Source organism: Pelodiscus sinensis, chromosome 3, assembly GCF_049634645.1.
Source record: "Pelodiscus sinensis isolate JC-2024 chromosome 3, ASM4963464v1, whole genome shotgun sequence".
Lineage (NCBI taxonomy): Eukaryota > Metazoa > Chordata > Testudines > Trionychidae > Pelodiscus > Pelodiscus sinensis.
In genome coordinates, this window is record NC_134713.1 from 55,042,071 (window position 1) to 55,299,525 (window position 257,455).

At 40.5% G+C, this 257,455-nt stretch overlaps 1 protein-coding gene across 1 annotated transcript; it reads right to left on the reverse strand.

The window, feature by feature from the left end:
- Positions 1 to 84,331: 84,331 nt before the first annotated feature.
- COL12A1 (collagen type XII alpha 1 chain) lies at positions 84,332 to 237,457 on the reverse strand. The gene is given in 69 exon segments (XM_014577982.3): positions 84,332 to 85,264; positions 85,266 to 85,384; positions 87,773 to 87,943; positions 89,025 to 89,093; positions 90,258 to 90,446; positions 92,072 to 92,138; positions 92,242 to 92,277; positions 101,188 to 101,259; positions 102,281 to 102,334; positions 104,954 to 105,007; positions 106,798 to 106,851; positions 108,554 to 108,649; positions 109,280 to 109,333; positions 111,122 to 111,208; positions 111,928 to 112,005; positions 113,750 to 113,899; positions 120,895 to 121,004; positions 121,386 to 121,528; positions 124,855 to 124,993; positions 125,090 to 125,128; positions 126,021 to 126,185; positions 128,611 to 128,754; positions 132,765 to 132,888; positions 134,541 to 134,680; positions 135,355 to 135,429; positions 135,895 to 136,041; positions 138,489 to 138,605; positions 139,549 to 139,695; positions 140,615 to 140,734; positions 140,972 to 141,101; positions 143,961 to 144,103; positions 146,014 to 146,143; positions 147,768 to 147,910; positions 148,491 to 148,620; positions 150,590 to 150,729; positions 153,157 to 153,286; positions 158,235 to 158,377; positions 158,707 to 158,733; positions 159,288 to 159,420; positions 159,634 to 159,773; positions 163,155 to 163,284; positions 166,005 to 166,144; positions 167,002 to 167,131; positions 167,398 to 167,543; positions 168,952 to 169,081; positions 170,356 to 170,495; positions 171,247 to 171,393; positions 171,529 to 171,693; positions 172,593 to 172,712; positions 172,796 to 172,945; positions 175,969 to 176,090; positions 177,506 to 177,695; positions 181,861 to 182,127; positions 184,354 to 184,623; positions 194,570 to 194,842; positions 198,137 to 198,409; positions 204,317 to 204,586; positions 206,418 to 206,690; positions 209,269 to 209,541; positions 211,163 to 211,765; positions 212,002 to 212,292; positions 213,196 to 213,369; positions 213,805 to 213,969; positions 214,133 to 214,396; positions 215,215 to 215,274; positions 215,805 to 215,948; positions 221,804 to 221,920; positions 234,071 to 234,178; positions 236,923 to 237,457. Coding segments are annotated over 68 exon segments (9,912 nt in total). The 5' UTR covers positions 234,144 to 234,178; positions 236,923 to 237,457; the 3' UTR covers positions 84,332 to 85,201.
- Between the last annotated feature and the right edge of the window lie 19,998 nt (positions 237,458 to 257,455).

The window sequence follows — 257,455 nt, forward strand, 5'->3', positions numbered from 1 at the left end:
TTTAGGCTGCCCTTGGGAGAGAGGACTATCCCAACCCTTTCTCACTTCAGGAGTCAGGGCAAGGAGTTGGCGATTGTGTGGGGGCTGAAGGCAGGGGGTGGGCGGCTGAAGGTGGAAATGTAGGGGGTGCAGAAGTCAGAATAAGAGGCTGGGTGTGTGGGAAGAGGTCAGGACAGGAGATATGAGTGGGGATCAGGTCTGGGAATGTGGCCACTAAGATGCCCAGGAGGTTCATCCTCAAAACTTCCCAGAATGGCGGGGGCCACACTGCCCAGGCAGCAGATCCTTGGGGCTAGCGGAGGCAATGGGATCCATGCTTTCTGGACAGTGGGTCCTCAGGGCTGGCCAGGATGGTGGGGGCTGCATGCCCAGGTGGCAGATCTCCAGGGTTGCCTAGGGCGTTGGAGGCTGCCCAGGGAAGTGGGAACTGCATTGCCCAGCCACCCATTCTTCAGGGCTGCAGCCAGGATTCAATGTGGCTGTCCAGGAGTTGGGGGGGTCTTGCTTGGGCTCACCAGGGCTGGGGCCTTGCTTCCCCGCCCCGGCTGTCTGGTGCAGAGCTGCGGAGATAGGGGAAGTGGGCTCTGGTTGTGCTGGATGGGGGCCATAACAGGAGGAGTGGAATACTGATAATAAGGGTATGTCTACACTAGTTCGGACTAGGGTGGCTAACGTAGGCATTCAAACTTGCAAATGAATTTAAATATCCCGGGCTTCATTTGCATGTTCCCGGGCGCTGCCATTTTTAAATGCCCTGTAGTTCGGACTCCCTGCCCACGGCTACACATGGCACGGGCTAGGTAGTTCGAACTAAAGCTCCTAATTCGAACTACCATTACTCCTCCTGCAATGAGGAGTAATGGTAATTCGAATTAGGAGGTTTAGTTCGAACTACCTAGCTCGTGCTGCGTAGACATACCCTAAGAAACTCAGGCAATGGGCCCACATAATCTAACCCCTTCTTTTTTATATATGTGAAAATCCCAGATGAGCAGGTGGTATATTGAAAGGCAGAGTACATAGTTCCCTGAGATTTCTGTAGGCAGCTACAGTGCACTACTTACAAGTGCAGAAATATCTTGTGAAATTTTAACTACATCTGACATTGCTAATGAGAAGATGACACAGAAAAGTCAAATCCTGATCTAATTGTCAGTGGTATCCCAAAGCTATAAGTGAGTCAAGCAGACTCACAAGTTTTATAAATAAAGTTTGGCAAGCTGGGATTGGCTAGGAAAATTCAGCCTCTTCTGCCAGACAAATGGAATAGAATTCATCCCTAAGCAGAATCCCCATTTGTTTTCACTGTAAATTGCGTGACTCCAGGGCCTGCTAGAAAAATCTTGGCAGGCACCAGTGATACCTGGTATAATGCCAACGAAGGTTTGGTTGTGGGATTATGATAAAAATAACATTGTCTCAGAAACTATACTAACACCTGCAGGAAATTACCAAACCCCCAAATCAAATATTATTTGTAATAATGTACTTGCCATCATGCAGATAATGGGCAAGATTTTTTCTTAACCTGTATAAAAATGCAAGGTTAGGGTTAGGAGGTGCTTGCACCTGTCCCATATACAAGCTGGGCACAGAAAGATCTTTGTATTCTTGTGAACACAAGAATAGTGATGAATAATAAAACAAAAGCGGCAAGGAGTCCTGTGGCACCTTATAGACTAACTGAAGTGTAGGAGCATAAGCTTTCGTGGGCAAAGACCCACTTCGTCAGCTGCATCTGACGAAGTGGGTCTTTGCCCACGAAAGCTTATGCTCCTACACTTCAGTTAGTCTATAAGGTGCCACAGGACTCCTCGTCGCTTTTGCAGATTCAGACTAACACGGCTACCCCTCGAATAATAAAACAGTAATCTTTACCTTCTTACCCATTATCAAAGTCTTCAGTGTCATTGTTGATTCATCTGGACGGTTGCTGGTCAAGGTTGCGTATTCCTGATCCCTCAAATTATTCTTCTCAGCACCCATCAAGTGTCCAAATTTGGTAATATTCCACTGGGAGATGAGAGCATATGGCATTCATTCTTTTGCTGTCTTCAAACTGAGAAAGTGTGTATGGAATTAGCTGTCCTTCAGATTTATTTTCCATGATCCAGGAGACAAGTTGGTAGTAGTAATCCTATTAATCCTTTATAATATAACTATAGAAAATACTATGTTCTTTCCATTTCCTTTACAACCATGCACTAAAAATCTAGGTATCTTTATGTCAGTGGTAAGAGGTAGTGTGTCATTTTTGAACTGCCAACCAGAAAAGCCTAGAAATGATACTGGTTGTAAATAAATCTGAGAAGCATAGTTTGTGTCTTAAGTAAATATATGGACACTAGAGATTAGTTATAAAGGGATCAAATTTTAGCCAATTTCTATCAAATTGCACTTTCCTCTCCTGCTCAGGCAATGCTATAAATTAAGTGATCTAATAGGTCTTATTCAGTCTCTAATTTCTATCATATAATTCTATGATATTTTATGTAATATTAAATTGGCATTACAGGAGATGGCCATATTTTAGCACAACTGGTAAAACAATTATTTAAAACTTATTATCAAAGAAACTATCAGATTGGTTTAACATGATTTATTCTTTACAAATCCATGCTGGCTATTCCCTATCACCAGCGCTCTACTCTGCACTGATTAGGCCTCAGTTGGAGTATTGTGTCCAGTTCTGGGCACCACATTTCAAGAAAGATGTGGAGAAATTGGAGAGGGTCCAGAGAAGAGCAACAAGAATGATTAAAGGTCTAGAGAACATGACCTATGAAGGAAGGCTGAAAGAATTGGGTTTGTTTAGTTTAGAAAAGAGAAGACTGAGGGGGGACATGATAGCCATTTTCAGGTATCTAAAAGGGTTTCATAAGGAGGAGGGAGAAAACTTGTTCATCTTGGCCTCTGAGGATAGAATAAGAAACAATGGGCTTAAACTGCAGCAAGAGAGGTTTAGGTTGGACATTAGGAAAAAGTTCCTAACTGTCAGGGTGGTCAAACACTGGAATAAATTGCCCAGGGAGGTTGTGGAATCCCCATCTCTGGAGATATTTAAGAGTAGGTTAGATAAATGTCTATCAGGGATGGTCTAGACAGTATTTGGTCCTGGCATGGGGGCAAGGGACTGGACTCGATGACCTCTCGAGGTCCCTTCCAGTCCTAGTATTCTATGATTCTATTATTCTATTATTTATTCTGGAATTAGAAAGGAAAGTATGTTCACATGGAGTGTGTGCAACCAACATTCTCTCTTTTACACTCTAGATGGTCCAACTCAAATGCCTGTGTAGATTTCAAATGTAGTAAGGTTGAAGTCTGTTAGGTAGGAAGATCTTAGCTACATGGTAATGCCAGAAAGAACAATGGAGCAACAACCAGGAGAGTTGCCAGGCACAACTCTGATTGGAGATTATTTGCTTAGCAGAGTAGAACAGGGGAGAAAGTGAGAAACTGCATTTAAGCAAGTGAGTTGAGCTCTGATACAAACAGAGCATGATGGAAGGTGGATCCTGTCAGAGATAAATAAAAATGGGACTAAAAGAGGGAAGAAGCTCTGAAAAAGATGAGAGAATGTAAAAAATGAGAGAAATAGCACTGTGGTCACAAAATTGGACTCTGAAAAGAAAAAGGGAGAAACAGGCGCATGTCAGGGATTCAGCCTGGTGAGGGTCAGAGGTGCGTTCCTCATAGAAAAAAAGGAAGGGAGAGAGATGTTACATCTTTACTACATCACATAGTGGCTACGTCTAGACTGGCATGATTTTCCGCAAATACTTTTAACGGAAAAGTTTTTCCGTTAAAAGCATTTGTGGAAAAGAGTGTCTAGATTGGCATGGACGCTTTTGCGCAAAAGCACTTTTTGCAGAAAAGCATCCGTGCCAATCTAGACACGGTTTTGCACAAGAAAGCCCCGATTGCCATTTTCGCCATCGGGACTTTTTTGCGCAAAACACTTTTTAGCTGTCTACACTGGCCCTCTTGTGCAAATGCATTTGAGCAAGAGGGCTTTTTCCCGAACGGGAGCAGCATAGTATTTGCACAAGAACACTGACAATCTTACATTAGATCGTCAGTGTTCTTGTGGAAATTCAAGCGGCCAGTTTAGACAGCAGGCAAGTTTTTCCGCAAAAGTGGCTTCTTTTGTGGAAAAACTTGCCAGTCTAGACGCAGCCAGTATGTATAGTGATATTTGCTGTTGAGGAAACACATCTACACTCTTTCTCAAATAATTTCCTAAGAAAACATTTTGCCCTTTAAAGTTTGTTCTACCCTGAATTGCCCTCGGACATGGATATGCATGAGAAGTAGAAGGGGGGAGAGATAGCTCAGTGGTTTGAGCATTGGCCTGCTAAACCCAGGGTTGTGAGTTCAATCTTTGCAGAGGCCATTTAGGAATTTGGGGCAAAAATTCATCAGGGATGGTACTTGGTCCTGCTGTGAAGGCAGGGGACTGGACTCAATGACCTTTCAAGGTCCCTTCCAGCTCTAGGAGATAGGCAATCTCCATTATAAAAAAACCAGTTGTAGGACTGGTCTCACAAAGAAGAGCTCATCCCTGTGAGTAAAGGTTGCACCATAGATACTGATTCTTCTTTAAATTTATACAAACTATTAGTCCAATCTAAAAGTTCTGAATCACTTTGATACTTAGGGCAAAATTTTGCCCTCAGTTAAACTGATGTAAATCCAGTGTTACTCCATTAAAGTGAGTGGAACTACTCTAAATTCATGATTGTAGCCAAGAGGAGAATTCGTCCACAAGCATATAACATTTCATCTGAAACAGTTCAAATTTCCAAAAAAAGCAACTGAAAATGGGTTGCAAGTGAAAATCAGTAAGCACCACCAGCTAACAAGCACACTGCTGATCTTGATACGTTAGAACAGTATTCCTTATTTTGCTGTTCTGTAACCATGCATGGTCTTCTAATTTTGTTCTCGCATACACCTTTCTCTCATCTTACACCTCCCCTGGCTAATTTCTCAATCTCTTGAACTTTTTCAGCTGAAGCAGTTACATTTCATCGGTGTTTTGTGAGGATTCTTTTCCTTTCTGGTTTTTCATATTGAGTGATTATCTCAAAGTAACAGATATACTTCTATGTTTCTGTATCTTAAGGTACCTGACTACATAATCATTACAAAAATAAATAGATCTATGGAAAATGCTACTTTAATTTCTTATCAAAGACTGAAAGGCTCAATCCCTGATTCCACTTTGTGCCAACTCAGCTATGGAAAAGAGACCACAAGACCACTTTAATTGGCTTCTGGGAAAATACTGCCTGAATGGGAGTGGCATGCCAGAGGAGTTTCTAGGGCAGATGTAGGAATGGCTGTACAGTAGCCCATAGCCATCTTTGTGATGCTGCCATAAATCCAGGAACTGCTCTAATTCATGTAGGGCCCCTGCCCTGCTCAGCTCAGCACACCTTGCATCAAGGCTTGGCAGAATTTGATTTTTACTTTTTTATAATTTTGACAGATAATACCTATGTTTACTTTTAGGTATTTTTCCTAGTTGTGTTGATTTAAATTTTCAGTCACTGGAAATCTGGGGAGGGCGGGGGTTAGACGATAATTAGATGTAAAAGCACTGTAACCATTATAACACAAATTGTCAATATCACATGTTAAAATGTACATGGTAAATATCTTTAAATCAAACTCTAATAAGTTCTTTAGCGGCATGTTGCATATTTTGCCTCTGCACATTTTGATAATTATGAGTGGAAATAGTTTTCCATTGGTTTGTGTGTGTGTGTGTGTGTGTGTGTGTGTGTGTGCATGCGCATATGTATGTGTGTGCGTGTGAAGTGAAATTGCCATTGCTGATAAAAATCTAATAATTTCGAACTTGCTTACATCTCCAAGAAGGAGCAGTATGTATTGAATCTAGGGAGTGCTGCTGATACATGAGGATAATCTCATTCAGAGTCCCACTGTGAACTGAGCCAGGCCATTAGTTTGGCACATTTATTTCATTGTGGGTCTTAGTAAAGGACTGCAGCAGAGGATTTGCACCAACAGAGTAATAGATAATATTGCAAAACTGATCACAAAAGAGAGTAAGAAATAACAAAAAAGCCAAGACAAAGTTTTTCTGCTGTTGAGAGGGAATAATCTAATAAATATATTTCCAGCTCAGTGAGCAGGGAGTTGGCAACACAGCTCCCATTCACATTAATTGGAGGTGATATCCTGTTCACCGCTCCAAAAGTATTCCCCTAGCAATCCTCCAGAAAGAAAGGTGAGGGGAAGCCAGAAATCACAAGCGCTGATTCTTCCAGTCTCATCCCTATCGGCAACAGCATAAATGAAACAAAATGCTTTCTGGGTTAGGTACAAGATGTTCTTTCAGAAAAGAGCCATCTGTAGCCAAAGGCAAAGAGGAGGAAAATTATGTGGAGAGTGAAAACAAGAAGCAATGCAAAAGATAAAAAAAGTAATTGTATAGCTCTAAAGCAAAAGAAAACTTTTGGCAAAGAAAGCCCTGTACTGCAAGAATCAGGTATAAGGGTTTACAAAACAGGCACAGCAGTGAAGGTTAACTAAGACGTATTTTAGTTTTTCCCTTTCAATGGGTGCTTCAGTGTTTTTGGACCTCCAGGCAACAGTTCTGAATGACTCACACACAGACATCTCTAACATGAGTCAGTTATCACTTTCTGGAATAAATATTGACTCCATGTCAGGTTGAACTAAAGATGCCTGAGATGGCTCATTAGTGAAATTAAACCATGCTTAAGGACCATGGTTTTCTCCTGTAACTTTGTGCCTTCTAAGGCTCTGATCCAGCAAAGCAGTTAACCACCTGTTTAATTTTATTCCATTCACTTCCACTATCTTGTTATTCACATGCTTAAAATTTAGCAAAGGCAAGTTTTTTCCTGTATTGGGCCTAAATGGTTAATATATGGTTATAGTTTTATTGTATTGCATTATTCATTTTCTCACTCTGTAACAGAATTAATTGTGATTAATTGCACTGTTAAACATTCTAAAATACAATTTATTTAAATATTATGGATGTTTTCTATGTTTTGAAATTTAATGGTCACAAGTACAATGCAGATACAAAGTGGCCAGTGGTCACTTTATATTATTTTAATTACAAATATTTGCACTGTAAAAATTATAAAGAAAGGAAATGGTATTTTTAAATTCACCTCATACAAGAACTGTAGTGCACTCTCTTTATCATGAAAGTACATCTTAAAATGTAGGTTTTTTGTTGAATAACTCACTCAAAAACAAAACCATGGTAAAATTAGAGCTTACAAATCCACTCAGTCCTACTTCTTGTTCAGACAACTGCTAAGACAAAAAAAATTGTTTACATTTTCAGGAGATAATGCTGCCCTCTTCTTGTTTACAATGTCATCTAAAAGAGAAAACAGGTGTTCCCATGGCACTGTTGTATTCAGCATCAAAAAATACTTACACACTAGATGTGCTAAAGAGTTTTATATCCCTTTATGCATCAACTGTCATTCCAGAGGATAACCATTCTTGCTGATGATAAGGTTTGGTTTATAACAATCCAAAGCAGTGCAGACCGATGCATGTTTGTTTTCATCATCCGAGTCAGATGCAACCATCATAAAGGTGATCTTCTTTTTTGGTGGTTTGGGCTCAATAGTTTCCACAGTGGAGTATTGCTCTTTTAAGACTTCTGAAAGCATGCTCCACACCTTGTTCCTCTTAGATTCTGTAAGGCAGTTTCTCAAACTTTGGGACAAGTACTGTAGCTATCTTTAAAAATATCACATTGGTGCCTTCTTTGTAGCTTGTCAAGTCTGCTTCAAAAGTGTTCTTAAAATGGTGGGTCATCATCTGAGACTGCTATAACATGAAATATATGGCCGAATGTGAGTAAAACAGCACATGAGAGATGCAATTCTCCCTCAAGGAGTTCAATCACAAATTTAATTAACACATTATTTTTGTAACAAGTGTCAGCATGCAAGCGGGTTATCTGTAATGATGATCAAAGCATGAAGGGATATGTGAATATTTAGCATAGTTGCCACCTAACTACCTTGCAAGGCCTGCTACAAAAGTATTAATGCTTGTTCTCAATTTCAGGTGACATTGTAAATAAAAAAGGGGGCAGCATTATCTCCAATGAATGTAAACAAATGTGGTTATCTTAGAAATGGGCTGAAGAAGAAGTAGGACTAAGTGGACTTATAGGCTCTATAGTTTCACAGCAGTTATGTAACAAAAAATATGCATTTGTAAGTTGCCCTTTCACATTACAGTGATTGCCCTACAGTATTTATATGAGGTGAATTCAATATACTATTTCTTTTGTTTATCATTTTACAGTGAAAATATTTGTAATAAAAATAGTGTTATACATTGAGCACTGTATACTTTGTATTCTGTTGTAATTGAAATCAATATATTTGAAAATGTAGAAAAGCATTCCAAATATTTAATAAAATTTCAATTGATATTCTATTGTTTATCAGTGTGATTTATACATAATTAATTGTGATTAATTTTATCATGATTTTAAGTTAATTAAATGAATTAGCTGCAATAATCAACAGCTCTTATATATTTATACTTGTATCTGAACTATCTGTCAGTGAAAAGCTTTATTCTATGTTTTTAGCCATGATTTCTTTTTTTCCTCTTCAGCCTTTATTATTACTTTGGTTCAATGATTTGAAAGAACATACAATGGGAATTGTATTTAAAGTGCAAGATAAAAAGAATAAAATTTAAGATGCAGAACAGGGAACAATAATGGAAGGTGCATATAAGTATTAAATCAGCAAGTGAAAAGTATTCAATTTTCCCAAGATAATGCTTTTTGCGTAGCATTGATACACACTAAAGTAACAAAATCCCTCTGAGTACTGTACAATTCTGCACTCATTTGATCAGGGCTATTTCTTTCAAAATGTAAAGAAAACAATTACAAACCTAGGACTCCAAAATCTATTGAAGTCTATGGGTGTTTTTCCACTAACCTCAAAGAGAACAGGACTGAGACCTAAAAGTGTAAAATTTTATTTAGTTCTTCAGTAGGCCTTTAAATGATTTGAAAGACAGTAATCAAAATATTGCTGAAATCCTGTGAAATATCCAAAGACTAACTTGGCCCTGAAAGAGAACACAACTTGATTTTTCACGTTTCATCTTGTTATATTCAAACTGTGCATTAGTAGATAAAGGGAAGGTTGTGATTATATTCAAATTTAAGACAGTATCTTTTACTTCTTTAATATGATTCTTCCATGTTTCCTACAGCATTTTGACTCTTAGTGGTATTGTGTTGCACAAATAGTAGTGGTTATATTTTCCGACGTATCAAGCAACTTACTTCCAGGAACGTACCATTTTGTGTAATCTCTCACAATGAGACAGGCCTTATATGTGGAGAAAACCCCAAAATCTATTGACTAGCACTTTCTGAGGAAGTTCACAGTCTAGTCCAGTGAATTCACCACTGCAGATAAACTCAAAAATGATTATGTTGAAATAAATAGGTTAGTTTTTGGAGTAAAGACTAAATCAATCAAATCATCTGGCAGTTAACTTAAATGCTATTTTAATAGTTCAAAGAAATAGAAAACAGTGGGGCTCTCAGACCCACTAGATGGCACTGTGTACAGGTCTGATAATAGTTAATATCACACATCAGGAAAAAGTTCTTAGCAAAACCAAGAGGCAAAAAAGAGTCTTAGCCCCAAATCTCTATATTTCATTGAATCACTTAGATTTCCAACACAGTTTCTAAATCTGGAACTTCATACAGCTATTCTGCCTGCTCAGCAGCTTTCCACAGTCACTCTAAATTAATGCTCTTTTACTCAATTACCAGTATTTTAGCCTCAGAAGCTCCAATGGGTTCTTTTTTCCTTCCGAGCCCTGGTCCACTCCCAAAACATTCCAGAGGTTTCATGAAATAGTTAGAAAACCAGGGAATTTGATTATCCAACTGGTGTGCTGTGTGCATGTGGCTTGAAGGATACATATTTTCAAAAATATGGTAGGTTACACCAATGTGATGCTATGTTTCCATCCTGGCTACAGATTGCCTAATACAGAGGCTTGATCCAGCTACATTAAAGCCAGTGGGATTCTTTCCATTGAGTTCAGTGGGAGTTGGATCAGGCCCTCTGTTGGTCTGCCAAGAGACAAAAATGAGGGCACTGTGGATAAACCTTTTCCCCTTCCTTGTCTGGAACATTTGCCCTCACTCAAACAACACCCACCAGATAATATTCCCATTGAAAACTGATGGGATGATAAGGTTCAGCTTGCAGGTCTATGTTTTGGAGTAGCTGATCCTCACATGTGCTTTACCGACTGCACTGGGAGTATGTTTTTCAAAGGTAAAACCTCTATCTGTCATTCCCTCACAATACCCATTCCTCACCTTTACAAATGTCACTTTGGATGTGACTCCTCCAGACTCTAAAACACAGGATTGAGTTTTTTTATTTTGTGAAAGTGTTTTAGTGACTGGCTTCCCAAGCAAAGGTGCTATGCAAGAAACTCCCTGTTCTCCACCCCTTTGACTTCATTGCTCATTCATCTTCACTTAATCAGATATATTAAAACATGCCTTCAGTGTTCTAGCCACAAATAATCCAATTTAAAAAAAATACGTAGAAAATATATAAGCAATATGAGCAAAAGTGCAATGACTGATCAAAAGCAAGCCCTACTCCACCCACTTAAGCTATCTTTCAAAGAAAGCCTTGGTATAGTGTCCACACAGCTTGTTTCTTCTGTGATGGTAAGTTCCAATAGACAAGGGTGGCTAGTAAAATGGAATTCTAAGCTCTAATCACACAAAAAAAATGGTCAAAGACCAAAAGAAGAGGAAAACAAAGAGAAAAATGTGGTTAAAGTTACTCTTGTCTTTTTAGGCACTCATCCTGCAATTGAGCACATGTGGGTGGACCGTGAGCCTGCACCAAGGCTAATGGAGTCACCAGATCCCATATTAAGGCAGGAATGTACCTATACACAGACAGTTGCAAGGCATTCAGGATATGGGTTTAAGTCTTTTAAAACTTTTACAATGGGCCAGTCTCTTAACTGGGCAGCAAGTTACATCAAAAAGCAAAAGAAAACAAAACATGAAGAGATGGTCTAGGCAGTACTGGGTCTCGCCATGAGGGCAGGGGACTGGACTCGATGACCTCTCGAGGTCCCTTCCAGTTCTAGGATTCTATGATTCTAAGATTTCTAAAGTAAGAGTACTCACTTGTATTTGGTGTTTTATCAGTGACTATGTATGCTCTTAGACATGAAATCCTCATAGGGCCTGATTTTCGGCTCAGCTATGCTCTACTCAGTGCAGGACCTGAAACTGGGAGAAGTGGGGAGATTTCTTGGTGCCCAGACATGAGTTATGACAACTGCAATGCTGCTTTAACTTACTCAATCTTGTCATGATTCCCAGGGAACATTACACGAACCAAGGAATGCTTATGTGTGGAGTATTCTTGTCAGTACCTTCACAACATGACCCTTATGCCAGACAAATTACATAAAGCAAGTTAAACTGTCCACAGATTTCCCCCTCATCAGGAAAATCTCCGGTGCCCATTTAAGGCCAGATTTCCTGTTCTACAGCAGATGCCAGAATCTGATCCCCAAATTTTTTGCTAGCTCTATCAAGCAATTTCTCACTTATTAAACCTCTATCACCAAACCGGGGAAGAGTGCATCTGTGTCCTATGTTTTCTCTAGCCATAGAGTAAATCATTTAGGGGTACATTGTTTATCCAACTTTGCAACTGCCTAATAATGTCTGGCCTCTCTGGATGTTATTTGAGAAAACAGGGTCAGGGCACAGTTCAGCATCCCACATCTTCTCCCAGCATCTTAGGATCCAGTTCTTATATTTGCTTTTTTTAAAAAGAGAATAAGGTGTTCTTGGAGAAAAATCAACAGACCTTTGAAGAAAACCATTTGCAGATGCTCCAAAAGTGAGAGACTACACAAATATTATGAAAATAACAAGAAGCTGTGAAACATCAGCATTGGTTTTCCATAACAACTAAGGACTGGCCCACAGGTTCACATTTCCTTCTGTGCCCTTTGCCACCATTAATGATTCATGTTTAAACAGTGCTGAGATTCTGCATTCATTTCACCTGCAACTTCTTGTTTTGTCCGATGATGAAGCAACTAAAGTGAGATGATAATATTACAGTTAAAGTTGGCTACCTGCAGTGCTTTTAAATGGCAAGTCAGTAGGAATCCCATCGTCAGCTTGACATGTATGTGTATGTTTTACAAGCCATTTAAAACCCTGTCCTTGGAAACCTTCCTTAAAAGCTTCTGGATTACCAGCAGGGGTTTATATTCTACTGCACTTAATGAGAATTTAGAAGCCTCTAGAATCAGTTAAAAAATAAAATAATTTAAATTATATATTCTTAACCTCTTCACCAGCAAACGGATTTATTTCACGGTTTGTTGTGGTTACTTTAAATAGATGTTATATTGAAATCAAGATAGTGTCAGGCTGTATTAGTAATGAACAGTCAATTCAAAATGAGCTTGTTTGTGTACATATACCCAGTACACTCTGCATCAGCAAAGGAGCAGGCATTCAGAAAGTAACAACCAGCTATAAGGTGCCTCATAAAGGATCAACACCACCTTGTGGAATAGAATTATAGCACAGTAAACAAGTGTGATAATATTTGCCTTCATTTGTACAGGTCCTCTAGTGCAGGTAAAAGGAAAATCTCAGCGTATGCCAGCACTAGGTGTTTTTCATCTTAAAAAATAAGGCACTAATCTGTAATGTTTACCTTTTGCCAGCGTCCATTACTTTTCATTCACTTATGTGTTGACAGCACATGCTCTTAATAGATGTCTCCCGTGCACAATCCAGTACAACCTGTCTCTTTAGCTGACTAATTTTTTCTATTTTGGTTCTCTGTGAATATCCATGGTGGATGGTGAAGCAAACCTCTTGGCTTCCTTTCCCACGGTATCTCCAGCAGCTCAGAAATATGCATGAACAATCTTGTGTAAACAGGCATGTGATATCAATAGAGAAATGTAACAAATTAAAAACAGTCTGAAGAAGAGATGGTGCTTACAGTGATTAGCATCCTGCCCATCTTTGGTGAGCATTCATGCCTGTTTGCATATGTCATTGTGACCTCAAAAAAATAGACATTTCCATAACATATGAGTACAATTATTTGCTGACAAGCAACCATGACTGTGGGTAGGTAGAGAACTATCTGAAGCCAAGGGAATCTTAACAGTCCTTGCAGTAATACATTTCTAAGGGGCATAGGATTTTCTATTGCTACTACAGCTAAGAAGAGGATGAACTTCAAAACACGTTTAAATACTTCTCCAATTGCATGAGATAGTTTCTCTGTCTAGGGTAAGTATTCTGCAATTAGTGGGTGTCCATTGAACCTCCTTATGGCTTTCTACAAGAAGTTCCCAAGGAGATGGCTATCTTGAAATGGCTAGAAAGTATTTTGCAGATGACCACATTTCTGCTGAATAGTTAGAAAGCAAAGGAAGTCCATTATGTGGTTTCTGCAAGTCTTGTAATGTATGGAAAAGATAGGAACATTTCTGCTGACTATATGGCATTGTAATTATATTTTCTCTACTACACTGCACATAGCTCAAAGTGTTTCATATGAACTGGAAAGGAGATACTTGTCATGTGAGATATACTAAATATTTACAAAGTGTCTGACTGTATTGATATAATTTGAAAGATTCATTTAAAAGCAATTTATATCTTTCTTGGTTAAAAGAATATACCAAAACTCTCGTGATATAATTACAAATCAAGTGATTTGAACTCCCTATATACTCTAATTTATTTTCCTGCTGTGCAAAGTTTGCTATTTACCAATGATCATTACAAATGTTTTTCTGAGAGAATCCTACAAAACCAATCTATAGACACGTCTGGGCTTATGCAATATACAGCTTCCATGGAATTGTGTCTGACCATGAAAAGGAATAGACGTAATGCGGTCATTTCCCCTTCAGTTCAGCTTACTTTGCAAAAATCTCACTCTTATTACACTTTTGCCTTCCAATGATCACTCCAGGTTTTCCTCTTTATTTTCCCCCTTTCTCACACAAGCCTTTTCAAGATGAAATTCATTTTTATTGGGTCATTCCCTTGGTTTTTAGTTTTTCATTAAGCCTAGAAACATGTTGTTTTGGTTCCCTTCAATTCACCTCCTACTTTAGATAGAGCTGGTAAGTATTTCCTTATGTATGTATGCGTGGATGTAAGTATTAAAATTCTATTGAAAGTCTGCCATCACAATGATTTGGAATGTGGAGGAAGCTTGGAATTACTTTAAGTCAATGTTGCAGAAACTCTCTCTGAAGCCTGCATCCTAAGCAACGCGAAAGAAATTGTATGGAAATTGCAGACCAAGCTGGATGAGCAAGCATCTCAAAGAGATGATTAAAAATAGCAGAAAGTCTACAAGGAATGGAAGATGGGCAGACTCACCAAGGAAAACTACCTAAACAAAGACTTTGCCTCAGTTTCTAATGAGGCTAATAAAGAGCTTAGGGATAATGGATATAGAGATAGAAGTTGCCACATCCAAGGCAGAAGTCAAACTCAAACAGCTTCATAGGCCTAAATCAGGGAGGAAGGATCCAGAGAACCTTAATCCTAAAATATTAAAGGAACTTGCATATGATATTGCAAGCCCTGTAGCAGGGGTCATATCCTAAAATTGGAGAATTGCTAATATAGTTCTTATTTTTAAGAAAAAAGTGATCCAGGAAACCAAAGGCCTGTTAGTTTTGCCTCAATTATATGCAAAGTCTTGGAACACATTTTGAAAGAGGAAGAAGTTAAGAACATATAGGTGAACTGTAATTGGGATAAAATACAACCATGGCTTTACAAAAAGGTAGATTGTGCTAAACCAATTCCTTCTTGGAGAGGAAAACTGATTTTCTAGTGAAGCAAATGCAGTAAATCTAATCTACTTGGACTTCATTAAGGCATTTGATACAGTTCTACATGGGAAATTAGTAGTTAAAGTGGAGAAGATGAACATTAATATGGGAAATGAAAGGTGGATATGAATTGGTTAAAAGGGAGACCGTAGTGAATCATATTGAAAGGTAAACTATCAGACTGGAGGAAGGTTAATAGTGGAGTTTCTCAGGGCTCAGTCTTGGGACCAATCATATTTAAAATTTGTATTATAGACATTGGAACAAAAAGAGGGAGTGCACCAAAAGAAATTGTGGGTAACCCAAAGTTGGGAGGTATTGACAATATGGAGGAGGATCATAATATCATACAAGAAGAGCTGGATGAATGTGAAAACTAGAATAATAGAAATAGGATATAATTTAATAGTGTAAAGTGAAAGATCATGCACTAAGGGATTAAAAACAAAATTTTTTGCTATAACCTGGGGACACATCAATTGAGAGTGACAAAGAAAGAGAAACGCCTGGGTGTATTGGTTGATCACAGGATGACTTTGAGCTATAAATGTGATGCAGCCATGAAAAAGGTTGATGCAGTCTTAGGATGCATCAGTGTAATGTTTCCAGGAGAGGCAGGGAAGAGTTAGTACTATTATATAAGGCACTAGTGAAACCTCATCTGAAATATTGTGTGCAATTCTGGCCTCCCGTGTTTAAGAAAGATTAATCCAAACTGGAACAGATGTAGCGAAAGGCTACCAGGCTGATCCGAGGAATGGAATACTTACCTTATGAGAGACTCAAAGAGCTTGGTTTGTTTAACCTAACCAAAAGAAAGCTGAGGGATGATATGATTGTGCTCTATAAATATATCACAGGGATAATACAAGGTGGAGAGAGGAGTTATTTAAATTATATGCCAATATGGACACAAGAACAAATGGAAATAAATTGGCCATTAACAAGTTTAGACTCAAAATTAGGTGAAAATTTCTATCCCTCAGAGCAGTGTTTCCCAACCAGAGTTCCGGTTCCGTGAGAAATCGTGGAATAAAAAATAAAAAATAATTTCTTACATTGTAAGCTGACATATATATATATATAACAGTTCTTTACAAATACATTTTCTTGACAATAATTTAGCAGTAATTGAATTGCACTCCCCACTGTCAACTTTTTCTGGCCAAGCAAATGTTTTCATAGGTAGGGGTTCCTCGGGATATGAAAAATTATTTTAGGTGTTCCTCCATGGGAAAAAGGTTGGGAATCACTGCCTCAGAGGACTGAAGCTCTGGAACAGCCTTCCAGGGAGAACAGTGGGGACAAAAACCCAACCAACTTCAAGACTGAGCTTGATACGTTTATGAAGGGGATGGTGTGTTGAGACTGCCTACAATGGCATGTGTCCCATTGGTGACTGACAGTAGCAAAAGTCCCAAACTGCTGGTGATGAGATTCTAGGTGGGTAGAGCTCTAAGTTAGTACTCAGAATTCTTTCCTTGGTATCCACCAGGTAGGTCTTTCCAGTATGCCCAGCATCTGACTGCTGATAACTGATATGTATAATCAGAAGGAATTTTCCCCTGGGTCAGATTGGCAGAGCCTCGGGTGGGGTGGGTGGGATTCACCATCCTCTGCAGCATGGGGCACAGATCACTTAGGTTATATATACACAGCAGCAATATTTCAGAATCACTAACATTATTCCAAAATAACATAGTGCACATCTACACTACAAGCCTTTATTTCAAACTAATGTTGAGCTGAAGGACTTCTTACTCCAACTCCAACATTTCATGAGGAGTAAGGGAAATTGAAAGAATATTTCCTACTGGGTAGACAGCGCCAAAAGCCAAAATAAGCTATTTCGACTTAAGCTACACAATTGACGTAGCTGAAGTTGCATAGCTTACTTCAACTTTAGCCCTGCTGTGTAGATGTACCCTTGCTGATTTAAATCAGTATAAATGGCGAATTCTCTTTAACTTTACATCTTTAACCCACGGTTTCAGGATTTGAGTCACTCGTTCATAGATTGGGCTTTATTTAAGGAGTAGGTGAGGTTGTGTGGCCTGCAATGTACAGGAGGTCAAATTACATGATTACAGTGGTCCATTGGGACCTTAAAGTCTGTGAGTCCAGGCCATTGGAAAACAATACTTCCCAGTGCCTACAATGGTCTTTGCATCAGGCCTTACATTTCTAACCCAGCCAGATTCAGGAGTATTAGAAATACAATGGATACATATGCATCTCCAGAATACAAGACTTACAAACAACATGGGCCCGCCCCTACCTGAGTGATCCCACACATGATAAAATGGCATCCTCTGGGTGACCATAATAATATCAAACAAAAGCATCTTTGGTTTTATATCAGTACTGGGCCAAGAGAAAACCAGACAGTTTATCTTACCACCAGGTGACTGGCCTGCCTAATTAGAAAGTTTTCAGAGAACTGATCTCATGAGATTCCCAATCTGATTACCCAAATAAAGATGGTCACAGAAATTCAGGTAAGAATGTCACCACATAGCGCTCTCCCTGTCATCTCAGATTAGAGTTCAAGAGTCTCACCAGTCATGTGGTCTAAAATTTCTAACTCAGCACATAATTTTGACATTACAACCAAACTACTCCTTTGCCTCTCCTGCTGAGGAAGGATTCATTTCCTTGACTCTGGTGCCATAATCTGCTGCTTTGAAAGTTTAGCTTCAATTATAGGACTTCAACAACTTGAATTCTGGCCTGGTGTAAGAGCAACAGCCTTAAAGCCATTTTATCTTTCCTAGTGGTTTTATGGATGATGGCTCATCTGCTATTGCCAACTTAGGTTGTAAGATCTCAAGTCCTATTTCTAGTCCTCTTAGTTTCGATTTATGTGTGTCTCTTTCTGGCAATATTATTAAAATACTTAATTTCTGAAGGTCTACATTTTACCAAAAGAAATTTCACCCACAATTAATTGTGGGCGCAAATGATAAACACCCTATCAGAATGCACACATGAACCAGATAATCAAGTGTCTAAATTCCATCACTTGTGTCTATAATCACTCGTGTGCACAATTCCCCTCCCCCTGCAATTTAGAACAAGTGAAAAATAAGAGGATAGGTTCCACCTAATTTTAAAAATAGGTCTCTAAAAACCTTAAAGGTTCTAGTATTCTCTGACAGATATGTTTGTTGACTGTGGCAATAGACATTAGAGCCTTAACCCTCTGCACCCCCACACTACAGAGTGAGCTGAAGGAACTGCAACTGATAACCCTCATACAGGGGCTATACGGACTGACTCAGTATGATCAGCTAACTGGCAGCAGGTTATTGCTTAACACCTCTTTGCATGGAGCTTCCTGTTGTGGTCCCACACCTTGTCTGAACAATTAGTGAGTAGGTCTGTGGCTGACTAGAATCATATGTCAAGTTCCTGGTTCCCACTAATTTTTCCTGTTGTCTAGACTTGCACCTTATTCCTGGCTCCTTTCCTTAACTCCAGTCATGGATTATGGCTTGATCCTATGTATGACTCTGAGTCCAGCTGGATCCTTGGTTTGGCTTCTTACTCTGACTCCAGCTTTGATCCCCATGTGACATCTAGCTCCAACTCCAGTGTAACCCTGGAGGTGGCTTCTGATTCTGATTCTGGCATGGCCTGACACAAATCTGACTCCAGTTTAACCCCCACTGTGGCTTTGCATGAGTACAGACCATGACTCTGGCTCCACTTTCAGCTGCAACCATTAGATCAGACTGCCCACATCAGTGGTCCTGACGGTTCTGAATAGCTCACGCTGCAGTCTTGTTTTATGCTAAGGAGGCATATGCAGTAGCTACTGTTGCATTTTGGATATATCTCTTTGAAGTCAGTGATCAGCTCCTGAAAATTACTGAAGGACAATTAACTTGCATTTAGCTACATTTATTTTGCCACGTTACTATATCTATTTACATATTCCCAGCTCTCAGGGAAGAAAGGATGTATATCCAATTTCGAACAGTGTTCATGTGTGACTTGGAATGCTATAGACTGTGTCAGCATAATAGATTTCATGTTATTTTAATTCCCCTTTGACGTGCCAAATTGCGAACATTTATTTTATGTGAAGTATTATTTTCAGCATAGTCTTGTATTTCTGCTAGCTCCTTTCTTTGACATTGTGAGGGACACTATATCACCACCACCAGGCAGGATTTTGTTTTTTCCCCTGTGCTGGAGTGTAACTAATTTGTTTATCGATTTGTTTGTTCATTTAAAAATGACTTTTAAAAATTAAATTATAATTACTTTTTCTTTTTTAGCTGATAGTAGAAAACAAAAATGCATCAAACCAAATCTGTTACATTGAAGAAACAGAGCAAATAAATAGTTGTTACCCAATAAAATTAGGAGGTCAGCCACCAAAGGAACAAAACGTACACCTACTGCTCATCCTCATTAGAATTTTCCAATTTACTGCAGGATGTCCCTATTTCCTGCTGGCTGTTCTTCTTCATCAGTAACAAATCCTTTAGAAGTTGTTGATAATGCACACATGGGGCTGATTAAGTCTACAAAACAATTTGCTTATTTGCAATTTCAATCCTTCTGTGGTTTCTGAATCATTCTTTGAAAGGTTTCAATTTAATGAATGGGATTTTCTGTTGCTATGAAATTCTGAAATTTAAAGTCTATCATATTTACTTCCATAGACCTTAAATTGAACAAATTGGGTCCTGGATTCACTGTTGGTAAAGAGCCTGATTTTGCAATTTTCAGTCAGTTAAATGAACAAACCTGACCACCCAGCTAGAGCTGTGGCCTGTGTCCAATAACTGTGGGATCATATATTAGGACAAGCGCATGTGGTAAATGCTGGAAGATCCATATATTTCATCAGCACAAAAAGAAAGATGATGAGTTGAGTGTAATGAAGCCAAAGTAAATAAATTAGAGGGAAAAATACACCGGTGTGACATGAAACAATACTGGTGATACCAGTCTCGTCACTGGGCTCATGCATGTACATTCTTACATCATGGGTTTTTTAATATGGCCTTGATGCAAATGGGTTTTTTAATATGGCCTCTCCACCCCTTCTAGGAAAGAAAATGTGTATCCTCCTAATGGGTCGTTTGGTTACACTCTTGTGTCTGAGCCGAATTGTGGTTTCAAGCTCCCCCTTAGCATGTGAGATCCTACCCACTGCTGGCAGAGCAATTATTAATTTAGCATTAATTAGAATGATAGCGATGAATGCAGCAGTGCTTGGTAATGGGCAAGGAACACTTTGTGTTGGGCACTGTATAAACACAGAGCAAAACCACAGTCCTGCCCCTAAAATGCTTACGGTCTAAATATATACTCAGGGACTACAGACAGGAAGGGCAGCACAAGAAAACAATCCTAGTGGGTACTGCAGGACTACTAACCTATATGAACAAGCAGCTGTTGCACTGTTAAAAGAGCTATTCTTCAGCTGACAGACATTCTGCTGCAGTTGCAGCAGCTCTGCCAATTACACGTACAGAATTGGAAAAGATGGGCAGACTTCTTCTGGATACTTCAGGTGTGTCTAACTACATGGCTCCATCAATGGAGCCATGTAGATTAGGCTGATCGGCAAAGGGAAATGAAGCCGCGATTTAAATAATCGTGGCTTAATTTAAATTTAAATGGCTGCCGCGCTGAGCCGACAAACAGCTGATCAGCTGTTTGTCCGCTCAGCGTGGCAGCCATTTAAATTTAAATGAATCCGCGATTATTTAAATCCTGGCTACGTCTAGACTGGCATGATTTTCCGCAAATGCTTTTAACAGAAAAGCACTTTTTGCAGAAAAGCATCCGAGCCAATCTAGATGCGCTTTTGCGCAAAAAATCCCCGATCACCATTTTCGCAATCGGGGCTTTTTTGCACAAAACAGATCTGAGCTGTCTACACAGGCACTTTTGTGCAAAAGCTTTGCGCAAAAGGGACTTTTGCCCAAACGGGAGCAGCATAGTATTTCCACAAGAAGCACTAATTTCAGACAGTAGGAAGTCAGTGTTCTTGCAGAAATTCAAGCGGCCAGTGTTGACAGCTGGCAAGTTTTTCCGCAAAAGCAGCTGCTTTTGCAGAAAAACTTGCCAGTCTTGACACAGCCCCTGTGACTTATTGTTCTAGAGGACATAGAGCTCTAATAAATGACCAGATCACCGGAGCTAATTCTCAGCTTTGAGATTCCCCATCACAGGAATTAGTTCCATGCCCATAAAAGTCAAAGCACAGGAACAAACTCTGGGACAGCATAAGAAAGATTTCCATGTTAGTGGTTTTCATTAAAGGAAATTCACTTTTGCTGCTCACATTTGACTTCGCTGTCCGCGCTTTTCAGATCGGCAATGTAAGAAGAAAATGAGTCACTGAGGAGAGACAGGATTTTTTCAATACCAAAGTAAGGATTCTGAGAAGAACAAGATTATTCACACGCAACATATGGTATGTGAAGACATATCACTGCCTGGAATTCAGATCTGAGAAGAAAATGCCAAATTTAGGTCTAAATTGTGGCATTTAGCCAAAGCCCAGAGCTGAGGGGAAATATGGAACCACATCAGTCGAGGGGGTGGGGTTCAAAAGACACAATCCTTTCTTAGCCTCTCCCCCCAAAGCAAGGGGAGGCCTCATGTAACACCCATTGGTTGGATGATGTGCCATGCACCTAACATCTAGTTTAACTGGCCACTGAAAAGGGCAGAACTTCCTGCCCAGTTTGTGTCCTAGGAGTTTACGGAAGGAATGATCTCTGTTTCCTTAAGCTCAGGGACTGTGATGATTGCTCCTGGCCCTAGAAAGCAATGTACAGTGAGTGTAATGTGGAAAGGGGGGATATTCTTCACAAGGAGTCAAACACCATAAATCTTATAAGGCACTGTTCACGCCGTAAATTTGCAACATTATAATGAGAGCTGTTATGACAGATTATGTGAAACCACACATGATTGAGCTCTATGCCTGTCTCTATATTATAGCCAAATGCTGCTCGCCTTACTCATAGGAGAAGTCCCAGTGATATCAATGGGGCTAGCCTCATGAGTCAGCTGAGCAGTAATATGAAGCAACTTAATGTTACTGATTTTATTATTAACAAATAATAAACCAATACCATGCCCTGGATTTCCCAGTATGCCCCATCTTCTAAGTATCTAGTTTTTTAGCATACAAATACGTCGGAGCACAGGGTTTCTTTAAACGTTTTTCTGTGTTTTGTATAAAATTAAGCATATGAGTGGTGCTAAACAAATAGGGTAAAATTTAAGCTCAGTGTATAAGGATTAAGAGTCATAAGAGCTATGTACATAACTATTTATGCAACATTCATGAAAGCCCTCAAAACTTTATAAATCATCCATATTAACCATTTGGGCACCAAATCCATTTAATCAGAAAGATATGTTTTGTCTCTCATTCCATGGGTCTTCTGGGATACACTGCATAAACATTTTAGGAAATATTTTTTCTATTGCTATTTTTATTTGGGGTGAGAAAAGGCCCTTTTGTTGTCTGCATCCATGTCAGCCATAGCCATTGCTCTTTGACTTGTTTGTGCTGGATGCTTTTGGCAGTGATTTGGGGTTGCAATTTGTGGGGTATCAGTAACACACAGGGTTGCTGGTTTGTAAATTCTTGTTAACTTTGAATGTCAAGGGTAATACATAAAATCATGTTGGAAATACTGCAGGCTCCAGTGGGAACGTCTGTCTCAGCTAGCAGCCAACTCTCAATCAGACGTTTGTTTACATGTTTCTGTTTGTTTTGTTGTTTTTCTTTTTTTCCTCTCCTTTGCTTCTCAATGTCTTTAAAATTGAAACTATAAAGGCAACCAGACACATACACCGAACATAGTGCAATACCTCTAAAGATAGGTCTCTTTTAGCAATACAAAAAAAAAAAAAAAAGACCAAGTATGACAGAGATAGCTAGAAAAGGGAAGTAACATTAATTGTGCTTCCTATGAACTTGGCAAGTTTGGGATGGGAATGAATCTCATCTGAGTCATCAGACCCTTGGAGCAATGCTGACTTTCAGTCGCCGTTTTTTAAAACTCCTTTGCCTCGGAATGACGACAGACACCTATCGGGTCACCTGTGAAGTGTCATGTGTGGATGGCATTGGAGCACAGAACAGGCCCATTTGGGGATCTCTGATCAGGAGAAATCTTCAGTGAATGACGTTACTTTTTCCAAGATGTACCAATGTGCTCTTTATTCAGCCAAGGAAGGGGAAGCGCCCAAGAAACTGCAGCTTGTGTATCCCCACAGGTGAAGGCTAGAGAACAAATCCTCCTTGCAAACATATGGGGGAGAAAGGGAGGGGGGAGAGAGGTAGCAATGGGGGCAACTGCCATGGGGCCCAGCAATTTAAAGGGTCCAGAGCTCAGGCCGCTGGTGCTGCTGCAGTAGCGGCAGAAGGCAGAGGCCCAGGCCCTTTAAATTGCCACCACTGTGCCACATGGAGAACTTCAGGCAGCTCTGAGGACTGCCTGGGACCCAGGGGCTTGCAGCATGGGATGCTCCAGGCAGCTCTGAGAGTTGGCTGCCTCAGTCCTGCCCCTTCCTCTTGAGGCCCATCCCTTTCCAAGTGCATGGAGTTGCCCTGCCCCCCCCTTGCCACGGGCATAGCGAGCCTGTCGGCCCCACTTTGTGTGTCTGCCCTGTTTGAAAGTAAATGGCACATGACAGAAAAATCTGTCATTGTTTTGGGTGCCCAATTCTGTGCAACTCTGCAAAAAAAAGTGTTCTTTTTGTCCCCGGAGTTTGTGATGAAACATTAGTTTGGGCCACAGAACGTGACCAGAAGCTGTGTGCCTTCTTTAATCTTGCTAATGGTTGGATTCAAGGACAGCCATACAATGGGGATTTATGATGCTGTATACCGTAAAATCACGAGTATAATGCGCACCTACCTTTTCAATGTCAGAATCCTGGAAAAAGGTGAACTCCTATATAATGCGCACCCCCATTATACTCGCGATTTTACGGTATATATAGGAAGGAAGGGGCCACTCCCATCTGCAGACTTGTACAGGAAATGCGCACGCAGCACCAAGTAGCCAGCAGCGGAGTTTGAAACCTGCTCCCCGCCCAGCTGCCCACGCACCACGCTGAGCTCACGCCTGCCTCAGGACCCTTGCCCCCCCCCCCGTCCCTCCCAGCCCAGCTGTCCACCCCGAGATCGGGCAGGCAGCGAGCTAGGGCGCTCCTCACCTTGTCTGGGAGCCCAGCTGAGCTTGCACCTGCCGTGGGGTCCCCCTGCCCATCTGCCTGTACACCATGCCGAGACCGGGCAGGCAGCGAGCCAGGGTGCTGCAGTCTAGTGGCGCCGCTGGCTCCTCGCCTTTTCCGAGAGCCCGGCTGGGCACCGTAGTGCAGCTGGAAAGTTTGTGTGCAGAGGGGAGGGTGAGTTAAAAACTTTAACAGAAAATCACTGTTAAAAAAATTATGTATAATGTGCACCTCAGCTTTGACCCTAAAAAACCGAGGGGGAAAAGTGCGCATTATACTTGACATTTTATGGTACTTGTCTGTCATTCCAGAACAACCCTGCTTCCATCTCTCTGAACCCTTCCATTCCCCTATGTAACTCACACTTGAATGTCATTTACAGTAGGTGGCTACTCTATACTGGCAAAACTAATATTGTCCCCCAAAATTTAGCAAAATTTCGGGAGGCCCAGTAAATGTCACTTAATTTACATAGACAAGTTCTAAGTGTCCCCAATTTTAGAAGCAGAATAGGGGTGATAGTGTCACAGACCCTCTATTATAGAAAGTTGTACTAGTGAAATTTCTGTTGGCATAGACTGGTGATGGTGCTTTCACATTGTCACGTATCAGCACACAAAGGCCACACTCCATCAAACCGTACCAGCGAAAGCTTGCTGTATTTGTGGCGAGGCATCCCAGTGTCCTTCACGCCACTGCCAGCCACACCACCTCTGGAGAAACTATCACTGAGATTTTCAGGATGCCTCCGCACCTCTAAAGTAATTGTGAAGGACTGGGGAAAAATCCCCACAATTACCTTGTTCCAGCCTGTGAGCACATGCTCTTGAGTATTGTTTGTAAACTCCTGGGAGCAAACATGGTTGCAATGCAGAGGAACAACTCGCCTATAAGGTCAGGGCATATGATACCCAATTTCTCATTCGTAACTAACCCAAATTGTTCCCAACTTAGCAGTACAAGAGAGGATATAGTGCAGGAAGAACTCTTGCTGAGGGTACATCTTCACTGCAGCTATCAGTGTGAACTGACATACCCATGTTTGCTGTACTCTAGCTGGCTTGTGAAAAACAGCAGTGAGGCCCCCATGGAGTGGGCTTCAGCACAGGTTACACAAGCCACCAGACACTGCCCTGCCCAGCAACATATTCCTGTGGTGTCATGTGCTTTAGCCTACACTGCTGCCTTCTCACTTCCATTTCTAGCAAACTAGCTAGAGTACAGCTAGCATGCATACATCTACATGAGCTGCTAATCTCACCCACGGCTGCAGTGTAGACATACCCTTATATGGCTAAAACACAGGACTGAGAACAAGGAGAGCAGTGTTTTTATTCCTGGCTCCTTCACAGACTTCCTGTCAAACCTTGAGCAAGTCACTGGATTTCTGTGTGCCTTGGCATCCCTGTTTATGGAAGAAGGTTAACGCTGCTTTCCTACCTCATGGGATACTGTGCAGGCTGTGAAGTGGTAGTCCGTTAATGTCTGAAAAAGAATCCAGGGAGCTCAGATGACAGAATTGTAGCCAGAGAATGCTAACCTCCATAAAATGAGCTACAAGGAATTGGCAGAAGCATTACCAGGGACTGGCCCCTGGGAAATTTTGAAATTTAAACAGTCTCAGATGCTGTGTTAAAATTTTATTAAAAGAATGTTTGTGGGAATCTCCCCAGAGTTTTTTACAGTAGTCAGAAATATGCATCAGTTTGTGCACTCTCATGAAGACCAGGGAGCTCCAGGAGGCAAGCTGCTTCTCTGAGGTACATTGCCGTGCACCCCTCCCTCAACTATCCCCTCCCCCAATGGGTCTGCACCACATTATCTCCAAGGCAGGACTGTGACATAAATCCAAGCCATAAAAATATACTGAAGGACATCATCCAGAACTGCAAAATGTAAATACTAGCAGTGGAAGAGGTTGGGATTTATTTGTGTGTTTGATTTTTAAAGTTGAATAAAATGAATTAAGGATTGAAGGGGCAATTTTTTCAATGGATAGAGTCAATCATGTCCTTTGCAGTACAGAAGAGACTTCATTTGTCTGTAACTCTTTATTTGGTCCATTGGTCCTTCAAATTCTCTCTAGCCCCACAGAGTAAATTAGCCTGTGTTGGTCTATCATCATAGTATCCGTAAATCATGTCCTGTGATAAACACGATGAGAGGTTTTAACTACACTAACTTCACCTTGGTCAAGTGGGCCTCTGTAGTGTAATTAGAAGTTCCTTAATCTGCATGTGCAGTGACTGTAATTATATAGGCTAATGGGTACTTACATGGCTAAATACCCACTTGTTCATGCAGTTGCTGTCACCAATAGGAAAAATGTAAGTGCAATAACACATGCAATTTTCCACATGGAATTAATGTCTGCTTTTTTAAAAAATATCTGCCCTGTAAATGTCAGAATAAGGCTAATTGGTTCAGTTTGGTGCAATGGCTCTCAGCACTATACAATGGCTCCCACTATACAAATGTTCCAGCACCCTGAGGGTATGTCTACATCTGTGTGTGACTCTCAGCTCACATATATGTGCCTATGCTTGCTCAAGGAGCTAGCATAGCATGGATGGCAGCTCAGCCTTGCTACCCACCTATGTGCTCAAGGGGCCCTCGGTTGGAATGTGCTCAAGTGACTAGCCACATGGGTAAGATGGGAATCACATCTCCCAGCTCAAGTGTAGACATACTCAGAGTGGCTGAGTGGCTGCAGTTTCAGAGCAAAATGAAGAGAACTCAAGTTTTTTCTCTCTCCACAGAGCAGCCATAATCTGACCAGCAATGCCAAAGCACTTGCAATACCTCCAAGTTTAGTACTGCTTGCAAACTTTATAAGTGTACTTTCTACGTCATTATTTAAATAAGGGGTGGGGAACCTACAGCCTGCGGGCTATATGTAGCCTGCTGGTTAATTTCATCCAGTCCACAGCAAGACTCTGTGCTGCGGCCTAGAAGCTCTGAATCTTGACACCTGCCCACAGGGTTAGAGCTGAAAGCACTGGCTCTTCCTGCTGTAGGGAGAAGTTAGGGTTGCCAAGCTATTAAAGGTGCAGTCAGCCCTGTGGCTCTCAGAAGCAGCCAGTGTGTACCTATGGTCTTAGGTGTAGGGGCAATCAGGGAAGCTCTGCATGCCACCCCCACCCCAAGCACTGTCTCTGCAGCTCCCATTGGCCAGGAATCACAGCCAATAGGACATGTGGGGGCAGCACCTGTAGACAAAGGCAGCACACACAGTCCCGTCCCATTCACCCGGGAGCCAGGGTGGGTAAGAAAAGACAGTAACAAAAGGCTTACTAAAGTCTAGATATACCACATCTCCACTTCTCTGTATCCACAAGACTTATTACATTGTCAAAAAAGTTATGACTGTTCATTATCATCTTATTTTCTTCTATGCATGCAATCTGATTGCTTAATTATTTGCTCTAATATCTTTCCTAGCACAGAAGTTAAGCTGACTGGTCTGTAGTTTCCTGGGTTGTTCTTATTTCCCTTTTTATAGATCAATGCTTTACTGGTCCTTTTTCAACCTTCTGGAATCTCTCCTGTCTTCCACAATTTTTCAAAGATAATAGCTAATGGCTCAGCTATCCCCTTAGTCAGCAATTAGTATATTCTAGAATGTATTTCATCAGGCCCTGGTGACTTGAAGACACTCGCTGCATCTAGACTGGCACGATTTTGCGGAAATACTTTTAACGGAAAAGTTTTTCTGTTAAAAGTATTTCCGCAAAAGAGCGTCTAGATTGGCAAGGATGCTTTTGCGCAAAAGCATCCATGCCAATCTAGATGCGCTTTTGCACAAGAAAGCTCCAATGGCCATTTTAGCCATTGGACTTTCTTGTGGAAAAAATTAAGGTGCCTGTTTACACTGGCCCTCTTGAGCAAGTATTCTTGTGCAAGAGGGCTTATCCCTGAATGGGAGCATGAAAGTATTTGCACAAGAATCACTGATTTTGTACATTACAAAGTCAGTGCTCTTGCGTAAATTCAAGTGGCCAGTGTAGACAGCTGGCAAGTATTTGCGCAAAAAAAAAACCTTGCCAGTCTAGACACACCCACTGAAGTTGTCTAACTAATTTTTAACACATTCTTCCCTATTTTTGCCTATTTATGCTGGTAAATGTCAGTAAAAATAACAACTATAAACTGGAAAAATATAATAAAATATTAGAGAAAATCTTAAATGTTTGTCTTAAGGCATATTAAATGATATACAGGCAGTCCCCGACTTACGTGGATCCGACTTACGTCGGATCCCTAGATACGAACGGGGTGAGGCAACTCCCGCACATGCGCAGCAGCATTCCCGGGGCTCGCTCACCTGGGTCCTAGGATCCTCCTCCTCCTCCGGCCGGCTCGACTGGGGTCCCGCAGAGCTGCCGGGCAGAGGAAAAGTGCCTCCCCACGCCCGCTGCCTCCCCCCTCCCCTGAGCAACAGGCTGCCGAACAGACAAAAGCAGCCTCTCTGCCCCTCCTCCCCTCTATACATGCCGGGCTCCCGGAGCGCAGCAGCGTCCCCGGGGCTCGCTCACCTGGGTCCTAGAATCCACCTCCTCCTCCTCTTCGGCCGGCTCCAACTGGCCTCTGCCTGCAGCAGCTGGCCACAGGGACAGGGATCCCGCAGAGCTGCCGGGCAGAGGAAAAGTGCCCCCCCACACCCGCTGCCCCCCCCCCCCGCGGCCTCGCATCCTGCACGCCTCCCCCCTCCCCTCCTGCCAGCAACAGGCTGCCCCCTCCCCTGAGCAACAGGCTGCGGAACAGCAGACAAAAGCAGCCTCTCCGCCCCTCCTCCCCCTATACATGCTGGGCTCCCTGGGCAAACAAAGACTCCACCAAAACAAACAAAGTGCTGGCCTCATTGTGTTAGCAAAAAAAGGACCCTCCTCCTAGAACCCTGGGTGGTGTGTGGAAATAAAGCTATTAGCTCAAAGCATGGTGCAGAGCTGTTTGGTATTTGATGAGTTACTCCTTTAGTCCTGAGTTTGTCACAGGGACAGAAATAGATGTGAAATCTTCTGAACAGGGGAACAGACAGCAAAACAAACATTAGAGGGGAGTTAACCTTTCCCTATGCTATCCAAAACTAAAAAAAATGTTTGACTAGAGTTTCCCCTACAATATGTACCAGTTCCGACTTACATACAAATTCAACTTAAGAACAAACCTACAGTCCCTATCTTGTACGTAACCCGGGGACTGCCTGTAGTGAGGAATTTATAAGGAGGTAAAATGTACTAGGAATTAAATAGTCAAAAACAGAAAAAGGTCAAAAATCTTTATCCTGAAATTCTTGGGGGAGATTCTGATCTGTGCCTCTGTGAGGAAGGGGAACCAAGTCGTGCAAGAATGTGCATGAGGTGGGGACAAGAACTCCTCTAGGCCTGGAGCTGCAGGTTACCCAAAATCATCACAGCACTACATGATGCAGTCTCCCAGTCCCACAATATGTCCCTATGCCAGAGCTTTTGAATGGATCCCCAGAAGAATAATCTGTAGCTGCCTTCTTAAATTCCTGCATTGGCAGAGTACAGATCAGGTAGGGTATGTCCACACAGCAAAGTTATTTTGAAATAACAGCCATTACTTCGAAATAACTTTACTAGCATCTACACAAGCCAACCCTATTTCGAAATTAAATCGAAATACTGGAGGGCTTATTTCAAAATTGGTAAATCTCATTCCACGAGGAATAACGCCAATTTCAAAATTGCTATTTTGAAATAAGCGCTGTGTAGAAGCTTATTTCTAAATAGGGGGCCTCCAGCCCTTCCCAGGATGCCCTGCTGGCAACTCTGGCCACAACCAAGAAAACTACTCTCCCTTCCCGCCCCATCACCCCCGGAGCCCTTAAAGGGGTAGAGTCTGGCCACAGTGCCTGTGCCAGCTCCAAGCCTGCCAGCCCAACAAACAGTCTGTCCTGCCCCTGCCCCAGTGGCCCCAATATGAGCCAGCAAGCCACCGGCAGCCAGCCCTCCACCGCTCCCCAGGAGCAGTCTGCCTGCTCCCAGGAGACTTCCAGGGGCCGGAAAAGGCAGGCACCTTCCTGGTCCAGTGCAGAGATCATGGACCTCATTGAGGTTTGGGGGAATCCTCCAATGTCCATGATCTCCGCACTAGACAGAGGAATGTGGCTGTCTATGGCAGGATAGCTGCCAGCAAAGGCCACAACCCACCCAGGAGCAGGCATATGCCAGGGCCACAGGGGGCAGCTCCCAACCAGGGGCATACACACCAAGCTGCTCCTATTACAATACCCTGGACTGCATCCTGGAGGGTGGGATGGTCCGTGCTACCCAGGTGGTTGTCAGCTCTGGGGCAGAGGGCCCTGACCAAGGCATTGAGGAGGAGGAGGAAGAGGAGAGCCAGGAACTGTAGCAGATCAGACAGGCAGGACCCTCAAGTTGTCCCAGCAGACCTGTCGCCAGTGTCATCTGAGGTCAGGGAGGCAACAACAGGTGAGTGCCATCACTGTCCCCTTATGCTGTGTGTGGGGGGGGGGGAACAGAAACCAGGGACCGTGTGTGTGGGCCTTGCTGTCCACAGATCACGCAGCAACCTGTGTATGTGTGAGCATGTGCCATGCCACCCCTGGGCATGTGGCCCCAGATGGCTGCCGTACAGGGACCTTACCCTGTTAGCCACATGCGTGTGTGAAGTGACATGACATTCTCCTGACTCTGGGGTGGAACACAGCAGGACGCCCTCCCTCCAAAAGGCCACTCTACACAGAGGCAGGGGACATTTCCTCACCCGCTTCCCCTCCCCCCACACACACACACACACTATATACAGCACAGGGGCATGGGTGTGGACTCGGGGCAGCTCCCACTCCCGGGGATAGCAGGACATTCTGAACATGGCCTCTGTGCAAGCACATCGGCTCTGATGGTGCAGGGAACGGTCATCCCTCACCTTGCAGTGGGGGGCTGGGCTTTACCCACTGTGTCACCAGGCATAACTGACCACTTCTCTTGTTTCTCCACAGCCGCACCAGCTGTGCGTGCAGGGTGCACCACACCACCCGGGACATGCTCACGCACCCGAGGGCTCTGCAGGACCACCCATGCAGTGGAGAGGTACCAACAGCAGCATCTGGGGCCACTGTGAGCCCTGCACCACATCCTCCAGCATTGGGTGCAAGACTTGCAGCTCCTGCGGTAGCAGCTTGCCCAGGGCCGTGCCATCTGCCAGCACCTGCAGATCCTGGTGCAGAGCGTGCTGCCTCCTGCTGCTCCAGCGCCTGCTGCCTCCCCAGCTACCGCTCCTCCTCCCACTCCTTCTCCCCCTCCTGCTTCTCCCTCCACACCCTCCATCTCTTCCCCACCCTCCCCATCCCCCCGGGAATGCCAAGTCCTCTGTACCCATGGTGCTGGGAGACAGATGGCCCAGCAAGACCCCCAACCCTGACCCCTGAGCTTCCCCTCCCCCGTGTTCCCCTTGTTTCCCCCTTCCAGCTCCCTCCTTCCAGGTTTCCCCCTCCTCCTTTCCCAGTCTCACCAGTTTCATTCCTTCCCTCCCCCCCCCCCTTCACCAGTTTTGATAAATAGAGAGTTTGTGTTCATGAAAATATGTGTATTTTATTTGACATCAGGAAGGGGCATTATGGAAGGGTAAGTGGAAGGACATGAGGGAGGAATGAGGCACAAGCCCCCAGTGGGACGCACCAGGGAGACTGTTAGGGCTTGTCAGGGTGGAAGCTCTCCCGCAGGGACGCCTGGATACTGACAGCCCCCAATGGACCTCCTGGATAGCAGCCTGCAGCAAGTGAAGCCAGGCTCATAGCAACATGTACAAGAGAAGCACCAGAGTGCTCAGGAGCAGCTCTGGCTCCATGTTTCAGAGGATTGTGGTATCCCGAATGAGGGCAACCAGATCATGCAGAGAAAAAAGTGCTTTGCTGTCCCTCATCGAGGTAGGCAAGCAAGCAGGGAAACCTGAGAACCGGCTGTCCGGGGGATGGTCCCTTTAAGCACAGGCCTCAGATAGCCTGAGGCAGCAGCCACACAAAGTAAGTTCTGACCTGATGCCCTGCCGGACCTGGTTCTGGCAGTTTAAATACGATTCAGTGTCCACTCAGTGTGATTGCGCTATTTCAAAATAGCCAAATGCTATTTTGAAATGCATTTTGTATGTAGACGCGTTATTTTGAAATATCTTATTTCGAAATAACTATTTTGAAATAAGATATTTCGAAATAATGCTGTAGTGTAGACATACACATACTGGGGATGAGGAGCTTACCATTTCCAAGGATATAAAGGACAAAAACAAACATAAGACATAACTTCAATGGTATATGCCATAACATTTCACAATGGTGACCAAAATAAGGTGGAGCTAGCATAATATGCAGGCTGTTTTCGTAATTAACTTTCACCTTTATAGTGAAACTTGTACAATAAACTGGGGATAGTATTTGCCCAGGTCCAAGACCTACATTATCATTTAATTCAGTGAAAAAATACCTCATATGGTATGTTTAGAAAGCAATAGCAATAAGAAACCTTTATACGTGTTCTATTAAATACTTTTATTTTTCCACAGAGAACAGTTAATATCCCACAAAGAACAACATTTGATAAGAAGAGCTTTAGAGTTAAACTTTGTTTTATTAGAATGGAATTCAAATATACAAAGAATGGCAATAAATTCACGAAAATATATTTCCTACTGACCTTGTATGGTTCATATTAATGAGTAAAATGCACCAACATGAAACATTGTATTCACTGCTATGTTAAGCAATTCATATTTCTCAATTTCCTGATTGGGAGTGCCAACTAATTTCTGGGATGGGAGTCCTTGCTTAGAATTTGTTTTTATTTGTGCCAGAGGTCCACAGGATTTTCTGTCTGACACACTTTGCTCTTCATTGACAATCTGTATTAGATTGTTTTCCATACATTCTGTGAGATCACATCAAATAAGTGGAGAAAAATAAAAATGGCGGGTCTTTTCATTTTGCTGTTACTCTGATATTTAATGATCATCCACAGTCTCCCTCTTCATCCTATACCATCTATGAAACAATGACACTGGAATGAGCTAAGAAAAAAACAGAAAAGGATGTAGAGAAGGTAACAGCTGCACAAGCTAGATCCATGCCACAATAAAAACAATCAGATAATTTGGTGGAGGGAATAGGAATGTAGATTAGAAGGCACAATATCACTAATTCATGACTTTCACTCCACTGTGGTTCATCCAGCTACCATTAATCCATTTCTAATCATATTGCATTCTGCAAAATACTTGAATTAACAAAACCTGAACTTGGGACCTTAACTAAGAGGACATGGTCCCCTGATTCAGGCTTACTATGTTACAAACTAATAAAAATCAATTACTTGCTTAGATACATTAACAAAGAGCTACTCATGAACTTAAGAAAAGAGCATTCCTAGTCTGCCAAAACTGCAACAAAATTGAAATGTCATACTTCCATCCATTTTATTATCAGGTGTGATACCAAGTACCCTGTAGAGAGGACTCTGTAAGCTGGAAGATGAATATGGCAACAGAATTCAAGTATTCACAGCTGCTAGCAACTAGGTTTGTTAGCATTGTCCTTAGGAGATTGCTGTAGCCTCATCAAGTCTAATTGCCTGCAGACACCTGTTTGTCCTAGAGTCTGGTGATATAAAAGTTAGCAAGCAAGGCATTAGAAAGGATTCTTTTTAAATAAGATTGCATAGAAATGATGCAGCTTTTATATTCCTACTACTGATTTAAAATCTGGGAAGCTAAACTCTTTGGCTATGGTTAGACTGCACGGTAAAATTGAAAAAAGATATGCAATTTGCATACCACAAATTGCGTATCTTTTTTAAATTTAATTTTGAAAGAGGCTATTTTGAAATTTGGTGTGTCTACTCAGCACCAAATTTCGAAATAAAGTGTTCTTTCAAGCCATCCTTTATTCCTCATAAAATGAGGTTTACAGGGATGGCAGAAGAGCGTGTCCGCTATTTTGAAAAATTTTCTGAAATAGTGGACGCTTTATTTGGATGCAGTATTACTATTTTAGGGTACTTCCGGTGTCACAACATAGCAATGCAGTCTAGACATAGCCTTTGTTTTTACACCCGTTTAGCTCCTAGCTGAAATCTGTCACATAATAAATACTTTCTTTAGATTTTGTTTCTATCCAAGAGAAGCTTTCATTTTAAATTTGGGACTGATTTTTTTCCTTAGTACAGCCAATTAATCCAACATTAGCCCATTGGTGTGTAAATAGAGGCAGAGGTTTATTCCAGGAAGGTGGTTATTTGCTGATTCATCTCCTTGACTACATCTAGACTGAAGGCTTCTTTCAGAAGAAGCTTTTCTGTAAGAGATCTTCTGAAAAAACTTCTTCCAAAAGACAGCATCCACATTTCCAAAGCATATTGAAAAAGCAATCTGCTTTTTTGAAAGATAGTGTCTACTCTGAATGGACACTATCTAGCATTTAAGCTGTGATTACTATGGACGGAGTGGCCACCAGGGCACCTGTGCTTTTTCCTCTTTCCTTGTCTTTCGAAAGAATTCCTTCTTCCCCCTCCACACGTGCCTTTTTCCGAAAGATCTCTTTCGGAAAAAGGCTTCTTCCTCATAGAAAGAGGTTTACCAATGTTGGAAAAAATGATTATTTTTTTTGAAAGAACATGATTGCAGTGTGGACATTAGTGAAGTTTTTTCAGAAAAACAGCCGTATTTCTGAAAAAACTCTGTAGTGTAGACATAGCCTTTGTGAGCCTGAAGAGAGAATTCCACTTGCTCCTCTTCTATCTTTTTCAGCAGTTTATTGTAGCAATGTGGTATGCAAACCTTGTAAGTTCTTTCGATAGCATCGTGCACACTAGCTTTTACATCAGCCACCAAGTTAGTAGTCTTGTAGGTATTTCAGTTAGATACATAGAAAGGAAGGTAACTTTCAAACTTAGTTAATACTCATTGGCTACGTCTAGACTGGCATGATTTTCCGGAAATGCTTTTAACGGAAAAGTTTTCCGTTAAAAGTATTTTCAGAAAAGAGCGTCTAGATTGGCATGGGCGCTTTTCTGCAAAAGCACTTTTTGCAGAAAAGTGTCCGTGCCAATCTAGACGTGCTTTTGCGCAAAAAAGCCCCCATCGCCATTTTTGCGATTGGCGCTTTTTTGCGGAAAACAAATCTGAGCTGTCTGCACTGGCCCTTTTGCACAAAAGTTTTGCGCAAAAGGAACTTTTGCCTGAATGGGAGCAGCATAGTATTTCCACAAAAAGCACTGATTTCTTACAGTAAGAAGTCAGTGTTTTTGTGGAAATTCAAGCGGCCAGTGTAGATAGCTGGCAAGTTTTTCTGGAAAAGCGGCTGATTTTCCGGAAAAACTGGCCGGTCTAGACACAGCCATTAAGTTTATCCTGCACAACAAAACTGGCTTCTTTCTCACTTTACATTAATAAGTTTCACTCTTTATATTTTCAGACAGAATACATAGAATAAAACAAGCCTTCTGAAATTGTACTAACTTTTTATTACCACATCTATCTAGTTAAATGTCTTAGTGTTTCCTGGGAGAGAAATTTGGGTTTTCCAAAGTAATCCAGTGTGACAGCACAACAAGAACAAAAGCCTTTACTAGTCTCTTTGTCCCCTGCTTTCAAATGTGTCCTGTAGTTTGGTTTTTCAGATCAGGGTCCAAAGCTGAGTTGGTCTCTGTTTTGCTGAAGTTCTGGATTAAAACTGTTAAGAACAAGTCCAATATTAATGAAAAGGGGGATTTTGGATTAAAAAGTGTTTAAGCAGCTAGAGTCATCACAGACACATAGTGAAAGCACAAAGATACAGCAGACTGCATTAGAAAGGAGCTGTGAAATAGAGTGTGTTACTACTTGGTGTAGCAGGGTATAGCCAGTTTTTCAGGAGCAAGAAAGGTGCTAGAAAAGTTCTGTTGTAATACAGTTTTTAATTTCTCACCTAAAAACATTCCCCGGATTAATGAGAAACACTTTCAACTAGTGCCAACTCTCTATTTACCCTAAAAGTAATCACGCATTGAATACCTAAAAGCAGCTACAGATTGGAACACACAGACTTCATAATTTGCAAAATAAAACAGAAGAGAACTTTAATAACTATGTTGGTTCTCTGTTTACTTGGCTTTTTCATCCCAAGAAGGGGATAGAGGCTTTACCCACTGGGCACCACTTACAAGGAGTCTGCTCAGAACTTGGGTTAGAAATATTAGACCCTGGCTCTTTTTGCCACAATTCCTTAACTCAGAGACAGAGGTCAAGTTCCAGTCTCTACACAAGTTCCCTCTGTTAGAATTTTCATAGCAATCAAGTTATAAAACATTTCTAGTTTAGTCCCTGTATACCTTAGCGGTTTAGACAACCATTTCAAATGGTCTATCCAGATAATTACATTAAAGAGAGAGAAAGAGTCAGTATGCTCTTCTATTTAGAATCCTTCTGTCTATAGGGGCTGCTCCTCTTCTGCCCTCCACCTGAGGGACTTTTACCAGGGAGCACTTCTATTACTCAGCTTCCTATATTTTACCACCTTGATGTGTGTAACTGGCATCTTCTCTGCACTAGACTTCTTTGGAAAACAGAATTCTTTATTTTTTCAGAGGGAGGAGCTGTGATATAGAATGATGATGAGAACATGTGATTTAGGACTTAATCCTTCAAACACTTATATGTTCATTTAATTATACACACATAACTAGTCCCGTTGACAGGACTTAATTACAAACAAAGTTAAGCTTGTATGATGCACATATTTGCACAAATTTTATCTGTGCCAGTCCTAAATGCTTTGAGGATCTGGGCCCTTGCTTTTCTGAGGAGTGGAGTTACAAATCCTTTAATACATACTTCTTGCTCCAGAGAAGGAGCCATCTGCTACTGCACTCTTCAGCATGTTTTCCCGCACTCATGGCCAACCAGCTCCTCTGACTAGTACTTGTGGGATGAAGCAATGGTTCTAACTCTCTCCTTCCACTTGCTAAGAGTAAGGAGTATCAGGTATGAAGTCCCTGTACTTCTTGTACCTGGGATTGCAGTCATGGCTGGTGTAATGCAGGTGTGCTAAGAGTAGAGAAGTCCTTACTTTCTCCTATTTTTCAGTATGTGTCAGTCCTAGCCACAAATTAACCCATAATGAGAGTAATTGACACTATAAATTTGGGCTTACCTGGTTAATGCACTACAAAGGCCATTTCACCCTCTTTTGATATTCACATTTATGCAACAAAAGATATGTATAGGACACATCCCCGTCTGACTCAATTAGCTTCATTAACACTGGTCCTACGATTGACAGGTAACTGTTTTTGCTGTTATAGATACACTCTGGGTGCTGTAATTTCTACTCCAGCTCATCTGATGAAGTGGGTATTACCCAAGAAAGCTCATGATATAATATATTTATTAGTCTCTAACGTGCCAGAGGACTGCTCATTGTTTTTCAAGTTACGGACTAACACTGCTACCTCTCTGAGGCTTTTTACTTTATCATAGTAAAACACAATGGACTGCCAGTTTATGCTCTGTAACATTTGAGAGCAATCAGCATGCTAGTATCCAAGGGACATTCTACCACTAAAGGGGGCAGAAAAGACTATACTTAAGATATCATGTGCTTGAAGCTTGGTTTGAATGTGAATTAGTTCATGATAGCATGCACTGACTCTTCCTCTACAAAACCGACAAGGGCCAAGACCTTTCTATAATAGCATGCAAGAAATCCATAGTGATATGAAAAACTGTATGTGTGGAAATCCAGGTATTACATGGAGTTGTTAGATATGGATTCAATGATTGTATCTTGCAGTTGGATGTATAGGCTAAAGAGATTACTTTTCTTGTCTCTATTATATTCTAGTTGTTACTGGCAATGAAAAACATAAGGGGGTGATAAACAGAAGTGAAAATGTCTTTAATTATATTTCAAAAACATTCATCCTTCCACAGCATAAATTGCACTGCACTTTGAATAAACCTCTCTTGCTATTCAGAATGTATTTGTTTATTTCATTTTATGAAAATGTAGTGCTCTTGAATTATTCTAGTTTTGACAGTTCTGGAGTCTTGCATTCATTGTATTTTATGTATTCTATTATTTCTATTTATACTAAGCATTTTAGGTACTGTAATATGCAATACAGAAAAGTCATAATATGCTATACTAAAAACTACATTAAGAGCATTATTGTGGTCACAAAGTAAAGCACTCATGAGTTGAGAAATGCCAGAATTCAGGCAATCCATGCAACCTAATTTCAGCCTCCTACTGTGCATGCATTATGAAACCTGGGCAAAACAAATGTATGGATATTCTGAAAATTCACAGTAATCCAAGTCATACCCTAAATAAATTATATTGGGAAGATAAGTTGTAAAATGTTGCATATCTTGATTAATTCAATGAAACTTTTAAATTCTCCATTCCACACCATGGACTGATCACCATCTTTTACAAGAGGCTGCAACACCTCACTATAAAAGGAAATTCAACATAAAACTTTTTGCATTCATTTTCTTATATGGAATAAAATAATCACAGGCTTAACAAAAATCTGAAAAAAGGCAAGAAGCACACATCATCTCATTTTTAATTCGAAGACTCTCTAAAATAAATTCCAGAACTCTGTAGGTGTAAAAGCTACAGACAAGAGTTCTATTGTCTAAAAAATGGAATGTGGTTGTTTTTGGAGCAAATGAGCATCCCGAGGATTTTAGCAGAAGACTCCCTACAAAAAAAATTATAGGGAGGACACTTGATCATATCCTTTGTACAAAAGACTTGATTTACATATCTCTTCAAGGCATTCCAGGAAAGTGTTTCTATTGAAAGGCATCTGATCCTGAAGTCTTGATCCTGACCACTATTTTTGCTACATAATCCTCTATCCTGGGTCTTCTGGTAGCCTATGATTGGAACAAACAAACCTGGTGTTTCCTTATTTTTTTCCCTCACTTTTTATCAGATACTCAGTGTCTGCAGAAATCTGCACTCTCTCATTTTCATTGAAGCTTCCCATTGTTTAGCCGGGAACCGCAGGATCAAGAAAAACATAGGGCCTAATTGTGGTCTCCTATTATAAAGAAAGAAAGGCAAAGGAGAAATTTGGCTGGTTCTTTGGTTTGTCTGTGTTTAGCTCTCCATCAAAACTATTTATCCACTCTTTCATTCTAAAAAAGAATCTAATGAAATCCAGCATAAACAAACACATTCTTCTCTCTTTGGGGTAATTTATAAGCAATGTCTGCTTCCCCGAAGCGGTTCCATGGCTGAATATCACAAACAAAGGTCTAAACTCTGCCATCAGGGATCAAAGGTAAACTAGTTCAAGGTGTTCAATGGTCTTGGCCCAGCTGTTCAGCACATCTAAACTCTGAGCTGAAATCCATGGTTGACAACTCCATGCCTTGGAAACAATAGAACTGTCTACCATAAAGGACAAGCTCAAAAGAAAAGGAAATTCCTGTGCAGGAATTAGATCTTTCTTGGAGGATCAGTCCACAACTTTGGAATGAACTCCTACAGGAACAAAGAACCATCACAGACCTCACCATTTTTTGCTCCAAGTGGAAAATGCACTTCTTCAACCTTCCCTTCTCTCACATAAACACATAGTATCGTGCACATAAAAAGAAAACAACAGAAAAACCAAATGCAATTATAGCAAAACAAATACTCCGCTGCACACAATTTTTTCCCACTGTGGGAAGGATGAGAGAAAGAATAAACTACACATGATAGATGTTAGTTACATTGCTTAATGCATGTGGGAAAGGTTGCCAGGTACCTCAACAGTGAGAGTCTTATAAAAACTCTGGGATGCTGCTTTCCTCCCCACTAACTAGAAAATGGGAAGCTACACAGTTCAGCCATCATATATCTCAAATCTTCCAACTATCATTAACCATGACTGAATGCCTGTGTTCTCCAGCTTCTCCTGGTCCCCCTCAGCCTTTGCCATGCATAACAAACCCTTTCCGATCACGTATACTCATTTCTGCACAGCCCACAAGGCAGCATTCAGTGGGGAGGCAACGAAGAAAGTTTCTCACAAGGGTGAGGCTGTGATTCTCAACCATCACAAAGCAGATGGAATGCTGAATTCTCAAGCAGTTACAGCTACTTGAGGGTCAGTGGTTTCATACCTAGGCACAGAGAATTATAGTAATCACAATGCCAATCACCATGACTATGCCCAGATTCACCAACAGGGAGGTTTAGTCTTTCTTCCGATCATGAACAGAAATGGGTGTTTTTTGCAGTTGTGGCTATTTAAGTATTGAAAACAGTGAGGAGTCTAGGTAAACAGCAAAGTCTTCTTGGTCTGAGGGTTTCCTCAGTGGAGGATAATTATTACTGATGTTGCAAGAGTGGTGAGGTCTTCAAAGTACCTCATTCACCCACCAGCATGACTTCATTCTTTCCAAGAATCAGAGTCAAGCAGTAACATTTTATCCACATCACATCTTTGGAGAGCTGGGATGGTGCTGATTGTATCTGATGAGGTGACATAGAGCTGACAGTTAGCTCTATACTGTGACATTTTAGCCCATACCAGTTGTTCAGCAGTCCCTCCTGAAAGCTTCATATTGGTTTTTGAAGCTCCACTGGTGAAACCTGTTGTATGAATTTCGGTGGATTATATGGACCCAAAGAGATAAAGATGTTAACAAGACTCTTTTTTGTCCAATATTATACAGTGTTAAACAAGATTCAGGATTTGGTATACAGAACCTCCACCTACTAAATACCAAGGAAAACACATCATTAAACGTAATTTGAACATTTTATTGAATGTATAGAAGAGAAAGAAAAACAGTTAAACCACTGGAAAAGCAAAGTATTAAGTACAGTTTTCATTTTAACAATGTTCCTTGTTCCCTTTCACTGGAGACACATTTTAGATGGGGAAAAAAACCCTTGTTTGACAGTCTCACAGGAAAAGTCTGATCACATTTCCTATGTGACAAAACAAGACAAAACACACACAGAAGAAGTCTTTGTGTTAGTTCAGTAGGCCTTTATGTTTGGACTAATGCAGTCTTTCTGTCTAGCTTTCCTACCTTTTCCAATCGATATCTGTTGTTTTAAGTTATTGTGGCATGTTATGAACTTACCTGCACTTTTTATAGTTGAGATCACATTTAGGGTAAATGTATAGGCTCAATTATCACAATAGAGGACACTTATGCATAAATAATCACTCCCATGGCCAGCTAGCCCTCGCATCTAAAGAGATTTGGGGTGGGAGGTGAGATAGGGAAGGGAGTGTTACTCTGGCTGACAGTCTGTGTGGTATGAAGGCAACACAATAGTGGGTTCCTATGAAGCCACATAAGCTACATTAATTTTCTCCCAGCATTGTACTTTGTCTCCCATATTTTTAGTAGCAACCAAAATACTGAGAGTCTCCATACTTTGCTTACAATATCCTCACACATTATCACACCACACACCATACAAAAGCCACTTATTTTTTTAAAAAAAATCACAGAATTCTTAATCTTCAGTACAGCTAAAAACACCTAGAGCAGTAGGCCCCATCTTTTCATATTATGCCTCCCTTGATTAGGGTTGCTAAGTGTCTGGATTTCTACTAGAACACCCAATCGAAAAGGAACCCTAGTGGGACTGATCAGCACTATTGAGCAAGCCATTAAAAGTCCAGTTGGCAGTGCAGCCTGTCTGCCCTGGCTTTGTGTGGCTCCTAGAAGTGGCCAGCATGTCCCTGTGGCTCCAAGTCCTGGCTTCTTAGGCTTCCATTGGCCAGGAATCGTAGCCCATGTGAGCTGCAGAGACAACATCTTTGAGCGAGGGCATCTCAGCACTTAGTGATGGCAATAACATGCCCGAGGGGCAAAGGGAGCAATTTCCCAGGGCCTCCAGTGATTTAAATGGGTCCAGAAACCATGGACCCAGCCACCAGCAGTGTTGAAGCTAAGGCACTCTGCACCAGACCCAAAAGCAGCTGGGATGTCTCTGTAGCACAGGGCAGGAGGTGTCTCTGAGTGCAGACCTTGCCCTGAGTACCAACTCTGCAGCTCCCATTGGCCAGAGACTGTGGTGAATGGGAGCTGCAGGGGCAATGTCTGCAGCTTTTCCCTTTACCACTGTCTTTCCCACCCATTCCCCAAGAAGTCAGGGCCAGGAACAATGTCAGAGTTTGGGGGCAGGGCATGGACAGGTGAAAGGAGGTCAGGAACAGGGCCACAGCTGCCTGAGGCCAGAGGTAAGGCTAGGGCCAGAAGTGGAGCTGCAGCTGGAGGCTGTGGTTGGGGCCAGAGCAGTGGTTGGGAGTGGAGCTGCAGCTGGGGTCAGGACCAAAGCAGAACTGAGAGCAGAGTGGAGCTGGGATGTGCTCCCTCCTCTCCCCCTACATGGGCTAACCGGAGTCCCGCAATACCCTCTCAAATGTTCCTCAGCACACCTTAAATGGGCACACACACCATTTAACGCTGCTGTGTAAGCCGGGGTGATTTGGATGGCTACCAAATCATGTCTTTTCTTTCTATAAATAAGGCCCCTCTTTGACATCACGCACTCTTCTGCAGGCACTTTTTTTAAAAGTTCCAGCCTGAGAAATAGTCTTCAGTGGCTGCTGACCTTTGACAAAATATTTCAGTTTCTGGTAAATTAAAATAACCCATCCTCCTCTTTGAACATAAGATAGAGAGCTTCTGAGAAAGGAGATGTCCTTCCACCCAACCTGATGCTACAGCAACAGTGTTTGAGGAACACTGAAAATATCCAATGTAGGGTCAATGGAAATTGAACAATTCTCATTTTTTTGACATCCTGTATAAAAAGATGATAGGAAAGTACATACAATGCAATGTTGATTTTATATACATTTAACAAAATTATTTATTTGGTGCATGATTTGAACACTTGCTCTTGATAGCAAAACAGGGTATTTTCTTGGAACCGCTGCCATTTCTGGTACTTGCATGTAGTTGCAGTTGTAGTCACGTAAACTGCATGGACATACATGCACATGTTCATTAGAGTGCTAAAGCTGAAATTGTAATCAAAACCCAATAATCCTATACAATAACATGAGGCATTCTTTTCTTTGTATCAACATTTTAAGACTAGCACAATGTTCACTCCTTGTTTTGTTAAATTCTAGTCATTTTAGTTAGTGAAAGATTTCACTTTATCTTCATATTATGTTTGCTTTGGGTGCTATGACTTTTTTAAATGCCAGCTTCATTACATTTCCATTTACTTTCATTCATAATATTACACATTTACATAGTGCCCTCAAGTTCAGTGCTTCAATGACACTGTCTAGTTAGATTTATTTTAACTTTACACTAATCCTGGGTTTTATCTGGTTTAAAACAGTGATTCTCAACCACCACTCTGGGCTCCCCTCAGGGGGCTGTGAGCAGGTTTCAAAAAGATCACCAAGCAGTGCCAGTATTAGACACATTAGGGCCCAGGCCAGGCCATAATTCACCCTCAATCCTTAAGGGACAGAAGCCATTGAAACCTGGCTACCACAGAACAAAAACCTGGGTAAGTATGGGGATAATTGCAGGCAAAACAAAACAAAAAAATCAGCAAGAATATATGTAAAAAAAAGGAGCATTTAAAACAATAAACTGCCACCCCCAAGGGGAGAGAAAAATTTTATTTTTGTCTTTCAGAAAATCAGAAAAAGCTGGTACCAGCTAAAATACAACCATTAATCAATTGTTGCAATGAAGGTTGTTTTATGTTTTATGTTTGTGTTTGTTTTGTGGTGTTTATCTGATTAGTAGAGTTGTTAGTTTGTCCTGCATGTCATGTATGTTGTATGTTATATGTAATGTGACTACAGATAACTCTTTGGCTGCGTTAGACTGGCATGATTTTGCGGAAATACTTTTAACGGAAAAGTTTTTCCATTAAAAGTATTTCTGCAAAAGAACGTCTAGATTGGCACGGATGCTTTTGCACAAAAGCATCCGTGCCCAGTATAGACGCGTTTTGCGCAAGAAAGCTCCAATGGCCATTTTAGTCATCGGGCTTTCTTGCACAAAAAATTAAGGTGCCTGTCTATACTGGCCCTCTTGCGCAAGTATTCTTGCGCAAGAGGGCTTATCCCTGAGCATGAACGTCAAAGTATTTGCGCAAGAAGCACTGAATTCTTACTTTAGATCGTCAGTGCTCTTGCGCAAATTCAAAAGGCCAGTGGAGACAGCTGGCAAGTTTTTGTGCAAAAGCAGGTGCTTTTGCACAAAATCTTGCCAGTCTAGACGCACCCTTTGAGAATAACAAAAGAATAAGAATCAAAAAACACAAATGGCTAAGCCACACTAGCCTGAGTCAGTGAACATGGGCCAGTTGTGGGTGTTTCAACGCAGCATGGATATACTCTCAGTCTCTTTGGTTTCTTTCTGTAAACGATAGATAATAGTTCTGTCTTGTCTATTTAGACTGTAAACTCTTAGGGCAAACCCTAACAATATATGCTATTCAACTGGCACCCCAGATAGACTAGTGTAAGAATGAGGAGACCATGAAAAAGAGGATAGAAAGTCCAGAAAGTTGAATAAATGATCAATTAGATCAAAACTGACCTGACTCAGAAGAAAGTCCAGGAAAGATAAGGTGCAAAGAAAATGATTACAGTAAGGAAAGGAGGGATCATCATTAAGCAAAATGACATACGATTGATCATTGTTAGGGTGTCATAAAATGGACTTATAAAGGATCCTGCTGAACTTCTGAACAATGAATGACCAGGTTGTCATGCCTTCCATTCTGCTCTCAAGTATTCTAGAACCCCATAAACACATAGGCTTTAATGCCAAAAAGAACCATCATGATCATCTAGTCTGACATCTTGCATGTTGCAGGCCTCACAACCTTACCTATCCACTTCAACAGTAGAACCATAATAGAGATACTGAAGTCCCCAAATCGTAATTCAAGGATTTAAAGTTACAGAGAATCCATCATTTAATCTAGTTTAAACCTTCAAGTTACCCATGACCCATGTTGCAGAGGAAGGTGAACCCCATCTGGGGTCTCTTCCAATTTGACCCAATGGAAAATTCCTTCCTAACCCCAAAAATGGAGATCAGTTGGATTCTGAGTATGTCAGCAAATTCCACCAGCCAGATACCTGGGAAAGAATTCTTTATAGTAACCCAGAGCTCTCCCCAACTAGTCTCTCATCTCCAGCTATTGGAGATAACTGATACCAGCAGTTGCAAATGAACCACATGTCATTTGTAGGCCAGGTCATCTTACCAACCCCTTCATGAACTTACCAGCTATGTCTACACTGCCCCCGTTTTGCACAAAAAATATGCAAATGAGGCAAAGCATGGAATATTGTCACACCTCATTTGCATAATTAATGAGGCTCCATTTTTGCACAAGAGGCTTTTGCGCAAAAAGGAGATATCTACTCGGCTCCGTTTTTGCACCCAAACACCCTCTTGCACAAGAGCCGTTCTTCCACATTTTTTTCAGGAAGAACGGCTCTTATGCAAGAGGGGGGTTTTGAGCAAAAATGGAGCCTTATTAATTATGTAAATGAAGCACAGCGCTATTCTGTGCTTTGCCTTATTTGCATATTTTTTGTGCAAAATGAAGAAAAAGGAAAAAAAGCTATCTAGTTTAGTCTTGAAGCTAGTTAGGTTTTTTTGCCCCCACTGTTCCACTTGGAAGGCTGCTCTAGCATTTCATTCTTCTGATGATTAGAAACCTTTGTCTGATTTCAAGCCTAAACTTCTTGATGGCAAATGTATACCATTCATTCATGTGTCAGCATTGGAACTTATTTTAAATAACTCCTTTCCCTCTCCGGTATTTATCCCTCTGATGTATTTATAAAGAACACTCAGACTTTTGATTAGGCTAAATAAGCCAAGTTCAATGAGTCTTCTGTCATAAGTTAGGTTTTCTTTTCCATTGATCGTCCTAGTAGCTCTTCTCTGAACGTGTTCCAGTTGGAATTCATATTTTTTAAGCTTGGGAGATCAAACTTGCACACAATACTCCTGATGAAGCAATACCAGTGCCTCATTTAATGCCAATAACACTCCCCTCTTTACTCTCAATACCCGTCACATGTTAGAACTGTGTTAGTTCTTTCCATAGCCACATCACACTGGCAGCTCACAGTCATCCTGTGGTCTACCAATACACCTGGGACTTTCTCCTCCTCTGTCACTTTCAATTGATACTGCTGGTTTTCTGACAAAATTTGAGGAACGTCCACACTGCAATTGTGTTCTTCCACAAGAAAATCAAAAGAACTGAGGGTTTTTTCCGGCATTTGTAAGCTTCATTCTACGAGGAAGAAACCCTTTCGCAAAAAGGCATGTGTGGACGGGGAAGAGGGAGATGAGGAAAGATTGCCCATTACAATCACTGCTTACATACAAGAGAGCATCCATTCAGTCTGGATGCTCTCTTTCAAAAAAGCAGATCATTTTTTTGATGCATTTTTGCAGTGTGGACACTCTCTTTCAGAAGAAGTTTTTTTGGAAGATCTCTTCTGAAAAAAGTTTCTTCCAAAAGAAGCCTGTGGTCTAGACATAACCACAGAGTGCATTTAGATATCATTGCTATTTCAGGATACTTCTACTATCCCAAAATAGCATTTTCTGTGTGTTGACAACACACCCATTATTTCAAAATAGCTTTTGAAATAATGGGTTCGCAGTTCCCTGTAAACCTCATTCCATGAGGATTAAGGGATGTTTCAGAATAACTCTCCATTTCAAAATTAACTTGAAATAAGATATGTAATTTGTGTAGCACAAATTGCGTAGCTTATTTCGATCTAAGGGTACAATGTAGATGCGCCCTTACCAGCCTATATTTTCTTAGATCTACTCAGAGCAAAGTCTGGAGATGAACACAGAATTATAAGGCAGCTCATTCAATTCAACTACAGGCAGTCCCCGACTTACGTGGATCCGACTTACGTCGGATCCCTAGATACGAACGGGGTGAGGCAACTCCCGCACATGCGCAGCAGCATTCCCGGGGCTCGCTCACCTGGGTCCTAGGATCCTCCTCCTCCTCGGGCCGGCTCGACTGGGGTCCCGCAGAGCTGCCGGGCAGAGGAAAAGTGCCTCCCCACGCCCGCTGCCCCCCCCACTCCCCTGCCAGCAACAGGCTGCCCCCTCCCCTGAGCAACAGGCTGCCGAACAGACAAAAGCAGCCTCTCTGCCCCTCCTCCCCTCTATACATGCCGGGCTCCCAGAGCGCAGCAGCGTCCCCGGGGCTCGCTCACCTGGGTCCTAGAATCCACCTCCTCCTCCTCTTCGGCCGGCTCCAACTGGCCTCTGCCTGCAGCAGCTGGCCACAGGGACAGGGATCCCGCAGAGCTGCCGGGCAGAGGAAAAGTGCCTCCCCACGCCCGCTGCCCCCCCCCCCCCGCGGCCTCGCATCCTGCATGCCTCCCCCCTCCCCCCTGCCAGCAACAGGCTGCCCCCTCCCCTGAGCAACAGGCTGCGGAACAGCAGACAAAAGCAGCCTCTCTGCCCCTCCTCCCCCATACATGCTGGGCTCCCTGGGCAAACAAAGACTCCACCAAAACAAACAAAGTGTTGGCCTCATTGTGTTAGCAAAAAAAGGACCCTCCTCCTAGAACCCTGGCTGGTGTGTGGAAATAAAGCTATTCGCTCAAAGCATGGTGCAGAGCTGTTTGGTATTTGATGAGTTACTCCTTTAGTCCTGGGTTTGTCACAGGGACAGAAATAGATGTGAAATCTTCTGAACAGGGGAACAGACAGCAAAACAAACATTAGAGGGGAGTTAACCTTTCCCTATGCTATCCAAAACTAAAAAAAATGTTTGGCTAGAGTTTCCCCTACAATATGTACCAGTTCCGACTTACATACAAATTCAACTTAAGAACAAACCTACAGTCCCTATCTTGTACGTAACCCGGGGACTGCCTGTATATTTGTCCTGTTACTGAGGATTTTAAATAGTGTGAATAAGTTGTTAAAAACAAAACATCTAATTGTTCTCCTAGGCTACGTCTACACTGGCCCCTTTTCCGAAAGGGGCATGTTAATTTCACAGGTCGTAATAGGGAAATCCGTGGGGGATTTAAATATCCCCCGCGGCATTTAAATAAAAATGTCCGCCGCTTTTTTCCGGCTTTTAGAAAAGCCGGAAAAGAGCGTCTACACTGGCCCCGATCCTCCGGAAAAAAAGCCCTTTTCCGGAGGATCTTATTCCTACTTTGAAGTAATAAGTAGGAATAAGATCCTCCGGAAAAGGGCTTTTTTTCCGGAGGATCGGGGCCAGTGTAGACGCTCTTTTCCGGCTTTTCTAAAAGCTGGAAAAAAGCGGCGGACATTTTTATTTAAATGCCGCGGGGGATATTTAAATCCCCCGCGGATTTCCCTATTACGACCTGTGAAATTAACATGCCCCTTTCGGAAAAGGGGCCAGTGTAGACGAGCCCCTATTGTTTATCAGCACTGATTGAAAGCATTGATGTCTTCCAATATTTTATACTTCTTTTTCTGTTAATTCTTTGCCTCATTTTATTTGGTAATGAAATTTGTATGTTGCACACTTTCAGGGTTATTTTTTCTTACTTGCAAAACTTTTGACATGATGACTATGATTTGTCAGTAATTATGAGACACAGTCATCATGGGTCAATAATTATGACACACATTCAGCATGACTCTTAATTGCAATAAAAGTTAATAGTTACTAGAATTTCTCAACAAAGTCTATATAAAGATGTACCACATGGTAGAGTATTATATGTTAATAGAAGTAAGATAGCAAATAACATCATGTGTTTAAAAAAATGGTGTTCAGGCTAGCCTAATTATTTATATTCATCCATTCATCCTATCCATGTATTGTAATGCTTTTGTTCAAGCTTTTGTTTTAACCTCTGTGTTCAATTTATTTGAAGTATTTCATATTCAAAACCTTATAAATCCCTATTCAGTCCATTCTGGAAAAAACAGACATTTTAATAGAACAAATGGTTCTCCAATTATCTGCTAAAATGGTCAGAAAGAGCCAAACTCTCTTCATATTCAAAGCTCACACATGACTTTGAAAATCTATTCCTTTACAATGTTTGCTATTAATGGTGTTCATCTGTATTTGCTGAGATTCCTTAAGAGTTTTTCTTTGGCTCATCACTGGTTTCATATAAACCACTTGCACTTCTTACCAAAGATTGATCCTACTTTCTTCATGAAAGTCACTGTCCTTCATAAAACAGTTTTTATCATTCAAAGTAGCCTTTTTTATTTTTAGATCCTTTCAGATTTTTAGATTGAGGTACCATTAGTAAGTGGCTGGTGACAATCCAATTCATATATTCATCAACTCTGAAAGCAACATGGATGATAACTACTAATCATCATTACTGGTGCTAATTGCAACTGGAAAGTAACCTATGTGTCTGCATTGAAAAAATGGGATCCCAGGGGAAGCATGCTGAACAGATAAAATGGGGCATTAGAGTCTGATCATCTCCCTCAGCATGATTTCCCTGAGTCCTTTGTATCCCCATTCTGATCCCACAATTCTCATCTCACTACATAATCATTTTATACCATTCTGGGAAATACTTTAATCTTCCTAATCACGGTTTAAAAGCTCTTCAAGTGGCTGTCTTATCACAAACCAATTCTACTAGCCAGATACACAGAGAAGTATTGGAATTAGAGTTCATCCGCAAATCAAATTTGCATGCTAATGAACTCAATCGTGATGAAGGATGGTTGGGACACTATCAACCTAACAGCCAATAAAGGTGCAAACAGCTCTTTGTGTAGATTCTTATGTCAGGAAGGATACTATCAATTGACTTTGATCCTTATCTGCTTCATTTTAACTACCCAATCTTCAGATAACTTACTGTTGGGTCTGCACATCCTAAATTCAAAACTCCAGTCATCTGAAGAAGTGAGCTGTGCCCACGAAAGCTCCTGCTACCATCTACATGTTTTGTTAGTCTATAAAGTGCTACCAGACCATTTGTTATTTTTTTAACAGGAACGTGTGTGGGACAAGGGCAGTAGTTGTACTACTGTATTCAGCACTTGTGAGGCCTCAGCTGCAGTATTGTCCCCAATTCTGTGCACCCACTGAAGGAAAAGTGTGGACAAATTGAAGGAAATCCAGGGGAGAGAAAAAAAATAAAAGGTTTAGAAAATCTCATGTATGAGGAAAGGGTTAAAAAATTGACATGTTTTGCCTTCAGATAAAAAGACCAAGAGGGGATGTAATAAGTCTTCACATCTGACAAGGGCTCTTTTAAAGAGGATAATAAACATGTCCGCTGAAAGGAGGACAAGAATTGGCTTAATCAAATGCAAGGGAGATTTAGGATTAATATTAGGAAAAACTTTCTAACTATAAAGATAGCTAAGCATTTGAATATGTTACCAAAGCAGGTTATGGAATCCCACTCACTGGTAGCATTTTAAGAACAGGGTGGGCAAACAATTGCCAGGGATATTCTAGGCTTATTTGTCTCATCCCAAAGGGCTGGACTTGGTGACCTTTTGAGGTCCTCCCAGTCCTATGATTTATAAATAAACTTTAAAACTTAAAAGAGGATTCCTAGTGGAAATCCAATGGACATTCAAGTAGGCTAAAGTATAATCAAGGAAGTTTTCTACCACTTTGCTTTCTTAACAAGAAGTCAGAATTCACCCAGAAAAGGAGTAGCTAAAGTTTCTTAATAATTAGATAAAAATTAATTTGCACACTGTCTTTCATGGTATTGATGACTCAGATTATGTTTAGAAAGATCATGAAATTTAAATTATTTAAATGTAATTTACAGATAAGGATTTCTAAATTTCCCTTTTTCCTAAAAAAGAGGGCCTCACAGGTTTAGGTTAAATGGAGTGATTTAGTTACTCAAATAAAGTATGGTATTACTTGAGCACTAATAGTCTGTCTCTTTTCATGATAAAAAAGTGCCACTTTTTTTCCTCTAACAGTTAATGGCATTTAAGAATAAAAAGAAAATATGCATGACAACTTGTAGTTTGTTATAAAATAATTAAATAGCATTTATGGGGGTTGATCACTGTAAAACACCATGAAACATTATTGCAGGGGTTCTCAGACTTCATTGTTCCATGACCTCCCTTCTGACAACAAACCTTACTACATGACCATAGAAGAGGGGACTGAAGCCTGAACCTTCCTCCCACCCCCATCTCATTGCCCCAAATGGGGTTAGGAGAAACAAAGCCCAAGGTGGGGGGCCAGTGCGATGTCTCCAACCTGCCATCCAAAGCTTTGCCCATGGAGTGAGGGAGCTTGGGATTCAGTTTTAGCCCTGGGCAGTGAGACTCAGGCTTTGGCCTTGAGTAGAGGGGCCAGGGCTTTGGCTTCAGTGCTGGCCCCAGAAAATCTAATGCTAATCCCTGGCAACCTCATTAAAATGGGGTTGTGACCCACTTGAGAACTGCTCCATTATTGCACTCTATTAGTACTAATATTAATTGCAACAATTATTAATAAATAACAAAAGTGTTACCAAGCAACTGTTTTGAATATTGCACATCACTATGGCTGCAGAGCTTCTTCTGAGTGGCCCTCTTGTTTCAAGTCTTATCCTCTCTTGTTCTTTGGTCCATTTCTCATTCATTTGCCCCTCGTATGGCCATTTCTGTATAAACAATTTTAAGGACCCATGGTCTTGTATTTTTCTGTTTTACCATCTCTAACAGTAAGCACTAAACACTCAAGCTCCATTGTTTTCAACAGATTTAAAATGTTAGCACCCTAAGGTTTAGTAGTTGGATTTTTTTTTCATTTCAAAAATCTCCAGTCCCAGTTAAATTTAAGGGAACATGAAGGTTGATGCAATGGTAAGGGTGCTAACCTGGATTTCAGAAACATGTGTTGAGTTTCCTGATCTCTATACACTTCCTTTGCAACCTAGCACAAGCTCTTTGTCTGTCTGTGCCTCAGTTCCTTGTGTGTAAAAGGGGAATCATGGTTATTTTCCTGCCTCCAAACAACGGGACTTTCCACCCTACATGTTTATATTGAAAACTACTCCAGTCAGGAGTAACATATTTATCTGGTCTAGAAAGCGCCACTCAGAGCTGTGGAGTTATATACAAATTATATTTATTATCAATAATAATAAACAATTCTCAGAAAAGTCTCCTTGAATCTGTCCTAACAGGCTGTGTTTTGTAACTCCACTCCCTGTGGTAATAGAATCTACAGCTTGTTGCATCAATCAAAGCTATGTATGGATTGATTAATTATATACTGCACATTTTGAATCCTTTGAATCCCCCAGTAACACTGGTTTTTTTAATTAATCAATTACTGTCTCTAATAATTTCACAAAGAATTGTTGAGTGCAATAAAGTGCTTTTTTGTTTAAATTGTGATATTCCCATTAGTTTTCAACTCTCTCAGGGGACCATTCACAATTTGTTGAGAAGTTTATATAGCATGGGGGAGAGAATTAACCTTTGGAAAGCCTCACTGACTTATTGGCCATTTTTCAAATAAATGATTAAAAATTAACCATAAGCATATCTTCTTAGCTGGTACCAAATTTATGTCTGAAACTTAAAACACAAAAAGTTTGAGGCAGAAACATACAAAATGTTTATCATAAAAAATGTATAATGGTCATTTGGTATCATTTACCATCTTTTAGTGACAAGATTTGCATTTAAATCAGTTACAAGATTGCCTGTAGCCCTTTGTCGCATATATCCATTTTTTTCAAAATTAATTTTGAATCCAACGCATAAAGTTAACTCTGGAAAATAAATATTTAACCAGTAGGATCTAAACTAAAGAAGCTATCAAATTGCAAAACATCTCAAGCCAAAATTACTACAAGTAACTTTGACTTTACATTTCCCAATTTTTTTTTTTTATTTTAATTCTCAGAACATCAGTAGATTTTGCACCAATCCACAAATGGACCCAATCTATGTCCCACTTATGTCAATGGAATGACTGCAACTAATGTATGTGGGAGCTGAATCAGGCTCTCCATCTAACTATTTTCTTTTTTCCAAATATATTTTCTTTTTCCAGTCTAGGCTATGCACAGCAAAGCAATTATTTCATTTCTCGGATTATTAAAATCAGTTGGGAAGTTGACTACATAACATCTAAAGTATGCAAGCCTGTACTAGCCCTTAATGCTTAATGCTTGAATGTATGGACTCAGAGCTGAGTTACATGTTTAGTTATGCAATTTAATTGTTGATTGAAACATTAAGAGCACATTTTTCTGCCCATAATTACCAGCACTTGCTTGTGGCAATGCAATGGAAAGTATATAGGGAAAATAGTTTTGGCTGCAATGTTTTAAGAGAGAAATAAATTAAATGGCACATTCCCTATTAGAAGAAGGTTGATCATGTGGTTTAGGAGTTTGACTCTGACTCAGGAGATCTGGGTTCAATTTTTACCTCTTCTGCAGACTTGTTTTATGACCCTGTGCAAGACATTTAATCCTTCTGTGTTTCAGTTTCATATCTGAATAATAGGGGAAAACAATACTTAATTTCTCCCTACCTTTGTCTGTTATTTTATTAGATTATAAATGGTTGAGGTGGGAGATTACACCTCATGTGTTTGTATAGTGCCAACACAATGGAACCCTAATCTTAGTGGGTCTTTCGGTGGTACCTAAAAACAAGTAATAAATAATCATTTTAATGCTCTAATTTACTTCCAATTATTCCTAGTCAGATTCCTTCATTAGCTGGTTTTGGGTTGGGGTTTTTTTAAAAGGAAAATATTCTTCTGCTCCAGCCCTGGATTAGAAGATGATGATTTTAAGAATATTAATCTTCCACTTCTGTTCTTTTTCTTTGTAAATACAATGATCTGCCAGCATCTACAGTCGTATTCACTGACAGGCACCAGAAGACGTCATCTTTCAAATACATTTTGTTAGTTATTGCTTGGCTTTTGATGGGCTTATCTTCAGCCAGCTAATAAGTGAGAGCTTTTCCAGGGATGCTTTTTATATTAAGCCTGTAACTAAGAGCACTGGTTCAGAGAATCTGTGTAAAGCAGTGTCTAAGGAGACAAATTGGGGGGGGAGGGGTTCTGCCTAGGTTTTACTAAGTGCTTACTTAGAAAAGAGGATTTTCGATAATGTTCAGAGGTCAACTGGTCTCTGTGTTAATCAGCATTGTTGTGGATAACCAGCAGGAAGGAGAAAGGAATTACTAAACACGGTATTTTCCAAAAATGGCCTCAAGTTAGTAGATGAAACTGAGCTGTCCAGATTACTGAGAATGCACAAATCTCCATTTTAAGCTTTAATTCTGCACACGGACCCTGATCAAGAAAAGTACATAAGTATGTGGTTAACATTGAACACATGGATCATCCCACTAATTTTTAAATTGGACTACTTCTGCTTAAATGGTTTGCTGATTTGGTACAGAATGCTTGGCCATTTACACAATTGACCTGTTAAAGTATATAACACAGATTGCAGATCATTGGCTCAAGGATTGTCTCTTCTACTATCTGTTTATTTTAAAAAACCTAATATAATGGGCCCCCAGTCTTTTTGGGGCCTCCTGATGCTACTGTCATGCTATCTCATTATCCACCTTCAAACTCCTTCCAACTCCTTCACCATGCTGACTACAAAAAACAAGTGACAATTATTAGGCTGCTGCTGTGCTTATCATGCTGAGCAATATTGTCTTGTTGTTTCCTTGTGTTTCCCCCATCCATCTGTATCCATCTGTTGCCATCTCTGGACTTAGAATGTAAACTGCTTGAGGGCAGGGACCATTTTTTTGTACTGTGTTTGTACAGCAACTAGCAGAATGGGTCCCGGTCCAGGGCTAGCAACCGTAGCCACTATGGGATGTAGAATAAATAATCTCTTACAATGGAAATAGAGGTAAGCAGCTACTTTCAGGCTCTCTCCACAGATACTATTTCTGAGAATGACTTGTAAGAATCATCTCAGAGAAGGGATCTGAAGGAGACCCCATCATCCAGAAGGCTTGAGATTCATTGTCCTGTCTACAGTCATCACTTCTGAGAGTAGGAAATGAATGGTGTTGGTAAGGGTATCTTAACAGAACAGAATCAACCATGTGCCGTCCAGTCCAGGAATACCAGCTAAAACCTCTCCAATGCATCATCAGCAATCTACAACCCATCCTGGACAATGATCCCTCTCTCGCTCACAGGCCTTGGGAGGCAGGCCAGTCCTTGCCCACAGACAACCCGCCAACCTGAAGCAAATTCTCACCAGCAACTATGTACCACACCTCAGTAACTGCCACTCTGGAATCAATCCCTGCAATAAACCTCAGTGCCAACTCTGCCCACATATCTACACCAGCGACACCATCACAGGACCTAACCACATTAACCACACCATTACGGTCTCATTCACCTGCACATCTACCAATGTTATATATGCAATCATGTGCCAGCAATGCCCCTCTGCCATATACATCGGCAAAACTGGACAGTCCCTATGTAAAAGAATAAATGGACACAAATCAGATATCTGGAATGGCAATACACAAAAACCTGTAGGAGAACACTTCAATCTCCCTGGACACACAGTAGCAGATTTAAAAGTAGCCATCCTGCAACAAAAAAACTTCAAAAACAGACTTCAAAGAGAAACTGCAGAGCTACACTTCATCTGCAAATTTGATACTATCATTTTAGGATTAAACAAAGACTGTGAATGGCTAGACAAATACAAAAGCAGTTTCTCCTCTCTTGATGTTCACACCTCCACATCAGCTGCTAGAAGTGGGCCTCATCCTCCCTGGCTGAATTGACCTCGTTATCTCTAGCCTTTCTCTTGATTGGAACTCTTTTCTTATGCCTGTATATTTATACCTGCCTCTGGAATTTCCACTACATGCATCTGACAAAGTGGGTCTTTGCCCACAAAAGCTTATGTGCCAATAAATCTGTTAGTCTATAAGGTACCAAATGACTTCTTGTTGTTCTTAGAGATTCAGACTAACACGGCTACCCCTCTGATACTTTCTTTACTAAAGTTGCCAAGGATTTTACTCCCAAAACAGAAGCTAGAAACTTCATCTTGGTGCAAGGGATTCCTATTAAGGCCTGTATAATTCTGAAGAAAAGCTCTCCCTGGAGACTGGTGGCTGCCCAGGACATACAAGAAATTGGATAGAAGCCCAGGAGGGCATCAGTCCCATTTAATTAAATAAAATGACAATGATAATTTACTGGGCAAGAAAGAGAGGGGAAAAATACAACATTTTTAAAGTCTGTCAAAAGTTATCCATATAAAAAATGTTCCTCCCTCTAGGAAGTTTAATTTCCCTTGTGATCTAAGCCAATGCCTAAGAGTGTCAAAAACAATGTCTATTAACAGTTCAGAATGTGAAAGAAATGCACTGGTGTATATGTATTCAAGCCAAGAATCCATGGAAAGATTTTGCCTGAACAAAGGACTATAGCTGCTTCATTCTTTGCAGAGCTTTGGTTTGTGGGACTTCAGTGGATTTGCAGTCATGGCCACCATTCTTGACAGCACAAGTGATAATTACAGATGTGATGAAAATGCCAAATGCTCTTACCGTGTTGTAGCCTTATTGATCCCAATAAACATAAGTCCAATAAAAGATATTACCTCACTCACCTTGTCTCACTCAAATGTTTTTAAACTTTTTAGAATTTTCATTCTCTAGATTTTCTTAGTCTTCATTCTCACTGCCCCTCTCCTCAGTCTTTCCATCATCCACCAACTTTCCTCTCATATCTTTTCCCTTTCATGTTCCAGCAAACGGTAGCCTGCAAAGTAAACTTTCAAAGCACAAGTCTTTTATTGATCTTTAGTTTCTCTCCGTCTATTTGATCTTATTTCAGCAGAGAAAGCAAATTATCCATTGTGTTTCTATGTTAGCCTTAAATAAATGCTCTTCTAGTAGGGAGTTGCTTCCTTCTTATTACAATGAGTAGTTCTGTGTCACCTTAAAGATTAACAAAAATCTATGCTCCTTTTCACTGTGCTGCTTCGTAGTGTTATACATGTGCATGGGGAAATTGCATTTGGCTGAATCTTTTATGTTTTAGCAATGTTTTCACTGTATTCTGGCTTCCTGTCTGTATTGCTATAACCTTTGCATTCCCTTTTCAGTATCCATTCACATTAGCACAGGTCTTCATTATTATTAACATTAGAATTGGAATTACAGTAATACCTGTGGGCCCTAACCAATTTAGCTAAGCAATGTATGTACACACAGGAAGAGATGATCTCTGCCCCCAATAACTTACATTCTAAACAGATAAGACTGACAAAGGTTGGGAGAAGGAAAGTGCTATCTTCACATAACAGATGGGGAAACTTAGCACAGAGCGAGTACGGGGATCATATGGCAACATTGGAAATTGACTCTACATCTCCTAGGAGACCTTTCATGCCGTAACCACGTGACCATTCTTCCTCTTCTCCTGCTGCTCCTAGTCCATAACTTCTCATTACGTCAGTCAAGAATAATCCCAAGAGGGCCCTGTTTTTCTTTCATCTTCATTCTGTGTGTAGGAGGTGGGGAATGTGAGGGTTTCTCAGATGCCTCACGTCACTTGGCTGTCTGGATGGAAGAGAGTACGAGACAGAGAGAGCGAGATCCAAACCAAGAGTTCCACAAATAAGAGGTTGCTTCTCCACTTTTCAAGCAAATTTCCAAACAAGACTGTTAACAGAGAAGCTGTTCTAAAGAAGTGGGTAGATTTCTGGCTCCTTCTTTTTCCCGCCCCGCCGCAATATTTCTTTATGGTGAACCAGACTCCGAATGAGACAGAAAAGCTGAACACATGTACTGGCATACTTTTAACCACACAAAAACTTTCCAGGCTTCCTCGCATCTGATGTTTGCAAGTTTCAAATAACAGGGATGATATGGGAGCCCCTAGGAAACAACCAGTCACAATCTATCATTGGGAATGCACATAGGAAACTCTGTCATCCCACTAAATAATAGCTAGGTATGAGGGACAGGGCAGAGCTGCACCTCCTGACACATCTCCTCTATACAAGGATCAGCATAAATCCTTTCAGGAGCATGGCCAGCTCTTGTGAGCAGTGCTAGGGCCATGTCTTTTCCCTGCTTCCCTAGCACGGATCCCTTTGCAGAGTCCTCTCACTTTCTGAGCCCTAGAACACTCACTGTGCACAGCTCTTGAGAAGAAGCTCTGCCTCCCAGCACACCCAAATAAAGGTCAGACACTAATATAGCTGTGAAATGCACCATCAACCCTACAGCAGGTCCTAGAAGTTAGAGATGAACATTAAATCCATCACTCCACACACTCAAGGCTCCCTCCCACAATGCAAGATGTATTAAATAATTGTGTAACCTATCAGTCAATGTGTGCTATGTATCCTCTCTATGCCTGGTCCACAGAGAACATGGGTCAATTACAGATCAGTTCAAGTAACAATAGACACAGCAACGATGATAGAAAATATACACTCCCCCCAACCATCACTAACAATTTGTTGATGAACCAGAAGAATCTACTGAACCAGTGAGCACAGTTCCCAAAAAAGTTCCTGTGTCCATTAGCTTTCTCTGTTATAGATTTTAAGTTCGGAAAAAACCATAATGATCATCTTCTCTAACTTCCTATATAATACAGGCCATCGCATTTCATTTAATTAATGATTGCTGCATTAATTCCATAGCTTCTGTCTAAGCTGGGCTATATCTTTCAGAAAGATAGCCAGTCTTGAATTAAAGACTTCAATGACTTCAAGACTTCTGTATCTCCACGTCAATTATTCCAATGATTATTTACCTTCACTATAAGAAAATTGCCTTATTTGTTGAATGACTTTATCTGGATTCAGCTTCCTTATGCTTTACTTTGTTTAATGGTTTTCCTTTTCTATCTTGAGACTAAGCTTCTAAAGAACATCTGAGGGAATATGTCGCCACATGTAGAAAATAAAATATGCAAAATGTATTGCATATTTGTAATGGTCTTTAGCCTATATTCTACAGTACGTAAGATTATTGATCCCTTCTTGGCAGGGGCAGATGACAGTTTTGCGGGGCCCCGGGCAGCGTAATTCCGCGGGGCCCCCCCATTGCCACAGCTCTTGCGCAGTGACGCCATGCGCATGCGCAGCGGCGCATACGCGGGGCTTTCTGAAGCACGGGGCCCGGGGCGGCCGCCCCGTTTGCCCTGCCCTATATCCGCCCGTGCTTCTTGGTTTAAAATCAATTAAGCTATAATTCATTCACTACTGAAATAACAAGTAAGCTGTTTAGCAGATGGTAGTTTGGCAGTTTGGTAGATTTGCATTTCTGGTGAGTTGGTGGACAACGTTGCTTCTTCTAAGCAATGTTTCTAACCACAGATGAGTAAAGTGGCCAATTATAACTCATGCCAATAAAACCTTATACCACACTGTACTAACCACAGGGCATCCTGTGATAATTTTATGTCTGAATAATAAAATTGTACAGTGTTATAGCACTTTTCAGCTGAAGCCCTCAAGGCATTTCATATGCATTACTCAGCTGAGTGTCATGGTACTATCCAAGGTCAGCAAAATATGCACATAATAGTCACTTCATCCATCAAGCTGTTTGCAACAACATCAAAGGTGGAACACAAGAGCTGTTTAACATATAACATGCATAGTTAGGACAGGCAATGGAGAATGCTAAGTGCAATTGGAGAGCTAAGTTACATTTGGGTAAACAGAATGTTACTGCCTGAGGCAGAATTTTGGCCAGGACACCAGGGTTCATTCATGCTTCTTCTACGGAATCCTTAATGATTAATTGGGTTTGTTTTCTATTTAATCCAAAAGATGGCATAAGCCACGTTGGGGTTTATTTCAACAAAGGGTATATGGCACCGTGAAGTGGGAGTGGAAAAAAGCAAAGCAGAGTCAGGTCTTATTCCCTCCTTCCTTCTTCTTTGCCCTGAAAAGTCTTTCGGGGTATATCACTCACACATCCTTTCTTTGCACATCAGGGAGCACTCCTGGTACTCACTCTGAGGTGCTGCAGCCCCACAGCACCACTTACTGTGGACTATCCCTTAAAGACCCTGTGACGAGGCGCCCTCGCCAAGCACCTTTTTCGTGGCCGGGCAGGCGCTGTTTGGCCACCACGGTGGGGAGGCTCGGCAGTGTGCAGGTTGCTCCCACACCGCTCGGATGTCGCCCCATGCTGATGTCATGCTAGGCGACGTCAGGGGTGGACCGAGATGGGCAGAGGGAGTGAGGAGAGGTCCCGCCCCCAGGGGAAGGTGAAGGAGGCACAGCTTCCCGGACCACAGATGTCAGGGGACCACGTCAGCGTGGGTGGAGCAGGGACGAGCCACTATCATGGCCCCCACCGGTGATAGGGGGAACGAGAGGGATATGGTTTAAAAGTGTCGTCGCCCAGAAGAGCAGGGAAAGGGGGCTGGGCTAGGGAGTAAGAGGCAGGCCATGGCCACGGACTGTCACTCCCTCCCAGAAACCCTGTCTGTGAGAGGGAAGGTGAGCTCCGAGGTAGGGGGATCCCGAGGGGAAAGGAAGTAGCCTAGGGCGGAACCCGCAGTGGTTGGTGGGCTGGTGAATTTCGGTGTAACGCCCCGACAGTCGGACCAGATCTGAGAGGATCCGAGTCCTTAGGGCCCTGGGCTGGGGCCCGTGAGCGAGGGCAGGCCCAGGCCCCCTTTTCCCGTCGTGCCCATGGAGGTGACGAGCGGGTCATTGTGAGAGCAAGTGGGAAAGAGTGACAATTGAAGACTAAGGTGGATGGGAAAAACTGCCATAACGCCAGTGCCCTTATCTGTCCCCAACAGAAGGGGCGTCCCTAGCAGGCCGTAGCGGTCATGCAGGCCGAGTGGGCAGCGTAGAGCGCCACAGACCCTTTTAAACTCTATAGTCTTTTGTTAAGGAGGAAAGTTTTGTTTCTAATTCTTCATTTATTCCATGCCTATTATACTGGGCTCTGGTACACAGTGAAATAAGTTCTGAATTGTTCTTTGTGAATCATTGCGCGTATGCATGCACACGCACACACCGGTTCCTTCATAAAAGATCAGTAGCATTTGTAAACCAACCGTGCAAATTTCCACTGAGCTGGTGTGACTCATTTTTATGGGCAAGTAAATCGTCATTATCATAATCACTGGAGAAAGGGTGGATGATAGCAAATATAATAAGTTCTCCCATCCCTCCACACTAAGGGTTTGTTGATGAACCAGAAGAATCTGCTGAACCAGAAAGGGTAGATTTTGTGCTTGAGCTGCTAAATTTTTCAGGACAATTTTTCAAGGCTAAGGAAAAAGGGGTTGTTTTAATAATTTTGTTTGGTTTTCCGGCTGGTTGCATACCCACTACATATAACACATAAATATGGGGGCCAATCATTTTCCTCTCTTTGTTTCTAGATGGAATTTCACTTTCCAGGCTCTGGACCAAAGGGTGATGTAGCCTATAGTATTTCTGGAGCCTTTGCATTTCAACTCAATTAGCTACTAAATTAAGCTCCTCCCTAAGCTTTTTGTCTGTTGTTGTGAAATTTTAACCACTGGGGAAGGAGGGGGAAACCCCAGAATGCAGGTCTCTTTTTAGAACACAGACTAAACAAAAGTGTGGAGGTTTTTACCATAAATAATGGTTCTCCTCCACAATGAGTCACTTGGTAAATAGGTCCTACTCTCTGTAAAGTTCCAAAGCCCTTGGACATACGAAGTGTTGCAGTTCCCTCAACAGCCAAAGACACACTGATAGCAACTGAACACAAAGCTTTTTTGGCACTTGGGGATCTGCATTGTGCTTTGGAATTATTTCCATATTGCTGGCAGTGATGGCCAGGGTCAGTTTATAACAGTGGTGGGATAATTGCTTATCCTTCTCAAGAGCCTTCATAAACAAAAGACCTTCATACACTCCATCTTTCCATGCCTTGTGTTCAATTTGCACATGTGGACTCTAGAGAACATTGCAAGGCATTGCTTGACATGACTTGTAGCACCTTCAGCTAATCTACCCACAAGTTCCTAACCTTTGGATATGTCTACACTGCCACCCTAGTTCGAACTAGGGTGGCTAATGTAGGCATTCGAACTTGCAAATGAAGCCCGGGATTTAAATATCCTGGGCTTCATTTGCATGTTCCCAGGCGCCACCATTTTTAAATGCCCCATAGTTTGAACTACCTGCCCGCAGCTACATGTGACACGGACTAGGTAGTTCGAATTAAAGCTCCTAATTCGAACTACCGTTAAACCTCCTTGCAGGAGAAATAACAGTAGTTCAAATTAGGAGCTTTAATTCGAGCTATCTAATCCGTGCAGTGTGTAGCCGTGGGCAGGTAGTTCGAACTACGGGGCATTTAAAAATGGCGGTGCCCGGGAACATGCAAATGAAGTCCCGGATATTTAAATCCCGGGCTTCATTTACAAGTTCGAATGCCTACATTAGCCACCCTAGTTCGAACTAGGATGGCAGTGTAGACATACCCTTTCTGATGCAGACACTCTGTACCTCTGCATAGTCCAAGTTGAATTTACAGATGATTCTATTTAGGGCTCTCTCACTCACAGGTAGTGTCATGGCAGCAAACGAGCACGAGACCACTGCACCATGCTCTGTAGTGGCTTCTCCTTGAAAGGAAGGATGGTTCTCTGGTTAGGCTGTTAGACTGAAAGTCAAGAGACTTGATTTTAATTCAGTGATTTGCCAGGGACTTCTGCGACCTGGAACAAATCATTTTGTTTTCTCAGTTTCTCTTCTATAGAATGAGGATGGAGGAAAATAAAGTATGAGAGCTGGATCATGAAATTATCCAAAGTATATTGTCTAGTCTGTGCAGTTCTGTCAGTTTTGGCATGCTTAGTTGGAATATTTTCATTTCTGCCAATTCACCCCGGATACAATATATATTTTTATACCAAGAAAAAACAAATAGAAAAATAACTGAGTGTCTCATCCTTGAAGTTAAATTGTATGTAGTTTTATGTTTAATATTTATACTGAATAAAGAGTACACAAGCTAATGCGTAATTTAAATCTGGAGTTTTAGTATCTCTATGTAAGAAAGACTGAGTTATAGCACAAGAGATTCTGCTCCGTGGAGCAAACTAAGTTATTATTGGCAAAAACATGGCATGAAACACTTGTGCACAAGGTTCAAGGTTGTTGATAATGGGGCTTGAGCAAACAATGAGATAACATATAATTAAAATAGTCTAAGATTTTGATTATTCAAGAATCTGCATAATCCTGAGACAAATTAGAATTAACAAGTGTTATGCCAACGACAACAGTACAGGACACCCATAATAAAAGAGTTATAAAAACAAGGCTTTGTTCTCTCTCCGTGGAACTTAGAGTTGAAAAAAGTTCCCTTTCTTCCATTTTCTGGTAACTGTGAATGGCATAGGCCATTTACAGACAGTTCATGCCTTTGGAATTTATTTACATGGCACCTGTCAAAAACCTATTCAAGTCAACAGCAAGACTACTATTGACTAGGACCTTGGATTGAGAGCCAGAGATACTTGACTAGGAGCTGTGTACTATCTTTTGCTGTTTGCATTGCACTTCTATCTCACTGATATGCACCTCTTTCAATTAACCATCCAAAAATGACCAAAAATGTTTAATTTTAGCAAACTTCAGAAATAACATAGCATCTGTAAGTAAAGTAACTGTACCCAGAATGATAAATTAATAAATGAAACATTTCTTCTTAAAAATAAGAGGGTATTTACAAAAAAAGAGTTTTGAAAACAAGATCATCATTGAAAGAAATTAGTTTGTAGAAACACTGGTTCACTTATCAGATTCTGAAGTTATCATCACGTGAAGTAAAGGACATTTCTAAAGGTAAGGGGAATGGGAGAATTATGTGACGATGTTCTCCCAGAAATTGTATCCCCCTTCTAACTTATATTTGTAAAATAATAACAATAGAACTAAAGACAGATAAATTATGCATCTTACGAAGTGGGTCTTTGCCCATGAAAGCTTATGCTCCAGCACTTCGGTTAGTCTATAAGGTGCCACAGGACTCCTCGCCGCTTTTGCAGATTCAGACTAACACGGCTACCACTCTGATACTTGAGATAAATTATAGTTATTATAAATGTCCATATAAATGTCCAGTCCTAAATCCTTGGTCTCGGTATATTATCACAGTGAGTTCTGCAGGTTAACTGAGTGTTGTTTTAAAATGTACATCCAATTCTTTCTTTTAAATTTGTAGCCTTTCAATGTCACTGACTGTCTTTTGCTCTTATAAGAATGAGGAAATAAGACCCCAGACTTAGTTTTTGTGAACTCTTTGTTATTTTGAATACCTCTAGCATGTCCCATCATATTAGCCTTTCCTAAGACCAGTCCTCGGTTTTCTCAAGTTTGTTGGGATGCAGGTAAAAAATTCACACAAACATCTGGAATGAAGGAATAACCTTGATTTTCCAGCTGTCACTGCAGCTCTGATTTTAGAACCACTGATACCATGTTTGAGTCAACAAGAATTATGGCATTGCATCAGAGAGATTATGAATATAAATAAAAGATCAAAAGAAAAATTCCTATCAATATTAAAGATAACTCTTTATTTCCTTATGACAGTATGTGTCCGGCATTCTAGACTCTACACAGACAAAAACTAAAAAGACATGCACAATATCTATTGGCACTGGGGAACATTAAGGAAGGGAACACCAAATCCAGGTCACATTCAGCAGCAAAAACAAACTTGTCTCTGAGGGTGACATCACAGTCTGGGAGATCTTTCACTGCTATGGGATACATGCCACTTTAAGAACAAAATGATCCTTAACATTAGACTTGGCATCTTGATTATATTTGGGTGAAAAATGTAATGTGGGAAACAAACTATCTTTACCCATTATAAATCTGCAATCAACACTTCCTAACCAACTTGCACTGAATACATTCCAGCACCTGGCCTGAACACCAAAGTAGCTGCAGAGGGACACAGCATTTTTACAAATCTCCTGTAAATTAGTAGATTCTATTTATTTTTTAAACATTGCTTCTTCCTCCAAGTGTATGTGTTTATTGCCAGTTATACTAGCTCTCACACAACTGAGATAGTTCAGTTAGATAAAGACATTTTTTCCTTCCCTCTTTGAAGCTTTATTCATGATGCTGGCAAGAAATCAGGGTCTAATTGAACAGCCTGAAATCCATTTCCCCAGCTGGAACATTTTGGAGATAATGTCATTCAAAACATATATTGTGGCTGAACAATGATCTGCCACTGCAAGATGATATGCCGTGAGGAAGCAGAGCTATTTACCAGAGTTGTCAGTCATTTCTCCAATATCACTACAACTAAGATTGTCAGAATTTCCTTATTAAAAACCCCTCAGTGCAGCAGTCATAAGATTTTCCTTCTGGCTGAGAGTGTTTATCTTCCAGTATTGCTTTGCTGTCTATCTTCCTTCACCCCCCACCCTGCCAAGGTTATCAACCAGTGTTGCTCCTCTCTAGGTAACAAAGTGGAACAGTACTCCAGTGGATTCACTCCACTATCATGAAGAGGAGAAACAGATCAAAATAGAAGGGACTGAGCTGCATCAACACCCGATTCCCTTAATCCAAATAAATTGATCAAATGGGAGACATTCATCAGATCCCAATAGATCCACCCAACTATGTGGTCCATTGAATGGTAGGGAGAAAACTAGGGTGCATCTACACAGCAACATTATTTTGAAATAACTTAGTCCATGTCTACACAGCAGGCATTTATTTCAAAATAATGTCAAAATACTGTTAAGCTGGAGGACTTCTTACTCTGACTCCTGTAACCCTCATTGTACAAGGAGTAAGGGAAGTCAGAGGAAGAGTGCTCTATTTTGAAATAAGTGCCTTGTAGACGCTCCCAATTTCGAAATAAGCTCTTTCGAAATAGTGTAGCTTATTTCAAGTTAAGCCTTGCTGTGTAGCTCCCCCTCCCCCAGATTATTGTCAATATACAGTACTTTAAAGGAAATCCTTTCTTTTGCTAAGTTTCCCCAAGATGTAGGGGATAAAATTTCACAGTGCTCTTATAAAAAACAATTGAAAGTGGAGGGAAAGGGTTTATTCACCGTGTATGCTAGTAAAGGCCTGGAAGAATCTTACCCTGATAGCCTGGCTACAGAGGTATTTCCAGAAGACTAACTCAAGATATTTCCTAATCACAGAAGGCTGATGATTCTCCTTCAGTCAGCTCAGCTGTATGCACGTTCTGGGCCGGATTCAGCCTGAAATCAGCTTGGAACTGCAACAGCTTATTCCACACTTGAACTTGACCTCTGACTCAGTATGTGTATTTCAGTTCTAAATAGAAATATAGGTATTGAGATCCTGATGATCCAGAAAAAGGAGAGACTCTTATTCCACAGAGCCCCACTGATTCCTTCTGGCTGGAACAGAGTAGATTAACAGCAAGTTTATTAGATACATCGGATGTATAGGCCTCTACCGTTACTCAAGAATAGTAGGTTATATTTAGTACCAATTAATATATCTGTAGAAACATTGTCTCAACTATCTTTTCTGAGATGTTACCTCTGAAAACTAACCTTTTTTTAAAGTGCTCTGATAAGAAAATGAAGCAAGTAATACATTCAAATTAAATGGCTCATGTCGTAATAGCTGGAAACTTAGTACATTAATGGAGGTCACTTACCATTTCTTTGAAATGAATTTGCACTGGGAGCTGCGGGGGCTGACTAGATTGGAAAGACATCCAATCTGGAAATGTTCATATATTGCTAATAACATCTCCATGTCTTATCTCCACAAGTGTTCAAAAGCATGACAAATGATGCCAGAGACTAGAATAATATCAGTTTCTATTGTGTTTGCTCAGATGCTTTCCATAAGGGTATGGCCTGCTTAATGTCTCCTGAATTAACGCCCACACAAACAGTCAATAGTTGCATATGTATATTCAGTAGATACCTGTAATAAGCTTATGTACATAATCCCACTAAGTTATGTGAGTGAACAATGAGTGAGTGAAAAATAATGACTCTATAATAGGCTGTCTGACACCTCCACTAAGATTTGTCCCATTTCTTGGTTTCCATTAAGTCATGATTGGCTGGAACAATCTATTAAGATTTGAATGTCCTAAGAGTGTGAGAGAAACCAGACAAGAATTTTTTACAAGCCCTTGCTTTGCTAACTGCAGTCCATAAAAAAGAAGATATGAGGAGGTGACATATTGAAATTACCTAATTTTGTTTCATTATTACAGTCTTTAATTAAAATAATTTGTTTTCACAACCTGTACAAGATTTTAAATGTTTCAGTTTAATGACAGATTGTTTTATGAGTTCCTCCTTGAGACAAATGAATAGCAGTTATTGAACTTCAAAATGTTCTTGCCTGATAGTTGATTCTAATTATGAGAGGTGGCATTTTTCAGGGTGCTTGCAGGAGTTAGTCCCAATAACTCTTGCTCACTTTTGAAAATCCCACTCTATTTTTTCCTTGTAACATCTTTTAATTCCTGACTACTTTAAAACAATAGCATGTGTTATATAGCTATAGCTGTATTCTTTGTTCTAATTTTATAGATTCATCTATTCCAAGGCACACAGGAAACAGAATTGATCAGGGATGCTCAGACCTCAGTGGTTCAGAGCATTGTGATAATCTAGACCGGTGATAGATACTCACAAGCCAAAAAGGCTCATAAATGTATCTCCTGCAGCTTTTTGCAATATATGGTATCCAAACACTGTGTGATTTTATTTTTAACCCATCAGGATCTTTTAGTATGTTAATAATGAACTGTAGAATACTAGGTCTGTCATGCTGATTTAGAATAATATAAATATATATAAGACATGAATCAAGGAATTCACACTGTATTTGGCTCTTTTGAGAATACTGATCCTGAACCACTGAGGTTTGTGTATCCCTGATCAATTCTGTTTCCTGTGTTACACAAATGATAGAGTGGCCCTGAATTAATTCTTGTTTCAACTGGAGTCCACTAATCATTTTTGTGGCTCTCTTTGAGCTATCTCCAGTTTATTTACACCCTTTTTTAAATGTTTCCCAGACCTCATAGAAAGCATGGGATGAAAGGGTGGAAAGGCAAAACCTAACGTGGTGCTACAACCCTACTGTGCATCTGGAACGGGGAGGCAGGCCTAATTCAGGGTCCACTCTAGCCACTGGCAAGCTATGCAGTTGGGCAGGACAGCAGATTTCTGGGCAGCTGCCTAGGGCTTGGCTCTTGAACAACCTCTTTATCCTCCCAAAGATCTGCACTGGGCTGAGATTAGGGGGGCAGAACGGACACAGACAATGTACATATGTAATGCTGAGTCACTACAATAACACAATAAGCAACTGGTTGGTTGCCTTAGTAAAAAGTTCATGAAACATTGAGTTAATAGGTTCCGTGTTGATTTGGGGGTGTTCTAATTTTTAAATCATAATCTCCTGGGATACCAAACCAAATGCTTTACTGAAGACTCAGTATATTGTGTCATCCAAACTTGTAATCTCATAAAAAAGACAGTCAAATTTTTTTTTTTTTTTTTTTTGCAAGTGTCATGCTGTTGATTTCTATTTAGCTTGTGGTCCACTATGAACCCAAGATCCTTTCCTTAGTACTTCTTCCTAGACAGTCACTTCCAATTCTGTATGTGTGAGACTGATTGTTCCTCCATAACTGGAGAACTTTGCACTCATCCTTATTGAATTTAATCCTATTTACCTCAGACCATTTCTTCATTTTGTCTAGACCATTTTGAATTATAATCCTATCCTCCAAAGTACTTGCAACCCAGACCAGCTTCATATTACCTGCATACTTCATAAGTGAACTCTCTATGCCATTATCTAAATCATTAATGTAAAAAGAACTGGTCTCAAAGCTGATCCCTGTGGACTTCCATTCATTAAGCCCTTCCAGAATGACTGCAAGGCATTGATAACTGCTCTCTGGAAATGGTTATTCAACCAGTTATGCATCCACCTTATAATAGTGCCATCTAAGTTGTATTTCCCTCGTTTGTTAATGAGACGGTCATCTGAGACTTTATCAAATGCTTTAATAAATTCTAGATATACCACACCCATTGTTTCCCCGTTATCCACAAGGTTTGTTCTGCTGTAAAATATATATATATATATATATATATCAATATCAGGTTGGTTTGCCATGATTTGGTCTTGACAAATCCATGCTGTTACTTATCACTTTATTGTCTGCTGGATGCTTGCAAATTGATTCCTTAATTATTTGCTTCATTATCTTTCCTGGTACAGCCGTTAATCTCACTGGTCTGTAATTCCCTGGGTTGTCCTTATTTCCCTTTTTTATAGATCGGTGCTCTATTTGACCTTTTTCAGTCTTTGGAATCTCTCCCATATTCTATGACTTTTCAAAGATAATCACTAATGGCTTGGATATTTACTCAGTAAGCTCGTTGGGTATTCTATGATGTATTTTGTCAGGCCCTTGTGATCTGAAGACATCTAATTTGCTAAGTAATTTAAACTTGTTCTTTTCCTATTTTAACTTCCAAACCTACCTCATTTTTACTGACACTCATAATGTTAGGCGTCCAGTTGTCACCAACCTTTTTGGTGAAAACCAATACAGAGATGTCATTAAGCACCTCTGCCATTTCCACATTTTCTGTTAATGTTTGTCTCTCTGAATATTCAAGGTAAAATGCCTGTTGGTCACTCTAGTCCTGGTAAAAGGGTTCCAAGAGAGGATCGAGTTGGTATCTGATTCCACTTGTGCCTGCATAGTGATGGCCTTATGTGATTGTTGTTGTCCTTATATGATTGTTGTTGGCCTTATGTGATTCCATCCCAAGACAGGTAGAGGCATGAGGCCTGGCTCCTGAGAGGGTATTCAGAGAGAACAGGAACAGGCAGAGGTGCGAACAGCCCCAGAACTACGGCATTCCTTGGAGGTTTTAAGAAAGTATGAACAAAAATGTCTCAGTTGTTTTTGAGGGAGAATGAAAAAATTCACTTCTTCCCATTCAAAAAGAAATAGTTTGCAACTTTTAACATCTCTAGAATGGAAATGTCAGGGGCTGGAAGGTAGGTCTTTAGAAAGAAGCAGTCCTTGCAGAGGAGAGTCTTTCAGCATTCTCGTGAAAATTGATGTGGCCTTTGAGAATAGCACTTCATTCATGTGAATTGCAAATGATATTTGTTAACATTTTTTAACAAGGTTCAAAGAGAAGTGATACTGAACAGGGCATTTACATATAACAAGGCAGAGACACACGATGGAACTATTGGGGGGGATGGATGTTTTTTTAAAATCTGACCATTTCATTTAGTTACTTGAATGGGAGATAAGGGTTTTACAAAATCTGGGCCTAAAAGGTGGGTACTCACAAGGCTAGAAATCTGGCCCATACTGCATTCAACATCCATCAGTTTTAAGAAGTATAACATTCAACCATATAATGTTCAACCTTTGCTCAAGGCAAAATCCACTATTTTTCTTACTCTCCTGGAATTCCTACAGGATCTGTGACTTGGAATTATCTGTTGTGTGATACTCAGGGCTTGGCTACACTCTCTTGCAGTCTGAACTACTGGGATGTGAAACAATGTGCCAAAGTGCTGTGCTGCCTGTAACTTCCCAGTCTGGACATTGTAAGTGCAAACGAAAAGGTTCCTAGTTTGTTTTACTGTCATCCTATTCAAAAGGGCTACTTTAATGTGAACTAGGAACCTTTTACCTCAGGCCTTCAGCTTCCAAGCATGGACATCACAGAACAGCACTTTAGTGCATATTGATAGACTCACCCTATAGTCCAAACCGCAGAGCACTGCAGACATAGCCTTAGTCTCAGTAGTGTTGCAGGATGACCACAGTCAAAGCACTGTGGATAATGTCAGGCAACATGCCACAGGTCAACATACTAACAAGATGAGAAATTACAGTTGTAAATTTAGTCTGCCAACACTGAATTGATTCAAGATGCTTTAGAAATGTGAATTATTTGCAGCCTTTTTTGTGCCGGTGATGCTCCTGGAAAAACACAAATCAGATGTCACTGATAAAAGCTGGGAATATTTTGAACAGGGACAAAATGTAATATATTGTTGGTATTATAATGAGAACTTTCATAACTATTTCAGCTGGAGTGATCCTTACAACTACAAAAGCCAAGTAGATGAAGTAAATAAAAACTTCCCACATCAAGCAAGACATGATGATATATATAAGTGTGACAAAAACACATTGTACCTCAATTCATTCACTGATGATCCAGAATGGAAACCTAAACAGGAATGCAATGATATATAAACCATATGGAGGTTAATAAGTACGTTTTTTGATCCTTCAGGACTTTGGCATAGTAACTTCTTGGCATTTTCTCCTTGCATATGTACTGTATTAGCTAAGAATCACCAAAACAAACGTATATTGCTGCTATCCGACACTATTTCTGATAGTGGGAGTTACCATTAGAATAATTCTCTATGTTCTCATGGGCAGATGTGTATAGAATATTACATTTCCCACCGTGAATCAGATAATAGGGGGAAGAAATCCAGTATCCTGCCTCTGGCAGTAGCCGATAATGACAGTAAAAAGGTGTACTATCTTTCCTGAGCTCTGCTGCTTATGAGCCTTGTGGTCTTTAATGGGTCTAGCATTGAGCCCCAAATTACTGTATTTTGCAGGGGGACCTTAGAAATATTTGTGACAGATTTGGCAATTTTCTGTAATATCCTTGATAAACCTTGAATTAAGTGTGAGTGTCATTGTACTAATACAATGGCTAGGTGTTTTTATGAGCTCTAGAAAGTGTTGTGTACTTGTATTGAACAGTGACTCAGACAAGAATGTACTTTTGGATGTGCAGCATTACATGGGGACTCTCTAGAGATAGGTGAATGTAAATTCCCCACTTGTGGTTATGTAAAAAGCTCAGCCAGTCTTTTGAAGCTGTGCCCTGAGGTGGGGACCATTGTCTACCAATTATCTGTCTCTAGAATCAGAAGGACAAACTGATTCATGGGGCTATGTGTTCTGAGCTAAAGCTGCTATGAATTTGTAAACATAGAACCTCCCCTTTTTAAGAACTGACTAACTAGAGCCCCCACTGGAGGAATGATTTCTGGCTAGTTTATTACAATGTGTACAGGCCCCATTATTTGTTTTCAATATGTTTGTTTTTATAATGTGTACACCTTGAAAATAAATGTGCTGAACTTAATAGCCATAAATGACGATGCTATTTATTGTCTGTCATGAAAAAGTAAAGTACAGATGTTGACCTAATTAGGCACTCTGTCTCTGCAGGGGATAACACAGTAAATGCAGAGAATTGTGCAACTTGGAAAAACCCTAATCAGAAGGGAGAGACACATACTGGTCTCCAACCAAGAGAGGTGATGGGTAGCAGCTGGTGCCATTATAGAGAAAGGAACAATCTTTTGCATATTCTACTTGAAGAGACCATAAACAACTTTAGGTATCTGTATTTATAAGCCACCCACACTTTCATGTCTATTAAAAATGCACTGCAATGTAACGCTAACAGACGGAACCGAACCTAGGATCTCTGGAGCTTAGTGCATAAGCCTCTACTGCTTGAGCTAAAAGTGAACTGGCTCTCAGCTAAGGCTACACAGTGGGGGTGAATAAATACCGGCCCGTAGGCTGGCTCTGATCTCTCAGGTTAGACTTTGGTGGACCCCAAACTGCCATATTTACCTGCACCTCCACAGGTATGGGGGATCGCAGCTTCTATTGGCCCACAGATCACTATTCCGGTCAATGGGAGCTGTGATCCCCTGTACCTCTATAGGTGCAGATAAATATAGTAGCAGAGGCTCACTAGGGCTAACACTGGCGAACTGCTGCCTTTTTATTGCCCACCCTTGCTGCAGAGGGTTCTTCTTCACTGTGAGTGGTCTAAGTGCCACCAGATGGGACAGTGAACCACACCTTATAGATGTGTAGATTACATACTTCCTCTAGCTGAGGAAGTGCGTCCCAAGCTTCAGAAACATTCCAGTTGAAATCCTGGATGAGCCACCGCTTGTAATGCCAGCAGGCAGAACCAAACTTAGGACCTCTGGAACTTAGTGCAGGAGCCTCTTCAGCGTGAGCTAAAAGCCAGCTGACTCTCAGCTAAAGCTGTAGAGAAGCTAATTATTTCTCTCTGTAAGTGGTCTAAGTGCCACTACATGGGACAGTGAACCATGCCCAGTAGGTGTGTAGGTTACAACAACATTTATAATATTCTTAGACAAACCCTTCCTGTAACATTTAGCCATATTATTCAATCTTATCTGTCTATTGGTACCACTATGAGGAAGAAAACATAGGGTAAAGGTGGAGAAGAAAGAACAAATATGTATATTCTAACTAAGAAGTGAAAGTGAGACTGTAAAAGGCTGAGCAATAAAGACTAACCTCTAAGAGACTCCATTGCTCACTCACTGGTCAGTGCCACAAACTGAAGCAGCTTTCTGATGCTGGATTTTCAAACAAACCCTTTATTTCAGGATGTGTTCACTAACACTCTAAGCACAGCCAAATGCTGCAGCAATCCCTGTCTGCCCCTATTAATCTACAGATCGCAGTTTTATAACTCCAAAATATTACTAGTGATCAGTTGCTAAAGATACTATTAATTAATACAGAACTATTGAGACATTTTCTTTTGAGCCTAAATTCCAAATGGAATTGTCTGACATATCACAATTATAAAATAAAAAAAATCTGAAACTCTTAAATGCTCCAGTTGTGACTTCTCATTCTGGTGCACTGATAAAGACAGTATACAATTATCTCCAATAATATCCTTAAATTAGCTCAATGTAATCCAAATCAATCAGCTGACTATACAAGGTATTGTAAATTTTGTACATGTATTTACTTGTGTGTAACTTTAATTGCTTGTTTTCCAGGAATAACTGGTAATAGGAGCCTTTATTTGGAAGTGTAAGCCACTTATGTTTTGTTGTAGAAAATGACCAGGTATAATCCAACTTGTCTTTACACATGTTGTGGCAAATCTATTATAACTCCAATGAGAAATTACTTTGGAAACTATCTTAAAAATCAATATGTCATATCCCTTTATAGTGACTTAAAATAATGAAATTGGTTGAGTCTATTTAGTCCAACTGTTGTAAATTTAGTCTCCTAATTTATAAAATCTGTAGAGTATTCCCCTCTCCCACAGACAACAGAGGCCTTACTCTTGTACAGTGCCACCACTCTGTTCTCAAACCTCCTACCAATGAGACATTTAATTCTCATCTTCATATTACAATAATACTGTCCATTGGATTCTTCATAATGGGACATTGATTTAATAGGAAAAGAGTCTATATTTTCCATTTGAAGACTAGTGCTGAGTTTCATACACATCTGTCATACAAGATGGCAAAGGCCTACTGCTGACTACTGTAGGAATTCCAAAGTAAAATACCACAAAGTAACCCCCCTAAAAGCAGTACATGGAATATTTAACAATAAGTTGATATTTCTCCCTCTTTTAGTACCAGGTAATGCCTAACTCTAAGCTACCAACTTCACATGCCCTATGAATCTTTTCCTTTTGCATCAGTGAGGTGGGACAAACAGATACTATTCTCTCCCTATGCAGTTCAAAGGGGATAGGGTGAAGTGAACAGAGCTTTGGCTAGCCATTATATCTGGCCAAAGGAATGGGAAGGGAATGATCTGCACCTGGTAAAGGAGTGGCTCAGTTTCCTTCCCCATGGAGCAAGTGGGGGCAATTAATTCCAGGTGTGGCACAGCTCTGCACCACTTCATAATCAAAGCTCCATTTAGTCCTTTGCAGTTCTTGAGCCCTTTGGTGATAGGCATTAAATACCCCATTACAGACAATGCACACAAATGCTAGAAATAGTTTGAGTACTGTCTTCCAGAAAGTAAGTACCCATATCTATCTATAACTTTAATTAAAATACAGAGCACAAACTGTGTCAACATTTAAGCTCTGAGGCTAAGTGCTCTGCTAAGAGCATCTCTACAGACCACAATGTGTTAATTAGAAATCTTTTCCTCACCTTTGTTAAAAGCTTGTACCCATCATCTAAAAAGCACCTCCTGAAAAATCACATAATGTTGGGATGTTGGGAAAACCTCTAATATGATCAGTGAAATAGGTTTATTCAGCTATTTTGAAAATCTGTTAGCAACAGGTTACAATGCTTTCTTTGGGGCCAATTTCTATAGTATTTTCTCCCCTTATTCAATTATGGTTGGCGTGGAGAGTACAAAGCTTATAAGCTTTCTCACTAGCAAGGAATATGAGAGAGCTTGATCTCCTTTTGCTTCTGCTCATTCAAGCTATTAAACCACTCATTCTTTTCTGCCAGGTACGTGCTAGGTACTGTCGTCATTGTATCTAGCCAGGAGATGGATATTTACACAGTGTGCAAATTATTTCTTGCTAGAAGAATCTACCTACCATTCACATCTCTTAACATTAGTTAGTGTTTTTGTCTCCGTAGTATGAAACTGTATTTTGAAAAGCCTGTATTTGGGATTTTATAAACTTAATGATGCAAGTTCCCTCCCTAATCCATGGGTGGGAAGGACCCTGAGCCTAGGTGTTGCACAGTGCCATGAGAAATGAAAGAAACAGGATACAGCAAACCTAATATTTTGCTTGGAAAGGCCATAGTCCCTGCACTTTTTTCACCATGGGAGGCCCCATCTTTTTAGCATTCTAGAAGAGTTTGGAGGGAAATTTGGGCAGTCAATGGATCTGTGACTACATGGGTCACACAGCTGCCCCCAAAAGGAGGATCATAGCAGAGACTTAAGGAGGCAACTGCAACGCCAACAATAAATTATAGCTATTAACTATTTAAGTCCCAATACACCTCCTGATTTGCACAATCATTTAAATAATATCCCTCTTGGACAGAAAAAGGATTTACTATTGTTCTTGACTGGATGGGGTTTCATTAACCATATATGGGGCACAACTGGAATTCTGGGAGATGTGGATGCTTTGTACAAGTGAGTCACTCCCCTGGGATATGTGATGTAGTGTGGCATAAGGGCATGTAACCTGCGCACAGGGCTCAAGTGTTGCATTATAGTAATGTTAATGATGTACCCTCCTCACTCTAACCCAAAAATCTGTCCTCAGATTTCCCCTATCCATTCCACTGTTGTTAAACTTGTGCTTGATACTTGTTTACAAACATTTGCTAAATAAACTTGTCAATTTGTTCTTGACTAGATGGGGTCTGAGTCCATGAACTTCAGGGTATTACAGGTAGAATATTATTTACATTCTTCTCTTCTTCCACCTCTTCCTTGGACAGCCTGCTGCCAGATAGATTATCCACTTTTCTTCTGCTCTTGAGGGCTTAATTTTCCTCCCAAGGAGGGAGGCAGCTCAGCCAACCTAGACCATTCCAGCAGGTGGCCAGACAGCAATAATCAGGTGTGCACTCTACCATTCCATCTGCTTTATTGCTCTGTCTGGGCCCCTTTTAGTAGCCCAGAGCCTGGATGCCTTAAACCATGGTGATGGGTGAATGAGAATTCATTACACTACGATGGAGAACATGAATATTTCAATAAAATGAACCATGTATTCCCAACCCAGGTTTTGGCAGATTTTTCTGTGGGAATTTTTTATCTCTGTGACCTTATTTCTCCTCACAAGGATGAATTCAACATTTCCTTGCAAGCTGGAGCAAGGGGGTTTGATTTACCCTAAATTTAAAATGATTCAACAACTGTACACACAAAGGCTGGGCACAGCTTGCATGCTGAGCTCTTTGGGTGACCTTCCTTTATGAAATTCCTTGTTGCAATGGCACAGTAGTGATGCACTTTCACTAAAACCCCTTATTTACAGCTCATACATACATAAATCCCAGCCTGTTGATACACAGAGAAGCCTGGTCTAAAGCTGCTTTTCCCTGCCTCCTCTTCCCTCAGATTAGGGAAGGCATGACATCAGTTCTGTGGCTCCTCCACCCTGACAGAGAGAGAGACAGATAAAGGCAGGGGGGATCAGTTGTGCCGTAATTAGTTCTAGTTAAAAGTTGCTCTTGAGCTCTAAGCTTACTGAAATGTCATTTGTCTCGCCAAATATTAGAAACATGTGACCTTATGTGTTTCCTAACATTGTGAACTATTAATCATTGTTGTATATAAAATAACTACATTTCTAGTTGCGTTCATGCAGTCAGTTATTCAAAAGCAGTTATAACAGACCTTCTTTGGGAAAGAAATGCAGTTGGAGGGGGGAATGCCCTGTCAAAATGTTTTTAAGGCTTGGGACAGCTATTTGAAATGTTTGGTACTGGTTTGACTTGAGCTGCCATTGACAGTACAGATTAGTTAGGCAGATTAAACTGAGCTTTAAGGAATATAACCTCAGGATATTGCTGCAGAGAATGTGTTGGCTGGGTTTTTGGAGTCCAGCAGAATTTTCTTTCAGCTCTACTACGTATAAGGGCATTGATAGTCACAACACACAGAAAGCTCATATCAGTCTAGGGGACTTCCAAGTAAAACTACTGGGGTGCGTCTAGGTTGGCAAGATTTTGCGCAAAAGCAGTTGCTTTTGCGCAAAAACTTGCCAGCTATCTACACTGGCCGCTTGAATTTGCGCAAGAGCACTGACTTTGTAATGTACAAAATCAGTGCTTCTTGCACAAATACTTTCATGCTCCCACTTGGGAAAAAGCCCTCTTGTGCAAGAATACTTGTGCAAGAGGGCCAGTGTAGACAGGGAAGAAATGTTTTGCGCAAAAAAGCCCCAATGGCTAAAATGGCGATCGGGGCTTTCTTGCGCAAAATCGCGTCTAGACTGGCCACGGGTGCTTTTGCGCAAAAGCACTTTTTGCACTAAAGCATCCGTGCCAATCTAGATGCTCTTTTGCGGAATTACTTTTAACTGAAAAACTTTTCCGTTAAAAGTATTTCCGCAAAATCATGCCAGTCTAGACGCAGCCCTGGTGTTGTGCACAGTGGATTCACTGTATTGGTCACTATACCGGCATTAGAGTTCCTAGAACTGAAACATGAATGCCTAATGAATAGGACCTGATATTGATGTTTTTGCATAGATCAAAATCCCATTTTGCTTCTTAAGAGAAATCCCAGTTCACCCTTTTTTTTTTTCATTGTATCCCTTTGGTATATATGGTCATGCCAATTTTCTTCCACAATTTGATCTGAGGAAGTGGGTCTGCCCCTGAAAGTTCATCACCTAATAAGCCATCTTGTTAGTCTTTAAATGCTGCATAGTCCTGTCTTTTGTTTCAGAAAGATCAGACTAACACGGCTACGTCTCTATCACCTGAAGTCAGTGAGAGTTTTGCCATTAAGAACAGTAATTTGTTCTCAGAAGATATTTTCCTCTCCATAGATAGATAGAGAAAGAGAGAAAGAGAGAGACTAATTTATTACTTTTAAGTTTATAAAGGAGAATTGCTTTCCTTTCATGTTCAAGCCATGGCTATGTGTTATGTAACTTCAGTTATTTAGGCAATAATGGGTGAAATCCTGGCTTCCTTGAATTTAGTAAGAGTGTTTCCATTTCCATAAAGAGAAAGTTAAAAGGTGACTTGATCACAGTTGTAAGTACCTACATGGGAAACAATATTTGATAATGAGATCTTCGATCTAGTACCGTGAGGTAACCCAGGATTCAATAGCTGGAAATTGAAGCAAGACTAATTTAGACAGAAAACAAGGCATAAAAGTTTTTAACAAGATCATGGTAGATTCTGCATCACTAGCAGGTTTAAAAAGATCTGCTCTAATTCAAAAGGAATTTTAGGGGAAGTTTTATGGACCATTCTGCCTTGGAGTCTGTGAATCAAGACAGACCTTATATTGATCTGCATTAGAGTTAGATGTTCCTTCACTTTGGATTAGTACAGTATTGTCTAAAGTAAAAAAAGAAAAAGTAAGTGCTCTGAGCAGCATGAGGGGAAAAAGGGAACAGAACGGAAAATATCAGAGAAGTGGCCAGTGGAAAAGAAATAAGGAAAAATTGCTAAATAGATCAAGGGACGATATACAAAGACAAACATGAGCAAAAGGGGATGAGAGGGAAGGAGGAGCTGTGCAGAAAAAAGAGATTTGTGAAAGGATCTGATAGCAGAAACTAGGTACTGTTCAGTGTACAGACTTTTTGTATAATTTGCTGTTATCTATATAAAAGAAGCCAAAAAGCTGTAAATATTAAACAATATGTTGCAACTTTCCAGTGGCAGTTGCTATGAGGCATAAATAGCAAACCATTTTAATTGATAAACATCTCACATCTGTTTTGCTTTAGCATCTGTAAAACCATTCTCACTTACAGGTATTTATCAGCTATGCACTTCCAAGACAGGAAAACTTTTTTTTATAATTAATACTAAACTTACAAATGTCTTTATTATTATGCCCCATCAATGAAGACTCATTCTGACTGATGTCTCTGGTAAATCACTCTGACTAGATGTCCTTTCTAATGGAAAAAAATTCAAATTCTTTCCTTTTAATCGATATTTCCTGAACAACTGAAGCTTCTCTACTTTTATCATAGCCCTGGAGGTTCATAACCCCGCTCCCTCTGTATTTCATTTTCTGCTTAAGTACCATGAAGGATGACAGGTTAGGGAAAAGACAGAAAGGAGATTCTATTTCTTCATGGTCTTTTTATTTTTTTTTTTCCATCTTCGTTTATTAATTAACATTATGAAAACATATGTTTACTAAAGAAGCATTTAAGACATAGCTTATGGCCACGATTTTCAAAAGGGACCAATGATTCAGGGGTGCCTCAATCTTTGGAAGCCCTGCTTTTGATATACTTTAAGGGGGCTAGATACGCAGAGACAGCATGCTCAGCATGTCCTAAAAATCAGAAGTTATTCAGGTGTCTCAAATGAGTACATGGAGTTCTAACTACTAAAATCAATAGTCACTTCTGAAAATCCTGACTGTTCACATCCATGATTATTAGCTTGCATGATGCCAAGGAGGCTTAAATATAGTTCACAAACAATCTAGACCTTGGAAGTGTCCACGACTGATTAGTTGGAGGATGAAAAAAATAGTATTTCACAGTGACATACTGTAAGTAAAAGTGTGAGTGAAAATATGCTTGTAAAAACAACTTAACAAATCCACTGAAGACGGCTAGGGTGAAGAAGACGTGTTCCATACCAATACCATTTCTCTCTGTATACATGCCAAAAGAACTTGATACACAATGGTGTAAATTCAGAGCAATAACATAGAATAAAAGTGTGAAGAATGTGGATCACAGCTCATACAGGCGCTAATGCCTTTCCTCATTACAATAAAAATGACATCTGCCGACTAATCTTGTAAGTCTCCAAATCAATGTTCCAAATTTGACTTCAGTGGGGCCTGGATTTCACCCCCATTTCTCTGCTCTGGTGTAATGTGTATGAACTCAGTTGTTAGACCTACTCTTATCCAACACATGACACAACAAAAGCAATGGAGTAAAAACATAATATTAAACAACACAGGAAATTATGTTCAAGGACAAGTCAAATAAGTTGCTTCTCTTATTTTCAGATGCTCATGTTATATTCATCATTGAATCCATGTTTCTGCATCTACTGCTCTTAAGTGAATGTTGGCTAACAGGTTTCCAACTGAGGCAAACTCTCCAAAGCAGAATTTTCCTTCATGTTTCATGATGATTTGTATATCACATGAAGAGATGATTGTCCATCTTTAAATTCATTTTACAAAGGGAAAAGCTCATTTTCTTTTGCCTTTAATGAAGAGACAAGTTGGCACATTAGGTTTTGTATATGCCTGGTGACTGCAAAACTCCAGTTTTTCACCTTGATTTTGGACATTTGAAATATGAGTCTTCTCCAATGGTCAGCAGTACACTGTAGGTTGATATAGTCTAGTTGGGCCAAAAGTCCATTAAAAATGAGTCATCCAATTTATATCCACAGAAACACCTGGGGCTTCTACTCTCTTCCAGGTGTAAAATGGTGGCCATTTTAGCTTTGTTTTTGTCTTTCAACCACACTGCAATCAGGATTTCAATGTCTTGTTTTTCTTCACTAGAGCAGAGGAGAGTTTTGATGAAAATGTAGTTCCTTGCAAATTATTTCATGCAGCAGTAGAATTTGTTACACTTTTCTGTCTTGGGATTTGCTCCATGCTGACCCATGTCAAGTGGCAACGTATGTATGTATGTATTTTTTCCAGAAGGGCCTGCCTGGGCTCATGTGGCAGTTCTGTTGGTGCAGATGGTGATGTCTGCCATGCACATGGCAAAAATCAATCAGTACGCCTTTATGTTTCTCTCTTTTAAGTGCCTTAGCTTCACAGTCACTCCAGCTTCCTTCAGAAATCATTGTTACTGCAAATACGCAACTGAAAAATAGGGGAAAAACAGGCTTTCAGTTGAAGCGCTATTGCTTTACATCCTTGCCACTGAGTCCTTTTTTTTTTTTTTTTTTTTGCTTTATCTAATTGTTTTGCATAGCAGTAGTCATATGCTAGAGCCAAATGTGTACAATTGTAAGTAGACAGCATCGTCATGGCACTTGCAGTTTTCCCTAACCTTGGTATCAGGAATGCAACAAAGAATCTGCTCTCTGTGTGTATTTGTGGGTGGAAGGGGAAGGAATTAGTTTCTTCATTAAGATCACACCCTAAACATTCCATTCTAATTTCAGATCAGTAGAAGCCCATTGCTGCCTACCTGTACACACATGCAGAGTCACTGTCAAAATACAGAGTGAACTGTAGATGAGCTTAGAAGTGAGTCTTTAATCCATCCCCTTGTTTAAAATCACTAAACTAAATAATGTGCACAATTGGCACATTATGTGTATAAGATTCCCGGGAACTAAGGACTGTTTATATTTGCTTTATACACTGTTTTTTTTTAGTTTTTATGACTGACTGAATTAGTTTCAACAAATACTTCCCCAGAAGTCAGAAGTTAAAGCTTAATCTAGCAATGCCATCTAGTCCATTCTGGGAGTCATTCCCCTGAGGATACATTTTTAAAATATTATTTAAGTTCTTCCTTCTTGCTATGCTATAGTAGCAAACACTAATTTAAATGCGGCCCAAACATTTCACATCATTTCCCCAATTTTAGAGGAGCTGGGGCAGAGGGTTGGGGTTTTTTCCCTCAAAAATCGTGTTCCAGGAAGAGAAGCTCTTTCTCAACCTTTGTTGTGAAGACGCAAGCAGCACTCTGCTGATTTTGTCTGAAAAACAATGATTACCAGCAAAATTCTTCCCAGATTCATGCAATTGATCCCTACTTATTTTAACTATTTCCCTCATATATTTTACTGGGCATTCCAAGCATTAAAGGAAGAAAATCTACTGAAGCAATATTCAACTTGCAAATCTGAGAGCAGATGTAAATCATAAAAATATATTAAGCATATACATAAACATAATTCTTATTTAATGCTCACGTGTTCTGGGTCTTTGGATAATCAAATAATAGCATCTAGATTAAGATCTGCCTTAATAAAGGTTATTTCTGAATGGGCACTAGTGCACACTGGACCTGGCAGGCGATAGATATATTTCACAAAGAACTAATTTTAATTCTATGCTTCAGATGAGATATTTTTGCTATTGGCCTTTTCATTTGGTGGATAGACAGGAATACCATCATGGAAGGATTTGGGTATTGGTTTAAGATTTTCCCAGGGATACATTTTAACATCTGAAACTGAGTGAAATTGTATACAATATTATTTTATACAAGACAGACACGCAATTTAGTCAATTTTCCAAATTCTTATCCATTTTTTTCTGCAAGTCCTAGGTAATGTTTTGTAGAAAGGTATAATGTAGAATACATTTTCCATGCTTTACCTTTCACAACTCAAGGGTTACACCAAGCCTAAGGACTTGATGTCTTTGACTTTCCTTTGCACATTTCTCAGTTTATTATATCTCCTGCTAAACTTCCAATAGATTATGGGCCCTTCCTGCCCTAATTTCAATGTCTCTCTGCAACTTTACTTGCTCAGAGTCTCTTTTATGCCATATAACAAAGCTGGCAGTGTACACAACTGCATTGTATAGTTTTCACGTTAGGACACTAAAATTCAGTGGAGAAAAGCTTACTCTTGAAACACTTAGCCCTTACAACTGCATTACTCACACTAGAGAACAAGGCTTGATCCAGTGGTGAGGGTGCTAGTCAGGAGACCCAGGTTCAATTCCCTACTCTGCCACACATGTCCTGTCTGACCTTGACATCTGTTAGCATGGAATCAGATGGCCGGCTGATGGGGGATATAAGTACCTAAGGGTATGTCTACACTACCCCGCTAGTTCGAACTAGCGGGGTAATGTAGGCATACCGCACTTGCAAATGAAGCCCGGGATTTGAATTTCCCGGGCTTCATTTGCATAAGCCGGGCGCCGCCATTTTTAAATCCCGGCTAGTTCGAACCCCCGTGCCGCGCGGCTACACGCGGCATGGAGTAGCTAGTTTGGATTAGAAGCCTAATCCGAACTAGCTACTCCATGCCGCGTGTAGCCGCGCGGCACGGGGGTTCGAACTAGCCGGGATTTAAAAATGGCGGCGCCCGGCTTATGCAAATGAAGCCCGGGAAATTCAAATCCCGGGCTTCATTTGCAAGTGCGGTATGCCTACATTACCCTCCTAGTTCGAATTAGGAGGGTAGTGTAGACATACCCTAACATATGTATAAGGAGCACAATGAGCATATGGCTAAGCATGGAGCAGGAGCTATCACCAGCCACTTTCTCCTTGCATTATTCCTCTGGTCCAATCTCCAGTAGCCTCTCTAGCTGCTCACCTGTCCACTAGTCTCATGGGAGACCAATGAGGTATACGGTATAGTGCAGTAGTTGGAGCTCAGAGCCTCATTTTGGTTTTGTCACCACCTATGCTACAGGTTGAGTGATATTGATAGCTAAATCAAAACCCCATATGAGGGGAAGCCATTGTTCAAATTAAATACAAGCACCCCATCCCATTCCGATCTACCAGTGTCACAGCATCAGGGACTTGTTTTAATACTAGTAAAATTTCAAATTAATTTGTGGGTTTAACAAAGAAAATGCAATGGTCTCTGTGTGTTTGTTACATCTCTCTCTCTCTCTCTCTCTTTTTTTTTTTTTTTTGTAACTTACAAGTTGAAATCCTCACAGTCCCATTCAAGAAAATGATCATACAAAGTAAATTTTCAGTAGTTTTATTGAAAAATGCCTCTTTTGTTTCAGAAATAAATAATATAAGGCAGTGAAATTCACAATTTGCAGTTAAAATATAAAAGCAGCAATTCTATATCCATAGTCTTGCAAACAATTTCCAACTGCTTTTGATAACTAAGAAACATTATATTCTGAAAAAAATCCATACTAAATATACAACACAAACATGCAATTTCATCTCTGCAGGATTGACTGCAATTTGGCATAAATGTTAATGTGTCTACAAAGAAATTTAAAGCACTATGAAAGTATATCCAGTTGATACAATGATTTCAGCTACATTACTTAAGGCTTGTGGTTGTTAAAAGAGATGTATAAGAGCAATATATGCCCTGTAAGGTATAACTAAGGATAGAAGAAATTGACAATGATGTACAAGGAATTGATTTGGTTTTTGCTAGACAATATAGACTTATGATGTAACTTAACTGCAGACAGGCATTAAAAAGGAGGAAAACTGTAGAGCTAAAGCAGACAGCTCTTTGAAAAATTGCAGCAGCTCTGGTTTTTGGTGTTTTGTTTTGTTTTTGGTATTTTTTTGTGTAAAGAAAATGCAGCATTGTGATAACTGAATGCACACAAAGTTCTAAGCAGCCACTTTAAGCAAAAGTATTTTACAAGCATTTCAGAGCAAGAACGCAATCTATAGTTACACATGTTGCTATTTGCACATAAGCATGATACTCGTACAAGATGTGAGTGCATTTCTGATTTGAAAATACCAGATGGGAGCATTGGAGAGTATAAGCTACACCCACTCCATCTGTATCTGCATATGCAAGCATAGCACAAACAAAAACAAACAACCAAAAACATAAAACAAGACAGATTTTTTTTATGGTTTTGTTTTTGCTTTTCTTGGTAATGATCTTTTCCAGCGCATTTGTTCAAGGTAATCCTGGTGAATGCATTTCAACTTCATAGTCCTCATATTCGTCCTCTCTCCTTTCTGACTCCATTGGTACTATGTAGGGCTCACTTTCAGGTTGATAGGGTCCACTTTCAGGTACGTATGACTCTGGTTGAAAATAGTTGTCTGATTGAACATTATAGTTATTGCATGTCTTTGAATCCACAAATATAATGAAAGTTAGTTTGGCTACATAATGTTAGTTGAATCTTAATTTAATATAATAAATATATAAATTAGTAATTCACTGATTTTTTTCAGTTTGTTCATGAAATTTGGGGTGTGGGACAGGAGCGACAATCAAATTATATGAAAATTAGATTTGGTTTTGAAAAACCTTCTAAAATCCAGCTATTTTAACACAAACATTGTGTGTTGTGGAATCTGTCTTAAGCTTTTGTACAAGGGCCCAATAAATTATTAAAAATTAAAATAAAGTAAAATAACATAATAATAGTATTTTACATCTACTTCAATAATCTAAAAATAGTGAATTTGATTTAAAAATTAGTTAATGGAGCAAATGGATTGAAGAACATATTTGACTGACATAGCAATTTTCTCTAGGGAGGTGGGAAAATAAATGTACACATAACTATCACCAGTGGCAATATGCAGTACATGTCATTTTCTGATGCTGTTCCTCGTTACAGACTGAGTTACAGCTGGTGCTGGAGGAACACCAAAGACTACAGCAAAACAGAAGAAAAATAATTATAAATCTTTAGTATTAGAACTGCAATTACAAAACCCAACAAGATTACATATACAAAAAGGCACATGCCCTGGGTCATACATGTTGATCACAAGCAATAGACAGGTAGACTTCATACAGAGTCAAAGATGTTATTTTGGCACACAGCAAGCAGCAGCAGGCTTTAATGCAAAAGCTTAATGTAACGATGTTAACTGATTTTAGTGGACACAATCCCTTACAAATCATTTACAAGCCACAATTAGTTTACTATTTACACAAATCATTTCTTGTTTATCAGGTTAAATCTGTCTCTTACTATGGTGTTACATCTGCTGGTTAGTAATTTTACAAGCCTCCTGCAGCTTCTGATGATTTTGGAAGGTTAAAAATAGTTGGTTTTCTACTTTATTACTGAAATGCAACAGGTTTGATGATGAGTTGACATCACTGTCCTTATGTCATTCACAAATGTTGTTAGTATAAAGAAACTCCCCATTATATGAGGCCTACACGGTTCGATTTTAACCGTATCCGTGGTGAAATATCCATACAGACTCATTTCCTACTAAGCACGTGCGCAAACATCTCAGAAACAGGTTTTTCATGTATTCAAACTGTAAGCAGCACTGGAGACTTAGAAAATGTGTTAGCCGGAACCTGAAACAGGTCAAAGATGATGTTAGTTTTTAAATAGTCAGACTGCTGTGCAAAAAATATACTGTCATCCAACTAAAATACACAATGGTTAAGTCATACACGTATATCTATATATGTATACATAGATATTCACCAGGAAGGATAGCACTGCTGCACAATGGGTACAATTTTAGCTATTTTTAATTTAGACAGGAATCTTGGATTAGGTCTGTGCAAGCACCTTGCTTTTTACACCCAATAGTACCAAGTGTATACACATATATATATATATATACTCATGTATACATGCACAGTATGCTAGTGGCAAACCATATCCAACATCAGTATCACATACACTCATTGTAAAACGCTACAGTGCACACAAATGAATTGGTTAACAATACTATGGGCGTGGACTTTCTTTGTGAAAATTGTCCTGCAGGAGCCTAGGTATACAATATATTTGTGTGTTCATTCGTCAGAAATTGATGAGCACTGTCATCCATGATTTGACTCCCTGTGACAGCCCAGTGTTTGGAGGCTAACATGACTCAGGGCTGATCAGAAACTCATGGGATTGAACGCAGGGGAAATTGTAGGCAAGTGGAGTTTTTCAATTGTTTGCACTGTAACAGAGAATGGTTTTTGTTTGTGGAAAATTTTGATATCAGGTATTAATTTTGTATAAATAATCCTGATGTTGATCAAAAACAAACACGAACTGCCAACCAGAGCGTTCTTTTTACTTTTCAAGAGAAACATGGAGTATTCAACCTTGTTCTGAAGAAGAATGGAGGGAGGGAGAGGAGAAGAAGAAGAAAATGGTCATTTAAATCCTAAGAGCAAAATAATAATCTACTATCCTTCTATGTATTAAAAACCAGTTATATGTATAATTTAAGCACTTCCTTTCTACAGCTAAACACATTTCAAATCAATGTGAGACAAGTTAGCATAACATTCTGAACAGCTGCTCTTAGACCTGTCTGTGTTAGAAGGACTGAACCATTCTACGATGTAATATTACAACTAAGCCATTTCAGTACCATCTGCTTCTGAAATGATTCAGTAAGTCCATGCTAGCAGGCCTGTCTTGCATAAAACAGCTCAGCATCTGTGAAGGCTAATTAAAATTACTACTGTTTAAGTTGTCAGTAACCTACCTGGGAATCCTTGACCATTGTAAGCGATGCTAGCACACTGGGATGAATCACAATATCCAGGTGGGCCAGGTGGACCTCGAATACCCCCATTTCCAGGACGACCTGGTGGCCCAGGTGGCCCTCGTGAACCTGTAGAACCTGGTGGGCCAGTTCGAGATTCTCCTGGTGGACCTAATTTTAGAATTTAAAGGAGGATAATTGGTAAGGCATCAACCTGTCATAAAACACTGGCATCTAGACTATGAACAAGTCTTTGGTAAGAAAACTTTGACATTTGGCTTCCATAGGTGGTCAATGAAACAATCAAAGAGAACCCAAATGTGACTCATCATTAGTTGCTTTCCTGCATGTGGCTAATTTAAGGTCTTTATTCACATAAACTGATTTGGCAAGGTTTGACCCACACTAAAGCATCAATGAATTCTCTGGTTTATTTCCACTCTGTGTAAGATATGAAGATCTCAGGGGAAACTACTACATTAGACAAGCACATTGGATTTCAATTAAAACATAGTAGTGGATTAAAAGTCTGCTACCCTGCAACCCTAGAATAGATGAGGTAATGTTTTCTTTGGACCAGGCTGTATTATGGTTAACAGAAATGTAGAGTTTCAACCAACTGGGGTTAGAATTTGTTGCAAGCGTCTTATGGATCTTATAATGAAAAAATCATGTTTAAACAAGGAAATTAAAGGCAGAAACAATAAAAGAAGCCTGACCATTTCTGCCAAGACATCAGTAAATGATCAGTGAAAAAAAATCAAATGAAACAAAGAAAGGCTCATATTTTGTACTAGTAACTCTATGCTTCACACTTAAACGACATCAGGATAACCACAAACATGACCCAAATATGGCATTAGACATTCCAAATGGATCAGGTGATATTTTGTTCTATCAAATAGTAAAAAAAAGTGATAACATGTCCATTTTGGAAGGTGGAAATCAGCCTCTCGTTACTGAGTTCAATTGATATTTTCAACAAAAATATTTTCCCTTACAAAAGGCCAAAAGAATAAATTATATGATAAAGCCAACATTCTACTAGCCATGTCTACACCAATATTTCTACTTCCAGTGTTTGGCACTTTCAGAATGTTTTGTTTTGTTTCCAATACATGTCAAAATGTACAGTGCACTGGGTAACATATGCTTATTTCCTATAATGAGCAATTAAGCAATATGACTTTCTAGGAAGCCTTTTATATCTACTGTTCTGTAAGCTGCTGTAAATTAAAAACAGAAAAATTACCAGGTGGTCCAGGCAAACCTCGTGGTCCTTGTGATCCAATACCTCTTTCACCTTTCTCTCCTGGCAGTCCTAAAGAACCCAAAGGAAATAAACCCCATAAAAACAAACAACAACAATAAAACATGTCAGAAGACACTATTTTTTCATGCTCTATCATTGATTACACTCCAAATAGTGTGTTGTTTTATATTTCTGGTCTAGGCAGTCTTAATTTGGATAAGGAAAATATTTTAAGGAAACAAACATCTCAATCTGAAAGATAAGATTTTTAAATGTAGTGTACCAAGGTAACCTAGAGTGAAGACACTGTGTTAAAATATAGGGACATATTTGAGGCACTGGGATCTGACAGAAGTTCATTCCACATATCTACCGACATGAGTTAAGGCATACACACTTGGAACATTTCTTTTACAAATACACTTTATGCATTCTTAGAAATCTAATGAAATAGCTTAAGTGAATAGCTGGATTCAGAAATTTATTATTTGCTTTTAAATGGTAAATACTTATAGTAAAATCTATGTTTTAAAAATCTAGGATAGACAACACAACACTACATCCGTATTCTGAAGTGTAACAGCCAGAACAAATGAGGGCCAGATTCATTGGTTACCGCCAGGCCCGCCTATGCTACAACCCAGAATTAACCAGCCATTACTCAGACTTAACCAGCAACTTAAGCTGATTTTATGCCTCCTTTGCCTCAGCAGAACTGTTCAAAGCACCTGAAGTGCACTGGCACATCTGGTCATGTACTTCCCATATACTTACAACTCTGCTTCCTGAGATACACAACTACAGTATCACTAAGCTACAGTTCACCCCACATTGTTGTTAACTAATCTGATTTTCCCCTTTCTCAGATGCCTATTTAGAAAAGTAGCCTGTCAAGATGCCAGAAACAGCTTTGAGAAAAGAATGTTCCTTGTTCTAAGATATCTTGATAACATTGATATATTTTCTTGAGATAGAGCTTAGACTCTGCAGTGGCAGGTGTTCCATAAATACCACCCAGAGAAAGAAACATTGTAGATTCAAATCTCTGTAATTTTAGATCTTGTCTTCAGACACTGAATATTCCACTGTACCAATATCAAAACAGCAATTCTGCTGGCTATGGAGAACTATGTGCTTCATGGTCTTTCTGCATGGTGCAGCTGCATTGAATTCCTCTGCTAAGAGCTTTTGAAATATGGTCATACATATGCTCTTTGGGCAGGCACTACTCACCTCTTTCCCCAGCTGGTCCCTGCATACCAGGAGTCCCTGGGAATCCAGGTCTTCCTCCAGGTCCAGGTTCTCCTCTTGCCCCAGCGCTCCCTGGTGGCCCTGGTGGTCCTGCAGGTCCTGGTTGATTGCGATTTGCATAGTAATCATTCGGGATTTGATTCAGCATGTGATTGAACCGGTTCATTTGGCCTTTAAAGAGAAAGAAAGGGTTTTTAATTGCTTTTCATTAACATCCTTCTCACACACATGTACGTACACACCACTCACTGTCCAAACGGTGGAGAATTGGAACACATGCACAGATTAAGATGAATGCAAGATACAACTGTATAGAATACATGGGGGGGGGAAGGGAAATCCTGGCAGCAGACTTGTAAATAAAACTTTACAGCCTCTGAAAGTGTCAAGTGAAAAAGGAGTTTTGGATTACAACAGCCTATTTGGTGGAGCTCTGACAAAGGACTCTTTCCTAGGCTGTAAGGCAGCAAAGGTTAATTCCAAAAGATTGAAATGCAGTTCAAGCAGTAGCACAGAGTGGTAGGGGGCTCCTCGGGACTAGGGCCAGAGTGCAATGGCTGCCGGCCCCACCCCTAGGGACTATAGAATAGTTGAATAACTGATAAGAATTCCTGAGGTTAATCGACTATTCAATTAACAGATATTTAACCTCCCTACTGGGATCTAAGCAGCACATGCTTACTATCTCTCCATAAATAACAAGGTACAAATTTTGCTTTGTTGTCTTTGGGGGCCCTTCCTGACCGCTCTGTGGAAGGGAGAGAGATGATCTGAAGAAGCTGTGCAGGGGGATGAACTTCCTGTGGAGTGCAAAGCTGCACTATAGGGATGCCCCCTGTAGGAGCTTAGAGGATTCCCCACTGCCTGAATCCTCCAGTGGTCCCCCCTGGCTGGAGGTAGGTGTACTTTAGGACTAGAGTACTGTGTCAATGTTGAGGCTGAAGTAAATTTAAAAGAAATTAAAATATTGTTTCGGGGACCTGAATTTTGGGGCTTACCTAGTGCAATTACTCCTTCTCTTGCATAACAGAATTTGTCCTGTGTGCATCACATGCCCCGGAAGCATGTGCCAATACACTTTGATCCTAATATCTGTAATCAGTGTTCCCTGTAAGATGAGCACTTGGGTGGCCACCCAGGAGAGAGACTCCAATGCCACTCAGCTGATTAGCACAGCACCCACTCAATATGTGTTTCTACTACTGGTGCACATCTGCACATGACTCGGTGCCCATAGCAAAATGTATTCCTTACATGGATGGGAAAAATTAAGAGGAAACACTGCATGTAATGCTCCTTCCATTCTAGCCTTCCATCTCGCAGAGGTGAGACCTGGTTTATACCAAAATGTTTTGTGGTTTTATGACATGGACAGTACTAAAACAAGGACTTCGCTGACTACACAAAATCATTCCCTTTGTGGCATGTGCAAATTTGAATATGGATCTCTGGGGAAGAACAGATTAGTTCATTAACAAGTTAGCCCTTCAAATTCAGGAGCCAGTTTGGTCTTGCACTTTCCTTCCATCAGGTAAATGGCACAGAAGATAGCAATAAATACACTGGCTCCTGTTATGCTTCACAGTCAGAATCCTTTCATCTCAAATATACATCACTTTTGATTTTTCATAAGGGCTCATCTAGATTACACTAAAGTGTCGACAGAGGAGATGCAAATTCCACCGGAATGGGCATATCCTTTTTCAACACTTTAGCGTAGTCTAGATGAGCCCTAAATGAGCTACTAAATTAGCCACGGAGAAAACAGAATGAGGAAAAAGCACAGCATTTTTTACCATTTATCAGTTGTTCACAGACTTGTCTTGCAACTGCTCGCATCATGTTCTGAGAAGCAATATCTCCCTTAATAATTAAAACAAGTATATTAGTACATAGTGCTTTTAAAAAGCTAGTATTTATTATATTACAATAAGTAATAAATAAAATAATTTAAAGTAATACTTACTCTGTCACCTTTTTCTCCTTTAATTCCAGGTGGACCCTAAAACAAGTTAATTTCAATTATTATTTAATGCATCTGCATGTACTGCAGCTTATTGTATAGGAACAAAGAAACATAAAGAGATTAACGAAAATGGAAGAAAGAAAGGAGAAAAACCAAACAGTTCCCTAGGGAGTATGCTCTGTTAGTGCTGTCTGGTGTATATATATTTCACTGACAGGTGCTTTAGATGGATTCAATAAAGCAACTGTTCTATAAACCCATCCAGCTGTATCCTTACATGCACCTGCAATCATGCTGCGCCTGCAATTTTTCAGCAGCAAATCAGATAGATCAGACATTTCGATGGATATATTTGTATCTACAGTTATTTGCAGATGCAAAATTGCACCCAAAAAAAGAGGCTGCTGTTTTATTTTAAAAAGGATACCTGTTGAAAGCTTTCTTGTAAATTATGTCTCTATTTAAATAATACATTATTTACTCACAAATTGTATCATATCTTCCACACACTATATTTACTGTGTAATACATGAGTATTAGCTCTCCTTAAATCAGAAAAAAATGATCTATTCTGATTCCAATCACTGACTCTCATACTTTTCTCAAAATTAAAAGCCTTCATTTTCTACGCTTTTTAGATGCTTTCTTAAATATAAAAGAGTAACATTTTTTTCTTCAAATGTGAGAGCACGTCTATACAGCAGGGAAAATTTGAATTAAACTACACAACTTCAGCTACGTCAATTGCATAGCTGAAGTCAAAATAGCTTAATTCAGTTTTTGACGCTGTCTACCCAGCAGGAAGTCGAAGGGGAACACTCTTCCTCTGACTTCTCTTACTCCTCATAAAATAAAGCTTACAGGAATCAGAGTAAGAAGTCCTCCACTTCAACATTATTTCAAAATCATGACTTGCTGTGTAGATACGTGTTTTGTTATTTCAAAATGTCAGTTATTCCAAAATAACGCTGCTGTGTAGACATATCCTTACTGACGTAAAGCAACATCTTACTTCATTTTCCAATTTCTCTCTATCCAAAACAAACCTGCTATTACCTCACTTTTATTATAAATAGCTTATAGCAGAAATACAACCTCATGAAACTCAGTTGTAGAAAATGTTAGATATGCTAAAGAAAAAGGTCACATTCATGGTTAACTTCACTACTGTTTTTATCTTATGTCTCATTCTGGGTCTTTGTCTTGTATGGGGCCTGATTTAACAGTCCTTTCACAGAAAAGTCTGGTTTACTTCTGTGGGAGATGTGTCTGGGAAAAAGCTTCAGGATTAAGTTATTTTGACTATATTTAGACCCTGGAAGTGTTATTCTTGAAAAGGTTGCTACTCTTTCTGCACAATGCTGGAACTGGATTCTCTTTGAACTTATGTCAGGTTCCAGAAGAGAATGGGCAAAGCAGCCATTTGGGCATATGATTGAACAGGCCCAGTCAGATTCTGTAAAGGGCCCGAGGGAGAAAGTCGGACTAAGCCCAGAGAAACCAAGGGATCATGACACCGAAGACATGCTGTAAGGCTATGTTCCAAACAGGGCACCTCTGAAGACAGGGCCATATGTCTCATTCAGTCTTGTGGCACATATTATGCTACTGTTCATATGTAAATAGTAATTTCAATCTGAAATAATGCCCTGCCTCCTTCATTAACAAACTAAATTGAGACCAAAAACTGCACATCCAGGAAGGGTAGCTATCTCCTCCAAACCCAGAAGTCAGAAAGTGTTATAGACAGGAGTTATAGAAGATTGGGGAAAGATGGCTTTTAGTACCTACTATGTTTTCAATTACATCTCCCTTACTAGCTGCTGAATGCTTCTAAACTTACAATATACTACAATTACCTGTGGCAGTGTGAGCTTGAGCTGTCACCATAATTATTTTGATTTGTCAAGAGCTATAATTCTTTCTCTGTCAGCATTTTCTCATTTGTATTTGCATTTCATGGTGGTTTGGTTTTGGTGCTGGCATTGTTTTTTCAAGAAGCCAACAGGAATGACTGATTATCCACTTGTAAAAACAAATGTTTGAATTTCCACAATCACATAAAATACACTCTAGGAACATTTTCAAAGAATACAATTTAGAAGATATACACACATACATTTGAAAATTAAATTTTGTGTGTGCATCTGCCATGTAATGTTTTGAGACTTTAGCCTTTTGTTTGCATTCCACTGTTAGCAAAAAGAAGGGCCAAGGAAGCACATGACACAATTTCCTGGGAAAATGCAATTATGATGCTTGTATGTTAGATTTTGCAGATTTTCACACTAGATAACAATGACCTCATAAGGATGTTTATAACTGGTTTTAGTTCATCTCACATAATTAGGGCCATAAGCACATGCTCGTTTCAAATAGGCCAAAAATCAGACACGTGATCATTTTAACCATTAGTTTGCTCTCTGAGAAATCTAAATATCTGTTGCCTTTCAAAGCTTTTTTAAATTTTTTTAAATGTATCCCTAGATATCAAAAAGAAAAAGCTTGCTTGACCCGTGTTTTAGCTTGAGCAATGCACTTTAATCCAAACTGTAAAAAACTGCCCAATAGATTTTTGAGATTTTCAAAACCACTTTGCTGTCCCATATGAAGAGAGGTTAAAGCAACTGGGACTTTTCAGTTTAGAAAAGAGGAGACTGAGGGGGGATATGATAGAGTTATATAAAATCATGAGTGGAGTGGAGCGGGCGGATAAAGAAAAGTTATTTATTAGTTCCCATAATAGAAGAACTAGAGGACACCAAATTAAATTAATGGGTAGCAGGTTTAAAACTAATAAAAGAAAGTTCTTCTTCACACAGTGTGTAGTCAATCTGTGGAACTCCTTGCCAGAGGAAGCTGTGAAGGCTAGGACTATAACAGAGTTTAAAGAGAAGCTAGATAATTTCATGAAGGTTAGGTCCATAAAAGGCCAGGGGATAGAAATGGTGTCCCTGGCCTCTGTTTGTCAGAGGCTGGAGAAGGATGGCAGGAGACAAATCGCTTGATCATTGTCTTCAGTCCACCCTCTCTGGGGCACCTGGTGCTGGCCACTGTCTGCAGACAGGCTACTGGGCTAGATGGACCTTTGGTCTGACCCAGTACGGCCGTTCTTATGTCACAGAAGCCAAAGGCCATATCACCGGTGGAAACAGAATCCTGGCCAACACTCAGTGTTTTCGAAATTCTCACTTCTGTTTGTCTCATGAGCAGACTGCAAATTTTGCCCAAACATGCATGCATCTGACAAAGTGGGTCTTTGCCCACAAAAGCTTATGCTCCAATAAATCTGTTAGTCTATAAGGTGCCACAGGACTCTTCGTTGCTTTTGCAGATTCAGACTAACACAGCTACCCCTTTGATACTTGACACTGTAACAAATCATTCCACTGAAGAGAACTGGCTACAATTTGAATGCAATAGCAGTGTTTCATAAACTTCTTTTGCGATCATAAGGCTTCAAATTAAGGAGCTTGAATGGACATGATTCATAGCTGTTGGAGCATGTCATGCCTATAATTTGCAAACTAATAATTCCTTAATAATATGCACACAACGCATATAATCAAAGATTCAGAGATTAAAATTTACCTAAGAAAACACTGAGGCATCATTGCTTACCTGTCAAACGTTAACATAATACAGTAATTACTCATTTAACACATGCCCACTTAACACATTTTCTCAGTAGCATGATTTTTTTTTAGGAAACATTTTTCAAATAACATGAAAATAATCAAGTGGCGGACTACTTCGCGCGGCTGTATAAGTTGGTGAAAACAGTGGTAATACGCATGAGCAGATGAATACTCATGGTCACAGCGCTCCTCCGCTCGCTCACGTGTTTATCTTTGTGTTTTAACAAACCGCGGCGACTTGCATTGCTAGTTATCTTGTGTTGCTAGACATCTAATGTTGACGTTGATGACCTAGCACCAACAAAAAATTGACTTTGCCACCACCACCTGAAATGCAATCCCCACCTTTTCCATTATTTTTAACCCCTCATGGCATGTTGTCGGTTAGCACGAACATTTTCAGAAACGCATCTATCGTGTTAAATGAGGAATTACTGTAGCTATGAAGCAGGAAGAGTTTGACTCCTGGTAATGCAGAGAATGTGAAAAACCTGCTAGGGTACATCTCCACTGTAACACTATTTCCAAATAACTAGCGCTATTCCGAAATAACTTAGTCCGTGTCTACACAGCAGGCAGTTATTTCAAAACAGTGTAAAAGTACTGTCAAGCTGGAGGACTTCTTACTGTGATTCCTGTAACCATCATTGTACGAGGAATAAGGAATGCTGGAGGAAGAGTGTTCTCTTTCAAAATTAGTACGGTGTAGATGCTCCCTATTTCGAAATAAGATTGACGTAGCTCAATTTGCACAGCTTATTTTCAGTTAAGCCCTGCAGTGTAGACGTACTCTTAGATACAAAACCATCTCTCCCATCTCTCTCATGAATCTGTCGCATTTCTCTCATGAATAATCAATAGCACTATTATGGCATTTTCTACTCCAATAAGTAGTTAGGGAAATCGAGAGCAATATACAAAGCAACTTCATCTTAGAGTGGGAATGACTGTAGCCCAGTGCCTAAAGTATCCACCAGAGTGTAGTCCAGTCCAGTCTCTTGTGCCAGTTACTTTTTCATTACTTAGCTACAGTGGAACAGCATCAGCAGGAGAGACTGTGAGAGCCCTCACATAAAAGTGTCCCACAGCTCACTAGATGGAGCACTCAACTAAGAGGTGGAAGATCCCTGTTCAAATCCTCTCTGCCATTGTGGGGAGAGGGAGAATTAAATCAGTGTCTCCCAGATCAGTAGACTAGTGGGTTAGAAGTGATTGGGTTGGCTTCTCCTCCTCTCATGACTATTCTGTGCGGAGCAAAGCAGAGGCCTAACTCATTCCCACAAGAAGCTGCTAAGATGCCCAAGTTGCCTCACTTCAGGGTCTCATTCATGAACTGTAAGAATACATAGGTCCCTCCCTCCACTTGGACTTAGATGCCTTTCTCTGAGAGGCACAGGTCATAGCACACACCCTTCTGGCTAGTTTAGGAGGCTCTCACCTAGCATGGTTGCTTTTGTGGATCACAATTTAAGGAGCCTATGTCTCCATTCATGCTATGGGGACCTGAGGCACCTAATTTGGCTTTGTGGATCACAGTGTTGTCCCTGTGACTTTCTAGGTGCCTACAAATTAGGCACTATGACATTCAGTGTTGCCACACCTAACTCCCTTTATGAATCACACATGGAATGCATTACAAATCTTTTTATTCAATGAATTTAGAGTCTTTTCCTGCTTGTGAATTGTCAGCATGTTGGTATTTTATGGAAATGAGTATATTGATTGTTGAATATATGTTGGAAAATATTTCTTGGTCTGTAACTTTCTTAATAGATTGAGAAGTGCATATATTCAAAGTTTAAGCTGCTTTGATGGGAAAGAAAGTCTCATTGTATGTCTCGTTTCCCTGACTAAATGGATGCAAATATGAATTAAAAAGTTATTTTGGTCTATCATCCTATCCCACTTTCTGACTGTACTCTTTAATATTTTCTTAAAATTAACTGTTCCATAGAACTCATTTATTGGCATGTTTGCACAGCATGAACACAAAAAAGAGGGCAACCAATTGAAGCAAACTTCAAATGCTGACATGCTACATGCTATTTGTGGCAATATTTTTGCAGTCTACTGGCAAACAAACAAAAATTCTCAAAGCTGACCTCCGACAAAAGCCATGTTAGGTGGTTAAAAAGCCTTTTTAAAGGGCATATTACATAAATGGTTTATAAGCAACAACCTTTCCATTGACTTTACTGGGGAGTGTTGCTCTAATACAAAAGGCATGATATTCCTCAAGAATACAGTAAGATTTCTATAGCTGAGAAACATCAAAAACATTCACCTCTCCAATGCAAATCAATCCTTTCTCTCCTTCCCATTAATTAGTAACTGTGCTAGTCAACTTTCAAAACTTCACTGAAGCTTAATGGGCTTGACAACTGCAACCTCACAAAAGAAATACTCTGATTTTGCTTTGTAAATGTTGCAAAGGGTTGTCCTTAATACAGCTGAATACTGATCACAGTCATGCTTAGACACTAAGCTAATTTTTGCATTGGGATGTTAGAGAATCCTACCAGTTCAACAACACAATTGCCTCTTCAGTTATGAGTGAAGCATTGTCTATTTGTGTCCTCTTCCTACTTAGCAACATTCTGTTTAGAGTTCACTTTATTTTCTTTTAACACACAAAAATGTGCACTTCAGCCAACTGTTTGCCAGAATGTTGAGAGAAAGCGGCTGCTGCCACCAGTCTAGTTTGTTGACATCCTGTGATGAGGAGCCGCTTGGGGTGAGTGGGAGGAAATGTTAGCTGTTGTTTTATCTGGGATTCTTCTGAGCCGTGGGGTGAAGGCTGGAATTGTGGCAAGATTCTGCAGCTGAGAAAGGATAAGCCAAGAAATTGGAGCTATCTTTACTGTAAATAACAATGGGACCCAAATGCTCTCCCGAGAAGATCTTCTCCTATTCTTGCGCGTCTCCTCAGGACCATTCTCTCCTTCATGAGGTCCCATCTGGGATCTCTGCCCAGAAGGGGAAAGTAAGTAGTCAGAGCTCCATCACACATACTGTGCAATCCTCCTTTAAAGAGGGTCCCAGAGTTAGCACAGCATGCTAAGTTGCTAGAAGCATCTCTCCATTGGATTTCTTAATTGTTAACAGTTAACAGATGACATAGTGCTATTATTCTTTTCTTCTGATTCAACCCTATTGTCTGTTACTGATATAAAATCCCATTTTTCTTTTCCTTTGGGAGTAGCACATTATCAAGGTGGAACTTTGAAGAGCTATAAAAACTCAATGCTTCAGAGAACAGCTTGATTTAGTACTAATGTTAATCTGCTAAGGAACTTCTGTTATCCACTCAAATTTGTAATGTTTGCAAGAGCTGCAATAATTCATTTATTAGCTAAAACTGAGGTTACTATATTATAATCCTGATGTCTACACTCATGATCAATATGTAGGAAGCCTGAGATCTCCATATAATTTGCATTTAACTTTATATACTTTTGGCATCAGGTCATAATATTAGATTCTATTTGCATCTTTTTTAGTAAAGGCCCAGTCTCCTGCTACCCATATTTACACTAAGCTTACATTTACACTGCAACACTATTTCAAAATAACTAGCCCTATTCTGAAATAACCTAGTCCGCATATACACAGCAGGCAGTTATTTCAAAATAGTGTCAAAATGCTGTCAAGCTGGAGGACTTCTTACTCTGACCCCTGTAACCCTCACTGTATGAGGAATAAGGGAAGTCGGAGGAAGAGTGCTCTCTTTCGAAATAAGTGCTGTGTAGATGCTCCCTATTTCTAAATAAGATATACAATTGACATAGCTCAATTTATGTAGCTTACTTCAATTTAAGCTCTGCTGTGCAGATGCACGTTAAGTGGTATCTAACACCACATACCACTCAACATGAGCAAAAATGACAAGATAAGAGTCCTAAGAGGTTATTTGTTCCTTGAGTTCAGCAACAGCAGCAGGCAGGTGATCAGTTTTCTCATGGACCTGCAGTTACAAATACAAGGCAGGCCTGGACTTCATTTCAGATCTCAGCAGGCTGTACATGGCTCTTGGGCTGCACCTTTGGCACTTCTAATGCAAAACATAAACTTCAATGTCGAACTCCCGTCTACCATGAGTCTCACAAAACATCTGCACAAAGCATGAGCCAGAATTCCTGCTGGGATCTGTTCTGAAAACATCTGAAATAGTAGATGTAATATCATGCAGTGTCGCTTCACAAGAAAGTGGGAAATTTGAAGCAAATTATACTTTTAAGTGGCATGAACTTGGGGATTAGCATTTATAAGTACTTAAATCATACTTGTACTTTCTGCATTTATATAGATATGGCTAGATTAAGGTTATTTCTGTATAAATCAGGGCATAGGTAGCCTCTCTTCTTTTGAGTGCCTGTCCAAGGACAAACACAATGTTGGCTTTTGTGCTTCTGGCCTGCACCAATGGCAGAAGCAAAAATAACAAAAGCACTTTATTCAAAGCATTGGACAGGTGAACTAATGAATCCTCACAATCTCCCCAGCAAGCTAGTAGGTAAGGTAGCACTAATTGTATTTTATAGAAGAAATCTGAAAGCTGAACTGACTTCCTGAGGCCTGGCAGCGATTGAGCAGGATTAGCATACATAGCCACTTAATTTTTTGTGCCCATGTGAATTCTGCCAGACCACATGGCCTAAGAACTATACACTCTGTAGAGAACTCTGCCCCTTTCCAAACTGGCTGCCAGGAGGGAATGAACACGGCACCTTTTTTGAGACATCACAGCTCCTGTTCTGGCTGATTCAGCTCAAATTTTTCCTGAGACCACGCAACTTCTGCTCCCTTCCTTCCAGCATGGGGCTATAGCTGTAAAAGCCTCAACAGAGCCCACAGGACTTAAATAATTTTTAAATCATGTTGTTAAATCACAAACATTTGCAAACCACCAGCGATCATATAACATTATCAAAGATTTTCCACCTTCAGCAACATACCACTCTTTACAAAAAACCCAACAATTTCCAGTAATTCTGCTGACCTAGCTCTTGGTGTTTACATAGTGTAGAAATATATGTCTTGGCACGTAGACACTGTGCTTTTTTTTTTTTTTTTTTTTTTTTTAAATGGAAACCAATGACCACAGTTTCCAGCCCCAACTATTAAAATGAACAGAAAGATGGACTATAAAATGCAATTGTTTAAAAATTAGGGTTGTGGCCTTAGCTCAGCTTCAATGTATTGACTGAACATACGTGAACCAAGTAGCTTAAAGCCAGGATAAGTCCCATATTTATCTGCAGCCAGAGTATGTTACAAATGATACAGTAATTGTAAATCATTTTCTCACTTGTGGCCCACGATCTCCTGGTTTCCCTGGTTTTCCACTTGGACCTGCTACTCCTGGAACTCCTGGGGCACCCTAAAACAGAAAGTCAGACAAAGGAAGGCTAAGACAGAAGGTTAGAGTCTAAGTGCAACTGGTGCAGAAATCAGCCACCATGGGTACTTCTATGCTGCACAAAACAAACAAAACCCTGTGGCAGCAAGTCTCAGAGCTTGGGTCAACTGACTTGGGCTCTTGGGGTGAGTCTCTGAGCCCAAGCAGGAATATCTACACTGCTATTTTTCACACTGTAACGCGAGGCGAGAGAGCCCCGGTCATATTACAGCAGGTTGTTGTTTGCAAGGTAGACATACCCATTGCACATAAGTGGACAGTGACATTTAAAAGAAAATTATTCTTATTCCTAACATAGAGTCAGAATTTCAATGGCATTTAGGTGCTTACAGATGCAGATAGGCACCTACTAGGATTTTCAAAAGTACTAAGGTGCCATAAGGTTTTTTTTTTTTTTAATTCAAGGGTTTCCTGAATAGTGATCATATGATTTGGCCTAATAGTAGTTCTCTAATTTGTGCAGAAGTCATGACCAGGGGCCCACAGCATTAACCTAAGTGATTTTAGACCAGGAGCCCAAGTGTAGACCAGCACATTGTGCAACACAGTCACTAATACATGCAATAAAGTTCAATATTTTTAACTTATCATGACTACTCAAATATTCTACTTGTCCTGAAGTGTTAATTTGTCATAATTACTTGATCTATAATTACATGATCCACTTCCTCTATATTATTTTCTAATCCAACAATAATTAAGAAATAAGTAAGCTAACGAAAGCCAGTTGAGTAACACCACTGTGAAAACAGAATCAAGCCCTACTAGTGTGTCTGTTTCATTTTTAAAAATATAATTTGCATGTTGGAAATAATTCCCTGTTTTCCTCTTTCCAAGAGTTTTCAACATCATAATTTTCATTTGATTTTTTTTCTAATATGATAAAGGATTCGTTCGATAGAATTCAAAACCAGCATAGTGGAATTCTCTCACTTTTGGGTTGTAACTTTTGGTTCATTCTATGCTGAAGCTTTATATTTACCGCTGATCCAGGTGGGCCTCTGGGTCCTGTGGCACCATCTTTTCCCGTGAAACCCTATTCCAAAAATGAAAATATTTACAGATTATTAAAGACAGGCCTAAGGCTTCAGCAATCTTTATTTAAAATTAGTGACCCTTAAAGCTATGTATAATGGCACTATTCATAATTAATGCTAATATATATGTCAAGCCCAATAATTTAATGTGTCAGTTATTTAAATCTGCACCACTGGTAATGCCAGTTAAATATGTAATTGGCACGGCTTTACCCAAATTGAGAGAGCCTCAGGCTGCTTAGGGTGGAGTGTCTGTCTCTCAAAAGCAGCAATATAATGATTAAAAATCTGCGACCTCCTTCGCAGAGGTGGAAATAGAGGCTCAGCCCAAAGTGACTGATGAGCTCAGTCATAAAAAAGAAAGGGACCTAGTAGCACACAGATTCTTCCTTCTTGGTGTTCTCCCCAAGCACTAGGCAATGGGTGAATGGGAATGTCCTACTTGGATAAGTTAAGAAACTCTGAAACCTATCTCTACTGATCAGAGGCAGGATCCACCAAACTGTTTTATCCCCTGCAAGGAGAAGAACTCATACCCATTCCCTGTTGTCTTCTTCTATTATCAGCCTATTGTGGTGCCTAGTCTCTTTTCTACCTTTGGAACCATTAGCTCTTCCTTCATTGGGAGTTTTGCATTCATGAGATCTTTTTCCTATAGCAGCTCTCGCAACACAACAAAACAATAGGAAAGTGTAAACACACATCCAACCCCATTTTTACAAAGCAAAGCCCTGCTCATGGAGAGGATTAAGCAAAGAACAAGAAGCTTCTGGGTGCTGTTGGAAGCAGTTTCTGGGTGGTGTTGAGAAGTCCCACCTAAACAGCCTTACAGCAGTTCTCTTACGGGTATTAAGAGAATACTAATTGTCTAAGAGAATACTAAGCTCCTTGAAGACCTGGCTGGTCACATGGTGCCTGTTCTCCCTGTTGATGGCTACCAAACCCCATTAAGGATCAGCTAGAAACATGCATCAAATACCAAACATTTTATAAATACCTGCTTTTTGTATGTAGGCAGTTGCTCTAATTGCCATGGGGACTTAGCCATTGTGAAAAGGGATGAGAATTAAGCTTTGTCTACACTATCAAGTTTTTTCATCAAAAACTGCCTTTTGGTGACAAAACAGTAAGAGCATTCACCCTGCAATGTGACTTTTGTTGGGAAAAAAAAACAGTTTTGGCAACAAAAAACTTCCACCCCTGTGAAAGACTTTTGTCTTTCCCCCACCATTCATTATCAACAAAGAGCCAGTGTAGACTCTGCTGTTTGTTTTGTTGTCAGAACTGGCTTCCACCAGTATCCCACAATGCCTGCCTTGATGACTTTTCTCAGTGTTTTGATCTCTGCTGTCCTGTACGTATGCGCCCCTCCCCTTTCAAAGCTCTGGGAAATATCTGGCAGCTGAGTGAGCTGTTCCATTTGGGAAACAAACAAAGAACAAATCATTGGAATGCTTCTGGTCTGTCCTGTACTAGGAACACAGCAGTAGGCACACAGCTGCTGCGGGAGGAGGGCTGGAGAGACCGCTGTGGTGCTTTGGCATTCCTCAGCCCAGAAAGCTCACAAAGCTAGGCATGATGCTGTGGGAGAACTTGGGAGGGAATCCCAAGAAGTGGGATCAGCTCTGCCTTCCCACATCACTGCACTGTGGGATGCTTACCCACATAGCTTTGCTCTATCTGTGGACAGTGTGCTAACTTTGTGGCCATGAAATGTCAACTATGGGAGGCAGAAAAACTGGTTTGACCAGTTTTTCCTTTTGGCAATTTTTGCATGTCGACCGCATTTTTGTTGTCAAACCTTCCCAGAACAGACATAGCCTAAGGGTACGTCTAGACTACATGCCTCTGGCGACAGAGGCATGTAGATTAGGCTACCCGACACAGTAAAATCAGCTGTTTGTCAGCTGATCAGCTGTTTGTCGGCTCAGCGCGGCAGCCATGTAAATGTAAATGAAGCGGCGATTATTTAAATCGCCACTTCATTTTACTGTGTCGGGTAGCCTAATCTACATGCCTCTGTCGCCAGAGGCATGTAGTCTAGACGTACCCTAAGACTGCATGACTGCAAACAGGAAGGAAGGGATTGCAACAAGTTGACAAGACAATCTCTTTATCTCAATAGAGTCTTTGCTGGGAAGAAATCTGAGAATCCCTGATTTAAAGTAAAGCTGTTAACTCCCAGCGACCAGAGGTCAAGTATAAAGGGATAAATCCTATCTTCACAGTGAATTTTGCACAAGTACATCCTAGTGTTGTGGACATGTCATTTCATATGGGTTCCCTAACAATAGGAGACAGAATGTGGGAGGGGACCAGAATATCAGCAGGGTCAGAAGAACCCTGCTCAGTGGTGTCTGAGGGCCCAATCCAGTCAGTCAAAAGTAGCCTATGCAAAAGTTATGTATCTGCTTTAAGGCCCAATGAGGAAATTTTTCCTCCCCACAATCTTCTTGGTCCCCACTCGTCATCTTTTTTGAGTCTCATTGGACTCTGGGTAGAGGACTTGATCCTAAAAAAGGAAGAAGCTGAAAAATAGAAAGCAATGCTGGAGTTCCATGTGCTATAGAACGGAGCATAGTTTGTGCCGTTAACACTGTAGACAGAAGAGACCTTACCCTGTCACCTGGTGGTCCCACTGGGCCAGGTGGGCCAGGCAAACCTGGGGTTCCCTATAGAAAAAACAAAATAAGGAATTCAGCTAAGATAAAACAAGTTCTTTTGCTATACTAAATACATATATATTTGTATATATATATACATACACACATGTGTTTTAACTTCCAAACTATTTTGATATGGCTTTTTGTCAACATATAAAAAATAAAATGAATCCTTTTGGCAGAGATCAGCTGTATTTTAACAATGCAATGCACTTTATTATTTACCACATTTTTTCACACTTCCCTTGAAAAAACATTCTTTACATTTTCAGTCCTGTTACCAGAATATGCATTTTTATAGCCTTTTTCAGTCATAGCTTACAAATGTTGGCTAGTTATTAAACATTTGGTATTAAACCAGGGGTGGGCAAAATAAGGCCAAAACATTTCTCTCTGGCCCACCGAGCTGCTCAGCAGAGCATACACATTTACAGCTGGCAGCGTGTGTTCTGTAGCCGAGCTGCTCCCAGGATTCGCCTGCTAGCTGTGCAGAGTGGGGGAGGTGAGTGGGGACAGGAAGGGAGTGCTGAAATCAGAGTGTGCCCCTGCCTCTGTACCCCATCTCTGCAGAGCATGGGTCAGAGAGAGGGAGACAGAGTCAGCAGAGCTGCTCCAATATGAAGCAGGTTGGTAAGTGACTCAGAGATGTGCAAAGCAGGGGAGAGGGAGACAACAAAGCAGGACAGATTTCCCTTAGAGACCATGTGGTTTCTCTCAGAAACTCACACAACAGCAGCCAGCACACACACGCCCAGTCTGTGCCACATGCACACTGCACATACACGCTCAATCTGTCTCTACACACAGTGTCTCTTTCACAATCTCACACTCTGTATCTCATTGTAGCCCACAGCCCCACTCCTTCTGCAAGAGGCCCTACTCCCTTTGGGGGGCCCAGAGCTGGCTCACAACCACATACCAAAATTTGTGAATGTTGCCCACCCCTGTATTAAACTCTGGTTACAAGATAATCTTCTGTCAATTCAGTGGTTGTGAAGAGCATGAGTTACAGCTTCTTTTATTTAACCCCTTTTCCCATTCATGCTAGTCTCCTCCTGTTCTATTTTATAATGAGCTTCTGCCATATCCAGTACATGTCATGCTCTTTCTTTCTTAGTATTGTATTTTCTGTGTCAAGAAGAAACACTGAAGGTGGTTACAGAAAACTTCATGAGAAGTGAGGACACTCCACACCTGCCAGGGCCTCAGCACTTGACAGGATCAGGCCCAGAATTACAAAAATTAGATTTGTCTTCTTCCCCATTTCAGGCATTTTCTATTGCTTGAGTGTAATACAAATAGTATAGAAAATAAAGTCTCTATGTGGCATACCAACCTCAAATTACACAAAGGATTTCTATTTATGTAAATACACGGGCAAATTGAAGCCCAAATAGCAACAATATACATCTGACCCACAGCTGTCAAAAAAATCATAGAGCCAAAATTCCCCCTGAAAACAAATTCCTAAAAAAGACAATAGGAGTGTTCTTGATATTTGATTATTCTATACATTCTTAGCTGTTCTCTTCAAAACCCAATCCCATTTTCAACTTGGAATCACTGCCATATGTACAACTACAAACAAGCTCAATTTAACATGTATTTCTCTATTTACTTATTTTGTCTAATTCACATTTTTATACAGTTTTATATTTGCTATATTTCAGATTGCTAATGTTATCCAGCACATGTCCTACGAAATATGTAAGAAGCACAAAATTTCTACAACACTCAAGAGTTGCATTAAAAGTGTCCATGCATCACTGTGGCATAAATAACATAAAAAAATAACTTACTGATCGCCCTGGTAGCCCTGGTTCTCCAGCATCACCTTTCATTCCTTGGCGACCCTATAATCATCACAATTGTCATTAGGAGCACAATTACATAACTCAGAATTGACATTACAATGTTTAGTTACCGAAACAATTTCATTAATGACAAGTTCCAAGCAATAAGTTTCTTCAGTGTTTTCATACTTCATCTTTCAAATTGCCTGGGACAAAACATTTATCACATTCCACAAACACAAGGAATGCATTTAGCCTTCCATGCTGCTTGGCATCCACAGGCCATCCTGATGAAGATTTTCCTTCAAGCATACACAAAAAATCCTATATTGACCTCCAAACTCTTCCATTTGGTCCCTTCCTAAAGGGAATGTGGATCTAATTTGTGCCATCCTGTGTTTTTGGTTTTCTGTTTTGAATTAGGCCACTTGTAAATCTATCAGACAGAAAAGATGAATTGCCTAATGAATGTAACGTGTGTTTTCCCATTAGAAGCCAATTTTACTAATTATTCCTAATCAGGAATATTCATTTAGTCATACAGCTTGTTGCAACATTCCATAAATCCCTAATATACTTCCATAAAAACCAGCAAGTTAAGACAGAAAAAGATCTTCTCTGGCAGACTACATGCAGAAGTGACCAAGGGTAGACGATAGGGGTATCAGGACGCTATGTGGTCATTTAGGGCTGCATTCTGCACTCAGAACAGTGTGAATCTTGGGAAAGTCCACTGATATTAGAGTTACTTTAGATGTTCATTCATGCAAACTAAATCAGAGGTTGGCTCTTATTAATTCATACAGTGGTGTCAGCATGCACAACTGTATACAAGGTAGGAACAGCACCACCAACCCACCAAAAGAACACAAGGCCAAGCTTTCAAACACTGATGCCCCAATTTAAGCACCCATTACCTGCTTTACACTGGTGATTTAGTTACCTAAAGGAAGAAGTTAGGTGCCTAAATCAGCATAGAAGTGCACAAATCTGTGGAAATGCTTACCTATGACTTCAGGTGTTTAATTCTCAACATCCAACTTTGAAAATTTGAGTGTCAAGGTACAGCTACATTGCAGGCTTATTTCAAAATAAGCTATTCTGGAAGAAATACTCTGAAATAGCTTATTTCAAAATAGCACGTCTATACTGTAGGGAAGCCTCAAAATTAGTCTGAGGCAGGCTTCCCTAATGTGGACATGCTACCTCAATTTAGAGCCCCAGGAGGCACTGGGGAGTAATTACTCTGAATGGCCTTGGGGAGGACCTATTTCAAAATAACAGCAGTGGAGCATTCACACTACTGCTATTCCAAAATAGCTATTTCGGAACAGGCGTTATTCCTCATGGAACGAGGTTTACAGAAGTCTGAATAAGCTGTCCATTATTTCGAATTTATTTCAAAATAATGGAATTGCTGTGTAGAAGCTTGCATTGTTCTTTCAGAATAACGGCCGTTATTCCAAAATAATGCTTCTGTGTAGACGCAACCTTAGAGTGTGAAGGTATAGAAAAGCAGTAAGATAAAGCAACGCAACACATCTCACACCACTTCACTTATAATCCCCAAGACAGTTGTACCTGTAACACTCAGGATAAGACAATGTGATATGTTAAAGGCAATCAATTTCAAACATTACCGAGCATCAGGGCAAGAAAAAAAAAAACCATGATGGTCAGAGGGTTCTGGAGACCACTGCCATGATGTAACAGTTCTCTGCCTCTACACAGTTTCACACACAGATATAGAATGGTTACTCACTGGTTCTCCTGGAATTGAAAGTCCATTGATCCCTTGTGGGCCTGGTGGACCCTGAGGACCCGGTGGACCTGCATCACCCGGAAGACCAGGTGGCCCCTTAAAACAACAAAATTAAAAGATATTTAGAACATGGTTTCTTCCTAGAATTGCATCTAGAGCATTCATACGGACATGGGCCAGGCCATCAGCACAGGAATAATGGATACTTGAATAACATTTGAACTTGCAAATCTTTATTCAAGCAGTACTTCCGCCATTATCCACGGAAGAGCTGATCCTGCCCCCCTAGAAACGAACTGCAGGCTCAAGCCAAGAAACAAGACACATTAGGCAACATTAATAGAGATGGGATATCCACTATTTTTGGAGGGGAGTGTGCCTCAGAGAGTGTCTACCTGCCTCCCCTCACCCTCTAGTGCCTCCCCAGAGAAGGGGAACCATGAGGCAGAGTTGGCATTCCCAACCTTCCATGTCTCCTACTACTGATACACATGATCTGGCTCCCCTATGCAAGAAGCAGAGCACAATGGGATCCTAGGAAATATAGACAAGATACACATCCTGTTTCCCAACATTTTTCTATACAAATAACATGCAGACTTATCCTTAATCAGAAAACATTTAAATTTTGATACTTTGTGATATTAGTTTACTGTGGACTTTAACATCCAAAATTTAATGCGGTGAGCATATAAACTTATAAATGCATTCCAGAGAGACACTTACGGAAGGTCCAGTCAAACCTCTTTCACCTCTAGGCCCTTTAGTGCCTGGACCACCCTAAAACAGACATTTGAAAAGAAAGATGAATGTACACAGTGGGGGAAGGAGAGTAAAGATGCAAAATATCCATCTTCACAATAAAACTGACTTGTTGAGTCAAGGTTTCAAGCAAGAACAAAACTTTGATATGAACAGATCTTGACATGGCTGGTATTCAAAGGAGCACTAAAACAGGAGTAAGAGCTGCATCAGATCCCAAGTAAATCAAATCAGCAACAACCTCACTAATCTAGAAGACCCATGTTGATGCTCAGGAAACAGGGAATTTATGCTCTCCAAGCAGCTTTCGGTGGATTATTCACTCCATTAGTCTCCATACAGAGATCACAGAAATATTAGTGACTGGGGTTTGTAGCAGCCCCTGAGAACCAGCTTCTGAAGGATTGAAAAGAACTAACAGGGGTCAAATAGGCAAAGAAGGTTGGGAGTAGGAGAGGATCTCAGTGTTGCCTTCAAAGTACTATACTATTTGGAGAAATGGCCCATATGCCTATTGCAACTGACAGCTCAGTCTGAAGCTGTTTATTATCTGGGATTACTATTTGGATCCCTCGAGCTCTCTGAAACTCAAGGTACAGAGGTGGAAATGTTCTGAGCATATCTCCAGGCCTCTCTGGCATCATCTGCAAAGACTCAGCAGGAATCACAGATGCAGGAGGAGCAATCACTCCAGGGCAGCCGGAAGGTTTGCACCCCACTTAGGAAACCAGGTTGCCCTCTGTGATTGTGAAATCAGGTTGAGTCATAAAACTCCATCCAGCTCTACTCATTTCATGTTTTGGTACTTTCGAGAGGTCTTTGAAAGACTGTTTGAAAGGGCCCACATTTCTGCAGATACCTAAGCCAGTCTTAAGGGAACTATCAAAAAACACCATCAGAGTTCTCTGGAAAAAACATCGGTAAAATAAAAGAAGGGAGCTCAGCATGTAAATTTACCACAGTGCCAGCTCAACTCCCATATGGTTAGGAATCAATATGATAATCCAGGCTTTTCTTGTACCCATTAAGAAATCAATTGTACTACATAGTGGACCTTGAACTCCATTTATAGGGAAAGGGTATTGTTTAATACATTGCACAGAAAAACTTCTATGTCTAGTTAGAATGAATCTTATATTCTTATTTGAAAGTAATGGCATAACTGACTGGAGCTGTACAGCCTGTTCTGGCTTTGTAGATACAAAGGCTATAAGTGCCTTCCTTAAACACAGCCATGTAATACTTCTATTAGATCACTCAGCTCCATCCCTCCAGAACCCTGGGATGGAGTCTGGCAGCACTGAACTCCTTGAAGTCAATTGGATGGGTTCTCTCTAGCCAATGGATGAGAAACTGGGAGGATCTTAGAGGGCTGTGAGTTCCTTCAAAATGAATGTCTTGCTCCATATGCAATCATATTGACCTCAGGGAGACTACTTAAGAACTAGGATACTATACAGAATAGGAAAAGGTGGCAAAGTCTGACATGTTTTAAACCACAAAAAAAGGAGCTGATAAATAGTGTCATGAATCTAGTGATCCCAACTTTCTTCCTTGTTGATATTTCTACATTTCACAAAACCACCACGCAGTATGGCACTCGGGGGCACAGCTGGCTTTTCTATGTCATAAAGAAACACCGGGAGATCAAATGTAAGCATTCTGTGCACTTTAACAGAGCTCTATGGAACTGCTTATTTGATTTCTGCCATTACTCTTTACTCTCAAAATAAGGACATTTTGAGAAAAACTTCCTTTAAGTTTAAAAAAAACCCAGACAATTGCTCTGTATTAATAAATCCTTACAGAAGGTCCAGGAGGTCCCGGGGGTCCCACGCTGTCTTGTGTACATGTACATGCATTTGGGAGAGCTGGGCATTTTGCTTCATCCCTCTGAAAATTCAAGCACAATCATTTCACTCTCTTTAAAAGGAATGTATTAAAAGCTGGTGGTGTTTTTCCCCACAACAAAAATAAAAACAATGTCCATTACCCAAGAAAAAACTCTTTTTGAATTATATCAAAATTCAAGAGAAAAAAAAGTAATTTGCAAGATTTCCTACTGTTTTTTTAAAATTTGTTCTTAGTTTATTTCCTCTAGGATTTTCTTAAGGCAATGGAATATTTACAATAGCAGAGAGGCAGGAACAAACATTGGTGCACAATCTTACTTGTGTTCTATATGCTCTAATTCAAAATCCACTACTATTCCCTCACCAAGATAGAAATTATTGCTTTGGAGAATCAACAAACACAGTCAAAAATAAATGGGATTTTTTTAAAGCTCAATCATACAACTGATTTAACACAAATGAATGTGGGCATAATATACATAAGAGCAAGGGAGTTAATTTTTATTGAAAAATCGAATATATTTTTGACACTGTGTGATAATTGTCTCTCATCATTCTTGAGCCAAATTATTTCAGAACATTCTGACCCTATTTTTTTCCCACAGAAGACTTTGAAATATGGAGCTTGGCATTGCCAGCTTTGACAGTTGTGATTTAGACAGACTGTTGGTATGAAGCATAATAGCTGGTTAATATGAAAGTTGTCAAGTCTTTTATGAATACTATTTCCTGAATAAGATCTGGCTCACTTATACTTACCATTGAAGGAAGGTCACAGCATTTATCACGGCTAGTCCAAACAGCATTGCATACCATGTCAAAACTCTGGATTTCAAACTGTAAAACAAAGGAAATTTCTTTCATATTCTTTTATTCCTTGCAGCATTAATTAGAAAAGTTTCAAGAGAGAAGTAACCTAATATTAATATATTAAAGAATGAAGAGTCTACAGGATGCTCCATTTTGCACACAGTTAATATACTTCAACTTTACACAGCCATTTTTATAAGAATAAAAGAAAAAATGCCAAAAAATATAACGCTTTTCATTAATGCCAAGATTTACCTCAAGGACTAATGCTCCTGTTGACCTCCTGCTCCGTTCTGGAGCAAAAAGATAACTGAATACACAAATATTTCACAACACTTAATAAAGAATGCAGTTGCTACATCTGCTAAAGACTCAGATATCAACTTAGAATTTAGCCTAAGACTATCTGGACTAGCTTTAAGGACTGCAATCATTGGGTTGTACATAACCCAAATCCATGTGCAAAACTGACATCAGGGGAAATTTTTCAGCAGGAAAACAGAAAGGTAGAATATTGCCCTTAGATGGGGCTGCAGGATGAAAGTTTCCTGTCTTTCACCTATGGTGCCCTAATCCTGTAACCTAATCCCATGTTCTCACTAGAAACCCATTAGTGCCTGCATATAAAAAGGTTAGACTGATGAATTAAGGCTCTTATGAAGCCCAAAAAGTAGTACTGATTATCCCCTAACTATATAGTGAGCCCATTGTACTAGGACAACTGACATGGCTTTCATTGCAGCAGCAGTCATTCACCATAGATTGTATAGCCAAAGGGACTACTGTGATTATTTAGACTAACCTCCTGTAACAGCCATAGGACTTCCCAGAATTAATTGCTCTTTGAAGAAGAGCAAATATTTTAGGGAAAAACAACAACCAATCTTGATTTTAAAAGTGCCAGCAATAAGTTGTTCCAATGGCTAGTTATCCTCACCTTTAAAATATTTGCACTTTATATACAGTCTGAATTCATCTAGCTTCATCTTCCACCCATTGTGACTTGTTAGATCTTTTTCTACTACAACAGAGTCCTTAAATATCAAATTTCTCATATTTGTTCTTGCAGCAATGTTCCCTCTAAACTGTGCTGTAATACAGCTTCACGGGTGATTAATCAGTCTCACCCCGTCAGTCAATTCTGGGGTCAGTCAATTCTGGGCATGGAGCCCTGAGCCTCTGACTGGGAGGGGCTGATAAATCACCTGTGAAGTTGTGTTGCTGCACAGCTAGGCTACACTGCAGCCTTTTGTCCGCAGAGACAATGCAAATTAAGTGCTCATTAGCATGTCTCATGCTGTCATTTGCATATTCTCTGCTGATGCTTTTTGCGGAAGAGGTTTTTGCGCAAAAACAAGCAGTGTAGACGGGGACGTTTTGGGCAAAAACCTCCTTTTGTGCAAGATCCTGTATACCTCCTTTTTTGAGGCATAAGGAGTCTTGCTCAAAAGGGGATTTTTGAGCAAAATGGCCCCGTCTACACTGCTTGTTTTTGCACAAAAACCTCTTCCACAAAAAGCATTGGCAGAGAATATGACATCCCGACACATGCTAATGAGCATTTTATTTGCATTGTCTCTGCCAACAAAAGGCTGCAGTGTAGACCTAGTCCTAGAGGGAACACTGTCTTGCAGTACAAAAAAGTGTACTAGATCTGGTGCCACAACTGGTGTTTTACTGGTCCATTCAAGTCCTTTCATTGAGAAAATCAATGTTTATACAGAAATAATTATGTTTTGAGTTAAGAAACAAATACAAGTTTATTGCTTACCGTTGCTGATTTCCGATCACCTTTCAACAGTTTTCCAAGTACTTCATAACCATCAGTTGTGATATTTCCAGCCTCCTTAATTGGTTTCTCTATTACTTCACTACAATCAACGTAAATCTTAACACTTGTTGGGGTTACAACAATATGAACCTTAAAAAAAAAGGTTTAAAAATAGCAATGTAACTAAAAGCATGTGAATATACTTGACTTTTAATGATGTTTAGCTTTTTATGTATTTTCATATTATTTTTATTCCCTTTCCAGAACCTAGTTTCTAAAGGGGGAAAGTGCTAATTTCAGGAAAGTAGAGCACATATTGGCTGTTTTATAATAAGTCGAAAAATTGGTAAAATGAATAAACGAGTAAAATCAAGAAATAAAAGAATAGCATAATTTAAACCATAGAACTACCACAATCTATTGACACGAGTTTTAAAAGCTTGAATAAAAATGTTCTAAGACGGTAGGAAAGAAGTTAATGAAGAACAGAACTGAAAGAAATGAACGTAATGAATATTGCTGTAAGAGCTGGGACCACACAAGAGTTTTATGAGTCTGCTACTAATGTGTAACTAACAGATCTAATCTGATAGCTGAGACAATAGATTGTTATAGATCTGGATATCCAGTGTTCATGTCATACAGATGAGTCAGTCAAGGTAATGTCGTTACAAGACAACTCTGGTGAAGGGAGAAGAAAGGATTGGTGAAAAGGGGAACAAAAACCAACAAACATATCAAATGCACCAGAGAACAGAAAAGTGGAAAGAAGAAAAAAAGGAAAAGTAGGAGAAAGAAGAATGACCAAAAGAAATGAAATATAGGAGCAAAGGAAACAAGGCTATGGTGAAAGGAGAATGAAGTCTGTTATGAAAATCAGAGGTAATTAAAGGTAAAGAAGCAATATATGTAAAACATGTTGTTTTGTCCTGCTGTGACTGTACAGGGTTAAATACCCAGATTGTGAATGAATAAAATGAAAGAATGCCCCGCCTCCAAAATATTCAGTCCTTTACAGCTTGAATTCCCTCAGTCACTATGTTTATCTATGGATCAGAGGGGTCAAGCACTGCACCAACAGTAAAGGGGACACAAGAATCAGGAAACAAGTGACACACAGATGAGCTATCAGAAACACGCTCCTTTTTTGTTTCAAGTTGAGTTACTCTTGAATGTTTCTGTAACCTACTGGAGGGCTTGCTGATCACAAAGATGATTTGCCCACTGACTTCTTACTTATATCTGAAGTTTTGCCTATTTACCGAATTTGGCCAATACTGGCCAGAGGCCCATAAGTTTACTCATGACCCAGAGCAATAGAAAGGTTTCACAGGTCCCACATAACTCTGCCTGTTAAATGTTTACAGTTTAGGAGTGCTAAGAAGTAGACAATTCTTAAAGTATATCCTATTTATGTTCCAATTTTCCTCTTATCACAGTATATATGATGACTACTTCAAAAAGTTTGGCATAAAGTTTAAAGAAACAGAAATTCTTTTAAATGTCTTGAGTCTACAAGTGACTGGCCAATCTTCTGAGAATTAGCTGTTTTCCATGCGGAGCTGTTTCAAAGACATTAGCTTAGCTTACCTAAAACCCTCCAAACAATATATATTACTTTATATCATTAGAATAAAGACTTTACAAACTACCATCATGTTTTGGTCATTTTAAAATTCACTTAGTTTCACAACTTAATAATACTACATATACTATGAGCTTTTTAGTACAATTTTTGTGAAGTGAACAAAAAATGAACACATTTTGCAAAACAAGAATAGAAGTATAATCCAGCATGCCCAAAATATGTTATGGCTAGATAACTGGATATATAGTCCTGGATGGTGATGAATTCTCCCATAACAATAAATTTCAGGCATTATGACAAGATCCTAAATTTATTCTTATACAGTATTTGACACACAATTCAACTGTCATACAACTTTTACCAGTTGTATATTAAATTTAACCGTACCATAGATATAATTCACTTGAACTAATATATATTTAAAGTGTGCACATATTTTTCACCTGCACCAAAAGTTTATCTGCATATAGCAATTAAGTCTCACACCATATTACCAACTTATAAACAGATGGGTACAAACTAGAACAATGAATATGAATGCCAATGAACTTTGGAAATGTTTATATCAGTGCTGTACTATTAAAGCCCCATTCAAAATAGGAAAAATACCCCATGGTTCCTTTTAGTTTTGTAGTGAAAACTTAATATGGGTTTCTCATTGACACTTGAGAACCCTCTCCAGGTCATCATTAGATCTGACTTGGAATCCAGGCTAGAATTTCATAGCTCAGTCACATCTGTAATTAAAATGTTTGCGTGTTTACCTAAAGTAAATCGTAAATATGTGATTTTTTTCAGTTTGAATTCTTTTTAACATCCTCTACTTTAAGAAAAACATTTCTTCCAATTTCTAACCAGATATGTACAACATCATTTCTGACTCAGTTCAGTTGCCATTTCTGGCACCAAAAAGTTACTAGCTTTCTTAGCTCCAATTAACTGAGCTATATCAACAAACTACATACACTACTGTCCTATTTTAAAAACTCACATCATAAGAAATAAAGGCATAAATGTGTTACAAAAATTTCTGTAGTCAACTGCTGGAAGACTGTAATCTAAAAGAAAATCTAGCATAGAACAATAAAAGAAATGTGTCTCTCCAAGAAGTTTATATGTAATTTTAATGGCTGAATCCAGGAGCCAACATTTTTCCTAAAGGACCTGCCAGATTCAATAGTCTTTACCATAGCTAAACTACACAAAGCCTACCAATATGCCGACATTAATTTCCCTTGTACCATTAGGTGTAGGTTAACTGCTTTTCACTGAATGAATCTGTAAGTCATCAAATGAAAACCACAAAAATGGTTTCTATTTTGGAATACATTTGGTCATATTTTAAAGTTTTATCATCTTTTTCATACTGGATAGCGATAAAAATTCTAAAGTTCAGTTTAAAATGTGTAAGAGACACCTTCCTTCCAAATCCCAAGAATTTCTACTAGCTGAAAGTGCAAATATTCTTTTTTACCATACACTCTTCTTTATTCCAATGCAAAACTTTCAAGTAATTGGTGTTCAAATAAACAAATATTATTTCAACTACCATAGGGACAACATGTCGATTTGGATAATTAGGATTTTCAGATACAGTGCATTCAGACATCTAAAATTATACTATATTAATAATCAACATGTCTGACATAGCATTCATCCCTTCATATGCACATGGGTCTTTGATTCCTGGTGGATGAGCAGGGTAGTCCCATCAAGCCATCATCAAGAGTCTGACTCACACACAGCTGTCAGGTTGGAGAAAGTCCAGTGACAAGATTCTGATCCCAATTATGCTGATGTGAGATCCAGAATACCTCCAATGAAGTCAAAATTACTCCAGATCGATGCTGGTATAAATAATCTCAGAATCTGGCCTACTGATTCAGTTCTGGGACTAAGGCACAACGAAACATTCTGCCCCATCAAAGAACAGATACATATTTCAATTGCCCTTATAGAATAACTTAGTAGCCTGTTTATGGACCTGGATTTTCTTGTAGACTGCAAAGGACTGCTGCTCCTGAATTATTGGTGGACTGGTAAGTATCTGTACTTATTTAATGACAAAAACATCGAATGCTGCATTCCTATCTTGCCTTCCTAAATGTAGTAAATGCACACAAGTAGCTCCCTATCTTTTTATTTCCATGAGTTCTGATTTCTAAGCTGATTTTTATTACAAGCAATATCAGAGAACTTTGTCACCCTTACTAAATTCATAGTAGAATGCTAAGAACAACATGTTGCTGGCTGTGAATGTCTTTAATGATGGTAACCGCAAATGAACATTGGCAGCCCAGCGCTCAGAGCTTTAGACAAATGACTCAAGTATTTTATATTCCTCTAGAACAGAAGTTTGAATTCTGAGACTGACATCTGGAATAAGACATATTAAGTGCTAATACGGTATGCATTTTATAAGTGATTTTTGTTATAAATATGCATATTACTTTAAGGCCAAGAAAAATATTTATACTACATTTTATTGACAGTATTACTCCATTTATGTATAAGGACAAAACTACTTAAAGTTCAAGTATGTTACTGAACTGTCACAGAAAGAAAGACAAAGGGCTGAAGGACAAGCATAAAAAAAGAGACCACCCTAGATTTAGGTCCTATGCAGCTGTGATTCAACCTACTTACGACATCTTTCCCAAAGTCCCTGGGATAAACATTTCTTAAAGTGGAGAAAGAAAAGTTCACTACAACAGAAAGGACATGTACCCAAGATGATGTTTTTGGCAGTAGACTGTGCTTGTTAAATTGCAAAAAAGCTAGCAGTGAGCGACTTTTATTCACTTGTGTTTTAATTAGGTGTGAGGATCATGGTTCAACATAGAATGCTGGCACAAAAAAACCCTCCAGTTACTACAGAAAAAAAAAATTTAGTCTGCTTTCACTGAGGTCCCTAGGAGTAGGATAGGGTCACAATAAGATCTGGATCAGCTAGCAATAGTAGCAATCTTATTTTAGTATCAATAAAGGTATATTCTGCAACCACATGCAGTGGTCAGAAGAAAGCTAAGGAAAAGGGAAAGAAAAGCAAAGAGGACATATATTCCAGCTGACTGAAAATGTCATTGTAACTCATTTTTGTGGTCTACTTAAAAAAGTAGAAAGAGATGTTGAGGACTATGTATTCATATGGTCTTGGCCAGACTCTTTCAACTCCTTGTTCAGATCAAATTTTCAGAAATAAGTAGCCAAAAAAATGGATATGCGTAAACTGTGCATAAAATTACTATAACTGTGTGAAACTGGGGTAACAGTTAAACATCTCGTTATTTATGCATTATACAATTCTGAAACTCTGGGTTTTAGTCAAAATATAGTATTTACATTAGTTATTTCTTTTGACCCAATGTTCCCCTCTATATTTTTCCTATTAAGCCACTGCCTATTCAGGTGCCAACCCCCTGCATAGCAAACAAGAAGCAGAGGTATTTGTTGTATATGTATCCTGCTCACACACACTAACTATATCAAAGAGACATTATAAAAGTTGGTGTTGGGTGCGTTTTACAGATGGGTATTCTGAGATAGTGAAAAGTTAAAGGAATCAATCAAGTTCCCAGACTAAGCTGGCTGCATACAGAAGAATAGAATTCTGATCTCCCGACTCTCTGTGCTCTGCTCAACCAACAGATACACTTACCTCATTCATCTAAATGAGCCTAAGGCTGACTACGAGCTGGCACAGTTCTTAATTTTGAGAAATCAAGCAAGTTTTCATTTCCCTTGACTCAAGGCACAGCTGTAACTGGAAAACATTTGAACAAAGCTTCTATGCACATGCTGGAAGCTGAATATGATGATACAGACAGGAGAGATTCTGGAGCTAGCTTTCAAAGAAGTCCGAGTTCCAGCTCAAGAAAACATGCTTGAAAACAGACTTTATCAACCACTGGGTGCTTATGCCTCTTGCTCCATATTTGTCATCTTAAGAAGTAGGTTGTGTCCACGAAACCTATTTATATTTTTTGTTAGTCTAGGGTATGTCTACACTAGCCCCCTAGTTCAAATTAGGCAGGCTACTGAGGGCGACCAAAATTGCAAATGAAGCGCGGCATTTAAATATCCCACGCTTCATTAGCATATTCCCGGGTGGTCGCCATTTTGGAAATTGACTAGCCCGGACTAACCACCCGCGTCTACACGCGGCAGTGAAACGGGAGTTCGAAGTAAAGCCCTTAATTCAAATTAGCAGTTAAACCTCATTCCAGGAGGAATAACAGCTAATTCGAGTTAGGGCATTACTTCGAACTCCCATTTCATTGCCGCGTGTAGATGCGGGCAGTTATTCCGGGCTCGTCAATTTCCAAAATGGCGACCACCCAGGAACATGCTAATGAAGCACGGGATATTTAAATTCTGCACTTCATTTGCAATTTCAGTCACCCTCATTAGCCTCCCTAGTTCGAAGGCTAGTGCAGACATACCCTAAGTGCCTGTCTACACTAGAAAATAATTTTGAAATAACTTATTTTGAAATAATAACACCTGAAATAACTATTTTGAAATATCAGAAGGGTAACTGTGTTAGTCTGAATCTGCAAAAGCAAGGAGGCATCCTGTGGCACCTTACAGACTAACAGATTTATATTTTGAAATAGTGTGTCCATACTACCGGAAGCCTCAAAATTAGTCTGCACTACCTCCACTTAAAGAACCAGGAAACACTGGGAAGTAATTACTTTGAATGACTCTGGGGAGTAGTTATTTTGAAATAGCAGCTGTGGAGCATCCACACTACACTATTTTGAAATAGCTATTTCAAAATAAGCATTATTCCTCATGACAAGCACAAGTTATTATTTTGAAATAAAGGGCTTGGTAGTGTGGATGTTCCGCTTGTTATTTCAAAATAAGGGGAGTTATTTCAAAATAACTCCCTAGTGTAAACCAGGGCTAAAGAGCTACAGGAACACTTGCTTTTTAAGCTTTTTTTTTTTTTAAGTTATAGAGTACCCCTTCTGAGACTTCTCCAGATACAGTAATCTGCTCTTAATTAAGTGAGGGACACCTTTGTGAAAATTCATACTGAATAGTTTACACTCAATATTTCAAAAGCCAATGCACTTAGTATAATTACTGGTCATTACATGTATTATGTTTGTTAAGCACCTAACTCCAATTCAAATAGCTATTTATCTTTTAAACTACAGATGCCTCATAACTGACTGCATAGTCTCTCACCCAAACATATTTCTTCATGCTTTATTTCTTTTCTCTGTCATTCCCAAAGCTCCTCCCAATCTTTCCTCTCTATAGATTCCTTTCCCTATTTTCTGCTTCACAATTTTCTTGCTGTCTCACATGTTTGGAAGAGTCTCCAGCCTCTTGTCCACAGATGGCTCTCCCTCCACACCTTTGGCACATTCATTCTAACACTGGACCCCATGACATTTCCACTGAGATCAATAGGAGCTTTGAAAAATACTATGTAAATTTATGTTTCAGTATAAAGTATAGCTACCACCGCTCTTTTGTTTGCTTGTTTGTTTAACAGAGAAGCACTCTGAAAAACAATATGCATATAATTTTAATCCTTTACCTTGTGGAAGCTTCCATAAAAGAGTTTCTTTACTTCATTATCATCAAAAGTTACTGTCTGAACTTCTCCCCTTGTATCCTTGTTAAAGAATGACAGTAATTTGGTGGAAGCTGTAACAAGAAAATACAATAAATGAATGTAATTTGGGGCACAGTACTAATGTTATTCAAAGACGAGAACTCTGCCACATTAGAAATATACATACATATGTACAGATCTGCCATGTATACTTTTATACAGAGGGATTACTAGGATAATTTTAAAGACCTGGATTTGAGAAAGTGTACAATCCATTGATCTAATAATAATAACAATAATTAAAAAACGTGCTTTAAAATATTTTTGAATAATTAATTGAAATATAATATTTTAAAATTCTTATAGAACACAAAGCAATATTTTTTTCCAGGTAGGAATATTTGGTTTTGAAGGCAAAACAACTGAAACGCCTATATATAAATTTGCTATGCAATAAGTAAAACTGTCCTTACGGTCAAGAATTACTCCAACTTGCGGTTTTAAATCTCTGTCTGTAATCTGCCAAACTGCAAATGGCTCAGTGGGGGTTTCTGAAAGAAGGCGGAACAGCAGTATAATAGTGTAAGCCCGTGGCAGTCCATCTGGATGAAGCTCACTGTGAAAAGAACACAAGGATATTTTGCATCAAACAGGAGAAGAAAAAGGAAAGAGTGGCATCATTTTCACTTTTTTTTTTTTTAGAAAAGACAGAACATACTCAAAATGGAAAAATTACATCGTTTAGCAAAGCTCAGAGTGTTAAACCTTTAATCAAACAGCAAAGCATTAAGCAAACAGAAATCACATTGTAGGCTATGCTAATACTTTAACTCCAAGCCTGCATTAGAGTGGCAGTGGGGAGGAACTGATGCCGAGTCACTAAAAATAAGCATTCTAAAGGCATTCTGGTTGACATAGCCAGGGTTCCAATGCCTGACTGCTATTACATTTACAGGATGTGGAGTAGGTTGCTCCCATATAAACTCAGTAGGTGACCAGCAGGGTCATAGACTACTTGCCCTGCATATCCCATTTTGAGTAGTCAGGCACTGGGGAGCACAAGGAACTCAATTGGCTACGTCTATATTGGCCCCTATTCCGTAATAGGGATGCTAATGTAGCACTTTGGAATAGGAAAATCCGCGGGGGATTTAAATATCCCCGCGGCATTTGCATTAACATGGCTGCCACTTTTTTCCGGCTTGTAGATAAGCTGGAGAAAAGCACCAGTCTGGACGCAATCCTCCGGAAAATAAGCTCTTTTCCGGAGGATCACTTATTCCTACTTGAAAGTCCAGACTGGCGCTTTTCTCCGGCTTATCTACAAGCCGGAAAAAAGTGACAGCCATGTTAATGCAAATGCCGCGGGGGATATTTAAATCCCCTGTGGATTTGCCTATTCCAAAGTGCTACATTTGCATCCCTATTACGGAATAGGGGCCAATGTAGACACAGCCAATTGTGACTAGCTCACATGCAAAGGGTGCAGTGGGAGAAGGAGATATTACATGTATTCCACAGATATAATGCAGCATTTGGGGCACACTTTTTTTTTTGTCATTATCTTTGTGTTTTTAGGCTTCTGTCATGAACAATGTTGGATGTCAAATGACAGAAAGCCAAAAATAAAGAAAAAGTATGTTAAAGGGCACCTGGAGGCTTGGCTGATCAATGTTTGAAGTGAAAAGGAAGCAGAAGGCTGGATGTGAGGGAAACTGTGAGGAGGGACAATTTTTGTTTCCATTTAACCAACAACAGTGCTAATGCTATTACTGATGAAAATATGCTATTGCCTGAGAGGGCCACATGGCCCCATGAGCTAAAACAGAAAAACCTCAAAAACTGGTAGTGAAGCTTCTATATATTTTGGAATGAGCTGACAGCCCCTTACACTTATTATCATTCTACTACAGTAACCATACTGTTACTTCATCAAAAGGTGGCTGACAAACTGGGGAAGATAAGCAAGTGAACATAACAAATCTATTTCTAGTTCAATATCAAAATATAACTCAGATATTGATGCAAGTGTGCCATTAGGATTCCTAGGGAGCACTAATTTCCTGAACACTACAGTTTAAATTGAATGTAATTTTTACGCTTTTTATAATATATATGTACCAAGAAGATCCCACAAAGTCTTTTTTTGCTTGCTCGCACTCTCACTCTTTTTTTCGACCTACACTCAGCCAGCCAGCCAGCCAACACTTCAGTATTTTTCCTAATTTGAATACACAGAAAATATCTCACTGAGATCCCAATAAGATACAGGTTTTGTCTTAATAAAATGGTACAGCAAGTTATAAGGGTCTACTGAATGAAAACTATCTGCACCTTATGAGTATTGCAATAGCCAGAAAACCATAGATCTTTGCTCCTTCCCAGGCCAAGCTACTAAAGAGAAAGACATGCAGACTGAAAAAGGCCAGAAAAGTCCCTAAATACTCTGCCTCAGCACACTGAGAATTGAGGAAACTGGCAAGGAGTAAGGGGAAAGAGCCTGCTTAAATGTATCTTTATATTTGGCAATTCTTCTATGTTAGCACCACCCCTTCTATCCATGCTGGCAGGGTTGCATGTATAGCTGTTAAAAGTTCCTATAACAAATAGAGTTACAAATAGAGTTACATGACCAAAAAAATGGTGTGGGGAAGAGGAGGAAGTTTCTAGACCTGCCCTCTGACACAGCCATGCTAAATTCTAAACTTTGCCTAAGTGGGGAGAAAAACTTCTGGTTCTTCCCTTAGCGGTGGGAAGGGAAAGTGGGTTTCTTCTCCATGATGGGACTCTTATTCTAGCTAACTTTTTTTTGTGAGCACCACATGACTCTTCTCATTATCTCTACAATTGAGTTCTAGAACAGAGTGGTCAGCTAAGGAAGACCAGCTTCAGGTCACAGATCCCTGAACAAATCTTATCCGTTTGTCCAATATGGTGACGGATGGTGTCACACACCTCTGATCATAGGCAGAAGAGTGTTGCCTGTTACAACTGTTAAAAAATAGTACTTATGCCTTAGAATCAGAACCAGTCTTCCTAACTAAGCGGGTTTTTTGTACAAGCAGACAAAGGCCAGTTTTTCATTGCATACGGTCTGTAATGCGGATTAAATTAATTAACTAAAGTAGACTTGGTTATATGAAGCATCTTCTTGAGAAAAGAACAAGAACTATCTTTTTGTTCTGTGTTCACACAATGCCTAACAGAATGGGGTCCTGATGCAAAACTGGGACTCCTAAACATTACAATAATAGAAGTAACAACCACAATGAAGATGGAATTAACAATTTAAAGACCACTAATAAAGGAACCAAATAACATTTAATCAAAGCAATGATTGCACATTTTTCGGGGTATATTTCTTGGATTTCAGTAAAAACAAAAACAAAATAAAAACACATCCTTCAGCAATTATTAATCCTATCACTTACAAATTCTCTTATCTTTCCCCGCTTGCACCCGTACACAAAGGCTACGTCTACACTGCACACTTTTTGAGCAAGAACAACTGTTCTTGCACAAAAACATGCAGAGCTTCTATACTGCACGAGTGTTCTGGAGTAAGTAAATTTACAGTACAGCGTTGAAAAACAGGGCTTCTTCTGGAAGAGTTATTCCTCTCCCCATGAGGAATAAGCCCTCTTGCGCAAGAGCTTTTCCACAAGAAGACAGTGTAGACAGGCAACAGGAGTTTCTTGTGCAAGAAACCTCTATGGCTAAAATGGCCATCAGAGCTTTCTTGCGCAAGAGAGCATCCACAGTGCCATGGACAGTTTTGCGCAACAGCACATCTCTTGTACAAAAGGTCATAGCAATGTGGACGCGCTCTTATGGAAGACCTTTTGCACAAGAACTCTTCCGCAAAACAGTTCTTGCGCAAGAAGCCTGCAGTGTAGATGTAGCCAAAGTGTTCCAGAGAAACAGGTTAAATAGATAACTTACGATGTAGGCTGACTGATGAAGGCATTTCTGTGGAGCCTGTATGCCACATGGCTAGGGAATGATCCTGATTCCATTGATACTCCTTGTACAGAGGCGAAATGCTTTTCTGTTAGGTTATATGATTCCAACATCTTGAAACCTTTGGGAAGGGAATTCAATTGGGATAAATTATGATAAATGGGGAAAAAAAGCTTCAGAATTATCCTGAGAGAGAATGTTTGTATATGATTCTTACCAGGTGAAGTATATCCCTCCAAGTAAATGAGAGGACAAGCTGAAACAGATGAAAACAATGTGTTATTTTAAAAAAATGGAATAATCTACATACAGATATTCTCAAAAGGTTTTATTCTCATAAGTTTGAACTATTGTGATTTGCCAGCCAACATTTGCCACTAAAATAATTATCATATTTGTGATCCAATGCTTTATTCTGCTCAAAATCAAATAGTAGATTTCTAATTATGTCGGTGAAATGTTCAAATTCTTATTTATGGTGCTTTTTAATCTACCATGTTGGAATATACGGAATGGCAAACAGATGAACTTCAAGTATATTTATTTTAAGAGCCCAATTCATAAAAAGAAATGGGCACAAAGACACAATCTTTCCATGGATCTTTTATGCATGAGTCAGACTGCATATTATTCATCATATTCACAAGGAAAAACTGTAGATTTTTATGGCTCCTTAGTAATATGTGGAGGAGGCAGGATGGGAACACATAGTTGCAGACAGTATACATGTGCAAATATCTCTTCTTTTTTGCCATAGAAGGACTCCAGATTTGTAAACAGATGGATTTTATTTTAGATCTTTATAAAAGTAATATTGGACCCTTGTGAGCTACATCCCAAATGCAGCCAAGAAACAGTGGTAAAGAGGAAATCTGTCACATCCAGAAGTTCACTTTAGACACTGTTCTACTTGTTCTTCAAAGAGAAATAATTGTCACTTATTGTTGAATCACTTTTTAATACAGTATTAGGGTGGGAGATAAGATAATTATAATAACCACTGAAATAAGAAACATGCACTTGCTCACTGGAAATATACATCAACATTTATTTTAAAAAGGTGTAACTGGAAAAGCCTGGTCATGAAAGCTGCAGCAGCACATAGTCAGAGTTATTGCCTTGTGAGAGAAAAGTTGTCCCTTACTTACTTGAGGTAGCTGTCTCACAAATAAAAGTGAGGAGGTTCTCCTCTATCTTTTCAAAGGCATCAAAATCATCGACAATAAACACGTGACGTTCACTGGGCTTGCTGCCAATCTTTGCCAGCTCATTGTAATCCACGTCAGCTACGCCAATAACAAAGACGCTGAAACCTACAAAAATAATGTTTATAAAATGAAAATGCAAGGAATATACATCCTCATACATTGTCATTAGCTCAGTAACTCAATGTCAAACCCCAATCACATAGAGATATTATATTCCATGTTAAAAATACAAGAACCGGGTAACACAAGTAGAATATACTTCTGGTTGAAACCAGTCCCTTTGTTGTTTCCCAATAAAATGTAGAATAAACTATAACCCAAAAGAGATGAATATCCAATATCCTTTTGACCAAGTGGTGTCAAAATAACAAACTCTTTCTCCATTATCTTGATGAAACAAAAAAAGGATTAATTAAACCATTGGCAAAAATGTGATGCAAAGGCTCATGTCCTGGAGGGAAGGGAAGTTCTGTTATGGAATTATTCAGCTGCACAAAGCATAAGGAGTCTTTTTACATGTTCTTGCTAGTGCTAAATAAGTGGCTGAAAGGGATGCATCTATGAGTTAGAGGACTGAACACCCAAGGAAAAGATGCACTAACATCTAAGCACAAATTTAGATCAGAAGTTCACAGCTAAACTCCCTGAATCAAGAAGAGGAAAGTATATTCTATTCTGAACATCTCCTTTTTGCAAGATGAGGGTGAAGAAACTTATGTCAATGAAGAACTTGGCTGTCCTCATTTATTTGGAACTAGGAAAGACTGACTAGAAACCCTGGATATTCTGATATTAAATAACTACTATATAACCCCCAGAAAGCAAAATAGCAAATGAATTGTCTTCTAATGCACAGTATTATCTTATGAGAAGGAGCCTGTAAACATTAAGGGAAGACAGATGAGGGGAAATGAAGACAATACCAGTTCTAGTTTTCTCCCAAGACAAATATTCAAAAAGTAGTTTAAATAAAAAGGATGATTTAAAAAAGTACTCTTCCACTGTAAACACCACTGATCACTTTCTCATCCTGGATTCCTCCCCTGCCTCTTGGATTGCTCCTTTCAGTTCTCTTCTTCCTCTCCTTTCCCACACTTTTGGCAACCCTCAAGATTCTACTGTTTGGTTCTCTATGGGTTTCTTTCTCTAGTTTAACCCTAGGGCAACTCATTCACACACCAAACTTCAATAGTCATCGCCACACCAACAGTTCAGGTCTTTTCTGTCCCTGACCTCTCCTGCTGCACACAGACTTGCATCTGACTATCTTTCTGATATGTACTCTGGGTATTGGATTACCTAATTAAACCCAACAAGGCTTATGATGAGCTCCTCACATCTTTAACAAAACTCACACCCCTTCTTTCCAATGCTATTGGACAATATCATCATTCTTCCCATCACTAAGCTCACAATGTTGGTGTCACAGAGTTTTGTTTACTCTGTTATACAAAACATTCAGGCTGCCACTAAATTCTGTCTGTTCTAAAACATCTCAAAAAGCTGGCTCTTCCTTTCTGTCCCTGTGTCTAAAATTCTTATCTACTGTATACTTTAGCTACACCCTGCCTTACTGTTGAAGTCTCATACTTTCTGGGCATCTTGATTTCCATCTGACTCTTGTAGTCCGTCCAAATCATCACAGCTAAACTTATCGTCATCATCTGCCTTTTCAATCATGTCATTCTCCTCTTCAAATCCTTCCAATGGCTTTCTCCTTGCACATCAATGTTACTGATCTTTAGCTTTTGGACTTTGCACAATTTTGTCTCTGCCTACATCTCTGCTCTTGCTTACTCCTCTGCCTTTTCTCCTTCTATACTCCTCTACCACTTCCTTTCTCCTCCAACCCCCGCCCCCCGATACACCAAAAGACAGGGAAGAGCAATCAAAACAAGCATGATACAAAAACAAGTTGAGGGCTAGAATCAGCCCTGTAATTGTATGATTTTAGCATAGTTTGCTTAAACTAGGGCTGACGTTGGCCAATTTAACAAATTTTAATCACTGATATGAAACCCAAAAAGGACAAATACAGAATTCCAAAGTAACAAACTACCTGAGGCTTAATCAACAGATAGAAAGAAACAGAGCTAAGGTAAGGAAGCACAACAGATGCTTACATAGGAAACAAGCCAAAAGGCTGCTTTTTATTATGCCAAAATATGCACTAAAAGATCTTCGGGTACAGTAAACTACAGTCGGTGCATCTAAGAAGGGACCAACTCCTCCTCCTAACCCAGGAATAGGAACTGTCCAAGTGGAATTCCAGACAAACCATTTAAGCCAGATTTGTCCACAGAAAGAGAAAAGGCAAGAGTCAGGTCCAATCAGACTTATCATTCTTAAAATAGTTTGAACCATTCCAAACCATACATGCAATTCCAATCTCTCATTTAGGACATGTCTTTCTTATGATGAATAAATGACCAGCAATACCTGATAATATTATGTGCCCACATTTTGAATTGCATGACTTAAACTCTTTAGTAAAACAAAGGTCAATAACTACGTTCTATAGGTTGCTTACCAGAGTGCTGTATGATTGCTGCTGCTTTCTTAACTTCATCTTGTGACCGACCATCTGTGACAACGACGAGTACTTTGGGCACACCTCTCCTCATGCCACTCTCCCAAGTCAAAACTTTTTCTTTGATAAATGTAAGGGCTTTGCCTGCAAATTGCACAAAGAGTGAGGACTCATGCAGGCAACATTTGCCACTGAACATATCTTTCTCAAAGAAAAACAGGATAGAACCAATAAGAGTAGAAAAATATCCGAAGAGTCCTATGGTTCCTTAAAGAGCAACAGTTTACTTGAGCATAAGCTTTTGTGGCCGAAAACCCACTTCATCAGATGCATGTTGCATCTGATGAAGTGAGGTTTTACCCATGAAAGCTTATGCCCAAATAAATTTATTAGTCTTTAAAGTGCCACAGGACTCCTTGTTGTTTTTGCAGATACAGACTAACATGATACTCTGATACTTGTCACCATGCAAGCCACTGAATTTAGATGTAGGAAGTGGAAATCCATCAACTTCATGAAAAAACTTGCATAGATACAGACAGACATCATCTTCCTCTCCAAGTGCAAAGAGATGGACATCATACCCGATGGAGGGAAGGTGAAAAATCTTTTTCATTTGACATGCTATATAGACTATGGTGAAAGATTGTGCCCCACACTCTCAAAGGAACTGTGAAACCACCTGATCAGCATCCTGTACAGCAAACAGGAGACGATCAAGAATGAATTCTCCAAACTGGAGACTCTCATAAAAAACAACCTTCTGCATAAACTTCCACGTGGCTGGACTTTACAAAAACAAGACACACCATTTACAATGCTCACTTTAATTCACTAAGAAGAAAAAGTAAACTCTAAATTCGTGCATGCCATGGGAGTCACAGCAGTGGTATCGTTACCTCACCCAATAATATTGTTACTTTATCCAACAACACAGTTAGCCCAGCAGAAGAGTCCGTCCTGTCTCCACAATGTGCCCCACAAACATTATACAGTTCTGCGGTGATCTCAAATCCTACTTTTGCCATTTCCCAACTCAAGGAATATTTCCAACATGCCACTGAACAGTGCGCTGACCCACAGGAACCCTCTTACCAACACTACAAGAAGTAGAAAATCTGCAATGACTCCTCCTGATAGTTGAAACAACAGACTGGACTTCTATTTAGGAGTGCGTCAGCAGATGTGCATCGGCTAAAATTGTGAACAAATATCACTTGCCCCATAACCTCAGCCATGCAGAATGCAACACCATCCACAGCCTCAGAAAAAACTCTGACATTATAATCAAAGAGGTTGACAAACGAGGTGCTGCTGTCATCATGAATAGGTCAGATTACGAACAGGAGGTTGCCAGGCAACTTTCCAATACTACATTCCACAGGCCACTTTCCTCTGATTCCACTGAGGAATACCAAAAGAAACTACACCATCTGCTCAAGAAACTCCCTGCAAAAGCACTGGAACAAATCTACACAGATGCATCACTAGAGCCTGATTAGGGTTATTTTATCTGCTAACCAAGATCCAGAAATCTGGAAATCATGGACATCCCATCATCTCAGGAACTGGCATCCTTACAGCAGGACTGTCTGGTTATGTGGACTCTCCTAGGAGCCTATGCTACCACCATAGGTGTCTTTGAGACACCACTGACTTCCTGAGGAAACTACAATGCATTGGTGATCTTCCTGAAACACTATCCTAGATACTGGATATAGCTATCAGGAACTGTATCCCCGATGATGCCACAGCATACCTGGTGGCTGAGTTATGTGTCTTTGTCCTCACCCACAACCATTTACGATTTGGGAACAATTTATACCTTCAAATCAGTGGTGCTGCTATAGACACCCACATGGCCACACAGTATGCCAACATTTTAATGACTGACTCACAACAATGCTTCCTCAGCTCTCGTCCCCTAGTGCCGCTCCTCTATTTATACTAATTGACAACATCTTCATCATATGGACCCACAGAAAGGAGGACCTTGAATAATTCCACCAGGATTTCAACAATTTCCACTCCACCCTTAACCTCAGCCTGGACCAGTCCAAACAAGAGATCCACTTCCTGGACACTACAGTGCAAATAAGCAATGGCCACATAAACACCACCCTATCCTGGAAACCTACTGACCACTATACTTACCTACCTGCCTCCAGCCAGGACACATCACATGATCCACTGCCTACATCCAAGCCCTGAGATACAACTGCATTTGCTCCAATCCCTCAGATAGATCTTTATCAAGCATTCTTAAAATTACAATACTCACCGGGGAAGTGAAGAAACAGATGGACAGAGGCAGATGGGTACCTAGAAATCACCTACTATTAGACAGGCCCAACAAGGAAAATAGCAGAACATCACTGGTCACCACCTACATTCCCCAGCGAAAACCTCTCCAGCACATCCTCAATGAACTATAACCTATCTTGGAAAACAATCCCTCACTCTCAAAGACCTTGGGAGACAGGCCAGTCCTCACTTATAAACAGATCCCCAACCTGAAGCAAATATTCACCAGCAACTACACACCACACCACAGAAACACTAACCCAGGAACCAAGCCCTGCAACAAATCCCATGGCCAAGTTTGCCTCCGTATGTCTCAAGCAACACCATTGTAAGACATAATAACATTAGCCACATCATCAGGGGGCTCATTCACTTGCACATCTACAAATGTGATATATGCTATCATTTGTCAGCAATGCCCCTCTAGCCAAAATGGACAATATCTATGCAAAAGAATAAATGGACACAAATCAGACATCAAGAATAGTAACATACACTATCAGTAGAAAAAAACTTTAGTCTCCCTGGACACAGTTACAGATTTAAAGGTGACCATCCTTCAACAACAAAAAAACCTTCAAAAAAGATTTTAAAGATCTTGAAGAGCTGCAATTCCTCTGAAAACTTGACACAATTCATCTGAGTTTGAATAAGGACTGGAATTGGCTGGCTCACTACAAAAGCAATTTTCACTCTCTTGGTATTCACACCTCCTCATCAACTGCTGGAGTGAGTCACAACCACTTGAACTGAATTGGCCTCATTAGTACTGGCCCTCCACTTGATAAGGTGACTATCTTCTTTTCATGTGCTCATATATTTATGCCTGCCTCTAATTTCCACTCCATGATTTTTTTCATGCTTCTGACAAAGTGGGGTTTTGCCTACAAAAGCTTATGACCAAACAAATCTGTTAGGGTACGTCTACACTTGCCCCCTAGTTCGAACTAGGGAGGCAAATGAAGGCTACCGAAGTTGCTAATGAAGTGTGGGATTTAAATATCCCGTGCTTGATTAGCATAGTCGCGGCCAGTCGCCACTTTGGAAATTGACTAGCCCGATTTAACTTGCTGCGTATAGCCGTGGTACTCCAAGAAAAACCCCTTAACCCGAATTAACTGGTACTCCTGAGGAGTTTTTCTCGGAGTACTGCTTCTATACGCAGCAAGTTAAATCAGGCTGGTCAATTTCCAAAATGGCGACCGGCCACAACTATGCTAATCAAGCACGGGATATTTAAATCCCGCGCTTCATTAGCAACTTCGGTCGCCTTCATTTGCCTCCTTAGTTCGAACTAGGGGGCAAGTGTAGACGTACCCTTAGTGTCTAAGGGCATGTCTACATTAGGAAATTATTTTGAAATAATAACTCCCAAAATAACTATTTTGAAATAGCATGTCCACACTAGAAGGAAACCTCAAAATTAGTCTGAGACAGGCTCCCTAAATGTGGATGCACTACAGTGCCCCAGGAAGCACTGGAGAGTAATTACTTTGAATGACTCCGGGGAGTAATTATTTTGAAATAGCAGCAGTGAAGCGTCCACATTACGGCTATTTCAAAATAAGTATTTCGAAATAAGCCTTATCACTTATGATAAGCAGGAGTTATTATTTTGAAATAATCAGCCCCTTATTTTGAAATAATGGGTTTAGTACTGTAGACTAATGTAGATCAGGACTAAGGTTCCACAGGACTCCCATTGTTTTTGCAGATACAGACTAACATGGCTACCCTTCTGATACAAGAGTAGACTATAAAGCTTTGGCCTTAACTACACCAGATTAAGATTATGAATGCATTTTCAAAAAAACGACAATGGGGAAGGATTATATATTTGTCAGACGTACCCGTTCTTGTATTTCCTCCTCTGTACTGAATATGCTGAAGTGCCCCTAGAGCCTGAGCCTTGTCGTCATACGTATTCAGTTTAAACTCAGACTTTGCTTCATCGCTGTACTGCACAAAGGAAACCTGAAATGAAATGCATCAAAGTGTTCAGCCTCAGACTTGTGCATCTTCAAGTGAGCGCTCCATTAAAGTGAATTATGTTCTTGTCGATTACTATTGAAAAACAGGAAAACCAGTGGCTAAAGTTACATATTAATATGGATATAAAATGGTAAAACTTATTTGTTAATGACTGAATGATAAAATACTTGTTATAACTATGACGGAACCATATTTAGTCCTGGTTCTCTATTTCAAACTGGGGATATGGTGCCTACACGGGGATTGGTACAGATATCAAGGAAATGCAAGGCGTTCATGACATAGCAATCAACAGAGAATGTGACCAGAATTTCAGTCATTTGATACATAAAGCATAATATACTTGCTGAACTGGAATATTAATTCATCTTATACATTTGTACGAAACTGTGCAAACCTACAGTGAATGTTCTGAAATTACTCCAATGCATATCATATATATTTCATTTTCCATTTCCTTGTAGTATATCCCATTGATAATAACCACATCTTTCTAAGCTAGTCCTGAACAGATGTCTACATATTCATATACTTATTGGAATAAGTTTATCTTTCATAACAATCATAAATATCTAAAATGAAGAACTAACAATGTGTAACTAGCCCACAATAAAAGAGGAAAGGAGCTTTAAATCTTTCCCTATTAAGCCCAGAAAGTTCATAGCTATTCTCCTCCAGCTAATTTGCAGCAACTGTCCTGTTGGGACAAAGACGACATTTTTAAAATCAGGCAGTGTAAGAGCAGAGTTAGGCAGGATGGAGATCCTAGAGAGGGCGTCTTTGTCTCTAGAAATATGTCTGCAGAATGAAATATGGGGAACCAATGACTTAGAGGCATACATAGGTGAGGAGAGAGCTGTCCACGAGCAAGAAAACTAGGTGCAGCATTTTTAGGAAAACAGAAAGAAAATATTCTTCCAAGGAAAATCACTTGTCTTCTTCCACCACATGGGAAGACAGTCTTGCCCCAGCCAGTCTTTGCAAAGCTCCAGAGACTTCCTTACTCATGCCATTCACCTCCCACTAAGCAACGAGCTTCTCCAAAGTCTGACAGTGACACATAAAGGACCCCAGAAGGGAAGACAAGCCATTTTAGTCTCCCCGCTATTCATTATAGCTTTCTCTTTACAGGTACATCCAATTTCCTCCAGTTAATCCTCTACTTTAACTTTCCATGCTCTCTTCTGCCCACTACACATGCAACATCTTTCCTGAATTGACAAACCAAGACATTACCCTTGCTCATCATCACACTCCTTCTCAAAGCCCACTTCTGTGTATACACTAAAAATTAGCCCGCTCCTAACAACTATGGAGAGTGGCAACTGAGAATATTTTACATGTGCAAATAAACAAAAATATGCAACTGACCACAGAGCACCCTGGCCACTCTGCTGTATGCTGATTCTTTCATCTGCTTGCCATCCGCCTTTTGTCTTTCAGGGTGTCGGCTCTTCTAGAGCGGGACTGTGTTTTCCTTTATTTTTGTACAGCAGAGTGCACATAAATACACATGCAAGATATTACCATAATAACTAGCAAAAGTTCTACACAGAGGAAAAGGGCAGAGGAGACTAAGAATTCAGTTGATTAGTTTAATTTCCCTGAAAATTAATTTAATGGAAATTACCCACCTGAATTCCAGCAGGGTTGATTAAGTCAAAGGCTCCAACAGTATTAAAAACAAATTTCACTACTTTGTTGAAATTATCATCACCAATGCTCCAGGAAGCATCAGTCAGGAACACGATATCTGCTTTGGCACCTTTGCATACTGAAAGTTAAACACAGCTTGATGAACTCTTAAAGCACACCCCCTCATTTGGGGCTGTGCACAAAATAGCGCTGTTCTGATCATTTTAAAGAATGATGAGCAAACATTCATCAAACTTCAGCCATATTTTCAATCTGTAGGCTACTCTTAAATACAATAAGAGTGTTTCTCTTGCATGTATCTTAAATTTTGTAGATGTTCACGTAGTACATTTGACACCCCAGGTCAAATCTTGGCATATATGTGCAAAAAATTAATATGAAACAAAACCCTGAAAAGTGAAACTTAACACTGATTTTCTTGGACATCTACACCAAAAACAGGTCCACACACTAAAGGCAAAGCTCACAAATACACATTGCATACTAAGAGTCCAGCCCATTCCCCCAAATCTATTCACATGTCTAGTAGATAATGGCTAGCTATTTAAGCCCAATACAGCACCATGGCAAATAGTTAGAATAAAGGGAATAAGGCCTAGGCTTCATTCTCCTGTCTACAACAGACAGGGGATAGTGTCAGAACTGGTGCACAGGGCTAAAATGGGCCGGAGGATCATCAAGGCCATACATTTTAAAAAATTATTTCAATTTAGGCAACATATCTAACCTTTGAGTTTGCGGACATGCAGCAAATAAGGTAAAATATACCATGAATGAACAATGCACACTTACCATCCCGAGCTGGCGGGATTGTGGGAGGCGGAGGAGGAGTAGGTGGTGGAGTTGGTGCTTCAGTTGGTTTGATGACTGAAGTAAAACAATTAAAACCTTTTATTTAAAAGAACATTTGACTCAAGAAAAGATTCCAGCCCTGTGACTCTCCCTGTATATGACTGAGGAAAACACTATCCAGGCTTTTACTGCTGATGAAGGCTACAGAATTCCTCATCATCAAAGAAAAATCTGCTTTTACAGAAGTTAGTTCTTAATATGACAAGGGGCCAAATTCTGACACTTTTATACAAACGGAGAAATCTCTTCCTCTCTCTCTCTGTGGTTACTTCCCAATGGGATTAACCTTAGCAAGGTAATACTCCATTTAAATTTGCCCCAAATAATTACTATTCATTGTTCCACATTTCAAGAAGTTTCCCACTGACTTACGCTTAGAGACACAGGAGAACTGACCCTCAGAAGTGGTAGTGTAAAACAAGAGTTAAGATTCTCATCTCATCCCGCTCACACTCTTTGTTCATATTGCCCCTGACTTACATGTGCGCTCCTTTATAGAGACGGGAGGTCCCTCAAGGTTAGGGGTCTGAACAAAGACAGTAGCATTGTACTCTGTGTCTGGTGAAAGGCCAGTGAAACAGTGGCTGGTTTCTGTCCCACGTACTGTAATTTCTTGTCCTCGGGATCCTGGGAAAACAAATCCAAAAGAAGAGAAATGTAAGGCCAAGTATAGGGCCGTAACAAGGATGAGAAGAGTGAGGCATAGCTGAGGGGCAGAAGAAAAGACAGTTACTACGTTGTCTTCACTTGTGCCTTGTGCCACATCAGCACCCCCACCCTCACCAAAGGCTCTTGTGTAAATTACATGGCCATGGGATAAGAAGGAAGGTCCTTTCTTGGATTGAGAACTGGTTAAAAGACAGGAAACAAAGGGTAGGAATAAACAGTAAATTTTCAGAATGGAGAGGGCTAACTAGTGGTGTCCCCCAAGGGTCAGTCCTGGGACTGACCCTTTTCAACTTATTCATAAATGATCTGGAGAAAAGGGTAAGCAGTGAGGTGGTAAAGTTTGCGGATGATACCAAACTGTTTAGGATAGTCAAGACAGAAGTAGACTGTGAGGGACTCCAAAAAGATCTCACAAAACTGAGTGATTGGGCAACAAAATGGCAAATGAAATTTAATGTGGATAAGTGTAAAGTAATGCACTCGGGAAAAATAACCCCAACTATACGTACGGTATGATGGGGGCTAATTTGGCTATGACAAATCAGGAAAGAGATCTTGGAGTTATCGTGGATAGTTCTCTGAAAACTTCCACACAGTGTGCAGCGGCGGCCAAAAAGGCAAATAAAATAGGAATTATTAAGAAAGGGATAGAAAATAAGACACAGAATATCTTACTGCCCCTGTATAAAACTATGGTACGCCCACATCTTGAATACTGTGTACAGATGTGGTCTCCTCACCTCAAAAAAGATATTTTGGCCTTGGAAAGGGTTCAGAAAAGGGCAACTAAAATGATTAGGGGTTTGGAACGGGTCCCATATGAAGAGAGGTTAAAGCGACTGGGACTTTTCAGTTTAGAAAAGAGGAGACCGAGGGGGGATATGATAGAGGTATATAAAATCATGAGTGGTATGGAGAGGGCAGATAAAGAAAAGTTGTTTAGTAGTTCCCATAATAGAAGAACTAGGGGTATGTCTACACTACCACCCTAGTTCGAACGAGGGTGGTTAATGTAGGCAACCGAAGTTGCAAATGAAGCCCGGGATTTAAATATCCCGGGATTCATTTGCATCTTGCCGGGCGCCGCCATTTTTAAAGCCCCGGCAGTTCGGATTCCGTGCCCACGGCTACACGCGGCACGGAGTAGGTACGAGGAGTAACGGTAGTTCGAATTAGAAAGCCTAATTAGAGCTACCTACTCTGTACCACGTGTAGCCGCGGGCACGGAGTCCGAACTACCGGGGCTTTAAAAATGGCGGCGCCCGGCAAGATGCAAATGAAGCCCAGGATATTTAAATCCCGGGCTTCATTTGCAACTTCGGTTGCCTACATTAACCACCCTAGTTCAAACTAGGGTGTTAGTGTAGACATACCCTAGAGGACATCAAATGAAATTAATGGGTAGCAGGTTTAGAACTAATAAAAGAAAGTTCTTCTTCACACAGCGTGCAGTCAACCTGTGGAACTCCTTGCCAGAGGAGGCTGTGAAGGCTAGGACTATAACAGAGTTTAAAGAGAAGCTAGATAATTTAATGGAGGTTAGGTCCATAAAAGGCTTTTATCCAGGGGATAGAAGTGGTGTCCCTGGCCTCTATTTGTCAGAGGCTGGAAAAGGATGGCAGGAGACAATTTGCTGATCATTGTTTTCAGTCCACCCTCTCTGCTCACCGGGGTTATGAGTACATTCCATGGAGAGCAGCTGCTCTCTGTCTCTTCCTCGTCACATCCTGACATTTCCCCAATATGCGGATCCCCCACCACAAAGTGTTGCTGCCCTGGTGCTGGCCACTGTCGGCAGACAGGCTACTGGGCTAGATGGACCCTTGGTCTGACCCAGTACGGCCATTCTTATGTTCACCCTAACCCTGAGGTCTTGCCTCAGGAGCCAAATTAGCCAGTTACAACTCTGGCCAAGTATTTCCTTTTCCATATGTGTCTGGGACAAGCAAAAGAGAATGCATGGAGGAAGGGTGCTGAAATGGGATGAGTGACAATTCTGCTGGTTGGTCATACAGAAGACTCTGGGCAGCAACACTTTGTGGTGGGGGATCCGCATATTGGGGAGATGTCAGGATGTGATGAGGAAGAGACAGAGAGCAGCTGCTCTCCATGGAATGCACTCATAACCCCGGTGAGCAGACGATTTCCACTGGGAAGTCCTAGAAGGAATTAATATGAATAGGAGCAGAATTAATTTCCAGTCTGTCTCCTCTTAGCAATGCAGGCTGGTTGCAGGCATGGGGAGCTCTACCAGCACAGCTTGGCTCCTGGGGACAGGCGCTGAAGTTGAAACTATTGCAAACTATGGCCCTAAGCCTGTCATGTTATAATCCTTAATTTAGTCATGACATAAAGCTGACAAATGTATCTGTCCACAGAAAACACAAAGAATCAATGGAACTTACCATCAGCTGGATTTAGCTTTAATCTGTAGGAGCTTGCTGACCGGTGAGGAGACCATCGGATACAGAAGGTATCCCAGCCCACCTTGTAACTTGTCAGATCTGTGACATTCAAATATACTGCAAAAACAGGAAGTTTTCAATTGATTATCTGGGAAATACAATACATGAGATATAAAATTAACCAGATTGCAGAGAACAACAATGACAGTAGCACTGACCCATATATCACTGCAGCAGTAAATTCTGCCCACATGTGGTTTTATTTAAAAAATATCCACAGAAGAAAAAAAGTGGTTCTAGTCAAATCATCTCTGTTCTTTTTGTCTGGATCCACAGATCTCACCTCTGCTACTTATAAATACCCAGATTTTGATACCTATTATTACGCGAAGTACTGTCTGATTCTCTGGGCTGTCCCACTGAAATCAACAGAACCATGTATAAAGATATATAACATGAGGAAAGAGTGCCATAAAAGAGGCACTGCTGTCTTTTATGTATTTACTTACTGGTTCTGCCAAGAACTTTTAATGGGACCATTTAACAACATGAGGATTTTACAACTCATCCAATTTTGCTGAAATCTTGAATGGCTCATTAACTGAGTTCTGCAACAAACCAATTCCCCATGAACCAGGTTCAGCTTTGATGGACTGTGCAATCACTGGATGTTACCAGGACATGCAATCAGAAGCAGTGAGAGCCCTTACGTTGCATGGTGCTGAATGCGCCCTGCGATGTACCGAGCACCATCTAGCCAATGGCTGTGACTGGTGCTGAACACCTGCTGTCTCCGACCCAGCTCCAGCCAAACAAATGATAAGAAATGGAACTAGATGGCTGTCTACTGTAAACCATTAGTAACAGCAATGTTAAATCACCTGGCTTTCTAAGCTTAATTTTACTTGAGGATCTGTTACTCACAGGTGTGAGTATCCATAATTGTGGGATGTTCAGACCACCCAAGGATCAATAACCTAAATAGGGACTTTTCAGTCAACATGAGATTACTTCAACAATTATCACCAGTGTGACTACAATAACAATGGTTTGGACTTACATGTAGCTCCTTGATCAATCAAGGGTGCGCTGAGTCCAGAATCATATTGGGCATAAACATTCACATCATAGACAGTACTAGGAGACAGGTTGTGCAATATGTATGAAGTCACTTCCCCAACAAACACCTCCATTGGCTCATTAGAACCTTGAATTAAAGGGAACCACAGATAAAGACACAATTCTGTGAACCTTCCTCTCTGGCATTACCAGTATTCTTCTAGATCAACCTCTAAGGCCAGATCTACACTATAAACGTAGATCAGTCTAACTACATCACTCAAGGGCGTGAACAATCCACACCCCAGAGTTATATCAACCTAACTCCCAGTGTATACAGCATTATGTCAATGGCTGGGCTTTTCCAATGAACACAGCTACTGCTCTCACCAAGATGAAGAACAGTGTTTTCGCTGCAGTGCTACAGTGGCACAGCCACACTGATGTAGCTCTTTAAATGCCAATCTTCCCCAAAACTTGGTCCTTGTTTTTTTATTTCTTAACCCTATTACTTTTGGTAAGCACTATCATTACAAATAGATTACTTGTATCTTTACTAGCTGCTGTGCACATTTATACTTAATTTCCAGAGAGGCATGCAAATATAAGATTCATTCTCATGTCCGATAAAGCATTTAAGGATTGTCTTTCATTCAAAATGCAAGCCTGACTCTGATCACACACCGATATAAATTGGAGCCGCTCCGCTGAAAGATGAGAAGCGTAAAAGTGTAAAATTGGCATATGAGAAGAGAACAGGCTTGGGACAGGAGATAAAATAGCTGTATTAAATGTCAAACATACAGCACATTTAACTGAATTATAATATGTATGACATTATATCTGGTGTTCTCTCTTTCTTTTGAAACCCTGTAGTTAACAGGAAAACTTCTTACTCCTTTAAAAATCAATAAACACACAAATATAAATACATACATACATACATAAAACACTTTAAAGCAAAGTTTCTCAGTTTTGATGAGGATACAAAGCATATCTGCATGCAGCTCTTTTAACTCATTACTCATTTTTAAAGCGCTCTATTCAAAGGAGACAGGTTTTCTTACCTACAGGTTTATACACAATTTTGTACCCAAGAACAGGGGATGGTGAAGGATCCCAGGAAACTCTGAATCGTGTATACCACTCATCTGAAATATGTATGTTTTGAGGAGGAAGCAACCCAACTGAAAAGACAGAATAAGCATTAGAATTGTTATTACAGTAGCAACTGCCTTTTAAAGCCTGAAAACGGATACACTGCAAACTCTTTAAAGAAGAAATCATGTCTTTGGATATGTTTGCATTGTGCCTAGAACAACAAGTCCCCAACACAGGATAGGGGCCGCTGGCATTGTCGCAACAGAACTATAAAATAATGAGGAGAAATGACAATATAGTACTTAATGATAAAGCTAAATTACCAGTTTGTCCATTTCCTGTTAGTTGTCCACCATCTCCATCATCATACACAGCCACAACAGTAATTTTATATGGTGTGTTGGGTTGCAGTGGTTGTAATATCACATTATTTCTTCTTCCAGGTACTGTTGTCTAGAAACCATGAGAGAAATACAGATGAATATGCTGTAATATTTTACCTGACCGATAATTACAATGAACTGTAAATAAATAATCCCTGTGAAATTTGTAGAAGTGCAAACACCCAGCCAAGCCGAATTTTTAAATCCTGCTATAGAGAATTCCATTGTATTGAAAGAAAGACTCCACTGTTTAAACATTTCAGAATAATTTCACCTGCCTAAAATTAACAGTATTGTCTGTTACATCTATGCAGAATTCAAAAGGTTTGATTTATCCCCACATATAGCCATGTGGAGAGCGGACAAGTTACAGTTGTGGTGTTTTGGGGAGAGAATAAACAAGAGAAGACAAAGCTACTAACATGAGGAGGGGAAAGAGAAGATGACCTTATTGGTTTGTTTATGTTGTAAGAGTGTGGAGTAGAGAAAAAAGCAGAGTACAAAAATAAACAGGGTCATCTTCTCCAGAGCACAGGGCCAGAACAACAGGGTAAAGGAAGATGAAAAGGGACACAGAAGGGAAAAGTAAATGTGAACTGGGCCTGGAGACGCTCCGAAATCCAGATGAGATCAGGTTGGTTAGGGAAGGAGAAGTTATGGAATGACATCTGTTGGTGCTATGATAAGAGATGCAGAGGGGGATGAGTTAAAGACGTCATTTTGCTATCTGTTACAAATTAGCCATATTAATTCCTGGTGTAACTCCACTGAGCCACGGCAGTTAAACCAGATATGAATTGGGGCCAAGATATATATCAGACTACAGAATATAAAGTCAGAGCCACCTTTAGCCATAGAAAAGGTGAACCGTCCACACATGTTTCTTAAAATTAACATTCAAAATTCGAAAATAACAAATAGTAGTTAGTATTTTAATACTGTTATCTGTCTAATCAACCTTTCCAATAAAAACCTGGATTTTTCCTTTACAAATTAATCTGTGCCATCTGCTCCCACAACTGTTTCATTGTCCAAAAACTCCTCATGAGAAGTAAGAGCTATTTCCAGTATTTGGCTTAGACCTTAATAATCTGCAGCTTCTCTTCATGAACACATATTTTCCACATTCCTAGTTTAGTAGTTGGACCAGATTATCTCCTGGATCTTTCTATATTTCCTTTAAAAATTGAAAAGCCATACTAAGTTTCCCTTTCAGTCTCCTTTTTTTCCTCCATACTAAACACTTTTAACCTTTCCTTTGCAGATAGTACTACCCACACTTTTAATCAATCCTGTTACCCTTTTTCACTATCTACCCAGAAGTTGGAAATCCTTTTTTGTCAAATTGGCAACCAAAACTGTACACAATATTCTACATTTCCAAATCAATGAGATGGCAACAATAATTTTTTGAGGTTCAAATTTTTCCCTAATTTATGCAACCTGTCACCCCATTTGCTGCCTGCTGCAGCTATACACTGTGGTCTCTCATCTTGTACCAACACTGTGGTGCACCACAGGAGTGTCATGGGAGAGTTAGTCCAACTGGAAGTTGGTCCCAAAGAGGAGAATGAGAGCATAAAGCACAGGAGCTACAAGTCCCATGAGGCAACACAGTGGTATTTCTTAACTTAATTTTTTGGAGTCTTTGGACAAAATGTTTTCAGTTTGGGACTGAAAACAAGTATGTGCTTGACTTTCAGTGTTCAATTTTTTTGATGTAAAGTGATTTTTTTTTCAGAAAGCAGACACATTTTGAAAAAAAATCATGTAGCTGAAAAGAGAGTTTTCCATCAAAAAATAATTCTGAATGGGTAACATTCAACCAATCCTATTCAGCAATAACAAATAAATGACAGGCAGTTATATGATGCTCTATAGGCCAAATCTATGGAACTCAATGTGAAGCAGCATAAAGTTAAAGCACAAACTGTTATGACTGACAGCTCTCAAAGATTTTCCTGAACTCTCTAGGAATTAAAGATTATTCTTTAATTAAAGATAATGTCATGATAAAACTTGTAGGAATTCTTCCAACTAAAGTTGACAACCCTACAAACTTACAACTCAGACAACCCCCCACAAAAGCAAGAACTATAAAATTTGAATAAAAGTTCACACTGCTTCCTTCGCTCAGTTCATAATATGTACATACTGCCCTAAATGCTGTCTGGTGGTGTGTTTACCGGGAGTCTTAGCACAACACCACATGGCATGTGAAGCAACACATGGCTATTTACTGGAGCACAATGGCTTGAACAAAGCATGCTGTGACAGGCTCATCTCAGGATCTTTTCCTTGATCTCAACTTTAACACTATTTTATGCTTTGTTTTCAAGGCTTTGGTGCCTTTCTGTATTTACATAGACAACTACAGGTTGTACCTCCCGGGTCTGTCACCCCTGGGATCTGACAGGATCTGAACCAGGGAATTTACCAAACCAGGAGAAGTCAATGCTGGCCCCGTCTGCTGCCACCAGCTTTGGGGCTCCACTCCAGTGGCAGCAATAGGGCTGGCATGGATTGAGCAGGGACTTTGGGGAAGAGCTCTCAAGGGAAGGGCTATCTGCGACACTCTGGAAGCTCTGGGAGGATGGGGGAGAGCTGCAAAGTGCAGGGTCCCCAGCTTTTCCTGATGAATGCGCCAGCCCAAGAGCACCCACAGAGATGGAGAAACACAGATGTTGCCAGACAAGAGAAGTCCGGGTTACAGAGATCCAGCCTGTACTCTGTGGAATGGACTATTTCACAAAAAGACTGAGATCCAGCTGCTTAAGTGTGCCACTTACCATCACCCTATACAATAATGCCCAAACAATTCAACTCTGAAGCAACCAAAATATACAACATCCAAATATCAGATATTTTTATTTTTCTCTAATATCAGCACAGGATATTTAAATGCTTATTAGCAAATGACTGCACTTACATATTCATCTATGGGGTCACCAACGGTAGGTGAATAAATGATTCTGTATTGCTGAACTGGCCCATCAGCATGGTCCCATTGTACAGAAAGGCTGTTTGTTGTTGGATCAAACACCTTCAAGTTCCTTGGCCCACTACGAGGTGCTAAAGGGGAAATATGTATCAAGATCAGTGAAGTGCAGTGAAGACAAAAGTCCTTTCGCTTTATGAGTGTGTCTAGACTACAGGATTTTGTTGACAAAAGTGGACTTTTGTCGACAAAACTATACCTGCATCTACACTACTGCTGAGTTTTGCCGACATAACATCGACAGAACGCGGCAGTTTTGTCAACGGTGGTATACCTCATTCTACAAGGAATAACGCCTTTTTTGACAGAGTTATGTCGAAAAAAGGCTCTATTGCATCCACACTGTGCTTTTTCAAAAGAGAACGTCTAGACTCTCTGTCGAAAAAGCGGCTTGCTTTGTCAACAGAACTGGCTGTAGTCTAGGCGCTCTTTTTCGACAGAGACTTTGTGACAGTATCTGTCGACAAAGACTGTGGACAAAAGCCTGTAGTCTAGATGTACCCTAAGATACCCTAGAACTGTTAGTGTTCAGATGCTGCCCTGGAGTGCACGCCAAGGGCTCCCATTGACTGCCGCATGCATGTGTACACATTAAGGTGATAATATCATGATATTGCCCAGAGATCACAACAGGAGTGGGGCCTAACTGACAAGAGTTCTGACCCTGTGGAAAGGAGGGAAAGACAATAACAGTATCTTGCAATATGAGCACCCACATCCATACACAGTCAATGCCCAAAGGCAGGGAAGATAATTGACAGACTGTCACCTTTGCAGATTTCATATAAATCTGGGCAAATGGTAGAAAAAAGAGTAAGAGTGAAGAGCATGTTGCAGCCACAGGTGAGCTCCTCTCATGCTGATCCCATGTAGTTACATGTATGAGGCTGAAATAAGGCAGGTTCACTGCAGGTTTATTCATCTGGGGCTTCCCTACCATCCACCCTCTCACAGAAGGCGTTGTGCTCTCAGCTCACTAGGTAATACCAGACAACTTTTGTTGTTTCAGGTAATGTGGGCAAGGGTGGTGTCTTTGGGCTGCCTACAATGGGTTGTACCAGGGCCAGAGTTAGACCAAATGGCGCTACAGGAAAGGAACGTATTCAGCACCCTTCCCTCCCATTGTTAACTTTGGAATACCTTTTTTTTATTGCATTTGTAGCCCCGTTCACAGCTCAGATGCACAATTTGCATACCTGATTTATCCCTGATGAATAAGACAAGAAACTTGCATGATAGGATCTGTAAATATGTATTCATATTTCATTGATAACTAGTGACACCCAGACCCTAATATACTCATGAGGGCATGGCTGACAACATTCTAGGAGGTTTGAGGAAAAGGTAATTCTTGAAAGTCTGGAATGTTCCATGAGATTTGACAAAGATCCAGAACATTCTAGACGGTTAGTGAAAAATGATTCCACATATGTAATACCTTAAACATGGTACTTCAAACATGTTCCTTTTGTCACTAACACCAAAAAGAGCATGCCGGCCCAGGTCATCTGGGTCACCTACTTCTAAATCCAGTCCAGGACTGCACTCAAGGGATTATTGTGGCAGACAAATCTCCGAATTTAAACTGAAATCGTGCCTCCATTTTGGCAGCAAACTGTCCATTTTAATGTGTGCTTTGTTTTGGAGAGACAGAGAGATAGGAGTATAGCTGTAATTAAAGGATTTTTTTACTACTAAAAGACCTAGGTTCAATTTAAGTTTCCATCATAAGTGGTATCAGTCTGGTCTAGTCCCTACTAGTAAAACTTCACCTGCATTGCAATCAACAGATAATCTGACCAAATTGGCAGCTGTTGTTCAAGGAAGATCTAAAATTTTTAAAAAGCCATTATTCGGGTGAATTGGGAGAGCTACATTGGGAAGTGAACATGACGTTTGTAGTCAGTGTTATCAATCCCTCACTTATATAAGCAGCAAATAGAGACACTAAATAGCAGTAAAGAAACATAATTTTGCCTCTTACTTGTTCTCCCCTGTCCAGGGCTTGAATTTCCCTCTCCATCAGCATACAGAGCAACAACATTCACAGAGTAAGGCGTGTCGGGAATCAGGCGCTCCAGCACAACATCGCGAGTATTCGCTGGAACTATAATCTAGGAGGGAAAAATGAGTTTTATCTGACAGGTCCATACACATGCCTATACGGATAATGCCTTGTAAAATTATTATTATCCAAATGAATTATCAGTCATTTATATTGAAAGGAGGAAATTTAGTAGCCTGATCCTGTTGTGTATTTTCCAACTACAGAAATGCATGGTTATAGGAATCTGCTTGCTTAACACAAAGCTCATCAGTAGGAGACACAACTAACTGGCAATAAAATATAGGTGTTCTCATTCCGCAAAATGACTTCTTTTTCTAAAATGCTGATAGTTTAATAATTAGTGTACATTATTTGGACAGAATCTACATGAAAATATTGCAACTAGTAAAGATTAAGACCTGCAGAAATCCAGAGCAAAATATTGCTCCATTGTGGTTTACTGACATATGCTAAGGATACATTTTCTAACGGTCCTCTATTAGGTGTCACATGTGTGTGCAGTTATAAGCACCCACTCTTGACAGATGCAAACAATACATTACAAATTGTAACACATTCACAGAGACACTGGAATGTTCATAATGCATGTGTTTGTATCCAGAGGGGCTGACTGTCTGCAAATAAAAGGGCCCAGATAACCCTAAAACTTCTAATCCAAATCAAAGCATTCATCAAGTCCTAATTTTACATCCCAAGAGTGCCCTAAAGCCATTCTTTCCATAGTCTTTGCTTTGTATTCTATATGTTTCAGAATCAGTATTGCAATTTTTAATTGCCTTTTGTTGGCAATACAATAAAGGATTCTGAATAGCAAATGAGAAATGGGTGGAGCTTTTATTCTTTTACACCACAGAATGGTGCAGTCATGCAGTACATTATATTCATATGGAAATGGGGTTTTCAGCAGAGCTGCTGCATGCAGATGGTTACAATCAGGGGTGCAATAAGGGCGCCAAAGAAGCAGCTACCAGTTGACACAGACCTCTTGTTTCTTGACCAGAGCTGAACATTTGCCCTGGCTGCCTTTCCATCATGAGGACCTGCCAAATAGGAGTGGAACTGCAAACCATGAACCTGCTTGGCCCCTTCATCTTTGCAGTCTTTCCAGTGCCCATGGGCCCTGGGCAACCCCGCCCCAGGGGAAAGTGAAGTAGAGGACATAAGAAATGTCCAGGAGGGGTGGAAGATTGAATCCAGGCTTTTGATACTTCTAGGAGAAGCAGAGATGCAGCAGGAGGATTGGGTCTAGCGGCTCCAGAATTGCCTGGCCTCTGTGGGGATGATGTTTTCACTCTGACCACCCCTCTGGGTAAGAACTGAGTGAGCAGAGATACTGAAGAAGAGCACGGGGAGATGTGGGAGACAACAAGAGGGGCATGTGTATAAGGTAGGGCGCCAGGTAGTGAGCATGAATCTGAATGCAGCAACACTGAATGAGATCTCAAGGCTGGGTGCAGCAGAGGTGGGATACTGTGTGGAGCTATATGCAGGAGAAGAGTATGTGGGCAGGAGCATGGTGCAGATCATGTAAGGGAGACCCCTGGGCTTTCTGCTGAGGAGAATCTGCTCACATTCTGGTTACAACTGTTTTTTTACTAGGAGCCAGTAATCACTGGAGGTGACACTGTCAGTGCTCCTTTAAGGAATGCTTGGGAGGCTGAATAACTTACAGATTCTGATGGCCGTGGGCCAACCAGTGGAGCGTAGACTACTCGATACTGTTGTACTGGGCCGGGTGCAGGTTCCCATCGGACATTTAGGGTGTTCGGTGTAGGGTTGTAAACTTGCATGTTTCTTGCCGTTCCTCTCACCACTAAGCCAAAGAGAAAGTAAATTAGTGTTACAGAGATGTGTACACAAGAATAACTCTAGTAGCACAAAAAGGCGCTCATCTATCTAAGATACTTATGTGGCCTTTATTACCATAGTACCTGAGCAATTCAGAGTCTTTAAGGTATTTATCGTCATCATAAATACCCATGTCAGCCAGGCAAGCGCTATTGTTTCCATTTTTATAGAAGCTGAGGTAAAGGGAGACTAGTGAACTACCCAATGGTGCCCAGAAATTCAGTGATGAACCAGGGAACTGCACTTGTGTGTCCCAAGTCACAGGCTAGCATCCTAATCATTGGAATACCCTTCCTGTCAGCAAAAGAAGACCGAGAGCCTGCCTTACTAGAGAGCAATGAAGACTGGGTATACTGTGAAAATGAATCATCACTAACTCAATGACACACATGAATATCATTCTTATGTATCTGCTCTGCCACTAACTCAGGAGCAGGAAATGTGCACAGGAGATGAAAAGTAAAGTAGGACTATTACAACATCTATAATTTTAAATTATTTATATATAAAGCCTGAGATGATACGAATAAAACCACTTCACTTACAAGTTCTCCCAATGTCAGATACTCGTCCACCATCCCCTTCCGGGTAAGCTGGAACCACAGTTACCCTATAAGGTGTGTCAGGCTGGAGAGATCTCAGGATGATATAATTTGTGTTTCCTGGTACTGTTGTCTGTAGGTTTAAAAACGTGGTGTGGTATTTAAATAAAGAGTGAAACAACTGAGCATTTCGAATATGACTCTCTCTGCAGATGTCAGTTTAAACAGTTTTACATTTTCTTAAGCATCCAAAAAAGAAGTCCACAGATGAAGTCAGTGGGACTACTCTGATTTATGCCAGCTCAAGGTATCTGGCCTAGTAATTACCTCAAATAATACTTAAAAGCATGTTTTCTTTTTACTTAAGCTCATAGCTATCGCAACACCTCAGCAACTTGACAGAAGCAGGCTTCTAAAGTGATGTGTGGCTACAGCCTAATGTCAAGGACCTGAATGTGCTTCCTAGGGACATCTGTTAGGTGGGAAGTAACAATATTTTTTTCCAAAACTGGAACACAGGTGAAACGTGAAACTGAAACTCAAACGAAGAAATAAACATTTGGTTGGATTATGTAAAGCTAAATGTCCATATCCCATCTAATTCACACATACATTATGTGACACTAGGTTGGAAATACAAGACGCCAGCTGCAAAAACTTACTTCTGCTCCTAAAAGCTATTTAAATGGATAGTGGAACTATGAAACAAAATAGTTCTCTGGATAGAGGAGAGTAACTTAAGCAAAAACTATGCAAAGAGTGCTTTGTCAGTTTAAAAGCAAAATAATTAAAGGGAACGTTATTATTTAATTTAACTTTTAATTTAATTTTGGCCCCTCCTTTCCATTCTGCACGGGTTTTTCTACTTCCCTCATCATTGTACTATCTGAGTTCCTTCCACCAGTGCATTGAGTAACATGGCTAAAATCTATCATGTCTAATTTGTTCTCTCATTCTCTCCCCAGGCAGGGAAAGGTGGGTGCAGTGGAGTGTTTTGTTTTGGGAGGGTTTTGATGTTGCTGACTGTATATTATTTTTAAGTGTGCACCAGCTGCTGGGTATGTTTTTATGTTAGAGGAAGCAGGTCAAAGAAGTATGCCTTGACTTGGAGCAGAAGAGGGAGAAGATTGTAATGGTCATTAGTTCCTGAAAGAGTTTGATACACGGGATGGAACTGGTCCTGATAAAATTCTTTGTACTTAAGCTTTTTATCCCATTCCAAGCAGTCACTGTTATTTGCTATGCTACACATTCCCTTAGAACTGACCCTGACTCGTGGGGGATTTAGGGCCAAATCCCACTGGTATCAACTCCAAAAGCCGCATGGATGCATTTAAGACAAGGATTTGGCTTATAGTGTTACTACTCAACTCAGTTATTTGTAGAGTTCTACACTCATATCACATAAAAAACAACATTACACACTTGTAAAAGCAACTAGTAACAAACATCTCAGGCTAATGCAGTAATTCTGTTTAGCACTTATATAGTGGCTCTCATTCATAGGTCAGTGTTCTCTGAAAGAGGGATATGGGGAACTATCATTATTTTACTAATTAGAAAACTGAGATACAAAGAGTTGAAAGGTAAGATTTTCAAAAGTGATTTAGACTTCTAAGTGTCTAAGTCCTTTTAGATGATGTGATGCAGACATCTAAATCACTGAGGTGTTTTTGAAAATGTTACCAGAACTTAATAATGTCACACAATCAGCAGCAGAGATGGGGACAGAAATGAAGTCTCCTGAATCTTTATCCACTGGTCCTTCCTCTTATGACAATGTTCATGCCCATATATTTTCCCTTCAGAAGAAGGAGTGCGGTAGTTGCTGTGGAATACAGTAGCTCCCACATGCTAACACTGAAGCATTCAAAATTTGCTTCTTAACAAATTACATTAAAAGGTAGTATTAAGTCATGGGCTAACTGACTTCAATAGAGTTCCTCTGAAGTTACATCAATGTAGCAGGGAATAGAATTTGCACAAGATCTATATAAACTATCCTTGTATTGAGATGAGGCACTCATCACTCTCAATTTTTGTTCAGGGGTTTATATGGCAACTTATCTGAGACAACTAATAAGGCCCGCAAGAATGATTACCATTTCTTCTGCTCCACCTGTTGTTGGCACATAATATACTTTATACTGGCGAGGACTTCCTTCAGCATGATCCCATCTTACACTGAGTGTGCTGGTGGTTGGGTCATACACCCTGAGGTTCTTTACTGTGTTGAGTGGTTCTGAAATAAATCAAAAGCCCTGTCAGACTACTGAAACCACACACTTCCATGCTTTTATCTCTCCTGTCAGAGCATGTCTGTGTAATGCAGCTCTAGAAAAAATAAGAAGTTTTCATTCTGGACATTAATATCATTGCTTCACTGACTCAGAACTCGGCAGTCCCAGCTGACAATGTCAGGAATGCTAAACATAGTTCAAAGTGTTTCTTTTTTTTTCCTCTACATATTATTTAGAATCAAAACAAATCACAAAAGCATTAAGTTAAAACTTTCTGAAGTAGTCTGGCTAGGAATCACATCACACAGCAGATGCCAAAGACTTATTGAACTCAGAGCAATTTTTTTTTTACATATATAGCGCCCCTGATAACAAAGCACTCAGAGTTCTGTACTGTAGGACAAAAACAAAATACAATCATCATAAAATAACAATATCTCAAAATATATAGTTCATAGGGGTCAATTTTCAAGAGAGAACTTAAGGCACTGAGAAAGTAATAAATATAGGGTTATCAATAGTAAATTTAAAGACACCTTTGCAAAGGTGCGATTTCAAAATTCAAGGGAAGAGGCAAATTTCATAGTGAACTCTGGGGCCAAAACAATTCCTGGACACTCTTGGATCTTTTTGAAGGCTAAAATATAAAAAATAGATGATTTATAAAGAGCCTCTGTTGTGATTATTTCCTATCTTTTCATAACCGTTCACACAGGTTGAAAACAACAAAATCCGCCACATGAAACAAACAAGCAACTTCCGAAGCTTAGAAGCTGCACGTGTGACCTCATTCATACTGTGATTCATGCATTTAGCAATCTTGCCTTTTCCTAGTGATTTTTCCCAGAGAATGTTTTGCCCTTTTATCCTTGCTGAAATTAACCCTTCCTATGGATGCAGTTTTGGAACAGCTGCTTCTCACTCTTCAGCCCAAATCACCATACTTAGCTATTCCTTTCTCCTAGGAACACCAGTTTGAACTCAGCAGCCACAGCCAGTGGAGCACAGAAATACATGGCAACAATTAGATAACTTGCAACAAAAAATATTTGGCTACATTCTTCACAAAGGAACTGTCATGAAGGGGCAATGACAACACACTGACCTCATTACAGAAAGTGCCTGGTTACAATTCACAGCACCACCCCTGCTTGCCACCCACGTGTCTGGAAAGTTCACATGCAAATCTCTTCTGATCCCCAATCTGGTTTCAATCCCTGCTAAATCACTGCTATCTGTGCAAAGAATCCAAAGGGACACGCAAGCCCCTTCATCAAAACTAAATGGAGAGGGCAGGTGGAGGGGTAACTGGCTCCACCAGATAAGACCTTCTGCTCCCTGGCTATCTGCCTTACATAAACCTGGCTGCCCACCTGCTCAATTTCCCCTCCCCGCCTCAACTCTGTCCTCCCAACATTTTCAATCCCAGAAGATAAATTCTCCACAAAAGTGTGTGTGTAAGGAAGAAATGAGGGGATACATCGACCCTGTGCTTACAGGCATGTAAAGCTAGGTCAGGACAGCAGGGCAACAATAAGGTATGTTACATCTCTTCCCATTAACAGCTGTGTTGCTCGATCCATAACTTCTAATTCCTTTGCCCAAATCCTAAAACCATCTTTTCCTCCTCCTGCCCCCACCTCTGCCCTTGCCCCAAACTAGCCCTGCCCCCTTTTTCTCAATCTTAGTCTCCAAACTGCCCTTCCCCCATCTCTGCCCCAGCCCCCCAAGTACTACCCCATTCTTCCCTGCCACAGCTTGTCACCTCCTCTGCCCCAACTCTCACTGCATTAGCCCTCAAACTGTCCCTCATCCTTCACCCCACTAGACCCAAGAGAAGCAGTCCCCGACCTCCACTGCAGATGGAGGCAGACATGGCAAAGTCACATCTAAAGGGCACGAGACCCTCAAGAAATGAAACTCAGAAGCCCTAGAGGGTTCAGCAGAGCTGCTATGGACAAAGCAGAGGGTGTATCCCCTCTTCCATCCCAGGGAAGGAGCAAGAAGGGTGAAATATCAAAGCAAGCTCTCCCCAAGACAAGCTACACCCCTGTGGCCACCTCCAGGCACCTCCCACACTGAGGGAAGGCAGCTGCTCCTCATGCTGCTGTCACAACCCAGTAGAGGAGCTGTACTGGAGCATTTGTGCTCAGGAGCTCCCCAGCCACATCCTTCACTCTCCCTCTCAGGCAAATTCACTACAATTAACACATGGGATGAAGTAGCCTCCCTGTACCTTTGGGAGAGGAGATTTCAAGATTTTAAGCTGTGTAGTGGGGTCAAATTGAGGTGAATTATACTAAAAAAGGTCCAGACAATAAGACCCTCCTCACCAAAACTAATCAGTTTGTTGATCTCCAATACAAGATATAAATGTGGTCTCACAGCCACTCACTAATGAAAACACCACAAAAAGTTCTTTCACTTACTGGTCTTGCCCCTGCCTGTCATCCGTCCTCCTTCTCCATCCGCATACATAGACGATACAGTAATAGTGTATGGCGTGTCTGGCTGCAGCTTCTGTAGCACTATACTGTTCTGCCTCCCACCTACCTGCATCTGGAGTCAAAAAAAGAAGAACTATTTAAATCACTTCTTTGCTAAACCTTATTGTTGTAGTAAAGGATATAAGTATTTGATACACAAAATAATCCAGTATAGATGATATGGTGATTGCTCCTGTCATGTTCTGAAAATTAACTAATAATTAAACAGTAATTACATTCAGGTCATTATGGCATGTTTATGAAGCCTGGTATAAAAAGGCTACAGTAATACAAAGCTAGCATTTGTAAAAGTAGGGATGTAAGCGACTAGTCAACTATTCAATAAGAAAAAGTTTATCAGATAGTAGACTAGTCCCTTGACTAGTCGCTCCTCTCTCCCTGCTTGCTGCCTCTATCAGAGGTAGTAAGGGGGTAAGCAAGAGCTGGTGCTGGGGGGAGTCGGCTTAAAAGCCAAGTCCCCCCCTGCACTGGCTTTCACGGAGGCTAGGAAGGCAGGGGGGTAGTGGGGACCTTGCGCAAGCCATGAATCAACTGATTCCCAGCTTGTGCCCAGTCCCAGACTTTGTGCCTCTGCTTTTTAAATGCACATTACATTTAAAAGGCAGAGCTGCAGCAGTGTTAACTCTCAGGACCAGGAGTGTTAGCTAGCCCCACTGTGGCTCCCTTGCTTATTGACTAATTGACCAGTCAATGGAAAATCCATCTACTAGTTGATTAGACTAAATTTAACATCCCTAGTTAAAAGATTTCCAAACTTGTACATAACAATTAAATTTCGACCATCAATCTTTTTAGTGCCAATGTAGAGACATCTCTTCCCACATGGGACCTGATCCATAGATCATTGAAGTAAATGGAAGTTTTTCCATTAACTTCAATGAGCTTTTCAGCAGGCTCACCATATCCATATCTCAGGTATATTTCAATACTTTGTAGAAATAATTATATAATATGACATTCCAGCCTCATTTTCATTGCATGTAGATTCTAGAAATGTCCTAAAATATAATAAACCTTTTACTTCAATTATACTGAAAGGCTGCGTCTACACTGGCAAGATTTTGCGCAAGAACACTGATGTTCTACTGTATGAAATCAGTGCTTCTTGCGCAAACAGTCTAATGCTCCCACTCAGGGATAAGTCCTCTTGCACAAGTGTTCTTGCGCAAGAGGCCAGTGTAGACAGGTAACATCAATTTCTTGTGCAAGAAAGCCCGATGGCTAAAATGGCCATCGGAGCTTTCTTGCACAAGACAGCGTCTATACTGGCAAGGATGCTTTTGCGCAAAAGCAAATCTTTTGCGTAAAGGTACATGCCAGTATAGATGCTCTCTTGCGCAAATACTTTTAACGGAAAAACTTTTCAGTTAAAAGTATTTGCGCAAAATCATGCCAGTGTAGATGCATCCAGAGAGTGAACCATGTAATTATAGCTCTTGTCAGACCATAGCTAGGCAAAGTTTTTCAGTGAGTTGAGAATGGCACCACTCTAGCAGGCTCAATTTTCTTTCATTATGTGAAATCAGTGGTTTTATACATTGCTTAATGTAGCCTAACAATCTTCCTGTACAATTTGTACATTTTTTACAGTCTACTGAATTCACATGTTTATGCCACAGCAATTAGAATCTGTTGAGAACTCCCATAATGAATAAGCATTTAAACATCTGGACATTATACTGGAATCCAGATGTTTTTAACTAGTGCCCATCCACTGACTCATTCTAAATTTCAGGGTAATCTACAGTCTTTAGTGGAACCACCTGTAGCAAATGCTAATGAAACAAGACATCTAAATAATGGGTTTATATCCTCAATATTCATACGTAGTTATCATAGGCAGTACCCAGTAGGATTTTCACTAGTTCCTAGGTACCTGACTAACTCCCACTGCAAGTAAGGAGCCCGGGTGCTTTTGAAAATACCACTAGGCACCTATCTCCATCTTTAAGTGCCTAAATACCTTTACAAATCTGGCCTGAAATCACTGGTATTGGTCCAATCCTAAGGTGCGCATTTAAACCACTTTACCCCTCCCCTGCTTCGGGCTGTTAGGCAACCAACCAGACTTTGAAAGAAACCTAGAGCCTCTTTCTGAAAATCTGGCTTTTAAAGTTTTAGAAGAGGCACTGATATAATCCAACAGTACCCACAGTTTAATCAAATAGCCACAACAGAAAGGTAGTCGAGCAATGATTCATGTGGGTGATAATCATTAACAAATACGGATTTTGTTGATCAATGTACTTAAATCCAGAAAATATATATTATATAATATAAATGTGAGGTTTGGAAAGGAACACTTGGGATATTGCCAGACCAATGGCACTCAACATTTTTCTTCTGTGGAACACTCTACACTCCAGTGTAGGGGTATGTCTACACTGCACGGGTATTTCAAAATAAGATATTCCAGAATAATTATTCCAAAATAGCTTATTTAGAAATAGCACGTCTACACTGCAAGGAAGCCTCAAAATCAGTCCGAGGCAGGCTTCCCTAATGTAGATGTGCTATCTTGATTTAGAGCCCCAGGAGGCACTGGGGAGGAATAACTTAGAATGGCCCTGGTTAGGGACTATTTCAAAATAGCAGCAGTGAAACATCTACCCATGCCTTATTGTGAAATAGCAATTTCAGAATAGGCGTTATTCCTTGTAGAACGAGGTTTACAGATTTCAGAATAAGCTGTCTGTTATTCTGAAATTATTTTGAAATAATTGAATGGCTGTGTAGACGCTCACATTGTTATTTCGCAATAATGCTAGTTATCTCAAAATAACAGTGCAGTATAGATGCATTCTAGGAGGCCTCCTCATGGACAATCTCTTCTCCCAGTTCCCTACACCTTTGTTCTCTAAATGGATAAAAATATTCGATCTAGTTCATTCCCTGCATCACTGGAAGACAGAGTATTCATAGATTTTTGCAGAATGCCTCATGTCCTGTCTCACTTGAAAACCACCAATTATAGATCACAGTGTCTCGTAGCCAATCATTCCCTGTTTAATTGAGCATATGATAGTTCTCTATTGTTCACTGACTTTTTACTATAGCTGCATTGACTGTTGAAAACAGACCCCCTTTTTGTTAATTCCTCACAGATATTTCTAGGCCTTTCCAACATATGCTGCTGCTTATTGACACTGGTTTGGATTTTTAAAGAATCATTTCAGCTTGAATATATTCTGTTCATAGAAAAGTAAACTTGGATGTGAAAACATCCAATGAATTCTAAAGTAAATATTGTCTTGATATGCTTGAGAACATGTAGGCTCTCTGATTATTGTGCCAAAATTGGCGGCTTTTTTCTAAACACTTTGAATCCAGTGATTATCACCACAACAGTCTCATATTACAGAATAGGGACATTAGCCACCATATATATGTTATACATAATGCACACCATATCAATATGTATTATGCATCACATTAACATTATACAAATTATAATATATATGTATGTTAATACAACCTTATGCTAAGTTTCATTTGGTTCACTTTTGCCCACGTATGTCAAGAGTTACTTTGCAAAGCTAAATGTGGGGCTTGCCATAAACCCTGCCAAAAATCAAGATACATGATAATTCTAAACTGGTTCTAGGTAGGGGATGACTTCATGGTCCAACCAGCTTGCTCAAATACAAGAGGTAAGGAGTATGCTGTGGTATCAGAAAAGCAAGGTAAAAAGCTAGTTTGTGAATTTTAGACTTGGGTGACTTAGAATGTTTTTAATTTGAGAACAGGTCTACTGTAAGTACAGCTAGCTTGGGGGAGCGTTTTGGGAGTGCCTTATGCACACAATGCCAGAAACAGCTTTCCGGAGACTAGTAACATAGGGTATGTCTACACTACCCTCCTAGTTCGAACTAGGAGGGTAATGTAGGCATACCGCACTTGCTAATGAAGCCCGGGATTTGAATTTCACGAGGAGTAACGGTAGTTCGGAATAGGCACCCTAGTCCGAACTACCTAGTTCGAGCCCCGTGTAGCCGCGCTACACGGAGTTCGAAGCAGCGGGGATTTAAAAATGGCGGCTCCCCGCTTATGCTAATGAAGCCCGGGAAATTCAAATCCCGGGCTTCATTAGCAAGTGCGGTATGCCTACATTACCCCGCTAGTTCGAACTAGCGGGGTAGTGTAGACATACCCATAGTAATTCTTTCCTGTTCTGTTCCTGATTTTAGCAATAAAACTGGCTACAACCACAAGTACAGACAACCAACTGGACATGCTATTGATCATCATGGTTTGTTTTTATTAGTAGTTAACATTTCAGGTAAATTGCATAACTGGGAGAGAGTCTGGATCAATGATTGTCCAACTATACTCTGTGGACCACTAGTGGTCTACAGAGCACTAGCTGGTGGTCCATGGGAAGCTAGTCACATGGTGCTGACTATCCTCGTTGTTCACAGATGCTAAATCACGTTAAAATAAGTAAATTACCTTCAATGCTTTCCTTATATTATTTTCTCATGTAAACAGCAGCTGCAGTTACCAAAGAGATCTTACTCATTCACTACTAGAGGATGGTCCACAATATCTTCAATTTCTTGTCATGACACAGTCCCTCTCTTAGCATGTGAACAACACAGTGAAAAATCTCAGACAAGCCTTGGATTGGTCGCAGTTCTCCAGAGCTTGTATTCCGATATTCTATTTCATTGGTACATATTTAATATGGAAACTATAACTAGTTTTACTTTATTCTCTGACCTGTACAGATAACGGAATGCAGGGGAATCTCCGGAAAATGGACTTTACACATGGGCACTTTTTTCCCCCCAATAAAAAACATAATAGCTTGGAAATGTTATATTTAATACACAAATATGCATATTTATTTTAAACACAAAGCTTCATCTAAAAATGTCCCTGATTAATTTTGGTACTGCTCTGAATTGAAACTAAATTGTTCTGACACACTAAACGCAAGACTGACGTTGTCAAAATGGTTTTTCATTATCTAATAACTACAGTCTTTAAAAATTAGTTACCGATTGTTCAACGCCATCCCCAGTTGTGGGCTGGTAAGTGATCCTGTATCTCTGCACTCGGCCAATGGCTGGATCCCACTTTACAGTCAGGCTATTGGAAGTCGCATTGTATACCTGAAGGTTTCGTGGGCCACTCTTCGGTGCTGATGTGAAGTTATTGAAGCACAGGGTAAGCACAAGGTTCAAATACTGGGCCAAATTCTGTACTCAGACGTGTGCTGAGATGCCAATGGCTTCACTGAGCCAGGCAAGTGCAGAATTTGGCCCAGAGTTTTCATAATACAACCAAGAAGAGAATTTAACTGGAAAGTTTGTAAAATAATAAAACCTGTTAACAATATGTGTAATATAATTCTAAATATAAAAGTATATTTATTGAACAAGCTGATATAATTATCATCAATACACCATTCAGTTTTAAATGGGAATTATGACTTCTATAATTAACATATCTGTGAATTCAGGTTCTTACCTGGTGTTGTTGTAATTATTTCCGGTACTAGGAAAAAGCACAAGCATTTATGAAAAATATTGCACACGTGCCTTTAATTCTAATTTAATAGCTAATAATAATAATAATAGGCTACATATACACTGCAGGATTCTTGCGCCAGAACTGTTTTACACAAGAGTTCTTGCACAAAAGGTCTTGCACAAGAGGGCATCCACACTGCCATGTGCTTTGGTGCAAGATATGTGCTTTTGTGCAATAACGTCCATGGCAGTGTGGATGCTCTCTTGCACAAGAAAGCTCTGATGGCCATTTGAGCCATAGGGATTTCTTGCGCAAGAAACCCTATTGACTGTCCACACTGTCCTCTTGTGTAAGAGCTCTTGCGCAAGAGGGCTTATTCCTAATGGGGAGAGGAATAACTCTTGCACAAGAAGCCTTCTGTTCCGACGCTTTATTGTAAATTTACTTGCGCAAGAACGTGCGTGCAGTGTTGTCGCTCTGCAAGTTTTTGCGCAAGAACGGCCATTCTTGTGCAAGAAGCCTGTAGTGTAGATGTAGCCTAAATGTATATTATCCCTTTTAGGGAACTGACTACTTACATGTCCGTTCTCTGCCAATCAGTTCATTACTTTCAGATTCATCAGGATAGATGGCAGTAACAGAGACATCATATAATGTGTCTGGGTTCAGATTTTCAAAAACCAGAGTATTTTCATCACCATTCAGGATGGTCTGAGGTGAAGGGAAAGAAAGGAGATAACAGAGCATTTTTCTTTACAAAAGTGACATTTTAGTTGGCTGCAAGTGTTGGAGAAGATCCAAAAGACTCTCCACGTGGAATTCCCATTGAAGGGTTTCCAAGACTGAGACCATTTACTAATTTAATTTCAAATAAAAAGTACTGCTCTTAGAGCATACTAAAGACTATTGACTATTCATTCCTACCTCCATCTTTTCTGTTCCACCATATGGTCCCCAGGTGATTCTATACAGAGCCACATCTGGAGCACCATGATCCCAAGTGCCTCTGAAACTTTGCTTTGTTACTTCTGTGAGTCTGAGATTGACTGGTGCTGGTACAGGTACTGTGATAAACAAAGGAAACATTCTTCTCAAAACAAACAAACAAACAAACAAACAACCTATACACTAATTTCCAACTACTTTAAAAATAAATTGTATCGTTACTTAGCACTTATAGGGTATGTCTACACTACCCCGCTAGTTCGAACTAGCAGGGGTAATGTAGTCATCCGCAGTTGCAAATGAAGCCCGGGATTTGAATTTCCCGGGCTTCATTTGCATGAAGCCGGCCGGCGCCATTTTTAAATGCCGGCTAGTTCGAACCCCGTGCCGCGCGGCTACACGCGGCACGGAGTAGCTAGTTCAGATTAGGCTTCTAATCCGAACTAGGTGTACTCCTCGTTCCACCTAATCCGAACTAGCTACTCCGAAGCCTAATCCGAACTAGCTACTCCGTGCCGCGTGTAGCCGCGCGGCACGGGATTCGAACTAGCCGGCATTTAAAAATGGCGCCGACCAGCTTCATGCAAATGAAGCCCGGGAAATTCAAATCCCGGGCTTCATTTGCAACTGCGGATGACTACATTACCCCTGCTAGTTCAAACTAGCGGGGTAGTGTAGACATACCCATACAGAGCAATTTGTCTTTCATGTGGTCAGGTCCTTAGCTGATATAAACTGGTACAGCTGCACTGATTTCAGTACAACTACACTGATTCATAAATGCTGAAGCTCATGCACACTGATTCCCGGAAGATATAGTTATGATCATCAAGTCTGATCTCCTCAATAAATGATTTTTAGAACATGGAATTCCTGCATTGAGCCCAATAATCTTGTGGCTAAACTAGAACATATCTCTTTAGGGGGAAATAACATCTTGATTTAAGGGAAATGATTTAAAGTGATTGAGAACCCCTGGTAAGATGGGGGGGCGGGAGGAGGGTTCTGTCACTTAAACATCTGTGAGATTAAAAAACCTTTCAGTATCAGATTTCTTTTTCCTGTCTAGGGTCCAAGTATTTTATAAAAAGGCATAGAGCTATCCCCATTTTACAGATAAGAAAACTGAGACAGAGTTGGTTATGCAAATTTATCCGTGACAAAACTGAAAACAGAAACCACACATTCTGATTCCTAATGCTATGCCTTATCCATTAGATAGCGTCAGGCATTATACAGATCCCAGAGGGCCGCATTCTGCCCTTTAAGGGTATGTCTACACTACAACACTAATTCGAACTAACTTAATTCGAATTAGTTAATTCGAACTAAGCTAATTCGAACTAGTGCATCTAGACCTAAAAACTAGTTCGAATTAGCATTTTGCTAATTCAAACTAGCATGTCCACATTGAGTGGACCCTGAACCGAGGTTAAGGATGGCCGGAAGCAGTGCCGGCAGGGCATCAGATTAGGACTTAGAGCATGGAGCTGCTGCCTCAGGCTAGCCGAGGGCTGTGCTTAAAGGGACCCAACCCCCACCCCGGACAGACAGTTCTCAGGGGTTCCCTGCTCGCTTGTCTAACTCAATGAGGGACAGCAAAGCAGTCCTGGCTTGGAGTGCCCTGAATGCACACACTTGGCACATCACAGCACTCGGCCATCAGACCGGCTGCACTTGCCGCAGGCTGCCATCCGGAGGGAGGGGTCAATCGGGCAGCTGCAGGAGAGCTTCCACCCTGAGAAGCCCGCAGAGCCACCCCAGTCCTCCCCATCGGGGGCTCGTCCCCCATTCCTCCCTCACCTCCTTCCACTTACCTCTCCCTAGCCCCCCTTGCTGATGTACAAAATAAAGAACACGTGTGTTCAAAAATAGAAACTCTCTTTATTGAACAAAACTCGGGGAGACAGGGAAAAGGAGGTGGGAGAGGGGAAGAGAGAGGCTGGGAGTGGGGAGGAGGAAACCTGGGAGGAGGGAGCTGGAAGGGGGAAGCCAAGGGAAGAAGAAGGAGGGGAAGTATCAAACTATGCTACACCATATCTTCAGTACTGTGTACAGATGTGATCTCCTCACCCCAGAAAAGATATTTTGGCCTTGGAAAAGGGTCAGAAAAGGGCAACTAAAATGATCAGGGGTTTGGAAGAGGTCCCATATGAAGAGAGGCTAAAGAGACTGGGACTTTTCAGCTTAGAAAAGAGGAGACTGAGGGGGGATATGATAGAGGTCTATAAAAGCATGAGTGGTGTGGAGAGGGTGCATAAAGAAAAGTTCTTCATTAGTTCCCATAACAGAAGGACTAGAGGACACCAAATGAAATTAATGGGTAGCAGGCTTCAAACTAATAACAGAAAGTTCTTCTTCACAAAGCAAATAGTCAACCTGTGGAACTCCTTGCTGCAGGAGGCTGTGAAGGCTACAACTAGAACAGAGTTTAAAGGCACGTGAGATCAAGTCATGGAGGTTGGGTCCATGGAGTGGTATTAGCCAGGGGGTAGAAATGGTGTCCCTGGCCTCTGTTTGTGCAAGGCTGGAGATGGATGGCACGAGACAAATGGCTTGGTCATTGTCTTCGGTCCATCCTCTCCGGGGTAGCTGGTGCTGGCCACTGTCGGCAGACAGGCTACTGGGCTAGATGGACCTTTGGTCTGACCCAGTACAGCCATTCTAAGCTCAGAGCTCAGGGTCAGGGTCTCACTCAACCACCTTGATTTTCATGCAAACCTGCTCCTGGGTGGCCAGGCTGGCAGCTATCCTGCCCTAGACAGCCACTTTCCTGTGCCTAGTGAGGAGGTCGTGAACGTTGGAGGCTTCCCCCCAAACCTTGATGAGGTCCACAATGTCCGCACTAGACCAAGCGGGCGCCCGCCTCTTGCAGCCCTGGACAGGCTCCTGAGAGCCCCCAGCCTGGTCCCGGGAAGAGGCGGAGGGCTGGGTGTCAGTGGGTGGCTGGCTCGTGCAGTGCCAGGTGCAGGGTCTGCTGGCTGGGTGCTGGCAGGCTTGCACCTGGCACGGGCACCGTAGCCAGCCCGTGCCCCTTTAAGGGTTCTGGGGCCGGGAGGGGGGAAGACGAGTTTCCCTGGTGGTGCCTAGAGTGGCCACCAGGGCAAACTGGGGAGGGCTAGCCTCCCACTAGTTCGAATTAAGTGGCTACACAGCCCTTAATTCGAACTAGGCATTAGTCCTCGTAGAATGAGGTTTATCTAGTTCGAATTAAGCGCTCCGCTAGTTCGAATTAAGTTCGAACTAGTGGTTTGCCTGTGTAGCACCTATGAAAGTTAATTCGAACTAATGGCTGTTAGTTCGAATTAACTTCATAGTGTAGACGTACCTTAAGTGTCCTACTTAACAATAAGAGTTTAGAATCCCCATGTTAAGGCTAGTAAATGGATTAAATTATATTGCTGCCTAAATTTTATAATAAAATTCAGCACATCCTGTTTAATCATAACATAAGGAAACATATTTAATAGCAGAGTAAAGTAAATATTCTCACAACTTACAGGTGCTCTCTTGAACACCCACTGGTGCAGATTCACCTTCGTCATATACAGCAACAAGTTGCAAATCATACAGAGTTTGTGAGAGAAGACTAGAAAGAACTGTGCTTGTTTTTGATTTATCAACTTCCACCTAGAAGCAAAAATAAAGGCAGCAGAATTATAAATTGACACATAGTTGAGTTTCTGTCCCTTTAACTGCACATTAGCATATTGTAATCATTGCTACAACAAAAAAAGACCAAGATATTCTGGGATAATTTTGCACTCCTTTGGGGGGTTTAATAAGTTCCTACATTATTGCTCCTGGACTTGAACTCTGGGTGCAAATGGGAGTAGTCATACCTCTGACTACCTGATTTAGGTACAAAACAACTAGTCTGAGCACCAAGTATTGTAACGGGCACCTAGGATTCCCTTCACATCACCAGAATACACAAGGAGCTGAAAGAGGTAATATCGGCGCCATTAGCAATTATGTTAAAAAATCATGGAAGATGGGAGAGATGTTAGAGGACTGGAAAAGGGTGAATACAGGCAGTCCCCGGGTTACATACAAGATAGGGACTGTAGGTTTCTTCTTAAGTTGAATTTGTATGTAAGTCGGAACTGGTACATATTGTAGGGGAAACTCTAGCCAAACATTTCTCCAGAGCTCAGTTTTATTCTCCCACACCTCACTTCCCTCAGTCCTTTATTCTCAAGCTGAGGTGTCTGCTGAGAAAAGCCGCTCCGAGTCTCCCTGGTCTGCTGGGGGGGGGGGCACTAACTTCGCATCTCCCTGGTCTGCTGGGGGGAAGCAGCTAGTGCGGGGTTGCCTCACCCCGTTTGTAAGTAGGGATCCGATGTAAGTCGGATCCATGTAACCCGGGGACTGCCTGTATAATGACAACCTATAAAAAGGAGAATAAGGACAACCTGAGGAATTACAGACTAGTCAGCATAGATAATGGAGCAAAAATAAGCAATTAACTTGCAAACACCTAGAACATAATAGAGCAAATCAAGAGCAAATCATGTTAAACCAACATAATAGCTTTCTTTGTCTAGGTAACAAGCTTATGAATGGAGGTAGTAGATATAGTAAATCTTGACTTTAGAAAGGTTTTTGATACAGTCTCACATGACCTTCTCATAAACAAACTAGAGAGATACAACCTGTATGTAATTACTATAAGATGGGTGAATAACTGGTTGAAAAGTATTTATCAGTAGTTCTCATTCAAGCTGGAATGGCATATCCAGTGAGGTCCTCCAGGGTTCAGTTCTAAGGCCAGTTCTGAACAATATCTGCACCTAATGATTTAGATAATGGCATGAGAGAATACAGTTATAAAGTTTGTGAATGATACCAAGCTGGAAAGGATTGTAAGTGCTATGGAAAATAGCACCAAAATTCAAAATTATCTGGGTAAACTGGAGAAATGGCCTGAAGAAAACAGGATGAAATTAAATATGGACAAATGCAAAGTATTCCACATAGGAGGGATCAATCAGTTGCACACATACAAAATGGGAAATGACAGCCTAGGAAGGAGTACTGCAGAAAGGGATCTGGGACATCAAAGTGGATCATAAGCTAAGTATGAGTCAACAGTGTAGCACTATCTCAACAAAAACCAATATCGTTCTTAGATATAGTAGCAGGAAGGTCGTGAGCAAGAAACAAGAAGTAGTTCTTCCACTCTACTTCATGTTGATTAGAGTATTGTAGAGTATTGTGTGCAATTCTAGGCCATGTATTTCAGGAAAGATGGGCACAAATTGGAGGAGGTCCAGAGAAGAGCAACAAAAATGATTAAAAGTCTAGAAAAAAAATGTGGGAAGATTGAAAAAATTAGGTTTGTTGAGTCTTTAGAAAAGAGAACTGAGGGAGAGGATATTATAATCATTTTCAAGTACATAAAAGGTTGGTATAAGAAGGAGGGAGAAAAATTGATCCTATAACTTCTGAGAGTAGGACAAGAAGCTATAGGCTTAAACTGCAGCAAGGCTAATTTAAGTTGGTCATTAGGAAAAAATTTGTCAGGCTGGTTAAGCACTGGAATAAACTTCCTAGAAAGGTTATGGAATTTCCATCATTGGAGATTTTTCAAGAGTTAGATAAACACCCTTCAGGGATTTCTAAATTATATTTATTCCTGTCTAGAGCACAGGGCACTGGACTAGAAGACCTCTTGAGCTTTCTTCCAGTTCTACAATTCTGTGATTACACATGTACAAAAATGCAAATGTAAATGCAAATTGCACATGCAAAAAAGAGTCTCAGCCCTTTTGACCATATAACTTTATTGTCAGGTTTCAAGAAACAACTAAGTAATTAGACTAAGTTATAGTCCCCAGCACAAATATGCACAACCTATGTACCTCTTAACCCAAATGGCTCTAGAGGTGCAACTGTATGCTGTGCCTCCTGGAAAAACAACATATGTAGCTGCAGTCTAGGCCCACGGGGACAAAAATGGCATTAAGCCACTTCTGTACCCTCTTGACTTTCAGCTGTTCCAAAGGTGGTGTAGCCACACTTAGGAGGCCTGAAGGATTAGATAAGTTACCTCATCCCATATTTGGTTGTTTTTGGGCAGCAGGGTCACACACAGTCGCCAAGCTAGCTGCACAGGAATTTTCCTTTGGCCTGCTCAGGGGCTTTTCCAGTCCCTTTGTGGAACCAAGAGGAGCAGAGAGAATTCCAACTGAAGCTTGTAAAGCTCCCAAGATGTCAGTACCTTTTTAATGATATTGCAGCTGCCAAGAACTGACGTTCTGTGTTTTCACTAGCTGTTTTTAATACTACATGTAGGCTTCTTACAGTAAAACAACCTTCAATTACTTGCTAAAATGCTTTCCACCTACCTCTTTTGGTTCGTCTCCCAAAGTTGTTTTGTATCTCAATATATATTTGCGGACTTTTCCGGGGGCCGTATCCCAAATGACATTCATGCTGCTATGAGTAATGTCTCTAACCCTTAAGCTTTTGGCTCCAGCTAAAGGTACTGTAAAGTAAGAACAATAATTTACAAACTACTATTCTCAAGAAGCAATTAAGGTTCCCAAAGTGGAAAAGAAACTCCTTTCACATTTTTTAAGCCAAAAATTTATCAAAGGGAATTCCTGTTTTGGCCATCGGATTAGTCAGTTCAGCAAATTATCCTGCCACTATAGCAACAGAAGTCGTGCACTCTGTTCACGTTGGTGATTTCCAACTTGCTCAATATTGGCTGAAAAAGGGCCAGACCACCTTCTTATAAACATAATTTCAATGCTATTCAAAGGAGGTTGCCTTAATTAGAAAGTCAAGGTAATGCCTTTTAAAATAAACACCATTTCAAATTTGTATATTGTTTTTAAGTAAGTCTTTTAGTGTTCAAATCCTGGTTGCTATATTTAGGTGAACAGTTCCACTGAACTCAATGGTGTGAGTAAAGCAAGTAGAATTTGGCCCTTTGTAGCTATAAGTAACAGTCCAATTTTTCTTTTACCTTTAGCCTTTAATTATTAAAATATTAATTATTTTTTAAAACAGGCATAAGAAGGCTCTCAATAAAATAAATTCACTGTAATCTGCTGTTTGTAATCTGCTAGCCAAAATGCCCTTTCCTTTATCAAGCTTCAAGCAGTTTGGAGGGGAAGCAATATTAATCTTTTTTAATAAATTCATTTTCAATTAAATTGCCTTTATGACCCTTCAAAATCAAGGCAATGATGAAAATCCTATGCCTAGAGACAAAAATCTACAGAAAGTGACAAAATAAATACCCCTTTTCTCCCACCCACCCACCCCTCACTCTGGCTAAACTAATATGTCACTTAAATATCAACAAAACACTGCAAGAATTCAAGAAGCCCTTACATGTTACTTCCTGTGTGGTGAGAGGGTCGCTGCTGAGATCGCCAAACTCTGCATGAATCGTTAGAGCGTATGCGGTATTGGGGATGAGGTCTACCAGCTGCACATCATTCACTGATGACCCAACACGCATCTGCATGTCAATGTGTTGAAAAATGAAAAGAGAGCAGAAAGAGAAAAGCAAACAATGATTTAATGAAAAGATAACTTTGTTTCTAAGATGCTACAGTTACAACTTCCGGACTGATATCATTGTATATAAGACTCCAGTCAATGCTCTGCACTTCATAAATATATGCCAGAGTTTTCTTACTATTATGGGATGCCCTTGCAAATCTAACAGTTTTTTGTGAGGACCGAGAAGAGAGACAAGGTACAAGTACAAGTAACTTTGCATACCTCTTTTTCTACAGCTGGTATTGTGGCATTGAGAGGTTCATACAATAACCGGTAACCACTAGCTCCATTGACGGGTTCCCATCTGACTCTCATAGAAGTTGATCCTATGTCATAAGCATTCAGGCTTCTGATTGCAGTGATTGGCACTGTGAAAAATATGAAATTATTCATTTTATTCAATCATGTCTTATTATTTTTCTGCCTATTCCACTGCCTTATAGCATTCCATATCCTCTAGCAGTACTCGTAGGGAATAGGTCTCTTGAGACTAAGGAGGTATATGGTTAGTGAAATCAGGAATCTACAAATTCTGTCATTGTAAATGATGATTAACTTAAAGAATCAGTAACAGCCATATATTTTTTAATATGTCCAGAGATTTTATGTCACACACTAACTTTCAAAATCTTAACATTCCCTTCCTAAAGGACAAAGCTTCATTTTGAAGTTAATATTCTTAAATATTCTAAAATTCGACCTTAACTTATATTACATGTTGATTAAAGCAACAGTTTGTATTTATTTTCTTTACTCTGTTAGGGTATGTCTACACTACCCTCCTAGTTCGAAATAGGAGGGTAATGTAGGCATACCGCACTTGCAAATGAAGCCGGGATTTGTACCGGTAGTTCGGAATAGGCACCCTAGTCCGAACTACCTAGTTCGAGCCCCGTGTAGCCGCGCTGCACGGGGTTCGAACCAGCAGGGATTTAAAAATGGCGGCTCCCCGCTTATGCAAATGAAGCCCGGGAAATTCAAATCCCGGGCTTCATTTGCAAGTGCGGTATGCCTACATTACCCTCCTAGTTCGAACTACCGGGGTAGTGTAGACATACCCTTATATATTTTTCTTGCTCTGTAAAAACATTACACAAAACAGTAAAAAAAAATCACCTCAAACTTTAGAGCGAACACATTAATTTGGAATTTATAACCTGTGTAGTGTAGAGCAATCACATAGGACAGAAGCGAATTGTTAATGATCAACATTTTTACATTCTCAGGATGTCACTTTCCTTTAAATCCATTAACCACATACATGCTACTATCAATCATTTGAACTGCTGATAATGGAAACATGAGCTACTCTATGCCTGTAGGCACAAAACTGATGTAATTGCTCTGAACCAGACACACATTAATTCTGCAAAATCAGAGTTAATTTGAGACAACATTTTGGCTGCTTGTAGCAAGAATGATCTGAGTACTAGGGAGGTACGTGAGGGTGAATGAAAGCATTTTATTTGACAACTTCTGGACCATATTTCCTGAGTTCATAAATTGTTTCTTGGAAAGTGTCTCCAGGGCTCTGGCCAAAGAATATTAGTGGAGCAGTGTCTTTATGAGTCTAGAAGAAAGACAAAGTCAGGGCACACAATTCTCACCCTGAGATTGTCTCTTCTGGACACAACTTTCCAAGCATGATTACACGGGTAGCTCAAGGAACAGACTAACATTTTATGTTGTCAAGAAGAATTGCAACAATAAGTGTTCTACTAGAGGATGATCACTGGTGTCAAACCAGTTGTTAAACACACTGGAATTTTAACTTACACGTTGTTTCTATGCCACTTAGAGGTTCGCTGCTTTCATCTTCTACCACAGAGAACACTTTAACAACATATTCTGTTTCAGGTTTCAGGTTTTTCAGAACTGTAGTAGTTTCCGCTCGATTTACATAAAACTACATAAAAATAGAAGCAATGTTAATTTAATTTACCCAAGTCATCTTCAGTTTTGCTGCATATTACCCCTTGCATCAAATGAGTTACATTATAAATAAATTCACTTCAGAGTCTTCTGCATGTTTAGTCTTTCAGTATTCCGCTCCCATTATGTTTAAAAAAGCAAATTGTAGGGAGTTAGACAGACATATGTTTTCAGTAAGGCTGCATATGTGCAACAGTGTACAATTTGACTGAAAGGGTTCTCTACTTTCACAGGTGGTATTTATGCGACATATTATCCAGCTAGATGGGAAAATGCTTGGAAATGTAATTCAAACTCTTCCTCCCTGTTTTGAAAATAGAATTTAGACAGAATGGCACCAAGGAATATCGAGACTTGTAGAGCAAATGTGCTAGATGCAGTGATATAAGCAAAAAGGGTCAACCACTAAGAAGCAGAAAGTCTTCAGAATCAAATGCCATTGGACATAAAAGGTATAAAGTCAGCAGCTGTCGGAATAGCATCGCCTGCCCTAACTAAAGGCCAAACCCCAAAGAAAGTGCTAGTTTGGTCTGAGTAACAGCTGAGTTGGGTTTGAGTCAGTATTTAGAAGTTTTGCTCCAAGGTGCCACCCTCTGACCTTACCCTAAACACTGTCTCACAACCTGAAGAGCCTACCAGGCCTTTTTTCCTTTTAACAATGGCCCAGAATAATAAGGTGGAATTAAAGGGGCACTATTTCTAGTTGCTGATTATGGTCAGGTGGTTGCCATGAATAGACTTGATTAAAATAACATATGACCATCGATGTATGAGCCAATGGGAATCATTAGGAAACACCACAGAGCCAAATATCTTCATTGCATTTTTCATCATTTTAAAATATTCAGGATCATCTGTAATATAAATCTCATTTCTGTCAGTTTTTTGATCCACTCAGCAAAAAAAGGCATGTAACTTGCTATTTGTGGCAGTAATATGCCCCTTTTGCAAGGTGCCTCCACACCCTGTTAGACAAGTGTCCTTTCACACTTCACACATAACCAGCATCCTTTCAGATTAACACAAACCTTAAATTAATGCCATGTAGGGATATCACTGGAAACGGCAGCCTGGTCCACAGTGCCGCACCAAAACTCCCTCCCCCCAATCCCACAGGATCCTATTTAAATAGGATTTTACATCCCTAGTACCATGCTAATTTGGCAGAATCTAGATGAGAGAAATGTTGATATGCAAGAGTTTGTGGTTCATATAGAAAAGACCAGAACAGAGGTTTCAAGTACTTACCTGCTGGGATGGGCCTCCAGAAGCAGGGTAATATTCAATCCTGTATCTATCCACGCTCTCTGGAGATGCAGTCCATGTCACTCTGAAAGAACGAGGTGTCACCTCAGAAGTCACCAGATTGGAGGGAGATGACAACCCAGCTACAGTATTGGAACAAATAAAGGGAGATGTTTATTAATGAGGAAGCTCAGCAAGGATGGGAATGAAACTCAGGATAATACATAAGTTCAACTCTTTTGAAAAAAAAATTAACTGCTGCTCTCTGGTGGTATTTCTGAAATGAAGGTTCTCTCCATTAGAGGAGCTCTTCCAATAGCAATGGTGATGATAGTCCACCATCACATCACTACATGGTTCACTGAGCAGTAGCCTCCCTAACAGACCTATACAGGTTCCCTCTCCTTCCTACCCTGCCCTGAACACTAGCATTTCATAGGGAAAACCATCATCTTGAGGGGCTCTTCTTCCATGTTAAGCTTTGATTCTGAGCTGTCAGCCACACAAACTTCATATTTCAACAGTGCACTCCTCTTAAAACTCTTCCTGGGTTGAGTGTCAGCCAATGAAGAATGTGCCCCGTACCTCCCCCCCCCCACCCCCCCAGCTTAAGGGGAGACACATCAAACATCTTTCTCATGAGCCTGACTCTGGATCGAGGGCAGGCTTAGACAGTCATGCAATGCTAGCTGAGGCAGAACACAGTTGTTATCCAAAGGGAAAGAAAGGCCCATTTGAGGCATCAAGGTGGCCTTCACAGCTTTTTTAACCCTGCAGCTGAAAAAGCAGATTTCCTTGGCAGTTCCCAGGGAGTAAGAGAAAGAGTTTGCAGGCTAAGATATTAAAGTGCATAATCTGGGAGAGAATTAATTCAATTGAAAAAGGAAGACGTACCTGGGCCTTTGACACTATTACACAGATTAACCGTTAAGTCACCAACAATATTAACAAGGAAGGAGAAATCGGCAACGTTGTAAACATGGGTATCATCTGGATCTGTAGCAATTTGCTTCAACTCATTTTCATCCGCATTTTTAATACCTTAAATACATGACACATAAATAATATGTAAGTGAAGTGTAATACAACTAAGCCTGGCCCTCAAAAATATTTCTGTTATATTACAATGTTTTGAAACTCATTTCTATATTCAATTTCTATTTATACAGTACTTGCCAATTGCATAAAGTTCCACGTCCTCATCCCTGAGTCTCTTTGAAGGAACCACTATATCATCTTGTGATTTGCCATCAGTGATGAGAACACCGATTTTGCGAGATTTAGCCCTCAATCCAACTGCCGGTTTGAAATTGTCTTTTAGGATGTGACTCAAGGCCATTCCTAATGTGACAACAAGAGGTGACTGGTTAGCATTGAACAAAATATACCATCATGATATATTTCATGTATTTCACTGACCACACCTCTCCTCTTGCTACATTCTTTCAAGGGTCACCCATCATTTTCCATATCAAATTCAAGTGTCTCATCCTCTCCTACCAGGTCCTGCACGACCTTTACCCTTGCCAACATCTTTGGTCCCCATTTTTTCTCTCCTCTCCCTTTTATGCCCTTCCCTCCTGCCAAAATCCCTACAATATCACCCCTTTTTATCCTCATACTTGTCTTCATGCTTCCAATATGCATGGAATTGCTTTCCCCTCTTTTCATAGGCCAAATTATTTCATCCATCATATTCCTTATATATATCTTGTCACTGGCAGGTGAGATGGAACCTGGGACCTATAGAGCTTAGTGCATAAGTCTCTACTACTGTATGAGCTAAAAAACCATATGACTGGTAACTAAAGCTGTGGAGCAGACTCTTTAATCTCTCTCACTAAGTGCCACTACATGGGACAGAACACCACACCCAGGTGGTGCATAGGTTACACTTATCCGCCCAAATTCTCCTTCATCAAATCCGTCCTTAAAACACACTTCTACTGAGAAGCCTTTCCTTTGCATGATAACCTCAACAAGATTCCCCCCCCCAAAAAAAAATTCCCCGTCATCAAGATTCCCCCTATCAAGCTTGTGCCATCACTTCCTATATGATAGTATGTCTGAACAGTTTTAGTCATGTCTAAACTAGAGTGGAAGCACCCATATGCATAGGGAATTTTTTTATGATGGAGAATGCTGAGCCCAGAGATAATACTGAGCAGGTGATTTATGTCAATTACCGGAACATACATTTTTAAACATAGCTTAAACAAAACTATGGGAATGTAACATACCTGTTAAAGTATTGCCTCCTTTATATGGTAAGTTGGCCACAGCATCTAGTAAACTCTGTTTGGACCTATGAGTGTTTAGGTGCCATTCTGTTCTGGGATCTCCACTATACTGGGCAAGAGCTGAAAAAGCAGGTATTGTTTGGTTACTACATTTTTGTGGCATAGTTATGTGCCCAGGCCCCTTTTATACCTGCAAGACTTACCAATCTGCACTTTGTCAGGACCTATATCAAAGACTTCAACAATACGAGCAATGAAGTTCCTGACTGTTTTAAAATTTGGCCTCCCGATACTCCATGAGCCATCCACCAGCAACACAATGTCAGCTTCTGCTCTGGTAATACACTCCAAGCCTGCCACACCAATCAGAAAGAAATGTATTATTCCTATGAACCAGCACATGAACTTTACTTTCTTTGGCCTTCTTCTACACTATATGATACACACAGAATTGACTTGCTGACTGAAGTACTTCTAGCATTATCCCCTGATGCTCAGTGACCTATCAATACCAGCTACTGATCCAGTATTCATGAACTATTTTGATGGTTCATTAAATTCATTAACTTCCTCACACACACCTCTCTCCTAGAGAGACCTCTTCTGACATTTCAAAATTAATGAAAATGCTTTTCCCTACTATGATACATTTTATCTATCTTGTTCTTTATTAATAGAAAACAAACTGATTCCAGATTCCTGAGAGAATAAAAGTTTAAGATAATGACTAATCTGGCAGTGGGACAGACCTATATTTTGAATAAACTAAACTCAAAAGTTAAACTAGGTGTGCATTTTCAAATTATCCAGATTTACAGTATTTTAATCTAGAAATCTAGAATTGGGAGCTAAACTAATGTCTTGCCTTCAATTATACACTAGAATAATTAGCATATATAATTAAAATATTCAGGTAAACATCATCACTGAACTTGTAGAGAAATAAAATAAATTAATATAGATGGTGCAGAAGTTTGCACATATAAAACAAGAAAGAAAGAACATAATTTAGAAGAAGATATGCAAACAAATAAACAAGTCAAGAGATATAGAAATGACAAAAACAAACATTTATACAAAGCTGTAATGTTTTGAAAAAGAAGAAAGTTATCTCAGACACCCTCGGTTTACAAACTATGAAATAAAAATATGAATAATTTCAGTTTCATCATATTGAAAATCACAGAACATTTATACAAAACAAAAAAGATACAAGAATTGTAATGATCATATTATCAGTCAATTTGGGGAAAAACATTGGTTCTCTCTCTTTTTTCCTGGAGATTTGAGTTTTACCAGCTGCAAATTTTCTGGCTTCTTGCCATCATAGCTTCTGGTCTTTATATGGATGAAATCCCATTGAGAAAAATCAGCAGTTGCAAGATATTGTGATTTCATCTATGTTCCACATAATTGATCCAGTACTGTAGACTCCTAACTACTCGATGTACCTGAGGGTTTAAAAGCATGATCCTCTTCTGCATAGAAAATATAGATCTAGTCTTTAGTCAGGACAATAAAAATAGTTTGTGGAGTAGAGTTTAAGTAAAATCTTGTTAGATCAAAACTGTGCATGCATATGTTCACCAATGAAGTTTCATGTACCTTTAACAAATTAAACTACTTTGACTTTTATTCCAGCTCCCATAATCCCATACCTGAAAATTCTAGCAACAACACTATATCTTAATTAATTTTTGTTGTTTTAATAAATACACAGGGTACCACAGCATACAAAATTTATTTTCCCAGCTACAAACCTAATTTTTCACAGTAACCATATTAGTCCATGCACTAGTAAAACATCTTATCTTACAGTATGTAACATTGTATGAAGCTGCAGTACTACAAACCATAAATATGCCCAGTGCAATTATTTTTCTGCCAGAATTACTAGTTTCTTTCTTGTTTCACTGGTGGCATGCTGCTGTGTACCTTTCTCAGTTTAACCTTCTAGTATTAGATAGAGTTTCTGGACAAGGTCAGTACATCATTTTACAAACTATATTTCAGGCATACTGCTTTTCTAGTTTCACATAGGTGAACACCTCTTCAAATTCAGCAACCAGTGGATAACATTTGTAATTACAAACAGATTAGGGTTTTCTGCCTACGTATTGCAAAAAAAAAGGGGAAGCTGTGTATTTCAGTATTAGAGGGGTAGCATGTTAGTCTGAATATGCAAAAGCGGTGAGGAGTCCTGTGGCACCTTATAGACTAACTGAAGTGTTGGAGCATAAGCTTTCGTGGGCAAAGACCCATTTCGTCAGATGCATCTGATGAAGTGGGTCTTTGCCCATGAAAGCTTATACTCCAACACTTCAGTTAGTCTATAAGGTGCCACAGGACTCCTCGCCACTGTGTATTTCAGTTACTGACAATTCAAAAATAGTTTAAAATTTGCTTACTGAACCATATCAACAGCATTTTCTAACTACTGTTGATCAAAGTTATATAAACAAGCATTGGTTTTCCAAAGCATGGTGCTCAAAGAGGGCATTGAATAAAAAAAAAGGAAAAATAGCCTAAGAAACAAAGAATGTATGTTTGACCGAATTTTGCATTTGGCAGCCAAAAAGTAGGTTTTTATCAAATTAATTTCTAAGAGACCTTTGAGGAGGAGTTAGGCTAGACTTCTGGAGTAAAAATTCAAGGCCAACCCCTGTGTTTCTGTGGGGCATTCCAGACTGAAATAGAAAAGAAATGCCATTGTTCGCTCAAGCAGGATACAGAGAAGCAAAGGTCCCTTACAAACATTGTCAATCCTTGCACAAACTGGAGCTCAATTCCATAGGGGCATGAATAGAGGATGGTGTGCAAGATGAGTCAATACAGATATATGGGCCCAAAACCCATACCGGGAGAGAAACTCTTGGTTATTACGTGTCCTATTCCTCAGTCCTGTGCTCAATTCCCTAGAGGTGAAATTCATCCCTGTGCAGATAGCAAATGAAAGGCATATGCCCACTTATGACCTATTTTAAAAATTATATATGGGCTCTTATGATCTATTTTAAGGATTCTTTACGGGCTCCTGTTCAGAGGTGTATTTCACAAGAGGGCAGCATTCTCTGGTCACGCATTAAACCCTGAATGAGTAAATATAGGTATGTATGCCTTCTAAAGACAGTGAACCTGGTCCTGAGAAATCAACACTGCTCAACAGAAGTGATCTTTTAGTAAAAGTGGAGAACAGTATTCATGAATTTGGGCATACTTAAAGATACAGGTTTCATCAAACCCTGTAAATAAATGTTTGTTAGACCAAATTTTTGCTGCATCTTATGATTAAAATGGCAGGGAAATGCTAAAACTATCTGAAACATTAAAAAACAAAGGACAGATATTCCATTTGCCACAATGTGATCAGGTTTACCTCTGGATAAAAATGGCGTCTCAGGAGCATCTAAAAGAGTGGTCATTTCTTGGCCAACCAATGGTGCACTCTCCCCTCCTTCAAACATTCCAAAAACATTTACCTTGTAGGTAGTGCCTGCCCTACAAGTGTAAGTAAATTAATTAATTAAATAAATAAATAATTTAATTAATAAACAAACAAAGGATATGGCAAATCAGTTTGGTCAGAATGCTGATGTTTTCACTAATAAATAAACTGGACCATTTAAAGTGGATTTGAATTGCTTTTTATATACCTTGCATGTAAAGCATGATCCCAGTTTCTATAGTAACTATTATTAAATTATGTGACATGGTATAGGCCAAATTATAAATCCATATACTGTACCCGGGTTTGCTTACATACCTCTTAACTTCAGTAAGAGTTTTTCTTAAGGTATCATCTGAGTGAGGTAGTAGGGACTTCACGATTTGGCCTTTTGTGATATTAACGTTAACTACAGGTTGAAACTCTCTAGTATAGTACTCTTTTGTCCAGCAATATCAGTGGTCCAACATGATTTTAGTTATCCAGATGTCCACTTATCATGGGTGTGGCCAAGTTTCCCATGATCCCATAAAGTTTGTTTACAGCCACCAGTCCTGGCTCTCAGTGTTCTGTGCTATTATTTAGCTCTCATTTACCCCTAAATGTCTTCTAAGAGCTCAATAAGCAGTGGAAGTGCTGGCAATGCTGCTAGATAATATCAACCACCCATGGTTTGGCAAATGCAGTGGTTCAGCAGCAGTCAAGTCCCAAGAGTGCCAAACTAGAGAGATTCAACTAGTACTCTGTTTTATTCTACGGAGGAAACCGTCCAGAAATTTAGTCCTGAGTCCTGTGCTTCAACTGGTATAATTCCATGGAAGCCACCAGAGCTCTCCTGCTTTATACCAGCTGAGTATCTAGTTCCAGATCTGTAACTATATACCATAGTTCAGTCATTTGAGGTCAGATTTGTAATGGTGTCATTCTGGGGATGCCCAACTTACACACACACAATTCCTGGTGCTCTCATGCAATCTGCAGTGCTCATGTAGGAGTCTGACATGCTTAGAATCGCATCTTTAAATCTTTGGCTCTTCCCCACAATGAGCACAGAGCTCTATCCAGAACTAAACTAGACTGCTACAGTTTTAGCTTAAAAAAATGTATAAAATATTTGGAGAATGCAATCATCGCCTCTGTTCCTAGTGCCACTCACACCATCTTGCTCTCTCACATGTCCTGGTGAGACCACAGAGAATTCTCAGAGGAAACATTGGAATCTATGCTTGCAGATGTCTTTCGGAAGTTGAATAATAATGCCCTGGAAGCCCATTGCCATTATAAGATTTTCTTAACTATGCTTCACTCTGCCCCACCTACCAGCCTCTGTATCATCATGGCCCTGGTGTACCTACAGTAGCATTAAAACTAAGGCAAAAGGGATACCTTCATAAAAACACACACTTTTTAAAAAATAAACATAATAATTAAATTGTAACACAAAATTGAAAATTATTATTAGCCATACCTAAGCTCCTCCAATACAACTGTATTGTCATATGGTCCAACTACTAGTTCTCCGAGTCTATCTTCTCCCGTTGGATGGAAAGTTATTTTGTAACCTTTCACTTCCCCAGGGGCTGGCTCCCAAGTTACTCTGAAGCTTGACATAGTGGAATCAGAAGTTTTCAGATTTCTGGGTGGTTTATATGGAGAGGCTGAAAGGTTCAAAGGAGAAAAAAGCCACAATTTAAATCACTTATGTATATGAAAAAAAAATATTTTAAAAAATAATACTGCAACATACTAGTGCAAAAATACTACTGTACAATTGCCATCGGTTATTAATTGCATGTCTATATTTCAATTTAAAAAATAAATTAAAAGCACTTATTCCAGGCTTGCTTTGGTTTTGTTTCACATAATCTTTAGTACCCAAGCTATGAGATGCGAGGCCAGATGTTTCTCCTCAACCCAGAACCAAAAAATAAGAAAATTACCAGCCAGACATTAAAACAAGGCCAGCCAACTTCACCCACAAATATCATAAGCCCTTCTCACGCCTCTTCCTCCTTAGTGATAAAGAGACAAGACTTGTAACATGTCCCAGAGGTCAAAAGATTCAGGTTACTTCACACCAAGGAGGGAAATAAATTCCAAAACTGAGGCCCACAACCTCTCTGGGCAATTTATTGTAGTGCTTAACTACTTTGACAGTTATGAACTTTTTTCTATTGTCCAAATTAAACCTTCCTTGCTGCAATTTAAGCCCATTATTTTTTGTCCTGGCTTCACAGATTAAGGAGAAGAATTTTTCTCTCCCCTCCTTGTAACAACCTTTTGTATACTTAAAAATTATTATCATGTCCCCTCTCACTCTTCTCCTCTCCAGACTAAACAAACCCAGGTGGGGTTTTTTTCCAATATTTCCTCATAGGCCATGTTTTCTTTAATCAATTTGTTGGTCTCCTCTGGACTTTCTCCAATTTGTTCATGAGAATTTCCCAGTTCCAGTTATTTAAAAACCCAGACTTTTAAAACTACATCCTTAGGAGAAGGTCATTGTCTGCTAATTACTTGTTACCAAAGGTCAAGATCAAGGCCCAGGCTGTATAAAGAAATGACTGATTTGCTCAGCCTTCATTCTGAGATAGATGAACTTGTGGCCACAAGGAATATCCAGTTGTGGGATTTAAAGGACTGGCACCTACCAGCATCCTAGGTTGGAATTAGGGATGACCTCTAATAAGCTTTTTAGAACGTGTGTAGGTTCATGTATTGTTTTAATATGTTTTCTCTAAAATGCAAGAATAAATGTGCTTGCATAGAAGGAGCCATGTGATAAATTATAACTGCCAGCTATACACAGAAAGTAAAGCACAGGCACCCAGCTTTAGGCTGTGTGGCTTGCTGGGGATACCAGAGTTTCAGGCAGGCAGCTAGCAAATGGTGGGCATATCTCCTCACTCCTCACTCAGGGGATCGTGAATAACTTAGTCTCATCTAGTTACTTAGCCAAATGACTTCAGTCTTTCCCAGCCACAGCCTCAACTAACTAGGTCAAATTCATGCCCCAGCCATTACCAAGCAGTGGGTAAGGTGCTCAACAGAACTGCCTTAATCAAGTATGTAACGGGGTAGCTGAAGAGCCTTGGACTAAATCAACCTGGATTACAGGATGTGCTCCATATGAGAGGAATCAGGTTATTCTAGTATAAAAGCATAGAGGGAACTTCAGGAATCTGTGGCAAGGGCAGTAGAGAGTGAGAAAAACTCTCCAGGCAGGGAGAGACCCTGGCCAAGCAGAGAAGGGATACAATGGCCCGTGGTAGAAAGGCCTGGGAGAAGGAGGAGGAGAAACCTTGGGTTGCATAGACTTATGAATGGACTTTGGGGATTTTGAGTTTTATTGATCATTTATTTTATATTAATAAACCCAGTCCCCAAGCAGGGACATTTTCTGACAAATATAAAGCTTAAAGTGAACAATCCAAAAGAGGAAATTGAGAAAGGCTGTGTGTAGCATGATCCTAGGTCATGTGGAGTTGGCTGGGAGGCAGCTGGCCCAGTTACAGAATAAAACAGATATGAAGCTGAGTGTCATCAGTATTTTGAAAGCACCTCAGTGCATGCGTCCTCCCAAAGGGTATGTCTACACTAGCCCCCTAGTTTGAACTAGGGAGGCTAATGAGGGTGACCGAAGTTGCTAATGAAGCGCGGGATTTAAATATCCCATGCTTGATTAGCATAATCCCGTCCGGTTGCCATTTTGGAAACTGACTAGCCCGAAGTAACTAGTCTATACGCAGCAGAGAAGCGGGATTCCGAGATAAACCCCTTACTTCAAATTAACTGTTACTCCTCATGGAATGAGGTTTGACAATTAATTCAAACTAAGGGGTTTATCTCAGAATCCCGCTTCTCTGCCGCGTATAGACGCAGGCAGTTACTTCGGGCTAGTCAGTTTCCAAAATGGCGACCGGACGGGATTATGCTAATCAAGCATGGGATATTTAAATCCCGCGCTTCATTAGCAACTTCGGTCACCCTCATTAGCCTCCCTAGTTCGAAGTAGGGGACTAGTGTAAATGTACCCTAACTCTCTCAATAACCTCAGACACATGTAGAAGAAGCAGGGGGACAAGTCCAGAATCCCACGAGGCAGTTCTTGAAGCAAAAAAGTTATTACACAGACAGAATCATCTAAAAACTGAGAGGGAAGACCTGTTTACTTTCACCTGAGTTCAGAGCTAAGTCAGATAGATATTCAGTCACCAGGAAGAGATGCTGCAATACTTGTGCATTGTGCATTCTCTGTTTCTTATCCATTAACATTGGCCATAGAGATCTTAGGCAGCTGGGTATCTAAGAGTTATTGCATGACAACTTTCCTAATAACTGTAACCAAGGTAGACATTTGACATTTGACATATAGACTAGACATTTGACAACTGCTCGCCAGACAGTCAGTGTCAAGAGATTACTACAAGTACTCTAACACTGGCCAGAATTCCATGGGTAGCCTGTTAGTCACTTTCCCTCCTGTTTTAAGGACTGCAGATCACTGTGTAAATCATGGTCACTCACGAGGCCAAAGCCTCACAAAGGCTAAGCACACCCTGAAAGTGGCCTTCTCTAGCAATAGCGTGTGATGTGACCCCTATACCAACCTATCTTGAAGTGAAACTCAATCACACGCTAACCTTCCACAATCATCTGAAGAAGGCAACTGGCAAGACAAAGACAAGAGTCAACCTAATCCAGTAACTAGCAAGCACAAGCTGTAGACCATCAGCATCAGTGTTGAGGGCATCAGAGATGGCTCTTTTGTACCTCGTAGCAGAGCACTGTGCACCGGTATTAATTAGAAGTAGCCATACTTGACTTGTTGATGGCCAGTGCATCACTGGACAACAACTTGGCTGTCCATGGTGTTGCACATTGCTCTCTCATCCGTTTGCCATGATACTGTAACAGTTTGGGGATCCCAGAGGTTAATGGAAAAAACAACATTTTCCCATCAAACAACATCTCTCACCACTGCTTATAGTCACATGAGCCCTTTTTGACCCACACATTTAACCTTCAATAATGCAACTTCAGCCCTGACGAAGCTTGAAAAGCTGAAAGACGTTCACAAGAATCACAAATAAACACCTCACAAAATACTAACACAGAAGATTCAATCTCCCACAAAATTCATAAGCATCACAAATCAAGACACATGCAGATATTTGCTGCACAAATGGAAAATTAAAGACTCTCCACTGTGCAACTCCAGAACAGATCATGGAACACACAACAATTCAATGCCCGATTTGAAAACACTAAGGTGGCATTACAGCCATATACTCTGCTACTCCAGATGCAATTACATGGCTTAACCATCTAAATGTACATGTACAGTTGTTTCTCTATATTTTCATCAACCATATGTAGAAGAAGAGGACAATGCCAAGGAATGTAGATGCCAAGAGGCCTCCTCAAGAATATCTGAGAATAAAAGACAAATTGCAACGTCCAAATGAAACGCTGAGAAGTGGTTTGAGAAGGAACAATATTATCTCACAGAACTGTCCAGAAACACTTATTTTCCCTTCACCTCTGAGAGTCTGACACCAGAACAGTCTGCTGCTCTAACAATTTCAAATAGTAAGAGGCAACAATCAAGCCAGGCAACAATAAGACCATGACATAGGTAAAATTTTCAACTGTCCCAACTCCATGCTCATCCTGTCACAATTTTTTGTTAATTCCTGATCTTGGAGATTTGACATAACAGATTAGCTAACACTTGGCCTACTTTCTGTACGTTTGCTTTCTTAGAGGCAATCCCTTTAACCATAAGATTATTACTATTTAGTCTTATTTAATAATACATACCTGTTGTTCCTTCTCCTTGCCTGTGTTTTCCTTCTCCTGATTTATACGTTGGAATAACAGTGATGTTGTATTTGGTTAGAGGCTGAAGTCGCTTTAATACTGTAGTTGTGGTAGTAGGTGGTACTTTTGCAATCATCTGCCTTCCTCCACTCACTGGTCGGTACACTATACGATAGTTCACAACTTTCCCAGGTGCAGGCTGCCATGTGACTCTCATTGAATTTTCCTTCTCCTCATCTACTCTCACCATCCTGGCACTCGGTGACACTTTTCAATGTAAAAATATGTTTACATTAATTACATGTTTACTTTGTCGAACAAAAATATGCATAAATATGTCTACAGATTAATTCTGTAATACAAATATCATCTGTGATTTGTTCTTCCATAATACAGCCTATCATTAAACAGGAGTTCATGTGCAATTCGAAGAGGCCACCATGAAAATTTTCTGATCCTAATGGACTAAATTAACAGGTATGCTTACATTACTATGCTTTCATGTAACAGGAATTCATTTAACAACAATCCAGCATAGCAGGGAGTTACATAAGAAAACATCATTTTCACAACTTATTGTTTAAATAATAAGCTCAGCACTTCCAAATGCTAAAAGGCCAATTCTGTCAGACATGACTTTTTTGGTTTTTTATACAGGTAAAACTCCCTATGAAGAAGTTCAGATAGTTCTGACAAGGTACTGACAAGCAATCAAACTAATGGGTGGTTAACTCCAAACAAATAGACCATCCCAATCTTTTCTGAGGCTATGTCTAGACTGCAGGCTTCTTTCAGAAGAACCCTTTTTTGGAAGAGATCTTCCGAAAAAACTTCTTTCGAAAGAGAACATCCACACACAAAAGCACATCGAAAAAGTGATCTGCTTTTTCAAAAGATAGCGTCCATACTGAATGGATGCTATCTCGCATTCAAGCTGTGATTACTATGGACAGAGTGGCCACTAGAGCACCTGTGCTTTTTCCTCTGTCCTCTTCTTCCGAAAGAACTCCCTCTTCCCTGTCCACACATGCCTTTTTCCAAAAGAGCTCTTTCAGAAAAAGGTTTCTTCCTCGTAGAAAGAGGATTACCAATGCTGGGAAAACCCCCCTGTTCTTTCGATTTACTTTCAGAAGAACATGATTGCAGAATGGAGGTAACTCAGGTTTTGTCAGAAAAATGGACATTTTTCTGATAAAATTCTGTAGTATAGACATACCCTGAGTCTCCTACCACCAATCTTAAGTCAGTAACAGTTCTGAAGTGTGTGGATGTCTTATAAAGCACTTCAGTTTCACTCTCCAGACTATAACACTCAGGCTTCTTAAGTCATGTTCCTGCCTTGTCGCAAACACTATCAATGGAAGGCAAGTCTGATACTGGCTGACAGTTGGGTATGTCACCCTAGGTTTTGGCCAAGCAGAGCCTTTTTGACACACCAGAGTCAGAGTCAGTTTTCATTTCCCTGAAATGTATGCCACAAAAAACTGAAATACCCTCTCTCCACATTTGGAATTGGTCACAGAATCATTGTACCATAGGCTTAGAAGGGACCACAAAGGTCATCTTGTCCTTCCATTCTGTTCACTTTCAAACAGTGTAACATTACAAAGATTAACACTATGCAGTGTTTGTCTCATAAAAAAATCTAGAACTGTGACTAAGATATGTATTCAACTTCAAACCCAATCACAGGGCAGGAAAATTAACTAATCCCAATGGAATGAACTCTGAATTTTCCTCTCTATCCTGGTCACTTTGCTCATCCTGTTTCTCCTCCAACAGCCTCATCTCTAACCCAGAAATCCCCAGGAACTATCACCAGATTCTGCCACACTCACGTCAAACTGTAGCTTACTCTCTAAGGGTACGTCTACACAGCAGCAATATTTTGGAATAACTGATGTTATTTTGAAAGAACATAGTGCACATCTACACAGCAAGCCATTATTTTGAAATAATGGCAAGTGGGAGGACTTCTTACTCTGACTCCTGTAACCCTCATTTTATGACCAGTAAGAGAAGTCAGAGGAAGAGTGTTCTTTCTTCGACTTCCTTCTGTGCAGACAGCGCCAAAAGCTGAGTTAAGCTATTTGGATTTCAGCAATTGAAGTATCTGAAGCTGCATCTCTTAACTCGACTTTTGCCCTGCTGTGTAGATGTGCCTAAGTTACTCTACTAATTTCAGTGGGAATCCTTGCAGAGTAGGTACAACTTAACATGAGTATAAGCATCTGAATCTGGTTCCATGAGATAAAAATGACTTATGATTATAAATAACTGTAGCTCAGAAAAAGAGGGGGCCATACTTAATTGAGTTGAGATGGACAAGGGTTCGGTTGGAGGAGGATTAATAAAATTTAAGGTTGTCTCTTGACAATGTAAATTGCATTAACAGGAATGTCAGAAGTTTGTGCAAGGGATAATAAGTGCCACAAAATCCTATGGTTAGAATTCAGGCTGCTCCATGGGGCAGTTAGGATGTTCTACACTTACGTTCAGTAGTAGCCTCTCCTTCTAGAGGCGCTCCATCTCCACTGCTATAGGAAGCAAAGACTGAAATCTTATATTTAGTCTCTGGCTCTAAATTTTCCAGCATGGTATTTATTGCATTCCCAGGAACTGTGTCCTCCCCAGTCTGACCATCATAAAGCGATCTCCATACTATTCTATAACGACGAACTGCTCCTGGTGCTGGTGTCCATGATAGTCTCATTGTAGTGTCAGTTATGTCTCTAATAACCAAATCACGAGGTGAGCCACGGTCTGAAAAAAAAAGAAGTAGTAAGAGGGGGGGACTCAGCCTAAGACATAGTCAGCAAGTCTTGCAGTGAAATAGGAACAGGAAAAAAATACAATACTTACAGAATATAATTAAAATATTCACAAGAACACCAGTTTCAAATGGAATACGTTCATTCTTTTATGAGGAATATTAACACTTATTCAACAAAAACACTTAAGATCATAGTTAACTTTAAGTATGTGGGCAATTCCAACTCTCCTCATCAAGACACTTGATCTAAGATATGTTGCTGAACAGGGATGGAATTACACACATGCTTAAAATTAAACCTATGCTTCAGTGCTTTCAGGTTGATTTTGTCTTCCACACTAGCAATTATGCCTAACAATCTAATTTCACCCCAAAAGCTCACGTAACTCATTTATAGGCAAATAACGAAATCTTGGGTAGTTTTTTCTTGATACCAAATCTGTGTAAAAAAAAAAATCCTTTTAAATTGATTGAGTCCTTCACCTTTTCTTAACTTATTTGTTTTCCCTTATCCTTATATTTGACACTTCCTCTTATAAATCTGTATTTCCCAATGAGATTCCTCCTTAGGCATCTATTCTGCACTGATGTAAGGGCATTTATACATGAAGAGTTTATTGGAAAATAAATCATTTTCTAATTATTGATTAATTCAGACACTTAAAGAGTTTTTGTTTATTTGTTTTTCAGGAAACATTATGGGTCCAGCTACAGTCAACATAAGTAACACCTATGTGACTTGGACCCATGTTTCACTTAATGCTTCAGGTGGGATGATAAAGTTGCTGTATCATTCTAGTTGTTTGTTGTTTCTTTCGCATTTCCATAATTTCTTTATTACAGTAATATGTTAAAAACTGCACACAGGTTTTTCATAACATGTCTCTATTTTGAAAACAATGTCTTTGTTTTCAGCCATTCTCTCTTCCAATGCCTGAGACTTATAGATTTGGCTGCTATCATCGCTTCCAGCACGCATCTTCCTGAATGATGTGAGAATATTTCTGTCAACTGTCTTCACTGTATCTCTCTACAACTAATACATCATGTATTTACTACACATAGTGTTTTGATTGTATGCTGGAGACTCTGTCTTTTCTGTACTAAATTTTGACAACCTTCTGTTGTATTGCTCTTCATAGCTGGTTCTCCTCACACTCCTTGGAGTGCAGTAAACAGCGCCTTAGTCCATATAAGCAAGAAGGGTATAAGCTAGCGGCCTGATGCTCACCTTAATACATCAATTTCACTCCTGTATAACTCTGTTGACTTTAATTGAGCTCACTGGTTTAAAGCTGATAAAACTGCATGGCAGATTAGGTCTATGAAATTTCTGCATTCAGTGTGGTATCTGGGTTATTAATGTATGCTAAAATCTGCTACCGGAATGGCTAGAGCCCTAGTTTTGTTCTTCATTCAATGGCAAAGTTGTAGCTATAAACATAAATCCCTACACTTAAATTAAGTGCCTCCTTTGACTTGCACTCTATCTGCAATTCCTTATTGAACTCCCAGACCTTCCTGTGGTGAGGACTGCAGAGGCTCCCAACTGGCTGTGTAGCAACAAGTTCCCTCAAACCAATCCCTGTTCAAGGCTTAAGCAGTGAGGCCTTGAGCCAGCTGTCTGCACAATAGGCAAATACCCACTAATGTATTTGAGACTGGTCAGAGCCATGCTACCAGAATCAAACCTCTTCGAATGCTGGGTAAGTTACAACCCTAATCTAAACTCCACAGAGCAGGTTCCTCTTTGGCAATACTATCAAGTGAAGAATTTACAACAGCAAGCTGATTCCAATGCAGAACTATACTTGGTAGGGTTTTCAAATTGGTCCCAAGTTATACACCGTAGTTTAATCTTGATATTCATTTGTCTTTATTTAAATCCTGATCCTACACACACAACTCCTTTAGAATAGGTAGGACTACTTGTACAAAGGCTGACAGTTTGAATTATATAGTTGTAGCAATAAACAAATTAAATAAACATGGTCTCCCATTCATTATGAATCAATGAAAGAATAATTCAACTTTGGCTTATTGGACATTAACATCACAATTGCTGGGATTTTATTCAAATGTTCTATCTAGCTATATTTTCAATACAGAGAATATATATGCACAACCTTATTTTTCCAAACCCATCCCATTGCTAGTATGTCATCCAAACAAGGACCCCTTGGCTATCTCATCACCTTCTTCTAGAGAAAAGTTGGTTTTCCATCCTTACTTAAACACAAGTTCCTTTAATTCTTCTAGTCTGCCACTCTAAATACCATACACACACATATATTTGATTGCAAAAACATTTTAATATCCAGTTTTTTGTTGCAGTTGAATTATTTATTGTCATAAGGAAAAATAACTACACTACTGCATCTTTCAGTGTAACTTTACCCTGTTATGCTAAAAACAGCCAGATTCATCCAGATATACACTCCATGCAGACTCACTGATTTCAGAGAGTTGCATTAAATCAGGTCAGAATTTGAATCCCAAAGAGTAATTTTCCTGGAAGACTGAAAAAAAGTTGTGTCTTCAAAAGTAAATTATACCAATTTTCTGTCTACTCCAATGCTTCTGCTCCCAACTCTTGGCTTTTTCATTCAATAAAAAGTCTGATAGTAATCCAAATGGAAATATTATGGAAAATCCAACATGATAGAATATACAGATGTTTCACAATAAAAACCTCTTTCCATATTTTTAATGTTATATAAATATACAAGTCATTTTATACTGACTACTTCAAATCTAGTCTTTGCCGCAACATGATTTCAGTACTAAACTATCTGCTACCACAGCACAATAATTCTGGGACAGAACAGCTAATGATGTGTTGGAGATACTGCAAAAATCAATGTATTTTTAAACAATTATTAAATTATTACATGTGCCACTAAACAGCAGAGGAAAATAAGATTTTTGTAATTCATTTGAGTGCCCAGCTACTGACAAATGTTAGCTCTGGAAAGAAAAAAAAATCATATGGAACTAAAGTACCATTTTTTGTTTAATAAAAATAAAGTTTGGGCTTCTTACCAAGCCACCAGAGCTAAACGGAAAAATTTGACTTCAAAAGCTGGAAACTGCTGACAAGACATCTTACCAACCATTGGAAATTTAGACTTTTTTATATGTTATACTGAAGCAGAGAACATTTATTTAAAATAACACACTAATTTGATTTGCACCTCATGTGTGAGGTATACATTTGCACGCAGATGTTATTTTTACAAGATGCTACCATGTGAATAACTATGAACTTTGAGGTGGGGGAGAGAAGCAGCCGTGTTTAGAATGTGGTGCAAAATCCAAAGTAATCCAGATTCCACTAAGCATTAACTAAACTGCTACCCCAGAAGCTTAGAAGAATACTTTAAGTTCAGTGACATTACCAGTATATTATAATGTCTAGTAGGTATACACTAATACCTATTAGCCAAGTTTAGTTTGTTTTAGAAGTATAAGTGTAACTCTCCTTACCTATTATAGGCTGAACCTCTCTAGTCCGGCATCTTTGAGACTTGACTGGTGCTGAACCAGAGAATTTGCTGAACCATAAGAGGTCAGTATTGTCTAGCAGCATTACCAACACTTCCACTGCTTACTGGGCTCTTAGAAGACATTTAGTGATAAATTAGAGCTAAATAACAGCACAGAACAATGAGAGCCAGGACTGGTGGGGGAGTAAACAAACTTCATGGGACCACGGGAAACTTGGCCACGCCCATGATACATTTGGACATTTGGATAACTAAAATCATGCCGCAACACAGACACTGCCAGACCAGACAGTACTGGACTAGAGAGGTTCTACTTGTATCTTTCTATTAGAGATTGCCAATGGTCCCCATCGCTAAAGTATCTGAGCAATAATTCTGATCTTCTGTTTAAATATTGAAGAATCTTAATTGCTACTGGCTCCAGCGAGAAGAATTCTCGTACATTTTAATATCTCAGCTGCGTCCAAGAACAGAATAGTGAGGGAAAGTAAAAGACAGGGCACATCCACTACAATAAGGAAGGGGAAGGGCATGGTGATAAAGCAGATGGTGGTTGTGCTGGTTGGTGGTGGTCTTTGGCTCAGGGCTAACTGAATCAGCATAATCATCTCTGTTTTCTCCAGTGTTTGCAATGGATGCCCCATGCATCACAGCTCTACTTTTTCATCCTGTCCCAGTATCATTCTCACATGATGAAGTGCTCTGGGTTTGAAAATTACCCAAAAGCTCCTGCCCTCAGTAATTGAGCTAAGTATGACACTGTTCATGAGTTCCAGAATTCACTGGTACAAGCCCAGCTGAAGCCACGCTGTGTCTAAAGACATCAAACCATTACAAAGGTAAGCATGGAAAGCAACCGTTTTGTGCAGGCCGGATCCAAAGCCCAGTGTAATACTGAAGATTCCCTTTGACTTCAACAGGCTTTGGTGGCTACCTTAGAACTAATCCTGATCCAGGCCCTGCTGATGGTCAAATTGGCCTCTGGAATAAGGTACAGGAACCACTTACGTTGGCTGGTAAGTGCATTATGCAGCTGAATACTTCAGGATGCACAGCACTCTGGCCACACCTGCTGTCATGTGCTATAAACTCTCTATTCCAGGGAAGCTGGAAGAAGGTAGAACACAGCTTTCTGTGGCAGCTCTCTGCTAGTGGAATATTCCTCTATGTAAGAGGGAGCCCTCACTTACCCTTTTCTGCTAGGTTTCTGGCTCTTCTGCACAGGAGGCTGAATCAAGAAGCCTTGGGTCTGTCTCAATGGAGTTATACCCGCATAAAACTGATATGAGATCCTAATCAATCCTGGAAAATCTACCTTATCTATCTATTCCAGCAATTAATTAGTTAACCAGAAACTGATTCATTAACTATTTGATATTATATCCAGAGGAAAACAGTTCAATTTTACTTTTGTAGTTAATGACTTCCTCTGAGCAGATTTCTTTTTTTCTGCAAATGGTGTACTTCCCCACACAAGAAAATTCAACTGATTGCTTGAAAGTTATCAAAAGTCACTTGCAAATGTCAGAGGAAAAAAATCTTGGAATGTATCATTGAAAAAAATGCATGAGACAGCACTAAATCCCTTTGAAAGACACTGAGTCCTTGTTTCAGTCTGCATGGAAAAGGACTACGTAATCCAGATATTACGGAAAGTTCTTGTGATATGCTAAAAACTTCATTGTCAGGAAATGTCACTTGAGTTAGTCCCATTCAGTCTGTAGGAGGTCATTAGTTTCTAAAACATTCTTATGTTACTATAGAAACAGCAAAAAAAACATATATCTACTAAGAAACCACTATTCATTTCCTGGCCAAAAAAAAATCCAAGCTCTGAGAAATGTATACAGCAGAAGAGTCCCTGAATGATGAATACTTGTGAATAAATAAGAGCCTAATTCTCACAGCATTAGAAGGAATGACAGAACTGGGCCCTATAACTTTTAAATGGAAAGACTTTCATTATAAGGTAAAAAAAAATACCATTATTTAATCCCCAATAAAGAATATGTCCTGAGTGCAATTGAATATGAAGCTGTTGTTGTTTACATTAGAATAATCTACAGTATAAGTACTGGGACAGATTCTGATCTCAGAGTCGCTAAGGTTTTAAGTATGATGTTCTACATTCTTTCTTGGCGTAAGACCTGACACAGCTCATTTACTTCTATGGAGTTATGTCAATTTACACCTGCATAGCTTCTGGCCCAATAACTACTCTAACATAAGTAGCGTTGCTCTGAAATTACTGTAGTGCAAGCAAGGTCAGAATGGAATGGGGCTTGTTTTGATTCACAGATAGAAATACTTTTTTGTGAGACTGCTCTCAGTTTCATATTTAAATGATAATGATCTCCTGTGCATTTAGCCATCTGATGCAAACACCCTCACCAGCAGCAGCAGTGATATTCTTAAGGCCCTTCTCAAAAATCCTAACTTCCAGGTACTCATAAAATAGATTTTAATCTTTCAGCACATGAAGATATAGGTTAGGATTAAACATATTTCTATAGCTTACCTGACCTAGAGAGAAATTTGTTTTTTCTTTAAAAACTGCACACTATTATAAATTCAAGTTAATCTATTAAACAGCCTAAGTACAGTATGTTCTTGTCATCTAACAATATGCCTCAGAGCAGAAAAGGAAACTCTTGCCAGGCCTGCTTTTACCGCCCCATTTCGCAGGGGAAAACAGATTAGAAAAACAGTAGCTCTGAGAAACAGTTGATTGTTAGCTATCGACTGGATTTCCACTCACCGTACTCACTGTGTTCACCATAATATCATATTTCTGGGGTATGATATATGATTTTGGCTAAGTTGATGTAACAAAATAAAATGAACAATTCGATGTGTTGCTGGGGGGTGTTGTCCTGCAGGTTTTCTTAAGTCTCATCCCTACATCAACTTGTAATTTGTGAAGTATCACTGGGACAGGGAACTGGGGAACAGCAGCTGAACTAGCTTTCTGGTCAGCGCAACTCCCACTAATTGCATAGGAGATAACTTGATTGGGAATGGGCTGAAAAGAGCTACACAGCTAATTAACTCATGAGCACAGAACACAGAAAAGGCACCAGAAGACATGTCAAAAGTAGAGAAAAAAACAGAAAGAGGAAGACTTTCAGCGTCAGTCCCAAGGAAGATTTCTAAGGGCAAGATCTCCAACCACTCCTACCCGTGGTCTAAAGGGTTGAGGGATCAGGTGCTGGATCAGGTGCTGAAGAAACACTGTAAATAAGCTGCATGTTGAGTTTACAAGCAATGAGCCCAAGTGTGGTCTGCATACGCAGAGGAAGATAGGCAAAGAAGAGCCTCATCCTGTTATAATCACCACAAATAATGAGGAATAGTGTTAGTGCTACATGAAAAACACCCTGCGTAGGTGCTTCCCCTGCCACAAGTCCTGTTTCACTAGCTGACTTCTGTGGATAGTTTAATTTTCTTTTTTTTTCTTCACAGTCTCAGCTCTGTCACATTGAAAATTGAGTACAACTCTAGCTGCTGGTAAAAGAAACCTTCTATCATCCACCTCTCTGAGTTGAAGGGAAGCCAAAGTGATCAGATCCTGGGGAAAGATGCATGACTCACCCCCCGGAGCCCTACCAGTGCTCTCCAACCCGAGCTTTGTGGTGACAGGCCCATATGTTTTAGAGAGAGGGTAAATAGGAAGCATCTTCTAAAGCATGCCCCCCTCAGGAGCCTACAGCTATCCAGTAAAGAGATAATGCAGATTTAAGCAGTTTTATCCTTCACAAAATTTCCTCTGACTAGTGCTCCTCATCAACAGATGGAGACAGCCAATGGCTAAAAGACGCTGAAGACCTGTGCTCTAAAAACTGCTGCTGGACTACTGTGAACCTCCTCAGATCTCTATGACTGGGGCACAAAAAAACCTCTACTTATTCCAGGGGGTGAAGAAAGCCATTTTCCCACCCCAACGAAACAGTAAGAAAGAAACCCATGTCCCCTTCACAGAAATAAATTCCACAGCATAGAATATAGCCTTCCATTTCTAATTTCTCGTGTGCTAAATTCTTCTTTCCCTAGTCTTTGAACAGTTTATAAAACATTGGGCCTCTGTAAAGTGTTCCTCCTTGGGCTGGATCAGAAAACATTTTATAACTGAGATTACCTGGAGTTCTATGGAAAACTTTGCACCTGAAGAAAAAAGATGAGGCAGGTACAAACTAAGTCCTGAGAAAGATAAAAGGGAAGGCAAGAGAAAACAGGAAGAGATCCCAAAAGGACTTCAATTTAGCACAGCAACTGAATGTTTTGGGATTTTTTTCTGAAGGAGACTCCAGGAAAGAACACACTTGTCCCACAAGGCTGAACACACTGGAGAACAATTATGTCTTGCAGTGGGGAGGAAAAGGATGGATTTGAAAGAACAGGGAATTGGGATTAATAAATGCAACAATATACTTCATAGAGACCTTTACAAAAAGAAGATATTGCCTCAAGTCACTATTTCCACACAGGAATCGAAACCTGTGGCTGCCCTTGACCAGCTGACTCAGGTTTGGAGGGAGCAGGAGGCTTAGGCTGAAGGGCTGTAAAACTGCTTTGCAAACATTTGAGCTCAGGCTGGAGCTCAAACTCTGAGATCACATGATAGGGCAGGAATTTTTAGTCCCACAGGCTCAAAGCCAGCAAGCCCAAGTATCTTGACCCAGGTCAACAATATGTCTTTTATTCCATTGAAGATGAACCTACTGGAGAGTTTTGATTTTTTCTTTTATTTTTTTTTCCTTTCACAAGATAAAATAGAATGAGATACAATTCAAATTCTTTTATCCACTCTTGCTTCATTAACTTTACTTTTTTCAATTACTTCATGTATTTGTCATATTATTTTTCAATCTTCCCTTCTTGAATTAAGCATTTATTTTTCTTGATATTGATCCAGGAAAAAAAACAAATTTGAAACCTATTTCAAGCATTAAACCCAGATAGAAAAGTCCTTATTTATTGATGGCAGAGGTAGAGGCCTCAGGGAGGCACTGATTTCTCCGGGAGTTAATGCTTGTGCCATTTTTAGCACGAAGCAGATTTGCAAGACATCCAAGTATGTTGCTAGTTAATATTTCACTTTTTTTCACAAGCAGATGTGACTTATGTAATACTTCAGCTACATCTTGCCATTTTATCTTGAATTCATGGACAACATGACTTAATTTGAAATGTACTTCTAGTCTTAGCTACAAAACGTATTTTCATTTGTCTTCAGAACTATTATCTTCTTATTCTTTTCATTTTACCTGCATACATTTTGTCTATTTACCTCAAATTTCTAGTTCAACATTTAAAAAAAAATATAGCACCATACGGTTAATAAGGTACCTGATGTTGATCCTCATACATTTTTTTATTGCTTTCACACCATGAACTATGCAATTTGTTGAAAGATCAAAAGGTTCTGGCTAATGTGTCCTGGCCTAGTTTGAGATTTACTTGTGTGAAAGTTCATTTTTAAAGTCTAGAAAACCATAGATATACTACTTATAGAAATGCAATATGGGTAATTCAATTAACTTTTGTACTACCGCACATTCTTATCAATAGATCCATATTACCAAATGGAGCTTCCACCATTATGCAAATGACACATTCATTTATATGAATTCACAATAGCAGCTTCCTTGTTGTCAGTTTCCCTAACTAAAATTTAATCTTCCAGACTAATTTAATGTATTTCAATACAAAGCTTTGGTACAGAGGTTTCCTGATTACACTCTGAAAAGATGTTCCAATGTAGCTGACTATTCTAGGAAGCTGAAGTTCACTTTGAATATCATAGCTTTCATGTAAAAATAGAATATTGTTACATTTGGTTTAGCTTTCTTTTCATTTGAGAAGATAACTGAGAAAATAAAGGAAAATTTCATTTACTGATATTCACATTTACAATAAGAATGTGTCTCTTAGTTTCTGTTTTATTCTGTTTTATTCTTCATTAATGCTGGTTTTACTCTGTTTGTTGTCATCTTTCTAATGATTTGGAGATGAGTAATAAGATTTATTACAATAGTCACATTTATCCCTTTCCTTTTGTTGCTGAACTGGCAAAACAATGATCTTAACATTTGGGCTTTTAGATAGAGCCACCTCTGAGATAAGACCCATTTATCAATTTGAAATACTAAACCACAATCAGATTTTTTTTTTTTTGTATTCTTCTTATGTTTATTCGTTCACATTCCAGTAGTGCACATAGCCCTGACTCATATTTTACTTCTGTAGAAATTTCAGGAACATGTATCAATTTAAAGCACCTAAAATGGAACCAAATAAACGAATGAGTATATACTATCTATATACAATTACCTTCACATGTATTTCAGTACAAAGCTTGGATACATATATTTTCTGATAGCACTCTGAAAGGATTTTCCAGATGATTTATATGCAGTCTATAAACAATTACCTTCAAGTGTTTCTCCTTGCCCAGGAAGGGCATCCCCTGCTCCAGATGCATACAAGGCAGTCACGGATAGATCATATTGGGTGCCTTGTTCTAAATCTCTCAGCACTGTAGTGGTGATATCACCCCTTATGGTCACTTCCTGGGTTTCACCTCCAGCCACGGGAGTATATGTTATACGATAGCGTTGCACTTTGCCAGGTGCTGCACTCCAAGATAACTTCATTGTAGATGTTGTAGCATCAGAAACTCTCAAATTTCTTGGACTTCCTCGGACTTTTACATGTTAAAAGACATTGAAAGCATATCATGAAACAAGCTGGATTTCTTTTTCCTTTAAGACCATTATAAGAGAGAGCAGCATATGCGCTTAAGTGATTTGCTAGAACAGTTCCAGACTGTTCAACAAATTCCATGACTCAGCTCAGAGGATTGATCAAAGACCTGAAAGGAAGTTTTTAAATACAACTACATAAGAAGTTATTACATAAGGTAAATGTGTCCTTTTTCATGTTTTAAAATATTTTTGAAATTACCATGATACAATACTTAATTTAGATTAGTCACTATTGAACATCCATAATATAGTACAGCTTTTGGTAGCATTGTGATAACATGCTCCCTTTCCCGTCCCCCATGGGCACACACATCTGTTAGAATGTAGCTTATGGACTCCATCTTTTCACTTTCTACTACAATGACTCAGGAGTCAATGCTGGAACTTGCTAAGCCCTCTGAAACTGATCCAGCATATCAATGGGCTGCAGTATGAATGGGGGCACAAAACAAGCCTGTTTATTCCATGAAGTGATGAAAGCCACCTCCCAACCCCATCCCCAAACAAAAGAATAAGAACAAAACCCAAGTCCAGTACAGTGGTAAATTCTTCCTTTTCTAGTGTATTTGTACACTGTATAAAACAGTGGGCCTCTGCAAAGTGTTCATCCTTGTGCTGGATCAGAAAGCTAATGCAAACATTTTATATCTGAAATTATCTGGAGTTCTTTGGAAAACTTTGCACCTGAGATCTTTCGGGAGGAAGGAAGATGAGGCAGGTGCAGATCAAGGCCTGGGTAAGATAAATGGGAAAACAAGAGAAAACAGGAAGAGGGCCCAAATGGTAAACAAGGACTACAAAGTAGCACAGAAACTGAATGTTTGGGGGTGAGGTTCAGAGGTACTCTCCAGAAAAGGACAAACCTGTCCCACAAGACTGAACACACTGGAGAATAATTATGGCTTGCAATGGGGAGGAAAAGTAGACATTTGAAAGAACCGGAAGAAGGATTAGTAAATGCAACAATATACTGCAGAGAGACCTCTAGAAAAAGGTGTTGCACAAAGTCCCTATTTCTACACAGCATTTGAACACTTACAGCTGCCCAGGAACAGCTGTCTCAGGCTTTCGGCGCTCAGGTTGAAGGACTATAAAACTGTTTTGCAAACATTTAAACTGGGGCTGGAATTCAAACTGAGATCTCTTGAGAAGCTAACAATGTTCAACCCCGCAGTTCAAAACCTCCCAGCACAAGTAAGTTGACCCAGGCCAGCAGTGGGTCTTTTATATCAGTGTACACATATCCAAAGGGCCTTATTGCCTATTCATTAGAATTCCATAGCATCACTGGAGAGTTTTGATGTTTCCTTTTGTTTTCTTCCACCATGACTAAACAATAGCAGACAATGCATATTCAGATTCTTTTATCCACTCTCATTTCATTAGCTTTTCTTGTTCTCAATTGTTTTTTATTATTATTATTATTATTATTATTATTTCTCATTCTTCACTCCTCAAACTAATCATTTTATTTCTTGATTGGGGGAAAACAAATGTGAAACACTATTAAAAATATTAAACCCAGGTAGAAAATACTTTTACTGATAGCAGAGGGGAAAGGTCTCAGAGAGGCAATGATTTCTCCAGAAGTTAATGTCTGTGCTAATTTTAGTACCAAGCAGATAAACAAGACACCCAAGTATTCTATTAGTTAAATTTCCACTTTTGTTTCAGAAGCTGATGTGACTTCAGCTATATCCTGCCATTTTCATCTTCAGTTTATGGGCAACATCACTTTAAATGCACTTCTAATATCTTAACTAAAAAACATATTTTCATTTGTCTCCAGATCTGTTATCCTCTTATTCTTTTCTTTTTACCTACATTAATTTTGTCTATTTATCCTCAAATTTCTAATTTACGATTTTAAATAAAATACAGTACCATGCAGTGAACAATCCTTATACATTTTTTTATTCCTTTCCTACCATGAATTATGCAATTTTGTAGAAAGACCAAAAAGTTTTGGCCAAAGTGTTCAGGCCTATTTTGAGACGTATTTGTATGAAAAGTTCAACTGCAGATATGCCCATTATAGAACTGCAATAAGGGTGTTCCCAGATTTGTTCAACTACACATTCTTATGAATACATCCAGGTTACCTCATTAGTCCTCCATTGTTATGCAAATGACACCTATATTTATATGTTTTTTACTTTACGTCCAATAATAATAGCTGCTTTGCAGTCCGGTTTTCTGAATATTTAGTCTGCAAAACTAGTTTAATGTATTTCAGTTCAAAGTTTTGGTACACACATTTACTGATAGCACTCTGAAAGGATTTTCCAATCTAGCTGATTATTTCAAGAATTGTACTTTAATTTGCATCTCACAGCTTTCAAGTCACAATATAGTATTGTTACTTTTGGTATGACTATTTTATTTGAGAAACTGAGCTAAATAAAAGGTCATTTCACCTACTGATATTCTCATTTATTACACAAAGACTTCATTATTACAGGTTTCAGTCTGCTGCTGTCATCTTTCAAAAGATGTAAGGCAGAGTTATGAGATTTATTACATTAGTCACATTTACTCCTTTGCTTTTAATCACAGGTGAAACAGTGACCTTAATATCTGGTCTTAATGCTTTAACATAAAACCACCTATGAGATAAGACCTATTAATCAACTTGAAATTCTTAATTCTAAACCACAACCAGATTTGTTTCATATACCTTTTATCCCTTATTCACTAAGGGTACATCTACACTTGCACCCTAGTTCGAACTAGGGATGCAAATGTAGCCAACCAAAATTGCTAATGAAGCGGGGATTTATTAGCATAATCTGGCCCATGCGCTATTCCAATCACCAGCTGATTCGAACCAGGAAGTGCGCTCTGGGCCACGTTAGTTCAAATCAGACCCCTTGGTTCGAACTAACGTTACTCCTTTGAGTAACCAAACCAAGGAGTCTGATTCGAACTAACGCGGCCCAGAGCACACTTCCTGGTTCGAATCAGCTGGCGATCGGAATAGCGGGCGGGCATGATTATGCTAATGAAGCGCAGGATATTTAAATCGCTGCTTCATTAGCAATTTCAGTTGCCTACATTTGCATCCCTAGTTCGAACTAGGGTGCAAGTGTAGACGTACCCCTACATTCCAAAAATGCACATAGGCCTGATTTATATGTTTACATCTGTAGACACTTCAGGAACATTATGTAATTTAAAACACCTAAAATGGAACCATATAAGTGAATAATTATACACGGTCTATAAACAATTACCTTCAAGTGTTTCTCCTTGCCCAGGAAGGGCATCCCCTGGCCCAGAGGCATATAAAGCAGTCACAGATAGATCATATTGGGTGCCTGGTTGTAAATCTCTCAGCACTGTAGTGGTAGTATCATCCCTGGTGGTCACCTCCTGGGTTTTACCTCCAGCCACGGGAGTATATGTTATACGATAGCGTTGCACTTTGCCAGGTGCTGCACTCCAAGATAACTTCATTGTAGATGTTGTAGCATCAGAAACTCTTAAATTTCTTGAACTTCCTCGGACTTTACATGTTAAAAGACATTGAAAGCATATCATGAAACAAGCCTGATTATTTTCTTTCCTTTAAGCCATTATAAGAGAGAGCAGCATATGTGCTTAAGTGATTTGCTGGATCAGTTCCAGACTTCTCAACAAATTCCATGATTCAGTCCAGAGGATTGATCTAAGACCTAAAATAAAGTTTTTAAATACAACTAAACAAGAAGTTACTACATAAGGCAATTAGTGCTTTTCAATATTTACATGGTATTTTTAAAATTACCATAACATAATAATTAATGTAAATAAATCACTAATGAACATCCATAATATGATACAGCTTTTGGCAGCTTTTTGGTATTGTGATAACATGCTCCTTTTTCTATCCCCCATGGATACACATGTCCATTAGGATATAACCTGTGGACTCGAAGTTCTCACTTTCTACTACAATGACCAGGATTCAGTGCTGGAATTTGCTGAACACTCTGGAACTGATCCAACAAATCACTGAAACATGTCAATAGGCTGCAGTTTATACAGGACACAAAAACCCTAGATATTACTTGGTGGGGGGAAAACAACCTCTCCACCCCAAGCTCAAACAAAACAATAAGGTAGAAACACAAGCCCCTAACATGGAATAAACTCCATGATATGGAACATGGTCCACAATTTCTAATTTCTCATGTGCTAAATTCTTCCTTCTCTACTGTCTTTGAAGAGTTTATAAAACCCAGGGCCTCTGGAATGTGTTTATTCTTGAGCTGGATCAGAAAGCTAATGCAAACATGTTATAGTTAAGATTATCTGAAATTCTTTGGAAAACTCTGCACCCGAGCTCTTTTAGGAGGAGAAAAGATGTGGCAACTGCAGAACAATTCTGGGAAACAAACAGAAGGCAAGGAAAAACACAAAGGCTACGTCTACACTGCATTTCTTTGTGCAAAAGCCTATGCAAATGAAGCGCGGATTAGCATGTCGCCATGCTTCATTTGCATAATTAATCAGGGGCCGTTTTTGCACAGGAGGTTTTTGCGCAAAAAGGAGCCATCTACACAGCTCTGTTTTGCACAAAACACCCCTATGCACAAGAGCAGTTCTTCCTCATTTTTTCAGGAAGAATGGCTCTTGCGCAAAAACGGGCCCTAATTAAGCACAGCAATATGCTAATCCGCACTTCATTTGCATAGGCTTTTGCGCAAGAGGGATGCAGTGTAGACGTAGCCAAAGATATCCCAAATTGTAAACAAGCACTACAACTAGCGCAGCAACTGCATTTTGGGGTTTCTTTTCCTTACAGAGGCTTCTATACAGGACAAAAGTTGAACACACTGTAGAACAATTATATTTGACAGCGGGGAGCAAAAGGATGCATTTGAAATAACAAGGAAGGAGGATTAGGAAATGCAACAATATGATTTGAAGAAACCTCAAGAAAAAGAAGGCATTGTCTTACATCACAAACACCTTCAGCTGGCTCAGATTCACAGGTCTGAGGCTACAAGGCTGTAAAATTGCTTTGTAGCCAAAACTGTGGGATCCTATGAGGGGTTGACTATATTTAGCCTCACAGCTTGAGACCTGCAAGTACAAGTTGACCCAGACCAGCTGTGGGTTTTTTATTTCAATACAGACATAAGTCTATGGAGTCACAGGAGAATTTTGATTTTTCCTTTTGTTTTCTTCCACCATGACTAAACAATAGTAGAGATACGTTTTCAGATTATTTTATTCACAGCTGTTTCATTAGCTTTCCCTTTACTCAGTTGCCTTCTTTTTTATTAATATTATTTCTCATTCTTCACTGCTCAAACTATTTTATTTCTTGTAATTGATTAGGAGAAAAACCACTGTGAAACACTATTTCAAACATTGAAACTACCCACATAGAAACTACCTTAAATACATGCTTTTATATGTTGATGGTTAGGGAGTGAGCGGTTGGGGAGGCACTGTTTTCTCCAGGAGTTAATGTATGTGCAATTTCAGTACCAAGGAAATAGGCAAGACATCCAAGTATTCTGCTAGTTAAATTTTCACTTCATTTCAGAAGCTGATGTGACTTATATTATACTTCTACTGCTACCTAACACAGGCAATGTGACAATTTTAAGAGTACTTCTATTCTCAGCTACAAAAGGTATTTTCATTTGTTTCTAGATCTGTTATCCTCTTATTCTTATCTTTTTATCTTCATAGATTTTGTCTAATTATCCTCAAATTTATTATTTTAAATAAAATACAGTACCAGACAGTAAATAGATGCCTGATGTCAATTCTTCTAGGTTTTTGGATTCCTTTCATACCATAAATTATGCAATGTGTTGAAAGATCAAAAGGTTCTGTCAAAGTGTCCTGGCCTACTTTGAGACTGACTTGTATGAAAAATTCATTGTTACTCTAGATAACTGTAGATATTCCATTCACAGAAATGCAATAAGGATGTTCCCTGAAGATTTATTCAACCACGCATTCTTATGAATACATGCAGATTTCCACAAAGGTCCTCCATATTATGAAAATGACACCTACATTTATATGTTTTTTTACTGTACATTTCATAATAATAGCTGCTTTGCTACCAGTTTCCCTGACTAAAATTTAATCTGCAAAACTTTTAATGTATTTCCTGATTACACTCCAAAAGGATTTTCCAATCTAGCTGACTATTCTAGGAAGCTGAACATTAATTTCAATCTCAGGCCTTGACTACACTGGCAAATTACGGTGCAGTAAATCAACTCCCAGCATTGTAAATACTATAGTGTCCACGCTGGCAAGACCCTGAGGGTGCATCTGCACAGCACCCTAAACTTGAAATATTACATATCTTATTTGGATTGAATTTCAAAATAGGCTATTTCAAGACATCCCTTGAGTCTTGTGGAACGAGGGTTACTGGGATGCTGAAAGAGCATGCATGCCCGTTATTTCAAAAAATATTTTGAAAAAATGGTCAGCTTATAAAGATGTGGGGTAGCTATTTTGGGATACCTCCAGTATCCCGAAATAACTGCATGGTGTAGATGTACCACTAGTGCACACTATCTCTATAGCTGTAGCATTCTGGGTAAACCACCTCAATGAGAGAGGCAGACTTTTCTTCCAGTGGCCACAACACTCGGGAACCTGTGTGGACACATCAGTAGTTTGCTGTGTTGTGACTGGCCTCTGGAAATGGCTCATAATCCCTGAAGTCACTGCTCTGCTCATTGGCTTTGAACTTGGCTGGCTGCCTAGTAGGCATGAGCATATCTCCTTTCAGAGCTTCATTTTGGACAAGCCTTCATGCTGTGCTGCTCTGATCTGGGACACAGAATAAACCATTCAGGTAGAATGCTTGTGCTGTTGAACAGAGGCAGGGGAAGGGAAGGCTGATGTCACGGCTTCCTCCTCCCCTTTCCTCAGGACAGGTTTTCTGCTGCTGTCTGAACTTACAAGACGGGATACTGACATCCCCAAAACACACTGTCTTTCCCCACACACACTCCCTGTCACACTCTTCCCCCTCCTTCCAGACATCAGTTGAAAAGCAGCTGTCAATGTAGTAGGGTGACTATGGCGCAATGGGATTGGGAAACCTGCATCCTGTGACATTGTCTGTCCCATGCAGCATTGCAAACCCTTCCCAAAACACACTGAAGCCAGTCGCACAGTGGGAAAGCTATCACAATGAACTGCTTTCTGTGCAGTTGTAAGAGCTGATAGTGCAGAGATGCTCCACCATCACGAGAAGCACAGTGTGGACACACAACAGCAGTTTCCCTGCAGCACTCTGAGAGCAGCACTACAACTAGCAGCACTTTATATCTGCCAGTGTAGACATACCCTCATAGCTTTCATGTCACAATATAGTATTCTTACTTTTGGTTTGGCTTTCCCTTATTTGAGACTCTGAGATAAATAAAGGGGCATTTAATTTACTGATAGTTGCATTTACTACAAGACGACTTCATTATTACAGGTTTTACTCAGTCACTATCATCTTTCAAAGGCTCTGGAGCTGAGTAATGAGACATACTACATTAGTCACATTTATCCCTTCCTTTTGTTCCTGAACTGGCAAAACAGTGATCTTAACATGGGGGTGGGGGTTTTTATTGTAAGATCACCCCTGAGATAAGGCCTGTGTCATCAATTTGAAATTCTTAAATTCTAAACTAAAACCAGGTTTTTTTCATATTCTTCTTATTCATATCCATTTACATTGCAGCAGTGCACAAAGACCTGACTCATAATTGGGGTCCTTAGTAGCTAAGTGATACACAAACACAACAATCATCTGAACCCTTTAGGCCCCTGTTACTTCTGAGATTAAACATTGACTTTCAAGTGACTATGTAGCTTATAAATTTGGCATCTGATGTGTTTTCCCCTACTCCTCTCACTATTTGGAATTTTATTTTACAGCATTCCTGGGAAGTGCCTTGTTTCAGGGCCCTATTTTTGTCTATCTTAAGAGCACTTCATACTGCTATCACACAGTAAAAGGGACCAAGTGTAAATGAGAAGCAAGCCCTTAACATATTTAAGGGTGAGAGTAACTATTTCCTTTCAGTTTATTTTATGGATGTGAACTACATTCATTTTTTGTTATTTTATCTCCTAATGGCTACAAGATATACCCTGACCAGCAAAGAACATAGTCACGCTTCCTCTCATAGCCTAGCGATGACAATGAGAATGTTCAGACAACAAGCAGCAACTTCTAGGCTGGGAAGTTCTCCACACCAAGGCAGAAAAACAGCCTCCAACCACCAATATAAGGAAACCTCAGGCTCCTGCTTATTTCTCTGTTATCATTCATTCTCAGGCTCTTGTTTTTACTAGACACATACAGCTGTGTTCCATTCCACCTATCCATAGGCTATATGTAACTCATTTTATGTGCAACGGGGGTCCCTGAATGTATTACATTTAGAGTAAATGTCATTTCCAACCACAGTTTCAACACAGGTTAAAGTCTGGCTCACGTTTTCAGTCAGACAAGACTTTTTAACAGAAAGATAATAAAAACAATCTGTCACCAAACTATTCCTGAGTTCACAACCAGCTGCACCCTGTGAGGCAGAGTCCCATATTTAAGTTGGTTTAGAGGAGCACAACCCCAAATGCGCAAATCAGTGAGGGTGACTTAGTTCAATGCTCCTAGGAGCAAAAGGTTATACCACCAGTGCAACACACTTTTCCAGGAACAACAGTGGGATCCCTTGTCCAGTGAACACTCCCCACTGCTTTCTGCCCATCGAACAGTCGATGGAATTTCCATCGACTATTCGATTAGTCAATAAGAGTGCTTCCACTTTGAAATGTGGGAAGAGCCCGTAAGCTGTTGCTACATTTCAAATGCGGAAGAGCCACGCAGCATTCCACCTTCGAAATGTACAAGACCCCCAGCAGGGACTCTTGTGCATCTCAAAGACTGAAATGCCACATGGAACCCGGGGCCAGCAGGGGAATCTCTGAGTCCCTCGCTGATCCCGGGCTCCATGCGGTGCTTCTGCTTTGACATGTACAAGAGCCCCAGCAGAGACTCTTGTACATTTCAAAGGTGGAACACCACCATTGCACCCCTGCCCCGCCCACAGAGCTTTTAAGCTGGCTCCCCCCAGTACCTCTTCCTCTTCTCCCTCCCTTCTGCCTCTTTCTGATAGAGGCAGCAAGGGGAGGAAGCGACTAGTCGACTAATGTGTTGACTATCCGATAAGCTTTTGCTAGTCAATTAGTCACTTACATCCCTAAGCCTTTGTGCTCTGACTAGAGGGACAGCAACTATACTTGATTCACAAGGATTGCTACACAAGGGAGGAGGGAGGTTCTTAAAACATATTTTTATTCATAGTTTTACTTCTGTAGAAATGTCAAAAACAGCAATTTAAAATGGAATCAAACAGATGAATGATTATATACAATCTATAAACAATTACCTTCAAGTGTGTCTCCTTGCCCAGGAAGGGCATCCCCTGCTCCAGATGCATACAAGGCAGTTACAGATAGATCATATCGGGTGCCTGGCTGTAAATCTCTCAGCACTGTGGTGGTAGTATCACCCCTTATGGTAACCTCCTTGGTTTCACCTGCCACTGGAGTATATGTTATAAGGTACCGCTGTACTTTGCCAGGTGCTGCACTCCACAATAACTTCATTGTAGATGTTGTAGCATCAGAAACTCTCAAATTTCTTGGACTTCCTCGGACTTTTACATGTTAAAAGATATTAAAAACATATCATGAATCAAGCCAGATTTCTTTCTTTCCTTTAAGACATTATAAGAGATTGTAGCATATATTCTTAAGTGATTTGCTGGATCAGTTCCAGACTGCTCAGCAAATTTGAAGATTCAGCCCAGAGGGCTGATCTAAGACTTGAAAGGAATTTTTTAAAATACAACTTTATTCCCTAAGACAAATTAGTGCTTTTTGATATTTTAAGTGTTTTTGAAATTGCCATGATCCCATACTTAATTTTTATGAATCATTATTCCCTCTGGGAAAATTCAACACCACTATGTGACACTTTAAGTACTTCTCAAAAATACTGACTTCCATAACATAGGGTAAGCATAAAATGGTCTGATTTTGTTCAACTGCAGTTGTTCTCATCATCTTTATTAAGTAGACATTCTAGTCAGAATCAGGAGATTTATTGTATAAAATGGTGTACCATCAGAGAGTAAAACACAATCTGTGCCCTGGAGAATTTATAATTACTTATTTTGTGGCACTATATTTTATAAAGGAACCACCTTGACTCTGTAGCATCATCATTTGACATTATCGATCATATGTGCTATTGTGTCTAAGCACAGGGGACTCAGCTAATGATAGTCTGGCTCTTTAGCTCATTAGTTCTTTGCTTCGTGTTAAGAATAAACTTCAAATTGTGCCTGAAATTAAAATTTGACATTGAACCTGCCCTTTTGGAGCTTCAATTGACAGCAAACCTACAACTGAAAAAATACAAAATTTGCAACTCTTACAATATAGAGGCATACCATAACAATTAACCAGTCATAACTAGTTTCCATTTAGCAATCAAAATTTGATCTTTATTTCTGTAAAATTGTAATGTTGCATAAACAATCAAGGCCCAATCCATCAGTTCTAGTATTCAATGTAAAGACTATCACCAATTTTAAGAGATGCTGGATTAGCCCCTAAATAAGCAACTTACTGACAGCAGATAAAAGATGTGTCATGTACCCTGTGACTACATGATCAACTTTTAAGATTATACATACTTAGAGTTTAAACCTTTCAAATTGAAAGGTTTTTGTAACAGATAATTCAGAAGTCTTATTTTCTTTGCCTTATATATACATGGGCATTTTGACCATGGCACTTTGACACATTTAAGGGTATGTCTAGACTACGTGGCTCCGTAGACTGAGCCATGTAAACTAGTTTACCAGGCATAGGCAAAGAAGCGGGGATTTAAATAATCCCCACTTCATTAAAATAAACATGGCTGCCGTGCTTGCCGACGATCAGCTGATCAGGCACAGCGCTGTAGTCTAAATGCGGATCGGTCGGATGGGGAAGCCTTTGCCGACCAATCCTGTGAGCCTCGTTTCACGAGGCATAAGTGATCAGTCGGCAAAGGCTTCCCCAGCCGACCGAGCCGCGTCTAGACTACTGCGCTGTGCCGGATCAGCTGATCGTCAGCACAGCGCAGTAGCCATGTTTATTTTAATGAAGTGGGGATTATTTAAATCCTCGCTTCTTTGCCTATGCCGGGTAAACTAGTTTACATGGCTCTGTTGACGGAGCTATGTAGTCTAGACATACTCTAAGAGTTACAGATTCAAGCATGAACATAAAAGGCAAAATTCAAAGGTTTTTTATTAGCATTTGAGTTACTGTTATATCATAGGTCAGTTACACTTGCATGATTCTGAAATGCCTCTTTCATCCTGCTGTAACAAGAGAAATGCACCATCCAAGCTACTCATATCAGAAAAAAACATTATATCAATGTGCACAGCCTTCTCCCAAAGCCACATTACAAGCCTGTTATTTATTACACACCTTCTTCAGTTTTTGCATATCCATTCAATGAATTTCCAGGCCCAGACTGATATTCAGGAATAACGTAAACTTCATATCTTGTATCAGGAGTCAAGTTCAGTAGTGTAGTTGATCTTTCATTTGCTCGGACAGTTACTTGTTTTCTCTCTCTTCCAGTTACTGGCCTGTATGCAATTCTATACCTAAGAACATTTCCAGGAGCTGGCGTCCAGCCAACCTTAAAACTATCAGTAGTTTCATCTGATATCATTAAGTTTCGAGGAGCCCCTGTAACTGTAAACAAACACAAATATAATTTGCAAACATTTGCCTTCAAACAGCCAGTTTCTTCAGAGAACCAACCACATCAGTTCATCCCACTTACCAAGACCAGGGCCACATTTCCAAAAGGTGACTAGCTATTTTTCTATGCTTCTAATTTTGGATAACCAATCTGCAACACCTTACAAAGGCCTGGTGTTCCAGAGAATTGATGCACCGCACTTTCTGAAAATCAGGATACTTTAAATGCATATCCGCCTCTGACTGCCAAAAGGGGACTGGCCAACAAGGAAATTGCCTTGTTCTGTTCATTCCCTCCAAAGCATCTGGCACTGTCCAAAAGACAGGATACTGGTATAGATGGACCATTGGTCTGACACATTGTGCCATTCTTACGGTCTTCTCATGTCAGGCACCTACAATTATGAGTTGCTTTTGAAAATATAAAACCAGAGCTACATCTTAAACTACAATGTTGGCTGCTTTATGGAGCCACTCAAATCTGCCAAAGTAGCTGGATAACAGGGTAGACGTCTACTAAAGGTAGCGTAGAACACTACTGAGCACATTTGGGTATACTGTGGAGCAGTTTCTTAAAACAACAGGTTGCCTAATAAAGATTTTTTGCACACATTTCATTGTTTGTAGGTATTTACTTCTATGCCACCCCCTTAAGACAATAAGCATCAAATGCACTTGACTATACATATGTGCACACTAGATTTTGAAAAGCCATCTAATGTCATAATCAGAAAAAATATTGACAATATTGGTGCTCTATAAACTAAATTCTCATAAATTATATGAATTTTTCATTTGTTGACTACTTACAATATTTATTAATTAGGCTGCTCCTCTCAAAACAGAAAATTGTATGTTATCTTGGAAGATAAGAAAAAATAAGGCCTGCTTTTTAACCTCGTCTTGTCCTTGACAAAAAATATGGCTTCAGCTGAGACCATTCAGCTAGATTGGACAGATGGAACAGGGCATAATTTAATCCTTTGCCATATTCCTTGAGCCAAATTATATCATGTGTTGCCCAACAGTCAATGAGAGTTTATTCATATTAATTTAAGGACAAAACTTTCACTTGAGTGTTCACTAACCACATCAAGATAAACTTCCTTGACAAAGATAATTTGAACATCAATGTATCAGAAATTCTGTTCTATGTTATTCAGTTAAAGATCTGTTTAAAAGTTGAACCATAAAAAACACTTTCTTTTAAAAAGCAACTTATTTTTCACTGACCATAAATACAGCATAGGATTTACACTTCTATTGCCAAAATCAGTTATCAAGAAACCAGCTTTTCAACCCAAGCTGCTAGCAACTCAGCATACAGAACTACTGGCATTTACATGGCATTAGTGGCTTCTCAAAAATGGAAAGATCTTATCAGTTCAAATTGGTGAACATTTTAAAATGCACTATCTGTCACAATATGGAGTGCATTTCTGACATATCTGAAATTACTTATGCTTCCTGAGTTCTTCACAGTTCAGCCCTACATTTTATGATTCATAAAAACACAGTATCCAGTAAACTTAAGAAAAATAAAACAAAAACTAACATTTGAAGCAGATGGTTTTCTAAGGGAGAGAGTTACATGTGGCTAAAACATTATGACCTGTGCAGACATGATGAGATTATGTACACAAATACATAAAGGATGAAAATCCAGATCCTCAATTCCTATTCATTTCAAAGTAGGTTAGATATCTAAACACATTTGAGATTCTGGGCCAAAATTGTCCATATTGGATTGTTCCCTCAATCCAAGCCATTTTATAAACAAACATAAATTGTAATTAATACTGAGGAAAACTCATTAACAGCATGACTTTTCATGTTATTTCTTTTTCATGTCGTTCACCTTAGAATCTTTTGGATTATAAGGTCAGAGTTTATATCATGAACTAAAAATAAAGGAAAGAGATGAGTGCATCTTAAAATCCCAGCTAGATTAGACTGAATTGACTAATTATAGGGATACAAAAATTATATTAATTGTCATGTCACCCCTTAAAATAGGCCTGATCTTGCAGACAGTACTGAGAGAAAACTCCATAGCAGTCTAATATCCATAACATCAGGCCCATTAAGTCCTGCTCTTAAGGAGTCCCTGTCTGGGGAACAGATTTCTTCATTTTGTCCATATAGCACTTTTGTTTCTCTAAACACAAGTTAAAAGACATAGATGCAGGAAACTACTTAAGCATATGCTTAACTTTAAACACGTGATTAGTGGCAATAAATTTGCTGGATCAGAGCTTTAACTAGTATATATTTACATTATGCTTTATTTGTTATTTAATTCATTGATACCATCATGCTCTACTGGAAAAATGGCCTCTGAACCTCAGAGAAAACACAGTACCCAGCAACCATTCAATAGCTGTCCTTTATTGGAATTTTAGAGCTTTAGTCAACGCACTGGGAGACAGTAATGCCCATTCTCATCTCACTTACCAGTGCCATCTCTCAGCATTAGCTTGGTATTCCACATATACAAGTTTATCTTAATAAAGCAGATTGCTACTTGAGTATAGAACATGATTCTGGCTGAGCATAATAGGACGGTTACCTTCTAAAGTTGTTTCTTCCCCATCCAAGGAAGGACCCTCGCCATCTTCATACTCTGCAATCACACTGACTGCATAAGTAGTTTCAGGGAGTAAATGGGTGAGATCTGAGCTAGTACTTGAAGCTGGTACTGAAACAAGGAATTCTTCTCCACCAGCAGCTACTTTATATTTAATAAGATAGGACAACACCTGAGATGAAGCTGGAGACCAATTCACTTTGAAACTGTCAGACGTTTTCTCCGAAAAAGACAAATCACGGGCAGGTAAATAAGCTGTTTAAAAAAGAAAGCCACACAGTACAATAAAACACTTAAAACCCCCTTTAAAATCTCTCAAAAATATTTCCTGCAATCAGATAATTTCTTTGAGTCAATAAATATTTTCTTGATATGCTTGTTTGTAATTCTCACTCATTGATACATAAAATTCTGTGATAATCTTTGAGTTGTCTTAAACCATACAACAATGAGCAGAAACATCAGCTCAGTGTTTTCCACCTCAAATGTGTTAGTTTCAATGAAAAAGCTGTAATTTGTAACTGCAAATTTAAGGAGGAATCTCAGAATTAAGCTGGGTTCTTTCTTTCTCATGTATCACAAGTGGTAATACCCTTGGGAAAACAGAGCACCCTTGTTTTACTGGATCACTAGAACACAAATGAAATTAAGGGCATGTCTACAATATGGAAATAGACCCCTCCAGAGATCAATCTTCTAGGGTTCGATTTAACAAATCTAGTGGAGACCCCCAAACTGGATGCTGAGGGCAGTCACCGCCGGTGTCCTGTACTCCTCATTCTGTGAGGAGTAAGGGAAGCTGACAAGAGTATGTTCTCCCATTGGCCTCCCACAGCATAGACACTGCGGCAGCTTGGCTTAAGGTAAATCGAATCCAGCTATGCATTTTGCGTAGGTGGATGGCATATCTGAAGCTGATCTACCTGGTTTAGAATAGACCAGGCCTGACACTATTTCAACACTCTTACAAGAAGGGAGCCAGAAGGATAGTAGAGATTATCTCAGGCACAAATATAAATCTGAAGTCCTCAGCTAGTTTTGGCTGGCTTGACTAGTCTACCATGGGGTTGTTAAAAGTGATTGAGCCCCAAAACATAAGTTTCATTATCTCAAAGGTATTCTGAAACAAAGGTTTATTTTTAAAGAGGCTAGCGTTTTCAGATGTTGGGCTTCTCCAATTTCAGTGACCCTTTTAAATACAAAAATGTAAAGCAAAGGATGTAGCAGCAGATGAAAAATTCCTCTGCATTTTTTAATACTGAAAGCCAGGTTAACATCATGAATGATTTCTCACTCTTAATCTGAAATTTGTTAAGATGGTAACTTTCTAAACTCTTTTAAATACAACTACAGAAGAATTTACAATGATAAGTAATTTTATTTCCCGAGAACATATTTTAACCTCTAAAACTATTGTGTAAAAGCAAAATCATTCCAATGAAGTCATTCTAGATTTACATCATTGTAAATCTGGCTCTCTCACTTACTGTCCTTTTAAACACTTGGGAGTTGGGAATGTATTTCCTAATTAATTTTCTTCTTTTACATTTGTAAAATAATTGTTTTTCCAAGTGTTTTTCATTATGATTAAAATGATCAATCAGGTCCTAAATTATTAAAATCAGCACTGTTCCCTGAAAGCTAAAAGGTGTAAAGAAGAGAAGAATCAAGTCCACTTAGCTAATTATTTGGAGTTATTTTATGTTTTGAGTATATCATGTTAGCTAAAAACAGATGAGCAGATTGTGCCCTTATTTATACCTGGACATTTTCATTGACAACAAAGGGGTTACATAAATGTAACTGAGAATCAAATTTGGCTCAGACTATTTTCATTGCTTTTTCATTGTTTCTTTAAGTATTGATAATTACTTACATTTCTTCCTTATAGCATCCAGCTCCTGCTCAATTCGTAGGCAGACAGACTGTGTAAGTTCAAAGGTAATTCTTTGGAAAGCATCAAAATCTTCTACTGTGTACACATGGGTTTCTGCAGGCGGTGAAGCAATTGCTTCCAGTTCTGTACGTACTGCATCCTTAACACCAACTGCAAATATCTCTACATCTGATTCCCTCAATTTTATGGCTGGTTCTTTAAAGGCATCTGATGATTTTCCATCAGTAATAAGAATCATGACCCTTGGTACATTTGGTCTTGATCCTCTGCTGGTAACAAATACTTTCTCCCTCACATAGGTCATCGCTTTGCCTGTGTTTGTAGATCCACCTCTGTAGGGGAAGGTGTTAATAGCCTGAATTATATCTTCAATTTTGTTGTATCTGTTCAAATAAAACTCCGTATAGGGATCCCTGCTGTACTGGACAAGACTTATTTGTACTTTTTGAGGTGAAATCTCAAAGCTTTTAACTAACACTTCCAAAAAGGCTCTTACTTTAACAAAATTGGCGATACCAATGCTGTAGGAGCCATCCACTAAAAGCACAATATCAGCTTTTACATCCACACCACGGGAGCATTCTGTAAAGAGAAAGAATCACCAGAATAAAAGCCAATAGTCATGGCACTTCTATTGAAGCTGCATTTCTAATCAATTGATTCATCACTTATCAACACTCAACAATGATCATTAGCTTAACTAATTCCATTTACTAAAACTATGTCTTCCAGTAACTGAAGGTCTTTTATTAAGAGAGACATTTAGAGATATCGATATAAAAAAGAGCTACAATATCAGAATCATATTGATAACTTACCCACTTGAACTTTAATTGGCTGTGTTTTTTCCATTATTGTAACGGGCTCACTGGCTGTCATTCCTTTCATTGCATACACATTAATCTGGTACTCTGTTTCTGGAGAAAGATCTCTTACATTTAAAGCAGTAGTTTGGGGGCCAACCATCAGCACATGCTGTTTGGCACCTGATATCATTGGAAAGAGTTGCACCCTGTAGCCAGTTATTGGGCTAGCAGATGGATCCCAAGTGACTCTAACAGATTTTGATGAGATTTGGGTGGCCACTAGATTTGAAGGAGGCTCCACAACTGAAAAATTAAAAACAAACCCCAAAATATCAAAATCAATTATAAAAACAGATTTTTTTCCAAAACTAATTTTTTGTGACTGACTTTATGACAGATTCAATTGCATTTGCTCAAATTTTCTCTATTTATTTCAAAAAATTAAAATAACGTTGATGTAAATAAATTCAGCAGAATCATGGGGGGGCTCCAAATGAAGCAGAAGATCAGCAACGAAAGCTATGCTCTATGTGATCTCCTCAAAATTGAGTAGACGTTACAAAGGGAGCTCTGTCATTCAAACCTGCAATAAAACTTTACCTATCTATTTCCTGGAAACATATCAAAAGGTTTGAATGAGTAAAGGCCCCTGCAGGAAACCAAACAAATGGAACAGTCCACACTGCCATTGTCTAGAAAGAGAAGATTTTGGAATCTTGCAAAGGTACAGAAAGTGCAAGGTTATATTTTGAGACCTATTTGATTTTAGCAGTGTTCAGACTGCCAAACCAATCCTTTCCAAATCACATCTTGTCCTAACCCAAGCTGCCCTTCCCTGCCTGAAACAATAAGGGTATGCCCTCCACATGTGGGTCTTTTCACGTGAATTTCCCCCTTCAACACATCTTTTTCCAGCAAGGTGGAGCACTTGGTCTAAAATGTTATGTTCTCAGGTTCTGATAAGTGTAGGGGCAACATAACAATTTGCAGTAATGGATTTCTGTAGGATATATCAAGTCTATTCAACAATATGAGTTCTAATCCTCTGCTGTTTAAATCTATACAACTGGATACAAAAACATGTCTTCCATATACTAATGGCAGATTATAAAATAGCTGAAAATATCAAAATAAGCAGTAACCATCACATTAAAAACACATATTAGGTATATTCTAGTTAAAAATAAGCTTTTGTAAAAATCTCACCTTCTTCTCCACTAACCAATTCACCCAGCTGTTCATCAACACCTGAGCACACTTGTGAAATTATTTCATTCTGTACATCCACTATTCCATCAAAATTTGCCACATTAAAAACATGCTTCAAGGATGGCTGAGATGCCATTAGTTTCAGTTCTTTTGCATCTGCAGCTTTGATTCCTAAAAGAAATTACAAATGAGACCATTTTATGTGTACAACATTTAGATCTTTGTATATTTTTAAAGTTTTAAAGCAACTTAGAATAAAGCTGATGCAGGTTAAGTTCTGTAATTACTAACAACCAGGCTACTAAAAGTTAATTAAAGCTGCGGGATAATGCAATATATTTTTATTTATAGAGACTCATTCTGAAACTTTAATGCGGTCACATATCAAACTGAGTTTGCCTGGCATATCCTAGTCTCCAGCTTGACATGTTACAAAACTACCATGCAGCTTGGCACAGCTGGGAATCTCTGCTAAAGAGAGACCAAAAGGCCAGTCTCAGGTACCATGCATTGAACATCCTAGCCTTTAAAATGCATCTTTCAAGCTAGCGCTATTTCATTTACCCACAATAAATTATAACAATAATTAATGAATAACTGACATACCCAAAGAGAAGACTTCAATTCCTAGGTTGCGAAGCTCTCTTGCAGGAATTTCAACTTCATCTTGAGATTTTCCATCCGTAATGATAATTGCTACTTTAGGAATGCCTTTTCTTGCTCCAGCAGACTCAGTGAATGCATTCCTAATCAGATAATCAATAGCTTCACCTAAAAACAACAAAAGAGTCTGTACTTCTCAGAGATATGAATGAAGAAGGATTCAAATAGAATTTCAGCTGTAAAATTAAATGCTACACAAACAGACTTCAAGGGTGTTTTTCGTCAACTATTGTTTTAAGTTTTTGTGTTATCAAAGAGCTAAAATCTGTACCTGTCATTGTATTGCCACCTTTGTAGGGTATTCTTTTAATTGCATCAAGAAGATCATTCATTCTGAAATACTGATTTAAGTTGAACTCAGTTCTTGTATCAGTACTGTACTGAACAACTCCAATTCGTGTCTTTTCTTCCCCAATGTCAAAAGCCGATATGAGAGTGCCCATGAAGTCCAAAATATATCTGAAGTTACTTCTCCCCACACTCCAAGAGCCATCCACAAGAAAAACTAAGTCTGTCAGTGCATTGACGGAGCACTCTGAAATAGGTTAAACACAGCACAAATCTTTTAAGAAAATAATGAAAGATCACTTACATGTCAATAGCTCCAAACACTTTCACTGACCCATACTGTAATCAAAAGCTATAAATCAAAAATGCCCAATGGAAATCGAACAAGTAAAAGCCAAGCCAAATGGAAATGTAAACAGATTAGAATCCTTCTGTGAAATATCTTAGTTGGCTGGGACACTGTTCATCTACCTTTAATGACATATCCACTGGGAGCATATTCCAGAAACAGAGAACTTGAAAGAAATTCATTACAATAATACTGATAAACTCTGAGGCAGAAATAGTAAATACTGAACAAAAAGTTCAATGCTTTTGGTGGAAATAACTTACTAAAACAGTAGTAAAATAAGGTATTTGTAAAATGTGTTAAAATATGACTGGAAATAGACTCCTTTTTTGTATGACACAAATATTTATGCACAAATCACACAACTGTGTGTGCCCTCAGGAAGAAGACACTTATTAAAGGGCTGAGATGCGCACAAGGCAGCATAGGGTTTGTGAGCTGATTCACATGAAATCCCTGGCTCTGTGCTCAGATCTTCACCTCTTTCTCATAACACACTGCATATTTACAGATGCTGCTCAAGTTTAGTCAACATAGCACACAGCCAAATTACATGTTAGTACAGTTTTACTGCTAAACAACAAAGGCACAGGGTTTGACTTTTATCATCTGATCCAAAGCCCATTGGGATACTTTGAGTTGACTTAATTGGGCTTTGGATCAAATGCTTAGTTACCTCTAAAATGTCACATAAGCTGGAAGACAAAAAAACGTACTTTGTATCTGAATCTGGTCTGGCCTCTTGTCCTCTGGACTCAGTGGAACACCCGTCTGAACTAAACAAACCACAACATAAACAGGATGAGTGGAAGGGAAATTGTCACTTGGCTGCAGGTTACATTTTGTGAAAGTTCAGAAAAATAAGATGTGAGGGAGATATGTCAGCCAGATTGAGGATGCATACATAAAATTTACAACTACAATTCCCAGACACTGATTTGACAACATTCCAGTTAGGCCAATATGTAAATCATACTGCACCTTCCATCCTAAAGTGTTTTATGAGAATTAATAACTAACCTTTGCAACACACTGTATATCAAGTAAATACTATCTCCATATTAGAAACTGGCATACTGTCATTAATATGCCCCTGATTATATACGAAAAATCTGTGGCAAAGCAATAAATAAAGCATAACAGGGAAAAGGCTACCCACAAGCCATTGATGGCCATTCTATAGCACTGATATTTTGTTGGCCATCTGGCACCAAGTCAGGATTTGGTCCTATAACCCAAATATTACATAGCCACTTAAGATGCTTTATTTACTTATGTCAAACTTTTTTTTCTTCTGTGTACTTACTTGTAAGTTGGCCAAAGACAGGTAAACTCTCTTCTCTGTCATCATATGAATTTATTGTCACAACATATTCTATATCAGGTATAAGATCTGATAATATAGTTTGGGTAACACTAGGTGCAAGAGTAAATTCTTTAGTAGGTCCATCTGCAATACAATATACAAAAAACAATTAACATGAAGGGTCTAAGCCCAATAACTGATAAGCTGAAAAAATAACAGAAAGCACTATCTGTCCACAGGCTGTAAATAAAACTTTTAAAATAGCTGTTTGCTTTTCTGAAACATCTAATTGCAAAGGACATAAAAACTGTTACCAATAAAGCATTTTACTTACCCGCCAAATGTGTAAAATAAAATTAGCTGTCATTCAGAAAATCAATTTATATAGTGGGTCTGATTCTAATCTAATATCACATTTACACAATTGTAACTCCTGTGAATGTAGTAGAGTTACAAATGATTTACACTGGCATACAGGGCGTCCCTGCTATAAGTCGCCCTGGTTGATATCCATGCCACACTAAAGTCGTTGACGCTTGTACGAACTGATGCGTTATAAGTCCTCCCATTCCCCACTCTTTAGTCATGCTAAAAAAAAACAATTTGCACAAATGGAAGTCAGCCACAGGAAAAAAAATTCCCCACTTTAAGTTGTTTTGCTATAAGTCCAAGTTTTTTGGAACATATCTTGGACTTCTAGTGAGGACAGCCTGTATATGAGAGGAAATGTGGTTCTAATATTTTATATTCAAGGAGATTCATAGTATTTGCTCTAGAAAAAGTCGATGTTTGGAACAAGGGGTTGTTTATGTTATGTAATCTATTATATTTTAACAGAGGACCATTTTCAATTTTTCAATACATAAAATCTGGAAGACGAGAAATGTTTCCAAATTTGTATTTCTAATATGACTAAGTACATGAAAACACTGGGCCTGATTCTCCACTGCCTTTTACCATGAGTAACCATCAACACCTGTGGAGAATTAGCATAAGACATATTGTAATTTGGGCATTTCCCATTCACACTGCACTTGAGTCCATTTTGTTTAAAAACAGTGTGTCTGGATCTGATTCTGAATTCACGTCAGTTTTACATTACGGACATTGGGAATTACTCTTGATTTACAATGGGATAATGGCTGAAATGGGATTTCCAGGAATCAGACACCATTAAACATATTACCAACAGTGAAAATTACCTTTCCCACTATACAGCTAGAAACAGTAGTAGCAGAACCAGGGCTGAGCCGAGCCATTCATGCACCCCAGGCCCCAGGAGCACGGTACCACCCCCGTGAGTGCAATGCGTGCACGTTGCCACCCCTGGGCGCGCGGGGCCTCCCGTCCCCGGGCACCCAGCGCATGCGCGGCCCCGCCCCAGGCGCACGGCGCATGCCTGGTGCCACCCCCGCCCGGCCCGGCATCCCTGTGCTGCGCCCCCAGCAGTAGCCCCTAGTTTGGGTTGACTCTGAGCAGAACTTCCACTGCCTATCTACTGTCAATGTATGTTTCACAATTATTTTTGACAATGAGCTACATGTTTAAGAAAAAGTTCTGCAAACCTAACCAACATTATTGAGTATTGGGCTAGTCAACACAAAAACTTTTGGACCTGAGCCTGCATAGTGTCTCCCAGGCAGTACATAGCACTTTAAATTCCCATGTAAGTTAACAGGAGCTGAAAGAGCTCAGAACTAGGGATGTGAGAGTACAACCATTCAAATGTTAACTTTCTGTTACGGTTACACTCTTCACCAGTGCATGCCAGCTCCTGGCTCTGAACCCTGCTCCTGGGGAGCCCTACTTTTGGGCTTCTTGGGAGCAGTGCCAACAGCCAGAAGCCAGTGCATGTTAGCTAGCTCCCAACACACACCAGCTCTGGCTGCTGGCCCTACTTCCAGGAAGCCAGCTGTCAACCCCACACTGCAGGTTCTGCAATATAAAGCTTATATTGCAAATCCCACAGCACATCCGGGTCCTCGGGCGTGGAGCCGGAAACAGGTGCACACCGGGAGTCGCTTATAAGCTGTCTCCCAGCACATACCAGTTTCAGCTGTTGGTCGAACTTATGAAGAGCTAACTGCTGCCCTGTGCTGTGGGCTCTGTATCAGAGCCTGCAGATGAGGCAGTACCCAGCTTTCTAGTAGCCAGCTGCACCACGGTCTCTGAGGTATAAGCTTTATATGGCAGAGCCCACAGCGTGTGTAACCATCTAGCTGATAGGATTTTTAATGGTTACACAGTTACTTTTTAAACCATTTTTTTACATCCCCACTCAGAACCATGCAAATTTAGATACATCTTAAGGAAATGAAAGCATGGGTTAACTTTCTACACAAATGTCAGGATTTCAGGGCTCAACCCTGCAGACCATTATTGATGTACGAAGTGTCACTGACTTCAGTGAGACTATTCACGAAAGTAAGAAATCACTGGCATGAATAAGTTTTTGCAGCCAGGAGATTCAAATTACTTCAATGGGATTTGGGTCCTTAACTTCCTGACACCCTTAGAAAATCCCAGTTTGCAGGATTTGGGCCTCCAAGGGTACATCTACACAGCAACGTTATTTCGAAATAACTTAGTTCGCGTCTACACAGCAGGTAGTTATTTCAAAATAATGTTGAAATACTGTCAAGCTGGAGGACTTCTTACTCTGACTCCTGTAACCCTCATTGTACGAGGAGTAAGGGAAGTCGGAGGAAGAGTGCTCTATTTCAAAATAGGCTGTGCAGACGCTCCCAATTTTGAAATAAACTATTTCAAAATAAGCTATGCAAGTGTCCTAATAAAAAGTGTCCTCATAAAATTTGCGGATGACACAAAGTTGGGAGCTATTGCCAATTCAGAAAAGGATCGGGATATCATACAGGAAGATTTGGATGATCTTGTAAATTGGAGTGATAGCAATAGGATGAAATTTAATAGTGAGAAGTGTAAGGTTATGCATTTAGGGATTAATAACAAGAATTTTAGTTATAAGCTGGGGACACATCAGTTGGAAGTAACGGAGGAGGAGAAGGACCTCGGAGTCCTGGTTGATTATAGAATGACTATGAGCCGCCATTGTGACATGGCCGTGAAAAAGGCTAATACGATCTTGGGATGTATTAGGCGAGGTATTTCCAGTAGGGATAAGGAGGTGTTAGTGCCATTATACAAGGCATTGGTGAGACCACATTTGGAATACTGATGGCAGTTCTGGTCTCCCATGTTTAAGAAGGATGAATTCAAACTGGAACAGGTACAAAGAAGGGCCACTAGGATAATCCGAGGAATGGAAAACCTGTCTTATGAAAGGAGACTCAAGGAGCTTGACTTGTTTACCTTAACCAAAAGAAGGCTGAGGGGGGACATGATTGCACTTTTTAAATATATTAGAGGGATAAATACCAGGGAGGGAGAGGAATTATTTAAGCTTAATACCAATGTGGACACAAGAACAAATGGATATAAGCTGGCTAGTAGGAAGTTTAGACTTGAGATTAGACGAAGGTTTCTAACCATTAGAGGAGTGAGGTTCTGGAATGGCCTTCCAAGGGAAGTAATGGGGGCAAAAGATCTATCTGGTTTCAAGATTAAACTAGATGGGTTTATGAAAGGGATGGTTTGATGAGATAACATGATCTTGGTAACTAATTGACCATTAATTATCAGTGGGAAATAGGTCAATGGAGGGATGATAGGAATTACTAGAGAACTTTCTGGGTGTCTGGCTGATGAGTCTTGCCCACATGCTCAGGGTTTAGCTGATCGCCATATTTGGGGTCGGGAAGGAATTTTCCTCCAGGTAGATTGGCAGAGGCCCTGGAGGTTTTTCGCCTTCCTCTGTAGCATGGGGTACAGATCACAGCTAGAGGATTCTCTGCATCTTGGGGTCTTCAAAGTATTTGAAGGCTTCAATATCTGAGATATAGGTGAGAGAATTATTCTGGGAGGGGTGGGTGAGATGCTGTGGCCTGCACTGTGCAGGGGGTCAGACTAGATAATCATAATGGTCCCTTCTGACCTTAAAGTCTATGAGTCTGTAAGTGCACAACCCCTCTTTATGACGTGCAGCATACTGCATTAATGTGAACAACCAGCACATAAGAGGAAGAAGTAGAATCATGACTTTACCTGTTTCCTGCCCCTTCACACCTAGATGCTCCAAGAAAGAAGCATCTAAGGGTATGTCTACACTACAGCGTTATTTCGAAATATCTTATTTCGAAATAGTTATTTCGAAATGGCTTATTTCAAAATAATGCGTCTAGACACAAAATACATTTTGAAATAGCGTTTTGCTATTTCAAAATAGCACGTTCACACTAATAGGATGCTGAATAGCACTTAAGGCCAGCCGGAACCAGTTCCGTCAGAGCATCAGGTCAGGGTTACCTTGTATGGCTGCTGCCTGAGGCTATCTGAGACCTGTGCTTAAAGGGACCCCCGCCCCTGGACAGCCGGTTCTAATGTTTCTCTGCTTGCTTGCCTACCTCGCTGAGGGATAGCAAAGCATTTTTTTCTCTGAGTGCTCTGGTTGTCCTCACTCAGGACACCACAGCACTCTGCAACACCACAGAACTCTGCAACACAGAGCCAGAGCCGCCCCTGGGCACTCTGGTGCTTCCCCTGGACGTGTTGCTGCGAGCCTGGGAGCACGTTCTGCAGGCAGTAACAGTCTCCGTGGTGTGCCCCACCGGGGGCTTGTGCCTCATTCCTCCCTCACGTCCTTCCACTTACCCCTCCCTAAGCCTCCTTCCTGCTGTACAATAAAAGACACATGTATTCATTACAACAAAGCCTCTTTATTGAACAAAACTGGGGTGGGGGAAGAATGAAACTGAGGTGAGACTGGGGAAAGAAGGTGGGAGAGGGGAGGAGGGAGGATGGAAGAGGGGAGAGGGAGACCTAGGAGGAGGGAGCTGGCAGGGGGAGGCAAGGGGAGGAAGGGGGAGGAGAAGCTCAGGGTTGGGAGTCTCGCCAGCCCAACTGTCTCCCAGCACTGCGCGTGAAGGGGCCTTGGCATCCCTGAGGATGTGGGGGTGGGGAGAAAGAAGCGGGAGGGGGAGAAGGAGAGGGAGGAGGAGCAGTAGCTGGGGAGGCAGCAAGGGCTTGATCAGCAGGAGGCAGCAAGCTCCGCCCCAGGGTCGATGACCACCTGGGGGGACACAGACCGTCCTGCCCCCCAGGTTGTGGTCCATGGCATCAAAATAAGGGCAGGGCTCTGGGTCTGCCCCTGGTTGGGAGCTGCCCCTTGTGGCCCTGTCATACACCTGCTGTGGCTCCTTTATTTTCATGAGAACCTGTTCCTGGGCCCGCATGTGGCCTTTTGGAGGCCAGGCTGGCAGCCATCTGCCTGTAGACGGTTGCGTTCCTCTGTTTAGTGCGGAGATCATGGACATTGGAGGCATCCCCCAAACCTGAACTAGGTCCCTGGTCTCCGCACTGGACCAGGCAGGCGCCTGCCTTTTCCAGCCCCTGGCAGGCTCCTGGGAGCTGATAGACTGGTCTTGGGGAGCCCCCTATTTCAAAATAAGTATCTACACAGCACTTATTTCGAAATAGCAATTTCAAAATTGGCGCTATTCCTCGTGGAATGAGGTTTACCAATTTCGAAATAAGCCCTCCGCTATTTTGATTTAATTTCAAAATAGCGGTTTGGCTGTGTAGACTCTGGTAAAGTTATTTCAAAGTAACGGCTGTTATTTAGAAATAATTTTGCTGTGTAGACATATCCTGAAGCACAATTCTTGTATATCCCAAAATGTTGAAGCTATGATGTAGGTAGCCCTAACACTGGCCATATAACAGAGGGAAATCCTTGTTCCCTCATACACCTCTACGCAGCTGCATAAGGACAAGGAACAATCTTATCTATAAAAATTAGGAGGGTGTTAACATCTACCCTCACACTTCATTTTGACATACAAAAATCATTTTTAATAGATTTTGCAAAAACAAAACAAATGTAGTGGTGCTAGATGATGTGACTTTATAAAACAAAACCTTACCGGTTGTAGGGACCACTGTTATCCTGTACCCCTCTATTGCATCAGGTGGTCTTGTCCATGACATTCGAACAGTATGTTCATCTATAATTGCAAAATTCAAGTCTGATGGTGGATTAACTGCAAAAGATTTACATCAGGGAAATGTTTACTAAATTGAACAAGGTACCATCATCTTAATAAATAAAATAAAAATGTTGAGCAAAGCTTACTAAGATTGTCTTTGCATAAATTTGTTTCCAACAAATATAAAGATATGTGTTGGAAAAAAGGGTAAAATAAAAGCTGACGAAATATGACAAAACATCAAAGAGCATACACATTACAAAGGACAGCACAGAATATTTGTTTCTTGAGTTGCCAAGTCATTCAAGAATGGCCAGCAAAATCAAGCACAATAGAAAACACATCTGGATACATGTACAATGAGTTCACAGATAATAACCACATATGCAAACATGTCACATAACAATTAAGGATTTTTGTACATGCTGGGTGCAGATCGTACAAGCATGCTAAATCACAACCTGCTTACAACACCATGAGATCATTTAGAAAATCAATACAGTACTCTTTTTAAATGGTCTCTGCATACTCATATTTCTTACCAATTATATTTTACTAAATCTGAAAACTTGGCAGAGATAAAGAAAAATGTATATTTTATACTACAGAGAAAGTTTGAGCATTTTAATGTTTAGTCAAACAATTTTATTATGTTCAATATGTAAGTATACATATAAAATGTATATCAAGAATACTATATCCATGTATTACATTATTCCAAAGTACTGAGAGCTTAACCCCTCTGTTCCTAGGAGCCACTAATCTGGCATATTTTGCAAATGGTTGCAAAGAATTCAGGAATGAAGGGGTTAATATATAGTAATGGTTTTAAGGAATTTGCAGTAATATCTGAACTGATACAACGATTCTCCATGTTTACGCCAGATTGCTGTACAATTTCCAAAGTGTAAATCATCATTATCATGTTCCCTTTGCAGCAGGTGTACCCATACTTGAAGTAGCATTTTAACGTAAAATGCCAGTATGGTTCTTTACAACACATTGGTTAATTATGAAAAGACAACATCAAGGCATATTTGTAGACATTTATTTACAGAATTTATAGAAAACAGTGAAGAGGGCACCAGTGATTGGAACAAAGGACTGCAAATAAAAACTCATAGGAGCTGGTGACAAAAGTAATTGAACAGTATAGAAAGAAACAGTTTACATACGCTATTTTGCAGCATCATGCATATGGACATGAAATGTCAATTTATTTTAGCTTCCCACAATAGACAAAAGCCTCCATGTACAGGGTTCATTACACAAAGACGTTTCATAAAATATTTTATAATGATATTCCCTTTTTAACATTGTCATGCTCAGTCATGCAGTCTTTTACTGACTCACTGTCAGTGCATGGTAGGTATACTATAGATTACTATTTAAACAAGTCTACAAAGTAAGATAAGATTCAGCCATACTTTCCATAAATACTTGACACTATTTTGCAAGCATTCTTTATTAGTCAGACTTTGTCTGTTCCCTGGAAGATCTCCATTATAGATTAAATAAGGATTTTTTTTGTTTTGTTATGGTAAATACGTTTCAATGAAAAAAGCAACTTTGAGCCATAAATCATAGAATTTAAACTGCTGCTAGGTCTTTATACAATCATAACAAAATTATAATAATGAAGTAGACAGTCTTCATATAGCTATTTACTGTCACTTCCAACCATAGGATAATATGGCTTTGTAATATTGATATAATAGATATACTAGTACTGGAATAAATGTTATTTTTCCTATTATCCATACACAGGCAGTGAGATTAGACTATTAATCTGCATGCATTCATCATTCTATTTACTGTAATCACACTGCTAGAGACAGCAAAGTAGTTATTTAGTATCAAAATCATGCAACAGATGTTAATAGTAAAATACATTTGCATATTAAGAATATCATTATAAAATATTGATTCAGTAGCAATGGCTCAGGACAAATTTAATGCAAAGGCAGAGACAACTGACCTGAGCATGCTTCAAAAGAAAAAAAAATCAGTACATGGAAAAAATAGCTCCACCAACCTTGAAAGCAAATTGACCTGATGCAGCAGAGACCTTAGGCTGTAACTGCTGAAGAACAGCAGCAGCCCAACTTGTTGATATCCAAATGACCGGATTCCTGATAAACTGAAAAACTGACTGTGGGGAAAAGTCTTTAACATTTTAAAGGATTTTAATCCATTTTATGAAAACTCAGAAGTGGTACTTGGCAATTAAAAATGTACAGTACAATCAATAATTAACTATGGTAAATGCCATCCACATATGAAAGCTAAACAAACCCAAATGCTACTCCCCCTAAAGTCAACAGGAATTTTACCTAAGACATGCAGGATTTGGCCTCCAGCCATTAGCATTTCTATTGAATTAATACCATTCAAGGTAAAGAAAAGCTCTTAGACTCCATGCCTGAAAATGGATCCAACCCACTTTTACCCAGATCCCCATGGACTTCCTTGGGGTTCTACACAAATCAAGGATTAATCCACATGGAACTTATTGCAGGCTCCGGGCCTAACTGTGGGCATATGATTGAGAACAGGGTCAAATGAAGCATAATAAAAGATTTTTTAGGTAAAAATCTCATTATATTAATAAAAAATAAATGAGACAACTGCTATTTTTATTATTGTTGTTATTGCTGTTATTGCTCACAATGGTGAAATCATGTACTTGTGTTTTATGGGCTCAATCCTATAGTACTTTTATAGACAAAATGTCCACTGAATGCAATAGGAGCTTTGTCTATGCAGGGCTTCCAGAAATGGGCTTTAAGGCCCTGACCCTGCAAAGACCCATGTATGCATAAAACTATACTCATATGAGTTGCTCTCATCAAGATTTCTCATGCAAATTAAGTTACATCTGTGCATCAGTCTCTGCAAAACTGGGCACTCACTGCCTGATTCTGTCAAAGTCAATGGCAATGCCCCCACTGATTTCAGAGGTACGGGATCAAGACCTTAGTGTATGGTAATACCATCAGATTCCAGCAAATATGGGAATGGAAAATAATAAGATATATCTGCCTACTAACCCAAAAACTAATAATAATTGATAAGATAATACATTTGATGAGAGAAAAAATGTATTGTTTGCTTAGTGCTAATGATACAGCAGTCATTTAAAACAATATAAATGTCTATAAATCATGGAATGCCAGCTGGTAGCCACAGACTGGTCTCAATCTACCATACAATTCACAATTTCCACATGAACTGAGGGAAATGAGAAGGTTCCAGTGAAATAAACAAACAACTTGCAATGAACCATTTTTAGAAGCCAGTACTGCATGTATTCATATATGTTTCAGACACTTCCAGAACTATTGTAAGGTAAATTTCTTTATTATATAACCTATATATCCAAAAAGAAAAAATGCATGTTCAGTCATGATATATATAAGTCATGACACTACTTATATTGTATAATTCAGAATATTTTCTAAAGGCTAAAAATAGAGGTATCCCAGAATGCCTGTCTTTATGGCTGTCCTCAGCGTTTTGTGATATCTACTGCCCTAACGGCATGCACCGTTCCCCTTTCAAGGCTCCAAGAAATATGTGACAGCTGAGTGAGCTGTTTCCTTTGGGGAACAAACCAAAAACAAATCATAGGAATTTCCTGTTCTGGTGCTGCAGGGGGAAGAGTAGAGAGATTTCTGTGCTGCTTTGACATTCCTGAGCATGGACAGTTCACAATGCTACAAGAGAATCCCAGGAAGCACAGTGATCAGCTCTGACTTTACACAACATTACATTGTGGGATGCTTACCCACATTGCTTTGCTCTGTCGACAAGGGAGCTAGTAATGTGGCCATGAAATGTTGACAACGGGAGGCAGAAAAATTGGTTTGACTGGTTTTCACTTTTGGTGACTTTTCCATGTCAACAGCACTTTTGTCGCCAAACCTTCCCAGTGTAGACATAGTTGTATTTAATAAAATAAAGCTACTGCCTAGTAAAGCATAACTTCTCAATCTCATTAGATATACAGTGTTGCTTACAACACCATAAGGTTGCCATTTGTGTTTCATTTTTTCTAAATTATAATGTTTCTTACATTTTGAGTAAAAATGTAATTTATGTGAAGTATACTTTGTTAATATTTCACATTTTAATATAATTTTAATACACAAACCTCTCTGTGTGATTTTATATGTGTGTGTGCGCATGTATGCATAGGCTTCAAATAATTAGATTTGTATCAGTAAATGTTGATAAATATCAATTTTACTGTACACACATAAAATGATGAAAAATATTTTCATTGATCATCTAAATTTACAGATAAAGAAAGAAGAATATTGTTTTAGGACATACTAGAGTTGGATTTAAGGATATTCACTTTGTATATTTTTACATGTGATTCTGATAATGTGTGTTTTAATTATTGTAAAGCTTTAACTTTATCAATCTCAATATCTACTGTCATTAAATAATTACTGTCTAACCCTTTCTATTTCCTGAGTTTCCAAAATTTTTGAAATTCTGCCAAGTCTGTATGTACACACACACACACATATGTATGTGTGTTGGTGTGTGTGTAGACTTGCCAGAATTTAAATAGAAAGAGAGAGAGAGAGAGAAACTTTGCTACAATGAGAAAAATAAGGAGTTACAGTCACCTTTAATATTTAAATTGTACTATCAATGTTAGCACTCAGTGGTTTTGTAAGATGGTCACATATTCATTAGTAATTTGTGTGAGATCATCAACTCACTTTTCAGAAGACAAGCAATAGCCATCAAATGGTAACAAGCCATTAAAAGGTATGCCACAGCCAATCTGATCCAAATCTGAATGGATGACATAGAGCTGAAAGGCATCATATGTCCTTGCTTATCATCATTCATTCTTTTCTCTCTTTATTAAATGTATACTCCATTACATAGGAAACTTCCTTAGCACCTTAACTGCAATGACTTCATTTTTCACTTTCCATATTGCACTCCCTAGAAATATGTTTTCCTACAGACATTCCTTTTCCCCCCAGGCCTCTCAACTACCCAAAGGCAGAGTTTTTTCTGGAATTTAAATCTAGTTAGCCATATTCTGAAATACTGAAGTGTCACAATCTTCAAATGTTTAATAGAGCCAATAATATAATGAATTATTCATTAAGATAGGGAGGGATTTTAATGACACAAAGGGGATCCTGAATGTCAATGACAGTTGGGTGACTAACTCCCTTTTGAATCTCTCCACTGTATCAAAAATTTAATATAATACATAATCTATGACATCAAACAAGGCCGTACACTGAGCCTGTAACTAAAAGGCTTATACCTTAAAGTATTTTGCGCATCCATGGATATTTCTTTCTAAATTACATTGATTTGCTCTTATTCTTCAGGTTTCCAAGTGAAGAAAAAAATAACGTGAAGGGGTAAAAAATTAGTTTGTTGTCATAAGATACTGATGTAAAGTACTACACAATATCATAAATGCTAAACTAGAGAAGTAGGACAACAACATTAGGTAGTGAATGACATCTAACATAATAAACCAGAAATCAAAGCAGAGAGTAGAAAACACTAACACATCAGAAAAGAAAGCTAAATGGATGTTAAATAGATTTTTACTATAGGTAGAACAGAGAATCATAAAATTCAGAACTTGGAAAATCCAACTGCCCACATACTAAGGATGAATGAATAGCTTTCCCAATGAAGAGTCATCAACTTCTAAGAAATTTATTTTTAAAATATTATGTTTCAAGCCCTTTTGGTACTAAGGATGAAGTTTAATAAGGAGAAATGCAAAGAACTCCACTTAGAAAAGAACCATCAGTTTCACACATACTGAATGGGAAATGACTGTCTAGGAAGAAGTACTACAGAAAAGGATTTGGGAATCACAGTGGACCACAAAATAAATATGAGTCAACCGTGTGATACTGTTGCAAAAAAAAAGCAAGCGTCATTCTGGGATGCATTAACAGGAATGTTGTAAGACACAAGAAGTAATTCTTTCGCTCTACTCTGCACTAATTAGGCCTCAATTGGAGTATTGTGTCCAGTTCTGGTAACCAGGAAAGATGTGCAGAAATTAGAGAGGATCCAGAGAAGAGCGACAAAAATTATTAAAGGTAAAGAAAACATGACCTACAAGGAAAGACTGAAAGAACTAAAGAACTGGGTTTGTTTAGTTTGGTAAAGAGAAGACTGAGAGGGGACATGATAACAGCTTTCAAATACCTAAAAGAGTGTCACAAGGAAAAGGGAGAAAAATGATTCTCCTTAACCTCTGATGATAAGACAAAAGGCAAAGGGCTTAAATTGCAGTAAGGGAGGTTTAGGTTGGACATTAGGAAAAACTTCCTAACTGTCAAGGCGGATAAGGACAGGAATAAATTGCCAAGGGAGGTTGTGGAATCTCCATCATTGGAGATATTTAAGAATAGGATACACAAACATCCATCAGGAATGACCTCGATCAGGGATGAGTAATACTTTTTGATGGGGGGAGGGCACTCCAAGATTTTGGAAAGTGATTGAGGGACACACTCTTCCATGATATTAATGGAGGAGATGTGGGGTCTGCAATGGACGATGGGTGATGAAGACAGCTTGGCGTAAAGGATTGAAGTGCAGGAGGGAGACTGGAGTCTGGGAGGGCGTTTGGGTGAAGGAGGGAGTTGTGACCTTGGTCAGGAGACTGGAGTGCAGGGGTTTGGGATGTGACCTAGGCTTGAAGGGGATTGTGATCTGAGGCAGGAAATTGGGGTGCCAGATCTGGGAGAGGGCATAGGTGCAAGAGGGGAACAGAGTGTTTCGGTATTTTGAGTGTGGGGGCAGGAAGAGGCTGGGGTGCCAGAGGCAGGCTCTGGCCAGGAGACTTACCAGCAAACAGCCAAACCACCTTGCCAGCCTGCAGAGCTAAGGCTTGCAGAGCTTAAAATGTTTCCCAGCCCGCCACATTGCTTGCCTAGCCTGGTCCTTCCGTGAGTAAATGAGCTGGGGAGAAGGGATGTGGTTCTTCTTGGCTGCCTCTTATTCCAACAAACAGCTTCCATTGGCCAGTTTCTTGACTGTGCTAGGGACAGGGCAGCTCCTGAAATTTCTTCCCTCACCTCCTCTCCCCTCCAGTTTTAAAATGGAAACGGAGCCTTGCAGCAAACGGGAGCCTGCCTGGGGCTCCCCACTGCCTCTGTGAGCCAGATTCAGTGGGTTGGTGGGCTGCATCAAGACCACGGGCCATAGTTTGCCCAGGCTTGACCTAGATGGTACTTGATCTTGCCATGAAGGCAGAGGACTGGACTTGATAACCTCTTGAGGCCCCTTCCCATTCTAGTATTCTATGATTCTCTAAGATAAATTCCCAAAAGTGATTATAAAGAACTGTAGTGCTGCCATCTTCCTAAATCTGCAGCCCACTCCAGTGACTTCGCTAATACTCGTAGCTTTACTGCAGCTGAGTGTTGCTGTTATTCAGAACTACTATATGAGTAGACATGAAATGGATAAGAATGGGTCTACTTCACTGTGCAGAGGCTTAGGGTACTATCAGAAGCAGCAGATAAACACTGAAGCTATTCACTGGGAAGGAAAAAAAGACTTAAAAACAGAGGCAGGAGGCAGAATAGCAAAAACTCTCAACCTTTCCCCTTTCAATGCCAACTTGCCTTTCTTCCTCTGCTTTTAACAGGTGCCGCATACTCCTAAGGGAGACAAAGCTTGAAACTGTAGCACAGGTGGAACTTTTGCTATCTACAGAATCCATAACAGTAGCAGTAATTAACAGAAAGGAAGAAAAAAGGAAGAGAAAGGAACCTTCCGGTAGCCAAAGAAGTATCAACTGCGTATCTGTACTAACCTAATGGATATGGTCAGGAACTGAAGCAAAAAAATCTATGGCACTGGCTCAGGGTAGAAGCCAAAAACTGGGACCTGTCCCATCCAGAATAGGACTAGTCAATAGGATGTGGAGGTTGAAGGAGTCATACCAAAGGAAGAAATGTGTATATGACAGCTACAGGTCAGCAGATAGATTAAATGATGACATGTCAGCAAAACCAAGACAAACAGGATCCAATAAATTCTTCAAGAGATTATGCAAAATTAAGGCACAAAGTTATAATAATGTAGGAGGACAACTGAGAATGTACAGATGAAAAATACTGAAAAAGGCCTGGTCAACTATATTAACTATATGCGCAGACAACTATATGCTCAAACAATCCACTCAAACCCCTTTTCTTGCTGGGGTATATCCTGATGTGATCCTAAGTTTTTGCATTCCTTTACAGTACCTCCAGCTCCCACTACACTTCCTACTCCTAAAATTCTCAACATTTTTTTAATTTTTCTGACTTTGCAGAAGTCCTTATCTAATTTTTCTCACAGTGACAAAAGTTTGTCCTGTTTATTTTAATGTATGTTTTAACATTTCAAGAACTCCCAAGCTATGACAAAGTTTGCCCTTCCTTAAAGAGAACACACACAAACAGATTTGCTTCCTATTGATAATGTTTCCAGATAGAAACTACAGCAAAGAAAAGAAAACAGAATGTGTGTGGTACGAGCAAGGACATGAGCAAAAGTATTTCAGGAATTGGTCACTGCTAATGGAACAAGCATATGCAAAAAAACAGTAGGTGTGCCACTAATATTTAGTTACATCTTATTTAATAAAAATCTCTGAATACAGAGTAAAGTTTGGCTTTGCAGAATGTTGAGTGCCTCATGAATTGTATTGAGACATTCTGTTCCATCCAGGAGCCACTCAGCACCATACAGGATAAGGCCCCAGGTCCTTTTTTGCCTAATGGGGCTTGAAATTAGAATTATATCAACTTTGATGAAAGCATGCATCTAGTTTCTCTATAACTAAATACTTCTGAACTACACACACACACACACACACACACACACACACACAAATAGAACATTTGGTAACTTTTAGCAGCAACGCTCTGTCAGTCACAATAGTTATCCCTATACTTATTTGGTCAGGGGCCAACTTAGACACACTGACTCGTAACAGATAGCATCTTATGCCAGAAGTGACAGCACTGAAATCAACAAAGCTATCTATGCAGTAGGGCACTATTCAACACAAGTAAAGATGATAGATCTTGCCTTTTTGTAAAATCCTATATAAGTTTTAAATATATATGTCTTCTCCCTACACCAGTTCTATATTCTTTCTCCTTTCTCTTGCACAGTGCTCCTGCACTCCACATGCAAAACCTGAAATAATTTTAAATTACCTTTGTTGGTTCCTCAGCCAACAATAGTATGGGTGGAAGCCAGGATCACATTCATTTTCAGAGGAACCAGATGTTGGTAAAATGGTCATATTTTTCAGCAAGCTGGTCTGCTTTGTGCCTATCTGAACAACAAGAGCAAGTGCCCAGCCAAATTCACAGCCATGAAAAACATGTCACAGACTATGAAATCTGGATTTGCACATGGAATCTGTATAGTATAAAATAAGTGTACATAAAAGACTAGATTTCACGGGGGAGACCAGCGTTTCTCAAATTGGGGATTGACACTCAAAAAACGGTTGTGAAGGATGTTGTAAGGTTACTGTAGTGGACTTAAAGTGTTGCCACACTTACTTCTACACTACCTTCAGAGTTGGGAGGCCAAAGAGTGGCAGCTGCTAGCCAGGTGCCCAGCTCTGAAGGCAGCACCCACCAGCAACAGCAAAGAAGTAAGGGTAGCAATGCCATACTATGCCTCCCTTTAGGGGAGCCAACAACTTTGCTGGGGCCCTAGGCAAGGTGAGGGGTCAGGGTCTCAGGCGAAAAGGACAGAAAGGGCCAGCTAGCCCTCAGTGCTGCGCAGACTGTGACATGCCCTCCCTATCCTGCCCAGCCCCCAAAGGCTACGTCTACACTGCAGAGTTTTTGCACAAGAAGTTTTTTGTGAAAGAGTCATTGCGAAAACATTTTTTGCACAAAAGCACGGCCACACCTCAAAGCGCATCACTTTTGCAATGCGCTTTTGCACAAGAGAGCGTCCACGCTGCATGGACACTCTTGTGCAAGAAAGTTCTGATGGCCATTCGCAGAATGGCCATCAGAGCACCTGTGCTTTTTCAGAGAGGCTCTTTTTGCGCAAGAAACCCCTGCGGAGTGTCCACACATGCCTTTTTGCGCAAGAGCTATAGTGCAGAAAGGAGTTATGCCTCATAAGAGGTATACCTACAGTGCAAAAAGCCCTCTGTTCTGTCGACTGAGTGCAGATTTTCTTGCGCAAAACCTTGTAGTGTAGACCAAACTGTCCCGGAGTGCACGGCGCAGCGCTCTGACAGCGATTTAATGGACCCGGTGCACTTAACACACACTCCCCCCGCCTGCCCCCACAGGCCTACCTCCCTTACTTCTGTGCTGCTGCATTCACAGTTGGGTCACGATTCCAACAGTTACAACATTGTGAAATTTCAAATTTAAATATCTGAAATTGCGAAATTCGAGTGTTAAAACCTAATGACCATGACATTGATCAAAATGGACCCTGCTGCTACTGGAGAGCAAATTACACTAGGGTTTCAATCAGGCTGGGGGGGGGGGGGCTTATTATTTATTTTTTGTTATTAGCAATGGGACAAAGCCCCAGAGTTCAGATACAGAAAGGAGCTTTGTAACCTGTGTTTAGATCTATGGCTGTGATTCGGAACAGCCCTGAGCTCAGTATAGAGCTGCCAACCCTCCAGGCTTGGCCTGTAATCTCTTGGAATTGGCACTGATCTCCTAGTGACTACTGAAAGCAATCTGGGAGATTTAAAAAGGATATTTTTAAGAAAATGACATTAAGTCATGTTTGGGGGGGAAATCTGCTGCAATAGCTTCAGTCAGAGTTGGCAACTCTAGCCCCATACCTGGGATCTGAACATTTCCAAAAGTTTGGAGGATAGTTTGGGTTCAGACTCTTACCCAGATAGGGTCTGTGGCCTGAGCGCCAGGTATGGCAGATCAGGGGAGTTAGTTTGAGTCGGCTGTCCTTGGTGGTAGCATTCCACGGAACAATTAACAATCAACCACCAGCTCACCAGGCACATAAAGACCGTCCCCCTCCTACTTTGGCCAGCAGCGAGGCTAATGCTCCCTGCGTGACAGGGTCATTTTGAACGGCACTGATTGGGCAGCGCTGCCCAGGCTGAGGTGGGGGCTCCCCTCCTTTCTTCATTCCTTCTGCTGGAAGCAGGAGAAGCCTTGGGCCGCTTGGGACCGGCCTCGCCTGCGAGATGTGGCCCAGGGCCCAAGCCCCGGGTGGGAAAAACGGCGCCATAGCCTCCTTCCCCCGGCACGTGGCCGCCCTACCGGGAGAGCAGGGCCCTGCCGCTAGGCCCGGGCGGCTGCCCCTCTTGGGCCCTGCGCGGGGACCCGGGTTCCGTGCCCAACGCGGGGGGCAGCGGGAATCCCAGCGAGCCGCGTGGGTTGTCCCCGAGGGGTCTCGGGCGTGTCCCGGGCTGTGCAGAGCGTGCCGGGGGCAGCCTTGCAGCAGCTGGAGGAGGCAGGAGTCCGGGGCCCCCAGGCGTTCGGCTGAGCCCAGCAGCTGGCTGGAAGCCGCGCCCGGTGGAGGGGGGAGCGGCGCACGGAGGTGTCCCTGCTCGGAGCGGAGGACGCTGGGCTTCCCCCTCCCTCGGGGGCTGCCGGAGACAGCAGGCAGCGAATGCCCTTCCCAGCCCCGACCGGGCTCCTTTGTGGCTCGTGGGGAAGAGCCGCTCGCGCTCGCGACACACAGACGCGGAGAGCCACGCGCTGTTGGAGTCGTTTATTGGCAAGAGCTTCTGAGACAATTCTGACTTACAAAGCAGAGTAAGTACCAGGCAGGAGGGCGTGTGCCAGCGCTCCGGGGCTCCTCCGCTTTAATCGGAGCTTTCGTGTTTGCACAGGAGCCTTCTTCCTGAGCCTTGTGCACTCAGCCTGGGGGGCAGGGCGAGCACAGCGGCACTCCCAGCCTAGCCCTGGCTTTCCCAAGGCTGCAGGGCAGTCAGTGTGGACAGCACACCAGAGAGAGAGACAGAGAAAGGGAGATGATTGCTAACTGAAACTAACAAAACACAGAGGAGCTGGACCAGAGTGACAAGGAAGAAGAGGTGTTTCTCTGAAGGAGAGAGAGGAGAGTAAGTGGAGTAATTGCACGGAGACTGAAGAGCGAGAAAGTTTGGAGGGAAGGGGTGTTTGTTTTAATTCTGCACCATCACTGCAAGGAACCTGGGAGGGAATGATTTACCTTCCGCCTCTATCGAATACAGGAGGAGAGCTGCGCATAGCGCAACAATTGCTGAAGACAGCCTGATCTTCATTTCTGCCCTTTGGGATCACAACAACATGAATGGATCTGTGGTGATTAAAAAGAGAGAGAAAGGAGAAGCACGGATTAGGGGAAGTGGGAACATAAAAAGAGCAATGTGTTCCCTAACCTCCTTATCCCCAGCTCCCACCCTCGGAACCAGGTTACAGCCGCTAGACTTGGAAGCCATCCAAAATTGACATATTTGCATTACTAGCTTGAGAGTCTAGCCTCACAATAATGTGCCTTTTGTTACTGAGCCCTTCTAATCATGGTAATCAGACAAACGCTCAGTCTTGGTATTAAATTCGAATTCATTTGAGCAGGAGAAGTGGCGAAAAGATTCCTTCTCCTATATATGCAAAACCCAGATTGAGCTCCGTGACTTCATCCTTTAGGGTGATGATGGTTAATTCAGTCTTTTTTTCCCCCTCGAATCAACTAAATGTCTCTTTCAGCTGGAGATTTTACTCGGCTCCTGTTTCATAACTGCTGAAGCACTTAGTTAACAGTATTTTAATGGTCTCAAGATAGTTTGGAAATTGTAATGAAACTTTTTTGTTCTGCCTACAAATATGTAAGTCTTGAGGTCTGAAATGTATGTAACACACAAGAGAAACCCGACACGACCGCCTAAACCCTGATGTTTTCACATCTGATAATTCATTTACACAGTCGGCAGGGAAATAGCTTTACAATGTGCTTGAGAGAAGACAAGAAAAAGAGCCATGCCATTGCTGCAGATAGACGCATATATGGGAATTAGAAAGATTTTAGTCATCCTTAATTACAAGCAGCTGTACATGTATAACCGTGTTTGCTCAGAGCTACATGCTTAGGGCCAGAACTAACCGTCACTACTAAAGCCAAAAAAACACACACGAGTGAATAGGAGTTGAATATTAACTGAGATGTTAGGCCCTTATTCTCCCTGCGGGGAACTACACACCACACAGAAATGTATATAAATGGAGGGGTTATGTGTGTTTGTTACGAACAAATGCTTCAGAAACCAGACTAAGTTCACATGAGAAAGAAAGCCATAAGCAATTAAGCAATGGTGCCAGGAGCAAAATTAAAGGAAGAAAAAGCATAAATCATTAGGCTGATAGCCCATAGGAAGAGCTCGGAGGAAAAATAGTTCTGTGCTACTTAGAGAACCAAAGACAAGACATTTCGCTCGTATAAGATGCTGGCAAGATTCAACACTACCCTTCCCAGCTACTGGCACTGAACTTAAAAGTATTCCATGTTGCCACCCATTAAATTGCTTTTCTTAATTGCTTGACACGGCAAAAAAATTACTTGGAACTGGGAAAAAGTAGAGAACGAAAGCCAGGTTTAGAATCCAACTCCCATATGTGGAACTAGGCATAATCATGCCTAAAATCTGAGTTCTCTGCACTGACCTAAGACTGATTAAAGTACATTGATAACTTCAAAAGCATTCCACTGGGCGGCGTGGGGAAGGACAGTTCTTGCAGCACATCCGCTAACGAGCATTTGGTAAAGGTCTTAAAAGCCTTTAAAGTAAACGTTAAAAGGGCTTTTGTCCGAGAAGTTTTGTCTGGGCTTAGAGTGCCATCTTTTGAGCAGGAGAAAAACCGAACCATTTCAGCCAGATCTCTAAGAGCATGTGCTTTGCTGCCGCTGCCAGACTGGCATTCCTGTTAGGTTTTTCCCTAAAAAATAATAATTATTATTATTATTGCCAGAACTTTTATTTGATTACCTAGTAACACTTCATTCAACTTTCTGCTTTCAAACATAAAAGCCTTGACCCGCCTTTACGTGACGGAGGAATGCTTCTCTCGCTTTCTGTGCTGAAATAGAAGCAGAGCGTCTCTGAACCGAATTTGCTTAGTTTTGATCTCTGACCATAATTTCAACAGCTGCCTCGCACCGATATCAGTCTGATCTCAACCTTAGACCAACTCCCCTCTCAGACTAGCAACAAGTCATTCCAAGCCAGTGCAACCAGCACCTTTTGTCACTTTCACACACAAATAGCTCTCAAACCGTTCAAGACTGAAAACAAGGAGACGCTATTTATAAGGCGCCGCACATGCGAAAGGAGAGCGCGAGTTCCGCCAGATGAAAGCATCTCTAACAGGTCGTTAATACGGTCATCAAAGCTACCCAGACCAGCCTTTTTAGTACCTTGAACCGATCTGATTTCAACCCGCTTTACAATTAGAAGCTAGTTTCGTGTTAGATGCAACCACCAGCGAGGCTGTCCAACATCTTTTTAAATGGGCAGCTGTCTAGCTAAAGTACGTAGATCTCAGCGCTGCACCTCCAATGCACCATTTAATGCGATTTGCTACAAAATCTTCACTGTTCTGTACAGCTCACCCAAACAGCGAATATCGTGTGTTCCGTGCGGGAAAACCAGGAACATTTTGCCACGGCTTCCCACGGGCTAAAGGAAGCCGCAGCTCCGCCGCAGAACCGGCTTCAATTCGCTACCAGTGATAGGTGTTTCCTCTTGCAGAGGCATTCGCAACTCCGGTAACCACAGGCGAGAAGGCTCCGCGGTCCGTCAGTCATCGATCGCCTCCTCGCCCGGTCCCTCTGACTTCAATTTCATTTCTAAGCCCGACTCCTAGGCTGTAAAACACGCACACACCACACAGACACACCAAAAGCTCCCGTTCTAAGTCCCTCTTAGGTCCTGTGCCATTAGCTGTCAGTGCATCAATCCGACGCGCGCGCGTGTGAACGGCACGGAAAGGCAACAGGAACCCGAAGAGAGGAGGGAAGGGGATTCCCTCTCCTCTGCGCGCACAGACCTTTTAGTGGCCGCTGCCTGGTAGCGAGGTCGGTGGTGGGGCCAGCTCCTGCGGCGGCGCCTGCAGCCCCAGCGGTAGGACCTGGAGAAAGGAGGAAGGGAGGAGGAGAGAGAGGAGCTCCGGAGCACCTTGTGCAAGTAGCCGGAGCGCAGGAGGAGGAGCAGAAGCAGTGGCAATGACCGAGAGCGGAGGAGACGCCTGCTTGCTGTAGCTCCCGACGTGAGGGGTGCGCCAGGGAAGACTTGCCTTCTCCGAGTGGGACGAACCTCTCCCCAATCTGCTCCTTAAGAGAGGGCTGTTCCCAACTCGCAATTTACTCTCGTAAGCGGTTACGAAACGGCAGGGAAGGTGGACTGCTGCCACCGGATGATATATGCGCGCCTCTCTCCTCCAGCAAGAAAGGGGAGCTACTGCTGGAAACTTGCGCATACTTCGCAACATTCCTAAGGCATGAGCAGGGCGAGCGCCGCGCAGCAGTGCCCTGGCGGGGGAAGGGGCAAGGGCCAGCGTGCCAAGGCCAGACGGATCTCTGTCTCCTCCGCTTGGGAGCCAAGCTGCAGCCGGATCAGGTTTCCCTGGCGGAGGCAAAGACGATTTTTCAAACTGGGGAACAATGAGAAGGGACCAAAAAAGAAAAAAAACCCAAATAACCTTAATGGAACCGTGTTAGGTGGGGGGGGGACCCCGCTTCTGAGCGGCCGGAGGGAGGAGGGCCAGATTGAAATATGATAGAAGGTTTCCAGTAACCAACTGTCTGTCTATTTCAAGTGTGTCCTTTTCCCCCTTTTTAAAAGATACTGTCAGAGATTGAAAGCATTTGCAGAAGGGGAAAAAATTGGGTTGAGTACAATGCGTCGCGCTAATGAGGGTTGTCGCAATTATCTGCCCTTCAAACACAATGAAAGTACATGCCCTTCGGGCTTGACAAAAGGCAACTGGGCGCGTCGCGAGAGCGCTCTAAGTTATCAGCCGGATCAAAGGAAAGTCAAACTCGAAGCGTGCCAAGGAAGAGGAGGTGAAACCCTTTGAAGAAGCTGTCTGGCTACCACCATGTGTGCTGGAATAGTCACCCGTACAGCAGAGATTTATTGTTGTGAGCGCAAAATGCACCAGAGGCTGGAGCTGACAGAATCTAACTAGGTGAAAAGGGGACATGGAGGGTGCATTGTTGGGGAAGAACAGAATGAGGAAAAAACGAATTGAACCTAAATGAAAGGATAATCTTTCCAATCCAATTTCCCTATTTCCCACCACCACCACCCATCTGCTCCCTCCTCTTTCGACCCCTTCCCTTATTAGCCAACCTATCTGCCGCTAGCCCCACATGAGGGGGGCGATGTAGGGGAATCCCTAGAAGTGGGGTGACAGACAGAAGGAGACAAGAGATTTGGACCGGGGCCAACCCATCGCTAACTGTGTCTGCCAATTGACAGATAATTTTATCGTTGAATCTCCCTGAAATAAACATGATTTCGTTATCGGGCGCTTTGCGGAACTGCTTCCTTTGTGTAGAAACCAAAACATAGTTCGAAACCGGGCTCTGGATAATTGTAATTAAAATATGCGGATGTGTTCAGTTTGATCCGCTGGTAGCAGGATAAGATCAATAGAAATACTCTCTCTCTCTCTTCCATGCAAGTACACACCTCTCCCATCTATACCCGGAGCTAACCAGGCAAACGCTACGCAGAGAAAACGTAGCAAAAACAGTGTGACCCCGATGCTCTCACACCCCCGGGAGCCACCCAGCCACACGCAGCTAGTTCCAGCCTGGACGCTCCCAAGCCCTAGACACGCTCCTGCCGAAGCCAGACTCCCGGGCACGCTCCTGCACATCCCCATGTGCATTTGCAGACACTGACCCAGCGCTCCCGCCGTGCTCCGCCCCAGAAGCAGCCTGACTCAGACCTGCGCTCAACCGTGCAAGGCAGCCGGCCAAACACTAGGGATCCCCCCGGGCCCTGCCCCCGCCCGCTTTGAAAGGTAGAACTGCGGGGCACGTAATCGAAGGTGATTTCGTGTCTTGGCTCTTTTACAGCCTCTAAAGCGCAGGGGCGGAGCGGCTCTCACTGCACAGCCGCGTTCTGAGCCCGGGCGCTCCCAGCCGCGCCAGGGGGTTGTTGTGGCTGGCTGGGCTACGCTTGGTAGTGCTCGGCGTGGCTACAAAGCCTCTCAGGGGCGAGCCTTTGGAGGCCAGTCGCCATCACGAGCGCAGGAACTCGCCAATGTGTGTTACGGGAGACTCCCCCAGCTTTAGAGGAAAGCGGGGACCCCTGATCGCGGCAGCGCGCCAAGATCTCCCCAGCCGGTGTGTGCGAATTAGACACACACACCAAAAAGCCAAGTGTCTCAGCCTTCGCTTGGCTCGCCTCCTGGGTCTCTCCCAGCCTGCACCCGCTCCCCCACATCGCTCCGCAGCCGCGGGGGTAGCCCTGGCACTGGGCGGTCGAGACAGGACACCTGGCTGGTCCATTCCCAGCTACCTGCCTTTCCGCCCCAGTTAGGAACAGGAGCGCCACAGTCCCAGCCCTGCTGTGGCCATGGACCATACTCAACTAGGGACTGACTGTATTTCTCTCGCTCGCTCGCTCGAGGACTGAAGGTTTGCCCCTCCCTCTATACGTATTTTCCCCACAAAGGAATGAGAGCAGGAGGGGGAAATTAGCCCTATCATTTATTGTCCAACAGCGCAACCTAGCGGTGGATTTCAACACAGACTTGTGTTAGGAGGCAGGCTACACCTGAAACCTTGCTAAAGTGGCCTGCCAAGAATTAACATGCTCTGGGCCATGCTGCTCTCCTGGAGGGGCTCTCTCTACCACATACCCATGGACCACCTGGCTCAATGCAAACCTTTCTTTAGATCACCAATTCTCATGGAAACTCGCCGTTAATTACATAATTACACCCAAGCTATTTTGCTAGTGCTGCAGCTAGGGGAGAATGGTTTAATTTCAATTATTAAACAGATTAAGCGTTAGTTAATCACGTTAGTTTATCAAACTTCATTTTAAATAAAGTAAATATGCTGTCCAACACAAAAGATTTCAATGTTTTCTTTATTTATGGCAGGGGTGGGTCAGGGTATTTTTGATCAAGGGTCACTGACCCACAGAAAAATCAGTTGGGGACCACACAAGTGAAAGCAAAGAAACTCCTCCCCAAATCCCTAACCCTCACTTGATGTGGCCCCTAACTGAGACACTTCACTCTTCGGGTGCTGCAGCCCCCACGTGGTGAAGGGAAGGGAAGGGACAGGGAGGACTTAGGTTCAGGGCTTTCCATAGGCCAGATTTGCTTTTCTGGGGTTCCAGAGTTAGTGGATTTTGTGGACCCCTTAGTCTCTGGGGTGGGGACAAAAATGAGGGGTTCAATATGCAGGACAGGTCTGCCAGCAAGTGGGATAGGGATGCAGGATCTGGGTGGGAGGTGGGGTGCAGAATGGAGTGAGGAGGGCAGGGTCTGGAAGGGAGTTTGGTGGCAGGAGAGGGTGTGGAGTGGGGACACAAGAGGGAGTTTGGGGGCAGGAGGAAGTTGGGAGAGTAATGAAGAAAAGGTGAGAGGGTGAGAATGCAGCCAAATAGCTAGTTGGGGAGGGAGGCAAAGAATGGGGAGTAAAGGAAAGTGTAGCTTCTGCAAAGTAAAATTGTATCCTCCTACCATCTTCCCTCTGCTCCAGCCTCCCTCCCCTCAGCCTCATAATGCTTCCCAGCCTGATCTCCTGCATCGCACCTTGCCCCTCAGTACAACCCCTGCCCCCTCCCATCCTACCCCCGCATCTTCCTTCACCCCACCTCTATGCAGGAAGCCAAACCTGGCTCCAGCCTACAGCTGTGTGTGTGGCTGAGGTATGTGTGCCATGTGTGCTGTGGGTTGCCAACCCCTGAGCTAAAGGAAGAGAAAGGAAACTATTCTACTTTAAAATGGCTATAAGTGTTGTGCACTACTTGAAAATATTAAACACAATTGTCAAGAAAGACAACATGCTAGCTCAGGCTTACGACCCTTCTAGCCTACTAGCCTATATTCTAGTAGTGGCCAATTCCAGATGCTTCAAAGGGCAATTTTCAAGTGATCCAACCCCTATCATTCCTTGCTAGAATCTGGACACCCAGAGCATGGGATTGCCTCTCTGAGCATTTTGGCTAATAGCCATTTGATGAAAGAGGCCCAAGAAAACAGAAGTTGTTTCCATTTCTTACAGATTTATTGTGTTATTTATATTGCAGAAATATCCAGAGACCCACCACATTCAGTGTCAGGCTCCCGTGCCAGTCCACCCTGCAGTCTTACACAAAAGCACAATCCCTGTCCAAAGGGCTTAGAATCTAAAAACCACAGAGAAAGAAACAAGATGAATAGTTGGCAAAAGGAATACAACATACTAGCAAAGGATGAGTGTTAGTCCAACACAGAACCCAACATAAGGCGTATGTACCATTTCTGTTCCCCTTAAGCCCTACTTTGAGGGGGATGTGGTACGTAAGTGGTGCATACGACTTGTGCTGGCCTTCTATATAGAGATTAATTTAACATAAAGAAGTCAAGGTGTGTGACTGAACAATAAAAGGGACAAATTTTGCTTTGAAATACACTCTATATACAGTAGCCCATTTTAACTGAAGTACATCTCTGTACTATTTGAACCATTGTATTTGTTTACATTCACTTCTGTACCATTTAATTTTTCCTAAACACCTGAAAATGAGGCCAAGTGCAATTAAAATTCAAATTCAAATTTTAAAGGACAGGTCTGTGGATGAGATAACCTTTTCCACAAATAGCTTGTGTTTCATGGGCCAAGGATTGCTATATTTAATTCTGCAGCAGTCCTGTTGATATCAATAAACCCAGAGTTTAGAAAGAAAGAAAGAAAGAAAGAAAGAAAGAAAGAAAGAAAGAAAGAAAGAAAGAAAGAAAGAAAGAAAGAAAGAAAGAAAGAAAGAAAGAAAGAAAGAAAGAAAGAAAGAAAGAAAGAGGCATTTAGAAATTTGGTCACTCTTTCTACCGTACTTGGAGGTAGAGGGCTTCCCAGCTGGCAAACCAGAATCCTTAGCCAGGGTCTCTGAATATTAACCTGATCCTGATTAATTAATGTGCCATGTAGTACATTAACACTTTATTGTAACTTAACTTTAATAAAATGTTTAGGGAAAGGAAGAAATCTAGAAGCCGTGCACTGATATTTCCAGACACTCTGAAAGTGAGTCATCCCCTCTTAGGAACATACCATAAATTCAGCATCTGGTATTGCTAACATGCACTTTCCAGAACGTATATCTCCCCCTCACTGGATTATCAAATACTTTTGACCTGCTAACCCCCAGACTAGATTTTCAATTTTAATTTACTTTCAGCGTTTCAATATTTAGGGAGTTCATTTCTTAAAACTAATCTCTGTAATTGAAAAGTATTTTTAAAAGAAATGCTAATTGGTGGTGTGTTTGGGATTTTAAATTCTTTTTACTGGGATGACATAACAAAGACGTCTCCTTCAATTCAGCATGTTATGTTCCCAGGAAGATTGTTGCAGAAGGAGGGGCCTCATAAACCACAGTGCAATATTTTTCCAAACAAAAATAAATTAGTGCACCCAAGATGTTTTGCTGTTTTTCACGATGAGACAACATTTTTCATAAAAGTGCTTTTATATGTTAGAATGCCAAAGGGCCTATGATAATCAATATATTAATAATGGAAATAATCTGGATAAAATAAAACATTGGTAATTGTATTAAAATAAAAATTAAATTACTTGGCATAATTTTGTAAAATGTTACATAAAATACTTTGGTCGCCCATTCATAAATCCACAGTTTTAGAATCAAGATTTTAATTCTTCGGATTTACATGCTTGGAGACCTTTTGAAATAATGGAACTGTAAATAAGTATGGAAGTCTGCCCATATGGTTCTTGATGCAAGATGGGGCTTCACTTTCTATTCCTACCTAATAAATTCCTGTGAATTTCTTAGGTGAAATCCATCTCCACTGATGTAAACAGTAAAAATTCCATTGACTTCAATGGAACCAGGATTTCACCCCCTGTATTTAATATTTTGTTTAAATCTATTTCATTTTACCTCAAGACATTTATCTATTAAAAGCCCCATATACTAAAAAATTTCATTTAGAATATGAGCTTTCATATAACAGTCATTTGAAAACAAAATATGATATGATTGTTTTTTAATATCCTTTGTTGCTATGTTCTTTCGCAGTCTGAGTACCTAATATGTGATGCAGAAGGTATTTCTGAAATGCATAAACATTTACTTACTTTCTCCTGTCTGCTTGTTTCTTGGACAAATATTAAACACATTAAAACACTCTTACTCCAAAGTGTTCTTTAGTATTTAAAGCGAATAAATGGAAACTCTGGTAATATTTATTTAGATATAAATACTAAATGTTAAGTAAATATTGTTACAGATTTTAATATGTTCATGTCCTTTTTGTGTGATTATTAGGGATGTCAACATGTAGTCCATGTTTAGCCAAGGCTTATTGGTTAATTTTATCAACTATGCACACGCCTCTTCCCTTGCTGCTTCTGTATCTGATAGAGAGGTAGCAGTGTGGAGAGTGAAGGGGGTAGGCTGGAGCGCATATGCATGGGGAACCAGCTTTTGGCTTTCCGCACATGCCGGCTCCAGGGACCTGCCTGCCCCCCACTTGCTGCCTCCTACAGAGGATGCTGCAGGGGAAGGGTGAGAGGGGGTGCGAGATTCTGCCACAAAGCAGCCTCTGCCTGTGGTGGACAGAGCTCTGACCCCCATAGACAGAGGCTGCTGCCACCCAGTCTCCCCAGGAGAGGGGCTGGCTAGTGTAACCAATACGATTTCATGCAGTTACACAACTATTCAATTACACTATATCTAACATTCCTCATGATTATAGTTATGCAGGGAACTAAGGACTGCTTAGAAAATGCAAGCTCCTCTTAAATTTAAAATAAATTTTGAAACAAATGATCTTGGCAATATTTTCCATGTTCCCTCAGATTTGATTGCCAGGAAAATGTAAAACAGAATATTCTGCAATTTAACACTGTAAAAAACTGGATATTTTTTTCCTGTGAAGATAGCACACTGGATTGGGCCTTGATAGTTTGCTGGCAATTGTGCTTGTAAATGTTATATATGCTTTGTATGGACACAAAGAATCACAGACAGGGTCAATTTATTCAAACTCCAAACAAGGAAGGGTTTTAGAATTAGGAAAAAAGCAACTCCTCTGTTGCTTTGATTTACTATGATTTTTCTGCCTATGAGCTGATCCAGCTACATTCTTCCTTTTTCCACCAATAGATTTAAAGAAACAGTACACATTCTCACAGCACTGTCCAGTTGGGTTCAATGAGAGTTGAGGGTGCACACTTTGTTATCAAAGGCATTCAGTGTGTGAGAGGATCAGACCCTGAGAGAAGAGGAACAGAACCCAATTGAACAACTGTCTTACATGTATTTAAATTATTTTTTATGAATTAGTTCTATTCAAACAGCACCTAAGGATCACAATCAGTAATCAGAACCCTTAAGCACTATCCTAACAGATAACTCAGAAACAGCTTATGCCCAAAGAACTAAGTCTGAGATAATATACAACAGACAAACAAACAAACAAATAAAAGAATGGCAGTATAACATGCAGACACCATTTACAGTGGCCTTAGGAGTCACAGGTGAGATTCACAGACATTTGGATTGATCTCCATTTCACTTTTTTATGACACCCCTCCCCCCCAATGATGTGGTGTCTGCCTCATACTGGCATGCACAAGGTTACTATATCTCTAGGAAGGGTGTGTGGGAAGCAGCCAGTAAGAGAGAGGCTACAAGGAGCAGCCAATAATGGCCCAGCAGGTTCATACAAAAGGACCTGCAAAGTCAGAGTAAGTGACTGCTGGGAGCTCAAGGGGAGATAACTGTAGCACCTTAGACAGAGCAGTGACTGCTGGGAGCTCAAGGGGAGAACACTGTAGCACCTTAGACAGAGCAGTGTAGGCAGGTATATGGGAAGTAGAAAAGGTGCTTGGAATAAACTACTGGGACCGAGCAGAGTACTGTGGCCATGTGGAGTGTCCCAGGGTAATGCAGTCAAGGCAGTGGAACATGATAGATGACTAATTCAGAGGGTCCCTGGGCTAGGACCTGGAGCAATTGACAGGCCCAGATTTCTGCCTGCCTCCTCCTCTCCCCCGCCACTTGCCACTGGGGAAATGCCTGCACAGTTGATACAGATCCCCCAAAAGGTGACATGGCCAGAGGATGTGGCATTCTTTGGAGTGGTGTGCATTTGAGAAGCAAGCGAGGTGCTATTAGGAGAGGGCATAGAATCATAGAACCATAGAGATGGAAGAGACCTCAGGAGGTCATCAAGTCCAGCCCCCTGCCCAAAGCAGGACCAATCCCAACTAAATCAACCCAGCCAGGGCTTTGTCAAGCCTAGTCTTAAAAACCTCTAGGGATAGAGATTCCACCACCTCCCTAGGTAACCTATTTGGGTACTTCACCACCCTCCTCATGAAATAGTTTTTCCTAATATCTAAGGGTATGTCTACACTACCCCGCTAGTTCGAACTAGAGGGGTAATGTAGGCATACCACACTTGCAAATGAAGCCCGGGATTTGAATTTCCCGGGCTTCATTTGCATAAGCGGGGAGCCTCCATTTTTAAAACCCCGCTGGTTCGAACCCCGTGCAGCGCGGCTACACGGGGCTCGAACTAGGTAGTTTGAACTAGGATTCCTATTCCAAACTACCGGTACACCTCGTTCCATGAGGAACGAATAGGAGTCCTAGTTCGAACTACCTAGTTCGAGCCCCGTGTAGCCGCGCTGCACGGGGTTCCAACCAACCGGGTTTTAAAAATGGCGGCTCCCCGCTTATGCAAATGAAGCCCGGGAAATTCAAATCCCGGGCTTCATTTGCAAGTGCGGTATGCCTACATTACCCTCCTAGTTCGAACTAGGATGGTAGTGTAGACATACCCTAACCTAGACCTCCCACACTGTAACTTGAGACCATTGCTCCTTGTTTTGCCATCCGTCATTACTGAGAACAGCCTTTCTCCATCCTCTTTGGAACTCCCTTCAGGAAGTTGAAGGCTGCTATCAAATCCCCCTCACTCTTCCCTTCTGCCAATTCAACAAACACAGATCCCTCATATGTCATCCGCTCCAGCTCCCTAATCATTTTGGTTGCTCTCGGCTGGACCCTCTCCAATGCATCCACATCCTTTCTATAGTGGGGGGCCCAGAACTAGACCCAGTACTCCAGATGTAGCCTCACCAGAGCCGAATAAAGGGGAATAGTCACTTCTCTAGATCTGTTGGCAATGCTCCTCCTAATGCACCCTAATATGCCATTAGCCTTCTTGGCTATAAGGACACACTGTTGACTCCTATCCAGCTTCTCATCCACTGTAATCCCCAGGTTCTTTTCTGCAGAACTGCTACTTAGCCATTCGGTCCCCAGCCTGTAACAATGCTTGGGATTCTTCCGTCCCAAGTACAGGACGTTACACTTGTCCTTGTTGAACCTCATCAGATTTCTTTTGGCCCAATCCTCTAATCTGTCTAGGTCACTCTGGACCCTATCCCTGCTCTCCAGAATATCTACCTCTCCCCACTAGCTTAGTGTCATCCGCAAACTTGCTGAGGGTGCAATCCATCCCCTCATCCAGGTCATTAATAAAGATGCTGAACTAAACCAGCCCTAGAACCAATCCTGAGGGCACTCTGATAGAAACCAACTGCCAACCTGACATCGAGCCATTAATCCCTACCCATTGGGCCCGACAGTCTAGCCAGCTTTCTATCCATCTTACAGTCCATTTATCCAATCCATACTAATCAGATTGGTCAGGCATGACTTGCCCTTGGTGAATCCATGTTGACTATTCCTGATCACTTTCCCCTCTTCCAAGTGCTTCAAAATGGATTCCTTGAGGATCCCCTCCATGATTTTTCCAGGGACTGATGTAAGTCTGACTGGTCTGTAGTTCCCTGGATTGTTCTTCTTCCCTTTTTTAAAGAGGGGCACTACATTTGCCTTTTCCAATCACCCAGGATCTCTCCTGATCTCCACGAGTTTTCAAAGTTAATGGCCAAAGGCTCTGCAATGACATTTGCCAACTCCCTCAGTACCCTCGGATGCATTAAATCCGGACCCATGGATTGTGTATGTCTATAGTATGCAGGGCATACTGACCTGCAGAGCAAATTCCCAAGATGAACAGCAAGCAGTGCCACCGTGGAGAGTAAAGTCCTGTCATGCCCCCCCTCCACCCTCCAAATATTTTTTTGCTTTTATTAACTTTAAATGCACAAAAATCTCCCAGATTTTTCAGGACGAGTCGTTAGAAGATTGGGGAATTTGAGCAGGATCTCTCTCGGTATTCAATTGAAGTAGCAGAGTGTAGAATCTTTTAGAAAGGTATTTCCTTTGATTACTCAGCTACTTAAGCTAAACAGGAGGAAATTCATCTGAAGGAATGCCAGACTTTTAAACAGTCTGACTACACATTCCTTGCTCATGTTTCACTGGCTTACTAATTATGTTTATTTAGTCTATATTTAAATTGGTATTTTGTGGAAAATACTGGTGTTTTAGTACTACTGGGAAAGGCATAGCTGGCCATACTTCAAGGTTGATATTAAATTCTAATTTGACCACAAAAAAAGACATTGTTAATTCATTTCTTAATTTTTATTGCTCTGGATAGGCTTGTTACTGACTGTAAGTAAGGATGTTAAGAAGTGAATAATTTGTTAATCATGTAGTTGACAAAAATTTTGTTGACTACACGATTAATCAATAAGGGTTGGCACTGCTACCACTCAGTCCTGGCTCATGCCAGGTTCCAGCATCAACCCTTGAGCATCAACCAGGTTCCAGCATCAACCATCAACTTAAAGAGCCAGTGCGTGGGCAGGCCTGCTCGCTTCCTCAGGCAATTACCACTTCTGTACCTCTGCATTAAATGCACTTTAAGAGCTGGTGCATGGACAGGCTGGCTTAGTCCCAGCTTGAGCTGGGTCCAGGCAACTACCCCCACTGAGGTAGTTGCCAAGTCCTGGCTCAAGACAGGACTGAGCTAGCCTGCCCACGTGTCGGCTCTTAAATTGCATCTAATGCAGAGTCACTGTGGGGATTGATGCTGGGACCTGAGATGAACTGGGACTGAGCCACCCTATCAGCCACCCTGCTAAAAAATGTACTTAGCCATGGCGGGAAGGTGTTTGTGTATAGTTGATAGCGTTAACCAATAAGCACCTGCTTTTCGGTAAATCATTTAATTGACTACACTGTTACATTCCTAATCGTAAGCATCTAATCATTTTTTTAATCCTATTAAGCTCTTGGCCTCAGTGATTTCTTATGACAAAGGGTTCTACGGGTTATGTGCAAACTATTATTTCCCTTTATCAGTCTTAAATTTACTCCCTTTCAATCTTGGTGAATATTTCTAGTTCCTATATTGTAAGAAAGGGAGAATAACTGTCCAGTCTAGCCTCTTTCTGTTACTCATTATGTTAAATATCTTTCTCAAGGCCTATCTTATTCATCTCCTCTCTGATGCAAACAGTCTAGTCCTTGCAGTCTCTCAAATCATGAGACAAATGACATAACCTGTAGAATACGAGATGGCACACCAGAATTTGGCCCTGATTGCAAGAGAGCAGGCTTAGATTTCTGTTGGTTTAGTCATTTCAGCAGGTACATCATAAATTAGAAAGATTTCTGTTAGACATTTTATTACTGCCTTGACCCAGGCAGAAAAGTTATTTAAGAGGCCTGCCTGCTCTTTTGCCAGCTATTTCTTACAATATATGTGGTCAGTCTCCTTTCCAGCAGTTTTTATATTCCCCAGTAAATTAGACATTAAACTAATATTACATATTCTATAAAATGCAGAATAAAAATAGAATACATTTAAGGTTCTTCCTTACTGGCAGATTTCCAGCCAATGACATGAGAAGAACTCCATCTTGCATTTATTTATTTGGACAATTTCAGATCCTTCCATTTCAGTACTGGAATTCAGAGGGCAGCAAATTATGACCTCCCATTATGAGAAATGGCTTCTTTAACTACTGAGCTCAAACTTTCAGCCCTGGTTCCATCTTAAACCTAAGCATTTACTGGACAGGATATGAAAGCAGTGTCCCAGGAGAGGGATTGTACTATGAAATCATTGTTTAGGATAGCTCTCACCAGGTGCATTTTCCTTAGTAACTGTTTATTCCATGTCGTTTTTATAGCTGATCTTTCCCATCATGTTACATTCTGGAAGTGTAAAATGATACTCTGGATAAACAAACAAAAAGATGGAAAATTAAACAAATCAGTCAAAAACAGAGATATTAATAGAAAGGAACTAGATTTCTGATTTGATTGGGAAGTTTCCTGAGAGCCTGTGCTATTTAAACAGCCATCGCAAAAATAAATGTTTTTTTTAATATTAACATTGAAACTGGAGGGGTAAGACGTGAATGCCCCCAATTTCTACATTAAGTTAAAGCATTTCTAAATAGAACTGAATTTTAACTTACATTATTTCAAAGAGACCAGTTTATAATTTTAGGGCTCAATCCTGTGCTTGCTACTCAGGCAAAATGCTCCATTAAAGCCAATGGGAGTTTTGCCTGAGCAGGAAAGGCCTTAAACTAGATAGATAACAGCCAAAAGCACTTCACAATTACTAGTCAATCTGCAGAGGATCAAATGTGAAACACAGTGTGCAAAGTTGTGTCCATAAAAGATCACCTAAATTCCTTTGATGAAATCTAACACTATCAGTTATGCCGCTTATATTCAGCTATTGTCATAGCTATGTTTTGTTTATGATGAGATTTTGTACCGACAAAAGAAGAATACTTTAAAAAGGACAAATTATACACACCCTTTTATGTAATCCTATACAGTAATCCCTGGTACTCTAGTGAAGTTAGACCAGAGGTGAATCTGACCCTATGTTTAATTATGCCTTCAGCTATTTTTCATATGCATTTTTTCCTTGCATAATGTTACTCCACAGCACCATGACTGTTATCCCTGGTTTTCCTCTAGCTGACAGTTCACTAAGATTAACAATGTATGTACCAGGGAAAGTTTATCATCCAAAAAGACATATACTTCTCTTGAATTACATTAGCCACTAGTTGTTACCTGTGGAACTTGTAATACAATATACCCTTACATATCTGCTTTTATCAGACATGTGATTAAAATATAATAATCATAACTGGTTTTCCTTGCTTTTGTCCATTTTTGTATTACTCAAATACAGTCACTCCCTACTCAGAATTCCAAAATATTAACACACAAAAGAAGCTTAAAAAATGTAGTTTTAATTTATGAACATGGATGCACTGATTTGTAACCTAACTTTCATTAGTTCACATTTCTAATGGCAAAGAACATTATGACAGCAGATCTGCAAAGGGGATGGGAAACGACAAGTTTAGGTCTAAGGAAAGAGGCAGCCTAATGCAGAGGTATAGGATTGATGGTTAGAGATATATATTTTTAAGTGGATTACCAAACTATATCTTCATAGCCCATGGGTGCTGCTCCTTAGGTATAATTAATGGCGCAATGGGAGTTTTAAAAGGCATTAGGTTAAATGCTGTCCCTACTCTTGTCTCCCCTTGAGTATAAAAGGCCTTAGATGCAATCATAAAATCTTAGAACTGGAAGGAATCTCAAGAAGTCATCAAGTCCACTCTCCGGCACTCATGGCAGGACCAAGCACCATCCCTGACAGGTGTTTGTCTAACCTGCTCTTAAAAATCTCCAATGATGGAGATTCCACAACCTGTTTAAGCAATTTACTCCATTGCTTAATCACCCTGACAGTTACGAAGTTTTTCTTAATGTCCAACCTTAACTTCCCTTGCTGCAATTTAAGCCCCTTGCTTCTTGTCCTATCATCAGAGAATAATTTTTCTCCCTTCTCCTCATAATAGTCTTTTCTATACTTGAAAGCTTTTATGTCCCCTCTTAGACTTCTCTTTTCCACACTAAACAAACTCAGTTCTTTCAGTCTTCCCTCATAGGTCATGTTTTCTAGACCTTAATCATTTGTGTTGCTCTTCTATTTGTTCACATTTTTCCAGAACTGGACACAATACTCCAAGTTAGGCCTAATCAGTGTAGAATAAAGAGGAAGAATTACTTCTTGTGCCTTGGTTACAATACTCCTGTTAATACATTCCAGAATGATGTTTGCTTTTTTTGAAACACATTGTCACATTGTTGACTCATATTTAGCTTGTGATCCACTATGACCCCTGTATTCCTTTCTGCACTACTGTCTAGACCAAGGGGTTGGCAACCTATGGCTTGCAAGCCAAATATGGCTCACTGCTTAAGCTCAGCCTCCCCTTGTCCCATCTCCTCCCCCCAACAGGGAGCTCACGCTGGCGATCCAGCCTCACACCCCTCACAATATTGGAGCCAGTGCCAGCTTCATGCGGGAGAGGGAAAGGGGGGAGAAAGGCCCAAGCCTCGTTGCGCAATTGGGGAAGAAGCCGGAGTGACAAACGACTCCTCACGCGTGCACTCCCTTTTCCCCGGCTGGAGGAACAGCAGCACACAGATATGTTACCTGAAGGCTTTTCCCTCAATTGGCCAGAATCCAACCAATGGAGCAGCAGGAAGTCATGCCTTCACAGGGAGCCTGAGAGCAGCAAGGGGTGCAGAAACAGACCCAGCTGCCATCTTGCCCACAAAGGACCCGTTGCCATGGCCATGTCCCCGCTGTTCCGCTTCACTGCTCTGCTCCTGCCTCACACTGCCCACATGTGCCATGCCCTCAGACTTGCTAGAGAGTCCCATGGGGCTGCTGGAGTCCATCATCGGCCTGAGCATCTTCTTCCTAGTGTCGGCAGGCTAGATTCTGGCCAACCTGAAGGGCTACAAGCAGCACAACTGAGCAGGTTGGTTCTCATCTGAAGTGGCTGCACTCTCTGTGCTCCTGGTTAGGCATGACCTCCATTCCACACTCGGCCCTTGGGCCTTTAACTTATTCTGTGGGAGTGCCTTGCATCTCTTACAATAAACCTTGTTACAGATACTGGGGAAAAAAAGATACTGGGGTTCTGCCCAGACCCTGCACCCCCCACACCAAGACCCTGCACTCCCAGTGTGCTTCTGCCCCCTCTCCCAGGCCAGACACCCACCTGTACACTGCTCCTGCAGCCTCCCCCCAGGCCAGGCACTTTAGCCCAGCCTGCTCCTGCTTCCTCTCTCCTAGCCAGACCCCTATGCCCAACCTGCTCCTGCACCCTACCTCCCATGCACATTCTGTACCCCCATCCCTATCCCTATCCCACTCACTGGCAGCTCTGTCCTGCACACTGGACCCCTCATTTTTGGCCCCACCCCAGAGCCATGAGGGGCTCACAAAATCCACTAACACTGGAACACCAGAAGAGTTAATCTGGCCTGAGGTCTTGAGCCTCAGTCCTGCCTGTTCCTCCCCCCCTCCCCCCCCAACACACACACACCATGGGGCTGGAGTGCCAGGGGAATAAGGTGTCTTAGTTGGGAGCCACATAAGCAATGTTTGGGGGGAGTTGAAGGGGTTGGTTTTTTGCTTCTCACTTGTGTGGTCCCCAACTGATTTTTCTGTGGGTCAGTGGCACCTGACCCAAAAAAGGTTCCCTGCCCCTGCCATAAATAAAGACAATGTTAAAACCTTTTGTGTTGGACATATTTTACTTTATTTAAAAATGAAGCCTGGCCAACAAGACCCCAATTGGCCAGCTACAATCTGGCCACAATGTCATAATACTCCTGCACCTCTCCACCTCTGAGCCCATCTTACATCTGAACCCATTGTCCTGAGCCCTCTTCCCCCACATTCCCAGACTCCTGCACCTTCACATCTCCAGTCCCTTGCCATAACACTCCTGCACCACCCACACATCCTAACCCTGTGCCCTGAGCCCATCATACACCCAACCCTCTGCCCTGAGCCCCTCATATGCCCCAACCCAGAATCCTGCACCCCCACATCCCCAGCTCCCTGCCATAATATTGACAGAAGACAGCCTGAATGTATGCATGAAACTGGATTTGACCAGTTATGTAAATTTCAAAGAAACGTGAGAAAAGATGCAGCAGCAGAAGTCTGATTAAATAAAGTTTGAGTACAATGTTTCATGTATGCTATTATTAAGTATTATTGTCAATAATTAATAATATGAAGTCGTATATTTTCAGGCATGTAAATGGGCATTCTTATACGGCTCTTTGTTGACCACTTGTTCTGAATTTTGATGTAGTTTGGCACTTTGGTTTGAAAAGGTTGTCGACCACTGTCCTAGATAGTCATTTCCCATTTTGTTTGTGTGAAACTGATTGTTCCTTCCTATGTGAAGTATTTTGCATTTGTTCTTGCTGAATTGCATTCGATTTAGGATGACCTCAGACCATTTCTCCAGTTTGTCCGGATCATTTTGAATTATGACCCTATTCTGCAAAGCACTTGCAACCTCTCCCAGCTGGTATCATCTGCAAACTTTATAAGTATACTCTCTAGGCCATTATCTAAATCACCAATGAAGATATTGAACAGAACCACTCCCAAAACATTTCCAATCTATTGCTTTCACTATTTGATTTATCTTTTGCAGATACTTTAACAAAATATTAATGAGGCATGGACATGAGTTATTAATAAATGGGTATTAATATTAGTGCACAAGTAAAGTGCTAGATTAGCCTCTAGAAGAATGAGGTGCACTATTTATCTATAGAATGGCTATAGTTCTGACAGAAGCAATACAAGCTTCTTAGTGCATCCCAGTGTACCATAGACTAGAGAGGAGACAGTAGGATTTTTTGTTTTTCCATAAGACCTATTTTCATCCCTATTTTCTGAGCCAACACTGCTATCAAACATGCCAGTGGGTTCCAACTGATATAGTGATTTTGCAATGTAAACATCTCCTTACTGGAAACTGGCATGAGACTAACACATTTATTTCAAATAGACTAAGCAGCCATCAGATGACAGTGAGTTCCAGTCACTGCCAATCTGCATTGGATTTGAACAGCAACATAGAGTGAAAGGTCTCTCGCACAAGTATCCCAAGCTACTTTTAAAAAATGCTGTATTAAGGTTTTGTCCCCAGTAATTCTTCAATGGACAAAATCTCTGCTGTGGGATCATAAATTCTGTAATTTCTGATTAAAAACATATTTATATCCATTAACTAATTAAGTAGTATTACAGAAGGCTGTTCTTGCCTTGTCACTTTCCACATGTCAGGCAAACCAATCCAGGAATACAGCATGCGATCTCCAGAAGTTAGGAAATCCAAATGCTGATTATATTTCCTGAGTTTGCTTTACCAAGAACTTCTTGTCATGGAACTTGTGTATTACTTACCTGACCAAAAATCAACAGGCACTGCTAGGTGCTCAGCATTCCTAAAATTAGACTATTTATTTAAATACCTAAATACAGACTTTCTGGGTAAATTTAGGCCCGTTTCTGAAAATGTTGGCCCAAGTGAAAAAATATACTCAGGTATTTCTGCACTGCACTGTAGATTTATGGCACAGCAGTCCCAGTGGGACACATTCACAACACACATAGCACATACTAGTACCCAACACTACAGTATATTTAGAAAAATGTGTTCTATGCCTATAAAAGATCACTGAGAAAGCCTTGATAACAGTGTTGGCCTGAGTCCTACAAGGCTTGTAAGTTTTCCACTGAGCAGCAGAGATCAGTAAAATGTTCTAATCATATATTTCCATTTAGCATACGTGTTGCAATAGATAAGACTGCACGTGTGTGTCAGCCTTTCCATTATAAATGTCTATTCCCAAAGGAATACAAGCTGTCAGGAACAGTATCCCTGATGATGCTACGGCACAACTGGTGGCCCAGCTCTGTGACTTTATTCTCACGTTTCACAAGGCATAAGTGATCCATCGGCAAAGGCTTCCCCAGCCGACCGATCCACATCTAGACTATCATGCTGTCCCGGATCAGCTGATCGTCAGCACAGCACGGCAGCCATGTTTATTTTAATGAAGTGGGGATTATTTAAATGCCTGCTTCTTTGCCTATGCCGGGTAAACTAGTTTACAGGGCTCTGTCTATGGAGCCATGTAGTCTAGACATACCCCCGGGGATTGGATGTCCCATTTCTTGCAGTGCACCCTAATTGAGTGGCTTCAGCTAACTTGCCTAGGACCCTTGTATCACACTCCTTCTCTCAGCAGTTGATGAACACCCAATCAGGGCTCCATACATCCTTATTCTCCAGAGAAGTGTCTGTCAATTGCCACAATCTCACAGTTCAGAAATACGTTGGTGAACTTGTAAGGATGTCTCTAGGACAGAGGTGGGCAACAATTTTTGATGAGGAGCACTCTTCTAGGATATTAATGGAGGAGATGCAGGGTCTGGGATGGAGGCTGGGTGCAGAAGGGAACTTGGGGTAAGGGATTGGGGTGCAGGAGGGAGACTGGAGTCTGGGAGGGAGCTTGGGTGAAGGAGGTGGTTGTGACCTAGGGTAGGGGACTGGAGTGCAGGGGTTTGGGATGTGACCTAAGGTAGAAGGGGATTGTGATCTGGGGCAGGAGATTGGGGTGCCAGATCTGGGAGGGGGTATGGGTGCAAGAGGGAGACAGAGGGTTTGGGTAAATTGAGGGGCAGAGGGTGGGGTTAGGGAGGGGCTAGGGTGCCCGAGGCAGGCTGTGGCCAGGAGACTTACCAGCCAACAGCCAAACCAGTCTGCCTGCCTGCCGAGCTAAGATTTGTAGAGCATAAAAGTTTCCCAGTCAGCCTGCCTGTTTGCCTGGCCAGGGAGCTTCAGTGAATAACTGAGCCGATGAGATGCAGCGTGGTTCTTTTTGGTGGCCTGTTATTCAAACAAACAGCTCCCTTTGGTTGATTTCTGGCCAGAAACTGGCAAATGGGATTGGGCTGGGTGTGGGGGCAGCTCCTGAAGCTTCTCCCTCCCTTCCAGTTTTGAAACAGAAATGGGGCACGGCAGCTGCATTTCTGCATGGCGTGCTTGGCAAGCAGGGGAGCCTGCCTAGGGCTTCCCACTTCCTCTGCGGGCCAGATCCAGTGGCTTGATGGGCTGGATTCAGCCTATGGGCCATATTTTGCCCAGGCCTGCTCTAGGTCTTCCTGAACAAGGGGGTGAGCACTTCACTAGCTGATCCCGCACCAATCCAACCAGTGACTTTAGATGGACCAAAACCCAGAATACTCTAAGGCTCTTTCTTCTCTAGTTGACTTGTCTAGCTCCAAGGTCAGCCAAAAAGAGCCACTTGTAGTATTAGCTACTTAAGTCAGTTATTCCAGTTTTTCATGAGGAACGAGAAGATCCTTATTCCTTATTTTAAGAGGAATAAGGGATCTTTCGGAAAAGGCTTTATTTTCCGAAAGATCCGCGTCTAGACTGGCGCTTTTTTCCGGCAAAGCTCCGAGCCGGAAAAAAGCGGCAGCCATGTTTATGCAAATGAAGCGGGGGGGATTTAAATCCCCGCTTCATTTGCAATTGCGATGTGTCTAATTTGCATCCCTTTTACGGATAAGGGATGCAGTCTAGACACAGCCTCCGTGTTCTGGCTCTTTAAGATAAATTAAGCTGTTTTAGTAAAAGATATGATCAAGAGCTTCTTAAATTTCTGTGGAAGAATTTTTGACTGTGAACCAAATTCTTTCAGCCTGTTCCTTGTGAAGTCAGTGGGAACTACATTTTTACTATCCAAATGGCTAAAACACCTCTGACAGCCTCTGAGAAAAGATTACTACATGGTATGGCCAGGGCCACATTAGCTCTTCTGGAGGTCAGAGGGCTATTAATTTTTATGGGGAGCAGGGTGGAGCCAAAAATGAAGGGTTCAGTGTGGGGGAGGGGGCTGCAGATTGAGGTGGGAGAGTGGGTGGGGCTTGGGGTGCAGGCAGGGACTACAGGCTGGGGCCAAGGGGAGTGGGCTCAGGGCAGGAGGTTTGGAGGCTGGCATCTAGGCAGGAGTTGGAGTGCTGAAGTGGGCTCAGGGTTTGGGTACAGGATCTGGGAGGGAGTCAGGATGCAAGAGGGTTTCAGGGCTGGAGGTGTGAGGTCTAGGAGGGAGCTGGGTGCTGAAGTGGGATCAGGATTGGGATGCAAGGTCTGGGAGGGAGTTAGGGACTTGGGGTGGAGGAGGGGGCTTATGGCTGGGAGAAGGGATTGAGGTGTGGGGCACTTGGGGCAGCTTTTGTTTAGGGAGAGGACAAGCGGCTCCACACAGCCCCACACTTGCCTGCAGGTACTGCGATTGTGGCGATGTAGCTCCAGCCCGGGGGAGTCACCTTCTCCCCCCAGGAAGGGCTGGCCCATAACACAGGGGCTTTAGTGACTGCAGTCCTAGGTTAAGGGGGCCTCCTTAGTCCAGGCCCTTGGGTTGCAGCCCCTAATACCCCTTTCATAATCCTGCCCTGGGTTTGGCTATTTGCAACCAGGAGTATCACTTTATTACAGTGAGAAACCATGGGGACCATTTAT